This window comes from Eptesicus fuscus, chromosome 3 (assembly GCF_027574615.1).
Source record: "Eptesicus fuscus isolate TK198812 chromosome 3, DD_ASM_mEF_20220401, whole genome shotgun sequence".
NCBI lineage: Eukaryota > Metazoa > Chordata > Mammalia > Chiroptera > Vespertilionidae > Eptesicus > Eptesicus fuscus.
In genome coordinates this window covers 11,052,594-11,340,951 of record NC_072475.1, presented here as the reverse complement: position 1 = coordinate 11,340,951, position 288,358 = coordinate 11,052,594, and the positions used below count along the sequence as shown (strand labels likewise).

At 40.2% G+C, this 288,358-nt stretch overlaps 3 protein-coding genes and 1 long non-coding RNA gene across 4 annotated transcripts; 2 read left to right on the top strand and 2 right to left on the bottom strand.

The window, feature by feature from the left end:
- Window positions 1-74,324: 74,324 nt before the first annotated feature.
- Window positions 74,325-81,899, bottom strand: ADAMTS1 (ADAM metallopeptidase with thrombospondin type 1 motif 1). The gene is made up of 9 exons (XM_008145745.3): window positions 80,725-81,899; window positions 78,822-79,168; window positions 78,339-78,471; window positions 77,803-77,967; window positions 77,049-77,335; window positions 76,646-76,832; window positions 76,380-76,555; window positions 75,310-75,485; window positions 74,325-75,160 (listed from the first exon to the last, which is right to left on the bottom strand). The coding sequence occupies exons 1-9, from the start codon at window positions 81,398-81,400 to the stop codon at window positions 74,461-74,463; spliced, it is 2,847 nt and encodes a 948-aa protein (XP_008143967.1). The 5' UTR covers window positions 81,401-81,899; the 3' UTR covers window positions 74,325-74,460.
- Window positions 81,169-130,426, top strand: LOC129148547 (uncharacterized). The gene is made up of 4 exons (XR_008555508.1): window positions 81,169-81,217; window positions 107,196-107,357; window positions 121,817-121,875; window positions 130,113-130,426. It is a non-coding gene; the product is annotated as an uncharacterized LOC129148547 (long non-coding RNA).
- Window positions 130,427-134,275: 3,849 nt separating this feature from the next.
- On the bottom strand, window positions 134,276-184,713 carry ADAMTS5 (ADAM metallopeptidase with thrombospondin type 1 motif 5). Its single transcript, XM_008145629.3, has 8 exons — window positions 183,309-184,713; window positions 172,521-172,653; window positions 161,684-161,851; window positions 151,409-151,692; window positions 148,757-148,940; window positions 148,214-148,389; window positions 145,700-145,875; window positions 134,276-143,065 (listed from the first exon to the last, which is right to left on the bottom strand). Exons 1-8 carry the CDS (start codon window positions 184,416-184,418, stop codon window positions 142,498-142,500), a joined length of 2,799 nt encoding a protein of 932 aa, XP_008143851.2. The 5' UTR covers window positions 184,419-184,713; the 3' UTR covers window positions 134,276-142,497.
- A 12,547-nt stretch (window positions 184,714-197,260) lies between these two features.
- LOC103289860 (60S ribosomal protein L39-like) lies at window positions 197,261-215,861 on the top strand. Its single transcript, XM_054712866.1, has 3 exons — window positions 197,261-197,307; window positions 213,296-213,348; window positions 215,518-215,861. The coding sequence occupies exons 1-3, from the start codon at window positions 197,261-197,263 to the stop codon at window positions 215,721-215,723; spliced, it is 306 nt and encodes a 101-aa protein (XP_054568841.1). The 3' UTR covers window positions 215,724-215,861.
- Window positions 215,862-288,358: the final 72,497 nt, after the last annotated feature.

Genomic DNA, 288,358 nt, shown 5'->3' with positions numbered 1-288,358 from the left:
GGGTTTGCCTTGGTCTCTCATTTTTAACTTGTATCTTCTATAAGTTTTACATCTTAATCGCTTGACACCAGAACAGCTGATCAATTCTCTTAAAATAGAGATGTGAAAAAAGTATTTTCCTGAATGCTATCTGCTCTTTTTCATTATGATGAAATAGAACCAACCTGAAGAATCAATGGCCTTGCTATTTTTTATTGCTAAAACATTAATTAATAGTGCTTTGTACAAGTTGTATGGAAAAGACATTTTACATATATGGAACTGCACTCACTTAAGTAGTCAGTACAAATCACTCTTTCTAGATCACTTATTTGATCAGCTTCATAAAACTGCCTTTTATAGTAAATCAGCTTGGCAGGCACATGGCGATCGTGCGCTCAGAACTCAGTTCCTGTTCTGCTGTATTACTGAGGTTTTTCACTTGTCCCCGTGAGCATCCGGCAACTGATGCTACGAACCTTTTTCTGAGTCAAACCATGTTTGTCAAGCTCCATGGTGAGGAGCTTTGAGTCCTCATCCAAGCATGAGGCAGGAGCTGGAGGAGGTAATGTTCATAAAGGTTGGTTGTGCCTATGAGCACCCTGTCCTGCCATTTCACACAGTGCCTGGTTTCCAAAGCGAAGGCACTTAAAGTGCTGTCTCTAATGAACAGCAGAGCATAGCCATTATCTCAGTCCTGGACGAAGTTATCCCACTGACCCAACTGGCATAGAGCTCCTAGCCAGGGTCTTGGTAGAAAGAAAAGACATTCCCAGAAGATAACTTGGAGATGCGCTGTATGGTCGTTTTTCTAAGTCGTTTAAATGCAGCATTTGGATCAAAATATTATATGATGGCTGCAAATTTCAGTTACAGTGCCCCAGTGCCTAATAGCATCCCCTTCACTGGACTGTATCTGATGTGCAGCTCTGGACTTCCTTGCAAAGCCATTCAAATCATGGGTTGTAGCACTCCTTGTACGAACACTGTGCATGGATGGCATTGCTCTCTTCCTCCAGCCGCATGTCCCAGGAGAAAAATGTGTGCAAGAACTTGGAATGACCAAAGGCTTTCTATGATTGGATAACTGATATATTTCCCTGTTTCAAGAAAGACAGTTATGACATGCCTGTGTTTTTATAATGGGAAAATATAAACATATGATTATTTGGTCTTTAAAATCAACATTAAAAATGAGAACTGTATAAAGTTACATCGATGTGTGTCTCTCCTAAAGGCCCGCCCTCACAGATCCCTCTCAGGAAAGAGAGAAATCAGCGCCTGTCTAACCCGGCAGGGCAAGGCAGGCCACCCCAACCCTCCTCACATAAACAGTAGGACAGGCACTGCGGAATGCTGAAAAATCTTGTTTGTAAGAAACAAAAAGCAATGCTGGCCTCCTTCTTCCTCTCAACAGTACGTGACATTTCATGAAATCTAAAGGCAGTTATAACGGTCTAGTAACTGCAAACACAGGGCTCATGAAGTTGAACTCAAGTCTATGTGGAGCTTTAACAAACACCTTGACTCTATTTCTGTGGACTTATGCGTCAGGTATGAAAAAATCTGGTTTGTGATTTTATCCAAACTTTACATACTATGACAAATTAAAGAACACTAGGTTCACAAACTCTTCAAGAGTGTTATAATTTAATAAATTTTATATACTTAATTTCTGGTAAAAGAAAAAGAAAGGAACATGAGTTTGATGCAAAAAAAAGGGACTTGGGCTAGAATTAAGTTGTAAATATAAACCTTTCTTCTTGTCCTTTTTTTTTTTTAACCAATTCACAGTAATTTTCTTCATTCAGTACAGCTGGTCTATTAAAGACAAAATTTTACAACGTGTCTTCATTATCTATTCACTTGACATTTTCCCCAAATGTCCAAAATGCTGAAGGAAAGAGCACATGAACATCAGACAGAAAAGTCTTTCTAGATTTCAGGGCATTTCAATGTGGGCTCCTGTTTTCATTAGGATTGCGATTTGGTGAATACCCAATATAAAGCAAAAGACCTGAAAATGCCTAGAAAACTGCAGGCTGATGCAACCGAGAACCAAGCCCTGTGCTTTGTCTTTGTCTTCCAGCCTGACATCTCCTTTCTGCTTTTTCTTTATGTTTTATCCCTGAATGCTTATTCTCTATGACACATCCCATACTCACAGATGAGTGCTGAGCCCTTCTCAGCAGAGGAGCTAGCTGCCAGGTGGTGAGGTTTTTTTTAAATAGAAAGCAAGACATCAGAGAGTTTATCTTCAGAACTAATCACCCAAGTTCTGTTCTACCATACATGACAATAAAATAGGCTTATCCAAAAATCTTTATAATTGTCACAGACCTGGATTCTAGGTGTTTGGATTTTTCTATATAGTGTAGTGTAGTCAGTAGGGTTTAAAGTGATATTTTATTTAAAATAATTAATTTGCACCCAATTATTGTGCATTAAATTTAGAGCCATATATGACTTTAAAGTTTTATTTTTGGTAACAACTTGGGTGCATTTCCAATAATACAGTAAGTATGTGAAATGAGTTTGCTCTTGAGTTTCTCACTGAACAAGCCTGAAAAGCTTGTAGAAAGATTCTTGCTTAGAAATATTGTATCTCCCTGGTTTTTCTTCCTGACATAATTACACCACTTTATCCAGCAGCGTATCTGCTTCCATAGAACAAATTAATTTCAGGAGCATGTAGAATATTAACAGAGGAATTGGACAACCTCTTAGTCATTCCCACTCAGAAGTTGTAAATTATAATGAGAAGACATTAAGCAATTAGGAAATACAGAGTAACTGCTTTTACTACACAGAATGATTATGTTTCTAGGAATTTATATGAAAACAAGAGGCCTGGTGCATGAAATTCGTGCATGTGTGGGGTCCCTAGGCCTGGCTGGCAATCAGGGTTGATCAGATTCCCCACCTCCCTGCCTCCCCACCTCCCCCGCCCCTCCTTCACTTGGCACCTGCCACCACCCACTCCCAGTTCCCCATCCCAGCTTGGGGCCTGGCCCCAATAGGGAAATCGGGACCTGCTGATCGGGGGAAGGGGACAACTGCCACCACAGTGGGCGGGCGGCAGGCCGATTGGGGCCTGCAGCTAGAGGGAGGGACAGGGGGAGGGACCTGGGAGGTTGGCCACTAGCTCCGAGGAGGGAGCCAGCCCTTTGCCCCACTGGGAAAGGGGCCGTGTCTGCCCATCCTTGGTTCCCCAACCCAGCCTGGGGACCTAGCCCCAATCAGTCAATCAGGGCCTGGCAGCTGGGGGGAGGGAACAGGAAGTTGGGCTACAGGCCCCATCAGTGATCAGGGCCTGCGGGCTGGGGGCAGCTCCTGCATTGAGTGTCTGCCCCCTGGTGGTCAGTGCGCATCATAGCAACCGGTCATTCCAGTCGTTCCTGTTGACCTGGTCATTCCGTCGTAATGGTCACTTAGGCTTTTATATATATAGATGATATGCAAAAGATAACCATTGTGTAATTCTTAATATTTGACAAAAATTGCAAAAAACATCAGTGTGCAATGGTAAGGAATGAGTGCATGCATCATCTGGGGGAATCCTTTCCTTACTTTTCTATTTAGGATTACCTTTTTCCTGCATCCTATGTTGTTGTTCTTCTTGGTTTTACTTTTGTTTTGCTGGATTAGATTTTCCAATAGCTTCTTGAGGAAGATGCAATAAAAAGATGCAAATAAAGTGACAAAAAAGGTGACTTTTAAAAAACATCTGTGTGTCTGAAAATAGCTTTAATTTACACTTATATTTAATAGTTTGGAAATTGCATTTACTTTGAAAGACATTTTCTTTGCATTTACTTTGAAAGCCTATTTTATTGTTATATATAGTGGAACATTATGATTTATTATCCTTTGTATATAAATTGTCTCCAGTGTTCTGAAATTTCAGTCATTGCATTAGTGAGATTATTCTTTCAATTTTGTGTTGGGCCCTTTAAATCTAGAGTTTCTTGTCTTTCATCCAGTTCTAAAGAGTTTTCCAATATTGTTTTCTAATATAATTTTTTTACCAATTTTCTTTGTCTTGAACTAGACATTTGACTTACTGCAATGATCATCTAGCCCAGCTGGTGTGACTCAGTGGTTGAGCATCATTGATCTAGGAACCAGGAGATCACAGTTTGATTCCCAGTCAGATTTCAGACTCAATCCCCCGTAGGGGTGTGCAGGAGGTAGCAGATCATTGATTCTTATCATTGATGTTTCTCTCTCTCTCTCTCTCTCTCTCTCTCTCTCTCTCTCTCTCCCTCTCCCTTCTTTTTTGAAATCAATAAAAAATATATTAAAAAAAAAGAAGTGATCATCTAACTCCCTTAATTTTTCTTTAGAATTTTGCAACTCTTTCTATTAATGTTTCCTTTTATGGAATATTTCCTCAAATTTATTATTTATGTATTTTATTATTTTTTGTTCTTGTAAATATATATATATATATATATATATATATATATATATATATATACACACACACACACACACACACACACACACTAGAGGCTCAGTGCACAAAATCTGTGCACTCAGGGGGTGCCTCAGCCCGACCTGTGCCCTCTTGCAGTTTGGGGGCCCTCGGGGGATGTCTGACTGCCACGGAGGGAGGGGGGAGAGGCTCTTGCCACCACTGCTGAACTCACTATCCGTAAGCCTGGCTTCTGGCTGAGCAGCGCTCCCGCTGTGGGAGTGCACTGACCACCAGGGGGCAGCTCCTGCATTGAGCGTCTGCCCCCTGATGGTCAGTGCATGTCATAGCAACCACTTGGTCGATTTGCATATTAGCCTTTTATTATATAGTTTATTTTAATTTCCAGAAGCCTATTCCTTCTTTAAATTTTGCTTTTCACGATGGCATTTATTAATATTATACTCTTTCTTTTATCCAAATCTCTAAATTTTTCTTTCATATTTTCATTTTTTTTAAATTGTATTTTGTGCAAATTTCTTAGTTCGAATTTCTTGATTCATGTTATAGGTCTAGAAGCAAATGGGTACTGAGGCTAATCAGTCTTGTCTTATGCAGTAAGTAGTTCAGGGAGGTCATTACACTGTTCTCAGGCAATGCAGAGTAAATCCCTTCAGTTGGGGAATGGGTGGAGAGGATGCTACCACTGGGGTTGAGGATGCTGCTTCCACTGGCAGAGAAGTCTTACCAGAATTTAGAGACTCAATGACCCTAGCTTCATCAGGGTTTTTCCACACATCCCCATCCCAACTTACAGGATCCCAGATTTTCCAATCACTGCCCTCACTGTAAAAGTAGATGTCCTGTGTGGCTCAGAGTTCAACATATGCTGTAATACAGCCAGTCACAGGATGAGAATCTGCTTTTGGTTCCAGCAATCTCAGCCCTCAGGAGATAAGGGTGACCTTCAGGGCACACAAAGAAGCTTTCCCGTAATTTACGCGGCACTTGGGCTGGAAATTCCAATGCTAGAACTCATGCTTTTCCTTCACTGCTTTTCCTAGCTACATTAGGAACATCCAGGCCATTTTATTATGTTTATTAGCTTCCCAAAATTGTTTAAAGTATCAGATACATAGTCACCCAGCTCAGGAGTATCGAATGGACATATTTTACGTATTTTTATTACCAGATTATGCCATTGACTTTGGTGACCGCTTTATTACTGGAAAGAGAGTCATTACTATTTTTGAATCTGAGCAGATTAGTGATCCCATTCCAGAACCTTCTAAACAAATTTAGAAATCTCATCCTTGATTTTCTGTTCTCAGTACTAGTGTTAACAGTGAATGGCACCAGATGTTAGACCTTGGATCAACAACTTCAGTTCTTTGAGTTCAGCTGAGAAAAAACTCAGAGCCAAGATATTCAAATGAAAATGAGAGTTTATTTAGAAAATCATAGAGGTAGAAGAAGTGAGCCATCTAGGCTGTGTGGACTCAGGAAACAAGCTACAGAGGCAAACGTAGGGTCTTTTTGCTTAGGAAAAAGAAAGACAAAAAAAAAAAACAACAAAACAACACTTGGAAGGAAATAGGGAAAGGCATGGCATTGCTCTAGAGAGAGCATGCCCGGGAAAGAGAAAGAAGGGTGTGGGGAAAGGCCCAAGCTTGGAGAGAGATGAAAGAGAGAGAGAGAGAGAGAGAGAGAGAGAGACTTGGGTCCTTTGTCTTAAAGGCTTTTATCTGGAGGTCTTCACACAGGATATTTTCCAGGTGTGTTTGGGCCTGAGTCTAGATGTTATCTCTAGTTCGACCAAAACTCTGTCTCTGTGGTCAACAAATCCATGGCTTTGTTCCTCAGATTACTTGAGATGGATCAGAACTTCATTGCCCTGAGGGTTTAATGCTTAAGGGAGTGATCATGCAAGGAGTTGTATGGGAGTCATATGAGGCTATTCTCTGGCCCCCTTGTTCCTCCTCTAAGGGGTCTAAACCACATGACCAGCAATATGCTAGGGGAGGAAAGGTCACCCTAGGAGCAGGTCCTGTAATACTTGTTCTCCCAGTTTTGCCTGTTGTTAGGCACCCAGGGCTCTCCACTCTGGTGACCTTCTGATATCTATCTATCTATCTATCTATCTATCTATCTATCTATCATCTATCATCATCTATCTATCATCTATCTATCTACCTACCTACCTACCTACCTATCTATCTACCTACCCTCTAAATTTATTATAAGGAATTGGCTCATGTGAGTATGGAGGCTAAGAAGTCCCAAAAAGCTGCAGTTGATAAGCTAAAGATCCAGGAGAATCAATGGTATAGTTCCAGTCTAAGTCCAAAGGCCTGAGATAATCAGGATAGCTAATGGAGTAAATTGCAGTTTGAGTCCAGATTCAAGGGCAGGGGAAGCCAATGTCCCAGCTTGAAGATATGCAGAGAGAATTAATTATTGCTTGGTCTTTCTTTCTTTCTTTCTTTCTTTCTTTCTTTCTTTCTTTCTTTCTTTCTTTTCTTTCTTTCTTTCTTTCTTTCTTTCTTTCTTTCTTTCTTTCTTTCTTTCTTTTTTTTTCCTATTCAGGCCTGAATGTCCATCGACTGGCCCAGTCAAATTGACACATAAAATTAACCATTATAGCTTTTTTATTTGTATGCTATTTTTTCACAGTTCTTTATACACATTAGAATGGATGAGGGATGATTTCCCATACATGTTCTGGGAAAACAAAAAAATTCTTTATTAGTGAAAGACATTTTATATGACATATAATATTGTCATGTTTCATTCATTCCTTGGTATATAAAAGATTTTTTTACTATAATGTTTTCATTATAAATTGAACTTTTTAACAACATGAAATGTCTTACTTTATTCCCTTTAATTATTATTAAATTAAAATATTTTGTCTGATATTATTATTTTTATTTGTACTTTTCTTTTGTTAGTGTTTTCCTGATAAGACATTTTGCTTTTTATTTTATTTCTAAAGTATGTGAGTAATTTTAAATAACAATATTACTTTGAAAAGCATTTAACATAATTCTCAAATTTTACTTCTTTTAAGGGGAAATATCTTTCACAATCCAAATTTACCATCAAATCAGCATGATTCATTTTATTTCATACTTCCTTGTTTTATTTACTTTAGTTTATAATATTTTTGTTTTATTTTTCTTGTTTTAATCCATTTCTTCTTTTATTATGTAAATGCCCTCACGTATTGTAATTTTATTTAGCAATTTATAAGGTATAGATCTTGCCTTGAGTTCTATAAGTATTTCATTATAGTTTTTCAAAGCTTTTGTTGTTTTTGTTACTTTTGTTGTTGTTGGTGTGTGTGTGTGTAAATAAAATAATGAAGTGGCTACTTCTTAGAGGCTGGGGCTTATGCAAAGATTAGGGCTCAGCAACGAAGCAAATTATCTGGTGAGAAAAGAGAAAGGGGTCTGTTATATGCTTCAGTAAATTTCAACCCTCAGGGCCTGCAAAGAATAAGGCAAGCCTTTAGCAGGTATGATTGGCTTCAAAGTGCAGCTGCTGGTCGCTTAACTCAGTCCACAGGCACAGCTGCAGCATGAATTTGATTGTAGGCAAAAGAAGACTCCACCAACTTTTAGACATTCTTGGAGAAAATGATATTTGGATCTTTAAAATTTCAGGACATGTGATTGTAATGTGCTCTAGTATTCTGGTAATAGGCTAGTTTTCTATTGTTAGGCCAGGCCCATGTAGTCAGCCGTATTTTTGCTGTCCCAAATTTTAGCCTTGTGTCCAAAACCAAGGAGGAAACTGTGGAGAGGTTAGCCTTTCATTCCTGTGGCTTGTCCACAACTTCTAGTCACTTATTAAGTGGTCTAGAGCGGACTTGGGCTTGACCAATGCACACGAGGAAGAAACCTCCCTTAGGAGTCAGGTTTCTCAGACCTAAGCAATTTCTTGTGAAGAGGTAGTAGAATCAGAAGCAGGGCCCAGCTCAAGAGAACTGGTGACACAGAAGCCACTAGAACACATTTCTATTCCTGGCCAAAAGAGCATTGATCAGAGGTGACTCTGCAAGAGGTGCCACGTGCATAAGGAGGTTTCTCCCCAGGCATGGCGAATGTACAGTAAATTACACAAAACTGGTACATGTCCCATGGCCTAACTGAAAACTGGGAGGATATTTTTCCTCTTGAATGTGAGTTCTCAGGTTCTGCATTCTTAACCTCTGGCATTGACCAACTAGCCTTGACCTTGTGTCTGAAGTTAAATGGTTTTCTCCTTCTCTCTGACATTTTGTGTGCCTGTCACAGCTTTTAACATTGAGTACTGGATGCTAGGAATATAATTTTGGCTAGGATGATAACTGAGGAGCTCGGGATGGCATTTTTTTCCAAACATTGTTGGTATGAGATTAGTGCTAAGGTAATATTGTGTCTCTTATGAAAACTTTAAACTATAACCAGGCTCATGGGGTAGGTGCATTAAATTAGTCGAAGCTCTGTGGTTCTGAAAAGTATTGCACACATCTCAATGAGAAAGAGTCCCGGCCTGCTGAAGGTACTTCTCCACCACGCAAACTAAAACATTTTTCTGAACCTGAGAAAAAATAGAAATTTGATAGGATGATTTTTTAAGTATTTAAGTTGAAATTTTTGAATGCTGAATTTTCATTTATGAGACTAAGAATGATTTTGGATATCAACGTCTTTGTGCTTTAATTTAGTGAAGTCAGATTTAAACTTTTAAATATCTACTTTGGAGGCTGGCATCTCTGTTGGGCTAGAATTTTTATTATTACAGGGACCTTTTATGGACTTTAGTATTGAGTATTGCAATGTTATTCAATCTCATTCCAGACAATTGCTTCTGGGTGGCAGGTGCATAAATCCCAGAGGCACGATTTCATTGATTTGGTCCTTTTGCTGTAAAAGGAATGTTGATCAGGAGCATTGTTAGGTGAGTTGAGCCAGTGTGATGATAAATGAGGCATTGACTAGGTAGGTCAACAATGGTGATGATGAAAGAAGCATAGTGAGTGCAGAAGGCAAATCCACATCCCTGCCAAGTCTCTGTTAATGTGAGAACAAACTGAAGCCCTTCCCACGATGGAAGGGATCCAGTATGATCAAGCTTCCACTAGTTAACTGGTTACTCCCATTTTGTTATGGTGCCAATTTTGAAAAATCAACATTGTCTCTGCCACTGGCCATTTGCAAAATTAGAACCGGTGGTAGTTCGATCTACTTGTTGTGGGGGAAATTCATGTTGTGCCCATGCATAAGCTCTGGCTCTGACATCATTGCCCCATCATGCCCACCGAGCAGGCAGTGGCTGGCTTGGGAAAGGGAGAAACTCCATACATCCACAGAACAAACCATCTTGTGCATCACTTTATTAAGAAGATACTACGCAGTTGGTGCCCTGTGGGGAGCATTTACATGGGACACAATTATTCTCCTTAGACATATTCTTAAAAGTCCACATCCACTTAGGGGCCAGATGTCTTTGCAACCAATACAATCATTCTTTCTTTCAAACCCCTAATTATCTAATCAACCATTAGTTACTGCCCATGAATCAGTATAAACGCATAGTTCTGACTATCTTTCCTTTCTTGCAAGGTATACAGCCAGATGAAAGTTTTATTGTGCCCACCCTCCTGCCTCAAGGATATCTGTATCCTATAGCACTCTAAGCCTTTCTCAGTTTTGAACTCTTTATAAATCAGATTTATTTTTGTCCTTCCTCTATCAATTGGTCATGGAGAACTCACCATTAAGCCAGAAATGTGGGATAAGGGAGACCAGATAGAGCAGGAGAGGTAGGAGCCCTGAAAATATGAGCCAGCTGCTCTGAAAAATTACTTGTGCCTTTTTTTATTTTTATAAAATAATTTTTATTGATTTCAGAGAGGAGGAGAGAGGGAGAGAGACATAGAAGCATCAATGATGAGAAAGAATCATTGATCAGCTGCCTCTTGCACACTCCACACTGGACATCGAGCCTGAAACCCAGGCATGTGTCCTGACCAGGAATCGAACTATGACCTCCTAGTTCATAGGTCAACACTCAACCACGCTTGCTGGGCACTTGTATCTTTAGAACTGGCCTTATCCTGATCTTGTTTATAACTGTTCTCCCTGATGATGGAGTATTGCTGTATTCACACACTAGTTTATGTGATGTCCCATGATCAGGAATTCACTTTCTTTAAGGACTCAATAGTGAGCCTGGAGAAGAGAGAAAGAGAGAGAGAGAGAGAGAGAGAGAGAGAGAGAGAGAGAGAGAGAGAGAGGAGAGAGGAAGAGGAGGAAGAGGAGGAGGAGGAGGAGGAGGAGGAGGAGGAGGAGGAGAAGGAGAAGAAGACAGGGGAGGGGAGGGGAGGGGAGGGGAGGGGAGGGAATGAAAATGAGAATGAGAATTTTTTTGCAGAAGAGAGTATGGATTCTCTAAAATCCAAAAGGGCTGCACTGTGACTCTCCTACCACAGCCTTACAGAAAATTCTAAACAACTACAGATACTGGGGAACTATTTTATCTGCTAGGTTATGAAGCCCAAATGGCAAAGAAGCTTGTGCTCCAGCCTGGAGCAGATGGACAGCCTTTTCTTGATCTGATCCCTATTCAAAGCTGGCATCCTCACAGGACACTTGGTAAATGGGTCAAATCAGCTCACCCCAAAATTGGTGCCTCCCAAATCTAAAGAAATGTAAAGAAACTTTATGCCTCTTTCTTTAAGGAAAGGGGTACAAGATAGAATAAATTATAATTCACATTGTATTGGGACATGTTTATCTTTCCCAGTCCCATGGGCCTTCTAAATCTTCCCCAAAGTAGCAAACTTCTGATTTTTGTGAGATGTTATGCTGCCTCATATTTGTCTTACCAAGGAGCCAAAGGTGCTAACTACTTCTTGCTCACCAGTTCCTCCTGGCCCATTTTATCAATAGAATAAACCAGCCTATATCATGTTGGTTGGTGAGATAATCAAGATCCTTAAGAGGTGAATAGTAACAGAGAATCAGAGAATTTTTGCAGTTTTAACCAAGCTAGTGAAGCTGCATGACTGTCACTGACCAATGAAAATAAATTCTTCTGCTGGTCTTTACTGAGAGCTACAGAGAAGCAATAATTGCATAGCAGGAATTTGCAGCTCTGTTTATTTTTTAAAAATCTAGGCATTTATTGCAATTTCATTTACCAATTTCATTTAAGGTAAATCTACTTTCATTCCCTAAGTTACATCTGTCAACCATAGATGCCATCCAGGCAAGCTAACTACGAATGTACAGGAATTACCACAGCTTCATCTCTTAAGCCTTTGGAGAATGCAGTATTGCTTTGGTTTGTTCATCTTGTGGGAAGGAACAGACTCCTGTGAGCTCTCTCGCCATAATGGCTCTCACTCCGAGTTTCAGGGAGACAGTAGAGTCTGGGGTTTCATGATGAACTGTACATTTAGAGTCTGGGTTCTCCATTCTGTGGGATGCAGGGAATAAATTCATGGAACCCTTGGCCCCACTGTGAAATGGACTTGGGTCAGAATATTCATAAACTCCAACCCTATTTGGTGGACCATGAAGGTGTCTGGATCTATAGAGATTGGTATTAGTTCGGGTCTAATAATCAATAATAGGTATGGGTATTTCCCTTTACCATTATACACTGAGTGGCCAGATTATTATGATCTCTGAACACATAATAATCTGACCACTCAGTGTATATATATATATATTTATTAAAGGCCGGGTGCATGAATTCGTGCATGGGTGTGGTCCAGCCAGCCTGCCCAGGGGGAGGGGACATGGGCGATTGGCCGGCCTGCCTACTGGTCGAACTCCTGGTTGAGGGGACAATTTGCATATTAGCCTTTTATTAAATAGGATATACACTGAGGGACCAGATTATTATGCATTCAGGGATCATCATAATCTGGCCACTCAGTGTATATTCACCTTAATACATAGTGAAGGTTTCTTTAAGAATGTCCAGGAAGAAGTATATACTAGTGGCAGTGTTAACGGAGCTTTCCAGTATCCAGATTCCTCTTTATTCAGGAGTCTCTGGGTTTGCTATACAGAATAAGTCTGGAAATTGGGTTCCAGGTTGGGACTCTCTGTCATTATGATTCAAACCTAATCTCCATTCATTCTATCTTGAGGTTTTATATGATCAGTTACTTAGATAAATGGGGACCTTAGGATACTTCCCATCCAATTCAGTTTTAAAAATCCATAATTCATTTGACACCTGCCACAGATCATTGAGGTTAACACATTGTGGTTACCACGCTGATCTTGCTGCTAACCACGGTAACTACAGCCACAATGTCTCTAACGGTTACTTGCTGTAACATAGCCTCTCTCACTCCTGAACAAATTCCCACTGGAAACACAGAGTCAATTCAATGGTGGCATCCTCCACGGAGGCAGATGTTGCCAGCACTCCAGCCACATTTTGCTAATCTCTGATCTTGAATCACAAAGGTGTACATAGTCAGAATAAAGTGAGAAGTTCTCTCAGTGATGACCTTAAAGTGATGGAGTGCCCATCGTGAATTTTTATTTGCTCTCTTGTGCATTGTTATAGATACTGACTGGAGGAGGTCTACTCCCATCACCCGGGTTTTGGCAAAACTTAAGAAAGCTGGACTCAGAGGCAATTTCTATTTCAAAAACAACAGAATCAACCTGTGGGTTGAATGCATAAATAAGCTCCTCGCTTGAACTTATCTAAGATTATGCAAGTCAGCAATGTACAAATATGTGCACAGAGTTTTAGAATCCTAGCAACAAATAAGATGTGCATCTCCTATCAGCAGGGTAATCTGATGCTATCAGTTGGCAGGCTTGGCATAGAGTGCAATGACACAGGCTTCAAAATACCTCAAGGGACTTGGTTGAGTCTTGGCTCATATAAGAGTATTTCCCAAGGGTGATGGTGTACTCTTATACAATAATGCCACAAGTCTCTGCAACACCACTTGTTCTAACCCCACCTTCTTGACACAGAGAAAATATACAGTATTGTATGTTATTCCTGCCTGGGATTGACTCTCGGAATTAATTTCCTTTCTCGGCTGCAAGATGATGTAAACATCAAATATTTATGCATAGAATCCCAGAGGGTAGATATCCAGGGCTCATCTGGTTCAGCCCTATGATTGCAGGCTCAAAGATGAGAAGGCGTTTCCCAACCACTAGGTTGAATTTGATGCCACCTTGTATGTCTTGTTCTCATTTTCTGTTCCATGCTGTAGTTGAGAAAGATAGGAAATACACAATCAAGTACTGATATATGGGTTTTATTAATGTTATACTAAACCATAACATTATGATTTTATGTTAGGATCATTAAAACTGACAAAAGAAATGCACATAGTAATGATATATTATAGGTCATATGAGATCAATAGATATACAATCATTTATTTTCATTTAGTTGATTTTAAAGAGAGAAAGGAAAAGAGAGAAACATCAATTTGTTGTTCCATTTATTTATGCATTCATTGGTTGGTTTTTGCATGTGCCCTGACTGGGGATTGAACCCACAACCTTGGTGTATGGGGTCAACACTCTAACCAAATGAGCTACCAAGCTAAGGCAGACATACAATTATTGATAAACAGAATATTAAGATCATTTTTAGAATGGAGATGAGAATTCTTTGAAGACAACTAGCTTCTAATAAATTATGTTCTGTATTATTTCTGTGCTATGTAACAATTTACCACAAATTTAGTTGCTTAAAACAATGCATATCTATTAATTCACAGTTTATATGGACCAGAAGTGCAGGCATGGCTTAACCAGGCCCTCTGCAAGGATGCAATCAATGCATTGGCCAAGGTTGGGTTCTCATCTGGAGGCTCCACTAGGGAAGAATCTACTTGAAGCTCGCTTAGGTTGTTGGCAGATAAAATTAACCATCACCACCCTCTATGCTATTTGTAAGGAGCAAACCACCATGAGTCCTACAGCTACAAGGAAATTCATTCTGTTTCCTCTCTCCTAATGTTCTTTTTTGTCTGGAGAACCCTAACTAATAGAGATTCTGAAGTCAGTTAGCTACCATATAACATGCTAGGAGCCCAATGCATGAATTTGTGCACCATGAAAGGAACTGTTTGCCGCAAGGCTGTGGTGGCCACAGGGGCAGGTCTTGGCCCATCCTCTGCACCCCTGCCCCAGCGCCTGGTCCCCTGTCTGTCAGCAGCCCCGCTCCTGCCGCTCCCACAGGCCGACAGCACCATCCCCACTCACACCCGCTAATGGTGAGGAGTGATTGTGGCCAGTGCCAGCAGTGGGTGAGAGTGGGGCCAATGCCAGCAGCAGGTGCAAGTGCCAGGTGGGACCATGACACACAGGAGCAAAGAATTTTGAGTAACCACCAGAGGCTCACCCCGATGACAGCAACCAGCACCCCACTTTGGTCTGATGCCCCCACTCACCTGCTCTACCATCCCACTGTGGCCCATGCCCATCATGTTCCATGTTCTGCCGCCTACTGCCGATTCCTGCCATGTTCTGTGCATGCCCCCTGGTGGTCAGCGCACGTCATAGCGACCATTTGATTGGTTATTCCACCGTTTGGTCTTTTTGCATATTAACGTTTTATATATATAGACTACAGGCCCGGTGCACGAAATTCGTGCATGGGGAGGGGGGTGTCCTTCAGCCCAGCCTGCACCCTCTCCAATCTGGGATCCCTCTCACAATCCAGGACTGCTGGCTCCCAACCGCTCGCCTGCCTGCTTGCCTGATTGCCCCTAATCACTTCTGCCTGCCAGCCTGATCACCCCCTAACCACTCCCCTGCCAGCCTGATCGATGCCTAACTGCTCCCCTGCTGGTTTGGTTGCCCCTAATTGTCCTCCCCTGCAGGCCTGGTCCCTCCAAACTGCCCTCCCTTGCAGGCCTGGTCCCTCCTAACTGCCCTCCCCTGCTGGCCTGATCGCCCACAACTGCCCTCCCCTGCTGGCCATCTTGTGGTGGCCATCTTGTGTTCACAGGGGGACGGCCATCTTTGACCACATGGGGCAGCCATCTTGTGTGTTGGAGTGAAGGTCAATTTGCATATTACCTCTTTATTATATAGGATGGTAATCAAAAGGGTTACTTCCCATCACCTTTGCCATATTCTATTAATTACAAGCAACTCCAAGTCCTATCCACATTCTGGGAGAGGGGATTGGGGTATGAAGACCAGACCCTGGAGATGTTTGGGGCCACCTTAAAATCTGTCTGCCACATCTCTTCTACCCTTAAGTGAAAAACATGTTCCAATAAGGGCTACCCCCAAAAATTAGGTTTTGTTGCCAACTGTGGAATAAGATCTGCATATATTCTTCAGTCTGATGGAAAATTATGAAAACCTACCTCACAGGATTGTTGTGAGAAAAATTTGAAAATAATTATCCACACATCATAGGATAAGAGTGTAAAAGCTTCCAGAACATATTAAATACTTGGTAAATACCATTTTCACTTCCAGTTAGTAAAAAGAAATATCCGAACTGGTGTCTACTTTATAACCCTAAATTGTTTTTAAAATTGAAATTATTGAACTGACTAAAATCTTTTCACTTAAATAGGATTCAGGCAAATTCAGACAGCCAAAACAATCTGCATAATTTTTTACTCTACTCTAAGCACTTCTACTTCCTTCATGATTTGCATATGGCTGGAAATTGAAAGATACATGCGGGAAACATATGTAAATAGAGGCATATTTTTGTCTTGTTCCTATTGGAGAAGTTGGGGAAGAGAAAGTGCTGTGGGCTGGCCCATTAGAACCTGAACCAGAATAGGATACAGGGAGGCAAAGCAGACTTGCTATGACATTGAGCTAAAGCTGTAATTCAGAGGTTGAATTGAACCTTACAATAAGAATCAGCCCTAGCTGGTTTGGCTCAGTGGATAGAGCATTGCATGGGGACTGAAGGGTCTCAGGTTTGATTCTGGCCAAGGGCACATGCCTGAATGGTGGGCTCGATTCCCAGTAGGGGGCATGCAAAAGGCAGCCCGCCAATAATTTTTTCTCATCATTGATGTTTCTCTCTCTCTCTCTCTTCCCTTCCTCTCTGAAATCAATCCTATATAATAAAAGCCTAATATGCAAATTTTCCCCTCAACCGGAGTTCCCCCAGGAGTTCGACTGGGAGTTCAACCAGGGGGCGAGGTCAGCTGGCCAACTGCCTGCGGCCCCTCCCCCGCAGCTGGCCCCACTTCAGCCCAGCTGTGGCAGGTGGCTGCAGGGAGGGAGGCCCTGGCCAGCAGCTGGCAGCTGCTAGGAACCCTATCCATGCAAGAATTTCATGCACTAGGCCTCTAGTAAAAGTATATTTTTTTTAAAAAAGAAAGAAGAATAGAGGCAGAGTAATAATGAAGAGATACTAACAAGTATGCAGTATGGGTTGTAACCAATGGCCAAGAAAGCAGTTGCAAGATAACTAGAACATACCCAGTGGAAAAACAGTAAAACCATCTGGGCAAAGCTAATTTCATGGGCATATGACCCATGTAGTCACACAAAACAGCACACTAACAAAGACCCAGTGCTTAGCTTAATGTTCTGCTATCGTCATCTTGAAATTCCTGATTGCTTTTTAATAAAGGGCCTCTCATTTTCATTTTACAGTAGACCCCACAAATTTTGTTCCTGCATCCAGGGCCCAGGTTTTGATGAAGGCGAGGGATCAGAGATGGAATCTCCCAGCAGGACAGCCTCAGGGGCAGCTGGAGTGAAGGACAGAGCCACACGGGCACTGGTAACAGGTAAATGTGGAAAGTCACCTCGAGTCACCTGATACTGTGTTCAGGGTCCCAGAGTTCACCAACTGGAAAGTTCACCGAGTCAAAGAATTATACCTGTGCTTTTTGGTTTTTATTGTTGCTACTCAAGTTGGATAGTTCTTTTAAAAGTTTTGTGAAGGATGCTCCTTCTCTGACCTCCCACAAACATTTTGTGACTCTGCTTATTAGCCTTCTTATCAGGCTGCCAGACTGATAACGTTCAAGGGAACAGTTATGGATATTTTAATGGGGGAAACCAGTTTTACACACACACACACACACACACACACACACACACACACACACACACACATACCCCATGTGTTAACACCCTAGAAACAGAATTCTGTTACTTTCAATGTCATATACAAATGAATGCTCATTCTTATGTAACACATCATTCTGTGACTTGTCCAATGTTTTATAAAACCAAAACTTTCTGCTTAGGTTTATTTTTAGACATGGTTTCCAAAGGCATTCATATTATCTATAAAATATTTTGAAAAGCTATATCCAGGTAGCAAGAATAAAAACAAATTAAATAAACAGGCTTATTTATGTATTCATTTACTATACAGATGGTAATTCAGAGTTATATACAATTTATTCTAAAATTTGCAAATAATGTGAATATTACTCTTCTAACAAGGGTCTTCTCCTAGGCGTGCTCTCTCTCTCTCTCTCTTCTCTCTCTCTGTCTCTCTTCCTATCTCTCTCTCTCTCTCTCTCTCTCTCTCTCTCTCTCTCTCAACTTCATACACATACATTTCTAGTTCATCTCTCTTCATCCATCATCTGTATTTACTGTCTGAACCAGCAATGGAAAAATAATAGGAAAAAGTGGCCCTTCAGCAAGAACCCATAATGATGAGTTTATGCTTTTCAGTCCAGGGCCAGGAGTAGCATGAAATTTACAATCTGTCCTGATAATAGCAAATCCACTAAGTGAGGCTCTTTCACCCTCAGGGTGGGGTGGAGGTGGGTTGTTTGGAATGTAGCCTGTCACTACGCATACCTTTTACCTCCCACCCACTGAAGTGACCTGAATTAGCCTCATGGGACAGACCAAGGGTGGATTATCTATGTGGTCATATTTCATGCCTTGATAAGTACAGACTTAATGAGTCTCATTACCTCATCTAGACAAAGGTTTCATTCAGAGTAGATTAAAAAAAAATCTATCATAACCACCAACACAAAACAAAAGCAACATGCCCCAACCAGATACACAACAAGGCACACAGCAGTTATTTCAGCCAGAAAGATACAAGGGTGGTACCTCGAACCCTCCAGAGAATGTATGATGCTGCCCATGATCCCGCACCCTTGATGCAACAAGCTCCCAGCAGCCAAAAAGGAGCAGGAGCCCTCATAGTGCAGGTGTTTCTGAGTCATCGGAGCAGCAGACAACCCACAAAGCAATACTTGGCAAAGAGAAGATTTTTAATCTGTTATTTGCCCAAAAGAATCTGTCAAGAATGTTTCTCATGAGGTGATATCTATGATTAGTCATCACCTAAAAAACATGGATACTTCCCTCCAAGTGGCCATGGAGCAGCTTTTCAGAAGGTGACACATGTCATCTCACATGGCCAGCAGCAACACCTTTGTTCTTCCCGCTCTGTCATGTCTACCCAGTTTGGTCTTACACTCAGAGACTGGATGACCACTCGACCAGACCTATTATTCCAGAATTACAAAATACATCATATTAATAACATGGAAAGAACATCCATTACATAGGATTAAAAAACGTGTTTCATACCATGAAAAGGACACCCATTGCATTTCCGTGCTTCAGATACTTTTGGAACCATTCTGGCGAATTATGAACTTTCTTGGATTTCTAGGACCAAATCAGATCGATGGTTTCAGTAACAGAGCAGTAGCAATAGCAAGGGGGCTTCATGACCATCCTCTTTTGTGTAAAATCTTTTAAGCACTTACTCGAATATCTAAAGTAGTTGATATTTGAGCTTTCAATGTTTTCTAATTCAAAAAGGCTGAAATAGCTAAGTGTTTCTAGCATTTAGTCATATTTAAACATTAACCATTTTGAAATTTTGCCCTCATTAGAACTTGGCTTGGTAAAAACATGACAGTTTGAATTTGAATAAAGGGTAGCGTACAGAGATAAGGTAACATACATACATACCTATGCTCACACGTATATCAGAATACATGTGTCATATCTATTATATAGAATGTCTAGAGTTTTCTAAATTATTTTCTCCTTTTAGTATTCTGTTCTATAGACAAAGATTGTGTCAGGCCAAGGGTCACAAAAAGTGTTTCAGAAAATATGTTCACTGCCAAGCCTCCAAGGTCAAGTCCAGCCTTAGCGTGTGAAGGTGGGGCCAGGCTTAGCTCCAACTTCTCTAATGAACTCTAATGGACTTATAGTCTGGTTCCTAACAGTGGCTGAAGTTCAGGGTTTCAGTTTTCACATCTCAGAGACAAGAAATACACTTCTTAGCTTACAACTTCAGAAAGTTATTTGAGAAACAAGAGAAATGCTTGGCATGAAGGCACTTCTGAATCTATAAACTATTTCACAAGCACAGGTCTTGTTGTCCACAGCTCTATAGCTATTATTTTGAGAAAAAGAAAGTGTTTAAGTTTAAACATAAATTGTTCAGTGGGATATTTGTTTTTTACAATGTTAACATGAAAAGAGTAAATGAGTCATACTAATCGCAGGGAGATGATTTATTAGAAGACAGAGGTTGTATTTCCAACATACAATAATGCCTTGTAGAATCCTAATAAATGTTAAGCATGTGTTCAATCTTCATAGAATAAGAGCATATCTAAAAATTAGGTTAAGAAATAAAAGTTTTCTTAAATGTATTTTACCATGAAAATAATCAAACACAAGAGGGCATCCCCTACATTTGTTTTGAAAGATTCCCAAATGGATTTCATGTACAGAGTATGTGTTTTTCATTTGATCTAATAGTGCAATTATATGAGCTATTATGTGCATGTGACAGAAATATCACCAAGTATCATAGTCTTTGCACATTATAATATCTTGTGATCTTTATATTTTATTCATAAAATATTTTCTTCTATCCATATAAAACACTCTCTTTAGTAAGTCTATAACTCCATTTTGGCTTAAAAATCATTTTATCATACTTAGTTACTTAAGGTCAGAAAAACTTAACAAAAACAGTAATATGAACAGAATGATATGAAATACTCTGAATTTTAAAGCTTCAAAATATAAACCTAACAAAAGCTTTCAAATATCGCACTTACCTATCCCCTCTTCCCCATTTTGCCTAGCAATTGCTCAAACCCTAATTCTCTCGATAGGTCCAGAGGCAACATAGTTTGACTTAAGAAGCTGGAACCCTGAGGAGAGAATCAGCAATAGAAATGTTTCTAGGTCTGGGGTAATGAGCAGCAAGTTACTAGAAAACACACTTAAGTTGAGTGAGAATTAAAAAAAAAATCATAAAAGGCTTATCCTCTGTATCCCATCTGGAACCAAATTTGGGAATACATAGTATACATAATAGTATACATTTTAGCAAGGAAAGATAGCCTCGTGTGTGTGTGTGTGTGTGTGTGTGTGTGATGTCAGTGATGGTAAGTGCTAAGAAAGGGAGAAGGCCAATAAGGCAGTATGATAAAGGGTGCCATTTTGAACAGATTGTTGAAGAAGGCCTTTGTGATAAAGTGATATTGCTAATAACTCTGTGATAGCATTCAAGACAGCAGAATAGAAAGTGTAAAAATACTGAGGTGAAGCATGTTTGAAGAACACAAAGGTGCCAGTGTAGCTAGAGTAGAGTGAGTGAGCAAAACTTTGGTGCGATATGAAATTAGAGAAGTATCAGGGACAGATTAGTCAAGGCTTGGTAGTTCCTTTGTAAAGACTTGGCCTTTATTCAGTATGGGGGCGGGGAGGGGGGAGTGGAGGATTTTGAAGAGATGAATGACTTGATCTGACATTTGCTTTTTTTAAAGATTACTTTAGATCAAGTACAATGAATTGATTCCAGTCCTATGCAAAAGAACCAGTAGGAGACCATTCTAATGTTGCAAGTGGGAAATGATGGTGGATTAGACCAGACTGGTAGCAGTGGCGATAATGAGAAGTAGTTAGATTTTGGATAGAGTAAAAAAGATTTATTGAGGGATTGGATGTAGAAAGTGAAAAAATTTGAGGAATGGAGGAGTCAAAAATTACCTTAGCCCTAGCCTGTTTGACTCAGTGGTTGGAGCGTTGGCCTGCAGACTGAAGGGTTCCGGGTTTGATTTAGGTCAGGGTCACTTGCCTTGGTTGCAGGCTCGGGGTGCATGTGGGAGGCAACCAATCGGTGTGTCTCTCTCACATTGATGTTGCTCTCTCTCTGTCTCTCCTCCTCCCTTCCCTCTCTCTAAAAATCAATGGAAAATGTTCTTGGGTGAAAATTAACAACAACAAAAAATGACTTTAGTGCATTAGGCCCACGAAACTGAAAGAAAATAAAAAGTATGCAGTATACTGAGATGTGAACATAGAACAAACAAATTTGAAGCAGAAGATAAGGAATTTGGGTATTTTGAAATGCCTCTTTGACATCCGAGTGGATATTAAATAGACAAATAAATATATTAGTTGGGAGCTTGGAGTTGAGGCTAAGACTGGAGATTTAAATAAGGAGTCAACTGAGAAAAAATTGAATTTAAAGTCATTTGACTGGATAAAATCTTCTGGTATGTTGATGCAGAAAAATAGGGGCTTTGGTACTTGGACAAAATTAAGAGAATCCTGCAACGGACACTAAGAATGAATGATTACTGAAATAGGTGGAGAGCCAAAAGAAAGAGAAAAATCCTAGATATCAACTAACAAAAGGTTCAAGGAAGACATAGTGGTCAGTGGTATAAATATGTCATATTGGTGAAGTCAGATGGGAGATCACAGATGAACTTGTCCAGGGAAGTTTTGGAATTGTGGTGTGAGAAAGCCAATGATAGTGGGTTTAAGAGACTGTCAAGCATTCTTTTTCCAGAAACACGATAGACTAGTTATTCTGAAAAACTGCAAATGAACTAAAATTGTGGTAAAATATAAAATAAAAAAAAAAAAGGGATTTTAAAAATTCAGGTGAACTAACAAGAAAGTACAAGTTTTCCTGAGAGCAAAGAAAGAAAGAAAACAGGAAGTCAAACAGGTAAGGAAGTGCTGAAGGCAGTAGCTATCTTAAAGGTATCTATTTATATTTGTGACTCAGGTCTTCATCTTTAACAGTCACGTAGAAGACTGAAAGTAAAATCCAGGGTATGCATAGGGAGGCCTTCTGATCCAACTTCCTTAGTAGATGGTTAAACTAGAGAAAAACTCATCCCATAGAGTGAAATGGCTTTACCCTTGGCACAGTGTGGTGGTGGTGGTAATGGAATAGGGAGATTTTGCTCTGGGGTTCTGTAATAAAACTCCTGTCTTAAAGTAGGCTTGAGTATTTAATTAATACTATTTATGTTGTCAGAAATACTTTAGCTAACAGTAATAGGTCCTACTTTGCTACAGTCAGACAATGATTGATTTTTTAAAAAATTCTAGCTCTTTAATTGTAGGAAAGGACCATATAAAATAAGGATATTAGAAAAGTCAAAACTAAAAGAATGAAACCTCATATGACAATATTACACTACTTAAAAGAAAGATTGGTGTTGCTATGTTATAACCAGACAAAATAGACTTAAGTAAAAAATATGTCTAGAAATAAAACAGACCCTCTACAAAATAATGATTCACTTATTCATGAAGGTATAATAATTTTAAAGTGTTATGCAACAAATAATACAACTTCCAAATAGAAAAAAAAATATTGATAGCACTGCAAGAAAAATATGACAAATCACGATTATTTTGGAAGACTTTTTTCCCTAAGAAGTCTGTAAAGGTATAGAAGATTTGAGTTATGTCCTGCCTATTTCAATAGCTTTGGAAATATATATAAAATGAACACTACATCCAACAACATTATTTTCAAAAACACATTAATGAAAGATTACCTCACACCAGAACACAGTGAAATTTTCAAAGATTCAGTTTTTTAACCACTCTACATTCTCTCAGGCAGTTAAGTTAAGCATTGATTTTAAAAAAGATTAACAATCATTTTGTGTGGTTAAAGTTTGCCAGCCAAATATTTTGTGTCAAAAAATAAATTATAAGATAAAGCAGAAAATACATAAAACTGAATGATAATAAAAATATGATGGATATGCTAAATAGTGGAATACAGTGAAAGCTGTTCAGATGGGGTCATGTGTAGCTTTAAATACGTAGGTGAACAAATGAACAAGTATCTAATTACAAAGTTGGCTAGAGTTTCCCAACAGACTTGTTATTGGCCTTTAGGGAAGAAAAATTATTTGTTGAGCAGGAATGTCCCAGGCATTGCAGGATAAATATCAACCTGGCCCTCTTCCACTAAATGCCAATGGCACTCAGAGTTGTGAAAACAGAAAATGCCTCCACACATTTCTACATGTTTCTAGGTAGGAGATATCATCTCCAGTTGAGAACCATCGGGTTAGACAAAGAACAAGAGATTAATCCCAAAGAGACTGGAAATATAAGATAAGAGCAAAAATAAGGACACAGTAAGAGTAAAATAATGCATAAAAATGATAAAATACAGAGGATAAAAAAGAGTTGTTTTTTTGAAAATACTAACAAAATTAGTATAAGTATGTTCAAGAAAATAGTAGAGAATATGCAAAACAAGTATAAGAAATCAATGCAGTGTACATAACTATAGACTCAGCAGAAACTAAAAGGATGATAAGACACTGTTGTGAAAAACTTCATGTCAATAAATTTGAAAATAATATACATATATACATATCTATAATAATAAAAGCATAATATGCTAATTAGACTGGACGTCCTTCCGGACAACCTTCTGAATGAAGTCAAGGCTGCGAGGGAAGCCCGGGTCCCGGGTGCCAGAGGGAAGCTGGTGCCAGCAGCTGGGGGAAGGAAGGTTTACTCTTACATGAAATTCATTCATTGGGCCTCTATGTCTTACATATATATCACGTGTGTGTATGAGAGAGAAGACAGAAACAGAGAGAGAGACAAACACAGAGATCTTTAAAAATTTCAGGTAGAAATTTGGATGTTTAGGCTATTCTTTTTGGGTAAGAATACTGAAGAACTGGGATAATTTAAGATAAAAAAAAATAGGGGTCAGATGTGTGCTTTCTAAGCTACCATAAGAACTTAAGTTTTGGGAAAAATGACTGAACTGTCCTGCTATGCCCTGCCTATTTCAATAGCTTTGGAAAGATATATAAAAGCAACCAAAATGATAGAGTGGGCTTGTGTTCCCCAACAGGAAAAGCCAGTGGATCTTTATGACCAAGGACTCATAATAATTAGACTTCCTGTTGCACAGAAAAGTGCCAGCTTAATTGTTCTTATTTATGTCTTGAACTTAAGCCTGGGACCTACTCTGCAACATAATGGAGTCCATTACAGACCTTTCATATTTTGAAGGCCAATTTTTAGTTAGTTGTACACTGGTACAAAATGAAGGACTCATATTTTGGATTTCTTTTAATCTGATGACATCTCTACAAAACAGAGCCAAAGGTCATTTCACCTAAGAAATACTGCCCACCCTTTAGTGATAACTATCCTTAGAGCCAGATTTCATGGTTTTAAAGCTGGAGGCATTTGAAATCAAACATTTGACCAAAGGAAGGTCTTATTCAAACCTATGCCCTAATTGAAAGCGAATTCATACATGCAAGGGGAATTTATTGAGCATATTTCTGTGATACTGAAAACCAATTCTATATCTTTGGATTTAAATGTCTTATTTAGCTAATTTGCTGACTAACATGCAATGGCTTTGGATTCTGATCAAACTGAGAACTCTTCAACTATTTCCCTTTCCAATTAAGTTTTAATCTCTGCTCCGAAGACTTTGTTATCTTTCACTTAATCCATAGGCTTCTTATATCAGTAAGTCATTGCTGAGTAACAAATTATTCAAAATATTAGTGTCTTAAAAAAAACAATCATATGTTATTTCTTACAAGTTTACAGATTGGCTGATGAAGTCTTCTGATCTTTCCGGGCTTGGCTGGCCAACACTTGACTTTTATTTTAAATAGTACACAAATCCAAATTTTATATTTGATCCTGCATTCATCAGAGTTCTCCATCCTTAATGTTCTCTTCTAGAATCCCTCAGTAACAAAGTCTGTATCCATTAGGATTCTTCAGAAAAACAGAGGCAAGAGGATGTGTATATATGTATATAAAATTATGGAGGCTGGCAAGTCCAGATCTGCAGTGTGAGCCAGCATTCTAGAGACCCGGGAGAGTCAATGTGCAGATGCAGTCTGAAGGTGGTCTGCGGGAGAAAGCCCCTCCTGCTCAGGAAGGCTGGTCTTTTGTCCTGTGCAGGCCTTCCAAACAGGACGAGCCCCACCCACATTACAGAGGCAATCTGCTTTCTCAAAGTTCACCAGTTCAAACGTTTAATCTCGTCCAAATTGAGATTAAACAACCTCCAAGTTGACACATAAATTAACCATTATAGTTATCTGAGGCTAGATGAAACTATTAGACGGGGTATTCTTCCAGTACTTAAGTAGGAAATTAACAAAACAAAACAAAAACTTTATGATTACCAGTTGAAGAGTGATTCCTCTTTCATTTGCAATTGAGTCACTTCTGTAGGGAATCGGGAGCCAGTGAGCACAGAGTGGTTCTCAGATTGCTACTCACCCTGTAATTCCTCTTTAATCCATTACATTTATGTATTTATCCTGGACTGATGTGCAAAAAACTTGTGATACAACATTTTGTTGTAACAAGTTCATACAATAGTCATAATGGTTGTTCGTCTCTTGGAGAATAAACTCAAAATTAATGTATAATCATGTTATTACACCTTAAATACACTCCAATAATCATTTTTCATGTTTTATAAAAGTCATGTATGTACTCTTTTCCTAAATTTGTTTAACTTCCTTATTTGGTTTATTCTTTGTTCTCAGTGACTATTTTCAATCTCTCTTTATTAAGATCCTCCAAAATGACAAAATTATATTGTTTTCTTCATAATTCTTATACACATTATTGTTCTGTAATGAGGAAGAGTAACATTCTGAGATTGAGGAGAAAGTATTGATTCAAATAACATATTGTGTACCAATTTAAACATTTATTATATTCTAACCATCCTCATCTGGCCATTTCCATTCATTCCCTGCATAGATGGATGTCTAAACTGCATGAGTTGATCAAACAGTGGACTTGGGGTAACAATAGCTTGAAGTTTATCTAATGAAGAGCTACCTGTCTACCTAATATCACCTGTTCTCATCAATTGATTCTGCATTGACAAAAGAGGACAGACTATACAAATATCTACCAGTTTTGCTATGCTGGTTCCTTAGCTGCCTTTGTGAAGAGATTCTTCCTGTTGGCTTAATTCTTAAGAAAGAAATTCTAGTCATTGGCACTTATATTAGCGCCATTACTAGCAAGCTGAGTTAACCAGCCACGTATTTGATGCCAAACTAAGCATCCAGTATAATTACCAGGGGAAAGGGTACCTAGTAAATAATTAGAATGCAATCAGAAGCAATAAATAAAATAAACAAAACAACCAAACAAAAAATACTTAGTTAAAATGTTATCCAGTTTGTGTGATGTAAATCCAGGGAAAACATCATCTACTAAAATATAAAAAATTATATATATTTAAAGGCCTTCATAATTCATTTCTGCTCCATTAATTTGAAATGTTTCTCTAACTCACTAGTGTATTTTTCCATGTTTGCTGACTCATCTCTTAAACAAAACATGTTTAATGTACTGGGTCAACATGAACTGTTGAGATTAATGAAATTAAGTATAATTAATCTACATGAAATAATTCAATTATAAGAAGGAGCATTTGGGTGAATCTAAGAAGTTTACTACTTATTTTTCTCAAGTAATTTAGTGTCAAGCGTTCTTATAAAATTGATGAGACACCAAAACTTAATAGCTTTTTCCAGATTTTAACAATATATAGCAAACGTATTTTCCATATAAAATTAAAATTGTTTTCCTCATTTTGATTTATAGCAATGTTATTAATCAGGCTTTGTTCTGCAGTTCCACCGTGTATTTTGTTTTATGAGTGCTCTTTATAGGTAGTGATTAACCAATTGCTTTCCATTTTTAAAGGAATTTGAAAATGATATATTTATGTAGTACACATTTTTGGTCCACTTCAAAATAACACATGAAAGAATATTACTATGCTTTTTACTTAGTCTAAATTTTGGCAGAATAATCCATAAGAATCAAACATTCCATCTTCAAAGTAATGTAAGAAATTACTAAAGGACCAGCTTCAGTTGATTTCCACTATTCAAATTCACTAGTACAAAATGAAGGATCCGTAGTTTGGACTTCTTTAATCTGATAATGCTTCAACGAAACAGAGCCAAAGATCATTTTAAAATATTGGTGCCTATTAAAGTCACAGAAGAAACACTGCCCAGGCTTTAGAGATAACTATCCATAAACCATGTTTCATAGTTTTAAAGCTGGAGGCATTTGAAATGAAACATTTGGTCAAAGGAAGATCTTATTCAAGCTGCTGCCCTGATTAAAAGCAAAGTCACACATGCCAGTTACAGAGCATATTTTTTGTGATATTGAAGTCCAATTCTATTTCTTTGGATTTAAATGTCTAATTTAGTTAATCTGCTAACTAACATGCAAAGGATTTGCATTTTCATCGAACTGAAAATTCTTTAACTATTTCTCTTTTCAATCAAGTTTTAATCTCTGTTCTGAAGACTTTGTTATATTGTCTTAATCCATAGGCTTCGTTATCAGTTACGTGTTGCTGAGTAACAAATTATCCTAAAACTTAGTGTCTCAAGACAAAAATCACTTATTTTTTTCTCATAAGTTTACAGATTGGCCAGTGAAGTCTTGTGATCTTGCCTGGGCTTGGCTGGCCAACACTAGACTCTTACTTAAGTAGTAAACAAATCCAAAATTATTGCCATCTCTAGGCATTCACCAGGGACTCACTGTTATATCTGTCCATCAGCTGGCTGTTAGCTGATTTAAGATGGCCTCAAGTGGGAAAATTTTCTCTGCTTCATATGTTCTTTGATTCCTCAGTAGGTTATCTGTGTTAGGTGTCCCCAAGACCTCTCCCCAGTTTCAATAATTCACTAAGAGAAATCTCAGTACTCAGCATATGGACACACTCATGGCTGTGATTTATTGCAGCAATGGAATACAAAGCAAAAATAAGCAAAAACAAACGTATGTGGGGCAAAGTCCTGAGAAAACCAGGTGTGAATCTCCAAGAGTCTGCTCTTAGTAGAGTCATATAGACTGTGCTTAATTTCTCCAGTAATGAACTGTGACAATATATCTGAAATAATGTCTACCAAGGAATTCCACAGTGACTCAATGCCTAGGGTTCTGTATTAGGAGCTGGTCATGTGAGCACCCTTTGTGTGGCCCATATCAAATTCCAGACTTTTACAATAAGAGCAGGTGTTTAGCACAAACCACATTTTTTGCACAAAGATCTGATGCATAGTGAGCCACTCTTATTAGTTAGGGTGGTGGGAACATTCCCCAAGTCCAAGTTTCCACATGACAGTTAAGGTCCCATCTTGCAAGCAGGTACTTTCAAGGAGAGCAGTCTCAGGACCGTTGTGTTATTTTTTTTTTTTTTTTCTGGATACTATCCCAGGCTTGTTCTCTGGCTAATGTTAAAGTTCCAAGAAGGCAAATAAAAATTCAAAAGGCCTCTTGAAAACTAGGCTAGGAATTGGCATCTGCTTGCTTCTGACCTAGTCTACTAAGCAAGTGGTGTCTGAAGATTCCAGAGGAGAGGATATAGATGCCATCATTTTATGGAGCAGCTGCAAGTTTCATCACAAAGAGCATAGGTAGTTATTCATTGGGGCCAAGATGCAATCAGTATGACACTTCCAACACTTTTACTGTTGGTCTTAGATAGTTGTGAAAAACCTAGAAAGTGGAGAGAATTCTTGATCTTAGAAAGTTGTGCCAGTGCACCTTGCAGTACCATTCCACAGTGAGCTTCCATCCCGGTTTCTCTCCAATCACCTCTGGATAAGATTCTTGTCATTTTCCAAAAGCTAATTCTCAACCTCAGTTCACTCTGGTGTCATTCACAAAGCTGAATGCGTTGGGATGATCAATGTTTTGGTTCTTTAACTTCTTTACCCTTAATGTGTGGGTTTGCAATGAAACAGCTGCTACTTCTCAGGGACTTGGGAGATTACTCCTTAGGCAATCCAGAAGGGATCTCCCTCAACTCCAGCCCCAGAGACTCAAAGTGTCAATATCCTACTGATGAGCTGCAGTCACTGTCACACCCAAGAGCTTTGAAAACTCAACTGGACTTAGTCTGCTAAAGAGCAGCCAAAACCAGGACCAACTCCATCACTGGGAGTCCAATTCTGTAACTTTCCAAGAGCTCATCCAGAGCTTCTTGGGCAGCTGGTGAAGAATACTTCAGGGAAAATTCCAGGACAATCCAATTCAGATCCCAAATTCTGAGTTTGGGGGAGACTGATTACATGGAAATTAGAAATAATTGATGCCTAACCCTCATTCCCCTTGACATTTTCAGGCTCGCTATGATCAAGCCAGAGCATGTCACTAGTGGGAGATCTTTATGGCTTTTGTTGGTAAAATGTCACAGCTGTAACTCCTTCTTTTTAGTGGTGTACAGTCTTAATACCCAAAATAGCAGATTTAGCATGGACTTTAAAGGAACATTCCTCTTAGGACTCTTTCCCGGACAATATAATTCCTCCCCCACGACATTTCCTTGGCAGGACAATCTGACCAACTTTGTCTCGGCCCAGACATGACAACACTTAACTGCTCTTTCTCATGAGCTAATGAACTGTTCTCTCTGATTACCTTCTTCCCGCACTCATTTGGCCTGACTTTTAAAGCTAATTCAACAATTTCATGCCTGATAAAATGATTTTGAATAGAGCACCATTCCTTTAAAGAAAGATGTGTGTATAATGTTTTTAAAGGTTTAGATGTCAGGGTCAATTTTTGATAGGTTTTCATTCTGTCCATAAACCCCATAAATGTATACTTTAATAGTAAAAAAAAAAAAGACACACATTGGGATATTTGTATTTAATCAAAATGGTCTGTTTTCAGTTAAGACATTTTTTACATTATATTTTTTGCTAACATTGACTAAAAGGAAGCATTTTATGCTGCTATTTGAAGTAAATTATTTTAAAAACAAATACACAGCTAGCTTACATTTGAGTAAATACTAGAGGAAAGGCACTACATAGAATAATGTATATGTTTTATCATATATATCAATCATAAATCAAACAACCTTGCCTAGTGTTGATTTGCAGATGAAAAAGCAAAGACAGAGCTTAGTGGTTTAGTCAGGAACATACTGATAATGAGTAGTAGGTTCAGCACTGGAATTTAGTCCTGTCTGACTCAAGAGATCAAGCCTGATTTAAAATAGTCAGTATTCTTAGACATACATCAAATACTAACACATCATGCGCCATAACTAGAATTCAGCCACTTAAATATGCTATACTGACTGTGTTCTGGAATGTTCCCTCAGATTCTAAGACGTAGAAGAAGATTGTTGCTAAGGCTTTCTTATTTTTTTCCAAAATGATGACTCTTGGCAGGCAGAATATGATTTTATTCACAGGAATATTGTCTTAGGGAATTTTCTTGGTAGGAAAATTTTGAAGAGAATTTATAGAAAACACTGCTCAGAAAACTTCCTTTTCAAGGCAGTCTGTAAGAAGACTGGCCCTGTCAGAAAAAATGCCTAAGAAAAGATTCCAAAATGAATCATAGAGACTTTCTCAAAAAGATTCTAATAAATATTAAGAACATACACCCTTACTTGGAGATGAATTTAACTTTATGCCATGAAATTTTATCTAAAACAGTATAGAGACATGCTATTGTGGTTTCTTCCTCTTTTTTTTAAACTGTATTTTTCATGTCTTATCTTAGGAGTTGGGTAGTGGGAGACCTGGGTAGGAGAAAATATATCTTGATTTATCCTGAATAATTACGAGTGGGTTGGCCGTAACTTGAACCCCTACCCATCAAGCACTAGTCTTACAAAGACATTATGGAAAGTTAAAATGTCCCTTTGGAGATGAGGGTGAGGTAAAGAGCATCTAGAAATTGCTTTTTGTTTGTTGTTGGACAAATTTTCCTCCTAGTCCAGATTCTTGAAAGAAACAGAAGCAGAAACCCTCAAGAAGCAACTTGGATCTTGGAGTGCACCAATTTCCTACCCTACAGCACATCCAAGACTCAGAGCCGTCATTAAAGAAGATCCTCTACTGTAACATTATCAGGGCGCATGGAAACCAGGAGGGTGCCATTGATCCAGAGAGAGAAAGCCAGACCTTCATTCCACCTAGAGAAAATAAGATTATTATCTAGCACGTATTTGAAACATGTTATAATCCAAGCACTGTATAGAGCACAGAGCATGTATTAACTTAACAGATCCTTTGAGTATTTTTATTCTCTCCCTTTTACAGATTAGGACACTGAGAATAGAGGTCGGGTAACCTATCCACGTTAACACGGAGTCTATGTAATGTAGCCACTTGAACATCGGCATTATTTCTCCGAATCTTTTCCTCCTATTCACTCTACTATCCTACCAAAACTGATGGGATTGAGCACACATTCTTGGAATCACCTTTCACTAATAGAGGCCCAGGAGAGCCTGCATCAGACCACATAGGCACTCACAATTCTATTGTTAAGGTCCTACTGTTAAGAAGAGGAAAAAAAACTAGGAAGAATGAGACATTCTCGCCAAACCAAAATTAGTGTCACTGCAATGACAACTCATGTAGTATGAACTGAAATAGTGCAGAATGAGTAGCCCCACAGGAAATGAATTACTGAACCCAAAACCTTTTCTTAATCTTGCCCAAACTTCTCTACGTCACAGCAAGAAACCAGAATTAAAGTGAGGGCTCCCTGCACCACATCCATCTTCTTTACTACACTTTTATTGTTCTCATCTAATCTTCTCCTTTCTCCTCTCCTTGGGATGGTTTGTGTCCCGCCAATTCTATCTTTTTCCAAAGTTCTCCTCTCCTTGGACCTCCTGCCAAAAGGTATTAAATGTGCTTTTCCACACTGGAGCTGGGAGGGATACAAATCAGAAGAGAGAGTGCTTAGCCTGTTACTTTCCTTATGTTTCCCTCTGCACTTATAATGGCTGTTTTCAACCATATACTTTCCATGACTGCTTTCTTTGCCAGTCCCTCACTTCTGCCATATTCCACCTTCAGAACTTAGAATTTGGAATTTTTGCTTGAAAGAAGAATTGTAAAAAGCAGTTTATCTTCAAACATTCAGGTAAAAAAAAAAAAATCAATAACCAGAAAGCCAACATTAAAAAACTCAACTTTCTAAATGTAACTTTGTATTAGAAAGGTCCAGTGTGGAGCATAGACACCTCAGCTATGTGACATGCTTGGTTGCCCTCATCAGTCATAGCCATTTGAGACAACTATGTACTTTCAAAAAATAGTGCTATCAGACAACAGCCATTAGTGGATCCAGTGTTTGAAAAGCCCCCTTGGGGAATAATGGTTGCTCTTGGGAGCATGCTGCCCTTAGCCCAGTGTATCCATTCAGATTCCTTTCATAGGAATTTTGTCCTAGTCTATTCAGAGATATTTTTTTTTCTACAACTTCTAGAACATTCGATTTGCAATCTTAATGGACGACATGTTTTAAAACTGTGCTTGGAAAAATTTCCTCAGCCTTTGAGATTTCTGTTTCCTAATTTACAAAATGAGCAGCTTAAATCAGACCATTCCAGTTTACCAGCATAGTCTGTATCCAGGCTTTATGAGACGTTAGAATGATAACACTGAGCTTTCATTTGGAGAAAATATGTATATAAAAAGAGAAAAAGGCATCCATTTAGATGATTCATGTGTGTAATTACAGTCACTCAGGCATCTCAGACATCTGAGGAACTGCCAATTTTTGTATGACTATATAAACATTTTCTTAGGAAAATGTAGCTATAGAATTCTACCTTATCCACAAAACAATAAACACTTACTGGTATATTTAGAATTTCTTTATCAATACATAGGGAGCTTAACAGTAAATGGAGTTCAATTTTTTTAAGTCCCTTATAGAAAACTCTTGTTTTAGAGGAACATAAAATTAAACTTCTTAAAAAGTTAGACTCCTCCCATTTCACACCTTAATTTTTTTATTTGTCTACATATTATGTGAGCTTGACTTGAAATATAAAAATGCTTTTATCATTATTTATATCTGAAATTGCTGGAGATTATTCTCTATTTTCAAGTATAATTCCACATAATTTTCCCCATATAAGCAGAATTTATTTAATATTGATTTTCTAGATATCAGGTAATAATCAAATAATTATAATAAAAGTTTGAATAGTTATTTACCTCTCTTAGCTCATTGACCAGTCAGTTGCTAAAATGTACCTCAATATTCATAATATAATGGAATATTTTAATATAATGAATGCTGAAGCTATAAAACAAAATTTCTAGTGTTTAAAGAAACACTTAAAAGTCAAGTTATTGCAGAAATTGACTCTTCAACATTTCAACCAATGACCACATGGCCTCTTCTGGAACATTTCCAGATCTTACTGCTTCATGAAACAGATCTAGTTGATAAGAATTTCCTTGGACTGAACACTGACTTTCTCTTTTTGGTCCAAATTTTGTCCTCTGGGCCAACCCAGGATAATTCTAGTATTTTTTATCCAAGATAGTACCTCATATATAATGATAGCTACTTCATTCTCTATAAAATTCTCCTTTACAAAATAGTTGTACAAGTCCTAAAAAATAAAAACTAAGAAAATGTTAAAAACTTAAGATTTCTTTGGACATATAAATTACACCTAATTTATATTTCACATATTAGTAGAAAACAAAATACATATTTGTTTTTAAAGATAAATTTCACAATCAAATATTCTAAGTATATCCCATATCTAAGTCCAATATTTTATAATTTAAAAGCTTGCATTATAATATGAACATAATGTAAGTGATTTTAATATTTCTTACTTTAAAACATCCAGTAGTAGGCTTCATTCAATATAAAATATTCACCATAGTATTTTTATCTTTATTGATTTAACATGAGACATGGATGGCTGATCCATTGTTTTACTGAAATGATTTCTTTTTGAGATGAGAACTGCTTGTTTATTTTAGTCTAAAAATAACAAAATTAATCTTAAAGAATACAATAGACTATTCTATTGTCCTTGCTACAAAAAAAAATGGAACAATAAATTACTTAGGATGTACTTGTTATTAGTGAACAAAACATAAAGTGAATGAGGTGATGCCCTTAACAGATAAGTATGGCTCTCACGATGTTAACGAATTCAGACTTTAGTCTTGGGGTGGCAGACTCTCATATCTTAGTTTTCATTTTGTCGCTACTTTCTTAGGAATTATTCTATTTGACAGGTATCTCCTGACAGGCAATAATCTAGAAATGTAATTTCATGCCTTTTATTTTTAAAGGGCGGGCCCCTTAGGTCATTTCCTTAGGATGAAGTAATACCATGGGAAAAATAAATGTTCTTCCTTGGCCTTCAAATTGACGGATCTCCTATTAAAGCTAATTTCAGTTACTAATGTATTATTTATATTGTTAGCAAACTTGATAATATACAGGCTGTCTGAATTTATCTACAGCTTTGAACCATCATCCCCAAAGCCTTTACTTTGCTTTTCTTATTTCCCTTAAAAGTCCTCTATATCCTACACATCCTCATTTTTTAAATTCCCTCCATATTTTTTCTTTCTTTTTTTCTTTTTCTTTTTTTTTTTTTTTCTCACATGTCCCCTAACATCCACTGCTAACGCTTGTGGTCTGGACAGTTATGTTTGTTTATATTTTGTTTCACATTTGTATTTGGTCCATGGTTTACATAATTGTTCCTAACCTGAGTTGCCTTGGCGTTAGCAGTCAAGTTGGCAAAGGATATTATCAACAAATTACTCTGCTAAAAGTAGATGTGCTCGGTCTGGGCCAACTTTCGGCCGTCAGTTACAGCCACAGACAACTGCGGGGTCAGCTCCTGCCCTCGTATTTCTTACGCACAATTGCCGTGGAAATCAGCATTGATGCAACTGCGACCCAGCACGCGTGCGTCCGGGAGGGTTTGGCCTGGAAATCTTTGACCTACAGAACTTGGCTCGGGATTTATTTAAATGGAGTACCTCGCGTTGGCTTACAGGAAAGGGGAGAGAGAAAATAAAGAAAGGAAACGTCTGCTTATTTTGGGGTTTTCCTGGGGGACAAAAAGCTTAAAGCCCCGTAAACAAAACGAATGGACGTATTAAAGGAGAAGTTAAGATATAATCTCAAAACACAGAAAGTCTACATGATAAATTTAATGCCTTACCATTAAAAATCACCAATAAATATATGTAGGGCAGAACATTGATGATTTTATTAATTTGTAATGTATTTTCAGCATATTGTTAAATCTATCCAAGGCCTCCCTCATTTCCCTTTCCAACCCTAGTGTCAGAAAATGACTCTGATTTCATCCCATGTAAATTCTCTCATACCCTGCGCTGTTACTCTCAAACTGTCCTTGGCTTTATACTTGATTTATTTTCTATGCATGTGAAGGTGTCTTTATCTTATTTTATTTTTAAATATGTTTTTATTGATTTCAGAGAGGAAGGGAGAGGGGAGAGAGAGACAGAAACATCAATGATGAGAGATCCATCATTGATCAGCTGCCTCCTGCATGCCCCATACTGGGGATCGAGCCCGAAACGTGGGCATGTGCCCTTGACCAGGATCAAACCTGGGATCCTTCAGTCTGCAGGCCGACACTCTTGGGAAGAAAAATGGCTCACAGAAAGAAACTGGTTCTTTCACTGTCTACTGTGAGCCATTTTTCTTCCCAAGCTGCTGTACTTACGGGTCCCTCACAGTCTCTCCTTTACAACAATGACTCATCTTTTTGGATATGTTCATCCACTAATCCTACTGCTGCTAACAACAGGATTCTCTGCGCATTCTTAATTCAGATATTTGAGAGTGAGACTCACTGATGTAATTCAGACCTAATTGGACAGAGGATTTTCTCGTAGATTTCTTGTAGAGCCAAACCAGCTAGGGCAAGGTGTCTTTCTTTTTAAACAAGACTCGCCCCTCATTGGCTCTCTTGATCATGTCCTCTCCTAAATCTTCTAGGTGATAGCTCTCTTGGTCACTGTCCCTATCTTTCATCTTCCCTCTGGCTTTGCCTTCGGAGTTTTACATGGGATTTTGAGTGCTAGAAACAGAGATTCACAAAGGATAGCTCAAGAAAAGGTAAGGCAGCCCATAACAATATGAAGGCAGAGAAAGTGGAATGAGTTAGAGATCACACCATTAACCTCAGACACAGAGGCCGTGAATCCTCATTTCAGTGTCCCATGATCATCTTGATTTGCCCACTCTGTGTTTCTTTCACCTTTTTTCTTCAAGTCTTTCCATCAACTGGTTCTTTCACTGTGAGCCATTTTTCTCCCCAAGCTGCTGTACTTACGGGTCCCTCACAGTCTCTCCTTTACAACAATGACTCATCTTTTTTAATGTTCATCCACTAATCCTACTGCTGCTAACAACAGGATTCTCTGCGCATTCTTAATTCAGATATTTGAGAGTAAGACTCACTGATGTAATTCAGACCTAATTGGACAGAGGATTTTCTCGTAGATTACCTCATAGGCTATAGTTACACTGTTAAGTGCTTGTCTCTGATGCCCAGTTTTAGTTTAGTCACTTATGGTTAAGGTGAACAGAATTATATAATAATAAACATTGATAACAAAGGCCAGGAAGAGAATGAAATAGCTTTATTTATGTGGGTCTGGGGATATTTCCAGGCAAGTTTTTGAGTGTATGTTTGTCATTGTCTCTTCTGCCATCAAATTTTCACATTGCCAACCTGTGCCTCACTCACCTTGAGATCAAAATTTAAGGGGGCATCAAAAAAATTCAACAATCAAGATAGATAATATTTTAATACAATACTTTAAAAAGTCAAAATTAATGCAAAAATACCTGGTTAAGAAAAAATCAAGATGTTTCACTGGTTTTTCCTTTTGTCCCAGGCTCCAGTATGGATTGCCATGGCACTAATTGCATCTGCTCTAATGAAAATAAAATAAAACTTTGCCCTCTTTAATTATAATTTTATTTCCATAATCTTTCTTGTAAGCTAAGTTTATTTCCTTGAAGTCTATTTCTCTTGAATCAGTTTTGGAAGAGCAATTTTTGGAAATTTAATTCTATATGGTTACCAGTGAGGTCCTAATTCAGAGCAGAGTCAGTGATTATATATAACTAAAAGTGTTCTCACTAAGTAGGCTCATGGTTCTTGTCAAAATTGGGAGTACAGATGAAAGTGGAATACTTCAGACCACTGGAAAAGCATAAACATTTTTGGAACAATCACACACAAAATGTGTTGGGGAATCAGAATAGGACTCGGTACAATAGAACTCTTTAGGGCATAATGAGATCTAAACATGCGAAGTAATAGTAATTTCAAAATGATTTTAGACATTCAAGTGCGGTGCCGGCAGCCATGGGATGTAGGATTCTGAAGTTAAGAGGAGAGCTCTGACCTGCAGATATGAATTTGAGGGTCTTCAACATAATGATGGCATTTAAAGCCAGGAGATGAAATGAAACCATGAAGAGCGTTAGTGAAGACACAAAAGAGGAAAGGCACACTAATCTTAGAGATTAGGGAAAGGAGACGGGAAGGGCAGCCCTTAGGCAGGAGAAAATCAATAATGTGGTTTCCTGGGAGCCAAGTGAAGATGTACTTTCAGGGAGCGAGGAGTGATTAAATGTGTCAAATTCTCCTGACGGGAAAGATAAGCAAGGACTATGAAGAGACCATTCACTTGTCCCATGGATCCTCTCTCTAAGATTGCTAAGTAAGGGTCAGAAAAAGGAATTGGGGTTCAAGAGATGAGAATAATCTGTGTATCTACCTGTGATTTTTTTTTTTTTCTGGTGTAGATTCACCTCATAAGGCTGTGCAAAGCTTCATGGGGATTCCCTTTATCCCTCAGAGTTCCATGTAGGACCTTTCCGAAGTTTCGCTCAGGAGGATAGCTTTCTCCTTAAAGATCTGCCCTTCGTATGTTTCTCTATTAGTGTCTCATCATTGAGAAGGGCAGGACCCTCTTCCAAGACTTCTATCTAACTTCTCAACCACCACAGTGAACATTGGGATTTTGGAGGAGTAAAAATCTTCTGGTCAGAAAAAGCATGATTTTTACAACTGTCATTAAAAAAAAAAAAAAAAAAAAAGTAAGCCTTTAAAAAGTGGCTAAAAGGAATGACAGACTGAAAGTCACCTCTTTATAAGGAATAGCCATTAAAACAATGGAGAGTGTATAATGACCAAGCAGTTGCCACAGTGTTCTAAGAAGACAAGGCTGGGCATGGATATAAAAAAGCAGCTGTTTTTATTTTTTGAAATTTATTTAATATGCTGGAGGCCCAGTGCATGAATTTGTGCACAGGTGGGGTCCCTCAGGCTGGCCGGTGATTGGGGCTGATGGGGGAGGGGGGCAGCCAGCCAGGGGGAGGGACTGCAGGAGGTTGGCTGGTGGCCGGGGGGAGGGACCTCGGGATGTTGGTCAGCTGTGGGAGGTTGGCTGTAGGAGTGCACTGACCACCAGGGGGCAACTCCTGCATTGAGCATCTGCCCCCTGGAGGTCAGTGCGCATCACAGCAACCAGTGGACCAGTTGTTCGGTTGCTTAGGCTTTTATATATATAGACAATAGTGTAAATTTAAGGTGTATGACATATTGACTTGATATATTCATACATTGCAATAAAGTGCCATTGTAGCCTTAGCCAATACTTCTATCAGGTCACATAGTTAGCATTTCTTCTTTAATGATGGGAATGGTAAAGATCTAGTCAGTTCCATGTTTGATGTTGATAATACAATATTGTGTCTATATTCACTACACTGTGCATTAAATCTCCAGGACTTATTTATCTGCTAGTTACAAGTTTGTACCCTTAAACATAATCTATCCTGTTCTTGCACCCCCAATCCTACCCATGGTAACCACTATTCTCCTCTCTGTTTTTATGAGTTTGACTTTTTTTTATTTTATAAATAAGTAATATTATCCAGTATTTGTTTTTGTCCAACTTAACGCATTTAGGATAATGTCTTCCTGTGTGTGTGTACGTGTGCTTGTGTGTCTGTGTGCGTGTGCACGCGCGTATTAGTACATGGTTGGAGGAGGATTGTGGAGAGGGGTTATGAGAAAGTAGTGGAAAGGCTGCCAAAAGAATTCTTTCTCTAGAGATAGCTAGAAAGAGAACATAAATAAACAGTGATTCATTCTTGGTGATGCTGTAAACCTTGTCCAGCAGGCCTTATTTACGTAGGAGAGAGGCCTACGCTGGCTCCAGTTGTTTGTGAGAGTGTAGAAAAGCTATTGGATTGAGCCCTCGTTTGACTCAGATTACCAGTCCCTGAGATTGTCAGTTTTACTTTCCTTGGGAAACTTTAAAAAGAAAACCACATACAGTTAGGACAAACAGAAATTCATATGAGATGATGGATTATATCCAGAAATTAGTAGTTAACTTTTCAAGGAACTGCTTATTAAACTAATTTCTCACTCTTTGAAACACATGGTGTTTCTAGTTGAAGGTTTCTGAGCAAAGACATATGACTCTTATTCACTCAAATAAATCATATGCAGACTATATCCTAAAGAACATTGTGTTTTTAATAAAATCATCCACAATGTATTCCACCCATATCTATCTATCTATCTATCTATCTATCTATCTATCTATCATCTATCTATCTATCTCTATCTTTCTAAAGTAAAAGTATATATCAAAGATTACAGAATCTTTTGACATTCTTCTGTATAAATAAATACAAAATATATTTCCATTTGTTCCAGAGTATCTCCATGAAACTGTAGATTTTGGAATTTACACAAGTTAGAAATTAAATCATGATTGCAAATGCTTTCTTCTGTTGACATTTATTCAATGCTTTCATGTGACAACATTTTAAAATTCCTTCACCCAAGCTAATCAGAAGATGTCCTTTCTTTCCTCTAACTCTTTCCTTAGAACGGGACCAGATATTAAGAAAAACAAATTCACCAATGTGCCCTGTGTGTTACTTATGGATTTACTGGTTTGGGGCTGAAAGTAGCTGTACTTTCCTTCTTGCCAGAACTGAAAACCTGAAATTGCACAGCAACTCAAGAAAGGACTCGGGAGGTTGGAGGCAAAGGTCTTTTTCCAGGAAGGAAGTACTGGCAATGCATTCCAGTCTGACATTGTCCAGAGTTGCAAGATATATAGTGTGACTTCTATGGCCTCTGCCTACTCCAACTACAAACGGGTTTGGAAGTCCACCTAGAAATTCTGTTAAAAATGTGAAGAGCAGGGGGAGGGGTGGTTTTAAACCCTGAAAAGCCGTGTGATATTCTTTTTTTCTTGATTATTTTTTATTCTTGGAGGCCAGTTGCTACCCAGATGTGCCTTTCCATTGACTGAAAGAGGCAGATGGAGAGATAAACAATTCTATTTTAAGAAATAGTGACCTGGGAATCCATAAGCCATTTCCTGAAGCTTTATAAATTGTCATTGGTGTGTGTGTGCTTAGCACTAAACTGATACAGACCTACCCAAAGATGCCTAGACAGCTACTCAGATAGACACACAGTTCACAGAAACACAGACACACAAACCCATTTACACACCCTCACACACATACCCTCCAGAGGCAAATTTGCAAAACTCCAACTTAGCTACTTTTTCCAGGTCAACTAGCTCTCCAGCCTGAGCCGTCACCATCTTCCCTGCAGTAGTCCCTGGCCAAGTGTGTGATTCCCAGTCAGACTTCCTGGGTTTGAATGACCTTGGGCAAGTCATTTCCATCTGCTCTTCTTCTGAGTGTTCTTAATATAAGTACCTGCCTGAAAGGATGTGTGGGGATTGACTTAATTCCTGTAAAGCAAGCATGTCAAACTCAAAGGCTAACCGGGGCCAAATAAATGAGGCATGCGACCCGTGGGCTGCGAGTTTGACGTGCTTGCTGTAAAGTATTTAGAACAGTGCAAATATTCAAGAAACATTATCTACTGTCATTAGGGGATCTACTGGTTTCCTATTGCTGCTGTAACAAATTGCCAAAACTTAGTTAAAGCAACACTAGTGTGTTGTTATCTTGCATTTTTGTAGGTCAGAAGTCTGACCTGGCCCTCACTGGGCTAATGTGTCAGCAGGTGTGTGTTCCCTCCGGAGACTCTAGAGGAAAAAATCCAGTTCCTTGTTTCTTTCTGCTGAATAGACCACCCTTGGCTCATGGCTCCCTTCCTCCATCTTCAAAGCCAGAAGCATTGCATCTCTGACCTTCCTCTCTCATCAGATCTTCATCTAACCACAGCTAGTAGAGATCCCCTGCTTTTATTTATTTTAATTTTTTTAAATATATTTTTATTGATTTTTAGAGACGAAGGGAGAGGGAGAGAGAGAAATGTCAATGATGAGAGAGAATCATTGATTGGCTACATCCTGCACGCCCCCTACTGGGGATCAAGCCCACAACCCGGGCATGTGCCTTTGACTGGAATCAAACCCGAACCCTTCAGTCCTCAGGCTGACGCTCTAAAAACTGAGCCAAACCAGGTAGGGTAAGGTTCCCTGTTTTTTAAAGTTTCATGTGGTTACATTGGACTCACATGGATAATCCAGGATAATCTCAAACTCTGTAACCTTAACCACATCTACAAAGTCCCGTTTTCCTTGCAAGGTAATGCATTCATAACTTCCAGGTTTACAACATGAACATCTTTGGGACAGAGGGCATTTTTCTGCTTACCACAGTGGGAGGTATTGCCAATGATAAATCTGAATGAAAAATGTGTTCTTATCAGATTGACTGTCCCCTATGCTCTATCCATTCATCCCTTCATTTAACACTACACTGTCAGGCCCTGTGCTGAGCAAGCGCCTGTGTCCTCCTGGAGTTGGCAGCCTCCTGGAAGAGCCACCATCATGGTCCAAAAGGTATAACAATTTATTGTCAACCAGCCTTTGATAGAGTGGAGACATACAATTGTCAGATCTAGATATTGCACATTCACATATTTGTGTTCTCAATCACTCAACAAATATTTATCGAGTGCTTATCATAAAAAGGCCTCTCCACAAGCGGAAATTGCTGCAAGCTATGACATCAGCTGCTCTCAGACAGACCAACTATTATCAACATCCCCGAAGAGGCTTTCTGAAGGCTTCTCGGGCACAGGGTTCCTCACCCAGGGCATACGCAGGGACTCCGGGGGTTGGGCCTTCCCGGCAAATGAATGTGAAGTTGTGCTTGTCTTGTGTCAGGATGTTTGGGGCAGGCAGGGAAAAGCGTCCATGGTGTTTATCCGGTTCAAAAAGGAGTCAATGGCCCACGAACGGTTCATCATGACAACCCCAAAACACTGCAGTTTGGGGTGACAGAGAGCTTTCCCTCAGTTTCTCTATTTGGCCCCAGCAGCTTTTCCATGGGACTGAGTGGATGATGGTGGCAAGTACTTGGGTTCCCGTTTTGAGTTATGGTCACGCCATCACACTCCCTTGTTGCTGTGACGAATTCTCTTCTGTCCACTTGGTTCTTACGCTGTTAGTAAGCCCAGTTGCCTCCGCTTAACCAACTACCCTGTGACAAAGGAAGATTCAGAGGGAGAGCAAAGGAGAACTTGAAGACTAGCTCTGGAGGCTTCTTTGCTTTTCTGACCCTGGAAAATTGCCCTTTTGCTAGCCCTCCGCCCTCTTATCTACATCCAGTTACATGTTATAAATCACGGGTGGAAAGAATCACGTGTGTCAGAAAAGGGATGAGCTGAGGACTGCTTTTAAAGCAAGGACCTATGCTTCGCACATTCCCACCCCGCCAAAAAAAAAAAAAAAAAAATCAATTGAAGAGAGAAGTAAATGAAATGATATTCTTCTACGGAGATTACATAACCAACCACGCCCTTCTCTTGCCCCCTTTTCAAAGCTGCCCATTAGGAACAAGCGATACTTCTTTCAGAGAATACACTTTATTCCTGGAGGTCAAGGCTGGCTGTGGGTGGTGTGTTCTGTGCTCACATTTAGAAATGGCTCTGGTCCAGGCTCCGCAGACCCACTGCCTTAACTGTTTACTCTTCCCTCCTCTCGTCTGTTTCTGAGAAAAGAATAGGGCCAGAACATGCAGTCCCCTTTCTGTATATTTCAGTTGTCTGCATATTTCAGATGGTGCTGCCATCCATTCCGGGCAGCCCTTCCCCCACCAGACCTCAGGGGGCCTGACTGTCTTTGCAGACTTCTCCCAGGCTCTTAAAGAGCTCACGTAGTGGAAGTCTAAAAGTGGGCGGCCCGTGAGTGGTGTGTCCTATGATGATAAGTAAGTACATGGGCTCATGTACACTGTACACGGGTTGTGAGCTGAGCCCGTTTATGGCTTTGGCATGCACTTTTTGCTGCTTCACTTAAAGGAGTTTCCTTGTCCCTCCTTCCCAGTCTCATGCTTTATTCACAGGATCATGCATGATGCTACTCTCATGTTAATCCATTTAGAAAGTTTCCAGAAGACTGAGAAAGAGAAAATGCTAACTGGGGAGTTTACCCAACAACATCTAGTTTTGTAATCCATAGAAAATTGATCTGTGCAAACGGACAGATAAGTAGGCCCCTGGTCAGGGCCCCACGCTCTGTTTACATTCTGTTTTCTCATTAGTGGGCTATTCACGACAGAGCTCTGGAGAAGGACTGCACTTAAGCAAGTTGCAACTATCACATCTGCTAAGAGCCTGAGAGAGGCTTCAGGAGAAAACTACTGTGAAACAAGGATGCAATTATCTGAAATTAAAAGCAGTTACATGATTAAATTCGTGTCCTGCTTGCCACAGCCTCAGGACACAGTGGAAAGCTCCGATGATTCATGACGGTTCACATGTTCCGTCTCAGTGACAAAACTTTTAAAAAGAAGATGTTACGGCCCCGATTTTTAAACTAGTTTTTTCTACATGTTCAGTTGCTGATCACAAATAGTAAAACTGGGTGCGGGGAGGGGGAGGGGAACTCAAGTGAAACTGAACGCACTGGCAAACGAGAGAGTATCAAAAGAGAGAAAAGGATGAGGGTTCTCTACAGGCGCTGGTGGGGAGAATTATGCAACTTCCCACTATGCAAACTTTTGTAATTGTAGCTTCTGATACCTTTTAAGGAGAAAATACCATCAGCCTGCAACTTGAGAGCTTTTATGAGAACCATGAAAGGGCTTTTCCTTTGCTCACATCTGTCTTCATTTGCTGGGTGTATGCTGGGGATTTCATGCCGGTTAGCTAAATCTAAGAAGCCAGAGTCTTTCTTAAATCTAGCAAATGAATATATCCTTAGGCCATATTTATATATAAGCTTTACATGAGAATAAATTTACCCTGAACTATACGGTCTTTATTATTTGTGTCTATTGTTCTCAATAATAAAAGAACAGAAATATCAATATATGCAACCTTAGAGCTTTGGGTTTATTTAAATGGGCAAGAAAAAGGATTATATTTCAAGTGACATTTTTAGACATCTTTACCACAGTTCCATTTCCAAGTGTGTGTGTTTGTTTTGTTTGTTTGTTTGTTTGTTTTTGGCTCTTTCCATTCCAGGCAGTTAGTAACATGGGATTGTAGAACTTCGGTTTTATGACAACTTCACCAGGATCTCAAAAGTATTTTTGAAAATCACATCTGTCAGATAATCCACATCACAAGCTTTGCTATTTCATTTTATTGGCTCATCAATATTTACTCACCAAACTGAATTTTCTATCATATCTATATTTCCGGTAGGAATTTCTCTGTTTACATTAGATACATGACAGATTGAGAGTCAGATCCATGTGGTGGGTCCATACTAATTTGTATTTGGTGAATATTCCATAGATTTTAATCTCTCAGGTATATTTTTCCTCAAATTAGACCATACTTAACATATTAACCATTAGAATGAAAACTGTAAAGTCGAATGAATAATTAACCAGCCAGATCATGGGTACTGTGCAGACCCAGTCACAGATCCCTAGGGGTTGAAGGCCTGTTTTTGTGGGAAACTAGAAATGTGTGGCTATGTAGCCATTAAGTAAGAAGATTCTTCTTGAAGAGATATCATTTCTTTGTAGAAATGATATAACATGCAACATGTAATTGGCAATGTAATTTGTGTTTTGATATAATAATATTGATTTTTATATTTAGCATTATTAGCATTGTTATTCATGTATGATTCTAACAAATATGTCCAAATGGAGAATACCTTATACAGTTCTCTATTTAGCATTGCAACAGCTTTAATTCTGGCATTCAGAAAAGTCTTAGAATGCCAATAAAACTCAACAATTATACTAACAATAATACAATTAACAAACCTACTCCTTCTTCCTTTATTCTTGTCTTCTTTCTAATTCCTCTGTTCCTCCTTTCCCTTCCAACTTTAGCATAACCCACTCCCAAGTTGCTCTGTGAATTGAGGGAAACTTTCCTTTTTCTCCTGGAGCCAGTTAACACTTCTTAATTTGACAGGATGCAGTACAGCCTCACAGCAACAGAAAGTATTGTGCACCTACCTTTAGTCATCCCTGATCATATTTCAGAAGTTGCTTTTGTAATATTGTGTGGCCTCCCTTTCATTTCTTTCCCTGCCTTGCCTTAATCATCGTTTAACACTTTCTACAAATGTCTTCCCCCAACTTGGCAAAGAATATCTTGTAAGAAAAAGTATATATAAATGCAAGTGAAAATAATAATTTTTGAAGAGGTATATTCTGGCCAAATAGTGTTTTTCATCTGTACATATAGTTTCTGCAATTTCCCCCCTGCAAGTTTTAGAACCCAGTCTTTTCTTTTACATCACGTACCACATCTATTGCACCTTTTCTCCAAACCGAAAGCAACCCCCATGGACCTTTGATGCTACCTACAAGTCTCTTCCCAGAACCTCAGTGGGACATTGTGCCTATTGGCTTCCTTTCTTCTGATAGGTATCTATTTAGTTAAGCAAATTACTGCTAAGTAGTCTAAAATGTAATGGTTCAAAAGAATTAATGTACTCAGTCTTGGCCCACCTTATTCACTCAACTCTAGCCCCTGGTTGAATATCGGCAAGTAGGAATGGGTCAATACATAAAACCGAATGAAAGAACTGATTCAATCCCATTCAGGGAAACCGTTTTGGTATGAAACTGAGTGGTTCTGGCAGTAGAGAGCCCAAGCACTTGGATGAAACAAAATGCAGTATCATCAACTGAATCCCTAGCATCTACTATAGAGCTGTGTGCCCAATGAGCTGCATGAGCATTTGATGGATGGAACTCCCTTCCCATTCCCACTCCATCTTAGATGTCCACCTCGATTTGCTAAGGGAATCTAATCAATGCCAACAACTCCTGCCAAAGATCAGGGATGATATTAATAATATTTATTCATTGGTATAGGGCGTGCCTCACCCAGTCAGCATCAGCATAGGCTATAAATATCCTGCACAGCTTACCCACTAAAAATCATCAGTGCCCACAAGCCCTGTGATCTCAACCCTCTCCTCCCCCCATGGAGACACAGTAGTCTTTAAGAGGTATGAAGAGATCTAGCCCCTGAACACATTTATTTTTTTATCAGCCATCTTGGAAAAATTCCTGGGAAATTTGTCAGAATCTATGTAATCATCATTAATTTAGCAGTTCTCAAAGGTAACCCGGAGTTCACCCAGCTGCAGTTTATTCCATTGATCACAATAATCCACCCCACCCAGAACTTTCCTCTTGAAAGGAATCTCCTTAGAGTGGCCATCTGGATTGCATTATCCTAATCAGAGTGTGTGGTACGAACAAGGTGCAGACACTATTTCCACTGACAACCCGGGCTTGCCAGTTCTTGGATGTGCTTCCTCCTTACCTTTCACCTCTCTCTTTCTCTTATCTCCACTGAATGGGTATTTGATGTTTTTACGAAAATTAAAAAATAAACCAGCAATCAATTATATTTTCTCTGCCTAATGCTCACGTCTGAAAACCGCTGCTCTACGCATTAGGCCTGGAGAGCTAAAGCTGAAAACAAAACACCACGTTCCCACTTGGAGATAATTATATAATCTGGAAAAGCTTCAGCTCAAGCTTGGACGTGGCCTATTTGCCAAATTGCAGATCAGTGTCCCCAAACTGAGCTTACAATTTTTCTCTTTGTTTGATTTTTCAGCGTTTTTACACAGATGCCTACATATTTTCATGTGTACACATGAATAAATAAGTTTTAATATCACTACAGTACAGTGATTATGAAAGTACAAAGTTACTAGCAAACATGATCAGACAACTGGATAGTAAAATATTTCTTTTTTTAGGGTTTCTAATTTCATGTCAATAAAGCCAAGGAATTTTGATTCTCTTTCATAACTTAGATAAGGGCTAAAACATAACATTATTCAAGTGCCAATCAGTTAATATGTTAGGATATTATTATTCCCACTAAAGGCCCGGTGCACGAAATTTGGGCACGGGGGAGTGTGTCCCTCAGCCCAGCCTGCACCCTCTCCAATCTGGGACCCCTCGGGGGATGTCTGACTGCCTGGGTAGTCAGACATCCCTCTCACAATCCAGGACTGGTGGCTTCCAACTGCTCGCCTGCCTGCCTTCCTGGTTGCCCCTAACTACTTCTGCCTGCCAGCCTGATCACCCCCTAACCACTCCCCTGCTGGCCTGATTGATGCCTAACTGCTCCCCTGCCAGCCTGGTCACCCCTAACTGCCCTCACCTGCAGGCCTGGTCACCACTAACTGCCCTCACCTGCAGGCCTGGTCCCCACCAACTGCCCTTCCCTGCAGGCCCGTTCGCTCCCAACTTCCCTCCTCTGCCAGCCTGGTCCCTCCCAACTGCCCTCCCCTGCTGGCCTGATTGCCCACAACTGTCCTTCCTTGCATACCTGGTCCCTCCCAACTGCCCTCCCCTGCTGGCCATCTTGTGGCAGCCATCTTGTGTCCACATTGGGGCAGTCATCTTTGACCACATGGGGGCAGCCATCTTGTGTGTTGGAGTGATGGTCAATTTGCATATTATTCTTTTATTAGATAGGATAGAGGCCTGGTGCATGGGTGGGGGCCGGCTAGTTTGCCCTGAAGGGTATCCCGGATCAGGGTGGAGGTTCCCTTGGGGCATGGGGCGGCCTGGTCGAGGGGCCTGTGGTGGTTTTCAGGCTGGCCATGCCCTCCGATGACCAAATTATCTTCTATAATTGAAACTTTGTAGCCTTGAGCGGAGCCAAGCCTCCTGCTCGCTCTGTGGCCACAGCAATTTTTGTTGGAATTTATTTATCCTACCTAATAATAGACAAATATGCAAATTGACCATACCTCTGACACACCCACAAGCCACACCCACCATCCAATCAGAGAAAGCATGCAAATTAACCCAAACCAAGATGGCTACAGCCACAGAGAGCAAGGTTTCCTAGGTAACAGAGGAAGCCAAGCTTTCCGCCTGCCCTGGCCAGGCCTAAGCCTCCACTCAAGCTATAAAGTTTCAATTATAGAAGGTAAACAAATTCAAACAAATGGTGGCAGAATGGAGCTTGAGAGAGCAGGCCAGGGTTGCTGGCGGCAACAGGGGAAGCAAAGCTTTCCGTACACCCTGGCTGGGCTCACCCGCTTAAGGCTACAAAGTTTCAATTGTAGAAGGTGAATTAACTGCCACAGAAATGGCTGCCGCCCCGGAGGGAGCAGCAGGCTTGGCTCCGCTCCAGGCTACAAAGTTTCAATTGTAGAAGGAAAATAAATTCCAGATACCAGGGCCTCTGCTTGGGTTGCCAGGGGGCGTGGCCGGCCTGCAAACCACCACAGGCCCCTCGCTCAGGCTGCCCCACGCCCCAAGGGAACCCCACCCTGATCCGGGACACCCTTCAGGGCAAACCAGCTGGCCCCCACCCGTGCACCAGGCCTCTATCCTATCTAATAAAAGAGTAATATACAGATTGATCATCACTGCAACACACAATATAGATGCCCCCATGTGGTCAAAGATCCTGCCTCCATGTGGACACAAGATGGTCACCACAAGATGGCCAGCAGGAGAGGGCAGTTGGGAGGCACCCGGCCTGCAAGGGAGGGCAGTTGAGAGGGACCAGGCTTGCAAGGGAGGGCAGTTGGAGGTGATCAACCTTGCAGGAGAGGGCAGTTAGGGGTGACCAGGCTGGCAGAGGAGGGAAGTTGGGGGCAAACAGGCTGGCAGGGGAGTAGTTAAGCATCAACCAGGCTGGCAGCGGAGTGGTTAGGGGGTGATCAGGCTGGCAGGTAGAAGCAGTTAGGGGCAATCAGGAAGGCAGGCAGGCGAGCAGTTGGGAGCCAGCAGTCCTGGATTGTGAGAGGGATGTCTGACTGCCCATTTAGGCCCGATCCTTGGGGGATCGGGCCTAAACGGGCAGTGGGACATCCCTCCAGGAGTCCCAGATTGGAGAGGGTACAGGCTGGGCTGAGGGACAACCCCCCTCCGTACACGAATTTCATGCACCGGGCCTCTAGTCTTCTATAATTGAAACTTTGTAGCCTTAAGCAGAGGCCAAGACAGGCCAGGTCTGCGGAAACTTGGCTTCTTCCATCGCTGTGGGGAACTCAAGCCTCCTGCTTTCTCCACCTCCATGGCTGCCGCCATTTTTGTTGGGATTTATTTATCTTCTATAATTGAAACTCTGTAGCCTTAAACGGAGGCCAAGGCAGGCCAGGACAGGCAGAAAGCTTGGCTTCCTCCATTGCCTGGGAAACCCAAGCTTCCTGCTCTCTCTGTGGCCCCAGCCAGCTTGGTTGGGTTAATTTTCATACTTGCTCCTGATTGGCTGGTGGGCATGGCTTGTGGGTGTAGTGGAGGTACGGTAAATTTGCATATTACTCTTTTATTAGATAGGATTTCTATTGCCCTGCTATAAAATGAAAAGAATAAAAAGTAATAAATGCAAATTTATTGTTCTGTTTTTCAAATGAACACTTTTGAGTCAAGGGATCCCAAGTAATTAATGAGTGTTTGATTTTTGTACTGTACCAATGGGATGATCAAACAAATATTGGGGAGCTCTTTTTTATGTCATTCTGTGACTATGTGAAAACAGTAGATTTAGAGTTGTGTCAGTTAAGGCACAAGGGACAACACATGTAGAATTGAATATGTTCCAAACATATCAATATAGAAGCCAACATGCTACAGGTAAACAGAATAGTGGCTTAAGTAAGTAAATGATTTTCCATACGTAAAAAAGTCTGGAAAAGAAACTGAAAATCCAGTGCATTTGCAGATGTCAGCAATGCCACTGAGGAACCAGGTTTCTTCAACTGTCTTTACACTACATTTGACTCATGGTCACAAAATGACTCTTATTCTCACCATCACATCCTCATTCCAGACAGAAAGAAGAAGGCAAGTACACAGAATCCTGAGAAAAAGGATATCTACTAACAAAGGCTCCTTCTGACTTATTGGGCTCAAATTTTGAAAAACAGAGCCTAGCAACCATTTCTACACAAAGCCTAGCAACCATTTCTTCCTCAAACTACACTTCACCAAGAATCCTGCACTGAACTACCTGCCTTTGCACTGAACTGCCTGCCTGCACTGTATTACTGCCATCTGAGCCAGCCCTTATAAATAAGACCCTGGAATCCTATTTTAACCAATAAGACTTTTCCCATCCAATCCCAGCTGCACAGCCATATTCCCATCAGTTTATTCACCAACCAATCAGAGCGCTCAATTCTGACCAATTTGGACCAATCAAACTGTGAGGATTTGGAGTCCTCATTTGTATGAGGATGAACCAATCAGGGGCCAGGGGCAGGGACTCCTGTCTATATAAAGCCAGCTCACCTCTAGCTTAGAAAGGCACTTTCCCTTCCCACTAAAGATTGACTACTCCGTTTCCCTGGCTGAGTTGAAGCATGGAAGACATCTCACTGGAGCAGAGTGGAACATACCAATGCAGGCCAGAGTGGACTGGAATAGAACTGAGCAGATCAGCAAGGAACAGAGGAGCTGTCTAGCTGGAGAGGGGCCTGGTCCCAGGGCTACCTCATAGTGGTGCTATTGGTTGACACTTACTATAAAATATTTTGCCATTCACATTTGAGGAGAAGTCTATAAATCTCATAATCCAAAACTGTTTTTGCCTGGTCACCTCCTAGCAACAAATAAGAATGAGAATTTTATCTTCAATTTTGGTAAGCAAGAATGAAGGGATTTGAAACAGAAGTTGAATGAGCCAGCTCACACTATCTGCCACATATGCTGTTTATGGATAACATGTTTCCTCAGACCACACAGATTTTAGGACAAAATTATGAGTCATAATAAGTCTCCCTGAGTGTTTCTCTAACTTCTTCCCCATGTGCTATCCTCAACCTAAAGGAACCTTCATCATCCCTCCTAAATATTTCCGGAAGTCTCCAGAGGATGTCTTGTGAGTATGCACCAACTTGTCTCTGAAATAGATCATGTATGTCCCTTTTCCTCATTTCCTGCACTGGCTTCACACCGTAATCAGAAGATGAGATGTCTGATATTTCTGCAAGTGCCACAAGCCAGTGTCAGGGCCACTGTATCCTGTTGTTTCCCATTACTGCTCTTATTAGAAAAATTGCCTTGAGCAATTCCTCTGCAGTAGCTGTCCCACACACAGCATTCAAACCCATCATCCAACTGATGCTCACTGGTTTCCTGTAGAGTCCATGTGTGAGGACAGACCTCAGGAGTGATGACTATTCCTCTCCTCGCCTTCGAATTCCATCCTCTTCGTGCACTCAATTCTTTGCACAGTTCTGGCTGGAAAGTTCTTTCTGTTTCTAGTTCGGTCCACTCCATAGAGCTCAAGTAAAATTGCATAAAGCATGGCCATGCGACTACACAATAGCAGAGAGCCTGCCATGTTCCAATGAACCCTCCCGTCAGTTCTTGGAACAATTTTCTTGGACCAACTTCATATGCCATCACTTTTCTCTTGTGGGTGAATTTTCATCTTAGGGTGCTCTCATAAGCCTTATGTAAACGTCTCATGGTTTACCAAAACACTCTCTGAATTATCTGAATCAAGGGGTAAGTTTAACTTAGGCTGCCAAGGTGGATTAATTTATCTACCTTTGTAGTAAAGGCTAAGTGCAATATATCTGTCGTCAGCTTAACTCCATTCCACTGCCATCCACATATAGCCATATTTTAAGCTGTCAGGATAATTTTAATATTCAAACTCCAGGTTCCATAGACATTTGCTCTCTGCCTCTTATGTCAAATCAATGTACCTATACTCTGGGAATTATGAGCGTAATAGGTCACAGAGCATTCCGTTATACAGAAAATCACAGTTTACTGTTTTAGTCCTTTTTCTGCCTCTCTGCATGGAGAAAAAATTTGATGAGCTACTTAGAGAGACCATCTTTATTTTGAAAACCTCCTTTAAGACAGTCCAAGGAGCTCTTGCCAGGTGATATTTGTAATAAAGAGGAACTATTCCCTTGTGCCTACTCCTATTCTGCTTGGGATGGGAAAATACCTGGTCGTGTTGTAGAACCAAAGCATGGATGGAGTTCAGAGATGAGACATAAAAACAAGTGAAGCCAGAGCATCACTGTACCTGATGCCAATGATAGCACAACTGTAAAACAGCTGGTGAAGATCAATGCTGAAGACAAATGCTGTAGAGTCCATTAAATTCAGAAAGGAAAAATCTAAACTGGAGGTAAAGATACACATAGGGACAAAACTGAGTACAGGTAGAATAATGGCTATTATAAGTGTGATATTCAGAAAGTGCCCTCCTCCGTGCATAAATTGGATTTTTAGCTTTCCTGGCACAAGGAAAGCTACTTAGAGAGCTACTTAGAATGAGACAATATTTTAAACGTACCATTTTAATAAGTACTCCTGAGCAAGAAGAGTGTCTCGTTTCTGCGTGCAATTATCTCCAGAAGGATGAGAAATGTATGTGAAGTGGTAAAATTGCCAATATTGAGTATTGTGAAGGTATGGGTTTTAAATAGCGCTTTTAAAATCAGAAGAGACTTCAAATAGTATAGTAGGTACAAAACAATGGCTCTAGACCTTACCATTTGATTTCAGTATTGGACTATTGTGATCCATTCAGTAACTGAGTGCAGGAGGTTTGTTTGGAGACTTAACTAGGTCACATGCCTACCAAGAAATGACTTTAATTTTTTTGGCAAGTAACCTTCTGAGATGCTAAAAGGAACTTGAAATAGATAATTCACCTCAGATGGGCTGTGCTATGTATTTCCAGAAACCAGTCTAATTTTTTTTTCCCTTTACTCCATTAGGTCAAATTCTTATTAATAAAATGTGTGCTACTGGAAAGATACCTTTGTTATTTAATCCCTGTGTGGTCATTTATATTTGGTGTGCATAAATGTCATAAAGAATAGGAAAAAGAATATAATTCATGAACAAAATGCGCTTTTATGCTCCTGTCACCCTGCCAAATTAAGTATTATGGTTGGAAATTTAGGGTGGAGGCTCACTTTGGAAAAAAGGAATCAAATTGTCCTCAGAGTTTGCTTTTGTCATCAAAGGGCTTTTAAGCCTTTGGATGGATCAGCAATTCCTGATTTGGTAGTAGAGAATATTCATACTTAGCACAACTACCGCAGAATTCTAATACAGCTTGGTTAAAATTATTTCCTTGAACTAGAAGGGTTGTTTTTTTTACATTTTTTTCCCAGTATTTAATTTGGTGGCAGTCAAAATAGGATGGAAAAATACATTCTCTGCATCAGAAACAAAGCTTTCTTGAACGTACCTAAATGATGCTCTCTTGATGGGCTTTTCCTGTCCAAATCTATTCATGAAAGATTTATTAATCTCCAGGTTTTAAAACAGAAAGGAAAATTACAATCATTTTTTAAATGATGAAAAAAGGACCTGAAATTCATTTATCATTAGTTTTGTTATAAGGACAATGTCTTTCTAGCCACAGCCATTTAGGATCTGAACAGAGGTCAATTATGGTCCTCTTGGAAATTCTCACTTGGTTCACAAACCAACCAAACAAGATCCAATTTTGCATTCAGATTGTTTCCTAAGTGTATTAGATGTTAAACTTGTGTTGTTGTTGTTGTTGTTTATCTGAAAAATAAACTTACTTTTAAACACTTTCATTTTCTAAACTGAAGTAGTGGCATTTCTTTGACCTGTTCAATCATCCAAGGTGTGAAAGACACTTGCTCACCCAATGGTACAGTAGCTGAGAGGTAAAGACACTGGATTTTATTTTTGTACATGCATCCTACGGTGGCAAAATTTGAGAAGGTCAAGAAGAATTACGTAGGAGATTTAAAAGTTGTTTTTATACCTATAGCCTATAACAGTGGTCGGCAAACTCATTAGTCAACAGAGCCAAATATCAACAGTACAACGATTGAAATTTCTTTTGAGAGCCAAATTTTTTTTTTAACTTAAACCTCTTCTAATGCCACTTCTTCAAAATAGACTCGCCCAGGCCATGGTATTTTGTGGAAGAGCCACACTCAAGGGGCCAAAGAGCCGCATGTGCCTCGCGAGCCGCAGTTTGCCGACCACTGGCCTATAACAATGGCACTTTGCTTAGAAGATCATAAGACATTTTCTATGACAAATATTCAGCATGAAAGTATTTCCTTTAGTCTTCACATACATTCCTCAGATATTCAAGACTACTCTTCCCTTTAGAGGTCTTTCAAAGGCAAAGTCTGGTGGGAAGTTGGCAAATTCATCATTGCTATTTTATGCTGTAGAAATTGCCTTTCATCATCACTTACCTTTATGTCCAAGGTCAAAGCCACTCCCACTGAAACTCCCAAACTACACACCAAGAAGAAACACAAAGAAACCATTGCAAGAGCTTGAAATCTGTGTTGAAAACATCTGGCTGACAGTCTTTTCTCCCCGGCTATGTTCTAAAGTTGTCACTTATTATTCATATAAATAGTGAGCCGGACTTGGTATCTGAATGTTTATTTCTAGTCCCTATAATGTGCACATGTGAGTTTTGCCCAAGTATTTATCACCACCATCTGTATGATAAGAAAAATAAATTTAAAGTTTCCATGATTTAATTTTATTTTCTATTATATATGATCATAATACCTGTTTTAATTATCTTGGGGCTTATTGTGAGGACAAAATGAATATTTTTTAAAAAGAAAGCATGGGAAGAAACTTAAACACAAACACATTAAGCACATTTTTATGTATGCATAGCATGTAAAATTGTACCATAAGCTTGGCAACTGAATGTGATGGTGTTTTTACCACCAAAACCCTTATTGTCGTGAGTAATGCAATCCAAATATTTTAGTTCCTGGTGAAAGAGTCAAAAATAAATAAGACAAGCGCTGCATGTTAATTCCGGCCATGGAGCTTGAGGATAACAGAGGTCTGAATGAGAAAATCTGGTTTGGTGTCAAGCCCAATAAAATGAAGAGATGTGTGTTGATGGGCTAGGTTCCCTGCTGAGAGAGTAGTTTGAATTTGGACAAAATAATATTCAGCTTCAGTTTCTCTTTGGATTCATTATTGCTCCTGGATTCTCTCTAATTTGAACCTTGTAGGGGTCATCTGTGCCTCTGTCATCTCTAATACTCTACACTTCAATGAGTCACACTTTACGCTGCCAGGATGACCACCCAGAAGTCCTGTTTATGCAGGAACTGGCTTTAGCAGAGGAGTTCATCTTGAGTCCTGAACAACTGAGTTGGGAGTTCCACAATGTTCTTTTTTTTTCTGAGCATGGGAGGAAATACGACCATCTATAAGGCCTGATAACCATGTGGAAGTTCATCTGTTAGAATTCTTTTTGTTTTCAATTTAAGTACAGCTAGTATAAAATATATTCGTTATGTTAGTTTCAGTATACAATTAGTGATTTGACATTTTATACCATACAGTGCAATCATCTACTAATTCTGGTAATTATGTTCTCACAGCATACATTGGACTGCACTATAGTGGGCATGCATTTCCTAGAGTACTGTCTGGGTGGAATATAATGTGCATGTCAAGAAAGTCAATCTACACATGAGTGAGGAAGTTGAGATGGGAAGATTGCAGAAATAAACCATTAGAAAATTTACAGCGTGTTGCTTGTTCTTTCTACTTTCTATCTGATTTTATAATCTTACAATCTTAACCACTAAAATATTAGAAAAACAAGATGGGCCCTATTAAGGTGATAATAAGATTCTTTAAGACTTGGAGAAGATTGTGGAAAAATTTGAAATGTAGCGAAGAGATTATTGAATATTGTTTCAATGAAATGCAAGAGCCTTTAGAGACTATGTAATCCTGCATTTTTTTTTTTTTTTGGCTTAAAATGACACACATTTATTTTTTTACAGTTCTGCAGGTTTGAATTCTGACACAGGTCTTACTGAGCTAAAATCAAGGTATCAGCTGGCCTGAATTCCTGCCAGAGGCCCTGGATGGGAATCTGTTTCCTTGATTTTTTTCAATTATAATTGACATCCAATATTATTTTATACTAGAGGCCCAGTGCACGAATTCATGCACTGGTAGGGTCTGGCCCGCCTAGCCCCAATTGGGGCCGATCAGGGCCAGGCCAGCTTGGGGGAGGGGCCACGGGCAATTGGCTGGCAGGCTCCACCCCTGAATGGGATGGGAGGGCCGATCGGGGGTCAGCAGCCGGGGGAGGGGCTATGGGAGGTTGGCTGGCCAGCCCACCCCCTGATCGGGCTGGTTCGCTGGCTGCAGTGGGTATCATAGCGACTGGTCATTCCGGCATTCCGGTTGCTGGCTTTATATATATATATATATTAGTTTCAAGTGTGTAGCATAGTGGTTAGACATTTACATAATTTAAGAAGTAATCATTCTATAAGTCTAATATCCATCTAGCACCATACATAGTTATTACAATATTATTGACTATATTCTATATGCTGTACTTTACATCTCCATGACTATTCTGTAGCAACCAATTTGTACTTCTACTCCCTTCACTTTTTTCACCCATCTCCCACTCCCTCTCTCATCTGGCAACCATCAGTTTGTTCTCTGTATCTAATAATCTGTTGCTGTTTTGTTTGTTAGTTTTGTTTTTTAGATTCCACATATAAGTGAAATCATATGGTATTTGTCTTTCTGTCTGACTTATTTCACTCAGCATAATCCTCTCTAGGTTCATTGTGCCTTCATCCTTAACCATGTAGAGATATAAGCTAACTTGTAGAAATCGGTAGAAATGGAAATAGTTCATGTCCATGCAAATGCAAATTGGGTCCCTGGGATTGCAATTGATGATCACCCTGTGGAGATGAAGCAGTTTTAAAGTTCTGTATCCGTTCAGCATTTCCACCCTAAATGGGTGGTCCTTCGAGTTTTTAAATCTGTTACAGCCATCTCACTGTTCCCTCATTAATTAACTGAGTTAAACAAAATCTTTAACACATATCTAGTTTATAAATATAGGAATGATGCTTTTATCTTATTTTAAAATTCATTCTTTAGAAAATATATAAATATATCAAGCTTTCCATCAGTTTTCTATAACAGATAGAATTCATTACAACAATTATTTGATAGGTTCAAGATGAAGTGCAAGATAAGAATCAGGGAGATCGAGATGAGGGAAGGAGAACATGATTAATCTTTGCCCTGGTTATCAGAAGGCCACTTTCAGGGGTGGAGATGATGAAGCTTCTAGATCCCAAGGGAACTGGGTGGAGAAGATAAAACTGGTAAACTAATAAAGTGCCAAAAGTAAACTCAATTTTATAATATCACTTTTAGCAGACCCCATGTATTTAAGTATGATATTAATTTTAAATTTAACTAACTAAACTTTTAAATTTTGTATTTAGCTGTTATTTATCCTTTATAATTTCTATGGTCATAGATTGTATTTTTCCAAAATGGCTGCAACAATTTCTCCTATTTCACATTCTCTGCCTATAATATAATGCTGACACATCCCTTTATGGGGGCGGGTGGTGGTGGTGGTGGTGGTATGTCCACTCTTTTCCTGTTAATCTGATCTAGGTAAGCCTATGACTTTGCCAGAAGTGATGCAATATGACTTCCAAGGCTATATTTGAAAAGGCATTCTCTTGGGACTATTGCTCTTGAAATTCAACTACTATGTTATGAGGAAACGAAAGTATCTTAGGGATAGACCCACATGGAGAGGCCCATGTGGAGGGGAATTGATCCACAGATGAGCTCCCAGCTGGTAGCCAGCATCAAATTCCCTGTCAAGGATGAGCCATCTTGAAAGTGGCTCCTTAGGTTCATGTGTACTTTGAGTTGTGCTAGCTGACTGATGTCTCATAGAGCAGAGATGAGCCTATTCCATGAAACCATGTTCAAACTACAGACTTGTGAACTAAATAAATGATTGTTTTGCCTTGCTACATTTTTAGGTGGTTTGCTTGTAGCAATGGACAACCAACATTTCTTGCTATATCAGGTGCTTCTGAAAATTTGCATTTTGGATATTTCTAATAAGTTATATAACTCTTCTAGTAAAATAGCAGTATAAACATGACAGTGACATACTAAATGTATCTGTATCAATGGAGACACATGGAAAACTCATATAGCTCATATTCTTCCTGGGTTAAGTTGGAGCTCATGTTTTTTACTGTAATCATATGATGATTTCAAGAGCAAATTCAGAAGGATCGTTTGCAATCACCACCATTATACATGAATAAATATTTAGACTGAAAATTCTTGTGTGTATTTTTCTGTGGGGGTGTATCCTCTGGGGCTTATGCTACTCACTACAATGTGTACTTTGGCTCCTTGAATTCCCACTGGCTCAGGATACAGACACTATCATTGTCTTGAGGCCCTTAAGTTCACATTCATTAGATTTCTTTATCTCCTTCCAATATTAATCCCAGGCTAATCATCTTCCTCTTCTGAAATTCAGGATGTCTTTGCCAAACTCTGAGAACTACTAATCTTCCTTAGCCCCCTTTGCAGGATCTCTTGCCTGCCCAAAAGAGAAGTAGTTTTTTTTTTTTTTATTCTGGTAAAACACACAATACACAATTTACCATTTTAATCATTTTTAAGTATATATTTCAGTGACATTAATTACACTGACATTATTGTGCAACAATTACCACCATTCATCTCCAGAACTTTTTCATCATCTCAGACAAAAGCACTGTACCCATTAAAAAATAACTCCCTATTTTCTCCTCCTCCCAGCCCTCAGTAACCAACATTCTACTTTCAATCTTTATGAATTTGACTATTCTAAGAACCTTATATAAATGGAATCACACAATATTTGAACTTTTTTTGTCTCTGGTTTTGTTATGTTTTTCACTTTAGCATAATGTCTTTAAGATTCATCCATGCTGTAGCATGTGTCAGGATTTCATTTCCTTTTTGTAGTGCATAGAGAGAGACAAAGACAGAGCAACAGAGACAGAAATTTATTGTAAGGAATTGTCTCCTGTGATTGTGGAGGCTGGCAAGTCAAAATCTGCAGGGTAAGTCGGTAGGGTGGAGATCTGAGGAGGAGTTGATATTGCAGTTCAAGACCTCTGAAGGCAGCCTGTAAGCAGGCTTCCTTCTTCCTTGGGGGAGATCATCTTTCCTTTCCTTTCCTTTTCTTTTCTTTTCTTTTCTTTTCTTTTCTTTTCTTTTCTTTTCTTTTCTTTTCTTTTCTTTTCTTTCCTTTTCTTTTCTTTCTTTTTCTTTTCTTTTCTTTCCTTTTCTTTCCTTTTCTTTTCTTTTCTTTTCTTTTCCTTTCTTTTCTTTCCTTTTCTTTTAAATCTTCATCTGGGGATATGTTTTTACTAAATTTTTTTTAGAGAGAGAGGAAAGGAGAAAGAGAAAGAGAAGCATTGATGTGAGAGATAAACATTGATTGATATATGTGTCCCAACTGGAGATTGAACCCACAACCTAGGTATGTGCCCTGACCAGGAATCAAACCCAAAACCTTTTGGTGTATGGGACAATGCTCCAACTAACCCAGCCGCCTGGCCAGGGCAAGGCCAGTCTTTTTTGTAAGGCTTCCAACTAATTGGATGAGGCTCACCAACATTATAGAGAATGAATCTGCTTTACCCAGTCAACTGATTCAAATGTTAATCTCATCTAAAAAAAATAAAAAAAATAAATACCTGCACAGCAATATGCAAGCATATTTGACCAAAAATATCTGGGTGCTGTGGCCTCACTAAGTTGCACATAAAATTAACCATCCTTTAAAAAGGGATGGCTTTATAGAAAGCTTACATTTTGAAACTTCATTGGTTCCTCATTTCCTAGCCTGTGTTTTATCTTAGCCATTCATCAGGTTTCATAGTACTCATGAGTTATTTGTATGTGCTTCCAAATATCTTTTAGCACACATTTTATCTTGACAATTAAATTACATTTTCCTTAAAGCTTGAGTCAAGATTTATTCTTTTAATATCCTACCAGTGCCACCTATTATAGCACTCCTAGAAAAGGCAGTGTTCAGCAAATACTGATAAGCAGCTTCTGAGGCCTTAAGCTAATGCTGACTTCCTTCCTGCATCACCAGCATACCTCCTGCGTATCCATCACATTTTCAGGGAATCATGGCCTACAGTTAATATCTCCATTCTATCCCAAGTTCAAAACGGTTCAAAGGGCCGGTTTTTTACCTTTTCTTCTCCATGATTTCCCTAAAAGAAACTCTTGTCCTAAATTCATTTCTACCTCTAAGATTGTACTTAATTTCCTGCCATAGCTCCCTGAATGCCATTCATTGCCTATCCCAATCCCACCCATTGTTTAGGGCATAGTTCAAATTCCTTTTCCTCTGCAAATCCTTTCTCAAGCATCCCATTCTGTAATCCTCTCTGTTCATGCTATTAACCATTTTATTTGTAACTGTTACTGCTCGTAGCAAAGCATATATTACATTTTGTTGTTGTTCAGTAATTTTAGCTGAAGTTGACTACCCAAAGGAAAACATTAGTGTGGAGAAATTCACTCTTTTATCTGCCTCACCTTCCCATAAAAGCTCTACACAGAGATATAATTAGTAAACATTTTGAAAAGAATGAATTAACTGAAATGTACCATGACCCTGTTCAGTATAAGATCAACTCTGCATATTTCTGAACTTTATCTTGGATTTGTTGTAAATGTATGTGTGCTATGTAGGGTAGCTAGTTAGTTAGTTTTTGACTTCACATTTATGTATGACCTTGGGAACACCTTTTTTCATTTTTAATTACTGGCATTTTAACAATCAGGTCGAAATCTTATCTTTTGAGTGTTTTTTTTTCCTACTTGAATTCAGAACTGCTTCATTTGTACGACGAATAGTCTCATGTCCTTTTGGACAATCTCCAACCAGAGTTATCTATACATGATACCTCAGGGATCCTCTTGACAGACACAATCTGGTTTTCATTCTACAATGCAAACAAGTAAACCATAAATTAAGTACATGGAAAAACATGTGATCTAAGTATTTCTGCAGAGAACTCATGTGCAGCTGTTTCAATCTGCGCAGACCTCTAGGTTCTGTCACAGTTCCATTATTAATATTTTGTATAACGTACTTCCTTTAGGCATTTCTCCTTTTCAAGTTGGCCTCACAGTTCAGGTGGTACATTGCAGTGTATGTCATTTGGAAGGGAGGCTGGGAAAATGACACAGCACTTCAACACTACTTTTATGTCCCAGGATGTCAAACAATTACAAATGTCAAGTATTTTTAGTCTCGGCATCAGCACTGTTACAGGATTCTGGGCTCCCAGTGTGCTTTTCATCCCCAGGGTACAAAGTCACAGTTAGTCATTTCACTAGGGAATAAAAGAGCTTTGCAACCAAATGACATTTGGTTTCCAAACTGTGTGCTAAATTCCATAAAGCATTGACAGTCACAGCAACTGGTTTTTCAAACTTTGTACATATTTCTTTTCCTTAGTAAGTACCAGTATGTATTCGAAAGCTCTAGGAAAAACTTGCTAATTGTTCAAGAGATAAATACTCAGGTTTTAAAAATAAATTATTATAATCTTTGTTAGAAATTATTATTCAAACATGCAGGTTTTAAACATTATGGAAACCCTAGAAAATGTAGGGTTTCAATACAGAGATTTTGTTACTGCGTGATGAGGTTAAAGCAAGCAATCAGTGGAACAGTTCCCATTAGTTCCACTAGAGGTCTCAGCATATATTGCTTTTTACAGGGGAAAGCTAAGATATTACATTATGTATGCTCTCTTAGCAAAAAACTGCTAAAAAGAAGAATCGCCATAGGAATAACAGTACTTCTTAGAGTCTTAGTACTTTTTTTTCAAGGTTTACATTTTCATTGTACCTTTTCCATTATTTAAAAATATCTTTTAAAAATGTCACAATACTTTTTGTGGACTTGAAGAAATAGAGATAACAATGTTTTTCTTTATGTGAAAAAAATCACAACACATGAGAAATATATAGTTGGGTTAAATATCAAACACCCACAGTCTCATTTTTTTCTTATGATTATAATTGGATATTTCTAGAAGTCCTCTCTTTTCTTTTTTTAAATATATTTTTATTTATTTCAGAGAGGAAGGGAGAGGGAGAGAGAGAGAGAAACAGCAATAATGACAGAGAATCATTGATAGGCTGCCTCTTGCATGCCCCCTACTGGGGATCGAGTCCGGAACTTGGGCATATGACCTAGACTGGAATGGAACCCAGGACCCTTCAGTCTGCAGGCTGACGCTCTAACCACTGCGCAAAACCAGCTAGGGTGAAGTTCTCACTTTCTGTATTCAGACTGATCAGTTATAAATGTGTGTTATTCATTTTGTAATTTATTTTGAAATGGGAACCAAGGAAAGTGGAAAATGGAATTTTGATTTCAACCACATAAACAGTATAAGTAGTAGTTTAGGACCTTAGTCATTTAGAATAGCCATCACCATCATCAAAATTATCTGAATTATCATGGAAATAAAACTACTCAAAGGATGTTCATGAAGTTAGGAATTGGTTAAGTTTCATAAGTAAAAAAAAATATTTTTTCTCTTAATTCAATACTTGGAAAGGTAGATTTGTCTTGTATCATAGAATTCACCACTCATATTGTTTGTTGCTATTGTACCTCCTAGGACCTGGATGAGTCTAGTTTGTGCTTTTGTTGGAGTTGATAAACTTGTCAGCTTTTAGAAGCTCCCAAGGCCAATTTAATCAAGATCAGTTCTTATTACCGAGAAACCTTCTAATGTAACTGAATTGTGTCTATAAATCAGGGTGGGATTGAAAGCCAGGTGCCCCAGATTTAATGTCAATAGCAGTATAATGCCTCTCTGGTGTGCCAGAAGCTTTACCTATAATATCTCATTTATTTTAGAACAATCCCTAAAGTAGATCTTTATTTTACAAAAAAAAAGGAAGCTGAAACTCAACGAGATTAAGTCATCTGTAAGTTTCCAAAGTAATGAAATAAATGTACAACCACAGATATGTCCACTGCAGTAGCAGCAAGGGGGCAGATGCCTCTGCAAAGTCACTGTAGCCACCGTAACTGCAAAATGTTGGAAGCCATGGTCGCTCTTAGCGGGAAGCCCACATGTTTGTCAATGAGCAAAACTTCTATTGAGTTTCTACCATGCGTGCTCTACAATTCCAGGAACCCGACAGGAGGGAGAGTTATAAAAGAAAAAGATGTGGTTTGATCAATAAGAAACATAAAATCCTCTTACGGAGAAACAGCGAAAGAGCATAAAATCCAGATGAACACTTTTATGGGAAATGCGTGCCTGCTGGAGGGTTTGGCACATGAAAAATGATATACACAGTTGAAAGTGAAAAGCTTCAAGTGATTCTGTGCTAAATAAAGGTCATTTAAACCAAGTCTAATATTTCTTTTTTAGTAAACAATTAAAATGACAGTATAATAGGGGAACATTTTTTAAAAGTGTTTTAAGGAAATGGCCTGGACCATCACGGTGACATCTGCCTCCGTGTGCATCTCTGTGAGTTGAAGGCCAATATCAGGATATAATTAATTACAGATGGTGTTCCGCTTTCCAAATTGTCATCCAGTGACAGAGCTATGAAGCCAGAGAAAAATCGAAGACTACAGAGATGAAATAATCTAATGCTCTTACCTTATTGAAGAAGTACCTGACACCTGGAGAAATTAAGCTTGCTCACGGTCACATATTTAATTAGTAAAACATCCAGGATTCCCAGCCTGTTCACTGCAAGTAGAAGGGCTGAAGAAATGTTTGTGTTTGATATTCTAAATCATAGCACTAGAGCATGGCAAGAGCGTCATGCTGGAGAACTGTAATAGCCGACAAAGCATTCTTGTATACACAGGGGCTGGTTATTTTTTTGTAAAATAAGATTTTTGAGGAGATTGTGGGTTTACTATGAAGAGCTTTAATAAGTCCTAGGTTTTAAGGAGGGGAAAAGATGAGTTTATGCATAGATCCAAGGGAGTCTGGGTTCTTTGTGGCTTTGGTCAGACACACAATTATTATCATAAACTAACTCCATTTTCTTCTAGTGCATATACAGTAATATGCATGTATATTTGCTAAGTATACCCTCTCTGCCTATATATTTATACTCTTTTTTAAAATATATTTTATTGATTTTTTTACAGAGAGGAATTGAGAGGGATAGAGAGTTAGAAACATCGATCAGCTGCCTCCTGCACACCTCCCACTGGGGATGTGCCCACAACCAAGGTACGTGCCCTTGACCGGATTTGAACCTGGGACCTTTCAGCCTGCAGGTCAAGGCTCTATCCACTGAGCCAAACCGGTTTCGGCTATATTTATACTCTTATCTGGGAGGACCAGAGACACATTTTATGGCATAGATTTGGATGTCGAGTTGAAAGACACCAGTCCAGTATGGAAAGCATCATCCAGAAATGCAGATGGTCCCTTGAGACGCACACAGTCAATCAGGGCAGAAAAAGTTGAATGTAACTAGGAACAGACTTGGTGTCAAAGGTCTTTGTTAAGAGGACAGAGCATCTTCCACAGCCTCCCCACTAATCTTTCCTCATTGATGCTGTCCCACGCTATAACTGCTACCTTCACATCAGCCACCACAGGAAGATTGGACTGTTTACTATGTACCAGGGACTGGGTTGAACACTTTGCAGGTATTACAGAATTGGATCCTACACCAACGGCATAAGAGTAAGTTACTATTATCATTGCTCCCATTTTATAGATGGGAAATTGAGGTAAGGCTGGGGTTCCAACCCAAGCAGCCTGATTCAAGATTTTGCGTCTTCAGCCACCATGTCAAGCAACCTCTCAATAGAACTGACTTTTTTTCAACAAACCAAAGTCCACATTCGAAAGCACTGTGGCCCTTTTAAGGTTGTTATTTGGGAAACACACACACCTTTTCTAGGAAGGCTGCCCTGGCTTCAGTAGTTCTGGACTGGTTCCACTGGAATCACCTTTGGAGCCTGCAGCTCATTCTTTGAATGTTGCCTGTGGTGGCAAATCTCTCTTTGAAGGAGGTTTTAATTTTGGATACAACCAAAGTCCTCCGCAGCCAAGTATGATGACTAAGGTGGGTCTCCAAGCTGGGTGTTGCCATATTTGGTCAAAAATGAAATATAGTCGGGAGGCAATGAGACAAGTTGCTTCTCTCAATTGGCTCCGAGGACAGTTCCAAGGAAGAGCTTGGTCCTTGGAGAAGTAGCTGCTCTGGGCTCATGACTCACAGCCCAAAGTAATTAAACTTGGGGAAGAGAGGTGTCCGTTTAAACATGTGAGTTTGGGTGCATTTAATTCAAAGGTTACATCACTTGCCTCTGTAACTTGGTTTTATTTGTAATATCCAAAGATTCTATACTGGCTTCAGATCACTCTTTACAAAACTAAGTCAACTTCAGATCAGTGGGATTGGCCATCTGGTTGAGTGAGCTGGCATAAAGCGACCAAGGCAGGAAGCATCTTTCTGGGTCTCTTATACATACTCTTAATTCTTTGCTCCATGCTGGAAGGGCTCGCTGGTCCTCACTGGATGGATGCCGCCACCCAGTCTAACTGGTGGCGGCATCTATGCATTCAGTTGCCATTTTGAGGAGTTGAGAAGAGCAGATCACATGGATCAGCCACCTGGGCTATTGCTATTCCTTCCCCAATATCTGGAACATACATGCAATAAACAGAATGTTTGTGTTCCTCCCAAATTTATATGTTGAAATCCGAACTCCCAGTGTGATGGTCTTAAGAGATGGGGCCTTTGACAGGTGATGAGGTCATGAGGGTGGAGCCCCCATCAGTGGGATTGGCGGCCTGCTGAAAGGGACACCGGGGATCTCTCTTGCCTTCTTTCTACCACGTGAACATATACTAACAAGTTGGTGGTATGCAGCCCAGAAGAGAGCTCGCACCAGAACCTGACGACCATGCTGGCATCCGGAACTCGGATTTCCAGCCTCCAGAACTATGAGAAATAAATTTCTGTTGTTTATAAATTACCCAGTCTTGCCCTGACCAGTTTGGCTCAGTAGATGGAGCATCGGCCTGCAAACTGAAGGGTCTCAGGTTCGATTCCAGTCAAGGGCATGTACCTTGGTTTCGGGCACATCCCCAGTAGGGGGTGTGCAGGAGGCAGCTGATCAATGTTTCTCTCTCATGGATGTTTCTAACACTCTATCCCTCTCCCTTTCCTCTCTGTAAAAAAATCAATAAAATATATTTTAAAACATAAAATAAATTACCCAGTCTCTAGTACTTTGCAACAACAATCCAAACTAATGGCCTATTTTAATTCTATTTAACCTGGTGTCAGGCCTACTGTGTCCACTCCTCTGAAATTCCTTGACCCTTTGACCTGCAGCGGTCTCTCCCTTCTGTAATTCTGACCTTACATTATGCATGCATGCAACTCATTGGACTCGCTTCCTTGTATTGTTAATTAACTTTTCATGTGCATATCTTTTGTTTCTCCTGTTACATTGTAAGACTGAAGGCAAGATTGTCTTTCTTCTTCCCTCCCTATCTCCCTATCTCCCTCTCTTCCATCCTTTTTACCTATTTATTTTTCTTTATTGCCTTTCTTGTGGGCGGCTTCTGAGTCTCTAGGACAGGGCTTTGTACAAAACAGGGGCTCAGTGGTACTTACTGATTCTTACCCATATTTGTAATATCAGCAGAATGATGATCTAATTGTCTGCTCTGCAGATTTATCTTCTCTACTGTAATTTTCTTAAGAAAATACTACTTTGGGTTTTTTTCTTTTTCTTGTCTCTTGAGCATATACTTCTTAAAGATGTGTAATTATATTTCAGGGAAAGAGAGACTAAATTAAACATTTTTATTATTTATTCAAAGTGATTAAGGTAAAAATATATGGCCAAGAATAGATTCTATTTTCTTAACAAGAGATGTTTTACTTAAAGATATGTTGTTAAAATATAAAGGACTTCTCTTGTCAGCCAGAAAACCTTTGTGGTTGACAATTTGATTCTTCAGCGGTCTCTGTCAGTGTATTACTTAAAAGTAAAGCATTTGCTCTCACAGTATTAGTTTCCTCTCTCCTGTGGGTTCTGAATATAAATAAGTGTAATATCCAGTAATCTGAAGACAAACAACTTCATTGTTATCGATGCTCTGTAATTAACGAAACCTCACATTTTAGATTGTATCTTTTTTGTGGTTACTGATCATTTAAGTCATGATATGTTAGAAAGAATTAATGGCATGGTATTTTTTCTCCCTAAAGTCCCACAATTGGTGGATGGCAAAATCTCTCAGATAAACAAATACTGAGTTCTCTAATCCTGGTCTGTCCATAATCCTTTTTTAATTCTTCTGTGAAGTTACACTTTTGCCTTCTGCCAGTTGTGCTGAGAATTGAATATTACCGTGTTTCAACTGTGCCTGTGATTCTGTGTAGTCCAAAGTGAGGTTTGGATATGTTTATGATTGTATGGGATAAAAAGCTTTTCCAGGCATTCAGCTTTGTTTACATTTTAATCTTTCAAATGTTTCACACGCACATGATTATCAAAGAAAAAAAAAAATGCAATTCTAGCTGTTATAGCTTTTGGTAAATGGCCTTTGTTTTAGGAAAGGAAAATGGGAGAGCCAAGGCCAGAGACAAACAGGATATTCTGATTTCTTCAAAATACAGGCTTTAACTAATATCCCACTTCTACACGAAATTATCCTAATGGTATAAAGAACATTCCAGAATATCTTGTACTTTGATAAGTAGATAATACCTCTATGGATCTTTAAGAGCAGAGGACCCTGCCCAAAGATTTGGAGATCCAGCGTTTGTGATTGTGGGTCTTCATTGCTCAAAATGAAGGCCTCCCACCAACTGCCATTTATTCAGAATTTGTTTATCAAGCTGGTGTGGTGTCTGCCCTGCTCCTCTTCCCTTTCCCCTCCAGTATCCTTTGAATATGTCCTGTTTTATCAATACCTCTGGCTTGCTCTGAGACCAGTCTGAGATGAAAGCCAAGCCTGTTACTCCTAGTCTCCTTAACATCTTGTGTGGAAATGTTGAAGGTGAAAGATTCTGGAAGCTTCAGAACTGAGTAAACCAACTTGAAATGAGTGAGAAGTCAGAAAGATATTGTCATATCCCTCCCTGCAGGCATTGCTGAGCTGCTGCGTTCTTTATTTGGGGCACTTCGCTGCTTTTATGGAACACACTGCAGAGACCCGCTAAGCTCTTAGCCCACTTTATAGAGGAAAAAAGGAGAGACACTCTGAACACAACTAATCTAACCCATCTGGTGAAGAGCTTCGGGTAGAAATCAGAGATCTTTGATCCTGGCCCATTCATTTCATCTTTCACTGAGAACCTCATCTTTAACTTCAAGGTTGTCAAATGTGGCCTCTCTCTGGGCCGACCACTGCATTCCTGCTTCAGCAATGGGCCTGCCTCCCTCAACTTCGGAAACTAAGAATCCCTCTAAGTGCCTTCATATTAATTCTGTCTCTTCATCTTCACTCAGATTTACATATATATATATAATGTCTATCTATCTATGTATCTATCTACCTAGCTATCATTCTTTGGTATATACTTCATGTAGCCTTAAGAGGTTTTTTTGTTTTGTTTTGTTTTTAATCATTAAAATTGAATTCTAGACCTGACCAGGTGGTTGAGTTAGTTGGAGCATCATCCTGTACACCAAAAGGTTGCAAGTTCGATTCCTGTCAAGGTACATATCTAGGTTGCAGGTTCTGATCATATCTCTCTCTTTCCTCCCTTCCTCTCTAAAATCAATAAACATATCCTCGGGTGAGGATTTAAAAAAATGATTGAATTCTGGATACAGGCAAGCAAAACATGGCAGTCCTATTTTCATTCTCTCTACTTAATTTTCTTCTTGGTGCAAAATAAAAGTTCTAGAAGCCTATAATATGAAACAGTGAATTTTTTAATAGCCTATGATAATATTTAAATCAAGCTTCTTAAAAAATTGATATATTCAACACTTATTACAACAAAGGATTTACTTAATTGCTTTATATCTTATTGCTACAAATACAAATATGACTTTTCTCCCTTTCTTTCTCCCTTTCTATTTCTCCCTTTCTTTTTCTTTCAGTTATCACATGGTTTACTCTTGCATGCTGTACCAAGCTGTTTCAGAGAGTGTTTCAGTATTTTGAAGTATGTGTACTTTAAATACATTTATTCTCAAAAAAAAACATGTAAAAGAGTAGAAAAGGGCAAGTATATATATCATATCTTAAATGTTTTTTTCATATTTTCTAAAGGATTCTTCTAAAACACAGAATATAAAGATTTAAGCCAATCAAATCAATCCATTTGTGTGTGTTTGTCTTGGTTGTGTAATCTTTTATTGTTTCTATGTTCAGATCTTCTTCCTCATCCAGTAATAACTATTTCTATATATTTACTAATACTTCTTAAGGTTTCCATTTAAATGTTTTAATTTTTTATGTAACTGAAATTTAAGTGGCTGAACGGTCTGAAGAAGGCTCTAATTCCCCCCTCCCCCACCCCAACACATTTTTATTTTTTCATTTAAGGCTATGTTTGGGATGATCTTTTTTAACTCACCGATTTATGTTGCTAACTTCATCATGGTTGCTAAAGCTTTATTTCAAAGCTTTTTTCACCCATAGATTTGCTTGTCAATAATTCTACAAGTACCACTTTTTTCTAATTGCAATTTTTCAAATCAGGTCAAACAAGTATCTTACATTGCACTTTGTTTATAGTTATGTTTCTCTTATCTTCACCAAATTGATTTCCTCAGATGAATTTTAGAATGGTGCTATCAAGTTCTAAAAAAATTATGAATGGCTAATGATTGGAATCATTATATCTACTCATTTTAGGACAAAATAAAAAGGTTTGTGACTTAAAGGAATTTGTATGCCTCTTGCTTTAGTCAAGTCTTCTTTTACGTCTTTGTAAAGTTTTGCACTTTTTTTTTTTTACATACTTGGTTTGCCCTTACCTAGAGAGAGGTATTAAAGACAAATAGAATTGTCCTTACCTGTTGATTATCCTTTGCATTTTTAACAATTTTAAATTGATACATAGATGTTCTACTATCTTGGACAGATATTTTATTGTAGATTCTATTTTTAATATACAAGAAATGTCATTCTTTATTTTGCTTAGTGATTTTCCATCTTCAGCATAATTTTGGCTGATATCATTTTATTCCAACTTTGTTTCTACTGTTTGCCTGATAAATCTTTGGACTTCTTTTAAGAAATGTCATTTTGATTTAAATAGTTCCCTTTCATTTATCATGTTATTGGACCTTATTTTTAAGCACATCCTGAAGGTATTTGTCTTTGAATAGGAAAGTTTAAACAATGTATTATCATGATAATGTGGTTGTAATTCAGTCACTTTGTTTTTTGCTTTCCATTATTTTCTTTATGGATCAAATATTACACACATCCTCTCTCTATGAAGAGATATATTTGGGTATTTACTTTTAAGAAGCATCATTCATTTATATTACCTAATTACCAAATAAAAAATGAAATGATGTCCTTTGATAACTCCAAATATAAGAAATTTCTATCCTTCAGTTATGATTTTGTTGATAAACCAAAGCATCTTCCATGTTTTACTGTTTGCGTTTCTGCCAATATCATTTGAGCTCATTCATGTCACAAAAGTCTGTGTATGGCAGGAACAGACTACGCTTTATACTGGGATACCTTTGTTCAATTTTCTTGATAGACCTAGCACCCCCATCCTTTGCATAAATAATTTTTTATTTTCTTTCATTTTAAAAAACCAATGAGATTAGAAAATTGTGGGTGTTGTTTATTATTCCTAAGTCACGTAAAGACCTATAGTGCCCTCTTCTAAAGGCAGATTAAACAAGGAGCAAAAATTGGAAACAATTTTTGTCCATTTTTGCATGAAAGCTCTGATTCAAAAGTTTTGCTTGCATGGCGTAGTTGGAATGCTAGAGAAAGTGCTTATTGAGTGCTTTACAAATTAGGTATTTTAATTAATATTCAACATTATGCCAGCTCATCATTTATAGCTGTACCATGAGTGAGCACAAAATAGTTCATCTTTTGAAGCAGGTGCCTGATCAATCTCACAAAACCAGATGTATTTTGAACTAAACCCTCTTTGCTGTCAAGATTGCTGTGAAAATTTTAAACTGCTCAGTTTATTGATAAAAGGAAAATCTCCTCAGCAGAGGGCTAAATATATAAGGTGGTGACTTAGAAAGTTGTCTGGCATTGAATATACAGAGAACAATGGAAAACCTTTTGACTGTTTTTCTCTCTTTGTGTCCTGAACTTCAGTCTCCTTGCTATGTCAAGTCAATGTGAGCCCTTTTCAAAGAAACATTAACTCATCAGTGAATTGGGCCAGATCTGAAGATGACTTCTTTATATTGTGGGTTATCATTTTAGGTACATTTATCTCATTTTATCAAATAGTTTGTATAGTGATTTGAGGGTGAGGGCACATTGCTTAAAGAGTACCATAGTACTGTGAAGCAAAAACTTAATTGTGGTAGACATCACCTTAGGCCACTGGTGATTAAGCACATGGCCAGATCCGATGGTTAACGGAATTCTATGGGACCACTAGTTCCCAGGGTGAAAAGACTCGACTTGTACTTTTCGGCTCAGAGGTCCAGGAAGTAGTAAAATATGAAACTAGAGACTAACATGACTCTCCCTTCCCCTGCCCTGCTATCTGACTTATACACCTGGCTCCAAAGAATCTTATGTAATTCTGGAGGATGGTGAAGAGAAAGATGAAAGTGTTAAGTTGGAAGTGTATGTGGCTAACTATATAACCCAAGTCTTCTAGTACATCAACTATTTCCTGGGAGAAAGGTAGGTACTTTGGAAGAAGTCTGTACTTTTAAAATAATTGATGTACCATTTCGTACTTAGAATACAGTCATTCACAAAAGTCTACACAGAGTGTCATTGGTGCTCCAGGGTGTCTCTACTACAGGGTGTCTCTCAGGTATTTGTGATGAGAAAGTGGGACATTTGGCGGGCTCCACTTACCAGGCATGTCTATTAATGTAATTTAAGGCATCATTTTCTACTCAGTAGTTAAGTACTTTCATATAACATTATGTGATATAGTTGAGGAAGACATACAAATTCCAAATACTTCCAGAATCCCATTTAATTTATGGTATACATCAGAGGTCAGCAAACTACACCCAAAGAACAAATTTGGCCCACTGCCTGTTTTTGTAAATAAGATTTTATTAAAACACTGCCATACCCATTCATGTATTGCCCATGGCTGTCTTCATGCTACAACAGCACATTTAAGTAGTTGGGACAGAGATGGTATGGGCCACAAAGCCAAAAGTATTTATGATCTGGCTCTTTACAGAAGAAGTCTGCCAATCATTTGTATATATTATACATTAGTAACAAACCTATCTATCACCAAAGATACCATAGCTTCCTTTCTTTGCAACAGTCACACAATCCAGGATATATAAAATACATTTCATTAGAATGAAATCTTACTTCCAAAGAATTTAAGAAAATATCTGTTCTTCAAATTCAGTATTTATGCCTCGAATTTCCTTCCTAGAACTAAATTCCCACTTAAAAAAAAAATACACACATATTCGAAAAGTGTTCTTTTATTATTTCTAGTAACATATATTGTATAAATACTCTATTTTTATATGCCCTTTTACAATCACGGTATAACTTAAGAGTTTTATCATTAAAAAGAAATGTATAAAAATAAATATGTTATTATAGGCATTTATTACATACTATAGTCCTTCTTAGAAGGAACACACAAACCAATACTTATAAAGTACATAGAATTTATAGTAACGTATTTTACTATATACACATGGAAAAAGTGATCCTCTTTCATAGTAGAAGAGCTGAACAGACATTCACCAGGATATGACTGCTGGACCAGCTGCTGGGGATGGACCTGCTACCCCTCAGGAGCCTCCCCATCACGAGACAAATGACCTCACTGTCCCCTAACACTGGGGACCCCGTGGTGCTCACCCTTTTCTTGTTCTGGCATTACTTCCTTTTTTTGTGTGATCTCGCTGACTTTCTTGAGACTCAAACTGGTTTTTCACATGCACATTCCTAAGGTAGGCTTACACAGGGAGGAATGGAAGGTGGAGGTACCGAGCTGGGGGTGCCTGCTCTGGATTTACCAGCACCCGACACATCGCTGCTGTTTTCCCCTTGGAGATTCAGTGCGTTTTTTTACAAACACAGGACTTGTTTCTTCGTCAAGATAAATGCACAAAGACAGGAGAATGGCGCACAAAGGTAATGATGGAGTCACTGGACATGCTCAACGTTTCTCTCCACGGTGGACATTCTTCAATTCTTAACTCTCGGCAGAAAAGATGACATAGACATTCTCTGAAACCACCGCAATCATAAACAGAGCTGGTCAAAGCTCCTCTTTGGACTCCCTTCTTTCTCCCTCCATTGCCAGTGATGTCAAGTAAGCCACGCCTTACGCTAAGAATCTCCTTGTTCTCCTGCTTTGCCTTTCCCCAGGACACCAAGTAGTGAATGAGTACCAGGGAACAGGGATGGTAACATCACCAGCAAGGTCTACTGGATCCCTCCAGCCTTCTTGATTTCAGTGCCTCAGCCCTTCCTCACCTCGTCTTCCCCTCCGCACGCAGCCCGCTTAACTGCACTCGGCCGTGGTGCAAAAGTCTATGTAATGTTTAGGCTTCTTTAAAGGATCGCAGCTCTCGTGGGCCAGCACCCCCCCATCGTGGGACAGACACTGCAAGGTTCTCTTTTTGTAGCCCTTCCCACAAGTCTTGGAACAGGGGGACCAGTCCCCCAGCTGCCAGTGGGGGCAGGGCAGGTCCGCGCAGGGTCGGGTGCTGGCTGGCTTCACTTCCTTGGCACACTCGGAAGCAGGCTGCCCGTTGAGGTCTCGGCACTCCACCAGTCTCCTCTGCACCCCCTGCCCGCACGACTTGGAGCATTCGCCCCACTCCCCGATGACCCACTCTGAGAAGGTAGGGATGGCATTGAAAGGCTCCTTCTTCTTCTTCACGAAGTAGGTGTATTTGATTTTCGGCCGGAGGGCATTGCCCACCGTGAGGACCTGGATGGTCAAGGGCTCCTTGAGGGGGCTGAAGCTGCGGATTCTTTCCAGCGCCGCCGAGGAGCCGCTGTACCTCAAGGCGGTGCCCTTGTACGTGATGTCTTGCTCTAAGGTGGACAGGGTGAAGTCGCCGTTCAGGATGTATGTGCCATCGGCGGCTTTGATGGCCAGGAAGCTGCCAGTGTTTCTGGATCCCCTCTGGTTCCGTTGCTTCACTTCAATGTTGGTGGCTCCCGCTGGGATGGTGACGATATCATGATAGCCAGGACTGCGGGCAAGAAGAGCAGAAAGAAAGATCGCTCATTCACTGGCTAGTATGTGGCTTAGCTAATCATCTAGAATACAATGTTTACCAGACCTGTAAAAAGGAACATCTAAGTGATAGGATCCTCGGGAGTACGGCATTTTCAGACTTACTTTGAACTGGTAGCCGATCCTGATATTTTCTTGCATGTGGATCCATTTCCTCCACAAATGCCACATTTATCAAATTTCTTTTTGGAGTCGATGATGCGATCACAACCAGCTTTTACACACTGGCCTTGCACGCAGACAGAGGTGGAGTCGGGGCTGCATGGAGTACCATCTACCACCTGAGAAAGGAAGAACAGGTATCTGGTGTCACACATTAACCAGGGGAGACATGGAGCTATAACTACAGAAGTTTCCCTCATTAACATCACATCTCTGATTTCCTGACCATTGCAATAAAACAGTACTCTATACATGCCATACACCACCTTCTCTGTCTTTTTTTCCCCATAGCACATAATGACATCTGAAAAAATTACACATTTTTTTAAGTATTTGTTTATTGACCTATCTTACTTCTACCTAAGATCAATGAAAGCAGAAATTTTTGTCAATTTTTTATGGCTGTATCCTCAGAATAATGCCTGGATAAGTAGGTGCTGAATGAATCACTTACTAAATATTGAATTTGCAAGTGAAGAATACTTTTATGGCCTACAGTGATAATGACACATGAGATTTCAACCAAATTCAATACATTGTTCTACCTCAGCCAGTTTAGCCCCTCAGTCAAACAGTAAAACGATGCTTTTGCTGGTTCCATATGTATTCTTAAACACAAAAGGCATCAAAGCTCAGACTTCCATTTTAATAAGTCTGTTTGCACATGCTCCTGCTAGTCACCCAGTAACAACACGTACTTGGACCGTGCCTGGGCTATTTTCCAAAACTACTGGTTGGCTGCCCTGCTAATACATAATTTATCTAGCCTAGTCAAGGGCTCTTGTTTATAAGAATAATAAGAAGAAATTGCAAGAATCCTCAGTGCCGAATTCAGCTTCATTCATAACTCGACACAACACCAAACAAATCCGGCTGAGGTATCCCGAAGAAAACGAAGTCTAATTTGAAACCGAACATAGTCATATACCAATTAAAGAACGTGCCTATAGGTGGCATGAAAAGGTAGCAAGCCAAGGTCTTAGGCAAAAAGTAGGTGGCAAAGCTTCTTCTACCTTGGGCTGCAGAACGAAGAAGTAACCAATGCCTTTGGCTTGACAGATGAGCTTGCACCTGTCCTTTGGGGAGACCCCAGCGTACTTGGGTGTCCACTCCACTGCGGGCCCACTCCCGAAGGACGCTTTGGAGAACTCGTTGTGTGCCTCACACTGCTCCTCTCTAAAGGTTTTACCTGGAAAGAGCAGGACAGAACGGCATTATCAGTTTCCACCCCTTAACTGCCTCTGGGCGGGCACAGCTTTCTTGCCCGTTTTCAACTCACCATTGCTGTCTGGACAGTCCTCGATGTTGCATGATCTGTAGCGCACACGCTTGCCTTCACAGTACTTCCCTCCGTTCTTTGGGACTGGGTTGTCACATTCCCTCATGGTGTACTGAACGCCTCCACCGCAGGTTCTCGAGCAGTCTCCCCAGGGTCCCCATGGCCCCCAGCTTCCATGAACAGGCGTCTACGTGGGGACACAAGTCACCAGATTAGAATTCTCTACAGAGACCTTCTTAGGGAATACAAGAGAAAAATACGAGACAAGGAATCAATTGCAAAAGGAATCTATCTTCCCGGCCCGAGAACAGAGTTGGGGTGTTGAACGTGCCATCAGCCATTCTGGCCTCCCTGTGTTCGATTCCGAATTGTAAAGGAGTGTGCGCCTGAGCAGGAAACTCACATCAAAATGCTTCTTGTCGGTCTTGTTCACACACTTGCCGTTGACACACCATTTCCCCTCGCCGCAGCTGGTGCCGTCCGCCCAAGGGAAGTGTTTGGTTTGGCACACCAGCAACCCACCGGAGGTGCCCGTGCACCAGAGGGTGGTGCACGTGCTGGCTGCATCGGGGCAGTGTTTGGAGTCTTCCCCAAATGTAAATTGGCACTGCCGGTTGGCATCATACAAGGTCCCAGGAAGGTCAGAGGGGAGCTGCAGGGGGCTCTGGGGCTTGTCCATCAAACATTCCCCTGCAAAAACAAAATAAACAAAAAAACCCAACTATTAACCACTGTGAATAACTAATAAATGAAAGCACGTAGCGGGTAGATCGATTCCAGCAAATATTTATCATAAAGAGATAATATATAGCAAAGCTATTTGAAAGCTGTCAAACTTTTGGAGAAGATGCCAGAGAAATGTAAACGAAGATACACTTAAATGGAGAGATTATCCTCAATGGGGTATTTCTGCATTAACAATGACAGGGAATGACTGTTCTGCTAAAAATTCAAATTCATGCACATTGGGAATGACTTGGCCAGAAGCGCTATCTTTTATTGGAGTTAAGATCTAAAAATGCATGCGCTTGGCAGTGAAAGTAATCTGGAAGGAAAATATCAAGAACAAAAAAAAAAAGAAAAAGGAGCCTGTTTAATTAGAACTTTACAGATAGGAGGCTGGATGCCATGTAGAAAGAGTAGTTGGAGCGTCTTACCATGACCGTTATCCAGAAATGAGGTAATCATGTAGGCGCTGCAGGGAGACCAGGGCTGGCTGCGGTCCAAGTTGGAAAGCATTGACGCCATCATGTGGGAATCCCGGTTGACATTAAGGCTGGCACATTGCTTCGCGTCATCGTGTGGCATGTTAAACACGTGGCCTAAGAAGCAATCCGAAACTCACATTAAAACATAGGTAAATGTGCAGCATTTTATCCCAAATAGGGATATTTCTAGAGGAAAAAAAAAAAAGAACACCTATTTTGAAGACAATGTCTACACAATGTCTACATTGTACAGAGTGTAAACAAACGTATACGATCTCCAAATGTCCATAGCTCCAATGATCTTATTGGTATTCTAATAAAGATGATCATGGTTAGAACAATTAAAAAATATTTTCTGCAATTTCTAAGAAGCCCTGGCACCTAGCATAGCAATATAACCTACAGACTCTCTCTCAAATTGATATATTGTTTTTCAGTTTGAATTCACAAATTGAGCTTCGCTCTTTACTCCGAAACAGACTCACCTAATTCATGGGCTGTGGTGAAGGCAGCTTGTAAGCCATCATCTTCTATGACAGAGCAGCTTCTGCTGGGATCACAGACAGTTCCAACATCAGCCATCCCGAGGGTGTCACATGTCTGCGTGCCACACAGGTCCTACAAGGACAAAGGTATATCCTGATTAATAGGGACATCCCATGAACTTGGGGGTCTTTCGGGGCAAGGTGCACCTTCACCTATGTCTCGGAGCATCCACATTCATTGTTACCGAGCTGTCCTTTTAGGAGCGCTCTGTGACTTTCATCAATATTTCTTCCTAGTGCTACTCAAACAGGCCTGTGCAACTTGAGATATGAAAACTGTAGAAGCAACGAGGAGATCGACGGGCCACGCTAGCCGATTAAAAAGATGCAAGTGCCAAACACTGGTGACATGCCTTAGCGACATGGGTCACACAGTGGACTCCCCAGGGGACCCTATCATACTTAGCCCTGTCTTCCTCTCACCTGCCTGGTGAACAGAATCGCCGTGTCGTAGTGTTCGGCATCTCGGTCACTGGGCGGGTTGTGCTGTTTCTGCCAGCTGCAGAAGTTGCGCAGAGTGAGGGCCGCGTTGGAAGTCACTTCTGGTCCCTTCTGTTCCTCATAGATGACCAGGATCTTCACGACCACCAGGCTAACAGAATTGCGAATGCTGGGGTGCTTGTACAACCGGGCTGCCACCGAGAACAAGGTGAGGAGGTAGTTCTTCAGGCCGCTGCCGTGGAACTCTGCCATGGACTGGTCAGCCACCAGCATGGTTTCCACATAGCGGGGGCTGGACACGAACCGCTTCTTTCTTACGCTCCCACTTCCTGGAAAGGAATAAGAAAGACAGTTTGCTCAGGGGCAGTCTAGCCGAGAATAATTCCCTCCCCGGAGGACTAGTATATAAGGAAAGCCTAACCCGTCAAAGCAAATAAAACAAAAATACACCCAAGGCAACCACAACAAAAATATTTGCATCGCCGTTCACCGAAAATGTTACTTTTAAAGTTTTCTCCTTTAAATAAAATGGCCATGTGCTCCTCTGAGGGGTCAGGCTTTGTTTTTAAAAAACGTATTTGTTAATTTAAAAAAAAAATTTTTTTTGGTGAGCAGGATTTCTTTTGTCCGCCTGGAAATCCTACCATCAGAACAAGGAAGGCAGTATGTCCATCTTCCTCCCCAGCTGTAGTAAAAACTTGGAGCAAGGGCAGCAGGCAGAGGCCCTGAGTCACTCTTTCACAGGCCAGGGCTCAAATCCTGAATGAGATCATCGGGCTCCACGTGGAAGGCCCAGGGCAGGGCTGGGGCCTCTGCCAAGGGGGCCGGCCTCCAGGAATCTCTCAGCCTGCACTGCCTCTGCAATCTCATTCCAGGGGTCCCTGGGGTGCGCGGCTCCAGCCAAATCCAGGCAAAAAGACCACCCACTCTGCCCAGCAGCCTATTGCCTGCCCCACTCCAGCCGCCCCAGGGAAATAAGGCCCCGCCTCGGATTTAGTACAGGGCCCTTCAACTCCTGAAACTCAGCCCCCCCAGGGACCTGGGCTGTGTAACCACATTAACTGCTCCAAGGAGCAGATGTGCTGGGGAGAGTGGAGAACTCTAAAACGAGCCATGTGAGGAATGAAAAGAACCGGACAGTAAGCACGCCACACAACAGAGTCAGGGGAAGGAGAAGCAAGGCTTAGGGGTGGCTAACGTTCAACGGAGAGCAGAATTATGGCCGCGAGAGGGAGCGCAAACCGGGATGCCGGGTGGGAGGCGCGGAGAGGCGGGGCCCGCGGGGCCAAGACCTCCCAAGCGGGTTCTGCAGAAAGCCCAGGCCGCCGCTAGTCGTCGGGGTCAGCCTCTTCCATGGGGAAGGCGACAGAGGGCGGCCGAACAGAGGTCGCAGCGCAGCCGCGCAGTCTCCAGGGCTGCCCATTTGGAGGTCACCCGCGGCCCCGTGCCCTGCATCCCCGCCCTCCTCTGCGCCCAGGCGGTGCGCGCCCAGGCAGCGGTTACAAAACTGGTGCAAAGTTGCAACGCGACCCAAGAACACACGCGCGGCCGTAAAGCGAGATGAACTGGATGGGAAGAAGTTGCCCGCGCTCACACTCGACTAAGGTGGACCGAGTTGCGTGACCAACTCCCCCTTTCTGGTCTACATGCTTCGCCTTAGTCAGCAGGAAATCACAGGGTTTGTCTGTCCCGTCCCCATCATTCATTATTCAGGCGAACGGAACTAAGTGTTCTGGCAGGACCCCAAGCCTCCCCGCTCCCCGCCAGGTCTCCGTCCTGTCTACACACTGGAGTCTACGCTTAAGTCGAGTCTCGTAGCGAGAGTGGGGAGAGGGGGATGAATGGAGACACAAGTGAGAGAGGCATTTTTTTCTGGGACGGATACCTGTGGGCTGCCCCGAGCTCTGCGGCGCGGGGTCCCTCGGCCGCAGCGGAGCCCCGGAGTCCTCGCCCTCTGGCCCCGCGCCCCTCGCCAGCTGAGCCTCATCGTCTATAACCCCGCACTTGGCACCGCCGCCGCCCCGCCGCCTCCGCCGCAGGAGATGGAACTGGGGCCGCGTCGGCGGCTCCTCCCCGGCGGCGGCTGGGGAGAGGCGCACGGTGGCGGCGGCGGGCGCGGGCTGGATGAAGTACTCCTCGCCCTGCAGATAGAAGGCGCCGCGCACGCCCTCGCAGAGGCTGAGCGCCGCGGCTGAGCTGGGATCGCCGTTCACGGTGCCGGAGTAGAAGCAGTGCGCCAGGTCGCCGACCGGGTCGGGACTTGGAGCGTCGGACCCCCGCCTGCGTCCCACGGTCTGGAGCGTGAAGCCGGGCGCCAGGAAGCCGCGGTCCGGTTGCAGTTCCAGGCTCAGCTGCCGGCCGAAGGCGTCCAGGCGGAGGTGAGTGTCCCCGTGTCCCGGGTCGCCGCGCTCCACCGTCGGCAGCACCAGCTCCTCGTCCTCCTCGGCGGGGCGCCCGTGCGCGCTCGGCGCGACCAGCAGCGCCGCGGCCGCCGCGAGCAGCAGCCGCACGGACGCGGGCTGCGGACCCCGAGACCACCTGGCCGGCTCCGCCTTCCCCATGTCGCCGCCTGCGGTGCGCCTTCGGGACCCCGCGGGGACCGCTAGCTGCACCCGAGCCCCCGGAGGCACGGCGCGCCGCAGCGCTCCAAACGAGGAGGCTATTGTTTGGGTCGTGAGTGCGGAGCCTCGCTGGCCTCGCTCCGGAATGGATCAAGTTAAGTTACTGTTATTTCTTTGCAAGTTCACGGAGAATCAGCCACACTCGGGGCTCCCGGAGTCCCTGGGGAGTAGGCGCTGCAGTTCAGCCTGAGAACGCGAAGTTTTCCTTCTAAGCGCAGCGTTCGGGGCACCGCGCGGCTGGCGCGGGCGGGGTGGCTGCTGCGAGGACCAGGAGCGCCCCGGGACGCCTCTGGGGCGGGGGGCACCGGACCACGCGGAGATCGGTGCCTGGAGCCCCGCTTCGGCTTCCGCCTGGACCAGGGCGCCGCTCGCTCTGCGCCGGGCACTGTCCTCTCGGCCGGACCGCGCGACCTGGCTTTGCCACAGCCCCTGGCTCGGAGCGGCTTTCCTGCGAGTGCAAGGACCGGGCACTCGGGACCGCTCTTTTATAGCTTGTGGGAGGCTTCGCCACCCCCTCCCCCCTCCCCCCTCCCTCCTCCCTCTTGGCCGCCTCTCCACCCGAAGACACCGCCCCCTGAAGTCGGTGCTAGACCGCGCTCAGCGCGGCGGGCCGGGCGGGGGAGGGGACGACCTCCGCGCTGGCTCCGCGCCACCGGGCTCGTCAATCTGGGGGCGGAAGACGCCGGAGGGGGCCCTGGGACCAGTCCCTCCGTACGTCTGGGGCTGGCTGCGGGGAGAGGGACTCACTTCCACCGCGCCTTGCCCCGGCCGGCTTCCCGGACCACCCGCCCTTCCCGCCGCCCCTCCGGTGCGGAGCGCAGTCCGCTCGTGAGGCTGCAGTCCCCAGAAGGGACGATCGGGGTGGAGAGCTGAATCCCTTCTCCAAGATTCCCCTGCCCGGGAACTGGCCCTGCGAGGCCTCCCTCTCTTACCGCAGACCCCGACCCCCCAGCCTTTTCTAGAAAGGTACCCCACCGCTCCTCGCCATCTCCCTAAGCCTGCCAAGGGCCGGTTTGCTCTCTCTTCGCCCCAGTTTCTTTCCTCGGGGAAAGCATGGCTGGCCCAGCGCCTCCCCTAGAAAGCATGCTGGGGGAGGGGGCCGGGAGACACTGCCCAGGCTCTGGATGTTAACCTGCGTGTGCATTGACCTTCACCCCTACTCCTTCCAACACCGTCTCCCCCTTCGGCCGCCTCGGAGCCCCCGGGGTGGGGACCCAGGGCCACACTTCCGGAAGAGGTTATCGGGACTCGGTTCAGTGCCCTAGAGCCCCGGGAGGGAACTGCTCTTTCTCTTCCCCGTCCGAGCAAAGATGGGCTGCTGCCCAGCCGGCCCGCTTTCTTCCCCCGCGGCGGCGGCGGCCGGGCGGCGGCCAGGCGGGCGGAAACCTCCAGGGACCCCGCTTTTCCACGCAGGGACCTGCGGGATCGCTGGGGCTAGAAAGTGTGCGGTGGGGACCTTAGGAAACCGGCTTCCTTCCGGGCCCCTCCCTCTTCCCCATCGGGAGCGGGAAAGGCTGCGTCCGTGTTACCGGAGCGAGAGCCGCTGAGCCTTTCCCCCGTTAGGTCTCCCAAGAAGAAGCGGAGCGGTCCTTCCATCCAAAAGGAGGGAGGGGCTCGGTGACACAGAGGAAGGAAATGTTTCATCCTGCTTCCCCTGGCGGAAAGCCGCGGGGACAATGGTGAGAATGGCCGCCGCCGAGACCCAGGCGGACCCCAGTCCCTCCAGCGCGCGCGCCCCGCTTCCTGGGCTTGCAGGGTCTCCCTGCGCTACCGCCCCCTCCGCCCCCCACCTCTCCGTTTCCACCAGGTTTCCTCTCGGCCCCTGGGCCCTGGCCTCCCTCCTCCGCAGATGTTGCCAACCTCATCCTGTCCCAGCTCGAGGCATCCCCTTCGCTCCTCCAGCGCATCCCTCTTCCAGTGTTTGCTTTCAGAATACCTCCCAATGTCGCCTGTTTCCTCGGAGGGTTCTAGGTTGCCTCCTTGGACAAGGAGATCCACACGGCGGCTCTCGGCCCTTCAGCAGAGTTCACAGGAGAATGAGTGGCACCAAGAAGCAAACACGCCTCACTCTGGGAGAAGTGTCACAGCATCCCCCGGTCCCCAGGCATTTAGGAAGGAAGGCATGGGTTCTCCCACGTAGTTTTCTTTTTTTCTGAAGTCGCTGTCATAATTACCTGCCGAATGATCAACACGGGAATGGCATGTGTTTTAACATCTCAGTCACCACCCTTTCTTTTCTTGGCTCTTCCTTTTTCACACCATCGAACACTTGGCCACTGTTTCCACCTACCTCCTTCCACCCAGGCCCTCCTTCACTGCCCTCTCTCACCCCTTCCATGTCTCCTTCAAATCTGATAGCGACAGACACACACCCATGAGTAGCCCATTCCTTCCCACATTGTCTAAGCCTGACTGTTTCTGTCCATCTTTGTCCTTTCCCAAACATTCCCACTCGTCAGTTTAGTTCCCAGTTTTACATGCCACCCCCTCTGCTCTGTGAAAGGTTTTTAACATCCCATTTAAAAAAAAAATGATTTCATTTCATATGTTCTTTCTAGCTAGAAGAAATGTTAGATACTCGGGAGAACGTTTCAGGAAAAGTCACTTTACCCTTACAAGATACTGACCGGGATGGAGAAAGCAAGATGGCAAAGCCATCCATAAATGTTCTCTGAAAACTATGTAAGGCGACCGGCAGTTGGGACCTCAGAGGGGCTTTAGCGGTGGAGATTTCCAATGCTTGAGGTGGTCCAGGGGCTGAGAGACTTACCAGAGGACTAAGGGTAAAATGTGAGTTCCCTGAATTGGGGCATGATGGGGAATTCGGAAGACCAGCAACCCGTGAATTGCATTCCAAAACTGTCACCTCCCTCACGTAAACTTTAGCTTTTAAAATATACGAATGCAAGCTCGGCCTTTAGTTCATGTCCACCCTCAGTGCATTCTTCCTAGAAGTTTAATTCAAGGCATAGATTTCTAATCCTGGATGGTTTGTTTCAAATCTATTATAATTCTTGCATATTTCATGTTATATATTCAGATAGAGCTGAGAAACGAAACAAAACAGAGAGTTAAAGGCAAACGGATGGCCAGGAACATGGCTTTTTTATTCCCTAGGTTTCTCTCCAGATTTCTGTTCTTTTGCATAATGACTCCAATCTGTCCTGCACCTGTAGTTCTGGGAAATGGTTCTTTTTTAATCGCTTCAACAGAGGCATGGATGTAGGAATTGCCAATTACTAAGCTTGAAAAACTCCATCCATACGCAGAAGAACATTTAATCTACTTGCTTTTTTAAAAAAAGGCCAGCACTCTTTGGGCGTCCGTGGTATTACGTAAATATATATACATATAACACATGTATATTTTTAACAACATTGTGATGTGAAAACAATATCTTTCTGTGGAAACAAGACCAACAGAAGTAAAATGTGCTCACGACACTAGTAAAAATGACAGGTAATATTGAGTCTTTGTAAGTTTCGCACTCTCCCCCTTATAAAATGTTTGCTCCTTGATTTGAACGAGCACCAAAAAGATCACACATAGTCCTAAGACCTACCATATTTCTGGCTTTCTTTTTATAGAATACACTAGAGGCCCGATGCATGAAATTCGTGCAAGGGGCTTGTCCCTTGCAGCCCTGGCTCTGTCTGGAAGGTCATCTGGAAGGACTTCCGGAAGGACATCCGGAAGGTCGTTCAGCTATCCAGTCTAATTAGCATATTACGCTTTTATTATTATAGATATGCACTTATACAAACATAAACTTAGATATGTTTTACTTTACAGACCTTAACTAGTTTTTATTATTTGTAGAAAGGAGCTAACCAAAGTTATAATATTTGATAAAAATATTCTTACAATGAACAGTTTGAACTTTTACAAGCATTCTTGTCCTCTATTGACAGAGAAACGGGAATGTTTTGAGCATTTTCAAGTAAAAGAAACAAGTATTAATGCTCACCTACATCTGTGTTTGCATGTGTTTCACATAGTAAGACACAATACTCGACTCATAATTCCTAAGAAGTCTATATCAAATTAAGTATTCAACAAGTAACCACAAAATGAGGTACATGCACTATTAGCATTGTTTTAGTGAAAATATTGTCTACAGAAATGATTAATGTACATATTTCTTTTAAACATGTGATGCTATGAATTCATATTTTCATACCAGAGGATTTACCAATTAGAAATGGGAAAGCTGTTTAGGGATCCTTCTGGGAACAGATGGTCTAAAGTAAGATTGAACAAAATGGACATTTCATTTGATCATAAATGAAAAAATAGATGTCAAACATTTACTTTAAGCATGTCGTATACTCAGAAATATAACAACGTTGAAAACAGAAAAATGCGTGTAAATTGTATTTGGACTACAAATGGCTATGACCCGCAAATCATGCATTTGCTGTAACTGAGAAAAGTGTAATTTGTGCAACCACTTTCCTTGTTTCAGGATATTGAATTATGCCTCAGGGGGTTTGCCTTAAAGGTAAACCAAGTTGGGGGCTTAGAAATGACTGTGACTCATAATGTTTAATCAAATGCCTTTTTGGCATTTTAACTATATAATTGTGTGGTAGGTTATGAATGTTGTTAGACTCATTACTGCTGTTGTTTCCAATGATTAAATTTCATTTAAATTCTAAATAGGAACTTTCTGGCAATAACAATTCCACCTTAAAAGATTCACAGCTTTTAGTACCTCATTCATCCCACGAGGTGGCGATGGTCTACAGCAAATGATGTACAACTCAGTTTTTCTTAGTATCACAAGTCATGAAGTTACAATGTCGGTCACACCTTTTCTCATTTAATACAGTTTTATCAAATTGTCTTTCACCTTTTGGTATCATAGAAAATACCTTTTAAACATGATAACTTCAAGTGCATTTACATTCTTAAAATAATAAAATGCCTTCGCTAGGTACTTTTTAATCATGTAGTTCTGTTAGCTGAAACCAAAAAAAATAAATAAATAAATAAAAAATCAAACTTAAAAAGGGAAAAATAACTCTGATAATACTGTGGATCGCTTGCATGTGCCACATTTGAGAGCTTTATGCAATTCAAGTAAAAAGATCATAGACATTGCAATCCATGAAATAAAATTAAAACTATTTATTAAACAGATATTTAAGTGCCTACTGTATGCTGAGTATACATTAATGCTTGATTATCAATGCTAAAAGTTTTATATTTACTAAAGTTGACTCGTTTTCTTTATTTAGAGATTTCCCATAGCAAGAAACAAAAAAGAACTTAAAGTGGGGGGGAAAAGTGAGAAACGGTCTACCACCAGGTGGTGACAAAAGATAAAATTTAAAATTGCTCCTAAGGGCAAGAAATTCATACACATGTTTGACTGCTCTAAATGCAAGTGACTTCCAAATGTCTAGTGAATAGAAAATCATATTCTGGTGAAGTTTTTTTTCCTTAAAATGTATTAGTATTAACAGAGTATCCCTAGCTTAATAAATTCTGGAATTGGAAGTGTGGAAGCAGATAATTTTAGTCAGCAGGGGGCGCATGAGACTGAAGAATAAGAACATTTAAATGGAGATTTCCCCTCCACCCAGCTTGCAATTTGTCAATTATCTGATTGAGATGGAAGTTGTCCCCCCCTCCCCCCAACACAGCTGTTTGAGCAGAGGCTGGAAGTCAGTTGTCTAGGTTTTTTTGGAAGCGATTATTGCCAATGATAAAGAGCAATATCTGATGATTTCCAAACTCCCTTCCTACAAGGATATGACTTGACAAGGCTCCTTTGTAACTTATTGATAACGAATGACTGAATTATGAAGTTTTGCAGTTCATTGGCAATCCCCTAGGGAAATTAGAATGAGTAGCTCAGAATCAATGGCATTTGAATATCTCAAAGTGCTAGGCTGTGCTTCCTACCAGCAGCCTCAGCTATCTCAATTATCACTCTTTCTCTTTTCCTTGTTCTCCCAATTTCTCACATCTATTGGTAACTAATATTTGGACCTTGGGAGACAGAATAGAGGCTCTTTATAAATGCTTCTTCAGAGGGTCCTGAGAGAATCAAGCCCCAATTGTCCCTAGCAGTGACCAGCTTGATAATACACCGTTGCCTTGGCTTACCCCCTTTTCTGTCTTAGTCTTGCCAGGCCCCCTCTCCTGTTTCCTAAACTTGTTTCCATGCTCTTGCCCTTGTGCTCCCCTCCCCCCCCCCCCCCCCACCTCCCCAGCCACACACAAGGCTGCCTCCGCACCAGTCCGATTCTCAGGTTCTGCTTTCTGGGGCTCAAGTGTGTCTAAAGCAATGAGTATCAGAGATCCTGTAGCGGGACCGCTGGCAGATCAGACAGTGATGAGGGTCCCTTTAAGAGTGGTAAATGAGTGGCAAAGTCTGAGGCAGGCAGTGGCATGACATTTGCGAAGATTGTCACTGTGGGTGCGTTGACAGTGTGGGACGAGGTGTATACCATAGCAGTGGCACTTAAACAGAACAACAAGAAGAGTGTGCCGTTAAATAGCTTTTGATAGCTGCTTCTGAGCATAGGTTGCAATATATAGCCTGTGGGATGGGCCGTCCACCTGTTTTTGTAAATAAAGCATGAGTGGAATAAAGCCACGTCATTTGTTGATGTGTTATTTCTAACTGCTGTTGTGCTACAGGGCAGAGTTGAGCGATTACAAAAGATGCATGGGTCACACGTCCAAAACGTGCACCACCTGGCCCTTTATGAAAGTAACTAGAAGCCCGGTGCACGAAATTCGTGCACGGAGGGGGGTTGTCCCTCAGCCCAGCCTGCACCCTCTCCAATCTGGGATCCCTCGAGGGATGTCCGACTGCCTGTTTAGGCCCGATCCTGGTGGGATCGGGCCTAAATGGGCAGTCAGACATCTCTCTCACAATCCAGGACTGCTGGCTCCCAACTGCTTGCCTGCCTGCTTTCCTGATTGCCCCTAACCGCTTCTGCCCGCCAGCCTGATCACCCCCTAACCACTCCCCTGCCAGCCTGATTGATGCTTAACTGCTCCCCTGCCAACCTGTTTGCCCCCAACTTCCCTCCTCTGCCCACCTGGTCACCCCTAACTGCCCTCTCCTGCAGGGTTGATCACCTCCACTGCCCTCCCCTGCAGGCCTGGGTCCCTCTCAACTGCCCTCCCTTGCAGGCCAGGTGCCTCCCAACTGCCCTCCCTGCTGGCCATCTTCTTGTGGCCATCTTGTGTCCACATGGGGCAGCATCTTTGACCACATGGGGGCAGCTATATTGTGTGTTGGAGTGATGGTCAATCTGCATATTACTCTTTTATTAGATAGGATTGTTGACTCACGTTGCAGAAGCCTTGAAAAATTTTAAAAAGAAACATTATATTTTTTTAAAACTCTTAATGTCAAGGTCTACCATGAAAGTCACCTTTATTCCCTAAGGCCTGAGAGTAGACTGTGCTAAAATCTGAAAATGCATAATCTTACAGTCTATGAGAAAATAGATACCAAACATTTACTTTAAGCATGTCGTATAGGAGTGTGGGAACCTGAGACAGGAGATGCAGGCACTGGGTGGGTGAGCCTGAGAACTTGACCCTCCCCCATGGTCTGCTGGACCCTCAGGTTGTCAGAGGCAGGTGTCAGCCCCTTGCTGCAGCACAGCAGCCTCTGTGGCCAAGAGACTATATAGTTCTTAGCCAAGGTAAGTGCTTCTCCTCAACATCTGCCCATCCGTTTCATTCCTAGCCTCTTAGGCAAAGTTCAAGACTTCCTGGAGAAATTTTTCAGAGAAACACTGGCCATACAAATGATGGTTCTCAAGTATTTTCTAAAATTTAAGCAGGAAGCAATATTAGCTAGTGCATTGCATTAATTAGAGTGATATGATCAAATGACATGTGCGTAAGACAGACTTATGACAGTATAAAAGTTTATTACAGTGTTGTGAAATTTTTTCCATAATTAACAAAAACTCCATCGGAAAAATGCAGAAGTGCATGCTGTTTAGGTTAATGATATGACGTGGAGTATGTGCAGTTAGCTAGCAGGGAATTCTGGTGGTCTGGACGTGATAGGCAAATTAGAATAGTTCGAAGAGCCCTACCGTATGAGACCTGCTGCTGGTTGCCCACTCAGCATTATTATCAGTTGGGTGTCTCGCTGAGATTTCCAGGCGAGGAGAAAGGATTCCAGGAATCTTTCTGTTTGTCCACCTGATGACCAAGGGAGATTGGGCTGGGAAAATACTGTGGGTACATTGTGTAAGGGCGTAACTCATACTCTGTGTTCCTAATTCTCTGTTTTCCGGGCAGTGGGTCCCAGCTGTCCCCTGCCAGGCTGTGCCTTCCCTTTCATGCCACCAGTAAATTAGGAACTCTTGTCTACTCAAGGGAACTAGGCAGGAGAAGGGAGCCAGTACTGAATGATATGTCTGAATTAATATTTTTCTAGGGTTTTACCATGGCAATACCTGGTATTGAGTGCTTAATATATGCCATGCACACTTTATTACAAGCTAATATATATCCCCTATATAATAAAGAGGTAATATGCAAATTGACCATCACTCCAACACACAAGATGGCCGCCCCCTGTAGTCAAAGATGGCAACTACCATGTGGACACAAGATGGCCACCACAAGATGGCCAGCAGGGGAGGGCAGTTGGGGGTGATCAGGTCAGCAAGGAAGGGCAGTTAGGGGCGACAAGGCTGGCAAGGGAGGGCAGTTAGGTGTGACTGGGCCTGCAGGGGAGAACAGTTAAGGTCAACCATGCCGGCAGGGGAGGGCAGTTAGGGGTGACCAGGATGGCAGGGGAGGGCAGTTAGGGGCAATTGGACTGGCAGGAGAGGGCAGTTAGGGGTGACCAGGCTGGCAAGGGGGGGAAGTTAGGGGTGACCAAGCCAGCAGGGGAGGGCAGTTGGGGGTTACCAGGCCTGCAGGGGAGGACAGTTAGGGGCAATTGGGCCTGCAGGGGAGCAGTTAGGCGTCGATCAGGCTGGCAGGGGAGTGGTTAGGGGGTGATCAGGCTGGCAGGCAGAAGCAGTTAGGGGCAAGCAGGCAATCAGGCAGGCGAGCGGTTGGGAGCCAGCAGTCCTGGATTGTGAGAGGGATCCCAGATTGGAGAGAGTGCAGGCTGAATTGAGGGACACCACCCACTTCTTCCGCACAAATTTCATGCACCAGGCCTCTAGTATATATACACACACACACACACACACACACATACACACACACGTGTGTGTGTGTGTGTGTGTGTGTGTGTGTGTGTGTGTATTACATACAGGGTGTCCAAAAATGTATACACACTTATTATACATTATGAATTCCAATAGGTTAAATCTGAAAAGAAAGAAACAGCATCAATTGAGCTATCAGCTACTAAAGTGTGTATATATTTTTGGGGCACCCTGTATATATGTGCTAATTATTTCTCACATGTAGATTTATTGCTGTTAATATCTCTGTTTCACAGATAAGGTAATTGAGGCACAGAGAAATTAAGAAATTTGGCCAAGCCCACATAACTGATAATTCATGGAATCAGGAAATCTGTTCTTTTATTTTTTTTTAATTTCTTTATTGATTAAGGTGTCACATATTTGTCCTCATCCCCCCATTCCCATCCCACACCCCTCCCCATGGATACCCCAACCCCCTGTTGAACTTAACCATTGGTTAGGCTCATATGCATGCACACAAGTCCTTTGGTTGATCTCTCCCCCATCCCCCCACCCTCCCCTATCCTCCCTCTGAGGCCCGATAGTCCGATCGATGCCTCCTTGTTTCTGGTTCTGTTCTTGTTCATCAGTCTATGTTGTTCATCATTCACCCTAGATGAGCGAGATCATGTGTCACTAGAGATATACTTATAAGAACTGAATGTGAGACGAGCAATAACAGTTATGCTGACAGGCAAATGAATCAGTCTGTAGTGAGTTTCTTTCTGGACCAACAGTTCTTTTGAGACCCAATTTCAATGTCCACCAGTTCCTGATGTGTACATGTCAGCACTGACCCCTCAGCTCTGGATGGTGGACAAATGGTGGTAATGCAGGTCCGACTCCCTCTGGTTTGGTCTCGGCCGGACCCAGGGACATGGCAGGAAATCTGTTCTTTTAACCTTTCGTGTAATCAAAGCACAATATGTATACACATATTTAAAACTTTTCAGGGTGGTAGGAGTACAGAAAAAGCAGGACTGGGTTTAGAGTCAGAGAAGTTATCTCAGACGTGCAGTCACCTACTCAGTGCTCTCAGTCACAGACTCTTTGGAACTTAGTTTCTCAGTCTGTAAAATGAGTGAGTTGGGTGGCTTCAGCTTGACTATTCTATAGCTTTACAGCTTGCCTATTCTATAACTATGAATGAAAGTTAGCTCTTTGAATGACTATCCATGTCCACATTGCTGTGTCTTTGTTTCAATGGTCTAGCTCTGTTGCATAATCAGTTAGTTTTTTATATGCTGCATCCTGGGCGAGTTCATTATTCCTTAATGAAACTTTTCCTCATCTAGAACATTGTTCATATCTAAAAATCAGACATGCTATGTTCTGTTTCTAGAAACCCATTGTGGCTAATGGTATTATTGTCACCAGTGTCAGGATACAATGAAGTAAATATCCAATGGGACTCTTCTGCCTTATATAACTCAGCCTCTTACACAACTGGAGAAGATGCTGGTGGAAGAGGGGTTTAGTTTCCATAAGGATTCAGTACCACATTTTGGAGATGCTATAAAAGGTCTTATATATGTGCATGTGTTATATAAATGTATAAGCATATGTATCAGAACAAAGAAATGGGTTCCAAGTTTTTATATTGTATCACTGAGGCAAGAAACATAAAATGATGATGTGGGTGTTATGACTTTTTAACTCTTTTTAAATTTCATTTTTCAATGATAGTTGACATTGAATATTATTTTATGTTAGTTTCAAGTGTACAGCATAGTGGTTAATTATATAATTTATGAAGTGATCCTTCCCAATAATTCAAGTACTCATATGGCACCCTACAGAGTTATTATAATATTATTGACTTATCTATTATTTAATTAAATATACTGGACTCTGAGTAGATAAATGCAATGTTTTCTAAATGTCATCAACATCCCCCTTCTTATCGCTAACATGTATCGAGTACTTATGGACAGACACTGACCTATGTATTTCACATATATTACAGAGCTTTGCCAAAGAGCCATTCCTAAATGTATGAGACAAAGTTTCAACTAAGAAGGGATACACATATGGTAAACTTTAAGAATCAATAAACCTTTCTATCTGGAAGAATGTGCCATTTGCTCAAATTCGCCTGTGCAGCTGACATTCACCCAAACTCAAGGCAACTGCACGAGCTATATATACTTCTCATTAGAAATTAGAGCTCAAATACAAGGAAGCAGGTGAGAGTGGAAGGAACATTACACCATATCTACAGAAGCACATATGTGCAGCAACTGAAGCAGGAGAGCACATGCATCGTAATGATGAGAAATACTATAGTGAGGCTCAGGGAAAGCATCTTTTTCTATTTTTGCAAAATTGGGAATTAAAACAAAAATAAAGTAGTGGCATTACATGGAATAAGCCAAAAGTATAAAGCAAAATAATATATTTTTTAAGAGAAAAGCTTTTTAACACATTAGTCTTCTAAGCCAGATGCCATTTCTGACTAAAGGGTGTCAGGATAGAAAATTGAGATCCAGGTACCAAAAAGAAAAGCAATTCTTACCTGAGGTTTAAGAATAAATTTGATGATTTCAGGGACAATGGAAAATTATACTTTGAGAATCAAATAGAAGAAAAAAAGTAGTTTTTTTGTCCATCAACTTATATGTCAAATCACAGATAAACATCCCTTAAGATGATAGCCATTTCCCCCTAACATTTACTATGCTATATTTTCATTCCCTCTTAACATTTTACATTTGAGTGTATATTAGTTAAAACAAGTGTAACAATCTTGCTATTTTACAGGAATATTATTTACTACTAGAGGCCCGGTGCACAAAATTTATGCACTGGGGGTCGGGGGGAGGGCCCTCAGCCCGGCCTGTGCCCTCTCATAGTCCAGGACCCCTCACTCCTTACCACCTGCCTGCTTGCTGCTCCCTACTACTCAGCTTGCTGCTCCTTAGTGCTGCCGCGAAGGCTCCCGCCACCACTGTTGTGCTCCCCAGCCGTGAGCCCAGCTTCTGGCTGAGTGGTGCTTCCCCTGTGGGAGCGCACTGACCACTAGGGGGCAGCTCCTATGTTGAGCATCTGCCCCCTGGTGGTCAGTTAATAGCGACCAGTCATTCCACCCTTGGGTCGATTTGCATATTAGGGTTTTATTATATAGGATAGATGGCTTTTGAAAACTTCAAGTCCTTCACTGCAGGCATAATCGGGTGTCTTCTACAAATGTATTTAAATAGTAGCTTTTGAATGTCCTTAGAGGTACACAGGGATATAGAGAAGGTTGAGGGGATAGGATAAAACTGATGAACAAAACAATACCAGAGGCATGGATACTTGGAACAGACTGACAACTCTCGGAGCGGAGTGGGAACAGCATGAAAGAAGGTGAAGAGAATAGCCAAAAAACATATATGCATAACACATAGACATAGAAAATAGTGTGGTGAAGGCCAAGGATGGGGAGGAAGGGCAGGGGCTGTGTAGAGGTGGGCAAAGAGGACATCTGTAATAGTGTCAACAATAAAAACTAAAAAAAAAAAAAAGATGGAGCCATTAACCTTGTTCTCAGGCATGGGGGGGGGAGGGGGGGTCAATGGTGAAGGTTTCACAAAGAGGAGGTGGTAACCCCAAACCATCTGATTTCAGTTTTACTGCCTGAGTTCCTACTTCCTGGGTGGTCTAAATACTCAACATACAATTATTCAGTGTAAAGTAATCCCTGGCTAGTAGTAGCCTTGGGACCTGGCAGGGCCATACAAAAGCTCTCTTGTCATAAAAGCACCAGAGCTCAGGGTCAAATAATATCTACAGCAATATGAGCTCACAGTAAAAACAAAATCAAAGCAAAGCAAAACAAAAGCAAGCCATGTTATGTGAGAGCCAGCAGAAAGAAACAAACCCAAAATCAAACCTGCAATTAATTAGATATTTGAATGATCAACACAGAATATAAAATCATGGTTTGAAAATAAATTTCCAAAGTGAGAGTCTATAAAAAAGGCCAAACATAAATTCTGAATAAAATGGGTTTATTAGTAGATTAGACAAAGATGAAGAGCAAATTTGTGAACTAGAGAGAGATCGTGGAGAAATTTCCAAGAATATGACAGAGTCCATAGACTGGAAAATAGAAAAGACAGTTTAAGAAAAAAAAATACACAGATTATCAGATTATAATAATTATAGAATGGAAACACCTACATAATCTATATATGAGACATATAAAGTAAAAAGCATTATATAAATATATGTATACTAGAAGCCCAATGCATGAAGATACGTGCTAGAATGGGCTTTCCTTTCCCTGGCTGCTGGCACCGCCTTTCCACTCAGGCCCTGGAGCCACCTCTTTCTGCTCTGGCCCCACCTTACCACACTGCCCAGAGGCCCTGAGAGACCGGGGGTAGGGCAGAACGCCTGCATTGTTGCCATGGCGACGACGCAAGCATCCCGCCCCCTCACTCGGCGCCTGTGTATGCAAATTAACTGCCATCTTTGTTGGGTTAATTTGCATATCACTCCTAATTGGCTGGTGGCATAGCGGAGGTGTGGTCAATTTACATGTTTGTCTATTATTAGGTAAGATACTGTATATATGTATGTGTGTATATGTATATATATATATATATATATATATATATATATATATCCTACCTAATAATAGACAAATATGCAAATTGACCACACCTTCTCTACACCCAAGCCACGCCCACCAGCCAAGCCATGCCCACCAACCAATCAGGACGAGTATGCAAATTACCCCAACCAAGATGGCGGTTAATTTGCATAACAAGACAGTGTAGAAAGAAGCGAAGAGCTGCAGAAGGGAGCAAAGCTTCGGAGAAGCAAGCAAGCCAGGGGGAGGAGAAGGGAGGAGCGGAGGCAGGGTCAGGGGAGAAGGAAGGAGAGCAGGTGGGCTGGTGGAGAAGGGAGAAAAGCAGGCGGGCTGGTGGAGAAGGGAGAAAAGCAGGTGGGCTGGCGGAGAAGGCGGGGCGGGGGAGAGTGCAGCAGGAAACCCTATTGCAGGATTCTCCCTGCAACGAGAACGCTAGTATATATATATATATATATATATATATATATATATATATATATACTAGAGGCCCAGTGCACAAAATTCGTGCACGGCGGGGGGTTGTCCCTCAGCCCAGCCTGTACCCTCTCCAATCTGGGACCCCTCAAGGGATGTCCGACTGCCCGTTTAGGCCCGATCCCAGGGATCGAGCCTAAACGGGCAGTCGGACATCCCTCTCACAATCCAACTGCTTGCCTGCCTGCCTTCCTGATTGCCCCTAACCGCTTCTGCCTGCCAGCCTGATCACCCCCTAACCACTCTGCTGCCAGCCTGTTTGCCCCCAACTTCCCTCCTCTGCCGGCCTGGTCACCCCTAACTGCCCTCTCCTGCAGGGTTGATCACCTCCAACTGCCCTCCCTTGCAGGCTTGGTCCCTCTCAACTGCCCTCCCTTGCATGCCAGGTGCCTCCCAACTGCCCTCTCCTGCTGGCTATCTTGTGGTGGCCATCCTGTGTCCACATGGGGGCAGGATCTTTGACCACATGGGGGCAGCTATATTGTGTGTTGCAGTGATGATCAATCTGCATATTACTCTTTTATTAGATAGGATAGAGGCCTGGTACAGGGGTGGGGGCCAGCTGGTTTGCCCTGAAGGGTGTCCCTGATCAGGGTGGGGCTTCCCTTGGGGCGTGGGGCGGCCTGAGTGAGGGGCCTGTGGTGGTTTGCAGGTGGGCCACGCCCCCTGGCAACACAAGCGGAGGCCCTGGTATCTGGAATTTATTTTCCTTCTACAATTGAAACTTTGTAGCCTGGAGCAGAGCCAAGCCTGGGGCTCCCTCCGAGGCCTGCAGCCATTTGTGTTGGGGTTATAATTGAAACTTTGTTGCCTTAAGTGGGTGGGCCCGGCTAGGGTGTGTGGAAAGCTTTGCTTCCCCTGTTGCCAGCGGCAACCCTGTCCTGCTCTCTCAAGCTCCATTCTGCCGCCATTTGTTTGAATTTGTTTGCCTTCTATAATTGAAACTTTGTAGCTTGAGTGGAGGCTTAGGCCTGCAATGGCTGGCAGAAAGCTTGGCTTCCTCTGTTACCTAGGAAACCTTGCTCTCTGTGGCTGTAGCCATCTAGGTTTGGGTTAATTTGCATACTCGCTCTGTTTGGATGGTGGGCGTGGCTTGTGGGTGTGTTGGAGGTATGGTCAATTTGCATATTTATCTATTATTAGATAGGATATTAAAGATTAAAAAAAGATATACAATAAAAACTCTAACAAAATATATGTGTTATAAATTACTTATCCCAATCTGTCACAAACATTTTGAAGTTCTAAATGGTGTCTTTAGAAAAGCTCAAGTTTCCTAAACAAAGGTATGGAATAGAATGGCTTAGGAGAGGACAACTATAAAGGCTGCTCAAGGAGGCTTTCTGCAGACCTGCCTGGTAAGAATAGTCCAGGCAGATTGAAATATGTGAGGAAAAACATCTCATATAAAGTCATGAAAATGTTCATGAAATCTGCATATTACATTTTTTCTCAGATCAAGGCAGCTTGTAAAAAACAGGAAGAAAGCAAGTCCTGCAGAAAGGAAGATACTGCAGAGAGAGAAAGAAGGGGACAACTCCAGGGGTGTTACAAATAGGGAGAGTTGATTGAGAAAGATGGGTGGGAAAGAGAGGTCAAAGGCCAGACCTAACATTTGGTTATACCTTGGAATAGTTAGAGTCTTTCCAGATGAAAGGAACACACATGTGACTCAAAATGGCTTAAACAAGAAGGGATTTTACCAGCCTATACAGATAGAAGTTCAGATATAAGGCAGGAATTGAGTCTGACACCATCAGGGCTTTAGCTCTTGTTTCCTGATGTCTTAGCTTTGTCCTCCTCAATAGAGACAGAGATAGAGATAGAGACAGAACTAGAGATAGAAACAGAGACAGAGATAGAGATCAGTAAAAATAGAGATGGTAGGAAGGTGTATATATAAGGGTATAAGCATATGTCTATTATTCCAGGCTTTTCTGTTCTCCTTGTTCCCCCAAGTTTCTGGGTTTGCTTACTTGGCTTCTTCCCTTCCCAGCTCTTTGAGACAGTTCTGATGACTAGTTCCTTAGACTGTGATAGAAGTGAAGACAGGTAGATGGGCAAAGGGCACAGAGGCTAGGACTGGAGGTGGAGCTTTTCTGGGAATTTTATAAAATCGTAGAAAAAGAGAATCCAAAAGGCATGAGCGATGATTAGATAAAAGGGGTACTTTGCAAAGAGCTTTTGAGTCAGATGTGTTCCTTTAATATTACAGCCTTTTAAATAAAATGCTTGAGTTGTTTCAGGAAAAAAAAGCCCACAGAAGTTTTTATTTTTAATGACATACAAGTTATCAGCTTTTCCTTTTAGGATTAAAGTTTTCTGAATCTTGCTGAAGAAATTTTACATAATCCAAGGTCATTGGGTTTTCTCCAATATTTTTCCTAGATTTTTTCTAATTTTGCCTTTTACATTTAGAGCCATAATTCATTTCAAATTAATGTTTGGATATATAAAGAGAAGGAGGGGCCGGATTTTATAGTTTTCCCCATGATGATGACTTGGGTCATCAGTTATGGAGGGGCTTGGCATGGTGGCTCATGGCTGATGGATGTTACCAGCCGGAGCACCTGGGGCTAAAGCGTCTATTTCCAAGATGGCTTCTTCACTCACAGGTCTGGTGCTCAGGCTCTTTGACTGCTTTCTCTGTCACTCTATCTCTATCTCTGCCTTGTATCTTATCCCCAATGAGGGCTTCTCAGTGTGCCACGGGATTCTCATTGAATGGTTGGACTTCGTACACAGCACCTTGTGTTTTAAGAGAACAGGTGGAAGTGGATAACCTATGTATGGTGCAGAACTGGTAGAATGTCCCTTCCTGCACACTCTACTGGAGAAAGCAGCCACAGGAAAGCTCAGATTCGAGGGGAGGGATACTGACCACATCTCCATGGAAGGAGTATCCACAAATTTGTGGCCATCTTTCATCTACCACAGCATCATGTTGAAAAGAGCGCCCTTTCCCTACTGAATTACATTAGCATAGTTATCATAACTTGAGCATTTAAAAATATATTTTTAAATTAATTTCAGAAAGGAAATGAGAGGAAGAGAGAGATGGAAACATCAATGGTGATAGGGAATCATTGATTGGCTGCCTCCTGCATGCCCCACTGGCGATTGAGCCCACAACCCAGGCCTGTGTCCTGACCTGGAATCGGACCGTGTCCTCCCAGTTCCTAGGTCCATGCTCAACCAGGGAGTCACACCTGCTGGGCTTAAATGAGCATTTATATGTGAATCTATTTCTTCCCTCTTCTATTCTTGCACAGTTAAACATGTATTTACCGTATGACCCAACAATACTTATAGATCTTTAGTTTCACAAGATAACTAAAAGTCTATATTAACACAAAAACTTTTTCATGAATGCTTATATCAACTTTATCCATAATTGTTCAAACCTAGGAACAATTCAGATGTCCTTTAACTGGTGAATTGTTATGTACTTAGCAATATAAGGGACAGCACTATTGATTTATACCTGGATACATGTTAAATACATTTTGCTAAGTAGAAGAAGCCACACTCAAAAGACTACTTGATTTACTTGTATGCTATTATGCAAAAATAAAAATGGTAGGGATGGAAAATGGATCTATAGTTCCTAGAGGTAAGGAGGGGGGCTTTGAGATGTTGACAACAAAGGGACAGCGTGAGAGAATTTGGGGGTAGATGGCACTGTTTTGTATCACAACTATAATGGTGGTTACATGACTCTATGCATTTTTCAAACCCATAGAACTGTACACCACAAAACTAATCAAATACAAAAAGAGCAATATGCAAATAATGCATTGTAGTCAGTAAATGTGTTTCTTATAAAAGTATGGGTTTATATTTCTGATACTACTTTATGTTATGTGTTATAATTGAAAAAAAGTACAGATATTGTGGAAAATGAAATCCAAGTTTTTTTCTCATTGTCTGAGAAAAACCTTACAAATGAGTAAAGGGGGATAGATAAGTGGACCCTGTGGTGTTATATTGGAGTTGGAGATATTTGTATGAACTTGTAACATATGTATTCACACACATAAACACACACAAACTTGGCTCTCATTTTATGCCATATGTTTATTTATATTTTTGATATATACACACAGATAAATGGATACAGAAATAAATAAAATGTGTATGTATGCATGGGTCAGTATATATACACATATTTTTGCGCTCTATATGCTGAGAGGATTTAAAAGCAATGACACTCTGAGCCCCTATCCTGTCTTTAACTTGGGGAATTTCCCCCCATTTATTTCTGCTGGACTTTATGATGAATTTTCTGGTTTCCCTGATGAGCAGTCCTCTGCTTTAAGAATCCAAAATCTGGAAAGAATGAACCATTTTCTTGGTTTGGCATGGATGAAATTGGCACTATTTGGTCTTTTAGGCCCTGGACAAACTTAGTTACACTCTTCCCTCACATATTCTAGGCTGCAGGCCCCCCCGGAAGTATTGCTCTCTCTCCCGCTAGTAATGATGTAATAGACAAACATTAGGACACTAGTGATCCTGGGATGTTACACTTGAAAAGGGTCTGATCCTGCCTATGTTGTCATCATAAAAGCAATGACACTCCAGTAGCAATAAGCACATTTGGAACCCAGATATTTTTCTAAATAGTATTCTGCAATAAAAGGAACCAGGGCTTCTTGGTGAAGCGGTTTATTCAGAAGGGAAAATATTAGATACTAGAGGCCCGTTGCACAAAGATTCATGCAAGAATAGGCCTTCCTTCCCCTGGCTTCGCTCCCAGACACCCAGGAGCCTGCAAGTCCTCGCTCCCGGCCAGAGCGCTGCTCCTGTAGCTCCTTCCACCTCCCACCCTCCCCCTCATAGCAGGCATCCCGCCCTGCCTTGCCTCACTGCACCTGCATATGCAAATTAACCTGCCATCTTTGTTGGGTTAATTTGCATACTCACTCATGATTGGCTGGTGGGTGTTGCAGAGGTACAGTCAATTTGCATATTTTTCTTTTATTAGTGTAGATGATTAGAATATCTTGTGGTACCAGAAAACAGGGTAGTTCTCAAACAAAACAAAACAAACAAACAGAAACCAATCCTAACATAGACTAAATATATAATTTTGTGCAAACAAAAAATAGATTGAAGAATATATGCAGTATTATACTATTTTTTTTTTTTCTGGGGGGGTAATTATACAATTTTTATTTGTCATGTGACAGAGGTAACCCTGTTTTTCATTAAAGATGTTCCCCTTTCTTCCTGTACCTACATTTTCTTCTTGGTTTTCTTTCCAATTAGGTGTGGTCATGGGACTGACTTCTTTTTTTTTTTTTATAATTTTTATAATGGTATCACATAATTGTCCTCATCCCCTATTCCCACCCAGTATCATGCTATTTATATGAAGTTTAGAAACATCTAGAAGTGGACATATTATTAAAGGATGCTAGTGTATGTGGAAATAATCTAAAGAAAATCAAAGACATGATAAACATGCACAATATTTTTCTTATTTGCTAAAAATAAAAACACTGTTGCACTTTCAATAGCTAAGTAGCTCCCATAATCAGGAAGACTTCATTTCTTTATTTCACATTCATCTTTACACTGTTGCAATTAATTCCATCTGTTTTACATTTAGTAGGTCTAGTGATTACATCTTCTGGGTAGTAGCCAAGCTTAAAATTGAAGATTGATTGTAGCTTTCTTTCTTTAGAGCAAATAATTCCAAGTCTTAGAGATAATATTCTCTAATCATTTGGCCATATTTTCTTTATTCCTCTGGTCTTCTTTGAGTTTTCCTTATCTTTTGGCTTGAAAACCTTGTTTAGTACAAAGCTGTGGAATTGACTACTCCTGAGTATAATGAGTTGGAGCCCTCTTACCTCCTGGATGCTATATCTTCCCTGATATCAGTTAGAAAAATCACATATATTGGTTCCAAATTCAATTTCCAAAAAATCTTTAATAAGATAGCACTCTATCGTATTCCACAATTCCTCAAATATACCCAAGACTTTTATGGGTGAACTTTTTCTTTTTCTCCACTTTTTCAGATCAGAGTGTCATCCTTATTTAAGTAGATAAGTTGTGTTTTTGATGGTTCAGATAGTTTGCAGTTATGGAAATGTCTTTCTATAAAGTGCAAATAATATTATAATAAATATATGGAATATAAATTCCACTTTTTTCAGAGCATGTATGAATTTATTATTATGGTATTTTCATGTATATAACTTTATGCTTATACAATAAACTAAATGTAAATTAATAACAATGACAGCAAACTGAAAATAATATTTACACTAGAGGTTCCAGAGTTACTAAAATCAAAGATATTTTTAATTTTTTTGAAGTTTTATAAAGCCTCCTGGCAACCTTCTCTTGTTAATCTTTGGCTCTGGTTATGTCTGATTGTACACCTTCTTGCCTGTGACCTCAGCATGTTGAATGCATATATTTCCTGTACTTATCTTGCATTTACTGTTATTTTCTTCTGCTTTACCTCTCCACTGACAGTGATTATCAATAGCTTTAGCTAAGACATAAAATCCATATATATAAAGAGCCAGGGGCCACCACAACCGAACGGATGACCGAACAGGCAGAGTGGGACAAGGCCAGCAGGGGGATTAGTGAGGGACGACCAAATGACTGAGCAGCAGGTTGCATGGGGTGACCAGGTCGGTAGGGGGATTAGTGAGGGATGACCAAACAACTGAGCAGCTGGCTGCGTGGGCTGACCAGGCTGGCAGGGGGGCAGAAAGAAGAGACCAGGCTGGTGGGGGGGAGCAGTTAGGGGCAACCAGGCCGGTGGGGGTGGCAGTTGGCGGCAACCAGGCTGGCGGGGGGGGGAGGGGGCAGTGAGGGGCGACCAGGCAGGCAGGTAGGTAAGCAGTTAGGAGCCATCAGTCCCTGATTGTGAGAGGGATGTCCAACATCCCCCGAGGGGTCCTAGATTGGAGAAGGTGCAGGCTGGGCTGGGGGGACCCCCACCTGTGCATGAATTTCATGCACCAGGCCTCTAGTTATATTGTAAGTTTGTGAAATTTTTCTGTGAGCTAAGTTAACTTTTTGGGGGGTTATGGTTTTTAATAATCTAGTTTGGTGTAGGAATAGGACTTTGGGAATCAAGATAAATGGGTGAGGCCCTAGCTGGTTTGGCTCAGTGGATAGAGAGTCAGCCTGTGGACCAAAGGGTCCTGGGTTCAATTCCAGGCAAGGGCACGTACTTGGATTCCAGGCTCCTCCCCAGCCCAGGCCCTGGTTGGGGCTCATGCAGGAGGCAACCAATCAATGTGCTTCTCTCACGTCAATATTTCTCTCTGTCTTTCTCTCTCCCTTCCACTGTCTCTAAAAATCAATGGACAATGGAAAGTTAAAAAAAAAAAAAAAAGATAAATTGGTGGGTAATATGCCAAACCGGCTCTTTAATGAATGACGTGTCTGAGTTGATGGCAGGTACTGGGTAATAGTCAATGATATTTTCCATTTCTAACCTAAAGCAGAGAGATCATTACTGGTCAAATTTAGAAGTTTATTTTTTAGCTTATCAGATGTGAGTGGGCAAGTTCATCTGTTGTGAAATTTTGAGAGCACATTTCTTATTTCACCTGGAATTCAAACTACTTTATCAAGATACTAGAGGCCCGGTGCACAAATTCATGCATGGATGGGGTCTCTAGGCCTGGCCGGCAATCAGGGCTGATTGGGGCCGGGATGATTAGGGCTGGGCCGATTGGGGCCTGCCGCCCTGGGGGAGAGGAGTGGGGAGATACCGTGGGAGGTTGGCCTTCGGCCCAAGGGGGGAGCCAGTCCTTGGTCCCCCTAGGAAAGGGGCCGCATCTGCCACCACCCACCCCTGGTTCCCTGTCCCAGCCCGGGGCCCGAAGGCCCTGGTGGGGTCAGGAGAGGAGGCAACAGTTCCAGGCCAGGCATGGAAGAAATGGATGCCAGATGCTGATGCTGCCGTCGGCTCCCTGCCACTGCACGGTTCCCTGCCTCCCTCACCCTTCCCTCACCCTTCCCTGGGTGGCCCCTGGGGAAGGGAGAGGATGGGAGCAAGACAAACCCTTGTGTCAAGGGCTGACTTTCAATAGATTGCAGCAAGGAAGCTGCTCTGTATGAAACTCCAACCCAGAAGCAGGTCGTCTATGAATGGTTTAGCACCAGGGGCCGATGGGGGCCAGCCAGCCAGGGGAGGGACCATGGGCAGTTGGCTGGCTGTGGGAAGTTGGCTGTGGGAGCGCACTGAGCACCAGGGGGCAGCTCCTGTGTTGAGCGTCTGCAACCTGGTGGTCGGTGCACGTCATAGCAGCTGGTTGACTGGTCGGCCAGTCATTTTGGTAGTTTGGGTTGTTTGGTCGTAACGGTCACTTAGGCTTTTATATATATAGACTAGTGGCCCAGTGCACAAAATTCGTGCATGGGGGGCGGGGGTGTTCCTCAGCCCAGCCTGCACCCTCTCCAATCTAGGACCTCTCGAAGGATGTCCTACTGCTAGTTTACAGGGATCGGGCCGAAACCGCCAGTTGGACATCCCTCTCGCAATCTAGGACTGCTGGCTCCTAACTGCTCACCTGCCTGCCTGCCTGCCTGCCTGATTGCCCCTACCCACTCTGCCTGCCAGCCTGCTTGCCCCCAACTGCCCCCTTCTGCCGGCCTGCTTGCCCCCAAATGCCCCCTGATCACCCCCACTGCCCCCCCTGCCAGTGTGCTCGCCCCCAACTGCCTCCCCTGCCAGCCTCACCCCCAACTGCCCCTCCCTTGCTGGCCTTCTTGCCCCACCTTCCCTCCCCACTGGCCTGCTCACCACCAACTGCCCCCCCTGCTGGCCTGCTTACTCCAAACCGCCCCCCTCTCCCGCTGTCTTGATCACTTCCAACTGACCCCCACTGATGGCCTGCTTGCCCCCAACTAGCCCCCCTGCTGGTCTGCTTACCCCCAACGGCCCCGGCCCCCACCAGCCTGATCACCCACAACTGCCGTCCCATCCTGGCCTGATCAGCCACAACTGCCCTCCCCTCTTGGCCTCTAACTGCCTATACCTCGGCCCTGCCACCATGGCTTTGTCCAGAAGAATGTCTGGAAGGTCTCCTGGAAGGTCTCCCAGTCTAATTAGCATATTACCCTTTTATTAGATAGAGGCCTGGTGTACGGGTGAGGGCCAGCTGGTTTGCCCTGAAGGGTTTCCCGGATCAGGGTGGGGGTCCTGCTGGGGTGCCTGGCCAGCTGGGGTGAGGGCCTGAGGGCTGTTTTCAGTCTGGCCACAGCCCCTTCAGGTTGGGGGGGTCCTGCTGGGGTGCTTGGCCAGCCTGGGTGAGGGGCTGATGGCTTTTTGCAGGCTGGCCACGGCCCCTGGCAACCCAAGCTCCCAGCCTCTCCTTTTTTTCTTTTTTTCTTTTTTTTCAGCACCTCCTTGAGTGGAGACCAGGGCTGGCTGGAAGCAGGTATCTGGGATTTATTTATCTTTTATAATTGAAACTTTGTAGCCTTGAGCGGAGGCTAGGGCTGGCCAGGGCAGGTGGGAAGCTTGGCCTCCTCCATTACCGGGGGCCAACCCAAGCCTCCTGCTCACTCCAGCTCCGTGGCTGCCACCATCTTGGTTGGGTTAATTTGCATGCTTGCTCTGATTGACTGGTGGGAGTAGCGGAGGTATGGTCAATTTGCATGTTTCTCTTTTATTAGATAGGATGAGTAGCGGAGGACATTTGTTCCAGCCAATACGTTCTTTGCAGTGCATTAATGTCGTTCATGGAATTTGTATTAAGAGACCTGGGTTTGGTTTTGAACTCCATACTCACAAATGTGGAGGCATCAGAAAACCGTCTGCCTTGGGCTGTCCCAATGACAGCTCCTCTAAGCAGCCACAATTGGCCACTGACTTGTAAGTTTTCTAAAAGGGAAAGAGAAGACATCATTAAATCAACGTTGATGTGACTGTGAGTGCTGGGGTTTGTGTTGGCGTAAAAGGATACAGTAGATAGGATGAACCTCATGATTGAAAATCTCTAATAAGGAAACTTTACCATGCCCGCTTTACTACAGTACATAACTGAACAGAGTTCTTGTTTAATAAGCTGTATAATTCACATGAAAAACTAAGGGTTAAACTTGATATGCTAGACTTCAATTCACACACACACACACACACACACACACACACACACACACACGCATTGCATTTTCAGTTTTTAAATGTTGATGTTATGTAGTAACAAGACCACCCAAAAGGTGGCACTAAAAAACAGATAGTCATTGTGTGACCTTCAAGGAAAAAAAAGAGAGAGAGATGGTAGCAAACTTCAGTCTTCTTTTAGGTTTAAATGCATATGCCGTCCCCTTGCCAGCTTGTAAATATTAAGCAGTAGTGGTGCTGAAGTATGACTTCTGTTTCAGTCCAGCCTAAAGTATTTGAAATGGATTTGTCTCGTGGCCATGCATGTTTAATGTAATACCTCTTAGCTTTTAATACTAAGTGGCCCTTTTTTTTTTTTTTGTCATCAAGAGACATTGGCATTTGTAGGCTCATTTGCTTTTCTTTGAGTCATGTTTCTATTATAAGCTTTGAATGGACAAATGATCTTATCTGACTCCTAATGAATACATTATTGCATGTCTGTGGGCTATAGAAAATGCTAGTAGAAAATATGATGTTAAAACTGATATTTACTTTTTGCTTTTTTGGCTTCTATGTAAATAACCAATGTACATTAACACATTTATTTCAAATTGCTGACAAAATTTTCTATGAAAACATTTAGTGGTAATTGCACATTCTAATGACTCACCAAAAAATATATTAGCATCACCAAATACCCAAGTAGTAACTGTAGTCTAATAAAAGTAGGAAAAAAGCCCATTATAAATGCTGATGACAAACATGCCTAAATAAATAATAAATATACTATCTCTAGCAGTTATTTGGGAGATGCAATAAATTATAATCCATTTTCCACTCAGATTCTTTATCAATTAAGAAATACATTAAATGAGTCAACATATGGAGAACAAAAAAATAATCCTTATTACAGTTAAAACTCAAATCGGAGAAAGTGTTTTGCATCTGGGAGCATGAGGGCTTCTAATGACTGATTCCCAGACTTAGACAGCCTTGCTCACCTTTTCACAGCAGCGCTGGTCTGGGCAATCTCTCCCAGCAAACACAGACCCACAGAGAAGTAAAGCTGTTTCTGTAGAGAAGAAGATGCTGGCTCTAACTTGCTCAGGTCCTCCTTCCAAGCTCACCAGTTAGATGAGCTGTGTGGGGATGAGTGAGGGGGTGAGGGGAGCTGGGAGTGTAACAATGGAATACTCTCCATTGAAGGTAAGGCCAGCAGTAAAGAAGTATATTCTCCCCATACACAAATGGCCTTCCTAATGAAAAGGTTTTGGTTCTCTATGAAAGAGCCTTACACACTCCCTGATAAATAGAGTGCTAGGTTGCAGGGGGAATTCATCTTATGCAATACCTATTATCATAGAATTCTTTATGAAAATATGTTTTTATTGATTTCAGAGAGAGGAAGGGAGAGGGAAAGATAGAAACATCAATGATGAGAGAGAATCATCGATTGTCTGCCTCCTGCGTGTCCTCTGCTGGAGATGGAGCCCAGCAAGAACCAAACCCTGACCTCCTGGTTCATGGGTGAACACTCAACCGTTGAACCATAGCAGCCAGGTGAATATGTATTTTGCTTCATTTTTTTATAAATGTCTATGAAACGATGTAAACTTTTATCCCATTTGACTTCATCCTAGGAGAGTATCTGCCATAATAGCCCAATCATCCTCTGGCTCCTTGTACAGCTTTCCATTATTTTTGTCTGAATTCATTTATTCAGAAAATTAGAAGCCCGGTGCACGAAATTCATGCATGACGGGGGGTTGTCCCTCAGCCCAGCCTGTACCCTCTCCAATCTGGGACTCCTGGAGGGATGTCCGACTGCCCGTTTAGGCCCGATCCTGGTGGGATCCGGCCTAAACAGGCAGTCGGACATCCCCTCACAATCCAGGACTGCTGGCTCCCAACTGCTTGCCTGCCTGCCTTCCTGATTGCCCCTAACCGCTTCTGCCTGCCAGCCTGATCACCCCCTAACCACTCCGCTGCCAGCCTGGTTGATGCTTAACTGCTCCACTGCCAGCCTGTTTGCCCCCAACTTCCCTCCTCTGCCAGCCTGGTCACCCCTAACTGCCCTCTCCTGCAGGGTTGATCACCTCCAACTGCCCTCCCTTGCAGGCCGGGTGCCTCCCAACTGCCCTCTCCTGCTGGCCATCTTGTGATGGCCATCTTGTGTCCACATGGGGGCAGGATCTTTGACCACATGGGGGCAGCTATATTGTGTGTTGCAGTGATGATCAATCTGTATATTACTCTTTTATTAGATAGGATAGAGGCCTGGTGCACGGGTGGGGGCCAGCTGGTTTGCCCTGAAGGGTGTCCCAGATCAGGGTGGGGTTCCCTTGGGGCGTGGGGCGGCCTGAGCGAGGGGCCTGTGGTGGTTTGCAGGCCGGCCACGCCCCCTGGCAACCCAAGCAGAGGCCCTGGTATCTGGGATTTATTTTCCTTCTACAATTGAAACTTTGTAGTCTGGAGCAGAGCCAAGCCTGCTGCTCCCTCCAGGGTGGCAGCCATTTCTGTGGCAGTAAATTCACCTTCTACAATTGAAACTTTGTAGCCTTAAGCGGGTGGACCCGGCCAGGGTGTGCAGAAAGCTTTGCTTCCCCTGTTGCCACCTGGCAACCCTGGCCTGCTCTCTCAAGCTCCATTCTGCTGCCATTTGTTTGAATTTGTTTACCTTCTATTATTGAAACTTTGTAGCTTGAGTGAAGGCTTAGGCCTGCAACGGCTATGGAAAGCTTGGCTTCCTCTGTTACCTGGGAAATCTTGCTCTCTGTGGCTGTAGCCATCTTGGTTTGGGTTAATTTCCATACTCGCTCTGATTGGCTTGTGGGCGTGGCTTGGCTGGTGGGTGTGGCTTATGTAGTGGAGTGATGGTTAATTTGCATATTACCATTTTATTAGAGAGGATATTGTCCAAAATGTTACATATATCTTTGACTGTAACAGACTAGTTTAATTTGTCCTATTTTTCTATAAAACCAATTCTGTTGGATTGGCTTCTACTTCAATTATGTTTGATGCATTAATATGTGAAATGTTGTCCCCATACAATCCAGAGCTTCATGGACATCTATAGTTTTGTCAATGTTTCTATGCGAGTTTACAGATAGATTGAGTCAATAGAAACTTTACATAAATCTAGAAAATGTACTTGTTTGTTGTAATAAATTTGTTAAATTTAAAGTTGGTATCTTTAGAGAGTCCTGAATCTGTACAATGTCTAGGTATTAACCTTTTGCACTCGGATGTCGAGATTAAAATTACTCTTTGAATGTATCAATAATTAGAAATATTAAAAAATCCAAATAAATAAGTTTGTATGAAAAGAAACTCCAGTTTTTTATTCTACTGCCATGCTTTGTAAAATCTGGGGTATTTAAAAAATTAAATCCCGAGTAGAATAAAGGAATCGAGAAAAAAAGCAAGCAGGTGTAAAGGGTTAAGATGTTTCCTGTGTTTACAAATAGAATGTTTGAAATGTATTCTATCCAGATCCTCTGTGTAATTGGGTCAGTAAAAAAAAAAAAAAAAAAAAAAAAGATACTATATGCATTATTTTATGTGTATTCATTCAGTTCAATAACCATTTATTGAATGTTTTCATGTGCTGGGTGTTCTATTAAGCATGGAGAATGCAAAAATGAATCAGACAGACTTTCCAAACTCAAAGAACAGAACTTGCCTTCAACAAAGGAAGGCATACAAAGGAACAGAAAATTATAATATAGAGTGAACGTGTGTGCATTATAATACAGAGAGATGTATGCACAGAGGTATGGCCAGAGTGACTACTGTGGCAGTTTGAAGAAGAAGCTGCTTTCCTGGGCCTAGGAGGTAGAAAAGTAGGAGCTCTTCAGGTAAAAGGCAGTCAGGGAGCCGGGAGGGCATTCATTCCAGGCAAAGGAGCAGCAGGTGGCCAGGGCAGAGGATGAGATAATGGTGCTGGAAGGACCCATAAGTAGTTCAATATGCTGGTAGCACAGAATGGTGAGAGATGAAGCTCAAGAGACAAACATGAGCCAGAACAAGATAGACCTTGCTTTTCATTTGTTTGTTTAGTTACAGCTCACTTTGTTCCAGAAGAGTTCTCAAGTGCCTTGAAGGGCTGTGAATACCACCCGAAGCTATTTGGAGCTCTTCGAAGACAATGGCGAGCCTTGTGGGGAAAGCAAGGTCATCCGATTTGTACTGTAGGAAGAAAATTCTGTCTTCTTAGAGGAGAATAGATGGTAAGGGACAAAGACAAAGTCAGAGGGGCCAGTTACTAAGTTGCAACAGTTAGTTGGTTGATAAATGCACCAGGAAGGGCTGAATTCAAGGAGAGACTTTGGTGATGGAAGGAAGTAAGAGCTCTAAAATAAGCACAAGTATATGGTTTGCTAATACATGTTTTATCAAGGAATGATTTGTAACTAATCAGATGTGTGGGATGAGGAAGAGAGAGGTTAAGGATAAATTGCAGCTTCAGGCTTGGGAGACTAGGTGGGTGACAAGAAAAGTCTTTGCTTGGATGGTGAATGCATTCCTTCTGAACTCTTTGTATGCCTGGGAACAGTAACTGTTGCTTGTAGATTAATCTTGAGTCTACAGTAAACCCTCTGGGAATAAGTCAATATCTTCCTTTTTTTCTTATACATTTTTCAGCACTGAAAACAGTACTGATCACACAAAACAGGATCCATTATCTTCATGGAATTGTAAACAATTCCTGTTTTAATTGAGTACCAATTGGGATTCTTTGATTGTGTGCAACAGAAACTGACTTTGACTAACATAAACCAAAGAGAACTGTGGTGTGTTATTGGAAGTTCTCAGGCATGACATAACGTCTGGAGAAACAGGCTTGGAAACAGGCAGTGAGGCCAGCAGGTGCAGAGAACAAGCGGAGCCACAGGAAGTGTCCTATCGCACGAGGGAGCTAGTCAGGAAGCCACTGCAGAAATGGACAAACCACAACAACTTTCCGTTCTTTTCCTGTGTTCAAGGTTCAAGTTCCAGAGAGCTCTAAATGATTGCTCATCTTGAGTAACATCTCCACTGCCTCCCTAGTGCAGGGTTGGGCCCCTAATTATAGTCCCAGAAGAAAGGAAGGGGGTAATTCCTCAAACATTTAGAAATCATGGTGTTCTTAGGAAGAAAAAAAAGGAGGCTAGTCAGCCAAATATTACAAATGTCCACTTGAAGCTGATTATAACTTCTGTTGTATGCTGTTTAGAAAAAAAGTCTTAGAAATAAAAATGAAGATTTATGAAGTATAGGCATGAGAATTTTGTTTTCTAGCTAAAAGGAACTTGGATTTTCAGTTCAGCTACTCTCTTTGACAACTTTAATCTATTATTTAGCATCTAGAGAGCAAAATGGACATTTGAGAAATAGAACACAAACACTAAACTGAGACACCATAAGAAGTCCTAGGCTTGGAAGGAAATATATAGATTTTACAGGAGAAATGGAATAGGCTGGGGGTGGGGTGGGAAAGAAAACGTGAGAAAAAGGAGGAACACACACACACACAGAAGAAAAATCCAGCCTTATTTGGATAAACTTTAGAACAACATTCAAACCAAATCTCTCTCTTGAGTGCTGGGAGGGAACACCCGACACTAATTACAGGACTAAGATATGCAAAAAGCCACTTCAGGGCCCTGGGGCCCGACTCAGTCATCCCAGTGGTGGCTTTTAAGATGTGGTTGTGGTTGTTTGTTTGGTGGTAGAGGGAGTTTAAATTTACTTCCACTGGTCTTAGTAGATGTTGATATTTCTTCCATCTCTAATCTCCCTCCAGAGCTAGGGAGCTACCTGTGCCAACTATGGCTTTGTTTGGTATGCAGACAGTCCCAGTGCTCCAGAGTCAAATCACCAGGAAGGATGTTTATGTAAATGTGGGAAACAGGACTGCAGGCCTGTTTGAAGTCTGCTTAGAGATCTCTGAAGATCCCTTACCCCACCCTTTATGAGAAAATAAAGGGACTGCTTTTATGCTTGATTTTGAAAACTATAAAAGGATTTTACATTGTATTTTCTTTGAAGCCACCATTTTGATGAGGTTCCTATTTTCTTTCATTTCTAATACATTTTTTAAAAAGTAGACAGTAGTTTCTCTTTTTTCTGCAAATGTAGATGAGCTCAACCTTGAGAAAGCCTGCAATTTTTTAGTAGGGTAGAATCCAGATGAGACATTTGATATGATGGGTGAAAAGTACTTTATTGAAAACCTAATTAGCATTTTCTGTGAGAAATGTGGTTTTGTTACTGTATTAGACATATTATGTACTGGCTCAACAAATCTATGGAGTTGAGGTTATAAGTTACTCTGAAAAATCTGTTTTTCTTTTCCCAAACTATCTAGAGATGTCCTAGAGAATAAATAATGACTTACAATGCATTTATTTACAGTTATTTTTAAATCTCATGGGTGTGATTTTTTTTCTTTCTTTATGTAGAAAAGATGATTATGGAACATCAGATGGGAAGAGGTAGTCTTCAAAATTTAGAAATCGGATGTCTGAGCTAAGGATTAACTTTAAACTATTTTAATTTGTCACACAGAAAAAAGGCCTGACATATTCTTTCTGCTTCAGAAATGTTTCTCTATTCTTATGGCTAGGAGAATTCATACATTGCCAAGGATTAATGAAGACATTAAACATAAGTTTATAAGTTGTATTAGACAACCTTTTAAATTTTTTTCAAAAATGAAAATACTATTGTGGTCAAAAATGTAGTCAACAATGTAAGCCAGACTGCCTGGATTTAAATGCCAGCTCTCAACTATAGGATCAGCCACCATCCATAAGTCGCAAACAAGTGGCCTTTTGCAGAGCTATAATAACTATGTATATTAGTTGATGCAGAAAAAATCCAGAAATTTTACTTTACCAGTTGCTCTGTCATTTGACGGTTCTAGAGAAAGCTATGAATGTGTGTGTGTGTGTGCATGTGTGTGTGTGAGAGATAATATATAATAGACATCTGTGTATGTGGAAACATGTATGGATTTAATGTATGTACGCATGTATAACTAATAAAGCTGACAGCCCGAATGAAGATTAATTTAAGGGTCTCAATCCTACTAAGCTATTCTAAGAGGAAAACTTTTGTTGATGATCATAATGCTGCTCTCCCAACCCCTTTCACAGGGAACAGTTATGTCAAGGTTGAGCCTCTCTGCACTAGCTCCTTTGTCTAGCATAGATTCCTTTTTGTAGACAGATGAGATGAGTTGGTAGGTGAAGGTGGAATGGAATTCAAGATAGATTCCTATTTGTTTTATAAGCTCTTACTTCAGTCTGGGAGGAGGGCATGATTAAGGTGAGTGCTGAGATATTGTCCAATTATAATGGCAAGCATTATAATTTCTAATATGGAATATAGAAGGGCATGTTGGTAATGAAGAGTTGATAATTCAACTTGGGCAGATTTTTTACAATAATTTTCTTTTTCTTTTTAGTCATCACTCTCTTCCTTTTAGGCTGTTATTTATGGAGCATGATGAATCTTGCCTGATAGCTTGGAGAAAGTCCTCGAACTAAATTAATTCAGCCTACTATTGACAACAAAATTGTATGGCTCTCTGTGCATTTTTGGGATTATGTCAGGACAAGTTTGGTATTACTGCACCAGAAGCCATTTTGAGCTATCTACCAAAATAAAAAATTTTATTCCCTGGGCAATGCTTACAAAATTACTTGCATTCATGATTGTATTTCCTGATAATTTGTCATGGATAATAAGTGTCCTTGATCTAATAACAGAGGAATAAATTCTCAACTACAAAAATGTTGTCAAATCTGGCTTTATTCCAGCATGAAAGTTGACTTTAAATGTTTGTTTGTTTATTTTTTGTGGGTTTTTTTAGGGGTGGAGTGGGAGAAGAAATTGTAATGTTACCATAAGAAAGTTTTAAAATCTTGCCTTATTTTGAGAATTTACATTTCCTTTGTTGCCGTGACTTTATTTGTGTGGGATAATACCAAGGGCACTTATTTGGAATTTGAGAAGTTTATAGCAGATTTTTCATTCTGACACTTGTACCAAAACTATTTAGAATTCTCTGAATTCTCTTCATGGGTTCATTGTCTATTCATGCCACACTGAGAACATCATTAATATATGGCAGCCCATCTGGAAACTGAGTGGCAAGGTCAGGTAGAAGTCATGGAACATTCCAGAAAGACCAAAATTCTAAATAAAAACAGCTTAACTCAGAATGCTCTTCAGCAAGCGATGATTGTTTTGGCTTCTGCAGCAACGTCTGCCATTAAGAAGCTTTCAACAAGTAGATTTTTTAAAATTTTGTCCTTCTCAAAGAGGAGTAAGAATTTCATTGACTGTAAGCATTAGATATAGGCATTCATTAAATCGGAGTGTTTTCCTGAAGGTCACACGTTGTCATTATTCTTTGGTTCTAGCGTTACACTGTCCAGTATAGTAGCTGTTAGCCAGGGGTGACCACTGAGCTCCTGAAATGGAGTGAGACAGAGAAACATAATTTTAAATTTAATTTAATGTTAATTCCTTTAAATAAAAAAGAAACTGAATATAAAACACCTCATTAATATATTAATGTTGCTCATGAGTTTGGAATTGTCCCTTCCTCCTCTGATTTCTGGGCTTATGGAAAATTATTTTTTCTCCCTTTAATGTTTAATAGAATTAACCAGTGAAGGTTGTTGAACAAGGACATTTGCTGCTGGATGCTTTTCCCACCACTGGTTTTCAACAGTGTGATTAAGCTATGCTTTCTTGTGGTTTTCTTTGTCTTTATCCTGTCCAGATTTTTAGATCTGTGGACTTATAGAGGTATTATCCAAAGGGTACAAAAAGTTTCTGTTCTGCAACATGAATAACTGCTAGAGCCCTGCTGTACTGCACAGTGCTTGCAGTCAATTATGCTGTACTAGAGGCCCAGTGCACAAATTCGTGCAAGAGTAGGCCTTCCTTCCCTGGCTGCCGGCACTGGCTTCCCTCTGGCACCCAGGACCCAGGATTCCCTCTGGCCACCGGCAGGCACCCGGGCTTCCCTAGCAACACCGGCTTTGTCCAGAAGGTTATCTGGAAGGACATCCGGTCTAATTAGCATATTACGCTTTTATTATTATAGATTATATACTGAAGAATTTGCTGAGAGATTAAATCTTATGCTGTGGTTTTATCACCTAATAATAATAGATAAAGAAGGTGGGAAAAACTTTTGAAGGTGTTATATATGTTGATGGCATAGGTTTGGTGATGGTTTCAAGGTTGTATGCTTATCTTCAAACTCAGGTTGTAATACATTAAATATGTGCTTCTTTTTGTTGGTCAATCATACCTCTATAAAGCAGTTTTTAAAAATACTTTGGAGAACTTTTGACCAGTCTTTTTTTTCTTTTTATTTGTCTTTTCTTCTTCTTTTGTTGACTCTCCTAATTTTTCCACAGGTAACTGAGGTTGTTTATTTCTTTTTCAATTCTTCCCCCCCACACACACCCTGACCCCAATACTACAGTTTGCATTTCCTTTGCTCTGTTTTCAAGTTCATTAATCTTTTATTGTTCAGTCTCTAATCTGCTATGAAGTCCATCCAGTTAATTTTCCCTCTCAGATATTATGCTTTTAAATTCTAACAATTACATTTGTTTTTTTAAATCATTCATTTTTCTTGTCATTAAGTTCTTGTTTATATTCAAACCTTTGAGAATATTTATAATATTCTTATAATGTACTTGTCTGCTAATTCATCATCTGTGTTATTTCTATTAAACATTTTTCCTGATTATGAGCTAGCTACATTTTTCTGCTTCTTTCCACGTTCAGTAGTTTTTATATAATTAGAGATATAGTGAATGTTATAGTGATAAGGGTACGGATTTCACTGTCTTCATTTAAAGAGTGCGGAAGTATATTTTGACAGGAAATTAAATTACTCGTGGATTATTTTGAATTTATCTTTGTGCTTTTTTAGGGTGGCATAGAGACTAGCTCTGCAATGAAGACCCCTTCTGGGGTCTCTATTGAAGGCCTCAGGCATTCAACAAGGTTTCTCCAACTTGGGTGGTCCATACAAACAGCCTCCCACCCTTGTTAAGTCTGGGATTTATTCAGCTTACTTATAGCTCCAGAGTAGTTTTTATTCTTGCCAGCCCTCTTGCATTTTACTCCATGCATTGCTTGGTTTTATCCTATGCTTGCATTGCTTAGTGTTCATCTAAGGCAGTGGTTCTCAACCTTTCTGATGCCGCAACCCTTTAATACAGTTCCTCAACGTAGTGACCCCCAACCATAAAATTATTTTCTTTGCTACTTCATAACTGTAATTTTGCTACTGTTATGAATCGTAATGTAAATATCTGTGTTTTCCGATGGTCTTAGGCAACCCTGCTAGCACTTCTCAACCTGTGGGTCGGGACCCACAGGTTGAGAACCGCTGCTGTAGAGCCTAAGACCATCGGAAAACACAGGTATTTACATTACGATTCATTAACACTAGCAAAATTACAGTTATGAAGTAGCAACGAAAATAATTTTATGGTTTGGGGTCACCACAACATGAGGAACTGTATTAAAGGGTCGCGGCATCAGAAAGGTTGAGAACCACTGATCTAAGGTCTTATGGGGCAACATGCAGGTGCATAGAGCTATTTCTTTAGCAGTGTCCTTGTCATCTGTACCCTGCCTTGTGAATCCAGCTGCCTCCTGTTCTCCAAACTCAATACCTGTCCCCTGAACTCAGTGGGACTGCCATGCTTTGCTTGGGTTTCTCTTCCCTGGCTTGAACGTAGGAAGTGCTTCCAGGCAGGAAGTTGCACTGAGCATAGAGTTCACCTCATGTGTTTCCTTTCTCTCAGGTATCATGGTTCTGTACTGCCAGTTGTCGAATGGCTGGAAATAGTGGTTTCACATGTTTTGTCCGTTTTCTCATTTATCATGGGAAGGCAAAGTCAGTTTCTGTGACTGTCACAGGAAGAAGGTACAGTTCTTTGTTAACTTTTAAATATCTGTTTTGAAGTTTAATGTGTCAAAATAATAATTCATGATAGTATACTTTCAAAATCCACAATTGTTATAGATGTTGTTGAAAGTGGAATTAGTAATAGAAACTTTTATATTTTGGGAATTCTTACAAATCTCTGCCTGTCAGAATAATAATATGGCTTCAATTTTGATAATGGCATTGAAGATTAAAATCTTTTAGCAAACAAATTCACCAAAGCATCCTCAAAGCAGCCAAATGTGTTTTGTTTATTTCTCATTCATAGTTTTTAGAGTTAAATTCATATTCTTTAGATTGAACTAGTACTGCTGGGAGTTTTTCATTTCTTTGTCTTATTTTACATACTAGAATCATAGTCTTTTCATTGAATTCCAAAGCAAATAAGTAAAAAGACAAGAAAAAAGTTAGAATATTGGCATGTATACACACACACACACACACACACACACACACACACACACACACTCGAGAGAGAGAGAGATCGAGAGAGAAAATAAAGAAAGAGAGGGGCGGGGGGAGAGAGAGAGGGAGTCGGGGAGAGAGAGAGAGAAACCTCAATGTTGAGAATGATTGATTTGCTGCTTCCTGCATGTCCCCCTACTGGGGATGGAGCCCGCAACCTGGGCATGTGCCATGACTGGGAATCTAACCTTGACTTCCTCGTTCATAGGTTGATGCTCAACCCCTGAGCCACACCAGTTGGACTGAATGTAAACTTCTTTGCTCTCTTTTTGTTGAGTCATTTTGCCATGCAAGTAAACATACAAAAGGGGCAACTAAACATTAGTGCTCCCTGGTATATAATAAAGATGAGTTTCACTGTTGTGTGTGTGTGTGTGTGTGTGTGTGTGTGTGTGTGTGTGTGTGTGTGTTTTCAGAAACTTTAAATAGTGTCTGTCCCCAAATAGCACTTTAAAGAGCCCCCATTTCCATTCAAAGACACGTATAACCAATGTTTCTAACTCTGGTCAGAGTCTCACTTTGATTCCTTTATCGACTCTCACTCTTTATGTCCTATCTACCTACTCTTGCCCTAAATCAGACTGGCACACCACAAAGGCAGCACAGGGCTTTCCGCGTGGTACAATTCCAGATCTCCTAGTGAGGACTAGAGGTCCTGTGTACTGCTGGGTCCCTGAATCTCAAAGAGGTGTTGGTTTTGGTCAATGCCTGTGGTGGGAGGGAAAGCAATGAGAGAGGTGGGCATGGTACCACGCTTGCCATGAAGAGCATAGTGAAGTTTACGGAAATGTGAAGTGTTGTGAGGACATGAATGTGGACTTAGTTCCTTTGAGTCAATAGATGAAAGACTGCTGTTAACAGCACTGGCAGGTAATTTGACTTCAAGTCATGAATTATTGATCTCTACCCATAAAAATGCAACAGGACAGGTGACCACACATTTTCTAATTGGTTTTGGCATCATCAGCTTCTGGTCACCTCTCTGTGTATGTGTTTTCTTCCGCAGGTAAATAAACTAACTCCAGCTGTTCCGTGTCAACTCTTCCAACAAGCTTGGACCTTGGTTCTGATTTGGCTCCATACAAACCAAGCACTGTCTCCACCCTAATATTTAGTTTGACTTCTTTTTTCTCAGGTCCATAATACTCATGAGTGTTTCTCAAATGATTTCAACATATTTTCATCCAATTAAGCAAGCATTGAGTCAGCACTCAATCTAGCTATCTTGGGTCAATGTTGTTCTGGACTAAAGGGGTCTGTTTGCCTGTGGCTCATCAGAGCCCAATCAAAGGCAAACAGGAGTTTATTGCCAAGAAAGTAAAGGTTTATTTTTAAGGAAGTGGCACCATGCCCAGAGTCACAGGTGAGCTCCTGCTCAGAGACCTGGCTCCCAGATGGCTTCTAGGGGATGGGTTAGATAGGGCACTAAGGTAGTTAGGGTCATGGTTATGGTCCTGGTCTCTAGTGATTGGTCAGGACTAGGGTAGGGGGTAGTTGGTTATTGTTAACTGATCCTGAGGTCGGCCATGATATCACTCTGTCTGATTTTGCAAGGGTGTTGTCACTGGGGGCATTCTGCATTTCTGGGTCTGGAGCTGAAACATAACTGAGGCCTAGATGTTATCTCTAGACTGAAACTCTGTCTCTTTGGTCAACAGACTGGAGGCATTTTTCCCAAGATTATTTGATGCTGACCAGAAAGAACCTCATTGTCCTGACAGCTTAATGATTAAGGAAGTGGACAAGCAAGAGAGAAGGATGGTGAGGCAGGTTGCTGAATGAGGCCAGAATCAAAAGGAAAGAAAGGAGAAAAAGTCATATTAAAGAAATGAAGTTTCTGTGTGGTTACATCAGTAAGACAGAATACGATGCCATATTTGAAAGCATTTGCAAAAAACTACACAGTACTATTTTATGTGTAAGAAATTAGTATCGTTTATCTAGAAACTTGAGGTTTAGAATGATCTTGAGGTATTTAGAGCATGTTAGGTGTTAGCATTATCTGGGATCAGGATGTACATGTTGATCATCTCAATTTTTCTCAGATCCTTGAGACTACATTCAGTGAAATTAATAATAAATAGTTATCGGTTGAGCCAAGATGTGAAATTGATTTAGAGGATGGAAATGGGACCATTTGCAAGGTTCTTCTACTTTGAAGATGTTATTGCTCTGTGTTTTTTCTTCTCATTTTCCTATTGCTATTAAGTTATTCATCTTATTTCAGAGCTAATACTTTGATACTTTTTGAAAAGCTAATAAGAAAGATACAGAGAGAAATTAAATGAAAAAAAAATTATGTGAAAGGATATAGTATGGGACCAAAAACTCAAGGAGTGAATGTACTTGAGGCTTTAGGACTTTTCAAAAGTAAGGAATTCTAGATCCCATTCCAATTGATATTTTTCACTAGCTTTGTCATTGGCGCTTCTCAACTCACCTGGGTATGTGTACTTAATATTTGAATTCAGTTAACTGTAATCTCATGTTCATTTTATGATTTTAACACTCATATTAGCAATACACTTATCAATGTTAAGATGCCATTTGACAGGATCAATAGTTATGGAAAAGATCTATATGAAAATAAAGTAAGGTTATGATTTCTTAAAGTAATCCTCTCAGATATTTATATATTCATATTCAATTTAGGGAAAATTATAGTTTTTAAGTTTTTGTTACAGAAGTCAGAGGAGTAAACATTCATTCTCTTTCTCAACTTTCCCTTCTCACATTCTTTCTGTTTTACTCAATGTCTTTCTGTCTCTATTTTTACTCATGACTTGATTTTGTTGGTATATTCAGTTTGCCATTCATTCACTAAAATGACTGGAAGTGAAGTTCCTTTAGAAGGTTAGCACAAACACGACTGGTTTATTTCAGAGGGAGTCCATCAACCAAAGGTGGAAAAAATTCCAAAAAATTCTATTTGCTGGAAAATTTGCTAATAAGCTTTTGGTTACTCAAAGGCTTGCTCACAATGTGGGATTTGAGGGTGGGGGCCTGGGTGGAGAGAAGACAAAATATAATAAACACAACAGAAACTTCCTGGCATCAAACTAGAGTGCATTAGGAAAACACGAGCGAGAACTGTGAAAACAGTCTTTGTACTTTGAAAAGTGGAACGTTTCAGAGATGCCGATTATAAAGATTGGAACTAATAGCAGTGCCCCAAAGCAAGTTTCTGATTCAGGCCTGCATTTGCACATTTTATTCTTCATTCATAAAGAAATCTTAGTTTGCAAACAGGATGTATACCAGACCCTTCAATGATCTAAGAATTTCATTTACATAGAAAATTAATGTAAACACATGCCCTTCTTTTAGAGTGAGAAAAGACTAAGCTAAACTGAAACAAAGGGCATTTACCATAGCTTATCTAATTTTTAAAAATTAGATATGTAAAGTGTATGAATGAAGAATCAGATTTTTAATTAAAAACATATTGTAGCATGTTTTCTTTTTTTCCGGCACATTTATTTTTTTCTTCCATTTGTTGACTCCAATGTGAATTCAAGTAAGTTCTTGGTTTATTTGACTTATGATTTTAAAAAGCAAGGGATGAATTTCAGTCCCTAAATTTGGAAACATGTCTTTGGAGTGAGGTCCTTCTAACTTCCGTGAGGGAGTGGCAATTAAATTGGCTCTTAGAGAAAGGGTATGATTTCAATAACAAAAGGATGGGGCCGAGTTCTCCCATACCAAGGGGATGGGATCATTGAAGGCAAGAATGTAGATGTGGATCACGTCATTTTTGATGAGTGAGAGTGACCTTACAGTGTAAGACAAAAGCAAAAGAAGAGGAAAGTTAGGAAATTAGTCCTGTGCATCACCCCAGAATGCCAGGACTAGGAGTTCTATTTGAATAATTGGCCAGTGGAACACATTGACAGTTTTAAGCTACATGAAGAGGCAGTGGGTAAGCTAGAAAAGAAAACGAATGAAGAAAGACTAAATGCCTATGGAACTATTCCTTGTGCTATACATTATATAGGTGTGTCAAATCCCCCACAATGCAGATAGGACAACTTGAGTTCAGAAATGTTGAAAACTGCGAAGATCTATAAATTTAGCATTCAAATCCCAGTTTGTTGAATGAAAGCCTAACCTTCAATAATGACAAGATGCAAGAGATATTTTAGAACCAGAGATCTGGCAGAAGGCATAGAGATTGGGGGCAGGGACACTAGATTGAGGCCTCTAGTCTGCATCTAGGAAGACCTCATGAACTATGATGTTAGAGAACATAGGGCAAACACCAGAATTCTGGTTTGTTATTTTTTCTCATTATCGAAGTGAATAGGATTTCTGGGTTAGCATACTAGCCATACTTAATAATATACCTCATCTTAACTTCCCATTAAAATATCATAACGATACACAGACAGAGTGGCTGCAGCATTATAAATTAAACACAAGAAAAGATCAAGGCCAGAATTTTTTTTTTAATTGTATCTCTGGTGTGGAAGATTTGAAAAGCATAGTCTTTAGCTATATGATCGGGGTTCCAACCTCTGAACTTGGACAAGAGAAAAGCCAGCCAAGCCATTAGGCAAACATGTTTACCTCTCCATTACAGGTGGCTGAGTATTAGATTGAAGGGGCTGTTCTGGACACATAGGCACCGACTTCTGAATGGTAAGTGCACTCAGATCCAAACTCATGAAATTCAGAGCCCAGTTCTTTCCTTCCTTTCTTCTGTGTATATGCATCCATTTCTCTCTTAACATTCACTGAGAGGTTACAAGTTCAGGGTACTAAAAGCCAGGAATTAAAGGGGGGCTAAATGTAGATAGAGATGGGAAAAAGTTGCTAGTAGCACACTGAAGATATGAAGAGCTGTGAACTGTATCTGATTCAAGCATTGTCAGAGCAACCTACTGTTAGCATTGAAGAAGATGCAAACTCAGTTCACCACGTGCCCTGCCATGTTCCACAAAATGAGCAATGCATTGTGCACCTCATCTTGGCTTTTAGGTTCATTGAATCCACATTCAAATGGATTATGAGAGAGGCTGGTCATCCTCTACATTGCAAAAATCATGTATGGATAGAATTCAAAGATGAGCCATTAAAAACTAAATCAAATCAAAGCATGTGGCCTCTGAAAGGAAAATATAGAATAAGAACCAAGAATGTTGCCACAAAGGCATGCAGGAGTACTTTGCATGGTTAATCTCCTGAAGGCATTAAAAAAAAAAAAAATACCAACACCTGGGCCTCAGTGCCAGAACTTCTGAAATTATTAGTGTGGAGGTTTGCCTGAGCATTGGTATGTTTTAAACCATACCACATAACTCTAATGCAGCCAAATTAAGAACATGACTTAGCAAGAACATCTCTCCACAACTGTGCTCCCCTCACTGAATGGCACTTTCTTGATATGGTAGAAGAGAAACCTTCAGTAAGAAAACCTTCAGTCAACCATTGTGTTTCTCCTACCTTCTTGGAAATGTTTCTTCTGTAATGCATATATTGTAAAATGCTCCAAGAAAATAAATACCATTTAACAACATAAGAGCCAATAAGAAAGTGAGATAAGCTGAAATTACATGACCTGAGATTACTTCTTTGCCCCTTTTTTATAGAATGCACTAGAGGCCTGGTGCACAAAATTCTTGCATAGGGGGGTCCCCTCAGCCCAGCCTGCACCCTCTCCAATCTGGGACCCCTTGGGGGATGTCTGACTGCCGATTTAGGCCCGATCCCTGGGATCGGGCCTAAACCAGCAGTCGGACCTGCCTCTCACAATCCAGGACCACTGGCTCCTAACTGCTCACCTGCCTGCCTGCCTGATCGCCCCTAACTGCCTCTGCCTGCTGGCCTGATCACCCCCAACTACCCCCTGCTGCTGGCCTGGTTGTCCCCAACTGCCCCCCTGCTGGTCTGGTCACCCTCTACTGACCCCCTGCTGGCCTGGTTGCCCCCTCTGCCAGCCTGGTTGCCCCTAACTGCCTCCTCTGCCAGCCTGGTCACCCCTTACTGACCCCCCCCTGTCAGCCTGGTTGCCTCCAACTGAACCCCCCCTCCACTGGCCTGGTCGCCCCCAAAGGCCCCGCTGCCAGCCTGGTCACCCCATGCAGCCTGCTGTTCAGTCATCTGTCCAGTTGTTTTGGTCGTGACACCCCCTGGCTTTTTATATATTAGGATTGTTGAGTTCAGATTAACAGAGAGCAGTTCTAATAAAGACAAGGACCGCTAACTGGGACCATTGCACAGGGAAGCTGGCTGGGCTCTGTTCATGGTCACTAAACCCAAAGAGTGACCTGAAGATCTAGCATCACCAACTAAAAAAGAAGTAAAAGTGTTTTCCTGGACTATTTTCTTCTGAACTCGCTTGCCCTCAGGTGTTTTATCTATGAAGAGGACAGGTGATATGATTTAAAGCTTCCTTAAGTCTGATCTATACATTATCATATTGTTTTTCAGTATTAGAATTTGATTAGCATTGAGGACAACAAATAAAAAAAAAAGTATGTTCTACTTAACCTTTCAGCAGTTACTTTAGATGTCATGGATATTCCAACATCAGATTTACAACAAGGTGAGTGAAGAACTTGCATGTAGCACCAACTTTAAGGAGTGGGAGGTGCCAAAAGACTCAGTAATTTAAAAAAAAAAATCTAGTGTCACATTTAAAAAAATCAATATTAGTACCAAATATCTATGATGAGCAAAATATCAATAACCAAATAAAAATACACTACATTTTAAAATTTAGATTTGCTTAGTGTAAATTAATGTTTATAGTGTTTGACTGGGTTAATATTCAAATGCATGTTTATCAACCATTCATACAATAAACCTGGAGTGATTGCAAATACAAGGATCTTGAAAATATAGTCTTGGACTTGAAAACATTTATAATCTAATGTAGGATGGTGAAGTCTGTGTGGTAGGGGAAGAAGTAGACACATGCACTTAATTTTAAGACAAGGCAAAATACAAGAGTATAATAATACAAGTACCCATAATATGTATATTTAGAAGACAGGGTTTTTGACAGGGAATGTGTGTGTGTGTGTGTGTGTGTGTGTGTGTGTGTGTGTGTGTGTCTGTGTGTGTGTGTGCACATCCTGTGAGGTAGATTTGGGCAGTCTTCATGAAAAAATGTGACTTTTTAACTGTATAGGGTTTTGTTAGGAGAGATGATGTAAAGACAAACTGAAGGAATGAAGTGACAAAGGCTCAGAGACTTGGGGATACAGAAAAAATTCAGGAAAGGAGACGGCTTTTGTGGCAGAATCGTAAGTGTGCATGATTAGGTACAATAGTCAGACTTGTGGCTGGAAAAGTTGGTAGGAATTTGAATGTTATGAGTACCCATCATCAGCTAGATTCCAGAGTCTGGTCCTCCGGGGTGAGGAACAGAGCTGTAAACACCCTTTAAAGTTTGGAGTCCCCACAAATGAGAACCCACTGTGTTTCTTAATGCAACAGTGTTTGGGAACTTGGTAGCTCTGACCTGGTAAACTTTGCCAAGAAGGTTTAGTTAAACATTGAGGGAAACACGCTGCCTCCAGAATTTAGCTTTGAACTGACAAAAGCCACTATTCACTCCCCATCTATGTCACGTGCACAGTGAACCAGAACAAAGGTAACACATTTTTAGCGATTGGCCTCAGGTTGGGTGGCTCATGAGTGATACCATTCACTGTGTAACAGGTTTTTGAATGAAACCAAGACAGACTCTTAGGATGGAAAAGAATTGCTGTGAGAGAAAAACAAAGCACATCAAAGAGCAATCATTTTTCAAATTGTACACTCGCTTCTGGAGATGTAGCGTTTTTGGCCTTGACTTGAAAGCTGTGGTGTTGAGTCTGGGAGGAGGTGGAAGGTAATGTCTGTAGACAGCAGCAATAAACGAGAACCTCAGGAACCCTTCTGGTTTGGCATGATGGAATCCAGCAGCAAGTACACTGTATGTATCTAAAATGAATAATAACCTCATAAAAATGTAAGCAAAAGTTTGTTGTGTGTCCTCCCCTGATCTTACCTGACCTTAACCATAACACTTCCCTCTCTCTCTCTCTCTCTCTCAAATTAATTTTAAAAATGTTCTACTTAAATTCTAAGATACTGCGTATTGTGTTTCCTTTTTGGTTTTGGCCAAATTTCCATCTATTGAGTTATTGGTGATTTTCTTACTACATTAGGATATTGTGGTTGGAAATAAAGAAAAGAGAACCCCCATTTTTTTCTCTTTTGTCAATTAGAATAGAATTAGGGGTGTTCTAAATGGACAAGTTTAAGAATGTATACTTTGGCTCTATAAAGCCTTTATTTAACTCTTATTCTTAAACAAAAAGATTTGAAAGCAAAACAAGAGCCCAATATCTATAGCTAGTGACTCATGTAAAAGTTGGACTGGGGTTGTTTATTGTATGGCTGTATTTTTGTATTTTTTTAGAGTTCTTGTATTTCTAGAATTCTCTAGAAACTAAACTATGCTCGCTAACAGTGCTTGCTATTTAAAAATAAGTGCTATTTGCACCTAAAATAAAATGTTGCTTAAAAATGTGCTTGAAGGAACAAAACTTTCATTCTTCTCCATTTCTTCATTTGGCTATATGGGAAACATTCCACTGAGCTCATTCAGAAAATGTGCAAACCTGGCTTTGGGCGCAATACTAATTTTCTAAAGTGGATGGGCCAGGACTGGTTTCCGTATATTTCTTGCAATCAGTTGCACGTGGCTGGAAGACTAACGGTGATTTATAGTAATTGCCTGTCATCAGTCTATGCCATGCTCACCTGCATAATCCATCAATTGTCCCAACAATGCCCAGAGCTCATAACCTCTCTGAGGTTATTTGGTTCTTGTGTGAGGAAACACACACCAAGTGCCAATGTTCCAAGAATGAAGCCCTGGCCCCCTGTGCCTGCTGCTCCAACTGCCACAGCAGCAAGTAGAAAAGAGTCACAGGCATGTTGCCTCGCGTCTAATTGGAAGGTAAGAAGTCGTCCCCTGAGATTGTGCATTACACAGGCAGAGTAGGACAGGCATGGCCTACAAGGCAGGGTTCTTCAACCTCAACACTATTGGCATGTAGGATGGGATAATTCTTTGTGGTAGGGGCTGTCCTGTGCAATGCAGCATCCTTTGATTCTACCCACCACATCCCCCACCCCCAGCCCTGTATTGTGACAATAAAAAATATCCCCAGACATTGCCAAATATCTCCTAGAGGGACTCTGGAATGAGACCTGTACTGTACTAGGGGAAAAGTAAAACAGCTTTCATAATTGGCCAGCATTGCATACTCAATGCATGACATCTATAGCAGTCTACAGCATGGAAAGGAATAAGACAAGTATTAATTAAACATATTTAAAAGTAATGTATATACACACAAAGCATAGATCAACACTTTTAGAAAACTTTTCACTGGAGAGGGTAGTCATAAAAATAAACCTCCACAGTTATGGTATTTCTGAAGCACCTGTGTTTGGAAGAAAAGTGAATGGTAGAAAGTTTTTCTACATTGGTTACTATTTTGATCAACTCACTTATTTTATTTTTATTTTTTTCCAACTCACTGATTTTAATTCTACCCTTCTGTTATATAAAATAATTATAATTTTTCTTCCCCATGGTAGTCCATCAACTATTTGAAAGCATCCTATCTAATAAAGGAGTAATATGCAAATTGACCATACCTCCGCGACACCCACAAGCCATGCCCACCAGCCAATCAGGAGCGAGTATGCAAATTAACCCAACCAAGATGGTTGCAGACACAGAGAGAGCAGGAGGGAGGCTTGGGTTTCCCTGGCGATGGAGGAAGCCAAGCTTTCCGCACACCCTGGCCAGCCGAGGCCTCCACTCCAGGCTACAAAGTTTTAATTATAGAAGATAAATAAATCCCAACAAAAATGGCAGCAGCCATGGAGCTGGAGAGAGCAGGAGGCTAGGGTTGCCCCTGGCGATGGAGGAAGCCTAGCTTTCCACACACCCTGGCCTGGCTTGGCCTCTGCTTAAGGCTACAAAGTTTTAATTATAGAAGATAAATAAATCCCAACAGAAATGGCTGCAGCCATGGAGCGAACAGAAGGCTTGGCTCTGCTCCAGGCTACAAAGTTTCAATTGTAGAAGATAAGTAAATCCCAGATACCAAGGCCTCTGCTTGGGTCGCCGGGGGGCGTGGCCAGCCTGAAAACCAGCACAGGCCCCTTGCCCAGGCTGCCCCATGTCCCAAGGGAACCCCCACCCGGATCTGGGACACCCTTCAGGGCAAACCAGCTGGCCCCCACCCATGCACCAGGCCTCTATCCTATCTAATAAAAGAGTAATATGCAGATTGACCATCACTCCAAGACACAAGATGGCTGGCCCCATGTGGTCAAAGATCCTGCCCCCATGTGGACACAAGATGGCCACCACAAGATGGCCAGCAGGGGAGGGCAGTTGAGAGGGACCAGGCCTGCAAGGGAGGGCAGTTGAGAGTGACCAGGCCTGCAAGGGAGGGCAGTTGGGGGCAATCAAGCCTGCAGGGGAGGGCAGTTAGGGGTGACCAGGCTGGCAGAGGAGGGAAGATGGGGTGACTGAGCCTGCAGGGAAGGGCAGTTGGGTGGGACCCAGGCCTGCAGGTGAGAGCAGTTGGGAGGGACCTGGACTGCAGGGGAGGGCAGTTAGTGGCAAACAGGCTGGCAGGGGAGCAGTTAGGCATCAATCAGGTTAGCAGGAGAGTGGTTAGGGGGTGATCAGGCTGGCAGGCAGAAGCGGTTAGGGGCAATCAGGATGGCAGGCAGGCGAGCAGTTGGGAGCCAGCAATCCTGGACTGTGAGAGGGATGTCCAACTGCCTGGTAGTATCAGGCCTAAACGGGCAGTCAGACATCCCTCGAGGGGTCCCAGATTGGAGAGGGTGCAGGATGGGCTGAAGGACACCCCCCCCCCCATGCACGAATTTCATGCACCAGGCCTCTAGTATACTATATCATTCTAAAGGCCCTTTCAAACCTTTTTATCCTATAATATAGGATGTAGTTTTAAGTTCCTTCATCTTTCTCATTTCTTTGAACTAATAGAGATAGCCTATTTATATTATTCTTAAATTATGATTCCCAGGATTGAAATGAGAACTTGAATCAATTAGAAATGCTTTTGTTTGCAAGAAAGAGAAAATTCAGTACGAATTTAAAACTTTAAAAAATGTTCTCACAAAATAAGAATTTCAAAGATGGTTGATGGTTAGCATTCGTTCAGCTGTTCCAGGACCCAGTCTCTCGCTGATTATCTGTCTTACCCTTGTTCATATAGAGCCATGGTCGGCAAACTGCGGCTCGTGAGCTACATGCGGCTCTTTCGCCCCTTGAGTGTGGCTCTTCCACAAAATACCACGGCCTGGGCGAGTCTATTTTGAAGAAGTGGTGTTAGAAGAAGTTTAAGTTTAAAAAATTTTGGCTCTCAAAAGAAATTTCAATCGTTGTACTGTTGATATTTGGCTCTATTGACTAATGAGTTTGCTGACCACTGATATAGAGCAAAAAGGGAGGGTAGAGAGGATGTTAGCATTAGCAGTATCTGCAACATATGTTATCACTGTATAATAGGAAGAGAATCACTGTATATATACAGTGTGTATGTTTCTGCATCAATATACTTGAAAAGCCTAATTGCTTCTTACTATATTAATGACTGCCACTGTATTTAACTATATTCTAGAAACTATTCCATTGCAATATAATTTGTCTCTCCTTATCTTGAGATCATTGATTACTGGAACACTATATTATTTGTTATTGCACCCTAATATTATTAGCTTATATACATAAGTAATTACTAAAAATATTTTAAATTTATCAATGTATATAAATATGTTCTCACCTTAAGAGCAAAATTTTCACTTGCAAGAAGTTGTTTATTAGAAAATTTCTATTTACAACATATTTATTTTTCCTTCTGCTACATTGGAATTTCTTGTGGAGGTCCATGAATTCTCTAGAAACTGTATATCGTATTTTGTGTACATGTAGATTTAGGAAGTGAACCACAGCTTTACTCAGGTTTTAAAAGAGGTATTTGGCTCAAGAAATTGTAAATTCTCATACAATATAGATATTTCAAAAAAGGAGAAATAGAAGATCAAAAGAAAAATACTCTGAGAGAAGAAAAGTGTTTGGGAAATCTAGACAGCCAGAAAAAGCCTCTATTTGAAGAGATTTCCATTTTTAAAAGTTTGAAAGAGAAAAAAAAAAGTATGTTCAGTGATAATCCTGATTTCATATTAAATTCTGTCACTGAGCTCCCATAATGGAGACTAGTTAATGCCAAAATAAAAAAAATAAATAAAAAAGGTTTAGGAGTCTAATCTCTATTGGATTGTGAGTATAAAAATAATAGGCTCCAGAAACACTATCAAAATTAAAATGGCTTTATTCTTTCAATAGGATAAAGATTCAACATATAACTGTCTTTTCTATGGGTTCTAGATCCATTTTCAGCAAATGCCTTTTAAATTCTGTGTTGATGGATTTATACAGATTCTGCAAATATTTGACTGGCCCACAGTAGGACCAACGTAGAGGAACTGGTAGGATTTAGGAGTGAGGTCTATCACTTGAAAGGAATAGGAACTTGACCAACACTACAATAAAGAGCCAAATTAAGGAGGTAGATGCATTTAATTCTATAGCACATTTCCTAAGTCTTCGTCCTCCTAATTAGAGGGATTTTAGTTTCCTATGAGATGACCTGCAGGTGACTAAACAATTTATTATGCTATTGTATACATTCAGCTTAATATATTTTGGAAAATAAAGATGTCCAATTCCACATGCACAACTGATACCGAAAGCTTTCTTTGTAGTCTTAAATTGGAGGCCGCCTTAAGGCAAACACTCCTGATCCACGCATGTTGAAATGATTTTTCAGGGAAAGGCATGAAGACTTGGAAAACAAAACAACAAGAAAAATAACAATGAAAATAAATTCATCTTCCCCACCCGAGGAAGAAGAGTCCCTAGAGTCGAAGCTGGCGCACCATGTGTATTAGGACTGTATGACTTATTGTCTGTGGCTTGTTTTGTACTCAAATGAATATTGAGGGTAATGATTTCTACTTGATTGTTAACTACTATGCTTTTATATTTCTAAACATTGTTGTTTTTAAAATGAATACCTCCATTGATTTGAATGTTGAAATATGGTTGCAAAGAAAAATAAACTTTAAAATGCTGATAACCAAAGTGCAAAAAAATGGCATATTGTATAATCTTTTAACTTCCGGAAGAATCAAGGAAGGATCTTTGAGTGTTTCTGATTTACACACTGGTAAATTTTTAATTAGTTGTGTTAAAACGGGATGCTCCAGGGCTCCCAAGTCTCTGCCATAAGAATTTCAGGTTCCACTTGGTCCTCTGCAAACACCTGCTCTTGTTTTGTTAAAATATATTTTTATTGATGTCAGAGAGGAAAGGAGATAGAAACATCAATGATGAGAGGAAAGGAGATAGAAACACCAATGATGAGAGGAAAGGAGATAGAAACACCACTGACCAGCTGCCTGCTGCACGCCCCACACTGGAGATCAAGCCTGCAACCCGGGCATGTGGCCCGCCAGGGAATCAAACCTTGACCTCCTGGTTCATGAGTCAATGCTTAACCATTGAGCCAAGCCAGCCAGGCTGGAAACACCTGCTCTGGGAACCCTGGGCCACCTTGTGAGAAGACTGACTACAATTTGCTGAAGAGATCACAGGAAAAGGCTGCCACTATATGAAAAGGGAGAGGCATAGCTGCTGAGCCTGACCTTCTCACAGTCACTGCCAAGGCACCAGGCTTGTGAGTGAACCTGTCATGGTAACTCCAAGATGAATCTCATCAAATGACCCCAGGCGATGTGAAGGACAGGCTTACGGTCCAGCTGAACCTTGACTCACGAAATCATTAAAATGTCATCTTAAACTACTAAATTTTTGAGCAATGTATAATCAGAACACCTTTGTTTTAAGAGCAATGTATAATCAGAACACCTTTGTGTTAAGAGCAATGTATAATCAGAACACCTTTGTTAAAATTTTAATTTATTTGATCAAAACCTTTATTCACTTATTTAATGCCAACGAAAGATTTCTTAGTTGCATTTTGGAAAACATTAATCCAGGCAACAGATCCCCCCATTCATAAACTCCCATTCCTTTTGCCCCCGTTTTCAACCTTGTTTTTGGTTATTCATATCACTGTGGCTACAGATTCTGATTTTAGGCCAAGCTTTTAGCTAATTCTATCCTTGAGTCAGTGTTTATATGTCTAGCAGCCCACGTGATTCCCTATCAAAGGTAGCTTAGATGGTCTTATTCCAAGACATTGTGCCAGTTCTAGTAACTCTGATTCTGTGTTTTTCTTTTGCATCCCCCTCCCTCTATACTGTATGCAGTCCTAGTAACTGGGTCTTAACCTGTTCATTCTCCTTAAGCACCTAATTTGATAGCCTTTCTAATACTCCACTGTAAATTGAGATCTTTCCTTGTTTTCGTTTTCTGCAAGTACCATAACAAATTGCTACACATTTAGCAGCTTAAAACAATACCAATTTATTCTCTCACAGTTCTACAGATGTCTAGGCTCGGCATGGCTCAGCTGAGTCTCTGCTCTGGGTGTTACCAGGTGGGAATCAAGATATCAAAAGGGCTGCCTCCCTTTCTGGAGGCTCCAGGGATGAATCTGATTCCAAGCACCTTCATGTTGTTGTTGCAGTCTAGTTCCTTGCATTTGTAGAACTGAGATCCCTATTGCTTTGCTGGCTGTTGGCTGGGGGTTGTTCTCAGCTTCTAGACACCACCTGCATTTCTTGGCTTGTGGCTCCATTTCTTTACTTCAAAGCCAGCAATGGAGTACAAAATGCTTCTCATGCTTTAGAATGCCTCTGATTTCTCCTTCTGCCTTTCTCTTCTGCTTTTAAGAGTTCATATGATTACATTGTCCCCACCCCGCTCCAGTTAATCCTGGAAAACTTCCCATTTTGAGATTTGTTGGTTTAGTGACATTGATTCCATCTGCAAAATACTTTCACAGTAGTATATGGATTAGTGTTTGATTGAATGATGAAGGGACGAGAACTATGGAGGAAACTCTTTGGAATTCTGCCTTCCACCACATACCATCTCAGGAACTGAAGATCTATCTTAAAATCAAGGAGCCGAGTTCTTGCTACCACCCATCTATTCTGGTTTCCCTACTTTCCTGGCCTAACCCTGGTTTGCTTTTTGTCTTAAATGTCAGTGTCACACGTTTAAAATATTTTCATTATCCCATTTTGTCCACTTGCAAAGACACCGTTGACCATTTTCTGAACTCCCTTCATAATGATTATCTCTGCCTGGATTGCCATTCATTCATTCATTCATTCACTCATTCATACATTGTAAAAGTTCTTACTAGGTACTTATTATATGTCAGGCACCTTTTAGGAATTAGTAATATGGCAGTGAAAACCAGAAAAACAAAACAAAAACAGAGACTGAGCCCTCAAACTATATATATTTGTGTCCATATATGCATATATGTGGTATAAAACATACACAAAATGAGCACATAATGAGATTTCAAGTGTTGACAAGTGTCATGAGGAACAATGAAGGACGAATGGTTCTAGTCAGGGATGGCCTCTCTGAGAGATAACATTTAAGCATAGATGTGAAGGGAGAGAAGAAGCACGCGTCTTTCTGGGGAAGAATGTTCTAGGCAAAGGGTTCTGGAGAGGATTCCTGCTTAGTGCAGTAAGTAAACAGTAAGAAGATAAAGCAGCTGGAGCCCTGAGCCAGGGGGAAGAAAGTAGGAGAGGAAGTCAGAGAGAAGGCAGGACCCTGATCCCCGGGGCCTTTAAGGTCATGGAATGTACACTTTTTCATTTTGACTAAGACAAGAAGGCATGGGAGAAATTTTTGCAAAGGAGTTAAATGACCTGACACGGCTCTAATGTATCTGGCTGCTGAAGAAAACAGGAGGCCCTATTAGGAGGCATTTGCTATTGTCCACGGTGGAAAGGTTGGTGGCTTGGACTACCGGGGCAGCCGTGCAGAAGCTAAGAAGTGGCTGTTCAGCATAACCTTGATGGAAGGGATCACTACTCCTTATTCCTGTACACTAATATTCTGCCTGACATATCTGCAGGAAGTCACGGCTCCAGGCCCTTCTTCACTTATGTAAGTTCTTGTGTCTTTTATATTTTCTGCCTGATCCTATCCAGCTCTCAGATCTGAGCTCTGTTAACGAAAAAACCATTGAAACCTGTAAAGAATTTTAGTGAGTTTATTTGAGCCAAAATGTCGACATATGCCGGGAAGCAGAACCTCAATGAATTGAGATAATGCTCTGAGGAAATGGTGGGTTACATCTGTATTTATACATTGCCATCAGAGGAGGGACATAGGTGAGCTACATGAAATTCATTGGTGACGGATTAAGGAGGTGGGATAAAGTCAAACGGTGGGAAACCCCTGGGATTGGATAAAAAGCAAAATGATGGACACATACTTAGGTGGGTACAGGAACAATTAACATGATAATGAAGGAATTTGAAGTATCTGTCCTGGCGCCCACCACATTTGGTTGTGCCCCAGGGGCTCCAGCAAAAGAAGGAAGTTACAAGTTACCCAGACATCTCACAGATATGTTATCTTAGAGGCAGAAAGGCAAATGGGCTCAGTAAGGAAGATCTAAGTTGACCTTTGTCAGGGAAGATATTGGCCTAGGACATGACTGCCCACTATAACCTGTTTGTAGTTAAATATTTAATTTTCAAACCATCCTTTGTGGTTATTTCAGGTCTCTGAGTTTGCTAGACTGCCACATAGGCCTCCCCTGAGCTTGTCAGGTCAGCATGTGGCTCCTTCCGTTCACAGCTCCCATCTCAAAACTGCCCACAACAATACAACTAAGATCCAAGGAGCAAGACAAAACATTTTTAATGGGCAAATATAGCAGAGGAACTGGAGAGGAAAGAAAAAATGTGGCTACATTCCTTACAATGTCTAGGAGGAACCAGACTTACTCGTATTTGGAAGATGACTAAGTTAGTGATTCCCAACAGGAGAGACTTTTTTTTTTTTTTTAACCTAAAGCTAGTTCAGCCACTGTTTTGTGATGAATCTACTTACAAGCAATTTATTTATTTATTTATTTTTATTTTTTCAGAGTAAGACAGTTATATTAGTTTTCGATCGCTGAGCCACAATACAAATTGAGCAGCTTAAAATAAAACAAACTTATTAGTCTCCATATGTCAGGAGTTTGGGCATGGGTTTGCTGGGTTCTCTGCTTAGGGTCTCACCAGACTTAAATCAAAGTGTTGTCTGGAGCTGTAATCTCATTTAGGCTTAGGATCAATTTCCTGCATCCCTGGTTGCTGGCAGAATTCAGTCCCTCTTACAAGCAATTTAAAAAGATACTTTCCTGCTGTCCAATATTTAGATGCTTTTAATAATAAGTAACAACAGAAAAGGGTCGGTAGCTACAATTCAAGACAAATGCCAAAGAAAGCTGGAATAGGGAGACAAAATTCTGTAGGCGTCTAGAAGTGGAAAGAGAAATCTATAGAACAGCAAATATTATGACTTCGTGTTACAGGGAGGTTCTCAGAGTGTTTCTTATCTTCCTCCTTACAAGGGAACTGCCCCAAAGGGTTAATCATTCTAGGATTTGATTCTATTAACCTATGAGAGGGCCATGGAGGGGAACTGAGAAAAAGCAACACCCCTTTGCTTGTGTCTACATTAAGACCCATAATATTTCATTCTGTGGGAAAACAGAAGTTTAATTGAACAGATTAAACAATAATATATCAAGGAACACCCTACACAATCTAGGAAATAAAGACAGTTTTGACTTTCCAAACATCTATAGTTCCCTTTCTAACCATCTTTGTTCATTCTATTCCTAATCTAAAATCTACCCCCAGGGCCATTTTTATGCCTTTGACCTTGTCTGAACTAGCTCATTATTAGCTGTGAAGGAGTTTGTAAGGTTAAATACCATAGGTTTTTGTTTTAATCCTTCCGAGAAATTTACTAGTTTTCTAAATCAAATTCTCTCTCCTTAAACAACAGTCCTTTGTACACTCTAAGCTCTTGCCTCTAGTCTTGCTGCTTTGCCTGATTCTCCAGAGTTTCCTTGCCATTTTTATTGGAATTTTAGGACCCCTCTTGGTTTTACACAGGGGCCCCACACAATAGGGCACCTAAACACTTCCCCTCATTTCTCTAAACTAACACAGTCCTCCACCCAACCTACCATCCTTCCATCAGGCTCACAGTCTATAAGGATTTAAGACTCTCAGTGCTTAAAAAAGCAAATAATTGAAAATAAATGTCTAAAGTGCTTATAACAGTGCCTGGCACTTGGCAACAGCTAGATGACCATTAACAGTTATTATGATGTGATAGTCATCCATGATATTGGACCCTTAAGACTAAGGTCAAAATGGTCATGGAGAAAAACATGTGGGAGAAAGTTGGTGAGGTGTTTACCTCTGGGCCTGACCCAAAGAGATGGTCAACAAATCTTAGCCATTTAGGATGGTTCTTTATGTACGATAACTTTAGAAGAAAAAATACACAATTCTGCTATATTATTTGATATGAGAGAGAAATGCAATGTTTGCAATGCATACCGAACAGTTATGATTGCAGGTTTAAAAGGAATTGATGTCCTTAGGAACCTTAATACCACGCATTTGTGGTAATAAATAGGGTTTTGCTAGTGAATATCAATTCTTTTAGAGTTTCCATGCATGCATAGCTAGAAAAAGTGTATCTTTAAAAGGGTAGGTGATCAGGTAGATTATGTTGCTTGCTCTTTCTAATTGAATAACAAAATTTTGATATTAGACAGACTTAGGGAATTACAGCCTGGTAAGAAGACTTGAAGCAATAGTTCCATAGTATTTTAAGACACAGAAAGTACTAATTGTCTGTGCCGAAGTGGATGAGGGCTGTTAGAAATTATAGACAGCCTAGAGTTTCCTTATGACCTGGCTGGGTCTACTTCTGTTATAAGAATATTTAAAATAAATGGACAATAGTTTCCAACTCTAAAACAGATTATATGCAGTACATACTTTACCCTAGTTTACAGTTTACATTTATTATGCTCACTGAAACCACAAAGCCAATGTTTAATTTTACAGTTTGAAGTCACACATAGGGAAATGCTTTACAAAATAGGATATTGCTCCTCAATGAAAAATATTACAGTATAGGTCCCAAATGACTCAGTTCAAGTGCTTTACCCGAATAACAGAGCTGTTGTGGAATGCAGACTATAGGACATAGTAATGCTTTCAATAGTCGATTCCGGTTTGAAATTTGCCAAAGCTGAAGAAACATTTTAAATGAGATCCATCTTAGATTTCAAAGATGTTTTTTGCTTTTCCAACTGCATTATATTTACGGGAAAATGTCATCCCTTCTGGAAAAACAGGGCTCCTAAGCAGCTTACATTTTACTGCTTATATACAACATGTAAATCGTCAATGTTTTACTCTACCTTGCAAGCACCTTTCAAGATTTAAAAATACTCAGTTCTACCTACTTAGAGTTATTACCTGAAATTATTCACAGACTCTAATACAGAAATCAAATATTTGTGCCACTGCTCACATAAAATTGAACATATTTCTACAACCTGTTTAGTTATCGGCAATCTATTTACAAAGCATGTGCATGATTTTCTCTGACAAATATGAAATACAAAAATGTAAGCAGTGTTTGTCAACTTCGACATTTATGTCATGCTTAGTGTATAATGCAAACACACCATCCAGAGGACTATGTATTTCTTAGTCAAAAGTCTAGTCTCACAAAGTACACAGAGCGTGATCTAGTCTCAATGTGCTCTCAGTGTGGGATGAAGTGCTTCTAATATGTTGTGAATTATTAAAGCAAAGACTGAGATACAGTAGCCAAGTGTTTACTATAGATGAAAAATATTGCAAAGCTTAAACAAAGTCAGGTCAAATATACATTTTGTTTGTGTCTAAGAACCAAATAAGTGTGTTGAAAAGGAATGTTTGAGAAGAATTCTGATGTCTTAGTGAATGAAACATGACTCTTCTAAAAGTCTGCTACTCCAGCCTGATACTCTTCAAGTTTTGATGTCACCCGAAACATCCTCAATGTACATACAGCTTGTGTCACTGTACTCTGCTGATCAGAATGACCATTAGATGCAACTCCCTTAACTTTGAGTACCAAGGTATGCCCAGCCTTGACAAAAACAGAAAAGCCAAAACAAAACTTAGTTCTTTCTTGAAAACTGAAAACATCACATAGAATAAAATAGTAACTCAGAAATACCACATTTGACAGTTGATCACTGAAGATGTTAGCACCTTGATAGAAAATTATAATTGTTTATTGGATGCGCCAAAGAAAAATGGAAATAAAAAAGAATGCCCTGTTTTATTTCTAAATCACAGTTTTCTCACAGTGTTAGACTTGGGTCACTCTGATGTGACAGTGCCTTATAGGGCGATGGGCCACTATTTGCTTTTTCATCCACCTATGGTTGTCTGCATGGACCAGTTGAAGCTATGGGACAGGGACCACAAATAGCAGACTTATTGCTAAAGTGCTAGTATATTAGGAAGGTGCAATTAACTGTGTTAGCTAACACATACATTTCAATCCTATTCTCTTGTAAAATCAGCATCTTCAAACAAACTATGTATTTTTTCCACAAAATCTGTATTGAAAGTTATGGTATCATGGCACCAGAAAGGTATTTCCCAGATTAAATACTTTTCTGGTCTGAACACCATGTCTATTTCCTTTTATTGTTTCACTAATGCATGGGTTTTATTTCATTATGTTCCCATACACTAATTGACCAGAACACAATTATGAGTTATCAGTTGTTGTGTTTCATGATGATATAACTTGAGAAGTCATTTCTGTCATTCCTGCTAGCAGGAAGCTCTTAGGGAGATTGCTTTTTTCCAGTGGACTAGTGAGTTAAGTTGATCTACTTGATAGACAATCTAAAACTACAGGTTGTTGGTGAATGAGAAAAATAATAGAGAAAACATCCAAGTTCCTTTTCTGTGTGTCTAAATGATAGATCACCTTGACCCTGAACTCTATTACAGCTTTGGATCCTCATTTCTGTATTCATGGTTATTCATTTATTTTGTAGCTTTGAAATGTTAAAAATATAAGGTATTCTTATGGTCTCAAGTTTAATTATAAATAGGATGGTAGTATTCACCAATCCTGCCAATGAGATTTCACACTCAGCCACAAACTATCAGCAAAATTTGGCCATTGTCACATTCAATCTTATTTCACAAACAGTGAACTCTAAGTCATGGCACAAGTCCTGAACTTTTTAAAATTTGGCTGCTATCCTCATCTAAACCACAACAAATGACCCTGATAATATGGAAGGAGTCAATGGGAAAAACATTACAGCCAGAGATTGATCTGGTCAAATGTGTGTCCAAGGATGCTTTGCCTTATTGCTGTAACTAGACTGTGAAATCATAGTCAGGGGTAAGCTGATGTGACCTGAGAGGGTCCCTGCCTGCCCCAAGTCCTACTATCACTCCATGAGAGACATTGGTAGGAGTAAAAAGTCACCCTTTATCAAATTAGACCCCATATTTGTAGAACCAGTTATGACTACTAACATTGGAATCAATTAAATCCAATTTGTTTACTCTCATCTACAGAATTCTATAGATACTAAAGACTAAGTGATATTAGTTTTTAAAGCAGCAAAAGGCAATATTTGGTTTTATTATCATTGATATTACTTGGAGGTTATGTGTATACAACTTTCATATAACCCATCAACAACTCTTTGTCCAAGTTTATCAGTGAAATGAATAGACCTGATTCTTAACTGTGTCTCAGCTTCGGGGGGAAGCTTCCAGGTTATCTATGTACCCAAGTTTAAAACTTGGACCAAAGTTACTTAAATAAGTGTTTGTTTTTATTTGTGACTTGGAAAATCAGTATTTATGGAACCCAAAAGACTTGTTAATATAACTACAACTAATGACCACTACTGGTCATAAAATATTAAATTAATGTTCTTAGAAAGGAAAACTATAGTATCAGAATAAAGATGCATGAGGAATATATACATATACACTTGTTACACAGAAAGCTCTCTGTAAAAAAATTACAAAAGCAAACAGTGCTGTATATTATGTAAACTCACAAAGTGTACTTTTATACACAAACAAGAAGCATAAATTAAAAAAGAGGACAACAGCAAAACATTTTAAATATAGAATTTGCACATATTTTTGTTAAATAAGAATAAATAATTTTATCACACAAATTCACATACCAGTTGCAAAAACAATAAATTACTTTTTTTTCAGTGCTGCAACTTTGTTTGTTTGTGATTAATCCCCTAATTCTTAGTTTAATGTGATAAAACTGTTTCCACAGGAAGGCAAAGTAAATTGAATTCATTGAATAAACTCAATCAATGCCCTTAAGTCCCTAAAAAACAAGGCAGGGCTTAATTTGACCTTATTGTTCTAGAAGAAATAAATGTTATTTTTTTCTGAGCTCCCTTTGTATTTGATAAAACTTAATCTGGACTGTTTAGTTCTATGAATGAGGTTAGATTCTTACTAACCTGAGCATTTTCAGACAAACTTTTTTTTAGGAAGTAGTCTCTAGCATCATGAATCCCAGATTCTTTATTCAATATGCAACTACCATAAGTGAAAGGAATAGTCCTAAGTTAAACTGGACTGAACTAGGTTGTGTTATAGATGATTTTCCCTTTGCTTATCATTCTTTATATTCATCAAACACTCAATTTATCTGACTTCAGTTTCCAGTCTATATCACTTATATCAGGAGTTTAGACATACATTCCTTTGTCAATCTATTGATACTCATATAAAAACAAAACAACAACAAAAAAATAAACACCAAAAAAAAAAAAAAAAACTTCCTTAACAGCATGGAATAGTGGTTTATTCATTCTAAGCTTGCTAGGATTGTTCAAATCAAAAGTGTAAAACTTCATTATTTGGGGGAAAATTAATCATTGATAAATCATAATAAAAATCTATGAATCCAGTATAGAGAAGCAGAGTAGGAGATAATCATGTTTGATCTTCAATTATCTTTTAATGTTGCCATCAATATACCACAAAAGATAAAATCAAACTTTGTCAAAATTAAATTACTTGATTAAAATTATGTTGAAATTTGTAAAAATAATGTTGGTCTCTCTAATAATTTTTCTCTGCATAGTCAAATGGTCAGTATGATTTTAATTTTTTTCCTGACTATTCTGAATAGTTTTGTTCCCTGTCCCTGATATCTATTGACTTCTATCAAATATAGGTTACCTGGCTTGTATAGGCCTCATTTCTCCAACTGATAATTTATTAAGAAAAAAATAACCACATTTAAGCAAAGTCAGTTTATAAAAATCCAAATGATGGTGATCAGTTTTGTAAAGTAATTATTTGTTCTACCAAATAATTTCTTAAGAAAATACTAAAACAGTGAGATCCACTGAAATGAATGTAATATAGCAAGATGAATTGCATAATTATTTTATATTAAAAATATCTTATAATAAAAATAAACTCTCATGAGCTTAAGGCAACTCAAACAATGGTCCCTTAATATCCTTATATGCAAATCTTCACAATAGGCACATTTGGTATTATTATTATTATACAATTTTATAAAAACAATTGGCTTTGTGATATTCCACAAAGAAAACAAAATTCCAATGAAATGAAACACTTTAGATTTTCTGAGCTATGGGGTGGAGGGATACAATTTACTGTCTAAAAAGAGATTTCTGGCATCTGATTGCAAAATTTTTCCATGTCTAACTATTAAAACTTACAACCTATCTAGACAGGCTATGAAAATAAAAGCAACAAACTTCTCAAAAATCATCATATTTCATCACTTAAACACATACTTATACAACCAAATGCTTTCCAATTGGGAAAAATCTTAAGTGCAGTATCAGTATACTTGGATTTTTAAAAAATGCAAGAAATTATTGCCTATATGGTGTGGAAACAGTCTTATTAATAACCACTTCTTCTTTTTTTTTTTTTTGCACTAGCCACATTAATGGTAATCACTTCTAGATGTGGCTAACTACCAAGTGATCTTTAATATTCCTATTAAACTAAGTTAACAAGAAGTAGAAAACCTTGAAGATCTTACAGAACCTTTGAACAAAACAAACACACACAAACAAACACATTTTTTAAAAGCTTGCTGGTAAGAGGCATACCAGTAGTGAGAGTGTTGAATGTGATTAGAAAACTCTTTGCCGTGAGTATTCATATATATTACATATTGTGAGATACCAGATGAGAGCCAAGGAAAGGGAAAGCAATTGTGAAAATATACATGGAAAATATGGTGAAGTGTGATTTCCCCCCCTTTTAAATTCTAACAGGAGGGAACTAATTTTTAGACTCGTGAATACCAATAACATACACACACGCAAACACTATTTCTACAACCTAATTATGCATTAATTTGGCTGGCTGCCTGAAAAAATACAGGCCATCAAATGTTTAAGCAGATGGACCCGTGTGTGTATTTAAATGACTAGATACACTGAGATCCTTTTCCTTTTCGGAATTTCTAGAAGATGCTCGCCATCAAAACAATTTTTGACTAAAATTAGATCTCCTGTTGTCTGAAAGTTTACTAAGTCTTATTAAAACAGCAGCAAGTTCTTAAAATTTCCAGTAAAACATCCACAGCTCTTTCCAGAAACTGGAAGGAGTTGAAATAGCTGCAGACCTACTTTGGTCAAGCACTTTTTTTTTTTTTTATAGAAAATATATATATATGTACATATATATTTTTTAATAGAACCAAGTGATATAAAGTGACATACCAAGGGAGAATGTATTTACAAACAGTAAAAAGAAGCTACTGTGTACTGTGGGTGAAAATGACTACAATGCCTTTGAAGACATTTTGTAAGAGGTAGGTGACAAGGGGGAGACTCTTGTTCTGCCTTCTTCAAATGTCGCCTGATTCTACATTCATCGTGGTTGTTCATTCTCGTAGGCCCAGGGGATGTCTGTCAACTCCCCAGTTTTTTCTGTATTCCGGGGTCACCACGGTCACACGAAATGGTGCACACCTTCGTTTGCCGCAGAGAGCAGATTCTGCCCATAATCGGACTCCTGTTGACCATGACCCTGAAGCGTGACCTTCCGTGCTTTAGGCGGACCTCTTGTCCGCCACGACTGACCGCTGGTGACTGATCGGTTAGCTCTGCATCAGAGCACGACCACAGGCTAGCACTTCTTCAGCAAACACTGCTTAAAGGCGGAAGGCCTCTGAGAGAGAAGACATCCCTTCGCTAATTTCCGGTTCCCATCCTGGCACTGCACCGTCCGGGTGTGCCAGCCCGTGTCACAGGACCTAGAACAGGCGAGCCACGGGCCCGTCACCCACTGCAGCTGTGGGGGGTGCGATCCCACTTTGTTGCTGCCATGGCTGGTCACAGAGTTTCCTTTCTGAGTGGACTTCTTGGGAACAAAAAAGCTGTAACGGACATCTAGTGCTTTCGTTGGGTCTGTCGCAAGAATCTGCACTATGAGGATTTCCTTCGTGGCGGCGTAGCCCATCCCGTGCAAGAAGTCATCCCTGTGGCTCCAGCCGCTGTAGTTCATGACCGTTCCGTTGAGGTCAACGATGGTTTCCGAAGTGGAGATCATGTACTTCCCATTGATCAGGTACTCACCGTTTTTCTTCTTCAGGGCCAGGTAGGCAGTGAATCTAGTCTGGTCTTTGGCTTTGAACTGTCGGACTTTTATGTGCGTTGCCCCTTCGGGGATCCTCACAACGTCAGTGTAACCCTTACTGGAAGCAGGAAATGTCCACAGGGGAGACGGAAAGAGAAAGGGGGAGAGAAGAAGAAGTAAACACTTAGGAAATGAATAAACCAAAAGAAATTCTCTAAAAGTCTTACCTTAAAAAGTCTTATCTTAGGGTAACACCAAGTTCCAATGTATGTAAGAGTTGCCTTTAAAATTGGTTTCCAGAATTATTTTTGGTTGCCCTGGCTGGTGTTTCTCAGTGGTTAGAGCATCAGTCCATGCACTGAAGTGCCTCGGGTTCGATTCTGGTCAAGGGCATGTACCTGGGTTGCAGGTTCAATTCCCAGCCCCAGCTGGGGTGCGAACAGGAGGCAACCAATCGATGTGTCTCTCTCACATCGATGTTTCTTTCTCTCCCACTCCCTTCCACTCTCTCTAAAAATCAATGGAAAAAAATATCCTCTGGTGAAGATTAACAAAAAAATAAAAAAATTTAATTTTCTTAAAAAAATAGAATTTCAGTTAGACTATTATATTTTATACATTTTTATTATGATGTTCAAAATTAGGATGTTAGCAACCTGCCTTTGTTTTAAAAATGTATACTCACTTCACTTAAAGATTTAGAAAACATAACACATCCTTATTAAATCCTATCATCTTTACAAAGCTCCTGGATACTCTTCTGGAACAACCTGGGATAAACGTAAACACAAACTAACAAAAATCTGCCCTCAACCTCCTAGAAATCTTTAAATTAACTTGTTTACATATCAGAATCACTTGGGCATCTTTTAAAAATGTCAATCCCCAGGCCCCAGACCAGTTAAATCTCTGCCCTTGAGGACAGGACACAGGCAGCAGTAACCTGGAGCTCCTCACACTGTTCCGAATGTGCAGATTAGCTGGGAAATGAGTTTCCCAGACCAGAGACAGAGTGGAGGCTCTGCTTCCATTTCTACTAGAACAGTGGTTGGCAAACTGCTGCTCTGTTGACTAATGAGTTTGCCGACCACTGACCTAGACTCTCGATTCCAATAATTACAGGCTGTTGTTGTTCCTTGTGATTAAGCCCCTATCCCAGTGGTCGGCAAACTCATTAGTCAACAGAGCGGCAAACCGCGGCTCGCGAGCTGCATGTGGCTTGTGAGCCGCAGTTTGCCGACCACTGTACTAGAACTCTGGATTAACTGGGTGACCACTGCTTACGAGGATCATAAAAAAAAAAGAATCTTTAATGTCTGAGCAAATTTCCCCAAATGCTTAGTGTCCATGAAGCATCCTGATAGAGTGAGTGAGGCTTTATTGTGGGTGACAAGAAAGATAGGTTGCCAAAGATCCATTATCTGTCCAGAGAAATGGGCAAAGGCATAAATGTCGCTAATCCCCATGAGCTAGTGGCAAATGCTAAGAAAGAAATGCGAATTAAGCAACAAGGAGCTTTCCTTCCTTCCTTCCTTCCTTCCTTCCTTCCTTCCTTCCTTCCTTCCTTCCTTCCTTCCTTCCTTCCTTTCTCCGTTCCTCCCTTCATTCCCTCCTTCTTTCCTTCCTTCTTATTTTCATTTGGACAAATGGCCTGCACATCCTATGACCTAAGTTATATTCTCTACTCTGGCATTCACCAACCATGTAAAATTGGGTAAATCCTCAATTTTCAGAGTCCCAGTTCCCTCATTTGTAAAACAAAGGGTTAGACTTGATCATTTTTAAGGTGTCTTGCACCTTTGAAATGTATGAAAATGCAGGATATAATTAGACTTTTAGGTTTTTTGACCTAGATGGCCCAACACAATTAGATGGATAATTATATCACCAGAAAATAGGAATAGCAATGCATCTATTAATTCAGAATAAATTCTTCAGCCATACAAATTTTTATCATATCGAAGATAATTTTTTACAACATGGCACACGACTGCTTTAATAAAACCTTATTGTTAATTTGTTTGCCTATTCCTCTCTAGTTAAAGACAACACAGCACATACCTGAAGACAATAGGCATGCTTTCCAAATTGCACTCAGTATAAGAAGGTGAAGAAGAAAAATAATCCTGCATTCGGCCGCCATCCTAGCTGATAGCATAATATTTTATGCCGGAAATTGGTACTTTAAAAACTTACATGTTTAAAGCAAGAGTGTAATCAAGGACCATGAGAAGAAGCAGGAAGCAGACATTACTCTTTATCGAGCGAGTCAGTTGAAACCAGGAACGTTAAAATGGGACTGTTGTCTATACCACAGCGATTAACTTAACATTTTTCAATAAGAAAAGTTTTCTCAAGAAAAATACAGCCCAATGAGAATGGGCTTGTAAAAAGAAAAGAAGAGAAGGTGAGATGGAAACCAGCCATCTCTCTCTAAATTATGTCTCAGGAATGACAGACATGCAAGATATGGCTCAAGTGCAATGTCACTGCCTTTTCTTTCTGTTTTCATCCTGCAAGACCTTGACCTCATGGCCACCGCAGCTCACCTGCTTCCAGAGGCGCCATGTGCTTTCACTTGGGAGAAATTTTTTCATCTCCTCTTTTTCCCTTCTCATATTCATGTGTTCGAGCCCTGCTAGCCCTCCTGCCGCAGATAGTTCATGACGTAACCTGAGTCCTCCTTTACCAATTTTGCAAGAGTCCAAAGCTTCATTCAATTCACATATGGGCAATTGTTCCATCACATTACCTTTTTTTGTTGAAGGTTCCAATAATCTTTGTGCAACTGGAGTTGTCTCCTCCACACACTCCACACTTGTCATACTGCAGCTTTGAGCCAATGATGCCATCACAGCCAGTCCGCACACACTTCCCCCGGACGCAGACGGAATTACTGTACGGCCTACATTCCGTCCCATCGGTCACCTGCGTGTGAGAAACACGTTAGCAGTGGGCAGTACTTGTGCCCACATACTAGGTTTCTTTGGTAAAAGACCACATTCTAATTTGTGAGTTTTGAGTTTGATTGGAATAGATAGTACATTTAGGAATAAACGAAGAACCAAAAAACTGTAGTTTTCAGGAGCATCTAATTGAAAAATCATTTACATGTTGGCAGAAGATCTGAGATAAGTCTCAGTTATACACTTTCTCTCTTGAGTTTAACTCCGAATATGTTGAGACACCCATGGTATTCATCTCCATTTCTCTATGCATACCACATTCCCATTGAACAGTCTCTCCTGATTACCCCGAGCGAAGTGATCTTTCCACTTAGCCTGTGGGACTGTCACTTGCTTCAAGAGCAGAATATGAGCAGGAGATCTTTCTTTGCTGCATAATTATTAATATAGCAATAAATTTGAAAACCTAAACCTGGCTTTCAAAACCATGTAATGGTTGGAAAGCAGAACCTGTTGTGTCAAACTGACAGATGCTGAAATTGAGACAAACAAATTAGTGTAGGAAAAGGAGTCTGGGGAAGTCCCTGAGAACTACTTATTGGAAGAAAATGAATTAACATCTATATTATATATATAACAGCCCAGCGACTGGAACGGCAGAATGACCAGAATGATCAGTGGTTATGACACGCACTGCAGCAGCCAACCAGCCTGATCCAGGCCCCGATTGCTCTCCCCCCTACCACCTGGCCCCCAACATCCCGATTGGGGTGGGCCTGACCGGCCAATCACCCGCAGTCCCTCCCCCATGCTGGCCTGGCCTGATGGGCCCCCATAGGAGCAGGCCAGACAGGCCCCACCTGGGTACGAATTTGTGCACCAGGCCTCTAGTATATTCATAAAGCTAGATATAAAATAGGATGTGCATGGACTACTTGTATTTATCTACACTCACATGCACAAACCACATGTCATATATATATATATGTTTATTTTGTATTTGTGAATATACAAAAGTCTTCATATATTTCATATGTGTGTGTGTGTATATGAGCGTGTATATATTGAAGTAGGGTATACTTCAGCAGGTTAACTGCTGTCTAGATGGCTATATTTCCAGGTGATGTTTTTGTTTTTATTTCCCTGTACTATTTTTAAAAAAAAAATTATTATTTTGAAATAAAAAATATAGTTTTAAATTACATTAGTTAGACATGAACTTATTTTTCAATAATGTGTCAGAAATAACTGAAGGTCAGGTACAGAGGTGGATTTAAATGTAGCACCTGCTGTGAAGGGATGAAGAAGTACAGATTGGTAGTTTCAAAATAATCATGGGGATGTAATATATGGCATAAGGAATATAGTCAATAACTACGTATTGTATAGTGCCATCTGGGTACTGGAAATATCAGGGAAACACTTTGTAAAGTATGTGATTGTCTAACCACTATGCTGTATACCTGCAACTAATACAAAATAATATTAATGTAACTGTAATTGAAAAAAATTTTAAAAAATAATGAAGGTAGCATCTGTTTGCAAATTAGATAAAGAGTATTAGATAAATTGCTGCATAATATTGATTGTGAGAAGTAAAGCTGCAATAATTTAGAAAATGTTCTTCAGTGAAAAATAAGGGATAATTTCACACTCATATATTATGTGTACAAGTAGAGGGACATTGATTCATACTGAGTGCAAGGCATTTAAAAATCTAGTTCAGCCCTGGCTGGTTTGGCTCAATGGATAGAGCGTCCGCCTGCGGACTGAAGGGTCCCAGGTTTGATTCCGGCCAAGGGCACATACCTGGGTTTTGGGCTTGATCTCCAGTTGGGGGTGTGCAGGAGGCAGCCAATCAATGATTCTCTCTCATCATTGATGTTTCTATTTCTCTCTCCCTCTCCCTTCCTCTCTAAAATCAATAAAATATATATATTAAAAAAAAAAGTCTAGTTCAGAGACAATGATCTTGAGATCTATCTTCATGAATCTCTAACAAAATTCTTAAGTAAATGATAAAGGGATAGAAAAGCTTTCTTGCTACATAGTCCCCTTTACAATCGTGCCTTGGAAATATCAGCTGTTTTCAGGGCTATTTGAAATGTAAGGTCGCATCTGACCTGACTTGATGAGTTACCCTTTTCAAAAACAGCTTTTAAAACATTGACTTGTTCTGCTTACAAAAATTTTTTATTCATTGTATAAAGTTTGAAAATAGAAATTATAGAGATGAAGATAAAGTCCTTCTAAATCTAGCCACCCCCAAAATAATGACTGTTTGCAGTTGGTCTCTGTAGGCTTCCTTCTACCAAATGATTTCCACCGACGATGCCGATTATGTCTGGACAGTTACTTACCTTTGGAGAGAACACCACATAGTAGCCGGTGCCCTTGGCCCTGCAGGTCAGCTTGCACACGTCCCCCGGCAGGACGCCGGCGTACTTGGGAACCCATTCCACAAATGTTTTGACTCCTTTCGCATCAGATTGATATCCATTTTTGGCCTCACACTGCTCATGACGAAAAGATTTACCTAAAAAACAAACGTGTCACATTATTACTCTACTGTTCTGAAACTCACATACATTCTTGTGCATGTAAGTCATTTTAAGAAGAAGTTGTCTTCTTTCTGAGCCTCTTTACATACCAGTGTTGAAAGACCTTTACCTACACATGGAGTTGAAAATAGCCATTATTTTCTTTCAACTTCCTGAGTACTCAAATGTGTATAATAATAATAATCTAAAGAATCACTCAGGTAGTTGTTACTGATTTGCACACTGGTAGAAAGATGAAGTACAAGATGAATAGGCTATTTCACCAGCCTGCCCTATCCATTACTGCTAGAATAGGATTTGCAGGTGACACATGGAGGTGGCTGACACCTGGGAGCGGCCTACCGTTCGTGGGGCAGGGCATGACACTGCAGGATCGGTAGATGGCCCTCTTTCCTGTGCAGTAGCGGCCACTGTTTCTGGGTGCTGGGTTATTGCAGTGGCGATAGGCAAATTGTACTCCTCCCCCACATGAGCGAGAACACTGGCCCCAGGACCCCCAGGACCCCCAGTTGCCATGGCTTGATGTCTGAAATAGAAAACAGAAGACATGTTAACTCAGAAGGGAAGAAAACATTCAGATGTACATTTGGACATCGCTTGCATATGTGACAATGGACACTTCATTTAGAGTTACATTTCCAGTGAATGTTCTGGAATTACAATATGTTTCTGATTCTAAGCAATTCGTCTTCTCTGCTTCCCTTCTTTCTGGCACTAGAGGTTCTGAATGCCTCACCCTAAGCACTTAGCGCACTGCAAGAATGACCTCTTGGTTTCTCTGGCCATTTTCACTGATGCATCCGACATTGCACATTTCTGTCAATCACCACTGAAGCCTGATCTTTGTATCCACTCTGATCTTTGTATCCACTCTGATCTTGCACCTTTAACAAAATGTATGATGCTAAAGATTTTGCATGGCACCGGGTGTGAGTTCATCATGCTTGTATCTGTTCTCCCTCTTTCACACAGAAGTTCTGTAGTGCCTCTGGCATCACACATCCTGTCTGTGACAGACCCTCTGCCACATGCATCCATGTGCTTGACCTGGGGGTGGCTTAATTCCTAACTAGATTAGAGTCTCAGGGCTTAGAGAGGAAATGTGACGGATATTGAGGTGCACACACACCACGGGAAACAAAGAGCCTTATCATGACACCCCAGGCCTATTACTCTGGAAACATTGCAGCAAGGAAGCTCTGAAGAATATTATTAACTCCTTTGTGAAGGGAATTTGTGAAGAACACCCTCGGGCTGCCTGTATCAGGGGAGCTGAGAAGGTGTTAGCCTTTGAAGATACAGGCAACATGCATATGGCAACATTCTTCTAGGGCAGCAATCTGCAACTGTTATGCTATAAGAATTTTTAAAACATGCAACACCTGACTATTTAGTCAGGAGTGACCTCTTTTCCCTTAGATTGTCAAATAAAAAATGGCAACAGCCAACACAATAATAGCTGTCTGGTATGAGACTTGGATACAGGGAACAGGCTGACAGTTGTCAGAGGGGAGGGTTTTGGGAGGGACTGGATGAAAGGAGGTGAAGGGATTAACAAAGCACATATATGCATAGTCCATGGACACTGACAACAGTGTGGTGAAGGCCAGATGAGGGGGGCAGGGGCTGAGTGGAGGTGGACAAAGTGCAGGGAATGGGGGACATCTGTAATAGTGTCAAAATCTACCTAATAAAAGAGTAACATGCTAATTAACTGTAACTTCGTGACACCCACCAGCCAATCAGGAGTGAGCATGCAAATTAACCCAACAAAGTTGTCGGGTTAATTTGCAAACGCAGGCGTGGAGGGGCCAGGGACGGGGCAAGATGCTTGTGTTCTGCACCACCCCAGCCACTCTGGGCCTCTGGGCAGTGTGGGAAGGCAGAAAGGCAGCTCCAGACAGAGCAAAGGCGATGCCGGCAGCCAGGGGAACGAAGGCCCATTCTTGCACGAATCTTCATTCGTGCATCGGGCCACTAGTGAAAAATAAATAAAATAAAATTTAAGAACAGGAAAATATTATACCTTTTTTGTTGTTGTTGTTGTTGTTTTGGTCAGATAGAGAAAAAATATGTTGTGCCACAGAAGTTTAGTAATTAGTGTATATGTGCCAGGAGATGAAAAAGGTTGAAAATTGCTGTTTGAGGAACTTAGAACATTTTGCAGGTGAGTGTCAATAGAAACTTTGGGCCTTAAAAATGAAGTTGGCAGCCCAGCCGAGTGGCTCAGTGGTTGAGTGTAGACTTGTGAACCAGGAGGTCACGGTTCGATTCCCGGTCAGGGCACATGCTCCAGTTGGGGGCTCAATCCCCAGTCTGAGGCATGCAGGAGGCAGCTGATCAATGATTTTCTCTCATCATTGATGTTTCTATCTCTCTCTCCCTCTCCCTTCCTCTCTGAAATCAATAAAAATAAATAAATAAAAAAAGGGGGAAGGCAACAAGAGAGTTTCCTCTTAAAAAAAAATGAAGGTGGCAGTTGCTGACATAAAGGTGGACTGTGGGTGGAGGTGGGGCAGGGAGTGTGTCCCTGGAGCAGGTGTGGATTACTTTAGCTGCTAAAGTTAGATGAACTTGCTAAGCAGGGGAAGCAGGACGATTTTGGCTCTCCCCGAGTATGTGTGAGGACCATGTGTTCAGTCTATTGCTATTTCCTTAATGAATTCAAAAAATGCAGTCTCATAACATTGCTAAGAGAAGTCTGAAAGTAAACTTCCCCCAAGTGGGCCCTACTGGGTCTTAAGCAGGTGGAATCTGGGCTGCACCCTTATATGTCACCGGACAAAACCTGGGAAGAGCACCTGTGGCCTGCATTTCCTCCAGTTTTTGGCTGGACCTGGCGCCTGTGGTTAAAGGAGGAAGCAGGACATAGTTCTCTCAAGCAAACCTAGTTTAACTAGGAAATGAAGCCTCCTGCTGACAGCCCACACATGTCCGGGGAACGTACTCCAGGTCTTGGGTCTCCAGGCATTGCGTGGCAGGAAAACCACTTACCGAATAATATTTTTTCTTGGTTTTGTCCACACACTTGCCCTGCAGGCAGATCCTCCCTTTCCCACACGGGGTCCCTTCCACGGCGGGCAGCTTCTTGGTCAGACACACCATCTGGCCCTGGCGCACCACGGCGCACCAGAGGCGGGCGCAGACGTCCATGCCCGGGCACACCGAGTACTCGGGCCCGAAGGTCAGGTTGCACTGCTGGGTGGCATCGTAGGTCTGTCCTGGGAGCTCTTCGGGGCCCAGGATCTGCTTGCGAGGCAGGTCTAGCAAACAGTTACCTGAAAGAATAACCAAGATTGACCACTGTTCCGTGTGTAGGTTTTAAACCACTAAAGTCACAGTTCTAAAGATGAAGTGCTCCAGCCCTAGCAGGTTTGGCTCAATGGATAGAACATCGGCCTGCGGACTGAGGGGCTCTAGGTTTGAGTCTGGTCAAGGGCACATGCCTTGGTTGTGGGCTCATTCCCCAGTAGGAGGTGTGCAGGAGGCAGCCGATTCTCTCATCATTGATATTTCTATCTCTCTCTCCCTCTTCCTTCCTCTCTGAAATCAATAAAAATACATTTAAAAGATGAAGTGCTCCAGCTGATGTTGAAACATGATACACTCACAGATCTGCAGTGTGATGTCCCCCAGGAAGGGACTCCGTGGGGGTGAGGCTGGGTGCCTCCATGTAATGTATTGACTCTGGGGTATCTATAATGATGGCAGTGGCATGATTGAATAAACGCAGTTTGTAATCATTAGTTGTGAAAATAGCCATTGTGCTAAGAGACTAAAAGAAACTGGGATTGCCTGGCCGGCTGGCATGGCTCAGTGGTTGAACGTCAACCTCTGAACCAGGAGGTTGGGTTGTAGGCTCGATCCCCAGTGTGGGGAGTGCAGGAGGCAGCCAATCAATGATTCTCTCTCATCACTGATGTTTCTATCTCTCTCTCCCTTACTCTCTGAAATCAATAAAAATATATACATATTTTTAAAAAAGAAACTGGGATAGATGTAGAGGAAATAAAATAACAGACATGCCGAAACCGGTTTGGCTCAGTGGATAGAGCGTTGGCCTGCGGACTCAAGGGTCCCAGGTTCGATTCCAGTCAAGGGCATGTACCTTGGTTGCAGGCACATCCCCAGTAGGGGTGTGCAAGAGGCAGCTGATCGATGTTTCTCTCTCATCGATGTTTCTAACTCTCTATCCCTCTCTCTTCCTCTCTGTAAAAAATCAATAAAATATATTTAAAAAAAAAAACACAGACATAACAGGAACAACAATAAAACATTTACAACAGTAAGAAATAGTGTGCCCTTGGCACTCTATTTATACCCCACTGTCCACTTTCAACTTATCTCTTCCTCATGTGCCTGCCCTTGTCCCCTCCTCATTAACTCCATAAATAATAAGGCAAGCGGATACCTCCTTCATTCTTGCACTCACTGAAAACAATGCTAATGGGTATGATGCCCAACGTATTTGGTTAGCACCTACGACGTCCTAGTAAACATACTAGATATTGGGAAAACAGAAAAATAACCCAGATCCAGCCCTCAAGGCCTCCCAAAAAAGTGAAAGAAATAGACTAAATAAAGTATTTCTCCCAGACTGATAAGACTTTGAATAAAGAGCTTTCAAGAGTCACAGAATCAAGGAGGAGTGGGAGAAAACGAGAAATAATCTTTGATGATTTGGGCCGAGACCCAACTTTTACTCTTCTCCTCCCTTTTCTCCCCTTTGTGTCAGTTTTTACTAATGTAGTTCGTATTTGTTGTTTGGCGTGCGTCTGCCCCCAACAAGTTGGCGCCCTTATTACAGAGTAATATGGGGAGTTTATAGTGAGCTGGGGGTCAATAGAAGCCAGCACTCCATGTGAATGATGCAATCTCAGAAGCCGAAACCTACCTGCAACAAGCTGCCCTAAGAATCCCTGCTCAGTGAGGGATATCATCCATTATCTCCCATGATTTGGGCGCATGCACATTGCCCACCATTTTCTGTATATTTTTATTTACTTGATTTTAGAATTTACTTGCTGATTAGTAAGAGCACTAAAAATAACAAAGATTTCTTACACATTTACACTATTCTCAGCTACTTAAATATATTAGTTTACTTATTCCTCCTGAGAACTCCGCCAAGCAGACTCTATTGTTTCCTTTATTTTACAGATAAGCAAGTTGAGGAACAGAGAGACAGACCACTTACCCAGAGTCACATAGTTTTTATGGTTTTAAGCTCAGAGTCTGCCCTCCTCATCATTTACCGTCTTACCTCTGCTTTGCACGTGGATAGATTTTTCTGATTTTATTGCTGCAGGGCAAGCACAGGTAGGGATCCTTTAAATGGTGGGTATTGTGCCTCCTGGTAGAAACACCGGGTCTAAAGTCTAACTCTGGCAAAACACTAAGGGCTCAGTGTTCTTGGCCAACTTAGTTAACCTCTCCCTAATTTCCTTTCAAGCTCTGTGAAATTTCTCTCTTTTCACTGTGACACCGTAAGGGTAATGTTAGCTAAAAGAGATATAAGAGGCCACCAGAAAAATACAAAACAATGGTAGTTGCTATTATGTCCAACATATATCACAACCCTTTAGATGTATTGGAGTTATTCTTTTTATTCAACAAAAGAAAGATATTTAAATCCTACTTTCCACCGAGAAATTAAATATGCAGCACATTTTAAATATACTGCAAATGTTTTTACAACTACTACATTCACATTTCTTCCAAGTGAATACCTTAGAATGTGTCCATCTGGGATGGAGGCATTATATGAAAATGAATAAAGAGCAAAGTTCCTATTTAACTTCTGGGCCAGAACGTTTGAAGAGGTAAAACTTCTTAAGGCAAGCCAGAAAAAGCATTAAAAAATAAGTCCCCGGCCAAAGAGAACTCGGGGAGAAAAACATCGAGTTAAAAGAAAAACATCAACATCAAGTCAATAGGAAAGAATGACAGTAAAACCCCACGAAGCTTTGTTTAGGAGACAGAGGAAGACTGGGCACTCTGGAACCCCATGGAAAGCCTATCTTCATTGCTACATAACAAGCGCATTGTGTAAACCAGGAAAAGCTCAACAGATTGCTGACGTTAGGAGACTGTGCACGGATCTCTGAGACAGCAAGAATGCTTTCCAATTCTTCAAAAGTACTGCTTTAAAAAAAACAAAACACATTTTAATTTTACTAAAAAGCACAGACCGTAAGACTGGGTAACTAAATATTAGCTGGGAAGTCTTTACATGTGTGGGTGCATGTGGCAATAGTCTACCTGGTATGGCTCCAGCCAAAATAACTCCCCACCTCTCTGTGGACATGCAGTCAGCGACCTCCTTTCTACCTCACTGGTAGATGATGAGTGAAAAGAAACGTATAATGCAAACAGTTTGAAATCAGCTTACAAAAAGGCAAGTTCAAGAGGTGACATCTCTCTTTATAACGCTTAATACCAAAGTATAAATTTTGAAAATGAACAACACATTTCTTTTGCTATGAAAAATGTGGTATCTCCGCTGCATGGTTTTTAGGTAGAGGTCACCTGGGGATGACCTTGACTTGCTTCAAGTGATTTATTTCAGAATTGCCATTAACGCATTACTCTGATGTTCTCTACATTAGGATTTGATGCTGCTTCCTTTCTTTTTACTCTGAAATATTCAATCTGTCGATTTCATCTATTTGTTGAATTACGACCTTTAGCTATAAAATAGGTACAGGCATCTCTATCAAATGGCAGACTGTGCCACAGAACAATAAAAAAGTAAAAAGCTTTATTCTGAATCTCACAGTATAAAATATTTACAATCTCAGTAATAGTGGATTGGATATAGATTTTTCCATCTTAAAAATGGTGTGCATCTTGGGGGAAGGATGAAAGAGGAATTGATCAAACTTTTAGTATCATTCATTTCAGTCTACTGTTGACTTTCCTTGCTCTTTTCTATTCTCAGCCACTTTTTTACATTTACTTAGTGTGTTTTTAGTTTACCTTTGTCTGAAATCCTATCTGGGCTTGCCTGCCCACACTGGTCTGTTTGCTGTGTTCCACAAACTGCCAAGTTGCTTTTTCCTTTCTCCCTCCTATCTCTCCCTCCCTCCTCTCTTCCTTTCTTTTGTTTTAACATTGGGTGCCTATAAATGATGGTTTCTAAAGGGTATATGAATGCCGAATCATTATATTGTATACTTGAAACTAACATGATATTATATAGCAACTATATTTCATATTTGTTTTTACTCTCCATGTTAAGTGAAATGCTACAAGTAAGGTGAACAATTAGAGAGTGATTTGAGATGGACAAATAAAAGAATCATCTCTCCATGGCCTCAAGGTACTCTAAGGGGTTATGGGAAGTGTGCCATGCCTCAAAGAAATAGAACAGAAAAAACTTTGGTTTTGTTATATCTGACTATTTGTCTCTCATATTAATGATTAATGAAAATTATTGGACTAAGGTTAGTGGTTCCTTATTCTTTTCATTTTTTCCTCCCTATTTCTAACACTGTAGTTATTTTATTATCCTTTGTGGTATGCAGATATGAAATTAAGCATTGGCCCAAATATCTATGGCCTAGGAGACATTAATTAATATTCCTAATAAAACTCAAAGGAGCCTAACAATACTGCACACTCTCCTCTTTACTTCTTATCCTCATCTCCCTGGCCCTGCAACTCTCCTTTTAGTCTTCATTTGAATGTTTAATATCAACAGAGAAACTGATGCATTATGGGCTCGGTGACAGGTAAACTGACGGGGGCATTGAGGAAGCACAGACAGTGGTTGCTGACCAAAAGTAACTCAAGGGGTCTGTCTGTGAAACTTCTGGAAGCATGAGGTACCCTGTTTAACAGATGTAATGCCAAGGCGATTAGGTTAAAAATTATCCATGTTAAAGGATAAAGCCTAGCTTTTTAAACATACAAGTCACCATGGACTTAAAATAGATGTCTCATTTGCAGATTCTAGTAAAGGCTACACTTATGGTGAAAATTAAGATACTACCATAATGGCCTTTGAACTGATGAGGCCTACCTTAAAAACTGAATGTTAATTCTAAGTAGACTTAGAGGGGTGATCACATTGTAAGGTATATGAATGTTGAATCATTATATTGTACACCTGAAACTAACATAATATTGTATAACAACTATATTTAAATTTTAAAAAAAGAGCCTAGCCTGGCTGGTGTAGCTCAGTGGTTTAATGCTGACCCATGAACCAATAAGTCACTGGTTTCATTCCTGGTCAGGGGTCAGAGAACATGCCCAGGTTTCTCTCAATCTCCAGTAGGGGGCATGTGGGAGGCAGCCCATTGATGATGTTTCTCTATCACTTTTTTTTTTATCTCTCCCTGCCTCTCTAAAATCAATAAAAACATTAAAAAAAAACTTAGAAACAAACAAACAAATAACAGGATATAAGTACAAATGCACTAGATATTAAAAACATAATGAGGATGTTACGAATAACTTTATGCCAATACATTTGGATCGAGATGAAAAGAAATTGAGCGTTAAGATCATATTACTACCTTTATCACCTATAGTTACAAGGGATTTCTACAATTGATTTTCTAAGACCATTTTATCTCCAAAGGTCTGTGGTTCAGTAAGTGACTGTATATGAGACCTTCAAATATGCTCCATGTTAATGTTTCAAAGCTGTCTATCGGTTTTCCTGGGCAGCCTGTGTCATGGGTGTCATACTGGAGCTGTGGCTACTTAGGTGGCGGCCTTTCTCATCACCTGGCATGGAGACTTAGGGATACAGTGGGGGTTGAGTATTGTTTCTGGCTTCAAGGTTACAGAGCATTGAAGAAAGGAAATTCAATAACCTGCTTTCACTGCACAATTTCTCTGCCAGTGCTTCCCTTTATTTTTGAGGATCACACTCCTAGCCAGCTTGCCTGGAGCTAACTTGTATAAACACGGCAGAATGTCTACAAGTATCTCAGCCAGGTTGGGGGCGGGGGGTGCTGGGGATCCCCATGAGATATGGCTTCTCCTTTTCTGAATCACAAATCTGCAGGCACAGTTATTTTCGAGTGTGCATACATACTGACTTTCAACCATAACCTAATTGCTACATAGTTCTTGTTGGAACTAAATCAGGAAACACTCAGTATTAATGAATTTTAATTTGGCAATGGTTGAGTGCTATAAATGTCTGACTATTTATGGCTAATAATTTTAAAAATAAAGCAAATGATCTGAATGTAATCATATTCTAAGACCTCATTTCTCCAGCATTGCTAGAGGTGGGAGGGAGACAGGTGAGCTATTTTTTTTTTTTTTTACCCATAAATAGATTTTTCCAGATAATAAATTCCTTAGCTACCATCTGAAAATTGTATAAATTTTGTGAGAGTATCTATTTAAAACAGCAGTTGCTTTGCTGCCCTTATATTGGTGTCACAGTTTAATCTTCCTAAAATAAAGGAGTATCAATTTTTGTATCATGCTGAAATATAGAGGTACCTTCACGGATCATGCTGGTAGGATAGGGTTTTTTACTTTTGGCAAAATGGTGCCAGATCTCTAAGCTTTAAATCAGGGGTCCTCAAACTTTTTAAACAGGGGGCCAGTTCACTGTCCCTCAGACCGTTGGAGGGCCGGACTATAGTTTAAAAAAAACTATGAACAAATTCTTATGCACACTGCACATATCTTATTTTGAAGTAAAAAAACAAAACGGCAAAAACACCTGCATGTGGCCCGCGGGCCGTAGTTTGAGGATGCCTGCTTTAAATGTTTTAGGACCACATCTTCCAGCTTTTCTGGTTTCTCCTTTATTGTCAAATGACATCATTTCTTGCTTTCAGTTTACCTGTCTGAAGTGCACCCCACCCCCACCATGATTATATTATTGCTTAAAATTGTTGGTGGCCAAGAAAATTAAAACAAAAAATAGTAGCCTGGCCGGCGTGGCTCAGTAGCTGAGTGTTGACCTATGAATGAGGTGGTCATGGTTCGATTCCTGGTCAGGGCACATGGCTGGGTTGTGGCTTGATCCCTGGTGGGGAGTGTGCAGGAGGCAGGTGATCAATGATTCCCTCTCATCATTGATGTTTCTATCTCTCTGCTTCTCCCTTCCTCTCGGAAATCAATAAAAACTATATATTTTTAAAAAGAAAAAGAGAAAAAAATAGATTATTTCTACTAAATATGAATAAGTGGGCTCTGATGGGAAGCCCGAGTAGCTCCCTATAAGTAAAGTGAAAGGATTTTATGACATGACTTCATTATATCAGTTCAGCCTTCTGACAAAGATGTGTTTGTTGATTTGTTTTTCGATTGTCTTGGACTTCAACTTTCTTCTTGGTTCTCTCCTAAGCTCTGAAGTGGAAGTATCAGAACCTCAATCATCTGGAAATGGCATTTACTAGTTCCAACTGACACACTTCCACTTAAGTCAGTTTTCCAGGTTGCAATTTAAAAGTTATTATATTATTTGAATTCACATTTACAGAGAGCATTGCTCTGCATGCTATTTTGAAATGCACATAATTGAAAGCTTGCCATTGTATCATAGGGCCTTTCTTTCTTTCTTTCTTTCTTTCTTTCTTTCTTTCTTTCTTTCTTTCTTTTTTTCCTTATTCTGAAATTTCTTGATTCCTTATAGGCTACTGAAAAAGGCTTTGTTGTTGTGTTATTAAAATGCAAGACTGCCTAACCAATATATTTAAAAGTGAGAGTCTAAATTTCATGAAATGAATAAACCACCTAAGAGAATTTGCTGTCAAAATTCAATTTAGGGAATTGAATTTAGTTGTTTAACATGTAAATGAGAAATTCAGATAAGACTTTATCATTGCAAGTGAATTAGGTCTGTTTCCACTAAAAATATGTTCTTGGTTGTTACATACCATGAGATCCTTTGGAACAGACATAGAGATATATAAAACATGTAAATTAGTTGCAAAAATCTAACAACTCTGAGAATGGACTCTTAAATACAGAAGTAATATTAGAAAATGAAGATAATACTAAAAGCATATTTACTGCACAGAAAGTAAGATCATGGATTCCACAAATGTGAAATAAATGAATCATTCCAAAATTATGGTAATAAGAAATAAAATTCTGCACAGCATTGTAATTAACTGACCTAATACTTGCACAGGGAAAAAAATTTGGTCCCATTTTAGCCATAAGTATTTGCTGCCTTAGCAACTAAATCCACCCATTTAGTGATTCAAAGTTTAACTCAACATTTTGGAATGTGTAACGTGTGATGCTGAAATAAAATATTAATGTGATTTCATTTTCAGAAAGCCTGAGAAAAAAATCTGAGCAAAAGCAATAGTAAGAGTAGAGAATACATGCCCGGCTGGCCTGGCTCAGAGGTTGAGTGTCTAGCTATGGACCAAGAGGTCACACAGTTCGTTTCCCAGTCAGGGCACATGCCTGGATTGTAGGCTATAATCCTACAATGTGTGGGGCATGCAGGAGGCAGCCAATCAGTGATTCTCTTTCATCATTGATATTTCTCTCTTTCTTCCTCTCTGAGATCAATAAAAATATATATTTTTAAAAAGGCATTTGCTTTAAGAAAGAGAGAGAGAGAGAGAGAGAGAGAGAGAGAGGAAGAGAGAGGAAGGAAGGAAGGAAGGAAGGAAAGAAGATGAAAGAAAGGAAGGAAGGAAGGAAGGAAGGAAAGAAGGAAGGAAGGAAGGAAGGAAAGAAGGAAGAGTTGGAGAATGCGATTCTACTCAAGAGGGACTTTACTAGACATTCGCTTGATCCATGTAGACAGGCAGATAATTAAATAAACATTAATTTTGGGAGTTTACCAATATTTAATCAACATTGTAAACTGAGCTAAACAGAAAATTACCACTTTATTATTAGTCTAAAGGCAAAGCCTAGTTCATTGATTCTCAGTATTATCTCAAATCTTTGAGATATTGTAATGTCCTTTCAATGAACAAAGAACATATATTTTGTATTGAGGAAAATTTTAAACCAAGTTGAACATGGATTATATTCAGAAATAAGAAATTTTAAAATTCCCAAGTGGATAAAGCATTTCCACTAACAGAGCAAAAAATGAGTTAATGAACAGATTTTGCCTACAAGCCACCACAGAACTATGGAATAGAATTTATTTTTGTCTGAAAAAAAATTAAATTTTTAATTGTTTTGACATTATGGAGTCAAAGTTGAAGATGGTGAGCTCACTAAGAAATTACAAAAATATCAAACCCTAACTTTGTGTAACTAGGAAAAAGCAGTTATTACAGATTCTCTTTATCCAACTTTGAAGCAATCATTATAAAGCTAAATTTATGGACAATCATTATGCTCAACAATTTCTGTCATATTCAATTCAACCATGAGTTTTACAAAGAGACAAATTTTAAGAGAAAAAAAAAGCCACAAGAAATGAGAATATGTTCTTTTCTGTAATATGAGAAACTTGAACTAAGTGGTCTATGAAGTTCTCTTTCAACTCTAATGAGCCTATTCTCTAGTGTTTCTGGTATTTTAAAATAATAAGGAATGCTAGGAAATTTGCAACTTCTTGTTTCAAAGATTACTTATGGGTCAGAACTTATTTCTAAAAACGGTTACTTCCTTAGTGTTTTAATAAAATTCACTAATCCTAGGTTTACAGAATTTAATAAAGCATGCTGTGCTCTTGAACTGTATCTGAATGAGAAAGCCAAAGATTTTCCTTTGAAGTTCTTGAAGTCTTTTCCCACCATTCAGATTGATTTTCTATTTCTGTTCCTCAGTTTTTACTCCACTTTCAGGAGAATCTGCCATGAGGATGAAATCAAATTCGTCCAGTGAATGCAAATCTAAAGTGCTCCCTTTCCTGGCTTTCTGTTGCCATAAAGAGAATCTGACAGAATTGTCACCTACACCTGAACCACACCCCTCTAATAGGCATGTAACAAGTAATTCTGCGAGTTGTATTAATAGCAGGGATATAAGATGTCTGCCAGCATTCTCACAGGAAGCCAGTGGTGAAAGAAGGAATAAAAGCCAGGCTTTCAGGCCACGAACTAGGCCTTCTGTGTGGTCTCCCACATTGCTTCTCTTTTGAACTTTTCAATTCAAAAGCAAAAAATATCATTGCTATAATGCCACCAAGGATGTTGGCATTATAGACCAAGAGACAGTCAGTTCTCTTGCTGCTTTTTTTTTCTTCACACTGTCTAAACCACCATTGTCTTAGAGGGCAAGGTGAATGTCATGAGTACATAATAAAGGAAAACTCGTAATAATCCTAAGTTTTGTTTTTGAGCCTCTGTTATCCTTGACAATACTTACCGTGGCCATCGTCCAAGAATTCGGTGATGGTGGCTGAGGCACATTTGGACCAGGGCTTGGATGCATCGATGCTGGTTAGGATGGAAGACATTAGGCGCTTATCTTCTGTGGAGCCAAAGTTCTCTTCACAGAATTTGGAATCGTCATGGGAGAGGCCAAGGAGATGTCCTACAGGAGCGATTAGAGGAAGTGCGAATCAGAGTGATTTTGTGATTCTACTTTTCTGAGACAATTACACTAGCACTTGATTTTCCCCCCACAATTGTACATGAGTTCATTTTAACTGCCTTTCTCACGCAGCGACCGGGCCCCCGGGGAAATTAAAGCTGCATATAGTTAGAAGCAGTCACTTTTGGTAAACATTTAGGGGAAAATCTGAAAAGGACACTAAGGAGTAGATGTTCCCATGATGCATCTGGATCACACATGCTCAATGATACGTAGAAGTGAGGCCTTATTTAGAATCAAGAATTTGCAAGACAACTGTGGGATTAGGTCATAGCCCTCACTACATATTATTGTGATTATTTGTCTAATTTTCCACCTTCTCTGGTCAATCAAAATCCCCATGAGATCAGAGAACATTTCCCTCCATTGACTGTGGAATCCTCTGCATTTAACTAAATGTCTGCAAGTTGTAAAGACTTAGTAGATGGCTTCTATTTCCTTAGCCAAGTAGCTATATGAGATGACTGGGAAAGAAAGAGAAGTGAAATGAGTAACTTTCTGGTTGCTTGTAAATGTAAGCTTGTCTCACCCTTTCAGTTCTTTTTGTTATTTAGTGAGTTATGAATGTTTACAACTCCCACACATAAATGGCACAGTTTCATTTACATTTAAGAAAAGCCCTAAATACCAAGATGCTCATCATGGAGTGTTAAAGCTTAAAGAGAAAAGAAAAATATTGGGAAGATAAGTTATTGTCTAAAACCACTCAGGTAGGTGATGTTTGTACTTATCCCTCTCAGCCATGTTTCCCCGGCTCCCAGGCACTGCCATCTCCATTCTACAAGATAGGTATTATATCACAGAGTTCATAACCACGGTCTTGTAATCCAACGGAATTGTTTACCACATAAGATTAATTTTTACATAGTCTAAGGGTAAAGAGTCAATGTCCAATAAATCTAAAATGTCCTACAAAAATAAATTTGGGGCAGCAGTGTAGAAACTCTGAAAAGTAGGAAATAGATACTCCTGGTGGCATTTTTGCAAAAGTTTATAGAATCATACACAAACCACTACACAGGAATGTAGGAAATCCTATAGAAAAATGATTACTGCATTTTCTGTGGGTTTCTGAATACCAAAGGCAAGAACTTGGATCACTCCACCAAAAAAGTCCAGTGTGTACCAGTAAAACCCAACAGAGATGAAGTCTTTCACGCATTCCAACTACTTTTGGCCAACTTGTTAAATCACCAACACCTCATAACAAAGTTGTCCACGGAGCAGCTGGTTGCTGTTGTGGCTGACATGAAGTAGCTAGGACTTGGTGACCTTCCGAGGCTCAACATTTTCATGCTATTTAAGCAGTTATTTACTTCAATCGCATTTACTAGGCTAGCAAGTTTTCTTAGGGAAAACTTCCCACCAGCAGTCACGTTTTATTTGGTAACATGAAAGCGCATCACAGTCTGCAAAGTCCACTGCAAATAACATGCAACCGGAGATTGGAGGGGTCCTTCCAGTTTGGGGTGGTATGTTGAGTTTTTCAGGGGACCCACAGCTCAGCTCTTTCACGCATGCCCTATTTAACATGGTTTAAAGTTACTTAGTACATCAAAGACAGGTTGAGAATACACTTTGCAGTGCTTGGGTTTTTCCAAGGCAGAATGTTTATCAGCTAACACTGGGATTTGTAGGGAAATTTCACACTTGAGTTTTCCCCCCTGGCATAAACGAGAGGGGAAATGGCTTAAAGAGTCCTCTGCAACATGGTATTTATTTCATATTTTAAAAAGCACTCTATTGCATTCTATTTCATAAAATAATCATATTTATTTAAAGGACTAAGAGCGTTTTTTTTTTGTTTGTTTTTTTTTTCCCCTCCGAATCTACTTTAAGTAAATAGCACTTGCCACATGCATTTTTATTAAGGGATCGTCACTTCATTTGGAGGTTGGTTTTAGGTTTCTGATTTAAAATGCAGGCCATGTGGCAGATGCCAAATTAACTTTGAGGGGCCTGGGAGAGTACCTCAACTTTTGTCTTTCATATAGTGGTAAGGCAGATCATTTTAAAAATTTCGGTTACATAAGCAAAGCAGTTTATTTTAAAATTATTTGGTATAATTTTATGAATATTTTGGCATGCTATTTGGCATACTATTGTGACTTGTATGCTCCCTACATTTACTAATTTAGCACTGCAACTTCACTTCTGCTGAAGATACAGATAAGAAATTCTTATTTGGCCCTCGGAAAATATTGCCATTCTGAGCATGAACGAATCTGAGTCCCGCTTCAGCAAGAGCTAAAAGGAGGTGTGAATTTTCTAAGATCCCCGAGAGTCGGTCAGGGCGGACTTGCTTGAGCATCCATTGAAAGAGACTCGGACTCTTCGGAGGGCAGATGAATGGTCCCTCCTCCATGGAAAAGTGTGTCAGCTGGCTGGGACAGGCATGCTCTCTCAAGGGCAGTGAGAGTCCTGGGCAATCTGGAGAACTTTTAAGCGCCCAGAGAAACAGGCAGCCAGCGCCACAGTAGCTGGAGCCAGGGCACAGTGAGAGAAACCCATGTGACTTCCCCGCAGGAGCTGGACAGGAATGAAAATGGAAGATCAATGTGAGGGATGTTGGATCCCCTTCAGGAAAGACGTGACACACATAGCAAAGGCCGTGAGCAGGAAAAGTGGCGATTTGCAAATGGGATCCTCCAATCATTATGCTAAGACGTCCAATGCCAGGCATGATATTGGCAGTATCTTTGAGCCCTAAAATGGCAAGGTACACATAAAAGCATATCCTCAGCTGAGGATATTTCTTCCATAGATTTTTCTTGTCAGATAGAGTGGAAGGGAGGGGGATAGAGAGAGAGAAATACCGATGTGAGAGAGACACATTGATCGGTTGCCTCCTGCACACAGTCCTACAAGGACTGAGCCTGCAATTGAGGTACATGCCCTTTATCAGAATCGAACCCGAAACCCTTCAGTCGTGGGCTGATGTTCTAACCACTGCACAAACCTGCCAGGGCAGCATAACCTATTTTAAAAGGACATTCTCAATAAAGACAACACACAAGAACACTAAAAGCTGCCAAAACCGGTTTGGCTCAGTGGATAGAGCGTCGGCCTGCAGACTGAAAGGTCCCAGGTTCGATTCCGGTCAAGGGCATGTACCTTGGTTGCGGGCACATCCTCAGTAGGGGGTGTGCAGGAGGCAGCTGATCGATGTTTCTCTCTCATCGATGTTTCTAGCTTTCTATCCCTCTCTCCTCCTCTCTGTAAAAAATCAATAAAATATATTAAAAAAAAAAAGAACACTAAAAGCTGACTCAAAGAGAAAAATCCAGAATCTAGGAAATTTTAAAAAGCAATGTCCCAGCTGAAAACAATATATTTCAAGTACATGTTGTGAAGGGGAATCAGAATATATCATGATGTCATTGACTACCTAGGACATTGCCTTTTCCAGTGAGAGTTTGCTCATAAATCACTCACAGAGAATTTTAAAATTACAGGTGTGGATGGGAGATTAAGCATTTCTCCGACGAGCTGCCTCCAGCAGGCTTAGCATGGATAATATTCATAGATGTGCCCCAGAGAGTAAAACAGCCAATGTAAGAAAATATTGGAGAAATTGTTTACAACTCGTAAAGTGATTCATTATTGTTTTCATCAAATATGTATTTTATGATGAGTTTTTAGAACGCACCGAGCAAAGTTATTTGAGGGGTAAGGTTTTGGAGGAGGCAGGGGGAATGGATTCCAGAAAGCCACAGAAGAGCCACTGTTACCCTTGGAAAGAGAGAGAGACATCTTTCTCAAGTCAAAGTATAGGAAAAGAAAGATAAAGAGGTCTCAAAGCAATTTTGGAGGGTAAAAGAAGATGTTAGAGAAAGCTTAACCAAGTTCCTGCAGTAAAACAGGAAGTGAAAACTCCTAGTGGATTTAGGGCAACAATTCACTATCAGGGTTTCGAGTTGAGGTCCTAGAGTCCTGATTTATGGAAAAATTAGTATTTGTATTTGCAACCATGTGTAATTAGTAGATTGCAAAAGCCTGAAGAAGTTCGTTTGCTTGAACTAAGTTAAGCAATCTTGTTTGCATTACTATTTTTATTAGTGAATCTCTAATTCTCAATTGATGTAATTGCAAACTTCTCACCTAAAATCCTGAGGCAATTAAGGACCAAATACAATTGCATGGTGGGTGCACTGGTTAATGGCATTTGCATTTATACACGAAATAAGGAAGAAAAGGTATTAGAGAGGTCAGAGTAAAATTTAGAGAATCATATAGCTGTCTGATCGGTATTTACCCAAGTGAGGCAGCCACCAGAACTGAATCTTGCTGTTTAAAATCAAGGTGTCATTTGTAAGTGCTTTTGGAGAAAATACTGATCTTTTCTTAATAGACACTAAAGCACATCATAAATACAAAAGTCATGCCATTAAGTGCCCATCACCCATCAAGAAGAAGTTTATTTCAATTAGGCTACGGAAATGCTTTTCATGGTAGATTATGTCAAAGCAAAGACTACGGGGTAAGAGTTTGAATTATATTGTTAGTTCAGATAGCAAACAACTAGTCACATGATACTTTCTCTAGTATGATAACCGTCTTTTAAAATTGGCAAGTGGGTGTGATTGTATTAAATAAATGTCATCTCTAATATTCAAAATATAGATTTTTTAAAATCACTTTGCCTTCCTAAATTCACAAGTGAATCTGCTGTTAGAAAACCTGAGATAATGTTCACCTGGGTGAAGACATGTTACTTTAAAGGAAAATGTTAGTTCAGCTTCTTATTCAACTCAGGTATTACTGTACAACCAGGGCTGACTTATAACATTAACCTCAGAAAGGAAATTGGTTGTTTTTCTAAACTTTGGTCTGCAAGTTAAACAGAATTTCAGGCTCTTGACCCCAGAGTGACCAATGGACAAGGGGAGACAGCAAGCTCCTAAAAATGTGTCACAAAACTCTGTAATGTGTTTACTTAAGAAAGCACTGGTCAAATGAAGCATCTGTCTCTTAATGAAATCATGTTTTTATTTTACCTAATTTTCCAGCTGGGATTATTGAGGTGCAAGAAGGTCATGCCAAGGGGTTGAAAAGTGAGTCAATAGCTCACATGGGATCAGAATCTAGAATCGTTGAAGAAGAGATCCGGGAGCTCCGATAGCAGGAGAGTTCATGTGCATTCAAATGCAGTTTTATGTAAAAATAATAAAACTCTAGAACTCCCATTTCAAAACAGTAAACATAAATGGCAAATATTGCATCAATTGGAAGGAACAAAACTTAATTATTATTATTATTATTTTTTACTTTATAACTAGCTGTGTCAATATCCTTCTGAATCAAATTCAAGATTATCTCCTTCAAAATGAGCACCAACAAGCCATTAGAGGATGGTATCAAAATCTTGGGGTCTGCGGCCAGATGAAATGGGTTAGAATTTCACCAGCATACTAGTTGTTGACCTTAGACAAGTTTAGAAATTTCTCTGTATGTCAGTTTTCTGTCTCTTGCGTGACCCATTAAAAGTGCTTACTTCATGGTGTTTTGTGAGGATTCAATGATATAAAAGATGCAAAGTGCTCAGAATACAGGCCTGACAAATACCTATTGCCCAGTAATGGTTCGTACTTTGTTGTTCTCATTGACATCCTGGGCTTATTATACTTTTACTTATGAGTATTCCAATCTTCAGTCATTTTGATAAATTTTGACATTTCTAGACACTCTTGATTTGGGAGAGAAGGGGACATTTCTTATCATAAGGAGAGAAAAAATCATGCATTAAGTGTGTGAGATATTTACTTTTTAGGCCACTTTCAACTGGTTGGGTTTCCACATATGGCAAACAATCTACTAGGATAGGCCTCCCCTACAGAAATATTAATTGGGATTTGATTTCTAAAACAAACAACTGATGCTAAACACTAAATCTCTCAATGCTGCCAGGCATACAACAAAGACCGATTCCCACCTTTCATCTGGGGGCCAAGAAAGACACAGTGTGGCACTGGCCCAAACTGGATAGAAAAAAAAAAATGCTCAGTTTGTGTTGATTAAAGCTATGGTTTTGGGGGAAAATACCAAATTTCATCCTAGCTTCCTTTCATTTCACATCTCACAGCCAGTCCTGACATCTGATTCTGTGCACTTGGCGTTGGTCTATGGTGTTTCCACTTTCAAAACACGGCCTTGTTTAATCTAATCATCTAGGGGAGCACAGTCCCACGCAGATCAGCACAACCAGAGAACGCACTCTAACCACAGCAAAACGCGGGCAGCTCTGCTGTTGTGTCTCAACCACTTCCCAGGTCTCCGGCCAAACGTTTGGCTTCAGCTTTCTCAGTTGCCTCCTTTCAGCTGAGGAAGCATTTTGGAATCTTTCATGGTGAAGAGAGTCACTTAGCACATTTTATAATTAACTACCATGAAGCAAAGCTTCGGCAAGTTTGCAAATCATGGATTTCATTAGTCTAAATAAAGTCAGATTGTTCCTCCTGCTGTATTAGAAGCTGGCCCAACATCAATAAAATTATTATTTTGAGCAACCATGTGTGCAGCAGGTGAAATCTTTATTATTACAAGCCGATAATAAAAAAATTTGACAAGTTAAAAATATAAACTCAAAATATAAACTTACATCGACTTGAAACTTTCTCCAGTTCACATTTGGGTTGTAAAATGGCTGTAACCACATTCTTGCCTCCACTCAAGGAACAGAGGTGGGGATTGGGTTCTTGATGGTTTAAAGCGACTTTCATAAATGTTCTCAAAATGTAGTCAGTGTTTACATGCACATAACATAGACAGGAAGAAGGCAAAGACTTGCTGCTTATGGAGAATCTAAGGTCATCAAAATTTACTTTCCAGAAGCCTGTCTGGGCACCAGTTGAGTAGGTACCTCCAACATCTAGCTCTTTCTTAGAAAGAATTAGCAGGGAAAGAAAAGTATTCCAGTTAACATGCAGGGCATGGAAAGAGTCACTTTCCCAATTGTTCACTTAACCCACTTATTTCTGACTTGAACACCATGGATTGAACAGGTGCCAAAAGGCACTTCAGGCGGACTCTTTATCTTTCCTGTTAATTCTCAATACAAAAAATTTTCAGATGGAGGAGGGAAAAGAACAGAGAAAATTTTCATTCAAGTACAATAGCTTTGTGTTTAAAACTACTATGTATAAAAAGAGGATGCAGTGGGGCATTCCATGAGAAAATTTAAGTCGGTTCATGAAAGTGTTATTCTTAACCAAATATAGCCTTTAGAGCTTATAGAAGAAATAACAAAGAAAAAAATATGGAAACAGCCTGGACATTTTCTCCACAGCTTATGTTTTAAGCTAGTAACATATTTACAGTCTGTGTACACGAAGCAAACTGCACATTCTGAAATGGGCTCAAGGAAATTCAAAACACTCTAGCAAAACTGTGGTCTCACAAGGTCACTTTCATCACCAGACAGAGCCTATATCGTTAACCTCCAAATCTGGGAGGTAGTATATGTCTAATAAAAGGGAAGGGAGGAAATCACATGAGAAGGATGGAGCAGAATTAGAATCTAGAGCATGAGTAGCTCGTTACATGGCCTCATGCAACAACCTAAAAATAAAGCACTGGAAACAGACTCCAGAACACACTGGCTGCGGAGGGGAGACTGTAATCACATGCAGATGATTAGGAAATATTTTGTAAGGTTATCTTCTCTAAGTTTCATAAGGCTCCGACTTTATAACACATGTTCACAATTTTTTAAGGCAAAAAGTGAAATTAAAGAATAATAAAGCAATTAAAAAAATGAATGAAAGCCAGATCCCTTTATGAAATGGGAATTAAATCCATATTCCTCTATGCCCAGATCTTAAATGTCTCAGATTGGGCCATATGTCATGCAAAAAGGGAAATTAAGTAGTTTGATTGGAGAACAAATTATAGAGAAGTTTAAAGTAGTAAATAGAGGTGATTCAGTCAAGAAATGAAAGGGGACTGAAGGGTATAGCCATATGTCAATAATTCAGGTTTGATTTTTCACATAGAAACCCACATTTCTCCTACATTGTTGTCTTGTAAAACGATGTTCAATATTCTTGTCCTATTAAGAAAAGTTTGTATTGCATACATTTAGTTTTAATAAAACACTTGTTCTCATTGGTATCTGGCTTCTTCCCTTTCAGACTGTTGCATCTGTCTGTGTGACCCAAGACCCTTGGGTTAGGATTCAGGAGGGCTGGGAACGGTGATGCTGGGAGCGTCTTCATTCCAGCCCACTCGGCTTGAGAGTCAATGCAGCCCCAAAGAAGATGCACGTACTACTGCAGGGCACTCTTCCAGGGAAGTCTCCCAGATGCTGTCCAAGTGTGAAAAGGGATCAGTATAGGACTGAAGGAAGTAATAGCCCTTCCTTCAAGGAATTTGTAATCTCTTCTTGGGAAAATCAGAACTTGGCTCATAATCTTACAGATGGGCGATGCCAAAATTCAGCTCTGTTCCTTACTCCTCACCATCCCTCTGCCCAGACAGAGAAGAACCACCCCCTGCCTTCCCAGGGATTTAGAATCTTATGGGGCTTCTCTCACTCTGAATAATGGTGATTAATTACTGGTGTTACTTTTTAAATCTTCTGTTTAATTACAATCCTCTTGAGTATTTGGACTAATCTCTCTTGATGCAGAATTGGAAGGTTGCCAATGCTTGGGCAGCTTTCATGTTTCTGCCTCTTACTCACTCATGAACACACAGAGACATGTAATAAATATTGAGTTAGGATCTATATGAGGCTATAGTTTTGTTTTTCTTTTCTTAATCCTCACCCAAGGATATGTTTTCATTGATTTTAGAGAGAGAGAAAGACGAAGAGAGAAAGGAAGGAGAGAAAGAGAGAAAAAGAGAGAGCGAGAGCGAGAGAGAGAGAGAGAGAGAAAGAAACATTGGTAGGTTGCCTCGTATACCTGACCCTATTGGGGCTTGAACCTGCAAACTTTTGGTGCATAGGACAAGACTCCAACCAACCAAGTCACCCAGCCAAGACGAGGCTGTAATTTTAATTAGTTACTTTAATATGCATGAGTGAGAGGAGTGAGAGACAGGTGAAGGCATAATCCCATCCCTGAAGCTCAAATGGCATATGGATCTTAAAAATACTTTCAGCTCTTCTAGCCCAGCACAACAGAGAGCCATGGATTCTGAGAGTATCTAAATGACTCACCTGACATAAAACACAGAATCCTAAGACAGAGCTGGGATTTCATCTCAGATCATGGGTTCCTTAAGCTAAAGATGCTCAATTCATGAGATGTAATATTGAATTATTATCAGCTGTGCCTCTGAGTGGTTATTTAGGCAACAAATACTTTATATTTGTTGCTTTTTTTGCTTAGATGCTAAGAAGAGTGTCAGTTAAGAAAATTAAAGTCATGATTAACACATAAGAATTGAAATTTAACTACAGATCTATATTTTACTGCTGCGATACACTAATGCATGCAATTAATTACAGCTTCGATTTGAAGTATTTAAAGAACACACAGAAGCAAGAAATCAACATCTTGTGGAATATTCTTTGCCTACTGAGGATGTGAAAAAAATTAATTTCTATTTAAAAATTAGGGTTTTAGCTTAAAAAAACAAAATCTATTTAATAAAATACAGCAAAAAATAACAATAATTATCAAATCATACCCTGCCCTTCAAAAAAAAATGTTGCTAAAAGGTGATACATACATTTAAAAATGGAAATGAACTATTCAATTTAAAAGCAAAACAGATGATTATGTGGATAACAATAACAGCTGATACCTATGATTTAACCAATTTGGTCCTGAAAATAACTCCATGAAATAGGCAATGTTGTTCCTATACTTCAGATATAAAATCTAAAGCTTAGAGAGTTTAAATAGTAAGACCAATGTGACAGAGATAGAAGGTACTTTAGCAAGAATTGAGCCCAGACGTGTCTAATTCTAACGTCTAATCCTAAGTACTGAACTAACCTCTCATACACCTACCTAGTAGCCTATAACAATGTTAGAAAACACATAATCCTAACTGCTGGGATATTTTTCAACAACGAACTCAGCCCTAAACTTCTAGTTTTAGGATTTAGATGTGTTTCATATGACAAACACACCAGTGAAGTGACATTTTAAAACAAACTCTGTTGCCCATTGAGCTTGGCTTTGCTATTAAAAACAAAACAGGCATGTTTCCCATAAGCTATTGATTACCTCTGACAGGACCAAACTATTATCAGCCACCGTGGAAGAAAACATGATAAATTTGTGTGCAAACCGCTTAGCCCTGGATGAGTCAACAGAGTCTTGAGTAACCCCTAAGAGGAACATCTCTGCATTCCTAGCCAACTGTGACAACTCTCCTCTAAGAGTCATTTAAGGATGCTTAAAAGACAGTGGCAGTAGCAAATTTCTCTTATGCTTTTAAATGACAAGTGTCAGACAGGAAACATCTACTGTGTGCCTGACTTTGCCTTCCGTCTCCCTTATTAGTTAACCCTAAAAGTGCAAATACAAACACATTTAATCCCTAAGGCTGCATCTGAACCAGGAGAAATCTGGAATTCATTGCCAACTATTTCAGTTCCTGCTGCAGCTGTTACAAGTGTTTGATTTGGCGAGGGAAGAGAAAGGGCGCTGCATACCAATTTCGTGAGCCACAGTGAAAGCTGCGTGGAGGCCATCGTCTTCAATCACAGCACAGCTGCGCTCCGGAGAACATATGGTCCCAACGTCTGCCATTCCCAGGGTGTCACATGAATGATGCCCACATAAATCCTTCCCAGGAGAAAGAAAGAAATCATTAAAATCAATTACCATCCAGAAGGGTCCACCTTGGAAAACCACTTGCTCACTGCAAAAGGCAACACTGGGGTATGTTTATGGTATCACCTGTTCGGCTCTGGAAATGTTCCAAAGACAAACCAATGGCATCGACTCTTCTAAGCTTCTCTGAGCCCCAGAGGCACAGAAGGATGAGGGGACTCAATTACATTAAAAAAGATATCGGAGGATTGTAGCCTGTCCATTATAGTAACAGCTGGAGCCTTCACCAAGCTGTAGCCCATGTATGCAGACACATATGTCATGGACCACTTTCACATATGGTCATGCTTAGGAAAGCCTTAATAGTCTGGCCTAAATGCATGCTAACTTTATCAGAAGCCCAGCCTAATAATTTATTTTCCATCACAGGGGCAAACGGCAACCACATATTTGTGGCAGGATATCAATTTATCAGTAATTTGGATAGGAAACTAAATTTTAATCTAAAGCATGATTCCTTAAGTATCTATTAATTTCTAAATTGAGTTGTAATTTCACAGGTCGTGTCTTCAGAAATGTATGCATTTAATGAACTATTTCTCAACCAGATCAGTACTCAAAATACATGTTATATTGTGTTTATATAAGTGAGTGTATGCATTTTTCTGGTGAGAAGTTGTATATTAAGAGATTCTTAAAGGGGATCATGATCATGCCCCACTAATGGTTACAAGTTATAGATTTAGATAAAAGAGACATCAACAGACAATTTAAAATGGAGAAGTGTAAAGAGAAAATATAAGCCAATGTTTTTTGCATGATAGCTCTATCATGATAAACTTTCCTTTAAATGCTATTTGAGTATTAATATACATTAGAATTTATTGTGCTTGCCTATGGTTTTCAATAAAAATTAATCGACAGTGTGCACATTTATATCTGAAAAAGCAAGATAGTATCCTAGTAAGCCATAGTTAAATAACTAGAATGAAAATATTTTTTAAAAATTATTAATTACTATGAAAGATGACAATGTACTAGTTGAAATAACATGCAGTTTCTATTACAGCTATCATCTTAGTATCCCCACTACCACAGTGTCTGACTTAATGAATGGAGCTCAACAAACATTTGCTTAATTGAGGTGAATTGTGATGTACAGTCAGACACAACGTCGACCTTACACACCTTTAACAAGCTATACGCTAGCTAAGCTAGTAAGACCTCAATGGACTTCTGGAAGCCAGCACAAGATGTTATTACTACATAACTAATGCCACCTCCTCATTGTCAACATATTCTTCTAACTCTTCTCTATTTTGCTGCATAAAAAACAAACCACAGTAAAAAAAATATTTAAATGATATATCCTATGATCTCTCTAGTACATTTCCAGGTTCTTACTATGTTCCATGCATTATGAAATCCCAACTGTGATGAATTACACTGTGGCTGCCATCTTATTATACTAGTAGTTCCAGACAGTGGAAACCTTGGCCATGGAGGCTTGGTGAATCAAATCACCAAACCATCAGTAGCCTACCAAAGTTTCCTGTGTATCTTTATATGTCATCCTGTGGGATCTCAAATTACAGCTGTTGAGAACAAATTAGTAGTTTTTAAAATTGAAATTGGAACACACTTTTGCATAATAATAAGTCTTAAGATTTAATAGTATAGTACAATACATTTTTTTTAATCCATTTCCCCCCCAATCCTTTTAGTAGCTTTAAGACCAAAGATCCAGGTCATGGTTTAAGCGAATTGCTAGACACTCTAAGTTTATTTCTGCACACATATACTTTTTTTAAACCAAGACTTGTGTTTATCTTCACAACTTGGGGTTCCTCATCTTCAAGTAGAATATTAAAATTCAATATTGTTTCCCCTTCTTGCCCCTTACTTCATTAACAAGTTTGAAGAGTCACAGCAAATAGAAATGGTCTTCCTGTTCTGAACAAAGTTTAATCTGGATTTTTAATTTCTATATGTTTGCTGGTAATGAATTGCTCATTAGAGGCCATCAGTCCTCCTTGTCATCCTTGAATTGCATTAAATTCATTTGGCCCTTTGCCATGGAAATGTGTGCATGTGACAAATTTATGAAGAGAAGCAGCTATTTTTTTAAAACACACTGATTAAACCCCACGATGACATAGTCACACTCTCTATATTTCTGTAACTATAATTATGTAAACTGGCAGCCTTTCCATTTAATTCACACAGTTTCAAACACTGGCAGCCCCGTTATGATTTCAATCTTGGGATTCACAGTAAATGCATGTATTTCTTTGTGATCCAATGTTCATTCCAATGTATTAAAACTCAACTTGTGCATCACATCACACTCATGTCTATTTTTTGTGGTGACTTACAGCAATATTTATAGGTGAGAATCTTATTTGAAATTTATAGGAATCTGTATTATTATTCATAATAGAAGTAACAATACTGTTGGGGCAATAGCATTTATCTAGCCATCTTCTGGATTTGGGGGAGGGGATCATGAAGAAATGTGAGTCACATACAGTATCCACATGAGATAAATGAATTAAAGTGCTGACAAGAGCTTTTCTGATTGATTAGTGTAGATATGAAGGTAAGTTAGATCTTTGTTATGTTAAAGAAGTTCTTTTCATGCAGGGTCAATATTTTCTCACCATGGTGTAGACAGATAGTAATGCAATGGGAGATTTAGTAAAAACTAAAAAGCGAGGGTTGCAAGAGTATGCAGAGATTTAACCAGTGGGCTTGTGGTGTGGCATTGGCCAGGAAACAAGCCTGGGACATTGTACTAACTCAGAAATAGAGCGGAAATGGTCAGCAAGACTGATGAAGACTTGACAGGGAGGTCATTGACATGGTGACCATTCAATAGTTTGGCCACTATGAATATGGCAATATCTGTGACTGATGGAATTTAGAAGAGCTACTAGTTTCCCAGATCTATTCCTGCAGTTGGAGTTGGGGACAGGGAGCCAGCGAAGTATACAACCTTGACAAGCAGATGCCGAGAAGACAGTACAACTTGGGGAATCCTGGCCGGTCAGGACTGGGTGAGAAAAATGAACCAAGCAGGTGTGTGAACATGCAAAGTGAAACAAGTAACAGGAGTTGTAGGATTTCTTGCCTTGCTCAGGAGCTAGGTCTCTCTGTGCTGCTAAGAAAAGTATCGAAAAGGAAACTCATGCCGGTAAGAGCACAAATCATCACAACTGCAGCAACAGCAGCCAAGATGAAGGAAGAATACCTTGTAGAAGAGAAACTCGAGTTAAATAACAGCAGCTTCTGTTTCTATGTATATCACCACCTGGGAAGGGCAGGTGTGGAGCTCAAGGGGAGGGCCTAAAGAAAAATTCAACAAGCCTCAGATGTCTATCTGTCTGTCTACCCAATTCCTATGAAGAGGGATTAGTGATAGAAGATTAGTCTGATGCGGAACATATTTTAGTCATAGTATTACACAAGCATACATTTACATACCACAATTCCCAATCCATGTGAATCCAATTCTTGATGTGTCATTTGGCTTTCTGGCTACCCCAATTATAAAGGTCTTGATTTGGATCTCAGTAGAGACTACATTAATTGTGTCTGTTGGTCCACCCATTACAATAACCCATGTTTATACAATCTCTATCCATGCTTCTGATACAACTAAGCAATACCACACACACACACACACACACACACGCACACACACAGAGCCCAGCTGGATTAGGGGCCAAGAGATCCAAGTGCATGTATTCCTCAAACAATTATGGTGTGCCCGCAATCTGCCAGACACTGTGCAAGGTGCTGACACTGTGGTACACAATAAAATAAGAGCTGATCCTGACCCTCAAGAAACATAAGGATCTGGTGGCAAAACAGATATGCTATGAGAGGAGCAGATTGTGACATGCTGTTATGAATAGATTGTTGAGGGAGTGCAGAAGAGGATTTGGGGGAGTCAATAAGGGTGTCTGTAAGGAAGTAATTGGATTTTGAGGGATAAACAGAAGGCTGACAGTCTCAGAGGAAGGATACTCTAACAAGGAATGATTGGTGAATCCATCAGGAGATGGTGAATGGCAGGGTCTATTTTGGAAATGACAGGAAGTTTGTTGGGGATGGAGTAGACAGGATTTGTTAGATTCAGGGGACTTGGGGAAGCTGGAAAAATAGTCTGGGCCCACCCAGAGTTCCAAGACAGGAAATTTTCTCTGATAAATGTGTAGTCAGAAGAAAGGGAAGAAGGAATGGAGCAAGTTGGGGATTGAGGGGAATAGATGCTTGGAGGAGTCATTTTGGAGAACAGAATGGAAGCTAATTAGAGATAACAAATGGAAGGTCAACTGCTTTTTAGTTCTAACTCTATTAGTAAAAGTCATTATGTAAGTCATTTATATGCTTTCAGACAAAGCTCCTTCATCATTAACATAAGGAATTTGGACCAGGCGATCTCTGTGGCTTTCCAGCTATACATGTGTTGGTATTCAATGAAAACATTCAATATATAGATGGAGAAATTAAAGCTCAGGGGCAATAAGTGTTCAAAGTGGTAAGCTTGAGACTAGTGAAGCTGACATTCAACCTATGTCAAAAGACTCCAATTCCTGAACCTTCTTTGCCATGGTACTGTTAGATCATCATACATGTTATTCTTGACATAACTCTTATTTTTTACATTCATAAATTGTGCTTGGTCAAGCAAATCCCTTTTTTTGCAATAGATAATACAGCATAGTCTTTATCTCTATGTTGTGTTTGGCATAATTCAATAATTTAGAGGCATACTAAATATACAAAGTGCATAAAGTTGTTCCAGGAAAGAATACAGAAGTGCAGGATAAGAAAGCTGTGACATCATCAACTTGCCTCTCTCTCTCACCTGCCATATCTGATAGGTCACTGTAAGTCACTGACTCCATCTACCAAAAGTCTCCTGTAACTGTCCTCTCTTTCTCATTCATTCCATTATTCCTTCCTGACTAGACTATCATCCAAGGCTGGTCCCATTGCCTCTTGTAACTTCCCTACCTGTATGCTTAGGCCCCAGATCTTTTTTCAATGTATTTTAATTTTCAATTACAATTTACACTCAGTATTCTTTTGTACTAGTTTCATATGTACATACACCATAGTAGTTAGACCATCACATACTTTACAAAGTGTTCTCTGATATTTCCAAAACACTAACTCAAAAGAATATATGCACCCCTATGTTCATTACAGTGTTATTTACAATAGCCAAGATATGAAAGCAATCCAAGTGCCCATCAGTAGATGAGTGTATAAAAAGGTTGTGGTACCTGTATACAATAGACCCTGGATCTTATAAGATTCCTCCATTCCTCTAAAATTTAAGACACAATCTTAGCCTCCATTCATTCATGCACAATGCAACCCAAGCTTCCTGTCAACCTCAACTGCACCTTCATGATACATCTTGTCCATTGTTCCTTGCATATCTCATCAATTTTGGCCCCAAACCTTAGCCTCAGCATTCCTTCTGCCAAAAAGAATGAATTAACTCACATCCACCTTACTTTAACATTTCTTAACTTGATCTCTGCTTCTCTATTTTCTGGTGCCATTGCTTTCATTTAGACCACCCTGAGTTTCCTCTTGAAGATTACTGGATCCACACAGCCACATAGGACAGGAAGTTATTTTTAGAACACACTTCTGGTCACTGCTGTTTCCTTCCATAGATATTCTTTGAATTTAGTTTACAATTTGAACTCTTTAGCACAATGCTATAAACTGACTTGGGTTCCCCCCCAAATTTGTATGTTGAATCCTTAAATCCCCAGTGTGATTGTATTTGGAGATAGGGCCCATAAGGAGGTAATTAAGAATTAAGAATAAAAGAGAACATAAGGGTGGGGCCCTGATCCATTAGGATTAGTGTACTAAAAGAAGAGATACTAGAGTTCTTCTCATTCTCCCTCTATAATTTGATTGTTATTGTCTTCTCTAGATTAACCTATCACCCTTCCACTCTGATACTATCAGTCCTATCACATATCACCCACTTCATCATTTCACAGAATCACCATATTGCCTCTGGGCCATGTAGTTTGGTGTGTCTGCAATGCCTGTCTCCTCCTTATGAGTCTAGCTAACTCCTACTCTTTCTTCCAAATTGAACCAGATGGGTCAACTTTCTTATGTACTTGCATGATATCTAATGACCTCATCTATTATAAAAGTTATCATGCTGCACAGCAATGACCCATTTCCTTGTCTGTTTCCTTGAAAGGATTCTTAGGAAAGTGGCCACTTTTTAAGCATCTGAATCCCTCTCTGCCTATTAAGAACATATTGAATATCTGCATATTTTTATTATAACATTTTTAGGTTAGAGAACACTAGATATAGACCAGACAATCTTCTCTGTAATTTGTCAGCTGTAACTCTTAAAAGATTATCTCTATTTCTCTTTGTATAAATGTCCTTCTCTGTCAAATTATAACAATGATACTAGGTTGCAGATTGTTGAAAGATTCATTGTAAAACTGTTAATGATTATGGATAGTATATAAAAAATGCTCATTGAAAGCTGGGTGATTCAAAAAAATATCTAACCATCCTTCAATGGTCCATTCAATTGTACATGTAATGAAGCCTGTATTGTTCCCTCCCCTCAAATTGATTGTTTCCTCCCCTCGCCTTTTGCAGACTTTGTTTTTAGCTCAGTTGTAGCATTGATCAGAGTTTCCTAACATTACAGTGACTTATACATTTATCTGCTTCATCCCCCACTGGTTATAAGCCCAGGTGGGAAGGAACCGGTATTTTCAATCTGCATTATTGTCATGTACTCTATGAGAAAGACAATAATGAAATAGGCTCTGTGTATTGTGCTATATTGTCTCTACTAGATTTTAGACTTTTCCGAATATTCTTCAAAATGTCTTTATTTTTAATTGTTATATAATTGACTTACGATGTTATATTAGTTTCAAGTGTACAACATAATGATTCGATATATGCTCTTATCATGAAATTATTACCACAGTAAGTCTAGTTAACATCCATTTCCACATGGTGACAGTTTTTTTTTTTCTTGTGATGAAAATTTTTAAGATCTAGACTCTTAGCAACTTTCAATTCATCAATCATTTTTCAAATGTCAACTTAGAGCTGCTCAATCTGCTCCAGTCTTCCCATTTTTGAGTTATTTTGCCTTTTGTTAGTTGGGGTTCACCTATAGGCTATAAATCCTTGCTAAGGGTTCATTTCGGCTTTAAATGGGATTTGAACTCAAATATGAGATTGGTTTTGCCAGTCCAGTCAGCAAGCAAATAAGAAGCAGCACATCCTTCTGCCTCCCCCAAGCATCTGGTCTCCTTGTAGGGCCCCTATTGGTCTGAACCTAACAAGAAGCCAGATGGGAAAGGAGACCCGCTATCAGTGGAGTCCCTACCTCAGCATTATCAAACACAACAGAAAGAGAGGTGTTAGCTGGGAGACAACTGCCTATTAACTGCCACGCTGATAATTCATAGTGAAAGTGAATGAACCTTTTATATTGCATAGTCTCCTAGATTGGTTCAGTTACAATCCAATGCTTTCCATCCACAGGTGAGTGAAGCTATCATTCGTGTTGTCCCCGTTAGGGGATGTTAAACACTGCCAATTTTCTTATCAAGCAGGTAGGGGTTTTGCTTCTAAAGAAGAGTGCATGGTCTCCAAAATGGGCTTAAGAGTTTATCTTTAAAGAAATTACTTTAAAATAAAAGAAGAAGCTAGGAAGCAGGAACGAACTCTGGAAAGTACCATTAAATCCTGGGGAGATTGGGTTTCGGCTGTTTGATGGCACAAGTGGTGTGAATTCCAGCAGAAGTGCCATTCCAGAACGAAAAAGGACTCTTGTGCCAGAAAACTGACTGGTGCTAAAGTTTCTCTAATTAGTACAGTACTGAGTGCTGGGGGACAGTCCTGACAAGGAAGCGTGTCTGTTTGATAAATGAATTACTAGCACTATTCTGCTGACTGCCGGACGCAACGCTCAAGGTGGCCCCGGCTAGTAAACAGGGGTGGAAAACACATCCTCACACAGTTGCTTCATGCCTGAAAAACAAGTAATTTAGCAGAAGACAGCTGGACACAAAATTTGAACAGAGCTCAGAGCCCATCAAAACATGGATTTCATGGCTTGGCGTCTGGCTGCTAAGCAACGGATTTATGACATCAAAACAGAGTTGTAAAAGTAGGATCCTGGTGCCAACTCTGGGTAGTTCCCATTGAAAAGAAAGAGCTGCGAGCACTTTCTGCTAGGTCTTAAGATATCTGATTTCCCCGGGATAGGAGAGCTCAGATCATTTCTCCTCTAGCCCAAATTGTGTTTTCCACATTCTGAAGTATTAGGTGGAGATTAACTTTTGCATTCTTGAAGTACTCTCAAGTGCATGCCGCATAAGGGTCTCAGAGTATTTTTCTCAGCTCTTTAATTAATAGCACTCTTTTAAATTAGGTGCATGTATGCATAACACACATGCTTTTCAGATATTTGGTTCTTATCCAGTCTGATACATATACCAGAAGGCCAGCCCCAAACTAAATGGCAACTGCTTTACTAAAAGTGTGATTCTGCTTGGTGAGGAGGCCGGAGAGGGCCCATGCAAAATACTTTCCATGTGTGGACCAAATAAGAAAGAAATGTTATTATGATACTTATTAACAATAAGATAGACTGTTCATTTATTTCTCCCTTGCGTTCATCTATTTAAAATATGCTGGTAGGTTTCAGAGCTTGGAAAATAGGAAATGTGAGCTACCCAAACTAAAAACAAATCCAGGAAAAGCAGCAGACATCATTTAGAATCACTGACTAGTTTTCCCTTTTCCAGGGAAGCAATTAGGAACACTGTAGGGCAGGAGGTAAGAAGGAATGGTCTTCTACTAATTTTTATTTATTTAAAAAAATTATGGAATGTGCATTTGCATTTAAAAAGGAAAGTGAAGCATTAAAATGACCTACTCTTTGGAGCAGTTTGCCTACAAAAGTATTTTTCCCTTTGTCTTTACAGAACTTCCTTCCATAAACTCTCTGGAGCCTCCTTCTTGGCAGCCTCTTGTGATGTAGCAAAGCAAGAAATCCAGACATGGAAAGTTGCTCAAAAAAAAAAAAAAAAGAACTTGGAAACCAAAGAAGAAAGAAATAGTTTTACAGGAGAACTTCACACTGAAGGCTGCAAAACGAATGTTCTTCCGTTTCAAAGGTGAATGTTGTGCAGAGAAATGAAAAGATGTTTCCAGAGATCAGTTCATGAGGAGACAGATTTTCCATGGTGCATAGCACTGTGTCTTGCCGGGTTCTCCCTAAGCTGCTGCCCTCTGCTGTCTTTGTTTACTTGTGGTTTACATTTATGTCTACCCCATAAACCACAAGTGTTTCTCCACTCCAAATTTATCAACACGTTTTCTTCATGCCAGGGGTACCTTAGTGAAAAAAAAAAGGGGGGGGGGATTTGGTAGTGGAGCTCCATGATTCTAAAACCTCCTGCAAGCCACCATTGAATTTCCTATCCTAGCTCCGGTGGCTCCATTTCGACCCAAGATTTTGCATACTACTTCAAAGTTGCTAATCCTCATCTATACCAGGTGGATCTCAAACACTTAAAGAAGGAGCTTTAAAAGTCGCTTCTTACCAGATATCTGAGAGGCACAACTTAAAACTACCAGTTAGAGAAGAGTTGTGAAAATTGAGGCTCAGAGCGGAGCAAGCCAGGCTCACAACCAGCCCGGACTTCTGTGTCTGAATGTCACACTCACATGGTGTCTAATGATTGTGCAAATAGAGATTGTGTTCTCCCCAGAACCTCTGGGCCTATAAAGATCAATGTCTTTCCCTTTCTGTAACCGTCTTCCTTAAAAGAGGAAATCCTGAGAAAACATGTCTTAACTCTTGGCCCAGATCTTTCCACACTTGGGGCTTCAGAAACATTCATCCCAAACCCAAAAATGTAAGCTGAATGTGACCTTTCACTGAGCAGGCAGTATTGGCCGTGCACTGGGCATCCAAGCCAAAGGCGTTACCAAGAAACCTCACAAGATTGGGTTTCTAACCAAGGAACCTCACAAGGTTGGGTTTCTACATCCTCCTCACCCTCCTGCATTCCTTCCTTCCCAGGAATGAGATTCCAACAGGGTGGACATGCAAGAGCCTCATCCGGAAGCCAGACTGAATACAGAGTCCTTCCTTCGGAAACTCTTCCCTCAACTGAATGTGGAAGAGGCTTAAGGACGAATGTATGAACACCACAAAGGAAGGTGATGGAAAAAAAATGACTACCATGGATGGATCATCAAGCCCCTCCCATTAAGCTGGACAAAGTTCTATTTTCCCTGATTTCCAAGACAAACTTGCTTTTGCCCTTTCCCACTTAGCTATCTTCATTCCCCCAGCACTCTAGTCCCTTCTTATCCTCTTTATGCATCGATGACACCATATCTTGGACTAGAGACATCCTGCCTGATTGATTGATTGATTGTCTAAGCAGCTCTGGTTCTTTAAGGCAGGCGTTGCTGCTGGGGTTACCCTGAATACAGAAGCAGAGTGGGTATCCTGCAAGAAGCAGGTAAGCATATCCAGAGTGGCAGGTGGTTTTCGGAAGACGCCAGCAGTCAGTGTGGCTGTCGCACGGCCCGACCTCCGTCTACCCGGCTGGACCTACCTGGCGCGTGAAGAGGATGGCGGCATCGTAGTGCTCCCCGTGGTCGTCCCCCAGCTGGTTGTGCTGGTGCTGCCACTTGCAGAAGTTCTTGAGCGTGGTGGCCGCGTTCTTGCTCACCTCCAGGCTCTTGTCCTTGTCGCCCAGCACCACCACCTTCACCACGGCCAGGCGGATGTGGTTCTCGATGCTGGCGTGGCTGTACAGCCGGTTGGCGATGGAGGCCAAGGTCAGCAAGTAATGCTGCAGGCCCCGGCCGTACAGCCGCGCCATGGACGCGTCGGCCACCAGCAGCAGCTCCACCTGGCGGGCCCGGGAGATGGAGCGGCGCCGCCGCCGCCACCAGGTCTGCGGTCCCCGGTCCCCATCGGACGGCGGAGCCGACCTGTCCAGGAGCTGCTGCTGCGGAGCCAGCGTCCAGCGTCCGTCTGGGCTGCTGCGCCGCGAGGGGCGCTCGAGGGGTCCCGTCGGGGACGCGGGGGTCTCGCAGCTCGCGCGCGGCGGCAGGGCCTCGAAGCTGAAGCCCTCGCGGGTGTAGGCGTGCAGGACCCGCGTGGACCCGTCTCCGTACACGCGCCCGACCTCCGCCCCGGCCCGGGGCCCGCGCAGCAGTGGCTTCAGGGTGTAGCGCGCGTGCTTGACGGCGAAGAAGCCGTCCAGGCCGCCGCAGAGGTCAAAGACGGCCAGGGATCGGGGGCTGCCGTCCACCGTGCCCCGGTAGAAGCAGTGGCCCCGGTGGCGCGCCGTGGCGCTCGGCCCGCCTCCTGAGGGCACCAAGCCAGCGGCGCCCACCGAACCATCCCGCTCCAGGTCCAGGAGGAACCTCCGGCCGCCCGCGTAGACGAGGTAGCCCACCTTGCCGCCGCCGGAGTAGATCTGGTCGATGTTCTGCACCAGCCCGCGGCTCCTGCGCTGCGGCGCCAGGGGGTGCGGGTGGCCCGGAGGCTCGGCCCGCTCCGGCGCCTCCTCCCCCTGCGGCTGGCGGGGCTGGGCGGCCGCTGCTGCAGCCCGAGGCTGCCCGGCTTTATCCTGGGCAGGTGCCGCGGCGGGGCCGGCGGCGAGCAGGGGCAGGCGGAGCGCGCACAGCAGCAGGGACGCCCACCTGAGCAGCATAGTGCGCTGCCCGCGGGGAGGGGCTGCGCGCGGGGACCTGATGGGTATTTGTTATTCGCTCTGGAAGGTACCGGGGCGGGAGGTGGGGGGGCACACACACACACTCGCTTGCAAGTTGAGTCAAGTGTCCCGGGAGGGGGACCCCGCCGCAGCGCCAGCCCGTCCGTCCGGGCTGCCGTGCCAGCGTGCGAACTTTTCTTTGTTGGTTTGGAAAATGTTTGGATTCGTGCTCCGGAAAGAGCGGAAAAAAATAAAAATAAAAAGGAGAAAAGCCGGATTGTGGAGATTCAGCAAATATGAGAAAAAGGGGGGCGGGGGCGGGGGGGGGGGGGGAAGACCCAAATCCTCCCCAAATGCAGCCACGAAAAGTAAGGAAGGTGCGGGGCACCAGGCGGGCCACTGCTGTGCGCCGCCTCCCGCCCCCGTGCAGCTGCCCGGGTCGGACCCGTGGGCAGCGGGGGCTCCACGCTCCGGAGCCCACTTTCTTGTCTTATTTGGTGGCTTTCTTCGACTCGAATGAAACCAAGAGGAAAGGAAGAAAGAAAGAGAAAAAGGCCATTAAAAAAAAATTAAAACAAAAACGCCAGGGGCGGCCTGCAGCGAGTCAGCGAAGCGGCGCGTCCGTGTCCCCTCGGATGCGGTGTCCTCCTGCCCGCGGTCATCCCCAGTCGGCCGCTGCGAGCGCGGAGAGCAGCGCGCGCGCTGTGAAGATGCGAGGAGGTGGAACAATGAATTTATAGCGGCATGCCATCCTGCAATGGCAATTTCAACAATTCGTCACTGCAAGCTGCCTCTTAAAGGGAGAGCTTCCCCCACCACTCCCACCCTCCCCGGTCCGCGCCTAATCAGATGGGGGAGGGCGGGCGAGGGAGGTGGGGGGGGGGGTGATCGAGGAAAGGGAGACCAGGAAGGAGGAAGGAACCCGGCGAGGTGGAAGGAGGGAGCAAGGACGGGGGGGGGGGGGGGGGGGCGGGGGGAGAGCAAGTATTTGGGTAAGAAAAACAGAAGATTTCCTTGGCCTCATTTAAAGCCACAGCAGCTCCGGATTTGTCTGATATTTCACAACGAATTGGGGTTGGCTAACCTCGGCTTACCTCATCTCCTGAAGGGGTGTTTGGTGTGTGTTTAAAGTTACTGAGACATTTCGGAGTCTCTCCCCCTGCCTCCTTCTCTCCAGCTTTTCTCTCCTTGGGTAGGAAGTTCCTGCCGAAAGTTTTTCCCCTCTGCACGCCGGCCTCTTAAAACGTTGCCACTCCATCCACCAGCAAATGGCTTTCGGCTTCCCAGGAACCCAGCTTCCCGTGCGCCCCCTGGTCCCGCGCTCCACTCGCCTCCTCCCAGCCGGCCCGGTCCCGAATTTCTCCCCGCTCTCCCACCCCCCCCCCACCCCCCACCCCCATTCCCGGGTCTGCGCGCTCCGACAGTCGCCAGTCTCCGGGTTAGGGCTCCGGGTGACTAACTTCTCCCAGCCACCAGCAGAGGGGCCGGGCAGCCCGAGTGCCGCAGGCGCTTCCTGGCGCGTCGCTGCGCCCGGAGCGCTTCTGGGCCCCCAGCTGGGCCGCCCTCGGCCTGGGAACTCCACGCCTTTGTGTGCGAGCCCTGGGCTCCCCTCTTTCTCAAGCGTGCTTTGCATCAGTGCCCACAAGCTGTCCCCTAATCCCGGATGTCTGGAACTTCTTTTGCCTTGCTCTAAGAGGGCTGGGCCGGAAGGAGTTAACTCTTGAAGGGAATTGCGCTCATTTTTAAAATATTGGTACCCACACTTTTCTTCTTGCAGCCTAAGTGGTAATAAAGTGATCAATGCTGCTATTTGAATTGATCTCTCCTACAACAACCAGTTATCGCCCTAGGCCCTGACTTGCTATCATTCTCAGAAATTCCTTTCAGGAGAGAAAGAAGACTTGGGGTGGGCTGTAGGGTGGTGCAGGTCCGTGGTATTGTCACTGTGCCTTGGTTGTCCCTTCTTTGTTTCTTCTGATTGTCCACTCTAATAGGAAGAAAAAGAAAACCCAGTGACTTTGTAGCCATTACCTGGTACCTGTGAGAAGGTCTACTGTAGGGGCAGGAACAGTCTCCTCCCCTATTCTTCTTCACACAAGTAAGTGAATACACCAGTGAAAAATGGATCCGGTATTATTAGCACACTTCTGTCTTTCCATGTGTGTTTAACATACAGGGATGCGGAGGCCTCAGTGGACCCCAAGCTGCTGGTGGTATTCCTGGATCCTTGGTAAGCGAACTGGTCGCTTTTCACAGAGAGGATCTAGGAGGTCCTGCGCTGATGTGAGGTCCTCGGAGTGGGAATGAACCCCAGGATGGAATCCTGGAAGTGCCCAGCTGTGGTTCATGGCCTGTGCCTGGTGCACCCTCTGGAGCTTCTGGGTGGCATGGGAGTGAAACATGTCCTGAGACTTAGTTCACGTTTATAATTGAAGTGATCGCTGGGGTCGGGGTTTACCCCACAACCCCTAGTGGATTCTGAAATACCTCCAGAACTGGGAGGAAGTTGCTATTGCTGAAGGCCATTGTCTTTTAGTCCCCCAACCCCTCAGTGTCTCCTCCCTCAGTGACGTGCCCATGACCAATACTACCAGTTGAATGTTTTGAGGAAACAGACATTCAGGATAAGTATAGAAAGGTTTCAGCAGGCTTCTCTGTGCCGCCAATAGCCTTCAAGTGCTGTGGGTTTGTGCTTAGAGAAAGCAACGTCTCTCCTGCCAATTCCAGTGGAAAGAAGTCCGATATTTGGCACTAGCGCCATCTCTAAAACAATTTCAGTCATTGTAACAATTTCGTCATTGTTACTCAAAGGATCATTTTGATTGGCAGTTTAGATGACAGTGGTTTACATTTATTAATTACAATAATTTGCATTCACAGATAAGAGATTATTTAGCATGTAAAGAAATTCTAACTGAATTTTCTTCTTAGTGAATGTTTTCCCGTTGTTTCTAAAACACTGCATTTCTCACATGAATCATGCCTCTGAATTTTATGCCTAACTCTAAATTTAATTTAATAATGGCATTCGTACTCATACAGATTATTTAAATGTTTAGAAATACATCGAAGAAAATGATAGAAGCAGATAAAACTCCAAATGTGAACATCAAGAACTAAATATTTATAGAACCATATATCCATAAGGAAAGGAATTCTTCCAGTTTACAAATATAATGAGAAATTCTTACATATTCAGATAATTTCTACTTGAATTTAACTTCATTTTTTTGTTAATTTGGATACTTTACGAAGTACATTTGGTGATACTTTTAAAATATAACCCTAGTGGGTTAGGATGAACTGCTATGTTCCAAAAAGAATTCATGCCTTTCAGTCCAAGGGAGTAATTTGCACTGAATGAAAGTAGCTTGCAATTATTTATTTATTTTTACAGGAGAACGACAAAATATATTAGCAATCATGTTCGAGTGGACGAATTGCTAGGCTATTATTTCATTATTCCGGGTAGCAGTTTTACCTGTGCATATTTAATGAGGACTTCCCACTGGGTTTACAGAGTGCCTGATCAAACCTGATACATGATTTTACATTTCCCAAAAGGAAGAGAGACTTTCTACTGCAGGCTGTTATAGTGGGAAGTTACCTTGGAGGTTATTTAAGGCAACTCCCTCCACATACCAGTGAGACACTGAGCGTAGAGACCGAAGTGGTTATAAAGACCGTGAGTGGCCAGCTCCTTCGAAACCTAAATCCCTTACTCCCTGGATTGGTGCTCAGTCTACAACACCTCTTAAAATCTATCCAGCTCCACAAATACCCATCAAGGGACTGCTGCAAAGTGCTCCGTGAGGGTCTCTGAAGGCGTATAAAGACGAATAAGCCATGATTACTGTTCAGAGCAGCTCACAGTTCCAGAAATGGAGCCAATTATACCAAGAGATACTTGGAATATGAGCCGGAAGCTACAAGCATAGAGGGAAGAAAGCAAGAAAATGGCTCCTGCAGGTTCTCCATCACGTGTGTTTCCCGTACAGCTTCACGCCACAGGATTTGTGCATCCTTGTATGTTGTATTCTCTCAAATTTCCATTTGCCAAAGTATCATTTCCTTCCTCTCCCGCATCTATGATTTTAATGGGAAGAGTGAGGAAGTAACAGACAATAAAACATTCCCCTCTGAACAACACCTGCTCCTTACCTCCCATGTAGGAGAACTGTAGTCTCTCAAGATCCCTACCTTGTTTTTTTTTCTCTACCCTGGACCTCACAGTATTTTCAGCTCCGTTAACATCATCTTCTTCAGTGGGAAAGCTGGGAATCAATCAAGCACTCCACCACTACTTGAGGCCATCCATGCAAGCCACCCGAGAGACCTTGGGCCAGCCTTTTCCTCCAGTGTCACTTAGCTTTGCAAATTCTAGTTTTCATAAGACTTTCCTCAGAACCACAGGTTATTTTAGGGGCCTCATAGAAATGCAATCAAGCAGTATTTGTTCTGTGACTGGCTTATTTTTCACTTATAACATCTTGCAGGTTCACCATGTCATCACACACAAAATAGTCAAACTCACAGAGGCAGAGAGTAGAATGATGGTTGCCAGTGGCTAGGGGCAGGGAAAGGGAGGAGTTGTTATTTCAATGAGTATAAATTTTGAGTTTTGCCAGAAGAATAAGTTGTCGAGATCTGTACAACATCGCGCCTGCAGTTAACAGCACTTTATTGTACACTTCAAACACTACTAAGGGTAGATTTTGTGTTTGGTTCTTACTACAAAACCAAACCAAACCAAACATAACACTTGGGGAATAAGAAAAGGAAATGGATGAACTATGCTAGCTTTGATATGAATCCTGATGTTTTAAAGAGTGAAACCATATCTGAACAGTCCTTCTCTTCTTTTCCAGCCTTTTACCTCCATCTGTGTCTCCTCTTATGTTCCCCAGTGGTCTAACATGCATCTTTGATATATATATTTCAGAGAGGAAGGGAGAGGGAGAGAGAGATAGAAACATCAATGATGAGAGAGAATCATTAATTGGCTGCCTCCTGCACGCTCCACACTGGGGACTGAGCCCACAACCTGACTGGGAATCAAACCATCACCCCCTCGTTCATAGATCAATGCTCAACCACTAAGCCACACCGGCTGGGCCTAACATGCATCTTGATCTTGACACACTGGTGCACGTGCACAATCTCCCACACATTAGAAACACCAGGCATATCAGTATGGGTGTGCTCACATGCACACTCATCCAAACTCAGTTTCCCCTCTAGGCTGCACTGACTGGTGGGTAGAAAGTCCTGATCAAAACTGAGATAATAGGAAAGAGGATTTTACCAACTCCACCTTGTCCCTTGCAAACAAAAATTTCTTGGGACCTGTAGTGTGGAGATTTTATTTTTCCAGGGACCATTCCTGCATTCCTGATAAAACTCAGAACATTTTACCTGCTATCTGTTTAGGAGCAGTCAATCTGTGGTGATGGATAACATATGCTTCGGAATCAGTTTTACCTAATAAAAGAAAAGAAAAATTTGGAAAAGCTACATTTTCGTTTTTCTTATACACAGGCATTTTATACTGTCTAAAAGTCTTTGGATGAATAATGTACATGTGTATTATTTAAGACATACAGGTGCTCTTGGTAAAGCAAAACCAACTAGTCAGTTTTATGCTGACCAGCTGTGAAATGTTGTTTTAGCTTTTCTCACGCAATTATGTGCATATTACTTGCTTTTATGAGTTGCCCCAGTTCTGCTTTTTTCCTTTATTTTCCGGAAATCATCTCAAAATCAAACCTTACTGGAAACACATGGAAAATCAGGAATTTCCAGCCTAGAGTAATTTGAAACGTTTGAGGTTTTTATTTTTTCCTACATGAAGGCAAATTCAAGCAAAGATTTCAGATTACTGAATGAGTAGTAGCCATAGTTATAATTGTAGCAGGTAAGAACTCTTGGTTCGCAGCCCTAAAATTAGGTTCTTAACTCCAGAGTATCACAGTCTTCCTTGAAACTATCCAATCTTTCCCTATGAACTGCAGTTTCCTTATGGTGAAGTACCCTCATTGGTGACTACCTCATTTACCCCTGGGGGTAAGAAAATGAAAACAGTATCGGTCTAATCAATAAGGTTGCCTCCCACCCATGATGCTGGGGTCACTGCAAGTTGCCTACATGGTTCAAGAAAAAGACACACAGTATTCTTTTTCCATGACTGCCCATGGACTATTATATCTCTCCAATACACACCTCCCTAATCAGGTACTAGCAGGTGGAAAAGCAGTCATCCAGGTTATGTTCCTACATGAGGAGGAGGTTCAGGGAAAGGCATTGCAGTTTTTCTTTCTTTTATGTAGGAGGTGTCACTCTTCTTATAATCCTCTTCCCAACCCCTGAATCATGTGGGAAACAGGACAGGACAAAGCCACCATTACAGATGGAATGGATGAAGATTTGATTCTAAGTCCCAGAAAGGAACCCCTTACAGGGCAATCATCATGAACGCCCCTTTCACCACTAGCTGAAGTGCCCCAGCGTCCCAACAAGGTTGCCACCTCTGACCCCTGAAGGTAGGGCAAGATGAGCGTGAGGCCGCAGGAAGCCAGTAGGAAGTGGGACTTGACCAATGTACAGTTCAAGGAACTAATCTTGGTCCACAGTTTCCTCTATTCTTCCCAGAAGCCAGACTCTCAATTTTGCACCTCTCTTTCTCATTTTGGGAAACTCTTCCAACTCAGCAACACCCTTTCCAGTTATGTTAGTGATGAAATAAGATTTCCCCTTGCCCTTCAGGCATGGGCTAGGGGACTACAAATTCTTTCAAGAACAGAGGTGGGTAGGAAAGCATGAGGATGTGGTTCTATCACAGAAGGAGTCCTCCCTCACTGCATCTGCCCACGAAGGTGATCAGACCCTTGCTGGCCCACGTCAGTTAGGGTGAATGTTGAATGAGATCTGGACTAATTCTTTTAACTCCTGACTTTAGAATTAATTACCAATAGCTAGTTGTGAATTACTAACCATAATTAGCTATATTATCTTTAGCCTGTTTTTAAGCATCTCAGCTCGCAACTCATTTCTGCCAAAGTGTTAACCAAACAGGTCATTATTTTGTTCATCTATTTGCTGATGAGATGCCTTTTTTTTTTTTAGAAAAATCAAATGAAGTGCAGATTAACACTAAAGAAGGTAGCGGCATTAACAGACGGAAACTGTCAGGGATAGTCTCAAGGGGATCACACAGCTAACTCTACAGAACTTTCAGAGAATCCGAAAATAACTTTTAAAAAAAATATTGGTAGTGAGAGGATGAAAGGGAAGACTATCCCAACTGGACTCTTTACTAGCGTCCAGCCAAACAATTTACCATCCCCCCAATGCAAAACAATGTCTTGGGATTATGAGGTGTTTTTTTTTTGTTCCCTTTTCTCTCTTCATCATAAACCTTGTTTTTGTTTTTGTTTTGGTCATTGACAAGTCTAATGGTTGGGTTCCTCCTACACAGGTAAATTTTTGCATGCTCAAAATAATGTTTCAGAATTATCCTTGGCCTCCCTCTCTTCCTTCTCTCCACACACTTTTTTTTTATTCTCCTCCCTCTCCCTTTCTTTTATATCTGTTCTTCCCACCAGAATTCATGCCCCAGGAGAACAGCAACAATGCTTGTCTTTGTCACCATTGTAGCTCCAGTTTCCAGCTCAGTAATTGGCAAATAGAAGGTAAAACATGTAGGTTAATTATTTTTTAAAAGTTTGTTGATATTTGTCACTCTTAACCACTCTTTTTCTAATAAGAAAGCCATACCTCTTCAGGGAAATCCAATCCACGGATTTGAACAAAGCTGATTCCATTCCTGTCCCCTTCCCATAAGTCTGGGCACTTGATACCAAACCTGGCAACCCCGAATGTCCCATAGATTTGGCCATGGCTGTTGTTTCCAGGAAAAGCTCTGCCCACTGGAGTCCCACTTGGGACATTTCCCCAAGTCAATAGCCAAATGTACTCTTTCTCCACGATCAGCAGATATAAGACCATGCATTAAAACAGAAATCTAACTGCTATAATAAACACCCGTAAATCCTCAAAGATCTCATACAACCAAAGTTTTGCTAATTGCTGTAATAAACACCATGAAATTTTCAGTGGTTTTACATAATCAAATTTTATTCTTTGCTCATATTACACTTCTTAGTGGGGTGATAGCAGTCTGTGCAATCATTCAGGAATTCAAGCTTGTTTCATTCTGTGATCCTACTCCATCCTCTACCTGTTTCCTCGAAGGCAGACTTAGAATGGGAAAGTAGACAAGTCACCTTCTCTTACTTGCCTCATTCTACAAGTGGCATACTTCATTTCTGTTTGCAGTCCATTGGCTAAACTAGCCAAATGGCCCCACCAAGATGCAAGGTGTAGGTAGGCATCTGGGGACGACAGAACAGACGTTAGCTCAAGAAGAAAGGGGGATAAAAACCCCACCTCATTAGTCTCTGCTGATTACCATTTATTTACCTTAGTGATGTCACCAAATAGAAAAAAAGACTAAGAGTAATGCCAAGCAGTGGTGAGAAAGAGAACAAGAGGGAGAAAGTAAGGAAGAGGGGGAAAGAAAAAAAGAACAAATAAAGAGAGAGAACACCATTAAAACCCTTGAGTCAGCAATGTCAATAAAATCCTCATTTTTGTTTATGCTGGTTTAATTAGGAGTTTTGTCAGCAAAAATGGATAGGATTTGGATGAGCACATTCCTGTTGCGCTTGCCATATTATGTCTAGTCTCAAGCTCAATGCTTTGCATATGGTAGATAGTCTAAATAATTTTTAAAAAAATATTTTTTATTTCAGAGAGAGGAAGGGACAGAGAGAGAAACATCTTTGAGGGAGAAACATCAGTGGGCTGCCACCTGCATGCTCCCCACTGGAGATAGAGCCCACAACCTGGGCATGTGTCCTGACCCGGAATTGAACCAGCAACCTCCTGAGGCATGGGACAATGCTCAACCAACTGAGCCACCCTGGCCAGGCTAAATAATTTTTTTGAATCAAAGATTATAAAAATAAATACTCATTATTAATATGTTGGTCTGATATTAGCTAATAAGCTTATCTCATACATTGTTCCTAAAAATTGTCTTCTCAAGTAATTAATAAATGCACACCAAATATTATATTATTGCATATTCTGTTATTTTCTTCTATGTGCCTCACCTGTGCATGTCTCATGCTGGTTTATATCAAAATTGCCAACACGTTTTCTCTGGGTTGATATACCAATTACAGAATTTTTATATATATGATTAGTTAAAACAGAGATTTCCATTGTATCTGTTATTTTGAGTTTGTTTAATCTTATTAAATACCGAAAATATGTGAAATTCTGGAATATAACAAATTTCCAGGTGTGGGAAACCACCTATTGTCTTCACTAGCAGAGAGGTGTGGACAAGGAGCCCAGAATGCTGGTGACCCTTGAGCCCTGGCAAAGGTCAGAGCTATGCACCCACTGTTTAGTCGAGACAAGGTAGCTGAAGTAACTTCCCCACCAGACAGTCATGTAAATCCTTACTGATAAGATAGTCTGTCTGTTACTGGAAATTGCCTGCCTAAGGGCTATACGTGTATCCCAAATTGAATAAAAGGATGGCAAGACCTGAGCCCAAGCGGAGTCCTTCCTCTTGGGATGGACTCCCGCCTGGCCCCCAATTTCCAAATTATTATTTCTTGTCTCTTTCATTGGCGTGTGGCCCCTTCTCCAGATCCCGAACCCTGAACCACACGGGATGTGGGTATTCACATCCAGGGTGCTCTGAAGAGAAAAGTGGCTCACCTGCCTCCTCTCTGTGCCTAGCCCAGTGGGGCGCAAAGATACTGATCACATAGCTCTTAGTAGCTAAAGCAGACAGCCAGAGCTGAACATTATAACAACCCCCTACACACACACACCAAACAGGAAGGCATGGGAGTAGCAAAAGATGTACATTGTGATAACTTCCTATATGGTTGGGCACACCCATCCAAGAACAGTCATGGCAACAAGTCAAAATGCCCAAGTTTATATACTAACCTAGCTACTGTCTGTGATCCTGGGGAAGTTATGTAGACCCTTTGTGGACCTGTTTCCTCATCTGCAAAAGAGTGACAATTGTAACACCTACCTTACTAGTCAGGTTAGTAGGGTTGGCCTCTCATACCTAGTAGGGTTTTTATTAAGATTAAGAGTTTAAATATGGATGAAGTGCTTGGTGCATAGCAAAGAAATAACGAATATGTTATTACAATGATGATGATGATGATGATGATGATGATTCCACATTAGCAGCTGAGGACTTTGTTTTAACTCTTTAAATTATTTTCGTTGCTACTTCATAACTGTAATTTTGCTACTGTTAATGAATCGTACTGTAAATATCTGTGTTTTCTGATGGTCTTAGGCGACCCTGCTAGCGGTTCTCAACCTGTGGGTCGTGACCCACAGGTTGAGAATCGCTGCTGTAGAGCCTAAGACCATCGGAAAACACAGATATTTACAGTAAGATTCATTAACAGTAGCAAAATTACAGTTATGAAGTAGCAACAAAAATAATTTTATGGTTGGGGGTCACCACAACATGAGGAACTGTATTAAAGGGTCACAGCATTAGGAAGGTTGAGAACCACTGGTTTAGAGAGATGCACCTTCTAATTGTCATAACCTCTGATGTCTATGTGAACGGTAAAGAGAATGTTAAAAATCATTTTATTTGTCCCAGTCATGTCCTCTGGTGCTTATACTCACGGGTAGAAGTAAAGCCATTTATGTGCTTGTCTTTTTCTCCCTCCTGCTACCGCAGAGTGTGAGGACTGCTACCTGCTTCTGCCCAGGCCTCCAGATCTAGCACATCAGATCTTATGGTCTTGCAACAACAACAAAATTTTTTTTTGCTGCCAAAAGCTTTATTGTTTCATTTGGCCCAATGCATGGGAGAGGGCTTCAGGCTGGTTAAAAGAATGGCTAGTAGTTTAGGGGAGAGGTTCAGGTAAAAGCCAGACACCACGGGGATGCAGCGGGGGCCCCTCAAAGGCCTCTGGGCTCCAAAGGCTCCTAGACATGCTTGAGGGTGAGCCTTTGGAAGAGATTCTCTCCCAGCCCAGCCTGGGGGCCAGCAGCCTACAGAGGTGAGTCAGGTGTTGCCCATCTTCTTGATGAGTTTCACCTCCTCACCCCGGAAGTGGTCCTCCATGAAGTCCCAGAGCTGAGGGTCTGTGCGGGTAGAACCCAGGGCCTGCAGCTCCAAGAGGGCCTGGGTCAGGTTCCCCTCCAAGGCCAGGGCGGCTTCCATGGGCCCTGAGTTTTGCCCACTCACCTTGGGAGGCTTCAGCACGTCCTGGAAGGGGATGTGGCCTTCATGCTGTTTTTGCAACTTTAAGAGACGCTCAGCGCCCTCGGCTTCTTCTCTGCCAGCTCACAGAAGATGTGGTCCATGCCTGGAGAGCCACATCTTCACAGTCACAATAGAAGCCCCAAGAGAGGTAGGTGTGGGAGGCCCGCAGAGGCAGGGGGCACAGGCGGTTGGCCGCAGCCTCCACCTCGGTGGAATAATTCTGATGAATTTGGGAGCTCACGGTTGTTCGGCAATAAGGAGTTAAGGTAGAAAAGAAGCCGGTGTGTAGGCTGGTCCAGAGGTGGTTCTGAAGGTGGTGAGTGGATGAGACGCAGGAGGGAGGCTGGAGGCTGGGAGAAGGGGCGTCCCTGAGTCTGTTCCGTCCAAACACTACTGAAGCAGGAGACAGATCTGGGACCACCGAGGGCACTGCCTCGCAACAAAACTTTGCTTAATTAATTCCAATTAAATCAATTTCCTCTCATCTCAGAAGTTTTGGGTGAGGAGAGACAAAACAAAAACTATTCAATTTCTGTTTATTTTTTATTATCTTGGTCTGAATTGAAGAAAAAGAGAAAGAATTTGGGCTTATGACAGTAATCATGACTATCTGTAACTGCTTGATAGAAACTTTTGTATTGTAGAGGCCCATGTCAAGAAGAGAATTCAGGTGGTGATAATAAGATATTGGTTGTTGGCACTTAAAGACTCAGTAACTCTTATCTTTCCAATCACGTGATGTAAGATATTCAACCCTTAGGATTAGTGGATATGGTCCAATTCCCATTTCCAGTTGTTGGGTGGCTCCTGAAGAACTTAGATATATAGGACACAGCAATGTATAATTTGAAATGTGTTTCCCCTGGAACTTTTGGTTCTGGGTTTTGTTTTGTTTTGTTTTGAATACCCATTATCACATAACAAACAGCTAAGGTAAAGAGATTAAGCAAAACCTAAAATCACTATTCTTTGTTTCTTTAAAAGAGACCATCCCAAACCACAGAATATGACCTTATTTGGAAATAGGATTGTTGCAGATGTGTTTAGTTAAGATGAGGTCATCCAGGATTAGGGTGGGCCCTAAATTCAATAACTGGTGTCCTTACAAGACAGACACACATACACACACACACACACACACACACACACACACACATGCCTGCAGAAGATGGGCACGTGAAGATGGAGATCTGAGGGATACAGCAGCTGTAAACCAAGGAAGGCCAAGGATTCCTGGCAGCCACCAGACGCTAGAAGAGACAAGAAAGGATTCTTCCCTGGTGCCCTCAGAGGGAGTGCAACTTTAGTGACATGTTGCTTTTGGCCTCCAAGATATGAGAGAATAAATTTCTGTGGTTTTGAACCATAAAATAAAACTAAAGTTTTTTTCTTCTTCTTTAAAAGGGACATTTCTTCCGAGGAGGTAAGTATTTTGTTGCTGTAGAAGTGAGTGTGTATGACACTTGTATTTTAAGGCAGAAAAGAAATTGGATATATTTCAAAAGGGAACTCAGTAATGGCGCAGATCTACCAGGTGGACCATTTTACTTATGCTGCCCAGAGGTAGGAGAAAAGGAGGTAAAAGGGACGGCGACTCCAAGCAGTTCATGCAATGCAGAGCTTGCTCACCAAAGAGATACACATTTGGGAAAGTTGCAAGATGATGAAATGTGCCGTTACACACAAAAAGCACCAACTGTGAATTCCCATGGACATTAGGTTGAAGAGAAAGTCAAGAGTGCAAACATTTCTACAAAGCTATAAGCAGTGAAGCCAAGAAGAGGCAGTTGGACTGAGCATGCCTGGAGCAAATGTTGGTTTAGAACATCCAGAAGCATTTTATTTTTTGACACAAGGGAAGTCAACAAATGCATTATTTGGCTCATTGCTCCAGAAGAGTTCTCTTGAAGCAATGAAGTTCATAGAGGGGAAATAACATGCGCAATAAATGAAAATACCTTCCAAAATATTCATTCATCCATGAGATGGGTAAGCAAACATGAGGACTTAAGGAGGCCAAGGATAAACTGACTCATCTACTTTTGTGGCAATGTAGCACATTTTGGGATTAAGACTCACTTGTTTTTCTGTTCTGTCATTTCCGAACATTAAGGAACTTGAATAAGAACTCCTTTAATGTTTATTGACATTCCATTAAAAAGAATATGAGGCATGGCCAATTCCTTTATTTTTTCTTTAAAAAATGTTCACAAATACTTTGTGCTAAGATGATATTTTAAAATGTGTGGATTGTCAATGTTTTCTTGACATCTATAGAGGGTAGAACACTTTATACTTTTTCTTCATGTTTCTGCTGAAACAGTAAAAATAAACTTTCGTCCTCTAGACAAATATGTTGTGGTCCGTTTATCCCTTTAAAAATTAGTGAGGATGCCAAAAATCTCTGGTTTATGTGGGGCACTCGATATGTGACCATATATATTGATAGCTACCCTAATAGAAAATAGAACTCAAAAATAAATATTTATTTATTTGGTAATAATAATCTTTTACATGCTAATGTAGGCAATATATTACTGAGAAATTAGAAATCATAAAAATAAAGTTGTATTTTTAAAATATAAAACTATTTTAATTAATTCCATTGTTGTATGCTGTGGTCTTAATTAATAAAGGGGACTAAGTGATGTCACAGGTCACTGCCTTTGAACAAAAATGTTTGATTCACTCACAGGTCCCCTAGAAATGACATCATCGGTCCACGGGAGGAACGTAGGTTCCAGTCAGGAAGCAGAGGCACAAGCTGGGGAGTGCGTAGGCCCTGGCTTTTATTGGGCTATTTACAGGAAAGAGGCAAGGCAGCGTGGGGTAAACAGTTTAGGATTGTCTAGTTTGAATAATTTTGGTGGACTTAAGGATGTAGATGTGGTTCCTAGTTGCCTCACACCCGGCCCTGGAATAAGTAAGGAAGAGGAATATTGTCATCTGTGGTACACAGGCCAGACTGAGGCGGTATGGCTTTGGGTTGGCTAGTTTGCATGTCAAAGGCATGTTCCCCAGCTGAATCCCTTTATAGCTCTAAGAATTGGCTAGCCCTGGAAGGAGCAGTTTTTCCCCAACCAGAAAGGTTTTTTAAGATGTCAAAACATCATAATATACAGTAAATGAAAAATATAGGCAATACATCCAATAAACTGCATACAGTTGGAGATAGTAATTTGGAAGAAAGGATTGAAGAATTTATTTAGAGAGCATCTGTCTTAGTTCATTTGGGCAATTATAACAGAAGTAGAGGCCCGGTGCATGAAATTCGTGCACTGGGGGGGGGGGGGGAGGGAGGGAGGCAGAGTCCCTCAGCTTGTCCTGTACCCTCTCCAATCTGAGACCCCTTGGGGGATGTCTGACATCCCTTTCACAATCTGCTCCTAACCGCTCGCCTGCCTGCCTGCCTGCCTGATTGCCCCTAATTGCTTCTGCCTGCCAGCCTGATAGCCCCCTAACCACTCCCCTGCCAGCCTGATTGACACCTAACAGCTCCCCTGCTGGCCTGATCACCCCCAACTGCCCTCCCCTGCCAGCTCGGTTGCCCCCAACTGCTCTCTGCTGCTGGCTTGATTGCCCCAACTGCCCTACCCTGTAGGCCTGGTCGCCCCCAATTGCCCTCCCCTGAAGGCCTGATCTTGCCCCCAACTATCCTCCCTTGCAGGCCTGGTCACCCCCAAATGCCCTCCCCTGACAGCCTGGTTGCCCCTAACTGCCCTCCCTTGCCAGCCTGATCACCCACAACTGCCCTCCCCTGCAAGCCTGGTTGTCCCCAACTGCCCTCCCCTGCTGACCAGATCGCCCCCAACTGCCCTCTCCTGCTGGCCTATTTGCCCCCAACTGCCCTCCCCTGCCTGCCATCTTGTGGCAGCCATCTTGTGATGACGTGAGGGTGTCACGCAAGGGCGTGAGGACCACCTAGGCTTTTATTAGTATAGATACCATAAACTGGGTGCCTTTTAAACACTAAACACTTATTTCTCACAGTTCTTCTGACCCAAGATCAGTGTGCCAGCAGGTTTGAATAAGGGCCCTCTTCTGAGTCACTGACTTTTTATTGTGTCCTCATATGCTGGAAGGGGCTAGGGAGCTCTGTGGGGTATCTTCTACTAGGGCACATCCCATTTATTAGGGCTCCATCCTCATGACCTAATCACTTCCCAAAGATCCCCATCTCCTAATATCATCATTTGGGCATTAGGACTTCAACATATGAATTTGGGGAGGACACATTCATGCAGACCATAGCAGCATCACAGAGACAAAAGAGCTGGTAAGAGTTGTGGGCTTTAGTCAGGGAGGGTCTAACAGATTAGGGAATAGAAAAAAAGGTAAAGAATTCTATGAAGAGAAAATATTTGATATGTTTTCAGACTTCATCAGATCAAAAGTTTACTCTAAATAATTTCTGTTTAGACTAATCAGGCTGAACCTTTCTAACATGACAGATATTAGTTTATCTTAATGATCACCAGAGTGGGGCAAACCCAGATTTAATAAACTTTTTGTCAGGAAAAAAAAATTAACAGAAAATATTGGATTAATATTTTTAAAGGACTGAGGGAAAATCATTGTAAGGCTAGAATTTCATTCCCAGCTATATTATTTTCCAAGAATGAGGGCAAAATAGATATTTAAACAAAATTTCCAAGACTAAGAAATTTTATCATTAACCAACAGGCCCTTATATAGAAACTGTTAAAAGATGAAAATTAGCAAGAAGGAAGGTCAACACAGAGGAAAGGCATAGAATACAAGATAAAATAATGAATGCAAGACTGATATGTTGATCAATCTTTTGAATTTTAACATAAATGAAAAACAACATTTTACATACTTTTTGCTAAAGCATTTATCTAAAATAACAAAATGGTGGAGATTACTATAACTTTAATATAGAAGCCAACCTGAAAGAGTGCTCAGTGGCCAAAGATGGAATAATTTGAGCAACAAAATAAAGTATTATTGGATTATAACCCAAAGCATATAATAATTATCTAAGAGTATATACTAATATAATTATATTATTGAATAAATAAATACAATGGAGCAAATTTCCATATAGAATTTCACATAATGTGTCAATACTTTCTCCCTTAAGGAGATGAAGCCTAGCTCTATATCCCTTGAGCATGGGTTACACTTTGTGACTTGAATTCAATGAATAGAGTTTAGAGAGGGGGAAAAATACCTTGATAGTGGAGAAACTACCCTGCCAGATGATCGAGGTTAGCAATGCCAGTGATAAGTAATGTTGGTAACAAGTACCCTTGATGTGATGTGATGAGAATGACGTTTAATCTTTTATCTCCATAGTCTTCCTTCCAAACACCTACAACCTCAGTGAACCACATTTGGAAAAACACACTTGGAAAATGGGGGACTAACGTTGCTAAGAGAATAGAGAGGAGAGGAAAGAAAGGGGAGTTCTAAGGAGCCCAGAAAGCTTAGTAGTGAAACAGAAATGTAAGTATAGAAAAAAATGAGAGAAAATGAAAGTTGATTTGGGCCCAGTTAGAGGGATGAAGAAGCTTTAATGGTGAAGAGAGAAGAGACAGAAAATTAGGTAATGTGTGGCAATATCCAGGTAGGGCTTAACTTTAATGTTAAAAAGAGAAAATTGTTCTGGCAAAGCTGGAGGGAAAGAGAAAATAAACAGATTTTGTGAATGGTGATGATGTTTTGGTTTAGGAAACTGAATTAAAATTTGAGTGTGTTTATGTGGACCAGAACTCAAAGTAAGTAATACGGAGCTTTCTAGGAAGGTTCATACATGATGCTGAAAGGAAATAACTCCCTTTTAAAATCTCTCTCTCTCTCTCTCTCTCTCTCTCTCTCTCTCTCTCTCTCTCTATATATATATATATATATATATATATATATATATATATATATATATATATATGAATGACATGGGGACCTCAAATCCCAGCTTCCAAAAGGAAGCTTAGAAAAGATGCTTTGACCAGATATAGTTGTGTCAAGAGGGAATTCCTAGAAAGTACTGCAAGTCAGAGTTGAGGCCTACATATTTTGTATCAAAGACATCACTCTTTCCCTGAGTTTTCTTATGCTCTAAAAAAATTCAATGAGGCACTTGTTTTAACTACAGGTGGTTTCCTCACTTACAGCAATTTGACTTATAATGATTCACTTGCTCAATGCTCTGCCAATTACTCAGAGTCCTGGCAGGAGGCCACACATTGGCCCTGTCTACTTTCAGAGATGCATGCATACTTGGGACCTTATCACCTGGTCCTTGACCTCAGATGGCTTCCTGGCAGCCTGTAAAGCTCTCTCTGCCTGGGGTTCTCTTTGGCTATTGGTCTCAAATATTCCCTGTCAAAAATTAATAATAATAATAATAATAATATAATAATAATAAAAATAATAATGTAGAATACATACATAAGTCCTTGTTATTCCCTCTTCTGCATATATTCTTTCATTTTGTACCAGTTGGGGCCAATAACCAAATATCTACTGAGCACTTACTATGTGACAGTCACTAGAGTAGTCACTTTGGATAGATGACTGTATTTAATCCTTTAACAATCTTATGACAAGGACATTATAAATTGTATATAAGTTGTAGTTTGCTTATACATACATTAAAGTTTTGAAAATAATGTGTAATTTAAGCAAAACCAAAGAGCTGGTATGTGGCAGATCTGGCACTAATCCAAGTTTTCTGATCCATAACTTATTCCTACTTATAAAATACTAGAGGCACTGTGCACAAAAATTTGTACACTTGGGGGTGGGGGGGTGGGGGGGACTCAGTCTGGCCTGCGCCCTCTCACAGTCCAGGAACCTTCAGGGGATGTCCACCTGCTGGTTTAGGCCCTCTCCCTGGAGTATTGGGCCTAAGCTGGCAGTCAGATATCCCTCTGGCAGTCCGGGAGCCCTCTGGGGATGTCCGACTGATGGCTTAGGCCCCAGTCATAGCCTAAGTCCTGGTTGAGGGTTTGATCCCCAATGTAGGGCATGCAGAAGGCAGATGATCAATGATTCTCTCTCATCATTGATGTTTCTATCTCTCTCTCCCTCTCCCTTCCTCTCTGAAATCAATAAAAACATATTTAAAAAAAACACACAAAAAAACCCAAATTATTCTTCATAAAGATGTAATGGTAAATTATTTGAATTATGCAACATTTAAAAATGTCAGGAAAAACATGATGAAATTATCACCCCGAAGAATATCTTAACAGTCAGGCAATTATAATTTTTGTGCATCTTATTCCAGTCTTTAATTTCATAATTTTATCAATTGTATATTTTATCACATAGATTTTTTTTTTAAATGCAAAAAGGCTTAGAGTTAAAAAATAGTATGCCTATGATTTCAGACCCACTAGTTCTTGTCCTCAGAAGCAACTCTTTCAAAATGTTTAGCTGTTGCTTTTGATATTTACTTCCATATTGCTAGACAGTATGTTAATGTTATTATTATATTTTTAATCCTTGCCTGATTACATGTTTATTGATTTTATAGAGAGTAAGGAAGAAACAGAGAGAGAGAGAGAAATATTGATGCGAGGGAGAAACACTGATCATTTGCCTCCTGTACCCGACCCAACCGAATCTGCAATCTAGGTATGTGCCCTGACTGGTATGTGGGAATCGAACCCACAACCTTTTGGTGTATGGGACGACATTCCAACCAGCTGAGCAACCTGACCAGGACAATGTTATTTTTTTGACTTACCAATTTTAATCACCACCCAATAACTTCCTATGCTAGCTAAAGGTTGATCTTTTATATAGCCCTCTTATCCATTTTTTTTCTCCCTATATGTACCCAATAGGATTAAACAAAAATTTTAGATAAAATCAGTAGCTTGTGAAGGTTTTATTTCCCCCATATATAGGAAGCAAGTTTGTTGGCTGAGAGTAAAGAAAGATAAGAAGATATTGGAAGTTAGAGAAGAGAGAATATGAGAGAGTGATCTAGAAAATTAGGAGAATAAATTGGTTAATCATTCCATTTCAGTGTGTTCTTGAGAAGGTAAGGTGAAGATATCAATTCTTGCTGTCAATTTTGCATTCTTATAAGAACAACAGAAATAATTTTTAAAAGGCTAGAGTCTATTATTTTAAAAATGCATATGACTATGCAGTGAGCTTTTAGTTAGCTTAAATATTAGGGAAAATTGTATAAATATATAAATATATATTGAATAAATAAAATAAATAAATATAAATAAATATATATTGAATTCCCAAGATGTGGGGGCATCTCTAGTTAAAGTATCTTGTTCTCTACTTACCTCCTTCTAGCCAACTAAAGGCAGTACCCATATGTATGCTAAAGCTGACTTATAATAGAAAAATTATGTTTTCTCCAAAGAACTAAATTTGGCTCAAACCCACCTCCCCAAAATAAATATTTTGAATATTTAGAGATCTTAAGTAGTGTTTTTATGAGGTAGCTGACTGTGCTAGAAATAGCATGGCTTTTGGGTTGAAGAATCACGTGTTTAGTTTGAATCTCAACTCTGCCAGGTAAATTTCCTCATCCAATAAAATATCCCAAATAATATTTTCCTCATCTATTAAAGTGAGAAAATGACCAGTTTCCACATCTATTACAATAACATTGCCGTTTCGGCAATGTAGGGTGGAGTAGAAGTCTTTTTTATATAGTACCAGGTACTTTGTAGGCCTTTAATTATTAGAAATAGCTTTGCTGCAGAATTACAGATTAGCCATGCTGCAGAGTCTTCTCCAAGAGGTTATATTGAAGTATAAACTTTGCTCAGGTTAAGAATAGGAACATTTTACACCCATGAAATGAAGCATTCCCAGTGCATGAAGGAGGCCAAATACCATGTAATTCTTGCTACAGAAAATTTCCCATTATTTTGGTTTATCTTCTTTTAAACTAAGGTATCAAGTTTGTGAGGTGTTTGCATGTGGCCACTACCTTTATTGGCCTATTAAGCATTGGGTGTTCATTAATCTATCTATCTATCTATCTACCTATCTATCTATCTATCTATAAAAACCTTAATATGCAAATAGACCCAACAGCAGAACAACCAAACAACCGGTCGCTATGATGTGCACTGACCACCAGGGTGCATGTGTGGAACATGGTGGGCATCGGCAGCAGGCAGCAGAGTGCAGAACTTGGCGGGTGTCAGCCACGGCGGGATGGTGGAGCAGGTAAGCAGGGGCGCCAGACCAAGGTGGGTCGCTGTCATTGGGGCAAGCCTCTGGTGGTTACTGAAAATTCTTTGCTCCCATGCACTGCAGTCCTGCCTGGTGCTTGCACCTGCTGCCAGCGCCAGCCCCACTCGCACCCACAGCTGGCACTGGAGCTGCCACTCACACCTGCTGCCGGTGCCTGGCACTGGTCCCAATCGCTCAGTGCTGTCAGTGGGTGCAAGCCGTGGCTGCTGGCCTCAATCGCCCCTGAGGGCTTCTCCACTCCCCCTGCTCCTGAGGGGCAATCGGGGCAGCAGCCACCGCTCGCACTCGCTGACGGCGCTGGCCCCAATGACTCTGCGCCATCAGCCGGTGCGAGCGGGGCTGGCGTCATCAGCATGTGGGAGCGGTGGCAGCGGGAGCAGGGCTGCCAGCAGACAGGGGACCAGGGGCCGTGGCAGGAGGGGTCGGGAGGGGGCACGAAGGATAGGCTGAGACCCGCCCCTGTGCCCACCGCAGCCTCGCGGCCCACAGTTCCTTTTAAGGTGCACAAATTCATGCACTGGGCGCCTAGTAATGGATATAAAGGAATCACCATGCCTATGAACTAAGAATGATGCTGGCTTTCAAACAAAAAAGAAAATTAATCATTGTTTATTGTATCCTGCCTTTTCATACAATTGCAGTATAGGTGGGAATAAAAAGACTATTCTGGTTTATTTCCTCAGCCGTTATTTTTTTTAAATTGTGTTTCGATGACATATGAATGTAATAAGTATCTCACAGTACATAAAGATAGCAATGCTTGTCCTGTATAAGAATTACTGAAATAAAAATGCAGGGTTTTTTTTTTGTGTGTGTGTGTTTTTTTTTAACTTCTAGGTTAAGTTTGAGCCTGACATTTAAATGAAGTGCAGTACTGAGTGGTTATCTTACAGCTGTAAATATAATGAAATGTACATGTCAATAAACCACTGTACATTTTTAGACATTGATAAAGTCCAAAAAATGCATATATAGCAGGAGGAGGAGATGCATATGGCATATCACTTATATTTAAAGCCAAAACATGCCAAAGTCAATCAATCATTGAAAAGTTTCCAGTTTTCGTTTGTATCCAAGGAGAAAGAACATTCTTATTGACAGCTGATTTACTCCTTGTTTTAACGACTCTTCACATTCCTCACTTGCACATGTTCCACCCTCCCAAACCACACCTCTTCGCCTATCTCCCTTTGCCACTCTGCCAAGCTCCTAAAAACACAAAACAAAATAAAATAAACACAGAATTAAACACTCCCTGTGTGACTTACTTCCCTCCTCACCCTTCTTGTATTGCTTGACCTTCTTAAGGTCCTGGAATCGCCCCAAGCTGAACGTCACTAGCCAAGAGCCTGGACAAAGTAGGTGGACGAGTAAATATTTATTAGGTGAATGAATGAATTGTGTCAACAGCCCACGAGTCCCCCCTATCATTTGTTTTCAGTTCATGGCATTGGCATTCATTCATCTGTTGCAGAAAAAAAAAAAAACCTGTGGATTCTTCCTCATTCCTGACATTTATTTGGTCAGCAAGTCCTGGCAATTGGACCTAAAAAATAATTCTAAATTCGTCTCCTCCTTCCTGTTCACTTTTGTCATGTTATCTCACCAGGGTGTTGCCATTGTTTTTTTAACTGATCTCTTTTCTGTCTCACCCCACCCTAGTTTTCTCATTAGCTTCTAGGGTGAACAGATTAAAATACATACACATACAGTAATAAACAAAAATACAAATATGTGTCTCATGAACCCTTGATAATTTACTATATTCAGTATTGAGAGCTCCCCATTTCTTACAGGAATAAATCGATAATCTTTAGGCCACACAACAAGGTCCCAGATCACTTCTTTCTCCTTCATTACTAGCCTTTCTTTCATTCATTCCATATGCTGGTCAAATAGAATTTCCTTCCATTCTTTTTTTTATAAATTTATCTTTATTGTTGAAAGCATTACAAATGTCCTCCCCGGCCCCCCTTTTTTCCCACATTGACCCCCTCCACCCTGCACCCGCCTCTCCCAGGCCTTCACCACACTATTGTCTTTTCCCAAACACCCTTTATTTCTTATCCCTGCTAGTTTAATGACCCCCTTTCTCTTATTTATCTGGACAATATGCATGTAGCCTGTAATTATAGCGAACACTTTGTGATGTGTACCTTGACTCAAGGAGAAACTGACCTTTCTTCTATTGTGTACCTACCTACTGTGGACAATAAAGAGGTGCTTTAATAAAGCATACATTCCTCACTGGGCAGGCCATGGTGGATAGGTACACCCAGGCCTTAGAGAAAGGCTTGTAAGCCAGCCCTGTCCATTGTTCTTGTGCATCTAGGTTAACACGCCTTTCAAATGTCCCTTTTCAGAGATTTCCTTTGAAAGGGTGACCACCCTCAAGGGAGTACATAATCTTAACCATCCTGTAACCCAATCCCCGCCTTACCTTCTCCCACCTTCTCATAAACTTTCTTACATTACCTCCTTCATTTTAAACGCCTAAAAGAAACTGCAAATTGTTATTATCCAGAGCATTTGAGATCTTGTTTCCCTGACATATGTCATCATTTTCGTTCAAATAAACTACAGGGTTGGACGTCTCTTATTCAGATAAACTGTCGTTGCAAAGGCTTATAATTACTCTTGACAGGTCTTTGTCCCCCCCCTCCCCCCCGCCCCTGCCCTGAGACTGTGATAAATTCTCTGGATGATTCCTCATTTTACTCTTCTCTCTACCCACACTAGTTTCCTGTGGCTTCTTTAAGAAATAATCACAAACTTGATAGCTTAAAACAAATGAACTTGTTTCCTCCCAGTTCTAAAGGAGGAAAGTCCAAAATTAGTATAACTAGGCCAAAATCCAAGTGTCAGTGTGGCTGTGTTTCCCCTGGGGACAGAGGAGGTAATCTGTCATTGTCTCCTCCAGCTTCTGGTGGTTGTCAGCATTTCTTGTTTTGTGGCTGTATCACCCCATCTCTTGCCTTCTTAATAGTAGTTACCTTGTCTTTTCTTCTGTTTGTGTCAAATCTCTCTCCATCTCAAGTATTCTCCATCAAATCTCTCTCCATCTCCCTCTTGTAATAAGGATAAGTGTGATGGGATTTAGATAATACCGGGTAATCCTTAATTTAATCACATCTGCCTAGACTCCCCCCCCCCCCCAAATAAGGTAACATTTACAGTTTCTAGGGTTTAGGATCTGATATCTTTGGGGACCACTATTTAATTCAGGACAGCCCTCTCTGGCCCTCAAAGTTTCATGTCCACACCACACACAAAATACACTCACACCATCCCATCATTTCCCAAAGTCTCAACACCTTACAGCCTCAAGTCCAAAAATCTCATTTAAATATCACTACATTAAAAGTTCCAAATCTCATCACCTAAATCATCTAAAAAAGAAATAAATGAGACTCCAGGTGTGAGCCATCCTGAAGCAAAATTCCTTTCCATCTGTGGACGAATAAAACTAGAAAACAATTTACCTCTTCATAAAATATAATGACGGGGAGCAGACATGGTATAATAGTCATAGCAATTCCCATCCCCAAAGGAGAATATGGAGGGGAGACAGAGGTCACTGGTCTCATGCAAATTTGAAATCCTGTGGACAAATTCCATTTGGTTTCAGGGCCTGGGAATAATCCTCTGGGGGTTAGAGGCTCTGGCCTTTGTGGCTCCACCCTCTGAGCCTATGGTGCCAGCCCCTGTGTTGACTGTCTTAGTCACTGCACCCATGGCTCTGGCCTCCAGGACCAAGTCCCTGCTTTTGGAGTTACACTTTGTTTTTCTTGAATGGTAGCACGTGATTGCAGCTGAGTAGTTTTATCAATCTGTTTCTTGCTTCTAGAATTTTGGGACTCCGACAACCTCCTTTCATTTTCTCCTGCCTCTTTCACTTTCAATGGAAGCTGACAGATAGAACGTTCTTTAAGAAATGTCATGGCTCTCCAATGTATGTTATGGGGATTCACTCCATTAGACAAAGGTGGCCTGCGAAGATCTTTTCTGTGTAATTCCATGTCTAGCCCTGCCTTCTGCTGAGATAGCTGAGGAGATCCCACCAGTCACTGCCTGTTCTCTTCAGCACAAGCAAAACATTGTCCATTTGACCTTTTTTCCCAGAACATACTTTTCTAATGGTGAATCTCCAAATTTTAGCTTTTTTCCCCCCAATCTGGATAGGCTGAGAATGTCTCCATTATCAAGTACTGCTTTCTTTTTGTTTAATAGTTCTTTCCTCAATTAACTCAGATTTTATTATAAATAAAGGCAAAAAAAAAAACCCCACAAAAAACCCACACAAGTTGCATCTCAACACTTTGCTGGAAATCGCCTCAGCTAAAAATCAAAGTTAATAGCTTATAAGTTCTGCTTTCCACACAACTATAGGCACAATTCATCTAAATTTACTGCCATTATATAACAAAAATTGCCTTTTCTCTAGTTTCCAATAACATGTGTCTCATTTCCTTCTGAACTTAGCAGAACTGCCTTTAACATCTATATTTCTACCAGCAGTTTGTTTAAGACAATTTAGACTTTTCCTATCACGTGACTCAAAATTCTTCCACCTTTTACCCATTATCCAATTTCAAAGTCACTTCCACGTATTTACTTATTTGTTACAGCAGTACCCCACTTTCTGGTAACAAAATCTGTAATGGTTAAATTTCCACCAGAGAAACAGAATAAATAGAATATACATAGATTAAGGTATTAATTACAAGGAACTAGTTTATGCAATTGTGGGGATTGGCTTTGTCAATTTAAAACCCATAAGGCAGGCTTTCAGGAAGTGCAGGCTGGAACTCTCAAGCACCATCTGAAACTAGTCCACAGGCAGAATTTATTTTTCAGGAATGTCACCTACATCACTGTTGAATTGTATGACTGGGGTCTATAGCCTAGATAAGTTGATACACAAATTGGACGCTCATAGTGCTCTAGAAGTTATGAAAGGTTCTAACACACAGTGGGCTCTCATTTCAATTATGCTGAATAAACAAATGACGATGTCTCAGTTGAGCCTTCTGCAATACGTGACTCTCTGTGAACCTTAAATTCTATGGTTAGTTTCTTACCTAATGTCATCACTAACATATTTCAGCCTCTATGATCATGCATGTCATTTTCCAATCTTAGATCAGCACCACTGCACCATTTCCCCTTTCCTAATCTTGAATTACAGTCATGATGCCTTGAGCATCGGTATAGAAAATCATGATTAAGAGAAGAAAGGGGCTAATATTGAGTCTCAAGTATTTCATAAATATAAAGACTTGAACTTTTGAAATGTATTCTTCTATTTTTTGCTCATTAGAAATTTATTTACTTGAATTATCCCATCTTAGTTTATTCCCCCTATAAATCACTATTTAACATCTTTTCCACATTTGTTCTTTTTTTTTTTTAAACTCCCTCTGAGAATCATGAGTCTGAGAAGTTATCCAGTGATAAGTTCCTATGCACAGTTTTCCAGGTTCTCCTAAAAAACTGCCAATAAGTCAAATTGAAGTTAAGTCCTCAAATTATTCAGTGTATGAACTAATCTTAAATTAATATTTTAATACATTGCATGTACCCCACATACTTTTACCACTCAATCAAATTTGAAATCTTTATTGTCAACCACTTTGAAAATAAAAATAATATATATAAACTCTTTTAGTTTTCCTGTTTGCCATGAATTATCAAAGATTACTTATGGGGACTTGGCTTACCCTCTGACATTTCATTTGAGTCCCTATAATTCACCAGAACTAGACACTGTAATACACTGAAAAGTTAATGCCCTTCCCTATTTTTTTTCCTCAATTCAGGCTTCAATTTTAACTAAATGAATTATTTAACTTTGAAAATTATCATCTTTGATAGAGAAAATGAAACTAATATATTAGATGAGTTGTTTATTCTACTCTTTGAACCCCAGCTTCCAATCTTATACAAATGGATTATGTATGTCATCTGTTTGAATCTTACTCAGAGTATAGTTGTTAAATAAACAAGTTTTATTGTTCTTAACATTTCTCAAAAGCCTCCATTTTCCACTCACTTTCTTCAGTAACTTTTCAATTTGGAATTTTCCCCTAGGAACCACTGCTTATCTCTTTTATGTTGCCGTTTGGCAAATATTCATGCACCTAAAAGCATTTAGCTCAGATTTATAAATTGCCTTAAGCACATCAGCATTTTTTTCTCCATGAACATAATTTTTAATTACTTAGAATTTCACTTCTTTATGTCATCTGCTCTCTTACTATTTCCTCCCTTCCAGAGTTCCTATTCATGTGGTCATTCTTATACTCTTTCCTGAACTGTTTGAAATTCTGGTCATTAAATCTAGAATAGATGTTTGAAAGGATAAGATACCAGGCAATATGGATATTCTAAGCTATTAAAACTTACAATTTCAAATTGGGTCAACTACTCAGGGAATTCTTGATTTTGTTTGGTGTGAAAATTTGAGTAAAGTACATTCTGTGGAATATTTTAATCTGAGTTTCCGTTAAATTGACTGGAAAAATGCCAAACCAACCATGTGTTGTTCATGATTTGTTTTTCCACCCTACCTCCTCCACTGTTACCCATATTCATCTGACCGTAAAAGGCCTTCTAACTAGGGCAAACCCATCCGTGTTTGGGTTCCTCAAATGTTTCAAAGCTATTTTTCCAACTGTTGGGGTTTGGCAAACTCTGGTGAGCTTTTTGCCAAGATGGTTATTTTTTCTTTTTAATTTTAAAATCCGAGTGTATTTCCAGGGAAATGCAGTCCATATGTTTCTTATTTACTTATATATAACTCATAAAAATAGTTTCTAATAATTATTTTAGATTCACAGTATTTGAATGCTATTGGTCAATCTGTGCTTTGGTCAATCCAGAAATGTTTCCCCTTTTGTGTTTTAACTTAGCTAAAAAATTTTGAATCAGATTTGAAACACAGATGGGCCAGAAAATTGAAAGGTTGGCAAAATATATTTTTCATTTTTCTTATTACCCTTAGTAGAAATGAATGTCGCCCTTTTGCCTATTTCAACAAAAAGTTAGGTCCATTCAAACAACTAACAAGTAACACATGTAATAGTCTGTTAAAAATCAATCAGGAACAAGTTCTTTATATTGTGTTCCTAATTGCTAGACCCACTTATTTTGGAATTTGCCTCCTTTTCCACTCCTCGAGAGAGACTTTTTCCAGAAATAAACACAATGCTAGTCCTCAAGTACAATTCATTGGGATGCTTTTCATTTTCTCACATACATTAAAAATTCTGACTTGAAGTTAAATCTTGATGTCTGAAGTTACTAGTGCTTGCTCTAAGTTTTTTTTTTTTTTTTTCATTGATTTTTTACAGAGAGGAAGGAAGAGGGATAGAGAGTTAGAAACATCGATGAGAGAGTAACATTGATCAGTTGCCTCCTGCACACCCCCTGCTGGGGATGTGCCTGCAACCAAGATACATGCCCCTGACCGGAATTGAACCTGGGACCCTTGAGTCCACAGGCTGACGCTCTATCCACTGAGCCAAACTGGTCACAGCAACTCTAAGTTTTGATGGTGTTCTCTTTCAACTTAATTTATATGATCATCATTTGACTTAACTTTTGTACAAAGTGCGTTTCCCTGAGTGTGCCTCTACCACCATCATCATACTGTGGTCACACTCCAACCATCACCTTATGTCTCTTTTAACAGGACTCTTTGTATCCATCTCTCTCTGCCCCCATCCAGCCTCCACACTGTTACCAGAGAGATTGAAGAATTGTTTTGTGTGCTTCACGAGCCCCAGTTAACTTGTCTTTATCCCAAAGACAGATAGAGACTTAAATCTCCACAAGATTAAAAATAATTGGTATCCAGTGGTCACAGCTCAATTTCAGTTTTCACATATGTTCTAATTTCTAATGAACAAAATCAAACCCATTTAACTGTGACAATGCACAAATATAACCCTAGAAGCTGAGCTCAGGGATCAACCTTAGTTACTTTTTAAAAGTCCATAGAAAGTAAGCATGGTATTGTTCATGAATCAGTCAGCCAGCAAGAAGTAACACATTTGATGATGATGATCCAGGGAAGCTTTAGTAAAGAGACTATTTGCAAATGAGTGGGCAAGGTGGGGGAATCAAGGGATAGTGCATGGTAACTTGGGATAATTGGCGTGGTAACAGTTGGGCATGTGTGGCAGGGAAAGAAGTGGGATCAATTTCCATGGTCTGGGAAGGAGAGAGTCTATAGAGAGTGTCACCTAAAGAAGAGGAGCAGTGATCAATGTAGCCAGCCTCAGGCAACCCTACAAGAAGGCTTCAGAGGTAAATATTTTAAATTTACTTTCCTCTTCCTTTTTGACAGAAGATTATCTGGGACATATCAAAAGGGCCATCGAAGACTCCTGCTTAACAACGGTACGAAGGGGACACAGTGCTGACCCAAACTTACTGGACTGGATGGTTCTAGGTGACTTTAGCACTTAGGTAGTTCACTTCTAATACATCTCTCAGGTCTTGCTGGTTGATATTTCCTATTGCATGAGGACAAGAGACATTTTGTAACATCAGGGTAATCTCATGCCCCTGATGGAGAATGGGGAACAGAATGCTAGGTGTATCAGCCTGAGAAGGACTATCCTGTTGGAGAACTCAGCCTTCGGAAAGTAGATTCAGTTATTGTCCAAGTCTCTTTGGCTCACAATCCTCAGATCCAGTTATTACGGGCATCACCTATCCCCTGTTCATACTGACCCACTGAGAGAACCTCCGGTGAAAGAGCATAGGCTAAGGAGTTGACTGCTCAAGTGCAAATTTTGGGTTGGTTCTCAGAAAAGCCATTTAACCTTTTTTAAGCTTCATGAATGCTTTAAGTGTTACCTTGTCATCCATTCTTTTATTTTTACTTTTATTTTTTTAATCATTCAAAGTTCATGTATTTTTATTTTTTATTTTTGGAACTAAAATATGTTAGAGGTAAACATTATTTGAAAACTAAGCCAATTGCCCATTGCTTCTCCATCCTGGCTCATTCTAACCATCCATGCAGTTAAAACAAAACAACAAAAAACAACAACAACAAAAAAACAATATACTAGTAGATGTCTGGGTTCCAATTACAAAAATTCTGACTTAGTAGGTACAGGATGACTTCTGGTGCTATGTGTTTGAAAGTTCCATAAATGATGTTGATGTGTGGTGGGGGCAGTTGAGACACAGTTCTATCAAGTTAAAATGATTGCTTCTGGGCTACACAACACCTACTTCTCTCTGCCTCTTAGTCCCTGCATCTCTGTTTCTAAACATTACATGCCCTCAGTCACCTTCATGAGTTTTTGTTAGAGCTATGCACTGAAGAAATAAGGTGTGTGTGTGTGTGTGTGTGTGTGTGTGTGTGTGTGTGTCGGGGGATGGGAGGACGAAGAGCACTGGGCAGATTTAAAAGTCAGATTATACCTAGGTCCGGGTGAGGCCACGCGCCCCTGGGTCTGGGAAAGGTCACGCGCCCCCGGGTCCGGGTGAGGCCATGTGTCCCTGGATCCGGGTGAGGCTGGGTCCCGGGTCCGGGTGAGGCCACGTGCCCCTGGGTCTGGGAGAGGCCACGCGCCCCTGGGTCCGGGTGAGGCCATGTGTCCCTGGATCCGGGTGAGGCCTCGCGAACCTAGGTCCGGGTGAGGCCACACGCCCCTGGGTCTGGGAGAGGCCACGCGCCCCCGGGTCCAGGTGAGGCCATGTGTCCCTGGATCCGGGTGAGGCTGGGTCCCAGGTCCGGGTGAGGCCTTGCGCACCTGGCTCCGGGTGAGGCCACGCGCCCCTGGGTCTGGGAGAGGCCATGTGCCCCCGGGTCCGGGTGAGGCCATGTGTCCCTGGATCCGGGTGAGGCCTCGCACACCTAGGTCCGGGTGAGGCAACGTGCCCCTGGGTCTGGGAGAGGCCACGCGCCCCTGGGTCTGGGTGAGGCCACGTGCCCCTGAGTCCGGGTGAAGCCGTGCCCCTGGGTCCGGCTGAGACCAAACCAGAGGGAGTTGGACCTCCATTACCACCATTTGTCCACCATCCAGAGCTGAGGGGTCAGTGCTGACATGTACACATAAGGAACTGGTGGACATTGAAATTGGGTCTCTAAAGAACTGTTGGTCCAGAAAGAAACTCACTACAGACTGATTCATTTGCCTGTCAGCATAACTATTATTGCTCGTCTCACATTCAGTTCTTATAAGTATATCTCTAGTAACACATGATCTCGCTCATCTAGGGGAAATGATGAACAACATAGACTGATGAACAAGAACAGAACCAGAAACAAGGAGGCATCGATCGGACTGTCGGGCCTTAGAGGGAGGATAGGGGAGGTTGGGGGGAGGGGGGAGAGATCAACCAGGGGACTTGTGTGCATGCATATGAGCCTATCCAACGGTTAAGTTCAACAGGGGGTTGGGGCATCTGTGGGGAGGGGTGTGGAATGGGAATGGGGGGATGAGGACAAATATGTGACACCTTAATCAATAAAGAAATTAAAAAAAAAAAGTCAGATTATACTCTTTCCCCTACATAATGATTTTCAAATTGTGTTTTTTAAAACTCTAGGTTTCGCTCTTTCTCCGCATCGAGGTGCGTGCGTTCGCTTCTCCTTCACCATATCTTCCCACAAGACTTTCAGGATCAAGAGGTTCCTGGCCAAGAAACAAAAGCAGAATCAGCCCATTCCCCAATGGATTCAGATGAAAACTGGCAATAAAATCAGGTACAACTCGAAGAGGAGACATTGGAGAAGAACCAAACTGGGCCTATGAGAAATCACACATGAGAGTTGACTCACATATTTATGCGGTATCCAGGTTGCCTACACCTTTAAATGATTGAAAAGATGCTACTGTCTGTACAGTTGGGGCATTTTAATTGGAAAATTAATGGACTTGTGATTTTGCTCTGTTGATTTTTCCCCCCTGCAATAGTAGGATGGTTAGTAATAAATGTGTGAGACCTTTTTAAAAAAATAAAAATAATAAAAATAAAACTCTAGGTTTCAACAAAACTGCTTCTGATTTTCTATCAGTGTTTGATTTAATTTTATTAAATATATTTTTAAATGATTCAAGCCCCCCAATAAAAAGTGCCATTAGCTTTAATTCACCTATCTATGAATGTTGCTTCAGATTTCACCTTTATACATATTTAAATATCTAATAAATTTATTATTGTTTAAGATAGTTTAGTTTTGCAGTACTTTTTTTAAAATAAATCAATCTAATGCATATGGGCTAAAGTAAAATAATATGGAAAAATACTCTTGATATTTATTATCAGAGAGAAAATCAGGAGCATCTATTCAGTGGGTAATTGGATCACAGCTTAATTTCACATATTAATCTCATAGCCTCTCAATGTGACAATTTGGTAGTGATTGCAAGCATTTGTTATAGATACACCAGACCAATATAAGACCTTAAGTGATTCAACTTTGAATCAGAAATTTGTCACTATGAGGTTTTTCATGAATTTGAGTTGGTTTAGAGTGTCCTGAGATTTACAAAGTAAGGCACTTAATAAACTGGTGATGTTTCAACTGTTTATGTGTGTCCCATATTGTCTCGAAAACTGTGTGTGTACATATTTTCTCAAAACACTATAGATAAATAAAATACCAAGGTTCATATAAAATGAAAACAGATGCAGGAATAACCCACACTTAAATTATTTTGTTACTCAACACAGTTTTATTTTCTTATTGATTTGACTCTGCCATAAATTTTAACTTGCCAAACAAACTCATACCAATAAATACTACTTTTATCTGATTAATAATTCTAGTAACTGTATGGGTGAGGTCTAATTTACTAAACATTTCAAATTGTGTTTTGTAAAACTTGCTAAAAAATACAACTTTTGCTAACTATAGATCTTGTAGGTCTATGTCTACAGAGAACATGTCTTATAGGCAAAAAAAAAAAAGAAATAAAAAAGGATAAATATATAGCATGAGCTGGCTGGCTGAGCCTTGGTGACCATAATTGCATTATTTTCTTCCAAAATAAAGTCTTTATTTTCCAATTTCTGTCTCAGGGCTGTCTAACTTCTAATCTGTTTTCTTTCATTTGTTTCCTCATTTGTGATGCAGTTTCTCCATTCATTTTTTCAGGCAATTAGTTTCTCAATAGAGAGGGTGAATGTCTGGTTCACTAAATTATTAATTTATTCATTCAATAATTATTATAAGCCAAGTGCTGTTATAGGCATTGGCTATAAAAGGACAAAACATTTAGAGATTTTTGTGTTCAATCATTATACTTCAGTGGTTAACATCCTTCTCTGTGAATAGCCTTTTAGGTTTTTGTTGTCATTGCTACTTTATTCTTTTCTTTTTCTCTTAATGTCCCTTCAAGATATACTACTTTTCTAAGTCATCTAGTAATATTTCTTTAGAAAGAGAACTGAAACTGGGATTCCTATGAAAGTGACTTATTGACAGAGTGGTCTCAGAAAGGATTTTTAAAGGAATGAGGGAACTAGAATGGACCAGAGGAGAACCTAGGCAAGCATATTGCTCAGGAAAAGTCTAGACTGATCCACAGGAAACTCTGAAGTATGAATTATGTCACAGAGGCTGTTCTGCTAGAGGCAAAGGGGGTGAAATCTTAGACCCTATTTCATTAGTCACTGTCTATGAAGCAATCCCATGGGTCTAGAGGTTTACCTTCCATTTATGTTAGGGTGAGTCAGTTCCCATTCTCCAATGTTTATCTTCTGGAGAAGGGTGATGGTATAAACTGTTAGCAGCAGAATACAGTGGCTCAGTAAGAGGAGTCTCAATAGGGCACCCCAAACTAATGCTGCAAATATTTTGGGAAGTGGATATATTTCATTATGTAATAGGAATATGATTTTTTGAAAAGGATAGGTAATTGGTAGAGGCCTAAGGATACACGTCATGTAACAGCACTTGGAATTCAGGCTCCCAGGTAAATATTATCCTAGGAAAACATCAGTTACCTATGATCGATTTCCTCCTAAAAATTATCAACTATATAAAATAGGGCCAATACTCTGTTTTTACCATGGAACTGTATAATTACAGCGCCAAGTTGATTCATGTGTCCAGGGCTATAAGGTCTATCATTACTCCATCCCACACAGCAACATGGCTTTGTAATTATTGGGGAACCATTACCAGGCCCCAAGTGCAGCCCCACATTGCTCCACCATCAGACACCAGTAATGATAAGAGAATAATGGAGTCACCATGGAAATCCACACATTGTTACAGTCTGTGATAGAACAGAAGCCCTAAAGATGGTGAGGGTTTTTGGTATCTCTTCCCACATTTCAAATACAAGTTCACATGTGCTTACAGTAGTAGACACCAAGAAGTCTCTAAGAATTGAAAGCTTTCTTATGACTCCATAGGCTTTATCCATTTACTTGAAGACCGAAATTCACCATCCCACTATTATCTAATTACCAAGCTGAACCCTCATAAAGTATGGGCCATAGAACTGAGGCTACAAGCAGTCAACACTGACCAGAATACTAATGTTGCCTCCCAAATAAATAATTTTATAGAATTATCTCCAAATCCTATCTATTGGCCCAAATCAATAGTTCATATGTGGAATATTAGAATAAGGTCAGTTAGATTTTTATATGCTTCCACCATGCCCTGACTAACCAGCAAAAACTCCATCAAGACTAAATTTTGAAGAACAAACTGTTACTAGGTTCTAATACTGCTAAGACACCATGAACTCTTGCCTCTGGAACAACATATTAAAGGGATTAACCAAATTGTCCAAAATACATCACATTGGGCCAAGATACACTATTGGACCAAGGTGCCACTGAGACCAAACCACATCCACATGCCATTTCTATGCCAAACAGGCCACAAACAGAAGTCAGACGCCTGACTAGTTGCTCAACAACAGCGCTAGATGCCATAAATCTTCAATAAATGCACAAAGGAATAAATAAGCTCAAACCACTGGGCCCAACCCACAAGCCTTTACTATTGGCAATACCCAAAAGAGATCTCTTTCAGCTTCTCCTGGCAACAGACCTTTAGACTAAATGGATGCACTTAGCCTTGCAATGATCTGTGCACTGCCTTCCCCTCTAACCAGGCTCAGGTTAAGGTTTGGCAAGAACTCAAGACCTTTGACCAAGTTCTTGCCAAGCTCATGTCCAAGGAAACTCTGCTGACTCTTCCCTTTAAGAGAACTAAGATTCTGGAATCCTCGTCTCCCTAATGGTAATGACTTCCTTCCTAAGTACTTAATTTTGGACTCAGTTTCCACAAATTGTATCACAAGTCTCAGATCAGAGGAATAACATATCTGATACATGTAATTTTTCACTCTACTTTTTCTATGGCAGAGATGGTTCTGGAATGGTACCTGTTTGGCAGGCTTCCCAAATGATCTGTTCACAGATATTAATAGCAGTTCTGAAGGAAGTCACTCCCTAGCAAATGGAAAGCTCACTAACCAACTCCCCAGGACACAAGAGCTTAGAAGTGCCAGTTATGTGCCACACACAGTGTGGGGATAAAACAGGAAATCGACAATGGACCTCGTCCATAATGAGCCCACAGATAGGAAGGGCACATACAGAACATGACCCACAGATTAATCACAGTGTCAGTTGGCGGTGAGCATGCAGTGCACAGGGAAGTGAGAGGAAGGGATGATGGCGTTCGCTGGCAGAATCAAGAAAGGCTTTATAAGAGAAGATGTGGAATGCTTTTTTAAGAAAGATTGTTGGTCTGGTTCTCCTCTAAGCATCTCTTATGAGCACCAAAGTCATTCCCTTAGCACAATTTTTATTAAAGATGAAGCAATCTTTAAGATAGAAAAATGGAAAAGACCACAAACCCAGGACTTGGCCCTAGATACACCCACAACTTGATAATGCCCAAGCAGGTGGTCTCGCCTGTCTAGACTAGTTGGTAATATGATCAATTAGTCCTTTTCTCTCTGTGGCCTGAGCTTCCCTGTGATGTTCCTGGGAACCAGTATCCGAGGCCCCTTCCTTTGTTCACTGCCCGGTACTGGATAGCTCTTTCCTTGGCAGATGGCTTGATTGAAGCCATTACAAAGTGTGTTAAGTCCTGAAATATTTCCACAGGGGAGACCAACACTCCAGGAGACTCCAGGCCACAATTATTCCTCAGGCTTGTCTGTAATCAACTTAACATTTGTGAACCAAGAAGTTCGTCAGCTAGTTTTTCTCTGAATCCTGTGCCACAAAACCAGATGAGTATTGTTAAAAAAATGTAGATCTCAGAGCCTCGCTCTAGAAAGCTGAGAGTCTAGGGCTGTACGTAGAAATCTGAATTTTAACAGATCCCTTGTTAAATTTTATTCACATTAAAAATTTGAGAACCTCTCCTTTATTCTCTCAACATGATCAAATGGCAATCAAGGTACACTTGGGTAAGTCAATTGATGAATTCATGTCTGCTATGTATGCTGTCATTCAGGGGTCATTCTGGCTCTATCTGCATTGCAGGGTGGCTGTGAGAGTTCAAGCCTATGCCAGTGTAAGCTCCATTGAAAAAATCAACATGTCTTCATTATGTTTACCTTATTTCCTGAGTACTGACACCCACACCAAAGTCTCTCTTAAAAACTAAACCTATATAACCATTGACACAATCTATCATCTCGCAAGGATGTTCCTTGTGAGTAGAGATGATCCTAATAACAGCATAGGGGGGTCAAGTTTTATTTGTATCACCTTTTCTTTCACTTGCTATAGCACCCAACTTTACTGTCTTAGGTCTGCTCCTGCTGATATTTAGGCCACTAGGGTGTTTTTCAGGATGAAAGGTCTCATTACTGCTACCCTTTCCCTGGGTGGAAATGTCTTTCCAATAGGAAGTCCCCTCCCATGATGCCAAGTAATTAACCTGATAAAAGAGTATGCGCTAGAAATATTTATGACTTTTTCCCTTTCCCTTCCCTTCCCTTCCCTTCCCTTCCCTTCCCTTTCCTTCCCTTCCCTTCCCTTCCCTTCCCTTCCCTTCCCTTCCCTTCCCTTCCCTTCCCTTCCCTTCCCTTCCCTTCCCTTCCCTTCCCTTCCCTTCCCTTCCCTTTTTTCCTTTCTGGTTTTAATATACTGTCCTTAACTTGTTTTCCAACTTTCTAATAATTTTATGAAGCTGTTTTGGTGATCAAGCACCTTTGGCCACTCTTACCAGGACTGATGCAGGCAGATCTACCTACCATCAGTTCCCTGGAGATGGTGAGAGCACTGCTAAGAGCTGTCATACCTGAAAGATGAATGGGATCCACTGGGCATGCTCTCATGGCTATCCGAGGAGCTGAGATTGGAGACTTTGGCAGCACTGTGACTGGGTTTGGGTCCTGGCTTTCCCTTTGTGATGTCAGAAAAATGGAGGTCCTTCGCTTCTAAAAACAGTCAAAATTCTCTTTTTTAAAATAAGGACCTCAATGCTTATCCTACAGGTTGTTCTAAGGATTAAATGAGGTGCTCAGAGCAATATCAGGCATGCAGAAAAAAAGAGGTAGCTATTTGTGTTCTTGCTGAAAATGCATAAAAAATCAATTCGCAGGAATTAGATCAACCTGACTTCCACAACTTTAGGATCTTCAAATTATGACTTAATAAAAATATAAAACAAAGTTTTAATATCAACAAATATTAGTTTCACCATCGCTATGAAGTATAACTTAATAGTTATCTAAATTTGGCTCATATTCTAATATAGTCAGATAGCCATAGTTTATGGATAAATGCTCTATGAAACAATTCCTATGAACATATCTCTTCAAAAAATAGTAAATAATTCTGTGTGTGTGTGACAATGTTATTTCCAAGAAGACTTTTAAAAAGCAAACAAAAACCATTTACTCAACCTATTCTCTCCCTGTTTTTTATTTTCTACTTAGACAAAAGAAGTGATTTTCAAGTACTTAGTATGTATATTTTATGGACTAGGGGCATAATTTTATGCTGTTGAATTTTTGACAACATATCCTATATGTGTGCAGTCCCTCTTTCACTTTCTTCTCGGATTATACAAAAAACACTGGATTTCAGAACCATGTAGAATTACCATATCACTCCTGCTCAAATACAAGTAGTAAATGAAATTGTTCCATTTCAATAAAAAGTGCCACTACAGAGTAGAAATTGAAAGTACTTAGCAATGAATGTGTTTTTACTCCTGAGAAAAATTTCCACATTAACAAAGCTACAAGTTTCCCATTAGGTTTACTTCCAACTTATGAATACCTCATTTTTTTAAAAAACAGTGGAATATTAAAGTACAGTCATAACTTTATTGAAAGAACCAAAATTATGAGAATACAGACCCCATTTTGACATTCTACTATGAAAATGAAATGGGCAAACTCTATGGCTAATTATTGTCATTCATTAAATACCTACCTGCCAGACACTTCGTATGCATTCTAACATCCAACTGTAGTAATATCTCTAAGGAAGAAATATTCTTATCCTCATTATGCTTTTAGCTAAACTGATTTGCCCATGGTCATAGTTGTAGTGAAGATGGGAATTGCTGTTGGAACCCAATTCCTTCTGATGCTAAAACAAGGCTCTTCCTCCCGCTCAGTGAAATGGAGTCAAGCAAGGGAATGTTTTGAGAATGTGGTTTCTGGGAAGGTTCCTGATCCAAATATTCTTTCACCAATGACTACGATGCTTGAAATTTCTCCAGAGGATATTTATTTCTGTGAGTCTTAAGGGATTTTAATCCATTTAATCTCCCACTAAAATCCGAACCTTGTGCTCAAGGTTAAAATGCCAGAGCTTTAGTGAAGTAGCGGGGAAAGAATTATGCTGAATGGGCAAATGAGAGCAATAATGAAAACTTTACTTTCACTACTTAGAAATTACGCCTTTTGGGTTGTTGTTCCTGCCCTTGCCATGCAGCTTTTAAAACATGGAATTTGAAGAACAAAATATTTTGCTAAGGGAATGATTTGTAACATTCGCATTTTAGAAGAGCCGTTGGATATTGGCTTTGATGGAGTCTTAAAAGTGGTGGGAAGTAGGCCTTAGGAAACGTTCAATGGTAAACAGATGGCACTGGCTTATAGAAACCACACGAATCTGGAAATCGGCTCTATCTCTACCTCATGCACACACACATTACTGCTCTGCTGGGTTATGGTAAAGGCTACAATTACTTTAAAAGGAAGAGTCTTGTTACAATTGTAGGGTTCATGGATGTATATGAATGTATGTATTTGCGTGTGTACATCGGTGTGTGTTTGGAATCTGAATAAATGGTTTTATTTACAAATTTTCTGTATGCACTGGCCAAATAGAGGCAGAGTGGAAACATAAACTAATTATTTGGATGATTCAAGTTAAAGTGATACCTTCACTTCAAACACACAGTTATTTCTAAGTAAAGAGGTAATTGCCTTAATTCCAAACACTTTCATGTGTAGACATTTGCCATACATGGACTCAATGAATTGTTTTTCAAGTGAATTATCAGACCTCATGCTGGATGGTGACATAAACTTTCACACATAGCAAAACATGTTGACACGGACACAAGTGTGGTCACTGCCAGGAAGGAGAGTGGGAGGAGGTGAAGGAGGTTGGAAGGGGGATAAATGGTGATGGAAGGAGATGTGACTTGGGGTGGTGAACACACAATACAGTGTACAGCTTATGTATTGTGGAATAGTGTACCTGAAACCTGTGTAAGTTTGTTAACCAGTGCCTCTCAGCTCTAACGCCCAGTGCCTACTGATTCAATAGGGAGGACAGAATGCAGGCATTGGCCATGAGATAGAAGTTTATGAGGTATAAGGTGGTTGTGCCATCGATAAGGCTTTAATCACTGTGAGATTCTTGTGTCTTACTTTGACATAATGACTTATGTTATCTTGTTGTCATAATGATTTATGTCACACTGATTTGAAGTATAGTAAATAATCCTATATAATAAAAGCACAATATGCAAATCAACCGAACCGCAGAATGACTGGTCGCTATGACACACACTGACTACCAGGAGGCAGATGTTCAACACAGGAGCTGCCCCCTCGTGGTCAGTGCGCTCCCACAGGGGGAGCGCCGCTCAGCCAGAAGCCAGACTCACCTCTCCTGCCTCCACTGCAGGCAGGTGGTAAGGAGCGAGGGGTCCTGGACTGTGAGAGCCCCGGACTGTGAGAGGAATGTCTGACTGCCGGCTTGAATCTGCAGGTGGACCTCCCCCGAGGGGTCCCAGACAGCGAGAGGGCACAGTCCAGGCTGAGGGACCCCCCTCCAGTGCATGAATCTCGTGCACCAGGCCTCTAGTTATACTATAAAAACAAAAATGTTTATTGATCATAGAAAATGAGTTAATATATTTGACTAATTTCCTATGCTGTAAATTCCATGGTGACAAGGACTCTACCTTTTGTTCACTGTTCCTATTAGAATATGAAATACATACTTAATAATCAATGATTGTTTGTGAAATACATTAGTAGACTTTGAATAAAGTTTATCCAGAACAAATAATATAACTTGTTCAGGATACATATCCTGTATAAAGTGAAAAATAATAATTTCTTACAAAGGAAGAAGATTTAACTTTTTTCAGAGCTAATGAATATTTAATGAGCTTTGCTGGGAAAAATCTGGATTAATTTGTTTAGATAATGAAATATTTAACTTCTTTTTAAAATTGCCTTTGATGCAGAAATAGCAAGCAACCAACCTAAGAAGTTTTGACATGAGAAAAAGAAATTTAGAAAGTCACTTTAATATAGCTGAGATTAATCCAAAAATTTAAAACGGAAGAATATATAATACATAGTTCCTGAATAATACCCATTTGGGCTTTAGTATATTCTACTCCTGCCAAATTTGGATATCTAAAACAAAGGATATAAATGATATTGTTTGGTTTGAGTAAAGTGTTTTATTTTCATTAAAACATCTGTTTTTGTTGTTTTTTGGTTAAAAAATGAAAACTTGAGGAGTTCTAATTGCTATTAAGTGAATGCCATCTGAAAATTACACATAAACTTTCAATGGGTTAGAATTATTTCATTCCCACCTCTTAAAATGATGACCTTGTCCCTTTAATACAAGTCATTGGAATAACTACAGGCTTTTGCAATATAATCAGATGATCCTAAGTCTTTTCTTTAATGGCCCTATCAGCATTCTGTCCTTGGATTTCAAGAGTAGTCAGCATGAAATAAAGACTTGTTATTAAACAATATTTCTGGCAGATTTTGTTTGTCTCACCCTTCCTTAGCTAAGAATCTTGGGGCTTTCTGAATCACTTACAAATAAATCTTTTGGATAGAAATAGCAAGAACCATGTTACATTTCTGCTGTGTTTCCAGGAATCTCATTCTTAGAATCTGATGTATTACCACCAATTATCCTATATAATAAAAGTTTAGGTGGTGTGACGCCCTCGCGTGACATCATCACAAGATGGCTGCCACAAGATGGCCACCACAAGATGGCCAGCAGGGGAGGGCAGTTGGGGGTGAACAGGCCTGCAGGGGAGGGCAGTTGGGGGCAACCACGCTGGGAGAGGAGAGCAGTTGGGGATGACCAGGCCTGTAGGGGAGGGCAGTTGAGGGTGACCAGACTTGCAGGGGAGGGCAGTTGGGGGCGATCAGGCTGGCAGGCAGAAGCGGTTAGGGGCAATCAGGCAGGCAGGCAGGCGAGCAGTTAGGGGCCAGAAGTCCCAGATTGTGAGAGGGATGTCTGAGGGGTCCCAGATAGGAGAGGGTGCAGGCCGGGCTCAGGGACACCCCCCGCCCCCTGCATGCACAAATTTCATGCACCAGGCCTCTGGTACACTAATAATCAGTGATTATATTTTTGTGTGTGTGTGTGCATGCATGTGTGTATTTCTTGATACCAAAGATAATGTATTTTAGCCATTCATATATATTTGGCATCAAAGCAGAGTATGGCTTAAAGCAATGCGTAAGTAACAGCAATACACAAGAAATATTATTGAGCCTTGGCTGGTGTGGCTCAGTTGGTTGAGCATCATCTCATGCACCAAAAGGTCACTGGTTTGATTCCTGGCCAGGGTACATTGCTGAGTTGTGGGCTTCATTCCCAGTAGGGGCCATGCAGGAGGCAGCCAATCAATGTTTCTCTCTCATAGATATTTCTCTCCCTCTCCCTTACTCTCTCTCTAAAAAAATCAATAAAAACATATTTAAAAAAAGAAATATTAGTTTTGCAATTCACCCCCAATATCACTTACTCTTTGAAAGCAGGCAATTTTATAACATATTCTTCTAGCTGGCATTCATATGGCATATTTTTTCTGTTTCTCCCTATTAGTTAGAATCACTAGGAGAGATTCTTTGTGGTAATTATTTTAAAAAATCCCATTTTGTTGAGTATTATCTCTTGGCTCACTTGGCAGAAGTATTTGAGGAGTGAATACACAGAAACTAATGATCACTTACAGGCCTTATAAGGAACTTCTGTGAGATTGTGTATACAAGTTGGATTTTAAATTATAGTGTCTCATGCTTTACTGAAAACACAGTCTTGACACAAGACTTGCAGGAATCAATACTAATGTTACATTAATATTAGAATTAGCAGACATGAATTCAATTATATGCCAGGCAATTACTTGATTCTGGGATAGTTACTTCAATTTTCTTTTTTGTAAAAATCTACAACATGGAATACATGTTGGGTGATCATAAGATGCTCTATTTAAAATTAAAATAACAAACAACTAAATATGAAAACAAAAACTACAAAGTTATTAAAAGAAAAAGTAGAAATTTATCTTTTTGACCTACAGATTGGAAAGGATTTCTTAAAACATCAACGGCAAAATTATTGACACTTTGATACTATAAGAATGAAGGATTTCTTTTTCAAAAAGGTCACCGCAGATGAAGTTAAAGACAAATTGCCAGAATGGAAGAAATATTTGTAATATCTAAAACTGAAGAGGGGTTAACAAACACATGAATAAAACTCATGAAAATCAATAGTACGAGGTCAGCAATACAGGGGTAAGCAAAAGTGGGTTTATAGTTCTGAGTGTGAAACAGTTTATTCTTGTATTATTATTTATTAATTATTATTTATTTGTATCACAACTGTAAACCTACTTTTGCCTACCCTTGTATAAAATAGGCAGTATCTATGAATAGAAACGTAGAAGAGGAAACACAAAAGTCTGACAATTATATGATAAGATATGCAGAATATTTGATATTAGAAAAATGCACATTAAAACAATAATGGAATATACATGTAAATATATAATACTGTAAAAAATAGCAAATATAGCTAATGTCTAAGGTTATAATTATGGAGTTCATCTGTGTGGATGGGCTAGGGTAAGCAATGAAGATGAATGACACCAAAAACTTAGTGGCTAAATATACTAAAAGTTTATTCGTCACTCCTGTTAGGTATGTTATAATGTCAGCAGCAGTCCTCTGTAAAACACACTCAGGGACCCAGTTTGGGCAGAGAGTGGGGGAGGGGATGAAGTTAGGATGGGGGCTGGGTCTTTGTATTGGCAGATAAATGACATATGACAGTACTACCCACAATTCATTGCCCGGAAGTATCCATATGTCCCCAGCCACATGGAATTAAAGGAACCTTCATGCATTTCTGGTGGAAGTGAAGACTGCTATACTGATTCTTCAGAGCAACATGGTCATACCTCGTCAAGTTAAGCTATGGCTTTATCTCTTCCCAGTGTTGACTTTTTAACAAGAGGGCAGCACTGAGGACAAGCACTTCTCAATTGCTCTTAGCCTAGGTTGCTGTCGGCTTTAGGTTTTGCTTCCTAGAATGCCCTTGACTGCACTAGACCTTTTTAAAAATTGGAAAGATATCTTTTCATTGGAACTACCAATACCACTGAAGTCAGACACTTGGATCTTCCTAGATCTTTCTTAAGGAATAAAAATTGTTTTAAAAGATGTCATATTTTTTACTAAAATAACAAAAAAATTGAAATGAAACATATCTCTTGTGTAGATGTTCTGCATAATATGTGAATAATACATGACAAGTAGTAGTCTTAAACTACCTACTCTTGGTCTAAGAATCAGATCTTTCTGCTCACCTGGGCGACACTAACCAAGAAGGGAGAGAATCTTACCTAGCTTCTCTGTAACCTTGTTGCTATTTTTGGTACTTAATGGGTTCCTCCCCTTTCTTCTCATTTGCATGATTCCAATCCACTTTGTGGTCCATGTACATCTCATCCAACTGTGCCTCTTGGAGAATCATTTGCTTAAGTTGCTTGCGGCAAAGAAAAAAGCATTAAGCGAAAATCATTTCTAGAATGAATCTTTTCCATTCATATTTCTGAGCAATATTTGCTGAAAGCCTTAAGGATATAATAATAAAAAAAAAAATCTGTCTGTGGTTGCTGGCCCACAGATGCTCAGTGAGCCCTTGAAATAAACTTTTGTGAAGTCTCTTTCCTCATGCTAGGAGCTAATTCCTTTGAAATGTCAGATTGTCCCCTAAACTGATCATTAAATATGAAAAATTAAGCTTTGGAAAGTCATATAAATAAAAGTAAATAAATTCTTAACTTCTTTAGTGTTCTATACCTGAAGAATAGTTTATTTCATTTAATATCTACAATTTCTTGATTATAAACTTCTGTATTTTCTTTTGCCTGTTTCTAATTTGTAAGTCCATTTGAGCTAGAGATGTCTATGTTCTATTTTTTTTATGTTCTATTTTATACTGTGTTCCTTGTATCTAAAAGATAATATGCGCTTAATAAATATATGCTTATTGAATTAACAAATGACTTCTCTGGCTTCAAAAAGAAGATGGAAATGCATTGGAGCTCTGAATATTCAAAATATAAAGAAAAAACAGAAATGGAAAAACTTGAATTTAGGATACTAGAAATATTAAATGGTGAATCAAGGAGTTGGTACCTCTAAGGATTTATTGGTCAGTTTTTTTGTTTTGTTTTGTTAATCCTCACCCAAGGATATTTCCCATTGATTTTTAGAGGGAGTGGAAGGGAGGGGGAGAGACAGAGGGAGAGAAACATTGATGTGAGAGAGACACATTGAGAGAGATACATCGATTGGTTGTCTCCCACATGTGCCCTGACCAGGGCCAAGGATCAAGCCTGCAACCTAGATACTGCCCTTGACTGGAATAGAACCCAGGACCCTTTAGTCCACAGGCCAACACATTATCCGTGAAACCAAACTGGCTAGGGCTGGTCAGTTTTATGGGTTGACTTTTATCCCCCATAAATTCAAATTTATGTGTTGAACTCCTAACTCACCATTTCAGAATATGACCTCACTTGGAAGCAAGGTCATTGCAGATGCAATGATTTTAGATATGGTTCTATTGGAGTATGGTGGACCCCTAAGCGAATGTGACTAGTGATCTTATGAAAAGAAAAAGATTGGACACAGTCAGGCACACGAGGAGCACACCATGTGAAGATTGGAGGTATTCTGCCATAAGTCAAGGAAGGCCAAAGATTTCTGGCAAACCACCATAAACTAAGGGAAAGGCATGCAATGTATTTTCCCTCACAGTCCTCAAAGGAGCCAACCTTCCCAACATCTTGATTTGGGGCTTCTAGCCTCTAAAATATTTCTTGTACCCTGACTGGTTTGGCTCAGTGAATAGAGCATCGGCCTGCGGACTCAAGGGTCCCAGGTTCGATTTCGGTCAAGGGCATGTACCTTGGTTGCGGGCACATCCCCAGTAGAGGGTGTGCAGGAGGCAGTTGATCGATGTTTCTCTCTCGTTGATGTTTCTAACTCTCTATCCCTCTCCCTTCCTCTCTGTAAAAAATCAATAAAATATATTTTAAAAAAAATAAAATAAAATATCTGTTGTTTAAGTGACCTAGTTTGAGGCACTTGTCATGGCATCCTTAGAAAACCAGTAGAGTCAATAATAGTGATCTTATTTTTAAAAGTGACAGAGGTTGGGCCAAAGTCAGTAGCCTAGACCAGTGGTCAGCAAACTCATTAGTCAACAGCGCCAAATATCAACAGTGCAACGATTGAAATTTCTTTTGAGAGCCGAATTTTTAAACTTAAACTTCTTCTAACGCCACTTCTTCAAAATAGACTTGCCCAGGCTGTGGTATTTTGTGGAAGAGCCACACTCAAGGGGCCAAAGAGCCACATGTGGCTTGCGAGCCACAGTTTGCCGACCACGGGCCTAGACAATAGTTACCTTTCTTACTCAGAATCAAATAACTCAGGGAAGATACTTTTTTTGACATGCAATTTGAAAAATCTGAGTGGTGGCTGGTTTATTACTGAAAGACAAGGAGGTGGTGTAGAGAAAACAAAAAAGCTGGTTGAGTTCATGAAATGTTTCTATTTTGAAGGTACCGATTGCTAGAGCCTATTAGTTACTATTCAAAGGTTTCCCATGACTAAGTTATGGGTATGAAGACACATTTTTCCAGTACCCAATACACTTACCTAATTTTAAATGAAAGGATCTTAGTAAATGCAGTGGGTACCCAGGGACATTCAGACCTAAATTAAGAGTGGGGGTCTGAGCCCTGGCTAGTGTGACTCAGTTGGTTGGAGCATTGTCCCATGCACTGAAGGGTCGTGGGTTCCATTCCTGGTTGGGGCACAAGCCCAGGTTGTGGGTTTGAACCCTGGTCAGGGCACATACAGGAGGCAACTGATAGATTGATGTTTCTCTCTTGCATTAATGTTTATTTTTCTCTCCCCCCCTCTATTCCTTCCTTTCTTTCTTAAATCAATAAAAATATATCCTTGGGTGAGGATAAAAATAAACAAATAAACAAAAAAAAGGTGAAAGGTCTGAGAACCTTAACAAATGGAAGGAAATTTACCTGCTGAATCTTACCTAAAAGACAAAGGATATGCTGACTAGTTGGGAATACTTATTCTCTTATCTTAATGCTTTTCTATTGGGCAGCAATCATAAGATAGGATTGGGAACTTACCATGGAGTATCCTTTAGGAGACTTGGTCCAGCACAAACTCCATCCTGACACACAAGCAAAAAAAAAGAAGGCAAAATATTTTTATGATGCCTTCTATAGGAAATTTCTACAACGAAATTTATTTTAGCTGATATAGTTGGGTCTTTGATACCCTATCTATAAAATATACATAAAACAATAAAGCACATGCCCATGGTTGGGGAGGGAATTTTTCCATGTTTCCTTGAAAGAACCCCATTGATAGTCAGCTTTTCTTCTCCTCATCAAAGATTGGAAAAGAAGCAGTGAACCCAAACTGGGCATTTGAAATTAGGTGGAGACTGGAAGCTGTTTACATGACTTTAAAAATTTTTTTGGTACAGTTGCTTTCCCACATCCTATTCTGACTCTATTTAAACTTCATGTTGGCCATTCAGAGCAAGGGAACATTTGTAGGGACATGTTAACCTGTTATGGAGACAGCTGCCCTAGCATTTGGGGCTTGTGTGGGAAGGAATGCCTCAGCCACAAGCAATTCCTGTTGGCATTCATACTAAGGCAGCATCTAAGAAGATCCTTCTACCCTTCAAAGTGTAAGAAAACACAAATTTAAAAAAGAGCTTACTCATTCCTGAATACTTCAAAATAACTTCCACTTAACTAGTTAAGGCAGGGAGTTTGTGCTTTGGAATGCAATAAGAACATTTGTGATCATGCTATTTTCACATTCATTTTTTATTGAAATAGATGCTCAATTACCACCCTAATTTTGAAACAATGTGCTGATGCAACTCTTATGTTATTAGCAAGATCTATGAAAATAGCAAAGGTAGAAAAATATGGTATGTGTAGGATCAAGTATATACAACAATGCCAAAGTGGGAGGCATAGGAAGATTCAGAATCACTGGTTCCAGCCATTGACTAGAGACAAGACTACCTATCCAAATGTACGAATTCATTTATTTTCCTTTTACAAAAATATGTGAACTCTGCTTTGTTAATTTACATAACATGGAATTCTTTCTTCTTTTCCCCCCCAAGAAAGAAAAAAAAATCAGTTATTCATTTAATGAACAAACTGAATTACCAAGCAAAATAGAGACAGACTCATAGATAGAGAGCAGGAGATGGCTCTAGTCGAGGGTTGGGGGTGGGGGGCGGTGTTGAGGGATTGAGCAAAGAGAGAGAGAGAGAGAGAGAGAGAACTCATGGACAACAGTGTGGTGATTTCAGGGAGGAAGAACTGGAGGTGGAAGAGGGCATAGAAGGGATAAATGGTGATGGGAAAAATAAAATAAAATAAAAAATAAAAAATCAGTTATTTCAAAGAGTATCTAAAAATGAGTTAATAACCATACATTTACACAGACAGAACTTTATTTTTGTCATTCTGTTTGTCCAAATAAATGAAAAAACGGAGGTATCCAAACCGAATTTTTCCTCTGCTGTTATTAGCCATCCAAATATTTGCGTTCTCATTGAGTTAGGGTTTTAGTCTAAGTAGCTTTCAATATGCTAAAAGAAGTAACTTAAACTATTAATTGCTGGTAGAGTTTTTAATTAAAAAATTAATTTATTATATAGTGGTGCAGGTTAATGAATAGTTATTCAAATATATGCTAATTAAAATGTTTTTTAATAGTATTGCATTTACTAACATATTTAAATAAATAATGTTGCCCAAAGTTAAACTTTTTTTTTTCAGAGAGAGGAAAGGAGAGGGAGAGAGAAATAGAAACATCAATGATGACAGATAATCATTGATCTGCTGCCTCCTGCACACCCCCTACTGGGAATTGAGCTGGCAACCTTGGCATGTGCCCTGATTGGGAATCAAACTGTGACCTCCTGGTTTATTGGTCTATGCTCAATCACTGAGCACAGTAAACATTGTTAAAATTATTTTGTTAGATTAAAAAAATAAGAGCTTTAAAGATTTCTTAAAATACAATCCTAGTATGTAAAAAGCCAGGGGCCATCACGACCGAAACAACCAGACAGACGACCAAACAGCAGGCTGCCTGGGGCAACCAGGTCGGCAGGGGGGTTAGTGAGGGACATCCAAACGACTGAATAGCAGGCTGCGTGGGGTGATCAGGCAGGCAGGCAGGTGAGCAGTTAGGAGCCAGCAGTCCCAGATTGTGAGAGGAATGTCTGACTGCCAGTTTAGGCCCAATCAACCAGCAGTCAGACATCCCCCGAGGGGTCCTGGATTGGAGAGGGTGCAGGCTGGGCTGAGGGGACCCCTCACCCCCTTTGTATGAATTTCATGCACTGGACCTCTAGTACAAAATAAAACAGACTGAATTACCACAAAGCATATACTTCTACATATGTGAAAACATATAATGCTTTTCTATATAATTTTTACTAAGGACCACTATAATAAATTCAGAAAATGTGTTCTTCAAAACATGTTTGGCTTTAATCATAATAGAAAACTTTACAATGAATAAAATTTAATTTTACATAAAAATGTCACCTGAAAAGATATCAATTCTCAGTCTGTTAACTTTATTGTAATATAGTAATTGGTAAAAATTACAGAAAAATACACCAGGTTGAAATTACTTTTGAGAACACGAACCAATTAATATATTAGGGTGGAGGTGGGGCCATACTTTAGTAAGAAAGGAGGGCCTTCAGGCCTTCTAAAGAGGACTGTCCAGCTGTCATCCTCCACATCTCAACCAATGTGCTTCATTTGCCTGAAAACCCTGCCCCCTCCCAACAAATAGAGGATTGACCATCATCATTTGCCATGGGACTAAATGGCCATATTCTTTTTTTCTGAGATGTCAGTCACCTCATTCTCCTAGGTACAGTGTACATTATTATTCTGATCTTATCTCCCATTCCCTACTTTGATCCTGCTCACTCAGCATTATTTTCATCTTTCCCAGGGTTTTGATAATACAGCCAAATTTCTTCTATGCTCAAGCTTTTTATGAAAATTTTCTTCGTCTTGTTGCTCTGAAAACTGGCTCATTGTTGATTACACAACCTATCCTCTTGTGGTGTCAAGTGGCAGCCATATTGCTCTAATAAACTTGTTATCATGGACCTAGAGATGGACAAGGAATACATGCTCTTTGCTTCTTTTAGAGCTAATGAATAGCCTTGTTTGGGGACAACTTTTGCCACTAACTAGTTGAATGAACTGAACACATCTCCTCCCTTCCCTGAATCTATTTCTTCATCTGGAATTTAAAAGGATTGAAATAATATTTCTCTGGGGACACAATTGTAATATTATATAACAACTTTATACCACCAGTTTTGAGTGAAAGAGTTAGAGGGCTCAGAGCCACATTTCATGATCCATGTTTGACAAGAACTTTGCTAACAGATGTGGGGAGGGACAGCTTGTGGAATGCCTTGAGATAATGTTATGTTATACCAAAAATATCTACTTGGGTTTTTAGAAATACCAGACATTTTAGTAGAGTCTGGAATTTTTGCAGAAATGTTTCACATAGGATCTGTCATTTCTAATGTGCAAATTTTGATGTGATATTTTATCCTTTCAAATATATTTTTAAGAGACAAACTTGAGATATAACTCCTTCCATAAGATAAGGAATCTTAATGATCAAGTGTAGAAATTTGCTTAATTTCAGTAGAAGAATAACATTCTGAATTTTATATGTATAATATAATTTAAATATATATGTTACATATGATATATATTCTAAAATATTTCATGTGTATATGAAATGCTTTCAATATTGAGACTGATAATTTATATAAAAGTGATTTATTTAACTAATCTATTTTAAATTAAATTCACCAAATTTATTTAGCTATTTTACTAAGGCAAGATAATGTTAGCAAATGTACTATTACTACAACATTGCTTTTGTTTTGTTTTGGTAAACATTTCGATTAATTAGATCTTTGAAAACAGATCTTTAGTTTGCTTTTTCAGAAAAGCCCAAATATTTCCCTGAGGTGACATGAAAACTTAGTAGCAAAACAGAAAGAGTAGCAATCAATTAGCAGTGCATAGAACCGCCCTGATCTGTGGCCAGCTGTAATTTCATAAATGGCATGTAGAAGCAAAACTGAAACCTTGCTCTTCCATCACCGTGCATTATGGATCAATGCGCTTATCACGTTCTATTCAGGGAACACAAACAAAACAGCAAACAATTTCACAACCTGCACTGAAAACAACCCAAAACATGACGAACTAAAGAAATGTAAGAGTTGTGCTCACCAGATCCAGTTCCACCCAGATAAACAAAACCTTAGTAAGTATACCAAAAAAAGAAAAACTTTGGTTTGATGGTTAATTTTATATGTCAATTTGAGTGGACCACAGGTGCCAGCTATTTGATGGAATATTATTTCTGGGCCTATCTGTGTGGGTGCTAATCTGTTAAAGACCTGAATAGAACAAAAGACTCAGTAAAAATCCTCTCTCTGCCTGACTGTCTTTCAGCCAACACAGTCTTCCACTTTGGAACTTGTACTTAGACTAGAATTCAGAGTCAGCTCTTTGGGTGTTCAGGGCTTCAAACTTGAACTAGAATTGTACTATTGGCTCTCCTGGGTCTCCAGCTTGCTAAGTGCACATCTTGGACTTTTCAGCCTTCACAAACATCTGAGATAATTCCTTATAGTAAATTTCCTTAGATACACCCATCAATAGATCTTGATGGGAGCATAGCAAATTAGTTAGAAATGAAAAATGAAAAACAAGTGGGTAAATATAAATTAAAATGGACTACTTAATATAATAATAAATTAATAATTATAATAATATTTGTATTATTTTTAAATCACACAAATGCATAATTCAAAGTTACCATCAGGTAGTATAAAAGTTGAGGAGAATAAATAGAATTAAAATGTATATAGCTAATACTATATTTTCAAAACTGACAAGAAGAGATGGTAAGACAAATTCACAGTCATAATTTGAGCTTTATATATACTTCCTTCAATAACTAGTAGATAAAGCAGACAAAAATTCCTTTTGAGCTAAAATATAATGACAATATTACATATATTTTAGGATGCTGCTATAGATGTACTTAGAAGAAAAATTATTATATATACATTCATAAGAAAAGAAAATATGAAATGTTAACAATAAGCACTTTCATCAAAGAAGCTGAAGAAAAAAGCTAATAAAATGGAAACAAAGAAATAAAAAGTAAATGACAAAAATCAATGAAACAAAATAAAGACAAAATTTGCTTGTTTGAAAATACTATTAAAATTGGTAACCTAACGAACCTGTATTTGACTTAAAGAAGAGAGAGATAATGCCACTTGTTAAAGAAATACAAAGGATATGTCTATGTCTGATAAATATGAAAATATATGGAGACTATAATCATATTCAGTGAACCAATATCTTGAAAACTACATTACTGAAACTGACACAAGATGGAAGGTTAAATGTAAATTGTTTTATATATTTTTCTGTTCTTTTCATCACCATTTATCCCCCACATACCATTTTCCACCTCCACCCATTGCCCCACTGAGAAAACCCCATATCATTAAAACAAAACAAAACAAAAACAAAACAAAACTCTTTTAGGGATAGAAATAAATTTAATATTTCCCCAAACATTTTTTAAAATATATTTTATTGATTTTTTTACAGAGAGGAAGGGAGAGGGATAGAGAGTTAGAAACATCGATGAGAGAGAAACATCGATCAGCTGCCTCATGCACACTCCCTACTGGGTATGTGCCCACAACCAAGGTACATGCCCTTGACCAGAATCGAACCTGGGGCTCTTGAGTCTCCAGGCCGACACTCTATCCACTGAGCCAAACCAGTTAGGGCAATTTCCCCAAACATTTTAATGAAAAACATAAGTTGATGCCAAAACAAAGCATGGATATTTCAAGTAAAAAAACTTGCAAGCATTTTTTTATTTCAAGAACATAGACACAAAAATCTAAAATAAAATACCAACAAAATTAATCCAGTAATGCATAAAGTAGTACTTGTTCTAGTAATGTATAACATTTGTATATCAATCATGATAACTTATTGCATCAATAAAAAATGAGGAAAACATAGAATCATCTGCTTAGATGTAGAAAATATTGATAAAATCAATATTTATTTCTTTTTAAAAAATCTATTGGCAAATTGGTAGTAGAGGGGAATTTTATTAAACTGTTAAGGGGTATTATATCCATTGGTTATTGCAGCCTAACAAATCATCTCAAAACTCAATGACTAAAATAATACATATTTCTTGCTCTTGATTGTGTTGGTTAGATGATTTACAATGGGTTTGAAATTAATACATATAAAATAAAGTATTCAAATAATATTCTTTAAAATAACATCAAATATAGGAAGTATCTAGGAATAAATAGTATGAAATATGTGCAAAACATCTAAACAAACATTACTTAAAGAAAGGAAAATGAACAAATCAATGCCTTAATGTACTATGATTATTGATTGGAAGACTCATCATTTAAAGATATCAATTCTAGATTTCCAAAATATTAAATGAAATACAATACTAATCAAAATTCCTGCAAGGTTTGTGTGTGTGTGTGTTGTGTGTGTGTGTGTGTGTGTGCATGTAGATTAAAAAATGTATGTGTGTGTAGATTAAAAATATATATGGAAATTCAAACAGTCAAGAGTAGTAATAATCTTAGAGAAGAATAAACTGGAGAATTTAAATTACTGGGTATTATGTTTTACTATAAAGATACAGTAAAAGCTATTAATACAATCAAATAGTCCAGTGGAACCCCCAAAAGGACCCACAATGATACATGCATATAAACAATCACATCATTTATAACAAAAGTGCCATTGAAATGTAGTGAAGAAAGCTTCATATTTTAAGTATATGATGCTGGATAAATTGGGTGTTTCTACAGGAAAAAAAGTAAACCTTTACGTTTTCAGTAGATGATGCCAGGTCAACTGGATATGTAAATGGAAGAAAAATTGAGTTCCACTTTTTCCTCACATCTTACATTGTATATGAAAACTAATTCCAGATGGATTGAAAAGCTAAACGTGAAATGTAAGTTAATAAAGCTTCCCTCCAAAAAGACTATTTTTATGGCTACAACATGAATGAGTTGCTTTAATTTTTTATTTTTTGTTAATTCTCACCCAAGGATATTTTTTCATTCATTTTTAAAGAGAGTGGAAGGGAGAGGGAGAGACAGAGAGAAACATAGATGTAAGAGAGACACATTGATTGGTTGCCTCCTGCATGCACCCTGGGGAACCTGCACTCAAGGTATGTGCCCTTGACCGGAATTGAACCCGTGACCCTCAGTCCTCAGGCTGATGCTCTATCCACTGAGCAAAACTGGTTAGGGCTGAATTAGTTGCTTTATAATTTGATTGTGAAAAGTCAGTCATGACAGAATATATGCAATACTCTATGATACCATTTACATAGAGCCCCCCAAAACAAACAAACAAACAAACACAAAACACTATCCAATGATGCTAGAAATCATAATAGTAGTTACCTTGGTGGGCTAATTACTGAGAATTTATACCAGGTTTCTTCTGGAATGCTGGTTATATTTATAATACCATTTACAATAGTATAAAAAAGAATTAGATGCTTATGAATAAATCAAATGAAAGAGGCGAAAAACATCTATTCAGATACTGAAATATAAAGATTATGAAGAAAATGGAAAAAATGACTAAATAAATAACATGATCTTTTCATAAGCTGGAAGACGCATTATTGTAAATACATCAACTATGTCCTCAAAATAATAAACGTAAAGCAATCACAATCAAGTAATATTTTGCTATATTTCAATATCAGCTTGTGTGTGCTATGCTTCAATTTAAAAAATAGCACAAAAAAGAAAAGACATAAAGTGAATTGTAATTACCTACAGAAAAGAAAAAAAATAGAAAAGAGATATGTTGTAGCTGGTTCTTTCACATTTAGAAGATGAGGATGTATGACTATCTAGATATGGTGCTAATGCATTCCAGTCCTTGTGTCAAATTTCTCACCTTCTCAAATTGCACGAGCACAGACATTTTGGACTTTTATACCAATGACATTCTGGAAAATGGCCTTACCATTCCTCAGTAATGTTTTACAAGTGAACTTGATGTGGAAAGGATCGCTGGCCTGCAATATATTTGTTTGATGGTAGAACAGTTAGCAATCTCCTCAGTGACTATGGAGCACAGTGATATGAATGTGAATAAGTATCCTGAGGGCCATTCTAATGAACTATTCTACCCCATGAGATGCATCCAAAAGGAAAGTTGGACTGAAAGTGTCCTATTATCCTACTGTTTCATTTACAACCAAAATCTGTGACTGAGCATAGCATTCAGCATGTAAAGAATTTATGAAAATGAAATGACTTAAAATAAAAGGTATTCTATTTACATAATAATTTAATAATTTTGCCATTATTCTGCACAATATTTTATGATATTATTGAACAGAAGGTTTGTGAATCTTTAGAGATAAATTAATCCAGCTTCTGCTTGACAGAATTTCTCTAACCTGTGGTTTTCTAAATTCTCCTTTAACACCTATAGAGATGGGAAGGTCATTATTTTATGGGATAGTTTATTAAATTTTTATAGACATGCTAATATACAATCTGTTTTTTATTTAATTTATATTTATTGTTTTTCATTCCTCCCTGTAATGCCACATAGAATAAAAGTTTAATCGCAGGCAAAGTCACATATATTTTTACATTGTTTACAAAGTATTTAGTCTTCTAGATAAAATCAGGTTTGAAAGTAATCTGGTGTATTTTGAATTAGGCAATAGATTGTGTTCAATGAACATCAAAATCGATGTCAGTTGTTAGCACTTTAATTCTCATAGAATCTTAGTTCAGCTCAAACGTTATTCCTGGTATAGTTTTATGTTTTCTTTAAATTTTATATTGTGAAGAAATAATTTAAGCATTGTAACATGAAATGTATATCACAATTAAAATTTAAATATCCCTCTAAAGGTTGATTTGATTCTTAGCTGATAAAAGAATCCAGTATATTTTTCTCCTTCACCAACCATTATGTCCAGCCTGAAGAACACACAATTATTTTAATTACATTGGTATAAGCTATTTATTTCAGTATCTTTATAGTCATATGTTAAGGAGAGAGTCATCTAGAATGAATGAATATTGAGAAAAAAGATCTGTGGTCATATTCTAGGTTTATATTATCACATTCTCTTAACAGTTGTGAAGATTCCACAGACTGAGTAAATATTACACCAAAAACATTAAAAGCCCATAGCACCAAAGGCTTTAACATAGCAACTCATAGGAATTCTTAAAAGTAGAGAGAGGTAGTTGTCCTAACTCCAATGAAACTTAATAGCATTCAAGATGTGAATCTATTACTTGTTTTTACCATATTGGATAAGCAAAAAGTCCAGTATCACTTTCACTGTGATTTATTAACATGATTCATGCAATAAAATGGATTCATTCTCAGTTGGTCCATTTTATTTGCCCAATTTATTGAATGGTTCACCAAACTACAAGGAAAGACAGTCAATCCTTTCTTCCCTTTGAAAGTATTCAAGTTTCCCTTTCTTTTTCCTTCTGCTGCTTGCCTGAGGGACATTTCATGCTTAAAAGCCTTGGATTGATTTCTGTGCCCATTGGTGCTTGCATTTGCCATCTGTTAGTTGAAGTATTTATAAATTTAGAAACGCAGGACAGATAGAACATGAGACATTGAGGAAGTTTGAAGAGATAGAACAGAGCAACGATCAAACTTTACATGAGCAGTTATTGGTTCAAAGTGTGTTGGTAATTGCACTAACTGACTAACATGAAGTTTCAAAATTAAATAGCTTGATACAAAAGCATTAAAAAAGAAAAAAAAAGTAAGGTTTTTGAGAACATTAGCTTTAAGGATGTGTAAAGAATGGTCATATATACTGGGATTTTTGAAAGTAGAGACTTAGAAAAAAGCAACTTCACTCATAATCTTCAAAGACTGTTAACTTGTCAAAGACATTACTGGTGGGGGAAATATACAGTCATTAAACTTGAGTGAAAGAAGAATGCAACCCTCTTTAGCATCTTGATCAGTTTATTGCTGCCTGGGGAGCAAAGAAAGCTCTTTAAAGGGGTACAAATCCTCACATATACTAAGGAAAGGCAGTGAAATTAACTTGGTAAAAATATTGTGATTTAATTATGCAAATGCTTTTGTAATTTGTCAATTGTATAAATTAATCCTTTTAAAAGGGGATTGAAAATTAAGCATCTTAGAATAATGTGAACTTATTTTCCCAGGGTCTTAAAAACTCAAAGAGAATAACTTGTAGAAACTTTTATTCCACAAATTACTCTCTGATCTTTTAACACACACACACACACACACACACACACACACACACACGAAGAACCAATGTAAAGCATTAGTCATTTGTTTATGTGTCTGGATTTCTTGGCATTCTCCCTCCCTTTTCCTCCCCTCACTGCTTCATATGTTTTGCCTTATTTTCTGCACTTCCCCCTGGTTCTCCTGCGACTCTGTGCACCTCCTCATGGTGGAGGTTGGCCAATGTCAACCATTGTTCCCATGATGTTTACTACCTCAATTAAATCAGGCTGTAATTGGAATGTGCTTCCAAGATCTCTCTTCCCACAGCAGTAACTGCTCCCACAAAGAATACAGTTGCCTAGTATGTCAACATCTGGAAAAACTGCGGTGGTTGCAGCTTATGATCCATGGTCAAAGCCCTGACATCAGCAAATGCACAAGGCAATGAAAAGGAAGGAACTCAGGGCATCAAAACAGTACACAGGGGGAGTGTTTGACCCACCCACCACCACTGTGTTCCCCAAAGAAATTCAGCAAAATATTTTTCTTTTCATAAAAATTAATCTTTAGAAGAAAAGGATCATAATATAATTATGGGAATTTAGAGCCATAAGGAACCTTCAAGGTCATAGGGTTTATATGCCAAATACCCTAGTTTAGAGATGAGAATTCAGGCAATGAGGACAAGAAAAAAACAAACTTGGTGACTTTTTCCCTCTCTAAGTCTCAAACATTGTTATTTGTCTTTGGAAAACCAGGGGTCCTCAGACTATGTGACTGACTATATTGCCTAATAAATAAAATAGTCTTGAGTTATTGTATTGGAAAGAGATCTGAACTAAGAAAAAGAAGTGGGTTCATGTTTTGCCACTGACTAGATATATAGCCTTTGGCAAGTCACTTTTCCTATCTGGACCTCATTTGAAAAATGATGGGATTAGATCAGTCATCTTTATGTCAGTTCCAGGCTATTTTGAAAACAAAATTTAAATCAAGGCAAGGAGGTGAAAAATCAGTCAGTCAAGCAATACATGTTGTTTGGGTTGGGTGAAGTCAAAATTTGCAGGTAATGCTTTCTGAAAAAAAAAAAAAAAAGTATTGCTCACTTCTCTCAGAAATAATCTTCAGACCCCGAATAGCTGCAGCAATCCTGAGAAAGAAGAACAAAGTAGGTGGGATCTCAATACCAAATATCAAGCTGTATTACAAAGCCACTGTTCTCAAAACTGCCTGGTACTGGCACAAGAACAGACATATAGACCATTGGAATAGAATAGAGAACCCAGAAATCAACCCAAACCACTATGCTCAATTAATATTTGACAAAGGAGGCATGAACATACAATGGAGTCAAGACAGTCTCTTCAATAAATGGTGTTGGGAAAATTGGACAGATACATGCAAAAAAATGAAACTTGATCACCAACTTACGCCATGCACAAAAATAAACTCAAAATGGATACAGGACTTAAACATAAGACAGGAAACCATAAAAATACTAGAGCAATCCACAGGCAGCAAAATCTCAGACATATGCCAAAAGAAATTCTTCACTGACACTGCCCCTAGGGCAATGGAAGCAAAAGAGAAAATAAACAAATAGGACTACATCAAAATAAAAAGCTTCTGCACAGCAAAAGAAACCATAACAAAAAACAAGAAAGCCCACTGCATGGGAAAACATATTTACCAATGTTATCAGTGATAAGGGTTTAATCTCCAATATTTACAGGGAACTCATACAACTTAACGAAAGATAAACAACCCAATCAAAAAATGGGCAATGGACCTAAATAAATACTTTTCAAAAGAGGACATAAGGAAGGCCAAGAGACATATGAAAACATGCTCAAAGTCACTAATCATCTGAGAGATGCAAATCAAAATGATTTGGTACCATCTCACACCTGTCAGAATGGCTATCATCAACAAATCAACAAATGACAATTGCTGGCGAGGATGCTGAGAAAAAGGAACCCTCATGCACTGCTGGTGGGAATGCAGACTGTTGCAGACACTGTGGAAAACAGTATGGCGTTTCCTCAAAAAACTAAAAATGGAACTCCCATTTAACCCAGTGATTCTACTTCTAGGAATATATCCCAAGAAACTAGAAACACCAATCAGAAAGGATATATGCACCCCTATGTTCATAGCAGCACAATTCACCATAGCTAAGATTTGGAAACAGCCTAAGTGCCCATCAGCAGATGAGTGGATTAAAAAAGTGTGGTTCATCTACACAAGGGAATACTATGCTGCAGTAAAAAAGAAGGAACTCCTACCATTTGCAACAGCATGGATGGAGCTGGAGAGCATTATACTAAGCAAAATAAGTCAGTCAGAAAAAGATAAATATCACATGATCTCACTCATTTGTGGAATATAATGAACAACATAAACTGATGAACAAAAACAGATCCAGAGACAGAGAAGCATCAGACTGTCAATCCTCAGAGGGAAGGTAGGGGAGGTTGGGGGTAAGGGGAAGAAATGAAATAAAGGACTTGTCTGCATGCATATAAGCATGACCAATGGACACAGACACCAGAGGGGTGAGGGTATGATTAGGGAGCTGGGGCGGGGGGGGCAATGGGGGGATAAGGACACATATGTAATACCTTAATAAAGAAAAAAAAGAAGAAATAATCTTCATTGGGGGCAGATTTAGTAAGAAACATACTGCATTCAATTCTTAGTTTTAATAAACATGTTTACTTGTTCAACTTATACTAGACAGAATATTGAATATGAATAGACATTATGATCCTACAGTTTTAACATTTTTTTTTTTTTGGTTTGTGACTTTTTTTTTTTTAAATATATTTTATTGATTTTTCACAGAGAGGAAGAGAGAGGGATAGAGAGCTAGAAACATCGATGAAAGAGAAACATCGATCAGCTGCCTCTTGCACAACCCCTACTGGGGATGTGCCTGCAACCAAGGTACATGCCCTTGACCGGAATCGAACCTGGGACCTTTCAGTCCACAGGCCGACGCTCTATCCACTGAGCCAAACCGGTTTCGGCATGACTTTTAAGGTCCAAATAAAAATCTCAGAAACTCTCCTAAAGAAAGTCTAATTTTTATTTGCTTTTTAGATTTCTAAGATCATTGTTAAATATATAAATTGGTTAAGAATTAAAAAGATAAACTTTTTGTGACTTTAGATGGTCATCTCATCACTGTTAAGGCAAATTCCTAAATATTTACTGTGTCCTTCAAGACAGTTCATGCCCTGGTTCAGTTCTTCATTTTCATCTTCTCCCATCATTCTCCCAGCTGACTGCTTCCCCTAGTGGACTTCTCATCATGCTGGGAACCCACCATGTTCCACTCCACTTCAGTGTCTTTTAAAAATATATCTACTTTTAATGTAGTTTTTATAAATAAAAATGTGTATAGCATCAAAAGTCAAATTGTTCTTTACTATTTATAATTAAACTAAGTTATCAAAGTTACGGGGAAAAATGTTTCTGCTGCACACTTAATTCCCATTCCCAGTGGTAGTCACTTTCACATCTTTTAGATGTTTCTTCTACTAATGAGCTTCATATCCTCTCTAATAATAGACAAATATGCAAATTGACCATACCTCCGACACACCCACACACCCACAAGCCACGTCATCCAATCAGAGCGAGTATGCAAATTAACCCAAACCAAGATGGCTACAGCCACAGAGAGCAAGGTTTCCTAGGTAACAGAGGAAGCCAAGCTTTCCGCCTGCCCTAGCCAGGCCTAAGCCTCCACTACAAAGTTTCAATTATAGAAGGTAAACAAATTCAAACAAATGGCGGCAGAATGGAGCTTGAGAGAGCAGGCCAGGGTTGCCCCTGGCAACAGGGGAAGCAAAACTTTTCGCACACCCTGGCCAGGCCCACCCGCTTAAGGCAACCAAGTTTCAATTATAACCCCAACACAAATGGCTGCCGGCCGGCCTCAGAGGGAGCCCCAGGCTTGGCTCCGTTCCAGGCTACAAAGTTTCAATTGTAGAAGGAAAATAAATTCCAGATACCAGGGCCTCCGCTTGGGTCACCAGGGGGCGTGGCCGGCCTGCAAACCACCACAGGCCCCTCGCTCAGGCCACCCCACACCCTAAGGGAAACCCCACCTGATCCAGGATGCCCTTCAGGGCAAACCAGCTGGCCCCCACCCCTGTACCAGGCCTCTATTCTATCTAATAAAAGAGTAATATACAGATTGATCATCACTGCAACACACAATATCGCTGCCCCCATGTGGTCAAAGATCCTGCCCCCATGTGGACACAAGATGGCCACCACAAGATGGCCAGCAGGAGAGGGCAGTTGGGAGGGACCCAGCGTGCAAGGGAGGGCAGTTGAAAGGGACCAAGCCTGCAAGGGAGGGCAGTTGGAGGTGATCAACCCTGCAGGAGAGGGCAGTTAGGGGTGACCAGGTTGGCAGAGGAGGGAAGTTGGGGGCAAACAGGCTGGCAGCAGAGTGGTTTAGGGGCAATCAGGAAGGCAGGCAGGCAAGTAGTTGGGAGCCAGCAGTCCTGGATTGTGAGAGGGATGTCTGACTGCCTGTTTAGGCCCGATCCCGGGATCGGGCCTAAATGGGCAGTCGGACATCCTTCAAGGGGTCCCATATTGGAGAGGGTACAGGCTGGGCTGAGGGACAACCCCCCTCCATGCACGAATTTCATGCACCGGGCCTCTAGTTTCTATATAACATGATTATATTGTTACTAGAGGCCTGGTGCACGAAATTCATGTACTTGGTGGGGGGTGGTGGTGGGGAGTACCTCAGCCCTGCCTGCGCCCTCTCACAGTCTGGGAGCCCTTGGGGGATGTCTGACTGATGGCTTAGGCCCATCAGTTGGACATCCTTAGCGCTGCGGCAGAGGTGGGAGAGGCTCCTGCCACTGCTGCTGCACTCGCCAGCCGTGAGCCCGGGTTCTAGCTTAACGGTGCTTCCTCTATGGGAGCGCACTGACCACCAGGGGGCAGCTCCTGCATTGAGCATCTGCCCTCTGGTGGTCAGTGCACATCATAGCGACTGGTTGTTTTGCTGTTCAGTCAGTTTGCATATTAGCCTTTTATTATATAGGATTCCTTGAATTTCATTAAGGTAGTATTACTGACTTCCTAATTTGTAAAGTACCTCTCATAAACCCACACTATCTTCCAAACACACACATCCACAACCACACCTCATCCTACCACAAATATATTATAAGTTGAAAAATACAAAATTAATTATTGTAATGTATGTTTACATAAATATTACTTTTCAGGTGAGTCGGTCATATTTTATATTTTAATTATTTTTCTTAATTTTTTTTATTGGTCTAGTTTTGCATGTGACTGCCAATAATTTATTTCCCAACTGGAGGCCCAGTGCATAAAATTTGGGCATGGGGGGGCTATCCCTCAGCCCAGCCTGCACCCTCTCCAATCTAGGACCCCTCGAGGGCAGTTGAACATCCCTCTCACAATCCAGGACTGGTGGCTCCCAACCACTCGCCTGTCTGCCTGCCTGATTGCTGCTAACCACTTCTGCCTGCCAGCCTTTTCACCCCCTAACCACTCCCCTGCCAGCCTGATCGATGCCTAACTGCTCCTCTGCTGGCCCAATTGCCCCTAACTGCCCTCCCCTCCAGGCCTGGTCACCCCTAACTACCCTCCCCTGCTGACCTAGTCGCCCCCAACTTCCCTCCCCTGCTGGCCTGGTTGCCCCCAACTGCCCTTCCCTGCCAGGCTGGTCGCCCCCAACTGCCCTCCCCTGCCGGCCTGGTCACCCCCAACTGCCCTCCCCTGCCAGCCTGGTTGCCCCCAACTGCCCTTCTGTGCCAGGCTGGTCGCCCCCAACTGCCCTCCCCTGCCGGCCTGGTTGCCCCCAACTGCCCTCCCCTGCCGGCCTGGTTGCCCCCAACTGCCCTCCCCTGCCAGCCTGGTTGCCCCCAACTGTCCTCCCCTGCCGGCCATCTTGTGGCATCCATCTTGTGTCCACATGGGGGCGGCCCTCTTTGACCACATGGGGGTGGCCATCTTGTGTGTTGGAGTGATGGTCAATTTGCATATTACCTCTTTATTGTATAGGATTCTTGTATTAGAAGTCCAAATCTCCAAATAATGTGTTCAAAAATATCCAAGAATATTTTTTTAAGGAAAAGAAAAACCACTTTTATTTATAGATTGGTCTCTTAGAGCCGGCTGTAATCCTGCTCCTGTCTGGATGGGCTGCACTTTGGCCAGCTGAGTTGTCATTATGGGGTTTGCCTTCAGAGTCTCAACTCCATGATTTTGTTGGATCTTCTGCTTCCTGTATTCTATGTCTTTTTCCTCTAGGTTTCCTTTTTTCACTCATGTTTCTAGATTTATGAAAAGTGTACATAGGGAAGGGAGTTTTTTTGATATCATTTTTTCTGAATTGTTGTACATTCATTCTTGGTTGAGGGGTAAGTTAGTTAAATGATTCTAGATTAGAAAAAATCTAGAATTTTGTCTTAAAATTTCCACTTATAAGACAAGCTCTGGAAATTTATTGTATAGCATTGTGCCTATAGTTAATAATACTCTATTGTATACTTGAAATTTTCTAAGAGAATAGATCTTAACTGTTCTTAACACTCACACACACACACACGGTGACTGTGTGAGATTATGGAATTTTATTGCAGTAATAATTTCACAATGTATACTTGTACTAACTCATCACATTGTACAATCTAAACATAATAATTTTTATTTTTCAATTTTACTTCAGTGAAGCTGAAAGACATTTAAAAATAACGCAAAAAGATTTATTGCTCACTTATACTAAATCAGCAATGAGGTTGCCGTTTTCACTCAAGGTCCCTGACTATACTCTCTGGAATATTGCAGATTGGGGAAGAGAAAAAGCAAGAGCTCACTGGAACTTCTCTTATAAGTCATGTCCACCGATACCCATTGAACACAACTAGTTATATGACCCCTCCTAACATCAAGGTGACAGACAACTAATGATTCCCTTCTTCCCACCTAGAAGTAGATATAAACCTGACATTAGTAAGTGATCAGTTCTCATGCCTAGTGGGCTGGTGAGTTGATGAGTTCCAACCAGTGCTTAGAACTAATTGTCATCTATGAGGCAAATACCTCCTGTGTATACTGGCCTCATAATCCAGTCCAATCCAATCCAATACTCCCTACACAATGAATGCATCATGAATACTTATCATATTCATATAGAAACCAGAAACCATAGTGAGAAGGGGATTCTGGGAAATATAATCCCATACCTCTTCTTTAGGATGCACAAGAGACATGGAAGCAGCTAAGGGTAATAAAGCCTTTAAGTCTATAGACAATCTGAGCATACTCAGGAAAGTTAAGTAAACTATCTACTAGTAAGTTCAAATAGCAAATACATGACCAAATTAATCCTTTATGGGACCAATGTTCTGTGACTCTAAGTTTAATATATTCATCATGCTGATATGTTTCAGACTTGATACAATTTAATTTGTACCCTATCTTTAGAGAACTTGTCCTGATATTTATCTTTCTTTAAATGAAGTTATTTTTGGCTTAGATATATTTCTATTTTTAATTAGCCTATAAGAAAACACCAAAAATTTAGGAAGAACCATGGCCCTAGAAAAATAAAACCTATCCACAGAATTAAAAAGCGGAATTTAGGAATACCAAAGCAGGACAGAGATATGTGTCCCTGGCTCCAAGGGACTGAGAAATTCAGCAAGTAGGACTAGAGAGTGAACAAGTGAAGAGCAGACTGACATGGGGTTCCCACAATTCTGCAAGAAAAGAAAGAGCTTTGAAAGAATGACAGAAAGTCCTGCCAAGAATGAGAATGAATATGGACTGAAGTTTGGATTTGAGGGCCTGAGACAGTTATGGGTCTGAGAGATGAGGGAGGAAGAGAGAGAGAGAGAGAGAGAGAGAGAGAGAGAGAGAGAGAGAGAGAGAGAGAGAGAGTTTGAGAAGAGTAGAGGTGGGATACAGGAAAAGGACTGGCTAAGGAGGCATGGAATTGGAAGTTCAAAGCGCTGTGGGAAATGGTTTTGGATAAAGTAATTAAAGAGGAGTGCAGGATGAGTATTGTATGAGTCTTAGGTTGTTTTTAGGAAAGGGGGAGGCAAATGTTGAGGTGAAGGCAAAGGGATGGTTCTGTGATGGGAGTAGAGCCGATATGGGCTGGATAGAGAGTCATGCAGTCACCAGTTTCTGAGACAACACTGTAGCAGGCATCTCTGTGATAGGATTGAATAAACACCTTCAGTTAGAATTGGGCAAAGGAAATTGGCTTGAATACCATATTTCCTCTTTTATTTTTCATTTTTTAGTATGTGATGGTTCTTTTGCAAATCAACTCCAACTAAGGTAATAAACAAAGAGGGAATGTCTTTTGATACATATTAATTTAATAACCTGCAATCTGATACTAGGGGAAATATTCTTTAACGTTTTTGTGGTTGCAGTCAATTCCTGGGGAACAGTACCAAGGAGATTCTACATGGCCATATTTTTTCACTTTTGTTTTTTTATTTTGCTTCATCATTTAAACTGGTGAAAGTAATCAAGGGCTTATAAGGAGAATATGAATATGAAGACTATTCAATTTATTTGATGCACAATCAAAACATTTTTAGATGTTTAAAAAATAAATAACATGGTAAATGACTCTTCTATATTTTAAACTAGAGAACCATGCTATTGATAGCGTTGGTTTTGGGGGGTGATAGGGGAGAGAAGAGGGTCTTTTCCTTTCTTTTTTTTCAGGAAGAAAGATTAAAATTAGTATTAAAGTAGTAGTAAAACAATTGATAGTTTTGCTTAGCTTATGAATTTTGCAAATATCTTGGAACCCATGGCTTGAAGGCATCTTGTTTTATCCTGAAAGGCCCCTTTTTTGTTAGAAAGCTTGTCTTTTCAACAAAGGAAAGTCACTGGCTGGTAATCTAATCTTTGAAAAAGAGCTTGGATTTTTCTGGCAACAAAAAAGAGAAAAGCCATATTGGGGGAAAAAATAATCGTGCTTGAAACCAAAAGCTTGAGAGGAAGGAAAAACAACTCCTTGAAAGTAATTACTACTCAGGCCATTTCATCTGTTAAGATGCTTAGTGTTGGGTGAAAGAGCTTGGGTAGTCTGGCATCCTGTCACCAGCTCCAATTAGGAATGAGTTCTGAGTTCACTAGTGGGAGGAAGCAACTCACAAAAGATCATTTTTCTTTTTAAAAATATTCTTGTTTGTTATTGATAAAAGAATGGGCTTCTCCTCCTCCCTCATACTGCTATATTTTTAGAAGTAAAAATAACAGCACAACATTTTTATTGCTCTGGAGTCAGGCACGCCACATGTTTCTGCTGAAAGTAATCATGATGATAAGGATCTGATCAGATTGTTGTTTTTGATATTGTCACTGAGTATCACATTGCCAACCTTTAAGAGCCAGAATGTCAGGAAGTGCTTTGGGAAGGAACTATTATTAAAAACAAACTCTCATTGCTGACTTCTTAGCTATTTCCCAATGCTTTTCAGCATAAAGTTTATATTTCCCAGTCTCATTTTTCTTCCATTATATTGGTATGTAGTTTCCTCTGAAGTAGTGTATTAGTCTGCTCTGGATGCTATAACAAAATATCACAGACTGGGGGCGCTTACCAATGGAAATTTATTTTCTTATGGTTCTGGAGGCCAAACATCAAAGATCAAGGTTCAGTTGATTCTGTTTCTGGTGAGAGCTCTCTTCCTGGCTTGCAGACGGCTGCCATCTCACTGTGTGCTCACATGGCCTCCTCATTTTGCATGAATATGGAGAGAGACAGAGAGAATCTTCCTCTTATAAGGCCACCGGTTCTATTTGATTAGGGCCCTACTCGTGTGACTTTACTTAACCTTGATTATTTCCTAAAGACCCACTGTCCAAATATAGTCAAATTAAGGGATGGTTAGGGCTTTAACATATAAATTTGGGGGGAAACATAATTAAGTTCATAGAAATTCCATGTATATATGCATATACTGTATATATGCACATACTGTATATACACAATATATATCTCATATATATGTTTATATATTTTCGTATATGTTACATATTTTTGTCAGTGATGGAAACATGAAAGATGACCTCTTTCTTGCATTATGTATTATAAAAATCTGAAAGTGACTCTAAAGGGAGCAATTGAACTTACATTTTATAGTTAAGTTTAAAATACATTTAGGTTCCACTTAAGACTTTTTAATATACTTCCAGGTCAAATATTTTGTCTGATCCTTACAATGCACTTGTAATGGGAAACCTGTCATTAAGCCTTGGCTAAGGAAACTGGGTCAGCTGGTGGAGAGAGCAGTAAGTGTACTGTGGAATTAGAAGATCAGGAGAGAAGTTGCAGCTCTCCCCGCCAGGGAGGTTGAATCAGTGGTTTGGGATACAGGACCCTCGGCCTAAAATGAGAGTGTTGTGTTCGATGAAGCCCTAAGGTCCCTCCTGGCTTTAGAAGTCTGTGTTCCTATGAAGCACTAAGAAAATGAAGAGATTTACTACCAGCCACACAATGAATTAATAAAAGTTATGGGTTTAGAACCCTGTCTTCCTGACTTGCAGCTAATGGAAATTTCCAGAAATATTAAAAGTCTAGTGCCAAGTCCCCCATCTTAATCCTCTTGACAGCACTAGAGTCTTATGTTTTACTTATTTCAGTGATAAAAACACAGAAAGAACATCTCCCTTTAAGGTTTACTAGCTGTTTTATGTCCTATAGAGAGAGTTGTGCTTTTTCCTTAGAAAAGAGAGGAAAAAAATGACGAACGCAGATGTTTAAGAGGATGGCTATTAATTCGGTGAGCTATAAACAAGAATGGTGATGGGAATAAAACCTAATGCCCTTATAGGGAAACCCAGAAAGGCAGAGACTTGTACATGTGCCTTGCGTTGGGGTTTGGTGTTTTAAAGAAGCTTGTGGCGGTGCGAAGGGTTTGCCTGTAAAATGAGACATGAATGCTGTCTGGCAGATCCGAGCACAAAGGAAGATTTGAAAGCTCTTGTGTTTACACTTGTACAATGACGGTTGTAAGCAGATCTTTCCAAACCAGACGAAGCAATTTAGAAGGATTAAGAGATCTGAACTCAGCAGAGTGTGTGCCACAAGGTCCCTCCCTTCTAAGGCTTCACGAAACTCAGCTCCCGCGCTGATAAACCTAGAACAAAGGGGTTTGAAAGTGGCTTGTAAGGAGTCTGCTCTCCCTGGGATCTTGTTGCTTGTCACTTGAGTTTATCATGTTGCTTCTTTTGTTCCACGGGGCTAATCCTTTCTGGTTATTTTCCATGTAGTAGCAGTTTCAGTGAGGTAGCTCCCTAAGGCGAGGTAAGAAGGCATATACATTTTCAGCCTTGTTCTGAAAAGAAGTGTTTACATATCTTTGAGCTAGAATGGAAAAAATGTCCTTCGCTTCGTAAGTCATCCTTGTTTTTTGTTTCCATTCCAAGATAAATTTAGTGTGGGGGAAACTGCAATACAATGCACAGTCACTTTTGATTTATGTTCGAATAAAAGAAAAACTCACAAGCTGGAACTTTTCTCGGATGCTGAATCGGTAGGGCAGGTCTCAGAGCTGCCTTTCAGGTGAAATCACATCATGATTAGTCTTTTGGCTACTGCATTCAACTAACACTCACAACTCCTCACACTCACCCCGTGTCGGGCAGAGCTTCAGCTGCATGGGAAGAGCACACATGTTTTGATGCTTTGAATTCGAAGTAATCCAGAGAACAGGCGCACGTTTATGACTAAGTTATACATCCAGCTGGTTACATCACCGAGTACTTCAAATTAAGTAAGAATGCTGAAAACATTACTAGGTACAAAGGCATAGGGCCGAGGAGCAGATTTTTGCTGAGAGGAACATTTTTATATATAATTATATACACATTAAAATATGCATTATGCATTTACATGTAATTATATTCATAAAATACATATGATGCATTAATAGAATACTAAATTCTACGTATTAACCATATAATGATACTAACCATGTAATTTTTATATGGATCTCATTCAATGAAGTGTTTTTTGAAACATTTTATGAATTCATCACTCTGGTGGGTATTGCTGAAGACACACATGATGAGTAAGACAGGCCTAAGTGGAAAGACCTTTCTAAAAGTTCTCTATTACTGCCCTTCTTAACATGAATGCTCAGCTCTTGGGATACAGCTAATAAAGTTATTGTCTTTTATCAAAACTTTTGGGACCGTATTTCTAGATTTTTTTTTGGTAGAAAACACATTTTCTTTTTTTCAGTGAAAACATCAGCGACATTCCCCATGAATACAGAGACTGTTAAGAAATTTATGACTTGTTTTGGTTTGAGCAAAAAAGAAAACCTAATCTTCATCAAAATCAATTTTATGGAATACAAAGTGTCATCTGTGTTTTGTGTCGATTCTAAGATAAAGAAAATGTATTCTGGGACAATGCCCTGAGGACTGATGGCCAGCTGCCTCCTGGATTCTACTTTTGTTTGGCTCTTTTAAGAACCAGTAATTATCACAGGACAGGCAGGTTTGTGAATTGCGTGGAAGTGAGCTGGTGGACTTTCTATTCCACTTCCTGCTTGGAGGGTATCGATCTCACAGATATTATCCCCAATCCTGTGAGATCATCCACACATTTCTTCCATATTTAAGGGAAGACATTGATTTTGTCAGATGAATATATTCCCACTCTTTCCCTGACAATCATCATTTCCATCCTATTTATCAAGAAAACAGTTTAATAAAATAGTGGGTTGGGGTGGAGTGTTAGTTAGAAAGGGTGGGGAATCCGGAAACAGTAGAAATCTTTTTCCAGAAAGCATAGTTGGGTACTTTTTCAAAAGAGATCTTCAATTAGTGGACCAGGCTCTACAGTAAACTTTGGAGCTGTATTTGTTCTTTAAGACAGATACTGCCCTATCTTTCTTCTCTGCCCTGTTCCTCTTGCCTGTTCCAATTCTCTCACCTACATCAGGCCCATTATCCTGCAGTTTGTCAGAATTTCTAGAAGATGAGGAATGCGGAGTTCTGCCACCAAAAAGGACTTTTGATCAGCTCATTCCATATTGCCATGTGTTCCCAATTAGGTCTGGAATGTGATTAGATGACTCCAAAAGGCTGTGCACTCAACTTTAAACCCAAAGATACGATATTGTTACAGTAATGGATTTAATGAACCTGTGGAATTCTCACATGTACAAGGTGTCCTAAAAAATGTGCACACATTTTAACAGCTGATAGCTCAATTTTGAATATGAAATGTATTTTAATAAACCCTGCCCTTATAATTATTCAAACTGTGTGTATACATTGTTTTGGGACACCTTATATTTTTGCATAAATGCATTATTCAGTTTTTTTTTTGTTTTTTTTTTTTACCAAGTTTACTATCATATTGTTAGTCTTTACTTAATGTTTGAATAGATTTTTACAAAATAAGTGAAATGACCACTATGATTCTCTTTGGGCAGGTTGTCCTTTTTAACTCATAATGGTTTGTCTCTTAAAGATGTGATTTCTCTTATTTGTTTAGATTACTTTATACAATCATAATAACAAGAAATGACATTTCATTCATTTATTCAGTGAGAACTTATGCCATTCTGAAAATGTTTATGTTTTATCAAATTAATACATGTGCATGTTAAGCTGTCCAATATCAGAGCAGTATGAATAAGGCCAGTAGCCTCCTTCCTCTCCCTACATAATGGCAGCCTCACAAGACAAAGGAGGCCTCTTTAATGGTTATTTTCCAATGTGATCTTGAACTCTGTATGTCCATTGCTTAGTTTCCAACTCTCCACTTTAGACAACATTTACTGGCTTCCCAGTATGAACGATGATGATTTAGTTCAAAAATCGTACTCCTCTTGCATCTCTTCCTCTGACTGTTGATAGCTATACAATTATTTTTTATTCCTTGAGTGGTTAGCTTTATAACTACTGCAAGCCTTCATATATATTTTTCCATTAGCATTCTACATCTCATTTTAAGGTAAGAATATTATTTTTCCTATTCCTTAACTGTATCTTGTCTCTGTTGTACTTCATACCATACTCATAGCCAAATCTTTAATTTCATATTCTCAAGGTTAACACTTACAATCTGTCTAGTAACCAAAACCAATCAGTCCCCCAAACTCCTGGAGTGAAAGGTCTAGATTTTTGGCACCAGTGGATAGATTTTATAAACAGGATTTGTTGAAAAAGCTGTGAGAGATCTGTGGGTGCAACCTGATTCGGAACAGTGAAAGTCTGAGTCTCTGCCACCTGAGTAAAGTGTAGTGAGAAAGGCTTCCATAGTGTCGCTCAGAGGGCCTGACGGGTGTAAAGCTGGAGGGCACAGAGCATTCATGACCGATGTTTTCCCGGAAAAATTAAAGAGCTGTTATGGACTTGGGGGAACTTGCAGTGTCCTCTGCATTAAGGGTAAGTGAGTGTTTTCCATTAATTAAATGTGGTCAGCCCAAAGCAGCCCAAAGCTGCTGTCTCTCCCGCCAAAGAGGACTTTCTCCAATGGGGAGTTCTCTGCAGAGTCAGCTCCTGTAAAACTAGAGCTGAGATGCAATCAGCCCTGCTGATGTCAGAGAATTTATAATTGGATGGGCCCAGCAACAGAGTCTCTGAAGAATTCACAAAAGTGTCCATGAGATAAAGAGCAAGCTTTAAACGTCTGCCAAGCCTAGAGAGCATGACAATAACTTACAATCACACCGGCTAAGGAAAGAATTTCCTGACACCCTTACCACTTGCCTCCTCCCCGCCCCCCGCCAACACACACCCTTTACCCTTGGATCTTCTACTGCTACAGACCCAGAGATTTCAGTTAATGAGATGGGGAATAGACAAAGAGGTGAGTAAGGAAGAAAACAGAATCCTACCTTTTCAGCTTCCTGGACACAGGTTCACATCTAAAGGTAGTTATTGGATGACACTGTTGGAAAGGAAGTTTACATTGTAAACGAAATTACATTGGTGGTGATTGACATTGTAAGCATTCTAATCTCTGGCTTATGATCAGACTTTGTGACTTAAAGACTTGGTGGGACTTCTGACTTTGAATAGTCCAACTATTTTTTAGCATTACATATGATTCTATATAGTTTCACTATCATGAACCCTAAGTCACTTAAGAAAATGTTTTCAGGTCAAAGACAAATGCATTCTCTTTTTGTACAGTTCATTAATTGCTCCAAATGATACAGTATTTTAATTTACTCTGTATGTGAGAATTTATACTTGTGTATACATTTTAAAATATGTTTTTTCAGGAATTTTAATTATTATTATTTTTTTAATATATTTTTATTGAATCCAGAGAGGAAGGGAGAGGGAAAGAGAGATAGAAACATCAACAATGAGAGAAAATCATTGATCGGCTGCCTCCTGCATGCCCCACACTGGGGATCCAGCCTGCAACCCAGGCATGTGCCCTGACTGGGAATTGATCTGTGACCTCCTGGTTCATAGGTCAATGCTCAACCACTGAGCCATGCCACCCGGGATAATTATTTTTTAATTGCATTATTTGCCCACATCATATTTTTTCTCATTCATTTCATTACAAAGAATCCTCCTTTGTTTTCCAGATAACTTCATCTTGGAATCCTTTTTTCTCCTCTGCTCCAATATGCACTGGTTGTTCTCTTGTTCAGCTATACTGGTGCTGTTTCAGGATTTCCTTTTATTGTGCTTCTGGTTCAGATCCACTGGTCTTTGCATTTCATGTCTTTCCCTTTCTTGGTTTACTGCCTTATTTGTTGGGATACATTTTTCATTAAGTTCTTAGGAAAATATAAATAGGATTAAGCTCTCTGATTATTTGCATGCCTCAAAATGTCTTATTCACCTTCACGCTCCATTGATAGCTTGATTGGGTAGAGATTACTTGGTTGTACAAGTCTGGATAAATTAGATTATGCTGCTTTAACAAACAGCCTACAAACTTCAGTGATTTAACATGAAAATTATATTTTACTGAAGTTACATTCTCAGTGAAAGTTGGAAAGAACTCTGCTCATTATAGTCAGAATCCCAATCCGGTGGAAGCTCCATCTCAACAAATGCTTCTGCAATTATGAAGGCAGGGAAAGGAAATGTAGTGCTCTGGCTCAGACCAAGGCTCTCTGGAATTGACACACATGTTTTATTGGCCAAGAAAGTCACATGGCCATATTTCAGAAGGCAGGTTAAAGGGGACATGACACATCATTCACCCTCCACCTAGAAGTAATATATATGCCTTTACTCATTTAATTGGCAAAGAAAGTGCCAACATCACATTTAACTTTAACAATGACAAGGGATGAATTCCTACCACATGCCTAGGAGAAGAGAATGAGATTATTTGTGGATACTCATAGTGCTATCCATGGCTTAATGGTAAGGTTCTCTTTGATTTTCAAGACATTATTCCATTGTCTTCTAGCATTCAGTGAACTTTTGACTGCTCCTCCTTTGCATGTGACCTTTTTACCTTGATAGGGTAAGATATGATAATTTTATTTTTATCTCTGGTGTTGTAAAATTTTATGATGATATGATTTAATGTGGACCTTCTAAAATGTATTTTATGGGGTATTGAGTAGGACATTTAAGACTGAAGGCTTGGAAAAAAACCAAGATGGCGGCATAGGTAAACACCTAACCTGCAGCCTCGCACAACAATTTCAAAAATACAACTAAAAGTCAAAACGGACATCATTCAGAACCACAGGAAAGCTGGCTGACTGAAACGCCCACAACTAGAAGGAAAGAGAAAACCACAAGGAAAATCAGAGGAGCCTTAAAAGCCTGAGGTATGAAGACATGGGCGGAGACACAGGCGTGCGCGAGTTGGGGGAGGACGGAGCCAGAGAGGATGGGGCAGCTGAGTGCCTGGCCAGCGTTCTCTAGCGGGAAGGAGATAAAAGCTCCAGATTGCACTGAACCCCAGCTCCAACTGCACTGAACCCCAGTTCTGGGTGAGACCCTGGGGAGCCAGGCTCATACTGGGGGAATCTGGGCTGTAAGGCAGAAACTCAGGGGAGCAGCGAAAGGCAGAGCTCCGGAGGCGCACACGTGAATGCGCGCAGAGGATGGACTGTTGACTGTGCCGCTGAATTGCCTTAGCGGGAAGGAGACAAAAGCTCCAGACTGTGCTGAGCCCCAGTTCCGACTGCACTGAAACCCAGTTCCGGGCAAGAATCTGGGAATCCAGATTCATTGGGGGAGAGACTAGACTGTTTGGCAGCGGGCGAAACTCCAGGGTGCCTTTCTCTCAGAGGTGCTTGCAGGGAGTACAGAGGGACACTGAGACCCAGGAACCTCATAGGGCGGGGCTGACAGGAAGCCAAGGCTGTAGGCTCCACCCTGAAACTCCGCCCCATCCAAGCTGAGCACAGAGGCTTTTACAATTTTGCAAGTCTAGTTGAATAAGGCTGTCTCCCAGCGTAGACACAGCTGATCCTCACAGCCAATTGGCCTGGAGGTCAAATCCTCCCAGTGTACCAACAGCAATCAAGGCTTAACAACACTAAGACTTTGCACTCAGCCCACAAAGGGGGGTACCAAGAGCGACCACCTAGGGAGATTGGGAAAGCTGAGCTACAGGCCCCTATAGGTCACTGACCACACAAAGCCACTCCATCAACACAGGGAGGCAGCCAAAATGTAGAGACACTCAAGCAGGTCATGAATAGAAGAGATGAAGGAAAGTAAACTAATGGATGACACAGTGTTCAGAACCACAGTTATAAGGTTACTCAAGAATCTTCTAAAAACCGTTAATAAACTTGAAGAGACCTTCAAGGACCTTAATGAGAATACCAAAAAAAAAGTGGAAAAGGACCAGTCAGAAATTATGCATACACTGTCTGAAATAAAGAATATACAGAAACTCAACTGTAGATCACCGTACCCCAAGAGTCAAACCAAAGATCTGGAACATGAGGAAGCAAAAAACACCCAACCAGAGAGGCAGAAAGTAAGAAGAATCCAAAAGTGTGAGGATAGCATAAGGAGCCTCTGGGACGGCTTTAAGCGTACCAACATCTGAATTTTTGGAGTGCCAGAAGAAGAGAGAGAGCAAGATACTGAAAACCTATTTGAAGAAATAATGACAGAAAACTTCCCCCACCTGGTGAAAAAAATAGACTTACAAGTCCAGGAAGTGCACAGAACCCCAAACAAGAGGAATCCAAAGAGGACCACACCAAGACACATCATAATTAAAATGTCAAGGGCAAAAGACAAAGTGAGAATCTTGAAAGCAGCAAGAGAAAAACAGTTAGTTACCTACAAGGGAGTACCCATACAACTGTCAGCTGATTTCTCAACAGAAACTATGCAGGCCAGACGGGAGTGGCAAGAAATATTCAAAGTGATGAACAGCAAGAACCTACAACCAAGATTACTCTACCCAGCAAAGCTATCATTCAGAATTGAAGGTCAGACGAAGAGCTTCACAGACAAGAAAAAGCTAAAGGAGTTCATCACCACCAAACCATGATTACATGAAATGCTGAAGGGTATTCTTTAAGAAGAAGAATAAAAAAGGTAAAGGTAAAAATTATGAACAACAAAAAGACATCAAATACATATCTACCAACAAGTGAATAAAAAAATCAAGTGAATAAAAAAATCTAAAGAACAGAATGGACTGGTGAATATAATAGAATCAGGGACATAGAAAGGGAGGCGACAGACAATTCTCAGGGGGAAGGGGGTCTGAGGGGTGCAGTAAGAGATTGGACAAAAATCTTACACCTATGGATGAAGACAGTGGCGGGGGGGGTAAGGGTATGGGGTGGGGTGGGGAATCAGGTGGAGGGGAGCTATGGGGGGTGGGGGGAAGAGGAACACCTGTAATAATCTGAACAATAAAGATTTATTATTAAAAAAAAAAGACTGAAGGCTTGAATCCTTCAATTCTAAATTGATTCTTGGATTATTTCTTTAATATTTTTCTCTCTCTCATTTTTTTTTTTTTTTTTTGGTTTTTGTTTTCTCCTCTTACTCTGAAACAAGTTTACTAGTTTACTTAAAGGAGAAATAAAGCTTTGAAAACCTTAAAAGAGATATCAGAAAATTGAAATATCTATGAACACAGGTGAATGGTGAAAAAGAATAGAGATCTACCTAATGGATAAAAAGTGCCATAAAAAAATAAATGAGCCCTGGCCAGTTCAGCTCAGTGGATAGAGTGTTGGTCCATGGACTGAAGGGTTCTGGATCCAAATCCCATCAAGGGCACATACCTGGGTTGCAGGCTCTGGCCCACTCAGGGTGTATTCAGGAGGCAAACAAGGGATGTCTCTCTCACATCAGTGTTTTTCTCTGTCTTCCATTCCAGTCTCTCTAAGAATAATCATTGGAAAAATATCCTCAGGTGAGGATTACCAAAAAAAAAAAAAAAAAAGACTCAGTAGACACTAGACTTCTAGCTATTTCAGGAAATTCTATTAAATCATCTTAATGTCTTTCTCACCTGAACATTTTAATTCTAATTTTTATACTATGGGTATGAAGACTGACAAATTATTTTTTTAAAATAGAAAAGAAAAATTATTATTCACTATTATGGAAATTATTGCTTATATATGTGTAGACATATATATGTATACATATGTATATATGCATGTATATATAACATAAAATAAGAATATGTCAAATTTTAAATTCAAAATAATTATGTATAAGTATAAAATTTAAGAGTTAAAATATATTTATTACTTATATTTATTATATTACATTTATTTATTTATTTCACCTTGTGTCAATTAAGAATATTTTCAGCTACAAGTAAAACCAAGTAATATAAAAAAACAACAACAACAACCAAAAACAAACAAAAAACCCCACCAAGTAATATTGGCAATAAATGAAAGTAGAAAGGGCAATTATTATCAGCTTAATAAGAAGTCTAGAGGAGGTAAAGTGGAGGATTATTTTAGAAGTTCAACCATATCATCAAGGAGCATAGCTCCTCAAAGTGTTCCATTTCACCAACTTCAGAAGGATTTGGATCACTTACTATAAATATTATTACTTATATAGGTGGCAGCAATGAGGTGACTTGGAAATAGCTAATGCATTTTCCAAAAGTCAAAATTAAAAACTTATGCCTGGGATTTTCACCTTAAACAGACTTAGGCTGACTTTGCTGGGCCATGTATTGTTCAAGACCGACTGAAGCACAACTCAATACAGTGCTCCATTGGTGCCAGGTCTGAGATGGACATGGGAAACAGAATCTTACTTACCTCCACCCTCCTGTATCAGGGACCAGTTGTCAGGTCTTCTTCAGGAGAAAGGAAGCAATGTCATTTACCACCTTGGGACCCAATAGTTTGGATAAATGCTAACTCCAAGGTGTCAGATTCTATTCTCAATGTCAGATGCCTTCAAGAACGTCCAATTTCATTGTGTTCCAGGAATTAATGCCAAAAAATAGGAGCCAAGTACAGTTGGATTGACATGAAGGAAATTCTATTCTTGGGGCAACTTAGCAGCAATCAAGGTCTGTGGAGCTTGGAATGGAAAAAAGTGCCAGAGATATAGTGTAAAAAATTACAGAATGCAGTCACCGAGAAGAAAATAAACCATCTTTTGTAGTGAATTATTTTAACTTTTTGCTCCTATTTGTTAAAAAAACAAATAAAGGCAATTGTTCTTTTGCCTTTAATTTTAGAATCAACAGAGAATAGATCATTCATAAGACAAAATCAGATCAATAAACCCTGCAGCAAAAAGGGATAATTAACCAGGTTAAGCAAGTGTATTCTTTGCATTTATGGTGATGCTTTGTTCTGTTATTGTATTTATGTCCATCCTATCCCAGAGCTCGCTGTATTTTGACCATTTTCCTTTCACCTGGTACACACAGTGAGTAGTATTTTCAGAGACTAGTTTATAAATACAGTTATTTGAGATGCTGGCAGTTTTTTACATATCTGAAACCTATTTAAGGGTAGGGAATAGACAAAGGAGCCCACAGGTTAAGGATACTAGGTCTTTTGCCTGCCTTTGTCATAAATAGGCTATGTAAATTTTGGCAAGAACACAAGCTCTCTAGACTTTCTCAGCCGTAATGTGATGGCTTTGAACCAGAGGCCTCTAAAGTCTTTCCAGCTTCAATGGCATCTAATGTCAAGAGGATGGATGCTCTCAGCTCCCCCTGGGTTCACATGGCACAAGGTGACACAGAAGCACAGCACACTGACCCCTCCTCCTAGCCTGGCATAAGCCATAACTTTGGGAGAAGAAAGGAGGTAGTTTATGCCTGCTCTTTCCCTCTAACTTTACATGTCATTGTTTCTAGGCTAATTTCATGCTTTTATAACTTTTGCATGGAAGTCCTGGGAATTTTCCAGCAGGGCTTTGGCTTGCCTGTTGGATTTGCAAGTCTAAAATATGGCTACTTTTGGGCTTGGTCAGCGTGGCTCAGAGATTGAGCATGGACCTATGAACCAGGAGGTCATGGTTGGATTCCGGTCAGGGCACATGCCTGGGTTATAGGCTCGATCCCCAGTATGCGGCATGCAGGAGGCAGCTGATCAATGATTTTCTCTTATAATTGATGTTTCCCTCTCTCCCTTCTTTCCTCTCTGAATCAATAAAAATATTTTTAAAATAAATAAAATAAATACAGCTACCTTTGGTTTGTTCATCTCTCACTCTCTCTCTCTCTTTTACTTTAATGGTTTAGATTAGTGGTTCTCAACCTTTCTAATGCCGCGACCCTTTAATACAGTTCCTCATGTTGTGGTGACCTCCAACCATAAAATTATTTTCGTTGCTACTTCATAACTGTAATTTTGCTACTGTTAATGAATCATAATGTAAATATCTGTGTTTTCCGATGGCTTTAGGCTCTACAGCAGCGGTTCTCAACTGCTAGCAGGGTTGCCTAAGGCCATCGGAAAACACAGCTATTTACATTACGATTCATTAACAGTAGCAAAATTACAGTTATGAAGTAGCAACGAAAATAATTTTATGGTTGGGAGTCACCACAACATGAGGAACTGTATTAAAGGGTTGTGGCATTAGAAAGGTTAAGAACCACTGGTTTAGCCGAAACCGGTTTGGCTCAGTGGATAGAGCGTCGGTCTGCGGACTGGAAGGTCCCAGGTTCGATTCTGGTCAAGGGCATGTACATTGGTTGCGGGCACATCCCCAGGTGGGGGGTGTGCAGGAGGCAGCTGGTCGATGTCTCTCTCTCATCGACGTTTCTAGCTTTCTATCCCTCTCCCTTCCTCTCTGTGAAAAATCAATAAAATATATTTTAAAAAAAAAGAACCACTGGTTTAGATGATCGTATGCTGCCATATTCTATTGTCTAATTTTTCTTCAGTGTGACCAGCCTACTGTATGCAGAAATTGCATATAAAAATGTGTAAGTATAGATTCCTCAACTCCATCCTTTTTCTATCCTTCCCCACACGAACTCTTTCCTAAAAGCATTAACCAGATTGTTCTCCAACATCTCAGCCCTGGGTGCTGAGAAATAGGAAGCTCTGACATTTGAGCTCATGCATCAAGAGAAATCTCAAAAGACATGTTATTACAATTCTCCAAACTGGAGTGGGGGTAGGGAGAGAGGGGAAGGGGAAGGTGACAGGTCACATGGAAGCTGTTGCCATATTACCTTGTCATTGCAGCTTGGAATAACTGGGTTCTTCTTCTTTTTTTTTTTCATTTCTCTCTCATTTAATGGGCTGATGCTAAAGTTCCTGTTGCCATACTTCAGCAACAACTCAAGGTACTCAACAGTAGTTTATATTCTACACACATTTATAATTGATCTGCGTAGCACAAAATAAAAGAAGCACAATTTACCTCACATTTTCTATATATTTGGTTGCATAAGATAGAACAAGATCTTGGTGAACCAGCTTCAATAAAGGCATCAGGCATTTCTGATTGTATTGGTTGCCTATTTTGCGCAGAGAGCTATAAGATGTGCCTGTGAAAAGCTCATACTGTAGAAGGAAAATCAGTTCATCATAAAAATATACAAGCAGAATAATTGTCCCACTTCCTTAAAAATATCCATGCCAGAAACCCTGGGACCTGCAATTATATTCTAGTGACTGGAAAAGAGAAATTAAAATTGTAGATCAAGTTAGGGTTGCTAATCAGCTGATCTTAAAATAAAGGGATTACTTTGGATTTTCCTGGTGGACCCAGTATAATTCCAGGGTGTTTAAAATTGATAGAGAGGCAGATGAGAGTGAAAGTGATGCAAAATGAGGATTTGACCTGTGGTTGCTGGCTTTGAACATGGGATAAGGAGGCAGTGAGCCAGGGAGTGTGGCAGACTCTAGACTCGGGGTAAGACGAGGGAACATTCCCTGCAAAGGTGTCCAAAAGGAATGCAGTCCTTCCAATAGCTTGATTTTAGCCCAGGGAGACCTCTGACCTACAGAACTAGAAGGAGGCAAATATACATTGTTTCACCCCACTAGATTTGATGTAATTTTTTTTTTATATCAGCAATGAAAACTGATAGAGCACCATATGATTAATGCCCAATGAGAGGTTAAAGCCAGTCAAAAGAGGGAGAGACAATGTGCATAAAAGTATCTTTTTGAGCTTGAAAGCTCTATTAAAATATAGTGTTCACCCTTAGCCATTATAAAACAAATAAATATAATAAAATATTGCTTACTTCATAAACTTGTAATGACAATTAAATGAGTTTATACATATAAAGCACTTGGAATGATGTCTGACAATAGGAAGAGACCCACGAATCTTAGGTGCAATGTTCACTTTAGAGTTCAATACTGTGTGGTTTAACATATTCTATTATACAGCTTAATTTAATTTAGTATGTTTTAGAGTAAGTCAGTTCACTTCAGTATATGGTTAACAATGTAGAATCCTGAACCTATTTACTTGAGATCAAACCCTAGTTCAATCACCTTATTGGTTTTAGGCCCACAAATTCCCCATGTATGAATACAGTATGAATACATTCTCTTGAATATAAAGTAAGTATATGATATATAATACAGTATGAATACATTCTCTTGAATATAAAGTATATGATATATATATATATTCTATATCATTCTCATATGATATAGAATGTTTTTGTGTATATATATATATATATACACAAAAACATTCTATATCAGCATAATACTGGACTTTACACAAGTAGTGAAAGAGCTTAGAAGCCAAACATGAGCTACTGAGGCAGCCTGGAGATTAGCCACAGCAGGAGCCCACCAACTCCTCCCCCCGCCTCCCCCGGTGTCCCCCTCCCCCCGCCCCAGGGATAGAAGGGGCAACGGAAGGAGGTGGCATTTCCAAACTCCAGATCCTGAGCCCATGGGGGCCATTCCATGAAGGTGCTGGTGGGTGGCACAGATGGCGTTGTCAGTAAGAGCTGCACTTTGAAGGAAGATTCTTGCTGGTTAAGGCAAAGAGAGAAAGAATTGTCTTTGTTTCAACTTTCCCTTTACCCTGGCCTTAGACCAGTGCCTCTCAGTGGGCGAACCCAGCCAGAAACCAGCTGGAGAGCTATCTCCTGAGAGAGCAGAGCAGGAAGAGGTGGGAGGAGTGGATTTGAGAGCACACAGCAAAAGATCTGCACATGGGCCTGAAAATAATCCCTGCACTATTGGCTCATTTGTAAGGATTAAACTAAATTGTGTGAGGCACTTAGTATGTGTTCAATTGAAGTTTTCATTGTTATTACTGCTTTAACTTTAATCACATAATTAAAGCAGTGAAAATGATGCTTAAACCTTGTCACATAATCTAGGATTGTGTTAAAGAGGAAACCACAGGCCCCAAATTCGTGCCTGAAGCCCATGACACTGAACCTAGACTTACCAGAAGTTTCAGTCTTCTCCAGGAATGCAATCTTAATGGGTGAGTCTGGAATTTTCTGCTCGGTACCAATGAGATAATCTGTCCCATGGGGCTTCTCCATCCCCCAAAGGAAGCTGAGGCAATCTGCCTACTGAGACCCTTGCTTTCCTCGAAGGGAAGATAACCTTGCCTGAAGTAATACTTCCTTATTTTAGCTAATAACTTTCTTGTCCTGCCCGGTTTCTGCCTATAAAAGCCTTCCGTGTTGTATAGCTTCTCTGGGGGCTCCTCTCTGCTTGCCAAATGGAATTCATAAATTGCTCAATGAAGCCAATTAGATCTTCAAATTTACCTGATTGAATTTTTGTTCTTTAACAATTGAAAACTATTCTAAATGTCTCCAAATCTTAATGATCATTCCCTCTAGAGGGAGATTATCAATGTACTACGCTTTTTAAGGTAATAAAATGTTGAAGTATGCACCAGGGAGAACTGGATGAGGGGAACTCTGATAAGAAATATATATTTAGTCTTTGTCTCCAGTTCCTCACACGGGTATTCTAAAACGCTAGGAATTTCCTGAGTGATAGGGGTGAGAAGAGAGATTTTGTTATTCATAATAAATCCCTTTCAACCTTACTAGAATGTATACTAATGGAGTGACTTTTGGTGGAACAGTAGATAGCTTCATTATAGGGTCTGGTTGCCACAGAGAAACCAACGGTGGGATTAGAGGGTTAGAACTTTTAGTCCTACTGCCCAGCTTCCAGGGAGGGGAGAGTTGAGGCAACAATGGCCAATGACTTAATCAATCACCCCTATCCAATAAAACCTTCATCAAAACCCCCAAACAATGGAGTTCAGAGAGCTGTTGAGTTGGTGAACACATGGATGTATGTGCTGGGAAGGTGTTGTACTTGATGAGGGCAGGAAAGCTCCACGCCCCTTTCATCATACCTTGCCCTGTGCATCTTTTCCATTTGGCCGTCCCTGAGTAGTATCCTTTCTAATAAACTAGTAATAGTAATAAAATGCTCTCCGGAGTTCTGTGAGTCATTCCAGCAAACTGTTGAACCTGGGGAGGTCATTGTGGGACCACCTGATTTAGAACTGTTCCATCAGAAGAAGTATAGGAGCCTGGGCCTCACAACTGGCATCTGAAGTGGGGGCCAGTCTTAAGGGACTGAACCCTTAAATATGTGGAATCTGATGCTATTTCTAGATAATTAGTACCAGGGAGTTGAAGAAGAGGTATTTGAAAAGACACCACATATTTGGTGTCAGGAGGAAAAAAACTCTGACTTGCAGTCAAATTGTTAAGAGCAAACACAGCCCAGGGGACACAAAGGTAACATTAGGTGACTACTGTGAATAAATCTGACCTTGGCTCATCTGTACAACCCTGCTTTGAATACATGTTGGTGAATTGTACAAATAGCTTTTAAATCATATTTTGAGAAAATTTAATAATAATACTTTGGCTGTGTCCTGAGTTTATTTAATAAACTAATCTATCATATTATCAACATGGAAAATATTCTGTCTTGCCAAATAAAATACATATGCAAGTCATTGGTAAAGTGTTTCATTTCTATTTTGTTGCACATACATCTTTAGTGTTTGCATTAACCAAGACTCAGTATAGTGTCCTTTCATTCCATTCCACTTTTCATCCTTTTAAAAACATCCACATTGTGTCTCAGATTTAGTTTCTTTCAGGTCACTGAAAATTCTACTCTCATAGCTATCTTTCTGTATTTCTGCTGAGCTTCAGATCCACATGTAGTTACTGAATGGGCATTTCTACTTGGTTTTGCAACAGGAGACCATACCAGACTGCAATGACGATATGTCATTGTTAACCTCAAACCGCCTTTTCTTGCTCTTGTAATTTAGATCTTGGTGAATGAAGCCTTTCCCTCTCCCAAAGTCAGAAAATGAAGGTTCATAATAATGTCTTCCACTTACTTCCCCTTGTTTCCCTCCCCTGACCCATCCAAACAGTCACTGTGCTGAGTTTGCTTTGTTCAAAGGCGTCCAATCTATTTCACTGGAACTCCCACAACCAGGTCCTGTTTGTCTCTTGACACCTCTTGACTGGCTGACTCCTCAAGATCTTATCAGATCTCCTTGCTTTCAATCTGGCTCTTTTTCCATCTGTTCTCTACTCTCGACAATTTGACCATTGTCACAAACATAAATCTGATTACAACTTTTCCATGTTTAAAAGTATTTACTTGTTCCCGATGGTTTCAGATTTTAGGCTAGCATGCAATGCTGATGAAATCTGCCATTGATTAACTCTTCAGCATTATGTCCTGTATGTACCCTTTACTTTAATAACATAAAATTACTTTTAATACTCCACTCATTCTTTCCTTAAGAATGCTTTTTCTGCAATGGTAAGCTTATTTACATGCTTTTTTTTTTCTTTTTTTTTTTCTTCTGGATAAGCCCCTACCACTGCAGTCATCATATATACTTTCTCTCTCTCTCTCTCTCTCTCTCTCTCTCTCTCTTTTCTCTTTCTTTTAACTATGTGTCTGACTTATTTGAGCATAAGCTATTTAGGAGCAGGTATCATGACTTCTTATATTTGTATTGCAAGTGCCTAGAACTGTGGTGTCCAACATGGTAGCCACTAGTCATATGTTTATCAAGAACCTAAAATGTGGTTGGTCCAAATTAAAGGCAACATAAATATAAAATACATAAGAGATTTTGAAAACTAGATATGAGAAAAAGAATGTAAAATTTCTCAATAATTATTTTTATATTGGTCATATGTTAAAATAACATTTTTAATATGTTGGATTAAATACATTTTATTACTAAAATTAATTTCACTTGTTATTTTTACTTTCTTTTTAATGTGGCTTCTAGAAATTTTAAGTAGCATATGTGGTTCACATTTGTGGCTCCTAGTAAGTACCTACTAGACAGCACTGGCATGTACCTAATAAAAGAGTAACATGCTAATTGACTGTACCTTCACGACACCCACCAGCCAATTAGGAGTGAGTATGCAAATTAACTAAGGTGACCAGACGTCCCGCTTTTGGCGGGACAGTCCCGATTTTTAACAATTTGTCCTGCGTCCTGCAGCATTTTAAAAAAGTCCCGATTTTTGGAAAGAATGCACGACAAGCTAGGGAATGGTGGGAGAACGGGAAGGGAATAGACGGTTTCTGGCGGCCATGTGGCTATTTAGCCAGGATATGAGTTTTATATTATTTTTGTTAATTTTATAATGTTAAACTTTAATAATAACAAATAATTGTTGAGAACTGATTATCGAGAAATGCTTATCAAAGTTTGCATTGTTGATCAGTTGTTAGAATTTGACCACCATTGTTTGGACTTAATGAACAATGGCATTTTTTGGGATTGGCAACGACGAAAACATTTTGTAACTGTCTCTCAGACGATACACATCGTACTGCGTGCTAGTAAGCTAGTTAAACAAGTGATGTCATTACAAATCAACTATTCAGATAATTTAGATAAGTAATTTATTTATTTATTTCATAAATACATAAATTTTCTTGAATTTAGCAGACAGTACTCGTGTTATTTATATTTTATAGTGGCGGCAAAAAGTCTAGCGCAGGCCTTGAAAGTGACACTTATGACTTACGTTATGGCAAATTCAGAGGAAAAAATAATACAAGTTAGTATTGTTATTATTTAGAAAGAAATATAGGATTAAAATAATTTTTAAAATATAGTTACTTTATAACAATCAAATTAATTTAATTTATAAACTAACAATAAAATACATTCATGTAATTATGGACCTACTTACTGTGTTTTTAAGCAATATGTATATAATAATTTATAATATAATTTAAATTTTTTTTTTAATATTTTTAACATAATGAGTAAGAAAAGAGGATGCAAATTCAATGATGATCTAAGAAGTGAATTTCCTTTTATTAAAAAAACCAAAAGCGATTACAATGTAGACCAAATTTTTAATTAAGAACTCCCCCCCCCCCCCGCCCGGGCTGAAACCGGTTTGGCTCAGTGGATAGAGCGTCGGCCTTTGGACTCAAGGGTCCCAGGTTCGATTCCAGTCAAGGGCATGTACCTTGGTTTCAGGCACATCCCCAGTAGGGGGTGTGCAAGAGGCAGCTGATTGATGTTTCTCTCTCATCGATGTTTCTAACTCTCTATCCCTCTTCCTCTCTGTAAAAAATCAATAAAATATATTTTTAAAAAAAAGGACACCCTCCCTCCCCCGGTCAATGGTGTCCCACTTTACCAATGTTAAAATCTGCTCACCTTAAAATTAACCCAACAAAGATGGTGCATTAACTTGCATATGCAGGAGCCGAGAGGCCAGGGGTGGGGCGGGACGCTTGCATCATCACCATGGTGATGACTCAGGCATTCCACACCACCCCAGCTGCTCCAGGCCACTGGGCAGTGTGGGAAAGCAGAAAGGCGGCTCGGGCCAGAGTGAAGGCGGTGCCGGCAGCCAGGGGAAGAAAGGCCCATTCTTGCACGAATCTTCGAATCTTCGTGCTTCGGGCCTCTAGTAGAATATAACAGGTAATCAAGAAGCATTTGCAAGTGGAAACATGCCTTTAAAAGAACCCTCTGGAAAAATTCTAGATCTTTGAATAAGATTGGGGTACAAATTGTAGGAGAAAAGAAGAAGAAAAATAGATCATGCACTCAGCTATGCAGTGGGAACTGAGCAGCTGAAGAAAGAGTGATGGGAGATCCATTTATTGTATTAAGTTAATTGTGCTGGAGAGGAATTTGAATTTAAATTCTTAATTAAGAATTTAATGAAAGTTTCTTGAAAACAAGAGCTATTTGCCTAGTCAGCATTGCTCAGTGGTTGAGCATTGACCTATGAACTAGGAGATCATAGTTTGATTCCAGGGCAGGGCATAGATCCCCAGTGCGGGGCATGCAGGAGGCAGCTGATCAATGATCCTGTCTCATCATTGATGTTTCTATCTCTCCCTCTCCCTTTCTCTCTGAAATCAATAGAAATATATATTTTTTTAAAGTAGGAAAAATGGACACAGATACAAAATATATTTTTTAAAAAGTAGGAAAAAATGGGGTGGTGGGGACTTGCCCAGGGTGGGAATAGCTGCGGGGGGAGAGGGTCAATTAGGGGAAAAGGAGACATATGTAAAACTTTAGACAATAAAAAAAAGTAGGAAAAGGATTTTTGAGACAAATGTATATGAGTTAATTAAACATGGAGGGATGAATACATAAATTGGTTCAGAGCCCCTTAAAAATGGAGTCCCTTAAAAACTCTTCAAATAATTTTTTTGAAAAACAATAAACCAACAAAGACAAATTGAAAGGGTTAGTAGATAATAGCAATAAAATTTTGAAAAACAGAATAAGAGAGACAAGTAGTAAATGAGCAATGTAAGTAGCAGAAAATCCCAAAAATATAATTAATATGTCAAGACAGACAACCAAGCGTAGACCAAAAGATATATACTATGAAGCATTTCAGAAAATAAAAAGAAACCCTTTAAAGTTAAAAATATGTTGGTAGAAATGAGAAAATCAGTAGAAGAGTTGGCAGATAATGTTGAAGAAATCTAGAAATCAAAGGAAAAAGACAGAGATATACAGTAAAACAGGATTTAAAAAAGATTGGACATGAGATGATCAATTTAGGACTTCCAACATCCCAATAATACCAATAGTAAAAGTTTCAGAATGAGAAAATGGAGAAAATAAAATTATCAGAGAAATATATTTAAAAAATAATGTCAGCACTAAAAACCATGGGTTTCCTAATTAAAAGGGCTCACCAAATGTCCTACACAATGAATGAAAATCAATCCAGACCAACAAACATAATTGTGAAATTTTAGAATAGTTGAGGGGGAAAAACCCCTCTAGAAGCTTCCACAGAAAAAGTTCTATGTAAGAGAGGAAATATTAGAAGGTCATAAATTTTTAAAAATTGTATTGAATTTATTAAAGTGATATTGGTTAATAAAATTATATAGGTTTTAGGTGTGCAATTCTGTAATGCATCATCTGTATATTCTATTGTGTTCACCACCCAAAGTTAAGTTTCCTTCAGTCATCATTTATCCCCCTTTTACCAGCTTCTACTTCTCTCCCACCCCCTTTTCCTCTGGCAATCACCATACTGTTGTCTGTGTCTATGAGGTTTCTTTCTTTCTTCTTTTCTTTTTGCTTAATCCCTTCCCCTTTTTCACTCAGTATGCCCCCAAACTCCCTCTCCTCTAATAGTTGTTGTCAGTCTGTTCTCTGTATCTATGAGTCTGTTTCTATTTTGTTTGTTAGCTTATTTTGTTCATTGGATTCCACATGTAAGTAAAATCATATGGTACTTTTCTTTCTCAGACTGTCTTATTTCACTTAGCATAATACTCTCCAGGTCCATCAGAAGACACTAAGAAATACTTTCATAATCATTTTTTAAAAAATGATCTACAACAAAGTGTTTATGCCAGTTAAACCAAATATTTAGTTTGTTTATAGATAAGATAATTTAAAATATGCAAGAATTCAAAAATATTATCTTGCATAACCATGAAACTTTTTTAAGAGGGTTGGACTAAAGTCAGAGAGAAAACCAAGAAACAGGAAGCCATAGGATCAGGCCCAGGAGGGAGGCAACGGGAATTCCCAAGAAGATGGAAAAGAGATTTCTAGACTGCAGCTTTGCCGCAGGCCTAGATCAACCATGTTCTATTTGGAGCAGGTCAGAATGAGCTGAGAAAGACTTTTTTAAGATTAAATTTTTAGGATACTTACTGTGTTCAAGTGTACCATACCAAGAGAAGATTTATAAGTTTGGAACAGCATCTGGAAATAAATTAACGATAAGAAGAGAGTTAACTAAACAAAAGAAAACCAAGACAAAATAAACTTCAGGGAAAGAAAAAATGTTTTGCAGGAAGAAAAAATAATTTTTGTGTACAACTTAAGATATAAGACTGAATATTGATCTGGACACAATTACAAAATAACTATCATGGATTGATGGGGCAAAGTAAAGTTTGTATGTGTGAGGTAGGCTCATGGGTTGAACAAATATGAACAAACTAAATCTTTGTTTTTCACAGATAATAAGTCAATTGAAAGTGCCAGAGGTTTAGCATTTAAAGATACTATTTAGAGACATAGTCAGGGTTCCCCAGAGAAATATAACGATTAGGAATATATATCTTTATGAAGAGCTTTATTAAAAGCAATTGGCTCACATGATTGTGCAGGCTGAGAAAGCCCACGATCTGCTAGTTGTAAGATGAAGACCGAGGAGGGCTAATGCTGTAGCTCCAGCCCTAGTCCGTAGGTCTAAGAAGGAGAAGTGTGATGGTGTAACTCCCAACTAACCCACCCCCCCAATCACTATTATTTACAGACAGTAATTATTCTACTTGGTTGACTGGATGATATCAAGCTAAAGCTTTAAGAACAAGTATTGACAGAAGAAGTGAGGTACCTCCAAGAAGGTAGAGCTAACTCCTGGAAACTGCCTCCCTTCTGACTTTGCTCTTATTATGGAGCTTGGTGACAGGCGACCAGGTCTGTTGTGGCACCATGATCAGGAGGTGGCGGACGCATTTTGTTCACTGTAATAGGCATTCCATACTGGTTAACCAAACAAATAACTTCACTCTGACGAAATGTTAACATTTATCTCGTCATTTCAGTGGTGATATAGAAGCTTTCTACTCACCTCCTGGTGGCCCTTCCTATCCTGTTTTTATTTTTGTTGTTATTTTTTCCCCATAGGCTGTGATTTTTAATAGTTTCTTTTAGGTTTCTGAAACTGATAAAGGAGCTTAGATTAATACCCCTCCAGTTTTATCTCTCAGCATAAATTTCTGAATTATGCCTGAATGTTGGTGAATACAGCCAAAGGTATGCTGTGTGTTTTTATATTTCTCTTCTGAGCCTACATGTTTCAGTTATTTTGTGACCTCTAGTTTTATCTCTATAGTTAGAGAAACAACCCTAACTATAGAACTCTAACAACAAAAGAAAAGATTTTTCTAGAAAGATTACTCATTTAAAAAAGATAGATGTATCTGGTTCTCTATTAGCTTCAGTAGTCTGAAGTCTAGTTTATATCCCATTGATGAAATCTCATATAATCTCTCCCCCAAATAAACAGAAATGTTAATGACTTTAAAAAGGAACTTACCTGGATGGAAGAATGGACCCTTGAACTATCAAAAATCAGGGAAAAAAGGTACAGGGAAAGAGACAAGGATGTCTTAGGGAGAGGTGGATCATTCTATGTAACAGGTGAGTCAAAACATTCTGCTCCATCACTCATTTCCAAATCATACAGAAGTTTTAGCAGAGACAAAAATATTTGACTTGGCTGAAAGGCAGACTGACTTAAGAAATATTATTAAACCACCCTTTTCACAATATGGTTTAAAGCCATTATTGAAAGTGGGTACAAATAAACCTCATACTTGTGAGAGATTGGAAAATACAAACAAAGCTAGTGTTGGGTGGAATGCTCAGGTAGAGATCTTTTTAATCTTATATTTCTCCTCCTACGCTGCCTCTAATGGTCTTGCGTCACCCCTGTCATCTATCACCGAGGAACCATGATCAATAATAGGACACTCTAAAAATTGGATGGCCCCAAATGCTTAATATATTATTCTTCCTGGACATTTTTTTGGAGATCAAGAATAGATGTTTTTAGGATCTAAAGCTAAAGCTGACTCAGGGGACATATCAGCAAAGCTGAGAAGATTCTTGGTCAGGATTCTATTTTATTTTTTTACATCTTGCAAGTCAAAACCACAGGAATACTGTTACATGTCCTTTCTTTGCTTTCAGAGAAAAGTAAACTCCCACTGCTTCTCCTTGTTATTTTGAAGCTCCACAAAGGACTTAACATGCCATAAATAGCTTGCACTTTATAGCCATTCATTTAAGAACAGAGAAAACACAATAGGAATAAAACTCATGGTCTCTCTACTTTTCTAAAGTTATTTGTTTATATTTCCCTCTCAAGGAGAGTTTACAAATCACTGGGGAATTGGTTTGTGGTTTAATGGGTAGTGACTAGTGTGGTCATCATGGAGATAAGAGACGGAATTACAGTTCAGTTGCTAATCAGCTTTGTGATTGCTCTCAGTCTGAATGTCCTCATTTGTAAAATGGGAGCAATAGAGCCCTCCTATCAGGGTCTTTCTGAACATCTGCAGTAGACAGCCTTCAGGCTTGAACTGCAATATTGGTTCTTCCCTGGGTCTCAAGCCTGACAACCTACCATGTAGATGTTGGACTTATCAGCTTCCATAATCACCTGAGACAATTCTATTCCTTTTCCTTTCTTTCTTTTTTTTTTTCCCAGAGAGAAAGGGAGAGGGAGAGAGAGATAGAAACATCAATGAGGAGAGAGAATCATTGATCGGCTGCCTGTTTCACGCCCCACACTGGGGATCAAGCCTGCAACCCAAGCATGTGCCCTGACTGGGAATCAAACCCTGACCTTCTGGTTCATAATTTGACACTCAACCACTGAGTCATGCCAGCCGGCATCTAAGCCAATTCTTTAATCTCTCTCTCTGTCTCTCTCTCTCTCTCCTCTCTTCTCTGAAGAATCTCAACTAATACAGATTTTGGATCTTGAAAGTAAGAACCTGACATTTGGTGGGTCTTCATTAAACCCTCATTCTGTCACTATATTTCCATGTGAGAGAAGCATGATGGTTACTTTTTTTCCATTCCTCATTTTCATGTTCTTAGTTTATGTCAGAGAGGCAGGAAAATTGGATAAACACTGGAACTCAACTCTTAGCCCTCAATAAGTATGTAAAAGCCTTGTTGGACACCTACCCAAATATTTGATTTCTATATATTACCCTGAATTTATTGATCTATGTATTAATTCATTTATCCATTCAGTCATTCATATACTCAGCAAACATTTGGTGAGTCACTATGCAGTATGTTATTTGCAGAGAATACATGATTAATCTTCTAATGAAAAGATGCTTGTGCAAACCATCATGATAATCATCACAATTAACATTTATTTGATGAGTTCTTACTAAGTGCTATATAATAAGATACAGAGATTTAGCAACCTGTTTAAGGTCAAATAGCTGGTAAGTATTATAGCCAAGAGTCTGAAGCCTCTTAGCTGCTTTTATCTTAGCTGGGGGATTTAGGATGTATGAGCCGTTCTAAACCTATGAAGATCAATCAAGTTTCAGAGATGATGTCTTTGAAATGGAAGGGTGGAAGGAAATAAGAGGGATAGATTAATAGGCCCGGGCCAGAAATGATTTTATTTATTTACTGTGGGATTAGAAGACATCTAAACCTTTCAAAAAGGAAAATTATGTGATTTGATTTGGGTTTTAGAAAAATAACTCTGGCAGTAATAGGGGAAAAGGATTAGATGGGAATTAGACCAGAAAAAGGGAGCCTGATGAGGAACTTCTCAATTGTTGAGGTAAAAGTGATGAAGAGCTGAACTGGGAGGAGTCCTTAGCAGCAGGACTGGGAGGAAGGGTGAGGTATGCCAGAAGGGGAGATGGGTGGCTTGGATAATGTATTGGTTTGGGGGCTTGCAAGAGAGAGAGGAATCTTAGATGACTTACCACATTCCAGTTTAGTATGACTAGAAGAATGATGCCATTCTCTGTATTAGTGACTAGGGATATTTGCATAGTATTCTACTGGTTAGGGGCTTAGGAAGATTTGATCAGACCTGAGTGTGTTAAGTTTAAGGAGCCAGTGGACTCTGGTGGAGATTCCACTAGTCTTTTGACTATACAGATCCAGACTCAGAAGAAAGACCTGTTGCTGAGATATTAATGTGTGAAGCATGAGCATTTAGGAGGTAGTTGAGGCATTTAGGAAGTATATGGGACAGGGCATATGTGGACAGAGTAGAAAGAAGATGCTCAAGGTCAGAGCCTTGGTGAACTCTAATATTTTAAGAATGAGCAAAGAGAGGAAGCAACAAAGGAGACAATAAACAGAGAAACAGGAAACAAACCAGGAAGTTTAATTGACCGAAAAGTGAGAATCAAGGGCATTTCAATAGTAATAATGATTACTAATCTATTAAATATAATATTAACAAAACCATCGATTATTGCAGTTTTGTGCCATGGACTATGATGGTTGTTTTACTTACACTGTCTCATTTAATTTTTATAGCCATCCTTGTAGTTTGCTATTATTACCTCTAAATTGAGGGTCAAACAAATTATGTAATTTGACTAACATCACACAGAAAGTAGGTATCAGAGCCAGGTTTTAACTTTAGGGAACTACCACTAAGGTCCTTCTGATTAGCCACTGATCAGGAACTCTAAAGATAATAAAACAAATTGAGAACTGTAAAGGAATTTGTTATATAAGAAATGATGGAGGCAAAAACTAGATTTCAATTGGTTGCAGAGAAAATGGGAGCTTTAAAAAAGTGAGGATCCAAGGATTCCAGAAATTTGATTGTGAAAGGAGGGAAGAGGGAAGGAGAGAGAGAGAGAGAACTTATTTTTATTTACTTTTAGATTAGGAAAGCTATGCAAACTAAAGTGAAATTAATATTCTGAAGAAAGGGAAGTTGATTCAGAGGGACACTGAAAAATGGAAGATAAAATTCATAGAAAAAGTGGATAGCTTAACACACCTACCTCAAAAGTGGCACTGACTCTTGCCTCTGTATTCAAACTTGAGTTGAAGATTTAAAACGATGGTAAGTAGCTAGTGGTCATTTTACTTTTTTGTCCCTTCTCATGATTTTTAACCATGTGAATGGTGAGATACATGAGTATATTTTTTTTAATTTAATGATTTATCAAAATTTTTTATATTGTTGATCAGTTGTCTCTCAAGTTTAATTTCTCTACATACAACTGTGTATTTTGTCACCGGGGAGAGATCTGTGAGCTGACATCTTTGCCTCAAATGCTCATAGACTCTTCTCACATTTTAGCCGTTTCAATGGACAAAAGAATTTCTTTTCCTCTCAGATTTTTCCTAACTGCTCAAGAGTTTGGAATGGTTGTATGCACAAAACAAATGACTTTTCTGACATTGGACGTTGAATGCCTTTACTTTCTCACACATTCTTGGACCATGGAGTTCTTTTCCCATGCAAGGCTTATGACCTACAGATGGCTGTGGCAGATTCAGTAAATGGAAAAGAATACAAAGATGTTCATTATTACACGATTCTACATTTTCCCTCTCTTCTCGTGGGATTGTTTTACAATGGCCAAATGCAGTGGTCGGCATTAACTACAAGTGATTAGAGGCCTAGGTGCTCAGGATACAGAAATTTATTTCAGCAGAATGGACTTCTAAATCTCCATTCCCATGTAAACAGAGGAATCATACATTTTAGCCGAAAGTTGATACATATATACCTTTAAAGGGAAAGTGTCTCATTTTACAGTATAAACACTTTTGAGGTAAATGTCATTAAGAAAAGTTTCAGATTTGAGAGTGAAAATATAGAATAAAATATTTTAAATCAAGTAAGTGGGAAATTATATTTTAGAAATTGTGATTAGTAATCAAATGTCTTTCATTTGAAACCAGTTACAATGCTGATCAATTGTGGAATAGAAACAAATAAAATTTTGTGCCAAAGTAAGCTGATATTTTTTTTTTAAAGCCATTCTTAGGATTCCTTAGGTGTTTTTTGTTTGTTTGTTTGTTTGTTTATTTGTTTTCTATTCTGAGTGTGGACAAAAAAGGGGCCACATGCTAACTTGACAAGCTCAGGGAAGGCCTGCATGACAATCTTGCAAACTCAAAGACCTGAAGTAACCACAAAGGATGGTGCGAAATTAAAACTTGAACTAAAAGCAGTTATGGTTGGGTAGTCACGTCCCAGGCCAGTATCTTCCCTGACAAAGGTCAATCTTTACCTTCACTGAGCCTATTATCTTTTTGCTTCTAGGATAACACATCCTTGAAATGTCAGGTTAACTTGTAACTTTCCTTTTTCCAGACCCCTTAGGGCACAACCAAATATATCTGGGTTCCAGGATGGAGACCATAAATGCCATCATTGTTATTGTTATTATGTTAACTGTTGACTGTTAACTATCCTGTACCCACTTAAGTATAAGAAGTATGTATCTATCATTTTACTTTTTATCCAATCCCAGAGGGATTCCCCCCCTCTTTGCTTTCTCCCACCTCCCTAATCTATCACCAATGGCTTTACATGTAACCCATTGTAATGGGTTACAATCCTTTGATTGTAATGTATAAAACAAGGTGAAAAAAAATACTCTCCAGAGCATTATCCCAATACTTGAGATTCTGCTTCCTGGCAATTGTCGACAATTTGGCTTAAATAAACTCACAAAAATTCTTTACAGGTTTGAATGTTTTTACGTTAACATGAAAAATAATAAAATATTAGAGCATCAATGTCAGACTTGCCTGCCCCAATATTTCCTTTCTGTTGAGTAGTCACTCACGAATACCATGTGATGTGTTTTCTAATGGTGTTCCTTTGGTTTTGAAATACTTCTTCACAGCTGATGGGTGTGATGGGGAGGAATAATAATAAAACACACTCCATGAACAGCAGAAAGGTCATGGGGAGGTAAGATGTTTAAGGCCAAGGGTTTGAAGTTAAATAGACATAATTTCAGATGCTAAATTTTAATCGTGATCTTGAGCAGGCTTTGTCTTTTAAATGTCAGTTTTTTCATTTGCAACAAGCCTTGCTTTCTGCATTCGCAAAATGCTTCTGTGGTGCTACTGCAAGCACTAAAGTCTACCACCTTGGAAATAACTCAGCAAATAGCAGTTTTTAGTTAAAACAAAATGGTCACCTTAGTGAAATTGTGTTCACCAAACTGACTAGGATCATCTATTTTGGAGTCCCCAGGGCAGGGCTGTGATAGGAATGTAGGGATGCAAGTCGCCTTTTGTGGGAGGTAGGGGATCATGGAGTGAGGAAAACAAGTTGTTCAAGGCAGCCTGTTTGGTAATGGGTGAAAACTTGGCAGCAAAGTTCAGGTGGAAAGGAAACTAGCCCTTACGTAAAACTAGTTCTCTTGTCTTGTTCCTATGGCCACAGGAGTGAAGAAATGAGAGGGCAAGTGAAAAGGTGAGTACCTAGGAGGAGGATAAACAGGATTTAATGTGGATAAATGGACCTAACTAAGGTGGTGGTGAAAGCAACTACCTAACACACATGGGGGAAACAAGTGTGGTGCTAGCAGCTGTGAGCTCGGCCACTTCTCTATAATAAAGAGCCAGGGTGTAACTACCGATCATGACCAAAGGCTGACCATCCGGAAGTCAGCGCTGGGTTGCCATGGTGACCCAGCGCTGACTACTGTGGCTGCAGGCCCGGTGACCCAGCAGTGACTGCTGAGGGGGCTTTGAATCAGGCCTGGAAAGAGACCTGAAGAGAGAAGCAGGGGCTGATCTGTAGCGTCTGAGGCAGCTTTTGACCAGCGCTTGTCTCTCTCTTTCCCTCAGAACCTGGCCAGCAGCCCTGCGTCCATTTCTCTCCAGGCCTCCACCAGGGCTGCTGATCAGCCCTGCCTTTCTGATCAGGCCCTGTTGATAGGCCCAGAGATGCTGACTGGAATAGAAACTGACCAGTCAGAACCAAATCTGGGTCAACTGTGAGGAGCCAATGGCTGCCTAGGAGGCGGAGCTTTTGACACTGACTGGCATAGAAACTGACTAACTAGAACCAAATTGGCCAGCAGAGGAGGGTAGTTGGGGGCGAGATCAGGCCGGCAGGGGAGGGCAGTTGGGGGCAACCAGGCCGGCAAGGGGAGGGCAGTTGGGGGCGAGATCAGGCCGGCAGGAGAGAGCAGTTGGGGGCGGGATCAGGCCAGCAAGGGAGGGCAGTTATGGATGATCAGGAAGGCAGAGGCAGTTAGGGGTGATCAGGCAGGCAGGTGAGCAGTTAGGAGCCAGAGGTCCCAGATTGCGAGAGGGATGTCCAACTGCTGGTTTAGGCCCGATCCCGATCGGGCATCCCCCAAGGGTTCCTCGATTGGAGAGGGTGCAGGCTGGGCTGAGGAAATCACCCCCTCCATGCATGAATTTCATGCACCAGGCCACTAGTATAAGTTATAAAAATATGAATGTGTGTTATTAGCATCATGTTGTTGAAAAACGAGGAATTCTATTGTGGTATCAGGACTAACATCCCGAGCTAATGACCAGTCCAGTCAGTATAGGACCTTGTGCTTAGAAAGCCCCATTGTTTGGTTTAACACTTTGCTGTAGCCATCTTGGAATGCTTAGTATTTTTGAACAAGGGCCCACATGTTTATTTTGCATTGGGCCCCAGAAATTTTGTGGGCATTCCATTGTAGCATACTAGTTTTAGACAAGTAATTTTAAACCAGAGGGATTTTTTTCCCCCCCTCCACTTGGGGTCATTTTTGATTGTCAGAACTGGGGGGTGCTACAGGCATCTATTGGATAGGGCCCAGGGATGCTGCTAAACATCCTACAAGCCACAGTAGAGCCCTTCGCAGCAAATAATTTGTGGTCCATAAATGTCAGTGGTGCTGAGGTCGAGAAATCCTTATTTAGTTTGATGGCAGTTTTATGAAAGGCAGATGTACCTGTAGATTTCTGGACAATATTATTGTTACCCAATTTGGGAAGGGGCAAAGTTAACTGGCAAACTTCCGATGAATTAATCTTCCTACAGGACTGAGCTGCACATTTTACATAACATTTCTGCTAATGGAAGGATGTGTTTTTATAACTGAGTCAAGGCACCATAGAACTGAGCCGACTTGCTGCCAGAGAGGATGCATTTGACTTGGCACCTGCAATTAGCCCACCAGCAGCACCTGTGTAACTCTCCTTATTTTTAAAATCTGGCAGTGAAAAGCTGGATTCTGGCTGAGTGGTCAGAAATGTTTCTTTGCTAAGTGCCAAATCAAGCTTCTTGCTGTAGGTCACTTCTGGGTCAGTTTCCTATTAGCTCAGAGAAAACATCTCACTCCCTTAACGTTTATTGGTTAAAACAATGTCCTGCATGAGGTAGGGTTTCCTTAAATTTTTTTTTTGAAATAAATGCTGCAGCATGTAAAAAGGAGCTTGTCAACTACTCGCTCTGTTGTTTTGTCCATTTGTTCTTGTGGATTACAGAGACTGAACCAAATAGCTTTGCCCACTAGAGATTATTTTAGAGGGACCAAAATCGTGGTTTCCTCCCTATGTAGGCAGCATTGCTTCAGCCACAAGGAGTCTATTTTATGGCCACAGATCTGGCATCTACATCTAAGAGTCAGGTCAGAAAAGTGGGTATGGATAGCCAGGGGCATAAAAGGGAAGCAGATGATGGGAAGTGTATAGAATCATTAACTTGACTGAAAACAAAAGTAAAATGCATGGTCTAGTTTCTATGGAATAATCACAGTGGATCTATGGGAGAGAGTCAACAGGCTTGTTTTTACATTTTAATTTTAGACCATCGAGTTTTCCTTTACATTTCTCCCCCAGGTGTTTCTTTCCACTTGGCATGAGAGGTTTTTATTTTTTATTTTTATTGATTTGAGAGAGAGAAAGGGGAGGGGAAGAGAGAGAGAGAGACATTTATTTGTTGTTCCACTTATTTATGCATACATTGGTTGATTCTTGTATGTGCCATGACTGGGGACTGAGCTCACAACCTTAGTGTATTTTGAAATGGAATTTAAAGTTGTGGGTTCTAAAACATGTGTTAACACATTTGAGTGATCACACTGGATAGTCACAGAATTTCAAGTGGGTGTGGTTTATCTGGTTTAGTGTTGGAAATATTTACTTCTTCATGGACAAAGATTACAAAGGGGTAGATCTAGAAATAAGTGTCATCAGATTTATGGGTAGATATATGTTCCATAATTCATACAAATACTTGTTGATGTAATAAGTGAGGCTCAGACTTACGTAAGTCACATATTTCAAAACAAATAGTAATGACTATGTTCTTGAAATAGTAAGAAAATGGAAACAGAATTCTAGCTGGTAACTACTTCCTAAGATCTTCCACCTGTCGGGTGCCTTTAGTTTCTCAGGCTTTCTGGAGCCTGATCCACTGAGGGATTTCATACGTCTGGCTTAGGTGTCCACTTTCTGTGCTCTACTGATTCAGTTAGCATTTGTCCATACATTTTCAAACTTCCCACGTTTTCTTGCTGTTTTATCCTTTTCCATTCTGTTTATTTTTGTAATGTATGACTTATTCTTGGATAAAACAAACTGTTGGCATGTCTGTGAGGTCTTAGGAGAAGATGGAACCAGATGTCTATTAAATCTACCGTGCTTATAGTAAGTTCAGTGCATTCTTTGACAGTAGGATAAACACAGTTTGGTGATGCTACTTTTTAAATAGGTAGAATCGTTTCTTTGGAGGAAAATGCCTACTTTTTAACAAATCGACAATAGTCCTCTTCAGAAGGAGCAGAATTTGACCACCAAGCATTGTTGCCTAAAGTACTCCCGTCATTAAAATAGAACAGGGCATGGTCAATAGAACACACCCAGGATTGTTATAAATAGCCAGGATCTTACATGGGGAATTTATTCTCATTTTACTGGAATCCAAATCTTGTACCAATTTACTCTGGGCTAGGAATGAACTTTTGTTTTTCTCTTAAGAGGAAAAACATGAAAATTTAATTAGACAGTTTGTTCTTGGATATGGTAGATATGATGAGGTCAGCAAAATTTTCCTCTAAAGGGCCAGATAGTAAATATATTTGGCTTTGTGAGTCATATGGTCTCTGTCACGGTACTCAATATGGCCTGTTACAGCTGTAGACAGTAGTAAACAATAGACACTTCTGGGGTGCGTCGCTATAGCCTGATGGCTGGGTCTGACCATGGATGCGTGCTACAAGACTCAGGTTAGTAGCAGACACTGAACTGTAGAAAGACAAGTTGTTATTTTTTTGATCATCACTGCAATCTACCAAACAAACATCGAATCACGAAAAATAATATTTATAGAACAGTCACATTGAAAAAGCATGTGCACTATAATACCTGTGGATTTATGGGAAATGGTAATACAGAAGATAGGAAATTGCATAAGTCTGTGCTGTGCAATTGCATAATTTTCTTAGAAAACAGCTATAATTCTTATTTTTTTAATTACAAACATCCTGTGATTTTCGGAGGAATTCAGAAGCTATCGAGTTTTAATGACACTTTGTAAATTATATTTTAAAAATAAAATGTACTGTGTTTATGACTACATCTTATTTTTTGCCTTCTTTTTCATCAGATCCTAGAATAAGTTAGGCTTTAAATCCATTTTCTTTGAAGTTCAGAGTTCATTCTTAAAAAAATTCTTTCTTCTTTGCTTTTTTATTTCTTACCTCCCTCAACTAGAATTCGAAGTGGAGTGGAAAACTCCTGGACTTTCTTTGTAGGAGGTTTCTGTTTACGGGATCCTTTACCCCTTATTCATCTGATGTGGCTTTGATGTTCTACTTGTGAGCAGACTTATAAAAAAGCATAAAGCAGGAGAACCTTCTGGACTTTACTTCCAGGGGGTTCTGATGCTTTTTGATAACTCTGACCCTTTAACATATATTTTGATTTATCGTAAGACAAGACAATAAGAACATAGCGCTTGCAATTTATTTATTTATTTATTTATTTATTTATTTATTTATTTATTTAAGTGATCACAATGTGGTGCCCTTTAAATTTCACCTGAAGGGCAACAGGAGCCCTGCTCTTGCTCACTCTGTTATTTTTCTTATTGGGGTTATAGAATCGTGTAGGGAGAAGTTTGGAGAGCCCTTCAGCATCCCAGTAAGTTGAACTTTCTGAATTGATAACTTTTTGATAAATGTAATTTCCAAAAGCACACTTTTAATTTTAATTCCTTGCCCTGACGTCCTCAAAGTCATTTGATCTGCAGAAAATAGAACTGTCAATAAATAAAAATATGAAAACCTCAAAAAGAGGAAAAATATAATGTGTATGCAGAAAATGCTAGGCAATCTAGTTCTTTGTTATGTAAAAACAACTGATAATGGTTTTTCTAAAACAATGTGGATTTTGATTATACCACAAATTGTCCTCTCCTGGGAGAGAATTCCAGTAGGAGAGAAAACCCAGCCTCAACTATTTCATGTCTATCTTCTGCTATCTTGATCACATGCCGCTGTTTAATGACTGCTCAGTAATTATGTTTTACTGACCTTTCCCACACGTGTTGGAAATCCATGCAATTCCCTTTCTCCTTTCCAGTTTTACTCCACCCAAATACTTGCTATTTTATTTTATGTTTTATATATTTTTTAAATATTTTAACTGATTTCAGAGAGGAAGGGAGAAGGAGAGAGAGATAGAAACATCAGTGATGAGAGAGAATCATTGATCAGCTGCCTTCTGCACGCTACACACCTGGGATCGAGCCTGCCACCCAGGCACATGCCTTGACCTGGAATAGAACTGTGACCTCCTGGTGAACCACGGAAAATTAAACTGAAATGCGTTGTTTTCCTCTGGGCAGGATGCAAAGGTGATTTTCCAGGTTCTTATCCGGGTGGATTCAAAGACTGAAGCCACGGACAAAAGCTGATATAGGAAAAGGTGGAAATTCATTGGGAAACAGGCACAAACACCCATGTGGGGAGGGGGAGAGAGACCCACCAAGTCCCTCTTTCCTAAGGTTTATAAAGGCTGCAGTTCTTTGTGACCTGCTATCCCCTCTGATTGGTCACTATAGCAGCTTCAGAGCTCAAACCCCACATGGGGCTCCCCTCTTTTTCTCCCTGTTGTTTTTCTACTCCCTGTGCCCTTCCCCTTTATTCGGTGATCCAGTGGCTTCCTCTCCCTTTATTCTGTAAATGAATACCTTTTTGGCAGCCCCCAGCCCCCTTATTCTGTGAATGTATGCCTTCTGCCAGCTCCCAGCTTTGTAGCCCTGTGGTTCTCCCCCATGCGCCCCCTAATTCCTAAAACTCCCTAAACCTGCCTATTTTACTCCTAAAAATTCCTTTCACTGGTTCATAGGTCATTGCTCAACCACTGAGCCACATCAGTTGGGGAATATTTGCTATTTTCTTTTCCTCTTAGCCATGGTCTCTCCTGTTACAGAATTTGCCTGGCAACCGAAGAACACACAGGAGTACTTGGAGACACAGGAAAAACCCATTTATTTTCAGATGTTTCACATGTACCGGTACAGTGACTCATGGGAGACTGTTTCTCTCCAAATCCTGAGAAAGCCAATATGGAGAAAGCTTTCTCTTTATACCCTTTGGTTTCTTTGTTCCCCAAATATGGATCATACTTCCGGACCTTTTGCAGGCTTTGCAAAAAGCCCCATGTGTTGGGATGGGGGCTGTGAGACTATACCTAAAGGCCTGGCCTGGCGGCAGTGCTGATAACTCCGTCTGGGGATTGTGTATTGTTCATGGTTTATGGCCTCTCTAAAATGGGAGTAGTACTTAGGTAAACAGGTCTTGCAGGACCAGATAATTAAAGAAGGGGCACTGACTAGACTATAGGCTAACAAGAATGTGCATTAGGTTATTGGCACAGATTCAGATTGCTAGCCCCCCAAAAATGTCTCATTTTCCCCATCACTCCAAGCTGGTGAGATTACTTACTTCCCTATTATTCAGGCCACATATTTTTCTACACTGCCCACCCTCTTTGGCTTATGTGTGCTCCCAAAGATAGCTCTAGGTCACCAGATTTCATTCTGGGCATCTGGTCCCCGTGACAACTGACTACATAGGCCCACTAACCAGTAGGGTTATGAGTCCTTCATTGGAGAGATCGGACCTGGGAAATCTTGTTCAAAAGCAGAGAGAATTGGACTCAGAATCAAATAACTTGGCAGGACCCCAACCTGTCATGGCATAATAGTTACATTAGTTTGCCTTCAAATGATTATAACATCTTCTTTGTATAGTTGTGAGGACTAAATGAAATAATGTTTGTATGGTGCTTAGCACAACTTTTGTATCACTGTATGGTAATTATTCTCAACTGATGTGCAGCACGAATTTTTAAAACATGTTGAAACTGGAATTTTAGGGGTAAAATAGGACAGGTTTAATAAATTTTAGAAATTTTGGAAATTAAGGGGACCATGGAGGAAACACAGGGCTGCAGAGCAGCAGAAGGTATATTTCCACAGGATAGGGAAACTGAAAAGCTGCAACAGGTACATTTCATGGAATGAGGAAGCTGGGAACAGCAAAAGGTCTATATTTACTAAATAAATAGAAGGAAACCCCTCATCCAGACGGAGAAGAAGAAAGCCCAAAGGGAATAGGAAAACAATAAGGAAAGGTGGGGGGGTGGGCAGGGAGAACTTCACATGTCCCATGTGAGACTCAACCTTTGAGCTCAGGAGTTACTATAGTAACCAGTCCAAGGGAATAGTGACCAATCAGAGGGTACTATCAAGGCACCAGGATCTGCAGCCTTTATAAGCCACAGGAAAAAAGAACTCAGTGGAACCCTTTTCCCCCTCCCCACGTGGGAGTCTGTACTTGTTCTTCAACAAATCTCCATCTTTGCTATACCACTCTCTGTCAGTGGATTCATTCTTCGACTCTGGCAGACAAAGAATCCAGGTTCCAGTCCAAAACTTCCATTTCAATGTGATACCTGGATATTTATTCAGGAGCACTGACCTCTTTTCCCTTAGATTGTCAAATTAAAAATCATAACAACAGCCAACACAACAATAGTCATCTGGTGTGAATAAATAAAAATTAGACCTTTTTTTTTTTATCAGATCAGTAAATATATTTTTTGATGTGCCACAGAATTTTAGTAATTAGTTTATGTGTGCCATGAGATGAAAAAGGATGAAAATCATTGCTGTGGAGGATAATTATCCATTTACTCTGATACCCAGAAAGATTGTATTTTATTAAAGGCCACAAGCTGGATACTAGATCTAAGATCTAAAGGAATTTCATCTGAGGCCTGTTTATTCAAGAGACATTGGTTTTATCAGTCGCTCCTATATAGAACTACACGCATAGAAGTTAAGGAAAAAGAGAGTGTAATATGTACAGACAAAAAGGAGAGAGAAACATAAATTATATCCGACTTCATTTGGGTTTGCAGCCAGCTAAAAGAAATGAATGATGCATTCCTGGCGCAGACAATCAACTGGTGCCAAAGTGAGTTCAAGTTCTAAGGGAAGATCCTCAACTAACAGCCCATGTGTACAAAATCTCTTTCAACTAAATACAGAAGGATTGGAAACATCTTGACATTTTTGAATCCTATTTGAAAGAAGGCAGAAGAGAGGATTAAAGAAATTACATCAGTCTATATAATTCTCATCAACAGGGAGTAAATGATTGGTTCTTGGACAGAAAAAGATGGTAGGAACTTGGGGAGAAGAGACTACGCCACTTTATTATTTGTAATAGTAAAGGGGCAGGAAGAAAGGAGTGA

Coding starts and splice junctions, on each gene's coding strand:
- ADAMTS1 (XM_008145745.3), bottom strand. CDS start 81,400: ATGGGGAAGGCGGAGCCGGCCAGGTGGTCTCGGGGTCCGCAGCCCGCG. Junction 79,169..80,724: donor GAGCTCGGGGCAGCCCACAG/GTATCCGTCCCA, acceptor ATTCCTTTCCAG/GAAGTGGGAGCGTAAGAAAG. Junction 77,968..78,338: donor CACCACAGCCCATGAATTAG/GTGAGTCTGTTT, acceptor ATTGCTTCTTAG/GCCACGTGTTTAACATGCCA.
- ADAMTS5 (XM_008145629.3), bottom strand. CDS start 184,418: ATGCTGCTCAGGTGGGCGTCCCTGCTGCTGTGCGCGCTCCGCCTGCCC. Junction 172,654..183,308: donor CCATCCTCTTCACGCGCCAG/GTAGGTCCAGCC, acceptor TCTCCTGGGAAG/GATTTATGTGGGCATCATTC. Junction 143,066..145,699: donor GGAACCTTCAACAAAAAAAG/GTAATGTGATGG, acceptor TCCTGCTTCCAG/TAAGGGTTACACTGACGTTG.
- LOC103289860 (XM_054712866.1), top strand. CDS start 197,261: ATGGCGCAGATCTACCAGGTGGACCATTTTACTTATGCTGCCCAGAG. Junction 197,308..213,295: donor TTTACTTATGCTGCCCAGAG/GTAGGAGAAAAG, acceptor CCTTTTTGACAG/AAGATTATCTGGGACATATC. Junction 213,349..215,517: donor AAGACTCCTGCTTAACAACG/GTACGAAGGGGA, acceptor TTAAAACTCTAG/GTTTCGCTCTTTCTCCGCAT.